A 287,285-nucleotide genomic window follows, 5' to 3' on the forward strand; every position below is an offset into this window, starting at 1 on the left:
TAGTTGTCCTAATTCATACGCAGCCAGCTAAGTGTTACAGCAGGCTTGCGCAAAATTCTTTCCTGGCTCTGTGTTGCCTGTTACATCACCGCTGTATTCCTGTCCACAGTGAAACGGTCTACAGTAATTTTCCATAGTCCAGGGCCAGTAGTGGTGAGGCAGGCACAGAAGACATATACAGTCTATATAGGCAGTGGGCTTTTCCAAAAACATTTGGGAAAAAAAATCTATTTGGGCTGCCTGTGACCGTCCTCAGTGTTCTGGGTCTCTGCTGGGAGTAGTTGTCCTAATTCATACGCAGCCAGCTAAGTGTTACAGCAGGCTTGCGCAAAATTCTTTCCTGGCTCTGTGTTGCCTGTTACATCACCGCTGCAATCCTGTCCACAGTGAAACGATCTGCAGTAATTTTACATAGTGCAGGGCCAGTAGTGGTGAGGCACGGACAGAAGACATATACAGTCTATATAGGCAGTGGGCTTTTCCAAAAACATTTGGGGAAAAAAATCTATTTGGGCTGCCTGTGACCGTCCTTAGTGTACTCGGTCTCTGCTGGGGGTAGTTGCCCTCATTCATACGCAGCCAGCTAAGTGTTACAGCAGGCTTGCGCAAAATTCTTTCCTGGCTCTGTGTTGCCTGTTACATCACCGCTGTATTCCTGTCCACAGTAAAACAGTCTGCAGTAATTTTACATAGTCCAGGGCCAGTAGTGGTGAGGCAGGGACAGAAGACATATACAGTCTATATAGGCAGTGGGCTTTTCCAAATACATTTGGGAAAAAAAATCTATTTGGGCTGCCTGTGACCGTCCTCAGTGTACTGGGTCTCTGCTGGGGGTAGTTGTCCTAATTCATACGCAGCCAGCTAAATGTTACAGCAGGCTTGCGCAAAATTCTTTCCTGGCTCTGTGTTGCCTGTTACATCACCGCTGTATTCCTGTCCACAGTGAAACAGTCTGCAGTAATTTTACATAGTCCAGGGCCAGTAGTGGTGAGGCAGGGACAGAAGACATATACAGTCTATATAGGCAGTGGGCTTTTCCAAAAACATTTGGGGAAAAAAATCTATTTGGGCTGCCTGTGACCGTCCTCAGTGTACTGGGTCTCTGCTGGGAGTAGTTGTCCTAATTCATACGCTGTCAGCTAAGTGTTACAGCAGGCTTGCGCAAAATTCTTTCCTGGCTCTGTGTTGCCTGTTACATCACCGCTGTAATCCTGTCCACAGTGAAACGGTCTGCAGTAATTTTACATAGTGCAGGGCCAGTAGTGGTGAGGCACGGACAGAAGACATATACAGTCTATATAGGCAGTGGGCTTTTCCAAAAACATTTGGGAAAAAAAATATATTTGGGCTGCCTGTGACCGTCCTTAGTGTACTGGGTCTCTGCTGGGGGTGGTTGTCCTAATTCATACGCAGCCAGCTAAGTGTTACAGCAGGCTTGCACAAAATTCTTTCCTGGCTCTGTGTTGCCTGTTACATCACCGCTGTATTGGTGTCCACAGTGAAACAGTCTGCAGTAATTTTACATAGTCCAGGGCCAGTAGTGGTGAGGCAGGGACAGAAGACATATACAGTCTATATAGGCAGTGGGCTTTTCCAAAAACATTTGGGAAAAAAAATCTATTTGGGCTGCCTGTGACCGTCCTTAGTGTACTGGGTCTCTGCTGGGAGTAGTTGTCCTAATTCATACGCTGCCAGCTAAGTGTTACAGCAGGCTTGCGCAAAATTCTTTCCTGGCTCTGTGTTGCCTGTTACATCACAGCTGTAATCCTGTCCACAGTGAAACTGTCTGCAGTAATTTTACATAGTCCAGGGCCAGTAGTGGTGAGGCAGGCACAGAAGGCATATACAGTCTATATAGGCAGTGGGCTTTTCCAAAAACATTTGGGGAAAAAAATCTATTTGGGCTGCCTGTGACCGTCCTCAGTGTACTGGGTCTCTGCTGGGAGTAGTTGTCCTAATTCATACGCTGTCAGCTAAGTGTTACAGCAGGCTTGCGCAAAATTCTTTCCTGGCTCTGTGTTGCCTGTTACATCACCGCTGTAATCCTGTCCACAGTGAAACGGTCTGCAGTAATTTTACATAGTGCAGGGCCAGTAGTGGTGAGGCACGGACAGAAGACATATACAGTCTATATAGGCAGTGGGCTTTTCCAAAAACATTTGGGAAAAAAAATATATTTGGGCTGCCTGTGACCGTCCTTAGTGTACTGGGTCTCTGCTGGGGGTGGTTGTCCTAATTCATACGCAGCCAGCTAAGTGTTACAGCAGGCTTGCACAAAATTCTTTCCTGGCTCTGTGTTGCCTGTTACATCACCGCTGTATTGGTGTCCACAGTGAAACAGTCTGCAGTAATTTTACATAGTCCAGGGCCAGTAGTGGTGAGGCAGGGACAGAAGACATATACAGTCTATATAGGCAGTGGGCTTTTCCAAAAACATTTGGGAAAAAAAATCTATTTGGGCTGCCTGTGACCGTCCTCAGTGTACTGGGTCTCTGCTGGGGGTAGTTGTCCTAATTCATACGCAGCCAGCTAAGTGTTACATCAGGCTTGCGCAAAATTCTTTCCTGGCTCTGTGTTGCCTGTTACATCACCGCTGTATTCCTGTCCACAGTGAAACTGTCTGCAGTAATTTTCCATAGTCCAGGGCCAGTAGTGGTGAGGCAGGCACAGAAGACATATACAGTCTATATAGGCAGTGGGCTTTTCCAAAAACATTTGGGAAAAAAAATCTATTTGGGCTGCCTGTGACCGTCCTCAGTGTACTGGGTCTCTGCTGGGAGTAGTTGTCCTAAGTCATACGCTGTCAGCTAAGTGTTACAGCAGGCTTGCGCAAAATTCTTTCCTGGCTCTGTGTTGCCTGTTACATCACCGCTGTAATCCTGTCCACAGTGAAACGGTCTGCAGTAATTTTACATAGTGCAGGGCCAGTAGTGGTGAGGCACGAACAGAAGACATATACAGTCTATATAGGCAGTGGGCTTTTCCAAAAACATTTGGGAAAAAAAATCTATTTGGGCTGCCTGTGACCGTCCTTAGTGTACTGGGTCTCTGCTGGGGGTGGTTGTCCTAATTCATACGCAGCCAGCTAAGTGTTACAGCAGGCTTGCACAAAATTCTTTCCTGGCTCTGTGTTGCCTGTTACATCACCGCTGTATTGGTGTCCACAGTGAAACAGTCTGCAGTAATTTTACATAGTCCAGGGCCAGTAGTGGTGAGGCAGGGACAGAAGACATATACAGTCTATATAGGCAGTGGGCTTTTCCAAAAACATTTGGGAAAAAAAATCTATTTGGGCTGCCTGTGACCGTCCTCAGTGTACTGGGTCTCTGCTGGGGGTAGTTGTCCTAATTCATACGCAGCCAGCTAAGTGTTACAGCAGGCTTGCGCAAAATTCTTTCCTGGCTCTGTGTTGCCTGTTACATCACCGCTGTATTCCTGTCCACAGTGAAACTGTCTGCAGTAATTTTCCATAGTCCAGGGCCAGTAGTGGTGAGGCAGGCACAGAAGACATATACAGTCTATATAGGCAGTGGGCTTTTCCAAAAACATTTGGGAAAAAAAATCTATTTGGGCTGCCTGTGACCGTCCTCAGTGTACTGGGTCTCTGCTGGGAGTAGTTGTCCTAATTCATACGCTGTCAGCTAAGTGTTACAGCAGGCTTGCGCAAAATTCTTTCCTGGCTCTGTGTTGCCTGTTACATCACCGCTGTAATCCTGTCCACAGTGAAACGGTCTGCAGTAATTTTACATAGTGCAGGGCCAGTAGTGGTGAGGCACGAACAGAAGACATATACAGTCTATATAGGCAGTGGGCTTTTCCAAAAACATTTGGGAAAAAAAATCTATTTGGGCTGCCTGTGACCGTCCTTAGTGTACTGGGTCTCTGCTGGGGGTGGTTGTCCTAATTCATACGCAGCCAGCTAAGTGTTACAGCAGGCTTGCACAAAATTCTTTCCTGGCTCTGTGTTGCCTGTTACATCACCGCTCTATTGGTGTCCACAGTGAAACAGTCTGCAGTAATTTTACATAGTCCAGGGCCAGTAGTGGTGAGGCAGGGACAGAAGACATATACAGTCTATATAGGCAGTGGGCTTTTCCAAAAACATTTGGGAAAAAAAATCTATTTGGGCTGCCTGTGACCGTCCTCAGTGTACTGGGTCTCTGCTGGGAGTAGTTGTCCTAATTCATACGCTGCCAGCTAAGTGTTACAGCAGGCTTGCGCAAAATTCTTTCCTGGCTCTGTGTTGCCTGTTACATCACAGCTGTAATCCTGTCCACAGTGAAACGGTCTGCAGTAATTTTACATAGTGCAGGGCCAGTAGTGGTGAGGCACGGACAGAAGACATATACAGTCTATATAGGCAGTGGGCTTTTCCAAAAACATTTGGGAAAAAAAATCTATTTGGGCTGCCTGTGACCGTCCTCAGTGTACTGGGTCTCTGCTGGGGGTGGTTGTCCTAATTCATACGCAGCCAGCTAAGTGTTACAGCAGGCTTGCACAAAATTCTTTCCTGGCTCTGTGTTGCCTGTTACATCACCGCTGTATTGGTGTCCATGGTGAAACAGTCTGCAGTAATTTTACATAGTCAAGGGCCAGTAGTGGTGAGGCAGGGACAGAAGACATATACAGTCTATATAGGCAGTGGGCTTTTCCAAATACATTTGGGAAAAAAATCTATTTGGGCTGCCTGTGACCGTCCTCAGTGTACTGCGTCTCTGCTGGGGGTAGTTGTCCTAATTCATACGCAGCCAGCTAAGTGTTACAGCAGGCTTGCGCAAAATTCTTTCCAGGCTCTGTGTTGCCTGTTACATCACCGCTGTATTCCTGTCCACAGTGAAACAGTCTGCAGTAATTTTACATAGTCCAGGGCCAGTAGTGGTGAGGCAGGGACAGAAGACATATACAGTCTATATAGGCAGTGGGCTTTTCCAAAAACATTTGGGAAAAAAAATCTATTTGGGCTGCCTCTGACCATCCTCAGTGTACTGGGTCTCTGCTGGGGGTAGTTGTCCTAATTCATACGCAGCCAGCTAAGTGTTACAGCAGGCTTGCGCAAAATTCTTTCCTGGCTCTGTGTTGCCTGTTACATCACCGCTGTATTCCTGTCCACAGTGAAACAGTCTGCAGTAATTTTACATAGTCCAGGGCCAGTAGTGGTGAGGCAGGGACAGAAGACATATACAGTCTATATAGGCAGTGGGCTTTTCCAAAAACATTTGGGGAAAAAAATCTATTTGGGCTGCCTGTGACCGTCCTCAGTGTACTGGGTCTCTGCTGGGAGTAGTTGTCCTAATTCATACGCTGTCAGCTAAGTGTTACAGCAGGCTTGCGCAAAATTCTTTCCTGGCTCTGTGTTGCCTGTTACATCACCGCTGTAATCCTGTCCACAGTGAAACGGTCTGCAGTAATTTTACATAGTGTAGGGCCAGTAGTGGTGAGGCACGGACAGAAGACATATACAGTCTATATAGGCAGTGGGCTTTTCCAAAAACATTTGGGAAAAAAAATATATTTGGGCTGCCTGTAACCGTCCTTAGTGTACTGGGTCTCTGCTGGGGGTGGTTGTCCTAATTCATACGCAGCCAGCTAAGTGTTACAGCAGGCTTGCACAAAATTCTTTCCTGGCTCTGTGTTGCCTGTTACATCACCGCTGTATTGGTGTCCACAGTGAAACAGTCTGCAGTAATTTTACATAGTCCAGGGCCAGTAGTGGTGAGGCAGGGACAGAAGACATATACAGTCTATATAGGCAGTGGGCTTTTCCAAAAACATTTGGGAAAAAAAATCTATTTGGGCTGCCTGTGACCGTCCTCAGTGTACTGGGTCTCTGCTGGGGGTAGTTGTCCTAATTCATACGCAGCCAGCTAAGTGTTACAGCAGGCTTGCGCAAAATTCTTTCCTGGCTCTGTGTTGCCTGTTACATCACCGCTGTATTCCTGTCCACAGTGAAACTGTCTGCAGTAATTTTACATAGTCCAGGGCCAGTAGTGGTGAGGCAGGCACAGAAGACATATACAGTCTATATAGGCAGTGGGCTTTTCCAAAAACATTTGGGAAAAAAAATCTATTTGGGCTGCCTGTGACCGTCCTTAGTGTACTGGGTCTCTGCTGGGAGTAGTTGTCCTAATTCATACGCTGTCAGCTAAGTGTTACAGCAGGCTTGCGCAAAATTCTTTCCTGGCTCTGTGTTGCCTGTTACATCACCGCTGTAATCCTGTCCACAGTGAAACGGTCTGCAGTAATTTTACATAGTGCAGGGCCAGTAGTGGTGAGGCACGAACAGAAGACATATACAGTCTATATAGGCAGTGGGCTTTTCCAAAAACATTTTGGGAAAAAAAATATATTTGGGCTGCCTGTGACCGTCCTTAGTGTACTGGGTCTCTGCTGGGGGTGGTTGTCCTAATTCATACGCAGCCAGCTAAGTGTTACAGCAGGCTTGCACAAAATTCTTTCCTGGCTCTGTGTTGCCTGTTACATCACCGCTGTATTCCTGTCCACAGTGAAACAGTCTGCAGTAATTTTACATAGTCCAGGGCCAGTAGTGGTGAGGCAGGGACAGAAGACATATACAGTCTATATAGGCAGTGGGCTTTTCCAAAAACATTTGGGAAAAAAATCTATTTGGGCTGCCTGTGAACGTCCTCAGTGTACTGCGTCTCTGCTGGGGGTAGTTGTCCTAATTCATACGCAGCCAGCTAAGTGTTACAGCAGGCTTGCGCAAAATTCTTTCCTGGCTCTGTGTTGCCTGTTACATCACCGCTGTATTGGTGTCCACAGTGAAACAGTCTGCAGTAATTTTACATAGTCCAGGGCCAGTAGTGGTGAGGCAGGGACAGAAGGCATATACAGTCTATATAGGCAGTGGGCTTTTCCAAAAACATTTGGGAAAAAAAATCTATTTGGGCTGCCTTTGACAGTCCTCAGTGTACTGGTTCTCTGCTGGGGGTAGTTGTCCTAATTCATACGCAGCCAGCTAAGTGTTACAGCAGGCTTGCGCAAAATTCTTTCCTGGCTCTGTGTTGTCTGTTACATCACCGCTGTATTCCTGTCCACAGTAAAACAGTCTGCAGTAATTTTACATAGTCCAGGGCCAGTAGTGGTGAGGCAGGGACAGAAGACTTATACAGTCTATATAGGCAGTGTGCTTTTCCAAAAACGTTTGGGAAAAAAAATCTATTTGGGCTGCCTGTGACCGTCCTCAGTGTACTGGGTCTCTGCTGGGGGTAGTTGTCCTAATTCATACGCAGCCAGCTAAGTGTTACAGCAGGCTTGCACAAAATTCTTTCCTGGCTCTGTGTTGCCTGTTACATCACCGCTGTATTGGTGTCCACAGTGAAACAGTCTGCAGTAATTTTACATTGTCCAGGGCCAGTAGTGGTGAGGCAGGGACAGAAGACATATACAGTCTATATAGGCAGTGGGCTTTTCCAAAACATTTGGGAAAAAAAATCTATTTGGGCTGCCTCTGACCATTCTCAGTGTACTCGGTCTCTGCTGGGGGTAGTTGCCCTAATTCATACGCAGCCAGCTAAGTGTTACAGCAGGCTTGCGCAAAATTCTTTCCTGGCTCTGTGTTGCCTGTTACATCACCGCTGTATTCCTGTCCACAGTAAAACAGTCTGCAGTAATTTTACATAGTCCAGGGCCAGTAGTGGTGAGGCAGGGACAGAAGACATATACAGTCTATATAGGCAGTGGGCTTTTCCAAAAACATTTGGGAAAAAAAATCTATTTGGGCTGCCTGTGACCGTCCTCAGTGTACTGGGTCTCTGCTGGGGGTAGTTGTCCTAATTCATACGCAGCCAGCTAAGTGTTACAGCAGGCTTGCGCAAAATTCTTTCCTGGCTCTGTGTTGCCTGTTACATCACCACTGTATTCCTGTCCACAGTAAAACAGTCTGCAGTAATTTTACATAGTCCAGGGCCAGTAGTGGTGAGGCAGGGACAGAAGACATATACAGTCTATATAGGCAGTGGGCTTTTCCAAAAACATTTGGGAAAAAAAATCTATTTGGGCTGCCTGTGACCGTCCTCAGTGTACTGGGTCTCTGCTGGGGGTAGTTGTCCTAATTCATACGCAGCCAGCTAAGTGTTACAGCAGGCTTGCGCAAAATTCTTTCCTGGCTCTGTGTTGCCTGTTACATCACCGCTGTATTCCTGTCCACAGTGAAACAGTCTGCAGTAATTTTACATAGTCCAGAGCCAGTAGTGGTGAGGCAGGGACAGAAGACATATACAGTCTATATAGGCAGTGGGCTTTTCCAAAAACATTTGGGAAAAAAAATCTATTTGGGCTGCCTGTGACCGTCCTTAGTGTACTGGGTCTCTGCTGGGGGTGGTTGTCCTAATTCATACGCAGCCAGCTAAGTTTTACAGCAGGCTTGCACAAAATTCTTTCCTGGCTCTGTGCTGCCTGTTACATCACCGCTGTATTGGTGTCCACAGTGAAACAGTCTGCAGTAATTTTACATAGTCCAGGGCCAGTAGTGGTGAGGCAGGGACAGAAGACATATACAGTCTATATAGGCAGTGGGCTTTTCCAAAAACATTTGGGAAAAAAATCTATTTGGGCTGCCTGTGACCGTCCTCAGTGTACTGCGTCTCTGCTGGGGGTAGTTGTCCTAATTCATACGCAGCCAGCTAAGTGTTACAGCAGGCTTGCACAAAATTCTTTCCTGGCTCTGTGTTGCCTGTTACATCACCGCTGTATTGGTGTCCACAGTGAAACAGTCTGCAGTAATTTTACATTGTCCAGGGCCAGTAGTGGTGAGGCAGGGACAGAAGACATATACAGTCTATATAGGCAGTGGGCTTTTCCAAAACATTTGGGAAAAAAAATCTATTTGGGCTGCCTCTGACCATTCTCAGTGTACTCGGTCTCTGCTGGGGGTAGTTGCCCTAATTCATACGCAGCCAGCTAAGTGTTACAGCAGGCTTGCGCAAAATTCTTTCCTGGCTCTGTGTTGCCTGTTACATCACCGCTGTATTCCTGTCCACAGTAAAACAGTCTGCAGTAATTTTACATAGTCCAGGGCCAGTAGTGGTGAGGCAGGGACAGAAGACATATACAGTCTATATAGGCAGTGGGCTTTTCCAAAAACATTTGGGAAAAAAAATCTATTTGGGCTGCCTGTGACCGTCCTCAGTGTACTGGGTCTCTGCTGGGGGTAGTTGTCCTAATTCATACGCAGCCAGCTAAGTGTTACAGCAGGCTTGCGCAAAATTCTTTCCTGGCTCTGTGTTGCCTGTTACATCACCACTGTATTCCTGTCCACAGTAAAACAGTCTGCAGTAATTTTACATAGTCCAGGGCCAGTAGTGGTGAGGCAGGGACAGAAGACATGTACAGTCTATATAGGCAGTGGGCTTTTCCAAAAACATTTGGGAAAAAAAATCTATTTGGGCTGCCTGTGACCGTCCTCAGTGTACTGGGTCTCTGCTGGGGGTAGTTGTCCTAATTCATACGCAGCCAGCTAAGTGTTACAGCAGGCTTGCGCAAAATTCTTTCCTGGCTCTGTGTTGCCTGTTACATCACCGCTGTATTCCTGTCCACAGTGAAACAGTCTGCAGTAATTTTACATAGTCCAGAGCCAGTAGTGGTGAGGCAGGGACAGAAGACATATACAGTCTATATAGGCAGTGGGCTTTTCCAAAAACATTTGGGAAAAAAAATCTATTTGGGCTGCCTGTGACCGTCCTTAGTGTACTGGGTCTCTGCTGGGGGTGGTTGTCCTAATTCATACGCAGCCAGCTAAGTGTTACAGCAGGCTTGCACAAAATTCTTTCCTGGCTCTGTGCTGCCTGTTACATCACCGCTGTATTGGTGTCCACAGTGAAACAGTCTGCAGTAATTTTACATAGTCCAGGGCCAGTAGTGGTGAGGCAGGGACAGAAGACATATACAGTCTATATAGGCAGTGGGCTTTTCCAAAAACATTTGGGAAAAAAATCTATTTGGGCTGCCTGTGACCGTCCTCAGTGTACTGGGTTTCTGCTGGGGGTAGTTGTCCTAATTCATACGCAGCCAGCTAAGTGTTACAGCAGGCTTGCGCAAAATTCTTTCCTGGCTCTGTGTTGCCTGTTACATCACCGCTGTATTGGTGTCCACAGTGAAACAGTCTGCAGTAATTTTACATAGTCCAGGGCCAGTAGTGGTGAGGCAGGGACAGAAGACATATACAGTCTATATAGGCAGTGGGCTTTTCCAAAAACATTTGGGAAAAAAAATCTATTTGGGCTGCCTTTGACCGTCCTCAGTGTACTGGGTCTCTGCTGGGGGTAGTTGTCCTAATTCATACGCAGCCAGCTAAGTGTTACAGCAGGCTTGCGCAAAATTCTTTCCTGGCTCTGTGTTGCCTGTTACATCACCGCTGTATTCCTGTCCACAGTAAAACAGTCTGCAGTAATTTTACATAGTCCAGGGCCAGTAGTGGTGAGGCAGGGACAGAAGACATATACAGTCTATATAGGCAGTGGGCTTTTCCAAAAACATTTGGGAAAAAAAATCTATTTGGGCTGCCTGTGACCGTCCTCAGTGTACTGGGTCTCTGCTGGGGGTAGTTGTCCTAATTCATACGCAGCCAGCTAAGTGTTACAGCAGGCTTGCGCAAAATTCTTTCCTGGCTCTGTGTTGCCTGTTACATCACCGCTGTATTCCTGTCCACAGTGAAACGGTCTGCAGTAATTTTCCATAGTCCAGGGCCAGTAGTGGTGAGGCAGGCACAGAAGACATATACAGTCTATATAGGCAGTGGGCTTTTCCAAAAACATTTGGGAAAAAAAATCTATTTGGGCTGCCTGTGACCGTCCTCAGTGTACTGGGTCTCTGCTGGGGGTAGTTGTCCTAATTCATACGCAGCCAGCTAAGTGTTACAGCAGGCTTGCGCAAAATTCTTTCCTGGCTCTGTGTTGCCTGTTACATCACCGCTGTATTCCTGTCCACAGTGAAACGGTCTGCAGTAATTTTCCATAGTCCAGGGCCAGTAGTGGTGAGGCAGGCACAGAAGACATATACAGTCTATATAGGCAGTGGGCTTTTCCAAAAACATTTGGGAAAAAAAATCTATTTGGGCTGCCTGTGACCGTCCTCAGTGTTCTGGGTCTCTGCTGGGAGTAGTTGTCCTAATTCATACGCAGCCAGCTAAGTGTTACAGCAGGCTTGTGCAAAATTCTTTCTTGGCTCTGTGTTGCCTGTTACATCACCGCTGCAATCCTGTCCACAGTGAAACGATCTGCAGTAATTTTACATAGTGCAGGGCCAGTAGTGGTGAGGCACGGACAGAAGACATATACAGTCTATATAGGCAGTGGGCTTTTCCAAAAACATTTGTGAAAAAAATCTATTTGGGCTGCCTGTGACCGTCCTCAGTGTACTGCGTCACTGCTGGGGGTAGTTGTCCTAATTCATACGCAGCCAGCTAAGTGTTACAGCAGGCTTGCGCAAAATTCTTTCCTGGCTCTGTGTTGCCTGTTACATCACCGCTGTATTCCTGTCCACAGTGAAACAGTCTGCAGTAATTTTACATAGTCCAGGGCCAGTAGTGGTGAGGCAGGGACAGAAGACATATACAGTCTATATAGGCAGTGGGCTTTTCCAAAAACATTTGGGAAAAAAAATCTATTTGGGCTGCCTCTGACCATTCTCAGTGTACTCGGTCTCTGCTGGGGGTAGTTGCCCTAATTCATACGCAGCCAGCTAAGTGTTACAGCAGGCTTGCGCAAAATTCTTTCCTGGCTCTGTGTTGCCTGTTACATCACCGCTGTATTCCTGTCCACAGTAAAACAGTCTGCAGTAATTTTACATAGTCCAGGGCCAGTAGTGGTGAGGCAGGCACAGTAGACATATACAGTCTATATAGGCAGTGGGCTTTTCCAAAAACATTTGGGAAAAAAAATCTATTTGGGCTGCCTGTGACCGTCCTCAGTGTACTGCGTCTCTGCTGGGGGTAGTTGTCCTAATTCATACGCAGCCAGCTAAGTGTTACAGCAGGCTTGCGCAAAATTCTTTCTTGGCTCTGTGTTGCCTGTTACATCACCGCTGCAATCCTGTCCACAGTGAAACGATCTGCAGTAATTTTACATAGTGCAGGGCCAGTAGTGGTGAGGCACGGACAGAAGACATATACAGTCTATATAGGCAGTGGGCTTTTCCAAAAACATTTGGGAAAAAAAATCTATTTGGGCTGCCTGTGACCATCCTTAGTGTACTCGGTCTCTGCTGGGGGTAGTTGCCCTCATTCATACGCAGCAAGCTAAGTGTTACAGCAGGCTTGCGCAAAATTCTTTCCTGGCTCTGTGTTGCCTGTTACATCACCGCTGTATTCCTGTCCACAGTAAAACAGTCTGCAGTAATTTTACATAGTCCAGGGCCAGTAGTGGTGAGGCAGGGACAGAAGACATATACAGTCTATATAGGCAGTGGGCTTTTCCAAATACATTTGGGAAAAAAAATCTATTTGGGCTGCCTGTGACCGTCCTCAGTGTACTGGGTCTCTGCTGGGGGTAGTTGTCCTAATTCATACGCAGCCAGCTAAGTGTTACAGCAGGCTTGCGCAAAATTCTTTCCTGGCTCTGTGTTGCCTGTTACATCACCGCTGTATTCCTGTCCACAGTGAAACAGTCTGCAGTAATTTTACATAGTCCAGGGCCAGTAGTGGTGAGGCAGGGACAGAAGACATATACAGTCTATATAGGCAGTGGGCTTTTCCAAAGACATTTGGGGAAAAAAATCTATTTGGGCTGCCTGTGACCGTCCTCAGTGTTCTGGGTCTCTGCTGGGAGTAGTTGTCCTAATTCATACGCAGCCAGCTAAGTGTTACAGCAGGCTTGCGCAAAATTCTTTCCTGGCTCTGTGTTGCCTGTTACATCACCGCTGTATTGGTGTCCACAGTGAAACAGTCTGCAGTAATTTTACATAGTCCAGGGCCAGTAGTGGTGAGGCAGGGACAGAAGGCATATACAGTCTATATAGGCAGTGGGCTTTTCCAAAAACATTTGGGAAAAAAAATCTATTTGGGCTGCCTTTGACAGTCCTCAGTGTACTGGTTCTCTGCTGGGGGTAGTTGTCCTAATTCATACGCAGCCAGCTAAGTGTTACAGCAGGCTTGCGCAAAATTCTTTCCTGGCTCTGTGTTGTCTGTTACATCACCGCTGTATTCCTGTCCACAGTAAAACAGTCTGCAGTAATTTTACATAGTCCAGGGCCAGTAGTGGTGAGGCAGGGACAGAAGACTTATACAGTCTATATAGGCAGTGTGCTTTTCCAAAAACGTTTGGGAAAAAAAATCTATTTGGGCTGCCTGTGACCGTCCTCAGTGTACTGGGTCTCTGCTGGGGGTAGTTGTCCTAATTCATACGCAGCCAGCTAAGTGTTACAGCAGGCTTGCACAAAATTCTTTCCTGGCTCTGTGTTGCCTGTTACATCACCGCTGTATTGGTGTCCACAGTGAAACAGTCTGCAGTAATTTTACATTGTCCAGGGCCAGTAGTGGTGAGGCAGGGACAGAAGACATATACAGTCTATATAGGCAGTGGGCTTTTCCAAAACATTTGGGAAAAAAAATCTATTTGGGCTGCCTCTGACCATTCTCAGTGTACTCGGTCTCTGCTGGGGGTAGTTGCCCTAATTCATACGCAGCCAGCTAAGTGTTACAGCAGGCTTGCGCAAAATTCTTTCCTGGCTCTGTGTTGCCTGTTACATCACCGCTGTATTCCTGTCCACAGTAAAACAGTCTGCAGTAATTTTACATAGTCCAGGGCCAGTAGTGGTGAGGCAGGGACAGAAGACATATACAGTCTATATAGGCAGTGGGCTTTTCCAAAAACATTTGGGAAAAAAAATCTATTTGGGCTGCCTGTGACCGTCCTCAGTGTACTGGGTCTCTGCTGGGGGTAGTTGTCCTAATTCATACGCAGCCAGCTAAGTGTTACAGCAGGCTTGCGCAAAATTCTTTCCTGGCTCTGTGTTGCCTGTTACATCACCACTGTATTCCTGTCCACAGTAAAACAGTCTGCAGTAATTTTACATAGTCCAGGGCCAGTAGTGGTGAGGCAGGGACAGAAGACATATACAGTCTATATAGGCAGTGGGCTTTTCCAAAAACATTTGGGAAAAAAAATCTATTTGGGCTGCCTGTGACCGTCCTCAGTGTACTGGGTCTCTGCTGGGGGTAGTTGTCCTAATTCATACGCAGCCAGCTAAGTGTTACAGCAGGCTTGCGCAAAATTCTTTCCTGGCTCTGTGTTGCCTGTTACATCACCGCTGTATTCCTGTCCACAGTGAAACAGTCTGCAGTAATTTTACATAGTCCAGAGCCAGTAGTGGTGAGGCAGGGACAGAAGACATATACAGTCTATATAGGCAGTGGGCTTTTCCAAAAACATTTGGGAAAAAAAATCTATTTGGGCTGCCTGTGACCGTCCTTAGTGTACTGGGTCTCTGCTGGGGGTGGTTGTCCTAATTCATACGCAGCCAGCTAAGTTTTACAGCAGGCTTGCACAAAATTCTTTCCTGGCTCTGTGCTGCCTGTTACATCACCGCTGTATTGGTGTCCACAGTGAAACAGTCTGCAGTAATTTTACATAGTCCAGGGCCAGTAGTGGTGAGGCAGGGACAGAAGACATATACAGTCTATATAGGCAGTGGGCTTTTCCAAAAACATTTGGGAAAAAAATCTATTTGGGCTGCCTGTGACCGTCCTCAGTGTACTGCGTCTCTGCTGGGGGTAGTTGTCCTAATTCATACGCAGCCAGCTAAGTGTTACAGCAGGCTTGCACAAAATTCTTTCCTGGCTCTGTGTTGCCTGTTACATCACCGCTGTATTGGTGTCCACAGTGAAACAGTCTGCAGTAATTTTACATTGTCCAGGGCCAGTAGTGGTGAGGCAGGGACAGAAGACATATACAGTCTATATAGGCAGTGGGCTTTTCCAAAACATTTGGGAAAAAAAATCTATTTGGGCTGCCTCTGACCATTCTCAGTGTACTCGGTCTCTGCTGGGGGTAGTTGCCCTAATTCATACGCAGCCAGCTAAGTGTTACAGCAGGCTTGCGCAAAATTCTTTCCTGGCTCTGTGTTGCCTGTTACATCACCGCTGTATTCCTGTCCACAGTAAAACAGTCTGCAGTAATTTTACATAGTCCAGGGCCAGTAGTGGTGAGGCAGGGACAGAAGACATATACAGTCTATATAGGCAGTGGGCTTTTCCAAAAACATTTGGGAAAAAAAATCTATTTGGGCTGCCTGTGACCGTCCTCAGTGTACTGGGTCTCTGCTGGGGGTAGTTGTCCTAATTCATACGCAGCCAGCTAAGTGTTACAGCAGGCTTGCGCAAAATTCTTTCCTGGCTCTGTGTTGCCTGTTACATCACCACTGTATTCCTGTCCACAGTAAAACAGTCTGCAGTAATTTTACATAGTCCAGGGCCAGTAGTGGTGAGGCAGGGACAGAAGACATGTACAGTCTATATAGGCAGTGGGCTTTTCCAAAAACATTTGGGAAAAAAAATCTATTTGGGCTGCCTGTGACCGTCCTCAGTGTACTGGGTCTCTGCTGGGGGTAGTTGTCCTAATTCATACGCAGCCAGCTAAGTGTTACAGCAGGCTTGCGCAAAATTCTTTCCTGGCTCTGTGTTGCCTGTTACATCACCGCTGTATTCCTGTCCACAGTGAAACAGTCTGCAGTAATTTTACATAGTCCAGAGCCAGTAGTGGTGAGGCAGGGACAGAAGACATATACAGTCTATATAGGCAGTGGGCTTTTCCAAAAACATTTGGGAAAAAAAATCTATTTGGGCTGCCTGTGACCGTCCTTAGTGTACTGGGTCTCTGCTGGGGGTGGTTGTCCTAATTCATACGCAGCCAGCTAAGTGTTACAGCAGGCTTGCACAAAATTCTTTCCTGGCTCTGTGCTGCCTGTTACATCACCGCTGTATTGGTGTCCACAGTGAAACAGTCTGCAGTAATTTTACATAGTCCAGGGCCAGTAGTGGTGAGGCAGGGACAGAAGACATATACAGTCTATATAGGCAGTGGGCTTTTCCAAAAACATTTGGGAAAAAAATCTATTTGGGCTGCCTGTGACCGTCCTCAGTGTACTGGGTTTCTGCTGGGGGTAGTTGTCCTAATTCATACGCAGCCAGCTAAGTGTTACAGCAGGCTTGCGCAAAATTCTTTCCTGGCTCTGTGTTGCCTGTTACATCACCGCTGTATTGGTGTCCACAGTGAAACAGTCTGCAGTAATTTTACATAGTCCAGGGCCAGTAGTGGTGAGGCAGGGACAGAAGACATATACAGTCTATATAGGCAGTGGGCTTTTCCAAAAACATTTGGGAAAAAAAATCTATTTGGGCTGCCTTTGACCGTCCTCAGTGTACTGGGTCTCTGCTGGGGGTAGTTGTCCTAATTCATACGCAGCCAGCTAAGTGTTACAGCAGGCTTGCGCAAAATTCTTTCCTGGCTCTGTGTTGCCTGTTACATCACCGCTGTATTCCTGTCCACAGTAAAACAGTCTGCAGTAATTTTACATAGTCCAGGGCCAGTAGTGGTGAGGCAGGGACAGAAGACATATACAGTCTATATAGGCAGTGGGCTTTTCCAAAAACATTTGGGAAAAAAAATCTATTTGGGCTGCCTGTGACCGTCCTCAGTGTACTGGGTCTCTGCTGGGGGTAGTTGTCCTAATTCATACGCAGCCAGCTAAGTGTTACAGCAGGCTTGCGCAAAATTCTTTCCTGGCTCTGTGTTGCCTGTTACATCACCGCTGTATTCCTGTCCACAGTGAAACGGTCTGCAGTAATTTTCCATAGTCCAGGGCCAGTAGTGGTGAGGCAGGCACAGAAGACATATACAGTCTATATAGGCAGTGGGCTTTTCCAAAAACATTTGGGAAAAAAAATCTATTTGGGCTGCCTGTGACCGTCCTCAGTGTACTGGGTCTCTGCTGGGGGTAGTTGTCCTAATTCATACGCAGCCAGCTAAGTGTTACAGCAGGCTTGCGCAAAATTCTTTCCTGGCTCTGTGTTGCCTGTTACATCACCGCTGTATTCCTGTCCACAGTGAAACGGTCTGCAGTAATTTTCCATAGTCCAGGGCCAGTAGTGGTGAGGCAGGCACAGAAGACATATACAGTCTATATAGGCAGTGGGCTTTTCCAAAAACATTTGGGAAAAAAAATCTATTTGGGCTGCCTGTGACCGTCCTCAGTGTTCTGGGTCTCTGCTGGGAGTAGTTGTCCTAATTCATACGCAGCCAGCTAAGTGTTACAGCAGGCTTGTGCAAAATTCTTTCTTGGCTCTGTGTTGCCTGTTACATCACCGCTGCAATCCTGTCCACAGTGAAACGATCTGCAGTAATTTTACATAGTGCAGGGCCAGTAGTGGTGAGGCACGGACAGAAGACATATACAGTCTATATAGGCAGTGGGCTTTTCCAAAAACATTTGTGAAAAAAATCTATTTGGGCTGCCTGTGACCGTCCTCAGTGTACTGCGTCACTGCTGGGGGTAGTTGTCCTAATTCATACGCAGCCAGCTAAGTGTTACAGCAGGCTTGCGCAAAATTCTTTCCTGGCTCTGTGTTGCCTGTTACATCACCGCTGTATTCCTGTCCACAGTGAAACAGTCTGCAGTAATTTTACATAGTCCAGGGCCAGTAGTGGTGAGGCAGGGACAGAAGACATATACAGTCTATATAGGCAGTGGGCTTTTCCAAAAACATTTGGGAAAAAAAATCTATTTGGGCTGCCTCTGACCATTCTCAGTGTACTCGGTCTCTGCTGGGGGTAGTTGCCCTAATTCATACGCAGCCAGCTAAGTGTTACAGCAGGCTTGCGCAAAATTCTTTCCTGGCTCTGTGTTGCCTGTTACATCACCGCTGTATTCCTGTCCACAGTAAAACAGTCTGCAGTAATTTTACATAGTCCAGGGCCAGTAGTGGTGAGGCAGGCACAGTAGACATATACAGTCTATATAGGCAGTGGGCTTTTCCAAAAACATTTGGGAAAAAAAATCTATTTGGGCTGCCTGTGACCGTCCTCAGTGTACTGCGTCTCTGCTGGGGGTAGTTGTCCTAATTCATACGCAGCCAGCTAAGTGTTACAGCAGGCTTGCGCAAAATTCTTTCTTGGCTCTGTGTTGCCTGTTACATCACCGCTGCAATCCTGTCCACAGTGAAACGATCTGCAGTAATTTTACATAGTGCAGGGCCAGTAGTGGTGAGGCACGGACAGAAGACATATACAGTCTATATAGGCAGTGGGCTTTTCCAAAAACATTTGGGAAAAAAAATCTATTTGGGCTGCCTGTGACCATCCTTAGTGTACTCGGTCTCTGCTGGGGGTAGTTGCCCTCATTCATACGCAGCAAGCTAAGTGTTACAGCAGGCTTGCGCAAAATTCTTTCCTGGCTCTGTGTTGCCTGTTACATCACCGCTGTATTCCTGTCCACAGTAAAACAGTCTGCAGTAATTTTACATAGTCCAGGGCCAGTAGTGGTGAGGCAGGGACAGAAGACATATACAGTCTATATAGGCAGTGGGCTTTTCCAAATACATTTGGGAAAAAAAATCTATTTGGGCTGCCTGTGACCGTCCTCAGTGTACTGGGTCTCTGCTGGGGGTAGTTGTCCTAATTCATACGCAGCCAGCTAAGTGTTACAGCAGGCTTGCGCAAAATTCTTTCCTGGCTCTGTGTTGCCTGTTACATCACCGCTGTATTCCTGTCCACAGTGAAACAGTCTGCAGTAATTTTACATAGTCCAGGGCCAGTAGTGGTGAGGCAGGGACAGAAGACATATACAGTCTATATAGGCAGTGGGCTTTTCCAAAGACATTTGGGGAAAAAAATCTATTTGGGCTGCCTGTGACCGTCCTCAGTGTTCTGGGTCTCTGCTGGGAGTAGTTGTCCTAATTCATACGCAGCCAGCTAAGTGTTACAGCAGGCTTGTGCAAAATTCTTTCTTGGCTCTGTGTTGCCTGTTACATCACCGCTGCAATCCTGTCCACAGTGAAACGATCTGCAGTAATTTTACATAGTGCAGGGCCAGTAGTGGTGAGGCAGGGACAGAAGACATATACAGTCTATATAGGCAGTGGGCTTTTCCAAAAACATTTGGGAAAAAAATCTATTTGGGCTGCCTGTGACCGTCCTCAGTGTACTGCGTCTCTGCTGGGGGTAGTTGTCCTACTTCATACGCAGCCAGCTAAGTGTTACAGCAGGCTTGCGCAAAATTCTTTCCTGGCTCTGTGTTGCCTGTTACATCACCGCTGTATTTCTTGTCCACAGTGAAACAGTCTGCAGTAATTTTACATAGTCCAGGGCCAGTAGTGGTGAGGCAGGGACAGAAGACATATACAGTCTATATAGGCAGTGGGCTTTTCCAAAAACATTTGGGAAAAAAAATCTATTTGGGCTGCCTCTGACCATTCTCAGTGTACTCGGTCTCTGCTGGGGGTAGTTGCCCTAATTCATACGCAGCCAGCTAAGTGTTACAGCAGGCTTGCGCAAAATTCTTTCCTGGCTCTGTGTTGCCTGTTACATCACCGCTGTATTCCTGTCCACAGTAAAACAGTCTGCAGTAATTTTACATAGTCCAGGGCCAGTAGTGGTGAGGCAGGCACAGAAGACATATACAGTCTATATAGGCAGTGGGCTTTTCCAAAAACATTTGGGAAAAAAAATCTATTTGGGCTGCCTGTGACCGTCCTTAGTGTACTGGGTCTCTGCTGGGGGTGGTTGTCCTAATTCATACGCAGCCAGCTAAGTGTTACAGCAGGCTTGCACAAAATTCTTTCCTGGCTCTGTGCTGCCTGTTACATCACCGCTGTATTGGTGTCCACAGTGAAACAGTCTGCAGTAATTTTACATAGTCCAGGGCCAGTAGTGGTGAGGCAGGGACAGAAGACATATACAGTCTATATAGGCAGTGGGCTTTTCCAAAAACATTTGGGAAAAAAATCTATTTGGGCTGCCTGTGACCGTCCTCAGTGTACTGGGTCTCTGCTGGGGGTAGTTGTCCTAATTCATACGCAGCCAGCTAAGTGTTACAGCAGGCTTGTGCAAAATTCTTTCTTGGCTCTGTGTTGCCTGTTACATCACCGCTGCAATCCTGTCCACAGTGAAACGATCTGCAGTAATTTTACATAGTGCAGGGCCAGTAGTGGTGAGGCACGGACAGAAGACATATACAGTCTATATAGGCAGTGGGCTTTTCCAAAAACATTTGTGAAAAAAATCTATTTGGGCTGCCTGTGACCGTCCTCAGTGTACTGCGTCACTGCTGGGGGTAGTTGTCCTAATTCATACGCAGCCAGCTAAGTGTTACAGCAGGCTTGCGCAAAATTCTTTCCTGGCTCTGTGTTGCCTGTTACATCACCGCTGTATTCCTGTCCACAGTGAAACAGTCTGCAGTAATTTTACATAGTCCAGGGCCAGTAGTGGTGAGGCAGGGACAGAAGACATATACAGTCTATATAGGCAGTGGGCTTTTCCAAAAACATTTGGGAAAAAAAATCTATTTGGGCTGCCTCTGACCATTCTCAGTGTACTCGGTCTCTGCTGGGGGTAGTTGCCCTAATTCATACGCAGCCAGCTAAGTGTTACAGCAGGCTTGCGCAAAATTCTTTCCTGGCTCTGTGTTGCCTGTTACATCACCGCTGTATTCCTGTCCACAGTAAAACAGTCTGCAGTAATTTTACATAGTCCAGGGCCAGTAGTGGTGAGGCAGGCACAGTAGACATATACAGTCTATATAGGCAGTGGGCTTTTCCAAAAACATTTGGGAAAAAAAATCTATTTGGGCTGCCTGTGACCGTCCTCAGTGTACTGCGTCTCTGCTGGGGGCAGTTGTCCTAATTCATATGCAGCCAGCTAAGTGTTACAGCAGGCTTGCGCAAAATTCTTTCTTGGCTCTGTGTTGCCTGTTACATCACCGCTGCAATCCTGTCCACAGTGAAACGATCTGCAGTAATTTTACATAGTGCAGGGCCAGTAGTGGTGAGGCACGGACAGAAGACATATACAGTCTATATAGGCAGTGGGCTTTTCCAAAAACATTTGGGAAAAAAAATCTATTTGGGCTGCCTGTGACCATCCTTAGTGTACTCGGTCTCTGCTGGGGGTAGTTGCCCTCATTCATACGCAGCAAGCTAAGTGTTACAGCAGGCTTGCGCAAAATTCTTTCCTGGCTCTGTGTTGCCTGTTACATCACCGCTGTATTCCTGTCCACAGTAAAACAGTCTGCAGTAATTTTACATAGTCCAGGGCCAGTAGTGGTGAGGCAGGGACAGAAGACATATACAGTCTATATAGGCAGTGGGCTTTTCCAAATACATTTGGGAAAAAAAATCTATTTGGGCTGCCTGTGACCGTCCTCAGTGTACTGGGTCTCTGCTGGGGGTAGTTGTCCTAATTCATACGCAGCCAGCTAAGTGTTACAGCAGGCTTGCGCAAAATTCTTTCCTGGCTCTGTGTTGCCTGTTACATCACCGCTGTATTCCTGTCCACAGTGAAACAGTCTGCAGTAATTTTACATAGTCCAGGGCCAGTAGTGGTGAGGCAGGGACAGAAGACATATACAGTCTATATAGGCAGTGGGCTTTTCCAAAGACATTTGGGGAAAAAAATCTATTTGGGCTGCCTGTGACCGTCCTCAGTGTTCTGGGTCTCTGCTGGGAGTAGTTGTCCTAATTCATACGCAGCCAGCTAAGTGTTACAGCAGGCTTGTGCAAAATTCTTTCTTGGCTCTGTGTTGCCTGTTACATCACCGCTGCAATCCTGTCCACAGTGAAACGATCTGCAGTAATTTTACATAGTGCAGGGCCAGTAGTGGTGAGGCACGGACAGAAGACATATACAGTCTATATAGGCAGTGGGCTTTTCCAAAAACATTTGGGAAAAAAATCTATTTGGGCTGCCTGTGACCGTCCTCAGTGTACTGCGTCTCTGCTGGGGGTAGTTGTCCTAATTCATACGCAGCCAGCTAAGTGTTACAGCAGGCTTGCGCAAAATTCTTTCCTGGCTCTGTGTTGCCTGTTACATCACCGCTGTATTTCTTGTCCACAGTGAAACAGTCTGCAGTAATTTTACATAGTCCAGGGCCAGTAGTGGTGAGGCAGGGACAGAAGACATATACAGTCTATATAGGCAGTGGGCTTTTCCAAAAACATTTGGGAAAAAAAATCTATTTGGGCTGCCTCTGACCATTCTCAGTGTACTCGGTCTCTGCTGGGGGTAGTTGCCCTAATTCATACGCAGCCAGCTAAGTGTTACAGCAGGCTTGCACAAAATTCTTTCCTGGCTCTGTGTTGCCTGTTACATCACCGCTGTATTCCTGTCCACAGTAAAACAGTCTGCAGTAATTTTACATAGTCCAGGGCCAGTAGTGGTGAGGCAGGCACAGAAGACATATACAGTCTATATAGGCAGTGGGCTTTTCCAAAAACATTTGGGAAAAAAAATCTATTTGGGCTGCCTGTGACCGTCCTTAGTGTACTGGGTCTCTGCTGGGGGTGGTTGTCCTAATTCATACGCAGCCAGCTAAGTGTTACAGCAGGCTTGCACAAAATTCTTTCCTGGCTCTGTGCTGCCTGTTACATCACCGCTGTATTGGTGTCCACAGTGAAACAGTCTGCAGTAATTTTACATAGTCCAGGGCCAGTAGTGGTGAGGCAGGGACAGAAGACATATACAGTCTATATAGGCAGTGGGCTTTTCCAAAAACATTTGGGAAAAAAATCTATTTGGGCTGCCTGTGACCGTCCTCAGTGTACTGGGTCTCTGCTGGGGGTAGTTGTCCTAATTCATATGCAGCCAGCTAAGTGTTACAGCAGGCTTGCGCAAAATTCTTTCCTGGCTCTGTGTTGCCTGTTACATCACCGCTGTATTGGTGTCCACAGTGAAACAGTCTGCAGTAATTTTACATAGTCCAGGGCCAGTAGTGGTGAGGCAGGGACAGAAGACATATACAGTCTATATAGGCAGTGGGCTTTTCCAAAAACATTTGGGAAAAAAAATCTATTTGGGCTGCCTCTGACCATTCTCAGTGTACTCGGTCTCTGCTGGGGGTAGTTGCCCTAATTCATACGCAGCCAGCTAAGTGTTACAGCAGGCTTGCGCAAAATTCTTTCCTGGCTCTGTGTTGCCTGTTACATCACCGCTGTATTCCTGTCCACAGTAAAACAGTCTGCAGTAATTTTACATAGTCCAAGGCCAGTAGTGGTGAGGCAGGGACAGAAGACATATGCAGTCTATATAGGCATTGGGCTTTTCCAAAAACATTTGGGAAAAAAAATCTATTTGGGCTGCCTTTGACCGTCCTCAGTGTACTGGGTCTCTGCTGGGGGTAGTTGTCCTAATTCATACGCAGCCAGCTAAGTGTTACAGCAGGCTTGCGCAAAATTCTTTCCTGGCTCTGTGTTGCCTGTTACATCACCGCTGTATTCCTGTCCACAGTAAAACAGTCTGCAGTAATTTTACATAGTCCAGGGCCAGTAGTGGTGAGGCAGGGACAGAAGACATATACAGTCTATATAGGCAGTGGGCTTTTCCAAAAACATTTGGGAAAAAAAATCTATTTGGGCTGCCTGTGACCGTCCTCAGTGTACTGGGTCTCTGCTGGGGGTAGTTGTCCTAATTCATACGCAGCCAGCTAAGTGTTACAGCAGGCTTGCGCAAAATTCTTTCCTGGCTCTGTGTTGCCTGTTACATCACCGCTGTATTCCTGTCCACAGTGAAACGGTCTGCAGTAATTTTCCATAGTCCAGGGCCAGTAGTGGTGAGGCAGGCACAGAAGACATATACAGTCTATATAGGCAGTGGGCTTTTCCAAAAACATTTGGGAAAAAAAATCTATTTGGGCTGCCTGTGACCGTCCTCAGTGTACTGGGTCTCTGCTGGGGGTAGTTGTCCTAATTCATACGCAGCCAGCTAAGTGTTACAGCAGGCTTGCGCAAAATTCTTTCCTGGCTCTGTGTTGCCTGTTACATCACCGCTGTATTCCTGTCCACAGTGAAACGGTCTGCAGTAATTTTCCATAGTCCAGGGCCAGTAGTGGTGAGGCAGGCACAGAAGACATATACAGTCTATATAGGCAGTGGGCTTTTCCAAAAACATTTGGGAAAAAAAATCTATTTGGGCTGCCTGTGACCGTCCTCAGTGTTCTGGGTCTCTGCTGGGAGTAGTTGTCCTAATTCATACGCAGCCAGCTAAGTGTTACAGCAGGCTTGTGCAAAATTCTTTCTTGGCTCTGTGTTGCCTGTTACATCACCGCTGCAATCCTGTCCACAGTGAAACGATCTGCAGTAATTTTACATAGTGCAGGGCCAGTAGTGGTGAGGCACGGACAGAAGACATATACAGTCTATATAGGCAGTGGGCTTTTCCAAAAACATTTGTGAAAAAAATCTATTTGGGCTGCCTGTGACCGTCCTCAGTGTACTGCGTCTCTGCTGGGGGTAGTTGTCCTAATTCATACGCAGCCAGCTAAGTGTTACAGCAGGCTTGCGCAAAATTCTTTCCTGGCTCTGTGTTGCCTGTTACATCACCGCTGTATTCCTGTCCACAGTGAAACAGTCTGCAGTAATTTTACATAGTCCAGGGCCAGTAGTGGTGAGGCAGGGACAGAAGACATATACAGTCTATATAGGCAGTGGGCTTTTCCAAAAACATTTGGGAAAAAAAATCTATTTGGGCTGCCTCTGACCAATCTCAGTGTACTCGGTCTCTGCTGGGGGTAGTTGCCCTAATTCATACGCAGCCAGCTAAGTGTTACAGCAGGCTTGCGCAAAATTCTTTCCTGGCTCTGTGTTGCCTGTTACATCACCGCTGTATTCCTGTCCACAGTAAAACAGTCTGCAGTAATTTTACATAGTCCAGGGCCAGTAGTGGTGAGGCAGGCACAGTAGACATATACAGTCTATATAGGCAGTGGGCTTTTCCAAAAGCATTTGGGAAAAAAAATCTATTTGGGCTGCCTGTGACCGTCCTCAGTGTACTGGGTCTCTGCTGGGGGTAGTTGTCCTAATTCATACGCAGCCAGCTAAGTGTTACAGCAGGCTTGCGCAAAATTCTTTCCTGGCTCTGTGTTGCCTGTTACATCACCGCTGTATTCCTGTCCACAGTGAAACAGTCTGCAGTAATTTTACATAGTCCAGGGCCAGTAGTGGTGAGGCAGGGACAGAAGACATATACAGTCTATATAGGCAGTGGGCTTTTCCAAAGACATTTGGGAAAAAAATCTATTTGGGCTGCCTGTGACCGTCCTCAGTGTTCTGGGTCTCTGCTGGGAGTAGTTGTCCTAATTCATACGCAGCCAGCTAAGTGTTACAGCAGGCTTGTGCAAAATTCTTTCTTGGCTCTGTGTTGCCTGTTACATCACCGCTGCAATCCTGTCCACAGTGAAACGATCTGCAGTAATTTTACATAGTGCAGGGCCAGTAGTGGTGAGGCACGGACAGAAGACATATACAGTCTATATAGGCAGTGGGCTTTTCCAAAAACATTTGGGAAAAAAATCTATTTGGGCTGCCTGTGACCGTCCTCAGTGTACTGCGTCTCTGCTGGGGGTAGTTGTCCTAATTCATACGCAGCCAGCTAAGTGTTACAGCAGGCTTGCGCAAAATTCTTTCCTGGCTCTGTGTTGCCTGTTACATCACCGCTGTATTTCTTGTCCACAGTGAAACAGTCTGCAGTAATTTTACATAGTCCAGGGCCAGTAGTGGTGAGGCAGGGACAGAAGACATATACAGTCTATATAGGCAGTGGGCTTTTCCAAAAACATTTGGGAAAAAAAATCTATTTGGGCTGCCTCTGACCATTCTCAGTGTACTCGGTCTCTGCTGGGGGTAGTTGCCCTAATTCATACGCAGCCAGCTAAGTGTTACAGCAGGCTTGCGCAAAATTCTTTCCTGGCTCTGTGTTGCCTGTTACATCACCGCTGTATTCCTGTCCACAGTAAAACAGTCTGCAGTAATTTTACATAGTCCAGGGCCAGTAGTGGTGAGGCAGGCACAGAAGACATATACAGTCTATATAGGCAGTGGGCTTTTCCAAAAACATTTGGGAAAAAAATCTATTTGGGCTGCCTGTGACCGTCCTCAGTGTACTGGGTCTCTGCTGGGGGTAGTTGTCCTAATTCATACGCAGCCAGCTAAGTGTTACAGCAGGCTTGCGCAAAATTCTTTCCTGGCTCTGTGTTGCCTGTTACATCACCGCTGTATTCCTGTCCACAGTGAAACGGTCTACAGTAATTTTCCATAGTCCAGGGCCAGTAGTGGTGAGGCAGGCACAGAAGACATATACAGTCTATATAGGCAGTGGGCTTTTCCAAAAACATTTGGGAAAAAAAATCTATTTGGGCTGCCTGTGACCGTCCTCAGTGTTCTGGGTCTCTGCTGGGAGTAGTTGTCCTAATTCATACGCAGCCAGCTAAGTGTTACAGCAGGCTTGCGCAAAATTCTTTCTTGGCTCTGTGTTGCCTGTTACATCACCGCTGCAATCCTGTCCACAGTGAAACGATCTGCAGTAATTTTACATAGTGCAGGGCCAGTAGTGGTGAGGCACGGACAGAAGACATATACAGTCTATATAGGCAGTGGGCTTTTCCAAAAACATTTGGGAAAAAAATCTATTTGGGCTGCCTGTGACCGTCCTCAGTGTACTGCGTCTCTGCTGGGGGTAGTTGTCCTAATTCATACGCAGCCAGCTAAGTGTTACAGCAGGCTTGCGCAAAATTCTTTCCTGGCTCTGTGTTGCCTGTTACATCACCGCTGTATTTCTTGTCCACAGTGAAACAGTCTGCAGTAATTTTACATAGTCCAGGGCCAGTAGTGGTGAGGCAGGGACAGAAGACATATACAGTCTATATAGGCAGTGGGCTTTTCCAAAAACATTTGGGAAAAAAAATCTATTTGGGCTGCCTCTGACCATTCTCAGTGTACTCGGTCTCTGCTGGGGGTAGTTGCCCTAATTCATACGCAGCCAGCTAAGTGTTACAGCAGGCTTGCGCAAAATTCTTTCCTGGCTCTGTGTTGCCTGTTACATCACCGCTGTATTCCTGTCCACAGTGAAACGGTCTACAGTAATTTTCCATAGTCCAGGGCCAGTAGTGGTGAGGCAGGCACAGAAGACATATACAGTCTATATAGGCAGTGGGCTTTTCCAAAAACATTTGGGAAAAAAAATCTATTTGGGCTGCCTGTGACCGTCCTCAGTGTTCTGGGTCTCTGCTGGGAGTAGTTGTCCTAATTCATACGCAGCCAGCTAAGTGTTACAGCAGGCTTGCGCAAAATTCTTTCTTGGCTCTGTGTTGCCTGTTACATCACCGCTGCAATCCTGTCCACAGTGAAACGATCTGCAGTAATTTTACATAGTGCAGGGCCAGTAGTGGTGAGGCACGGACAGAAGACATATACAGTCTATATAGGCAGTGGGCTTTTCCAAAAACATTTGGGAAAAAAATCTATTTGGGCTGCCTGTGACCGTCCTCAGTGTACTGCGTCTCTGCTGGGGGTAGTTGTCCTAATTCATACGCAGCCAGCTAAGTGTTACAGCAGGCTTGCGCAAAATTCTTTCCTGGCTCTGTGTTGCCTGTTACATCACCGCTGTATTTCTTGTCCACAGTGAAACAGTCTGCAGTAATTTTACATAGTCCAGGGCCAGTAGTGGTGAGGCAGGGACAGAAGACATATACAGTCTATATAGGCAGTGGGCTTTTCCAAAAACATTTGGGAAAAAAAATCTATTTGGGCTGCCTCTGACCATTCTCAGTGTACTCGGTCTCTGCTGGGGGTAGTTGCCCTAATTCATACGCAGCCAGCTAAGTGTTACAGCAGGCTTGCGCAAAATTCTTTCCTGGCTCTGTGTTGCCTGTTACATCACCGCTGTATTCCTGTCCACAGTAAAACAGTCTGCAGTAATTTTACATAGTCCAGGGCCAGTAGTGGTGAGGCAGGCACAGAAGACATATACAGTCTATATAGGCAGTGGGCTTTTCCAAAAACATTTGGGAAAAAAATCTATTTGGGCTGCCTGTGACCGTCCTCAGTGTACTGGGTCTCTGCTGGGGGTAGTTGTCCTAATTCATACGCAGCCAGCTAAGTGTTACAGCAGGCTTGCGCAAAATTCTTTCCTGGCTCTGTGTTGCCTGTTACATCACCGCTGTATTCCTGTCCACAGTGAAACGGTCTACAGTAATTTTCCATAGTCCAGGGCCAGTAGTGGTGAGGCAGGCACAGAAGACATATACAGTCTATATAGGCAGTGGGCTTTTCCAAAAACATTTGGGAAAAAAAATCTATTTGGGCTGCCTGTGACCGTCCTCAGTGTTCTGGGTCTCTGCTGGGAGTAGTTGTCCTAATTCATACGCAGCCAGCTAAGTGTTACAGCAGGCTTGCGCAAAATTCTTTCTTGGCTCTGTGTTGCCTGTTACATCACCGCTGCAATCCTGTCCACAGTGAAACGATCTGCAGTAATTTTACATAGTGCAGGGCCAGTAGTGGTGAGGCACGGACAGAAGACATATACAGTCTATATAGGCAGTGGGCTTTTCCAAAAACATTTGGGAAAAAAAATCTATTTGGGCTGCCTCTGACCATTCTCAGTGTACTCGGTCTCTGCTGGGGGTAGTTGCCCTAATTCATACGCAGCCAGCTAAGTGTTACAGCAGGCTTGCGCAAAATTCTTTCCTGGCTCTGTGTTGCCTGTTACATCACCGCTGTATTCCTGTCCACAGTAAAACAGTCTGCAGTAATTTTACATAGTCCAAGGCCAGTAGTGGTGAGGCAGGGACAGAAGACATATGCAGTCTATATAGGCATTGGGCTTTTCCAAAAACATTTGGGAAAAAAAATCTATTTGGGCTGCCTTTGACCGTCCTCAGTGTACTGGGTCTCTGCTGGGGGTAGTTGTCCTAATTCATACGCAGCCAGCTAAGTGTTACAGCAGGCTTGCGCAAAATTCTTTCCTGGCTCTGTGTTGCCTGTTACATCACCGCTGTATTCCTGTCCACAGTAAAACAGTCTGCAGTAATTTTACATAGTCCAGGGCCAGTAGTGGTGAGGCAGGGACAGAAGACATATACAGTCTATATAGGCAGTGGGCTTTTCCAAAAACATTTGGGAAAAAAAATCTATTTGGGCTGCCTGTGACCGTCCTCAGTGTACTGGGTCTCTGCTGGGGGTAGTTGTCCTAATTCATACGCAGCCAGCTAAGTGTTACAGCAGGCTTGCGCAAAATTCTTTCCTGGCTCTGTGTTGCCTGTTACATCACCGCTGTATTCCTGTCCACAGTGAAACGGTCTGCAGTAATTTTCCATAGTCCAGGGCCAGTAGTGGTGAGGCAGGCACAGAAGACATATACAGTCTATATAGGCAGTGGGCTTTTCCAAAAACATTTGGGAAAAAAAATCTATTTGGGCTGCCTGTGACCGTCCTCAGTGTACTGGGTCTCTGCTGGGGGTAGTTGTCCTAATTCATACGCAGCCAGCTAAGTGTTACAGCAGGCTTGCGCAAAATTCTTTCCTGGCTCTGTGTTGCCTGTTACATCACCGCTGTATTCCTGTCCACAGTGAAACGGTCTGCAGTAATTTTCCATAGTCCAGGGCCAGTAGTGGTGAGGCAGGCACAGAAGACATATACAGTCTATATAGGCAGTGGGCTTTTCCAAAAACATTTGGGAAAAAAAATCTATTTGGGCTGCCTGTGACCGTCCTCAGTGTTCTGGGTCTCTGCTGGGAGTAGTTGTCCTAATTCATACGCAGCCAGCTAAGTGTTACAGCAGGCTTGTGCAAAATTCTTTCTTGGCTCTGTGTTGCCTGTTACATCACCGCTGCAATCCTGTCCACAGTGAAACGATCTGCAGTAATTTTACATAGTGCAGGGCCAGTAGTGGTGAGGCACGGACAGAAGACATATACAGTCTATATAGGCAGTGGGCTTTTCCAAAAACATTTGTGAAAAAAATCTATTTGGGCTGCCTGTGACCGTCCTCAGTGTACTGCGTCTCTGCTGGGGGTAGTTGTCCTAATTCATACGCAGCCAGCTAAGTGTTACAGCAGGCTTGCGCAAAATTCTTTCCTGGCTCTGTGTTGCCTGTTACATCACCGCTGTATTCCTGTCCACAGTGAAACAGTCTGCAGTAATTTTACATAGTCCAGGGCCAGTAGTGGTGAGGCAGGGACAGAAGACATATACAGTCTATATAGGCAGTGGGCTTTTCCAAAAACATTTGGGAAAAAAAATCTATTTGGGCTGCCTCTGACCATTCTCAGTGTACTCGGTCTCTGCTGGGGGTAGTTGCCCTAATTCATACGCAGCCAGCTAAGTGTTACAGCAGGCTTGCGCAAAATTCTTTCCTGGCTCTGTGTTGCCTGTTACATCACCGCTGTATTCCTGTCCACAGTAAAACAGTCTGCAGTAATTTTACATAGTCCAGGGCCAGTAGTGGTGAGGCAGGCACAGTAGACATATACAGTCTATATAGGCAGTGGGCTTTTCCAAAAACATTTGGGAAAAAAAATCTATTTGGGCTGCCTGTGACCGTCCTCAGTGTACTGGGTCTCTGCTGGGGGTAGTTGTCCTAATTCATACGCAGCCAGCTAAGTGTTACAGCAGGCTTGCGCAAAATTCTTTCCTGGCTCTGTGTTGCCTGTTACATCACCGCTGTATTCCTGTCCACAGTGAAACAGTCTGCAGTAATTTTCCATAGTCCAGGGCCAGTAGTGGTGAGGCAGGGACAGAAGACATATACAGTCTATATAGGCAGTGGGCTTTTCCAAAGACATTTGGGAAAAAAATCTATTTGGGCTGCCTGTGACCGTCCTCAGTGTTCTGGGTCTCTGCTGGGAGTAGTTGTCCTAATTCATACGCAGCCAGCTAAGTGTTACAGCAGGCTTGTGCAAAATTCTTTCTTGGCTCTGTGTTGCCTGTTACATCACCGCTGCAATCCTGTCCACAGTGAAACGATCTGCAGTAATTTTACATAGTGCAGGGCCAGTAGTGGTGAGGCACGGACAGAAGACATATACAGTCTATATAGGCAGTGGGCTTTTCCAAAAACATTTGGGAAAAAAATCTATTTGGGCTGCCTGTGACCGTCCTCAGTGTACTGCGTCTCTGCTGGGGGTAGTTGTCCTAATTCATACGCAGCCAGCTAAGTGTTACAGCAGGCTTGCGCAAAATTCTTTCCTGGCTCTGTGTTGCCTGTTACATCACCGCTGTATTTCTTGTCCACAGTGAAACAGTCTGCAGTAATTTTACATAGTCCAGGGCCAGTAGTGGTGAGGCAGGCACAGAAGACATATACAGTCTATATAGGCAGTGGGCTTTTCCAAAAACATTTGGGAAAAAAATCTATTTGGGCTGCCTGTGACCGTCCTCAGTGTACTGGGTCTCTGCTGGGGGTAGTTGTCCTAATTCATACGCAGCCAGCTAAGTGTTACAGCAGGCTTGCGCAAAATTCTTTCCTGGCTCTGTGTTGCCTGTTACATCACCGCTGTATTCCTGTCCACAGTGAAACGGTCTACAGTAATTTTCCATAGTCCAGGGCCAGTAGTGGTGAGGCAGGCACAGAAGACATATACAGTCTATATAGGCAGTGGGCTTTTCCAAAAACATTTGGGAAAAAAAATCTATTTGGGCTGCCTGTGACCGTCCTCAGTGTTCTGGGTCTCTGCTGGGAGTAGTTGTCCTAATTCATACGCAGCCAGCTAAGTGTTACAGCAGGCTTGCGCAAAATTCTTTCTTGGCTCTGTGTTGCCTGTTACATCACCGCTGCAATCCTGTCCACAGTGAAACGATCTGCAGTAATTTTACATAGTGCAGGGCCAGTAGTGGTGAGGCACGGACAGAAGACATATACAGTCTATATAGGCAGTGGGCTTTTCCAAAAACATTTGGGAAAAAAATCTATTTGGGCTGCCTGTGACCGTCCTCAGTGTACTGCGTCTCTGCTGGGGGTAGTTGTCCTAATTCATACGCAGCCAGCTAAGTGTTACAGCAGGCTTGCGCAAAATTCTTTCCTGGCTCTGTGTTGCCTGTTACATCACCGCTGTATTCCTGTCCACAGTAAAACAGTCTGCAGTAATTTTACATAGTCCAGGGCCAGTAGTGGTGAGGCAGGCACAGAAGACATATACAGTCTATATAGGCAGTGGGCTTTTCCAAAAACATTTGGGAAAAAAATCTATTTGGGCTGCCTGTGACCGTCCTCAGTGTACTGGGTCTCTGCTGGGGGTAGTTGTCCTAATTCATACGCAGCCAGCTAAGTGTTACAGCAGGCTTGCGCAAAATTCTTTCCTGGCTCTGTGTTGCCTGTTACATCACCGCTGTATTCCTGTCCACAGTGAAACGGTCTACAGTAATTTTCCATAGTCCAGGGCCAGTAGTGGTGAGGCAGGCACAGAAGACATATACAGTCTATATAGGCAGTGGGCTTTTCCAAAAACATTTGGGAAAAAAAATCTATTTGGGCTGCCTGTGACCGTCCTCAGTGTTCTGGGTCTCTGCTGGGAGTAGTTGTCCTAATTCATACGCAGCCAGCTAAGTGTTACAGCAGGCTTGCGCAAAATTCTTTCTTGGCTCTGTGTTGCCTGTTACATCACCGCTGCAATCCTGTCCACAGTGAAACGATCTGCAGTAATTTTACATAGTGCAGGGCCAGTAGTGGTGAGGCACGGACAGAAGACATATACAGTCTATATAGGCAGTGGGCTTTTCCAAAAACATTTGGGAAAAAAATCTATTTGGGCTGCCTGTGACCGTCCTCAGTGTACTGGGTCTCTGCTGGGGGTAGTTGTCCTAATTCATACGCAGCCAGCTAAGTGTTACAGCAGGCTTGCGCAAAATTCTTTCCTGGCTCTGTGTTGCCTGTTACATCACCGCTGTATTCCTGTCCACAGTGAAACGGTCTACAGTAATTTTCCATAGTCCAGGGCCAGTAGTGGTGAGGCAGGCACAGAAGACATATACAGTCTATATAGGCAGTGGGCTTTTCCAAAAACATTTGGGAAAAAAAATCTATTTGGGCTGCCTGTGACCGTCCTCAGTGTTCTGGGTCTCTGCTGGGAGTAGTTGTCCTAATTCATACGCAGCCAGCTAACTGTTACAGCAGGCTTGCGCAAAATTCTTTCTTGGCTCTGTGTTGCCTGTTACATCACCGCTGCAATCCTGTCCACAGTGAAACGATCTGCAGTAATTTTACATAGTGCAGGGCCAGTAGTGGTGAGGCACGGACAGAAGACATATACAGTCTATATAGGCAGTGGGCTTTTCCAAAAACATTTGGGAAAAAAATCTATTTGGGCTGCCTGTGACCGTCCTCAGTGTACTGCGTCTCTGCTGGGGGTAGTTGTCCTAATTCATACGCAGCCAGCTAAGTGTTACAGCAGGCTTGCGCAAAATTCTTTCCTGGCTCTGTGTTGCCTGTTACATCACCGCTGTATTCCTGTCCACAGTAAAACAGTCTGCAGTAATTTTACATAGTCCAGGGCCAGTAGTGGTGAGGCAGGCACAGAAGACATATACAGTCTATATAGGCAGTGGGCTTTTCCAAAAACATTTGGGAAAAAAATCTATTTGGGCTGCCTGTGACCGTCCTCAGTGTACTGGGTCTCTGCTGGGGGTAGTTGTCCTAATTCATACGCAGCCAGCTAAGTGTTACAGCAGGCTTGCGCAAAATTCTTTCCTGGCTCTGTGTTGCCTGTTACATCACCGCTGTATTCCTGTCCACAGTGAAACGGTCTACAGTAATTTTCCATAGTCCAGGGCCAGTAGTGGTGAGGCAGGCACAGAAGACATATACAGTCTATATAGGCAGTGGGCTTTTCCAAAAACATTTGGGAAAAAAAATCTATTTGGGCTGCCTGTGACCGTCCTCAGTGTTCTGGGTCTCTGCTGGGAGTAGTTGTCCTAATTCATACGCAGCCAGCTAAGTGTTACAGCAGGCTTGCGCAAAATTCTTTCTTGGCTCTGTGTTGCCTGTTACATCACCGCTGCAATCCTGTCCACAGTGAAACGATCTGCAGTAATTTTACATAGTGCAGGGCCAGTAGTGGTGAGGCACGGACAGAAGACATATACAGTCTATATAGGCAGTGGGCTTTTCCAAAAACATTTGGGAAAAAAAATCTATTTGGGCTGCCTGTGACCATCCTTAGTGTACTCGGTCTCTGCTGGGGGTAGTTGCCCTCATTCATACGCAGCAAGCTAAGTGTTACAGCAGGCTTGCGCAAAATTCTTTCCTGGCTCTGTGTTGCCTGTTACATCACCGCTGTATTCCTGTCCACAGTAAAACAGTCTGCAGTAATTTTACATAGTCCAGGGCCAGTAGTGGTGAGGCAGGGACAGAAGACATATACAGTCTATATAGGCAGTGGGCTTTTCCAAATACATTTGGGAAAAAAAATCTATTTGGGCTGCCTGTGACCGTCCTCAGTGTACTGGGTCTCTGCTGGGGGTAGTTGTCCTAATTCATACGCAGCCAGCTAAGTGTTACAGCAGGCTTGCGCAAAATTCTTTCCTGGCTCTGTGTTGCCTGTTACATCACCGCTGTATTCCTGTCCACAGTGAAACAGTCTGCAGTAATTTTACATAGTCCAGGGCCAGTAGTGGTGAGGCAGGGACAGAAGACATATACAGTCTATATAGGCAGTGGGCTTTTCCAAAGACATTTGGGGAAAAAAATCTATTTGGGCTGCCTGTGACCGTCCTCAGTGTACTGGGTCTCTGCTGGGAGTAGTTGTCCTAATTCATACGCTGTCAGCTAAGTGTTACAGCAGGCTTGCACAAAATTCTTTCCTGGCTCTGTGTTGCCTGTTACATCACCGCTGTAATCCTGTCCACAGTGAAACGGTCTGCAGTAATTTTACATAGTGCAGGGCCAGTAGTGGTGAGGCACGGACAGAAGACATATACAGTCTATATAGGCAGTGGGCTTTTCCAAAAACATTTGGGAAAAAAAATATATTTGGGCTGCCTGTGACCGTCCTTAGTGTACTGGGTCTCTGCTGGGGGTGGTTGTCCTAATTCATACGCAGCCAGCTAAGTGTTACAGCAGGCTTGCACAAAATTCTTTCCTGGCTCTGTGTTGCCTGTTACATCACCGCTGTATTGGTGTCCACAGTGAAACAGTCTGCAGTAATTTTACATAGTCCAGGGCCAGTAGTGGTGAGGCAGGGACAGAAGACATATACAGTCTATATAGGCAGTGGGCTTTTCCAAAAACATTTGGGGAAAAAAATCTATTTGGGCTGCCTGTGACCGTCCTCAGTGTACTGGGTCTCTGCTGGGGGTAGTTGTCCTAATTCATACGCAGCCAGCTAAGTGTTACAGCAGGCTTGCACAAAATTCTTTCCTGGCTCTGTGTTGCCTGTTACATCACCGCTGTATTGGTGTCCACAGTGAAACAGTCTGCAGTAATTTTACATAGTCCAGGGCCAGTAGTGGTGAGGCAGGGACAGAAGACATATACAGTCTATATAGGCAGTGGGCTTTTCCAAAAACATTTGGGAAAAAAAAATCTATTTGGGCTGCCTGTGACCGTCCTCAGTGTACTGGGTCTCTGCTGGGAGTAGTTGTCCTAATTCATACGCTGCCAGCTAAGTGTTACAGCAGGCTTGCGCAAAATTCTTTCCTGGCTCTGTGTTGCCTGTTACATCACCGCTGTATTCCTGTCCACAGTAAAACAGTCTGCAGTAATTTTACATAGTCCAGGGCCAGTAGTGGTGAGGCAGGCACAGAAGACATATACAGTCTATATAGGCAGTGGGCTTTTCCAAAAACATTTGGGAAAAAAAATCTATTTGGGCTGCCTCTGACCGTCCTCAGTGTACTGGGTCTCTGCTGGGGGTAGTTGTCCTAATTCATACGCAGCCAGCTAAGTGTTACAGCAGGCTTGCGCAAAATTCTTTCCTGGCTCTGTGTTGCCTGTTACATCACCGCTGTATTCCTGTCCACAGTGAAACAGTCTGCAGTAATTTTACATAGTCCAGAGCCAGTAGTGGTGAGGCAGGGACAGAAGACATATACAGTCTATATAGGCAGTGGGCTTTTCCAAAAACATTTGGGAAAAAAAATCTATTTGGGCTGCCTGTGACCGTCCTTAGTGTACTGGGTCTCTGCTGGGGGTGGTTGTCCTAATTCATACGCAGCCAGCTAAGTGTTACAGCAGGCTTGCACAAAATTCTTTCCTGGCTCTGTGTTGCCTGTTACATCACCGCTGTATTGGTGTCCACAGTGAAACAGTCTGCAGTAATTTTACATAGTCCAGGGCCAGTAGTGGTGAGGCAGGGACAGAAGACATATACAGTCTATATAGGCAGTGGGCTTTTCCAAAAACATTTGGGAAAAAAATCTATTTGGGCTGCCTGTGACCGTCCTCAGTGTACTGCGTCTCTGCTGGGGGTAGTTGTCCTATTTCATACGCAGCCAGCTAAGTGTTACAGCAGGCTTGCGCAAAATTCTTTCCTGGCTCTGTGTTGCCTGTTACATCACCGCTGCAATCCTGTCCACAGTGAAACGATCTGCAGTAATTTTACATAGTCCAGGGCCAGTAGTGGTGAGGCAGGGACAGAAGACATATACAGTCTATATAGGCAGTGGGCTTTTCCAAAAACATTTGGGAAAAAAAATCTATTTGGGCTGCCTCTGACCGTCCTCAGTGTACTGGGTCTCTGCTGGGGGTGGTTGTCCTAATTCATACGCAGCCAGCTAAGTGTTACAGCAGGCTTGCACAAAATTCTTTCCTGGCTCTGTGTTGCCTGTTACATCACCGCTGTAATCCTGTCCACAGTGAAACGGTCTGCAGTAATTTTACATAGTGCAGGGCCAGTAGTGGTGAGGCACGGACAGAAGACATATACAGTCTATATAGGCAGTGGGCTTTTCCAAAAACATTTGGGAAAAAAAATCTATTTGGGCTGCCTCTGACCGTCCTCAGTGTACTGGGTCTCTGCTGGGAGTAGTTGTCCTAATTCATACGCTGTCAGCTAAGTGTTACAGCAGGCTTGCACAAAATTCTTTCCTGGCTCTGTGTTGCCTGTTACATCACCGCTGTAATCCTGTCCACAGTGAAACGGTCTGCAGTAATTTTACATAGTGCAGGGCCAGTAGTGGTGAGGCACGGACAGAAGACATATACAGTCTATATAGGCAGTGGGCTTTTCCAAAAACATTTGGGAAAAAAAATCTATTTGGGCTGCCTGTGACCGTCCTCAGTGTACTGGGTCTCTGCTGGGGGTAGTTGTCCTAATTCATACGCAGCCAGCTAAGTGTTACAGCAGGCTTGCACAAAATTCTTTCCTGGCTCTGTGTTGCCTGTTACATCACCGCTGTATTGGTGTCCACAGTGAAACAGTCTGCAGTAATTTTACATAGTCCAGGGCCAGTAGTGGTGAGGCAGGGACAGAAGACATATACAGTCTATATAGGCAGTGGGCTTTTCCAAAAACATTTGGGAAAAAAAAATCTATTTGGGCTGCCTGTGACCGTCCTCAGTGTACTGGGTCTCTGCTGGGAGTAGTTGTCCTAATTCATACGCTGCCAGCTAAGTGTTACAGCAGGCTTGCGCAAAATTCTTTCCTGGCTCTGTGTTGCCTGTTACATCACCGCTGTATTCCTGTCCACAGTAAAACAGTCTGCAGTAATTTTACATAGTCAAGGGCCAGTAGTGGTGAGGCAGGCACAGAAGACATATACAGTCTATATAGGCAGTGGGCTTTTCCAAAAACATTTGGGAAAAAAAATCTATTTGGGCTGCCTCTGACCGTCCTCAGTGTACTGGGTCTCTGCTGGGGGTAGTTGTCCTAATTCATACGCAGCCAGCTAAGTGTTACAGCAGGCTTGCGCAAAATTCTTTCCTGGCTCTGTGTTGCCTGTTACATCACCGCTGTATTCCTGTCCACAGTGAAACAGTCTGCAGTAATTTTACATAGTCCAGAGCCAGTAGTGGTGAGGCAGGGACAGAAGACATATACAGTCTATATAGGCAGTGGGCTTTTCCAAAAACATTTGGGAAAAAAAATCTATTTGGGCTGCCTGTGACCGTCCTTAGTGTACTGGGTCTCTGCTGGGGGTGGTTGTCCTAATTCATACGCAGCCAGCTAAGTGTTACAGCAGGCTTGCACAAAATTCTTTCCTGGCTCTGTGTTGCCTGTTACATCACCGCTGTATTGGTGTCCACAGTGAAACAGTCTGCAGTAATTTTACATAGTCCAGGGCCAGTAGTGGTGAGGCAGGGACAGAAGACATATACAGTCTATATAGGCAGTGGGCTTTTCCAAAAACATTTGGGAAAAAAATCTATTTGGGCTGCCTGTGACCGTCCTCAGTGTACTGCGTCTCTGCTGGGGGTAGTTGTCCTAATTCATACGCAGCCAGCTAAGTGTTACAGCAGGCTTGCGCAAAATTCTTTCCTGGCTCTGTGTTGCCTGTTACATCACCGCTGCAATCCTGTCCACAGTGAAACGATCTGCAGTAATTTTACATAGTCCAGGGCCAGTAGTGGTGAGGCAGGGACAGAAGACTTATACAGTCTATATAGGCAGTGGGCTTTTCCAAAAACATTTGGGAAAAAAAATCTATTTGGGCTGCCTCTGACCGTCCTCAGTGTACTGGGTCTCTGCTGGGGGTAGTTGTCCTAATTCATACGCAGCCAGCTAAGTGTTACAGCAGGCTTGCGCAAAATTCTTTCCTGGCTCTGTGTTGCCTGTTACATCACCGCTGTATTCCTGTCCACAGTGAAACAGTCTGCAGTAATTTTACATAGTCCAGAGCCAGTAGTGGTGAGGCAGGGACAGAAGACATATACAGTCTATATAGGTAGTGGGCTTTTCCAAAAACATTTGGGAAAAAAATCTATTTGGGCTGCCTGTGACCGTCCTTAGTGTACTGGGTCTCTGCTGGGGGTGGTTGTCCTAATTCATACGCAGCCAGCTAAGTGTTACAGCAGGCTTGCACAAAATTCTTTCCTGGCTCTGTGTTGCCTGTTACATCACCGCTGTATTGGTGTCCACAGTGAAACAGTCTGCAGTAATTTTACATAGTCCAGGGCCAGTAGTGGTGAGGCAGGGACAGAAGACATATACAGTCTATATAGGCAGTGGGCTTTTCCAAAAACATTTGGGAAAAAAATCTATTTGGGCTGCCTGTGACCGTCCTCAGTGTACTGCGTCTCTGCTGGGGGTAGTTGTCCTAATTCATACGCAGCCAGCTAAGTGTTACAGCAGGCTTGCGCAAAATTCTTTCCTGGCTCTGTGTTGCCTGTTACATCACCGCTGCAATCCTGTCCACAGTGAAACGATCTGCAGTAATTTTACATAGTGCAGGGCCAGTAGTGGTGAGGCACGGACAGAAGACATATACAGTCTATATAGGCAGTGGGCTTTTCCAAAAACATTTGGGGAAAAAAATCTATTTGGGCTGCCTGTGACCGTCCTTAGTGTACTCGGTCTCTGCTGGGGGTAGTTGCCCTCATTCATACGCAGCCAGCTAAGTGTTACAGCAGGCTTGCGCAAAATTCTTTCCTGGCTCTGTGTTGCCTGTTACATCACCGCTGTATTCCTGTCCACAGTAAAACAGTCTGCAGTAATTTTACATAGTCCAAGGTCAGTAGTGGTGAGGCAGGGACAGAAGACATATGCAGTCTATATAGGCAGTGGGCTTTTCCAAAAACATTTGGGAAAAAAAATCTATTTGGGCTGCCTGTGACCGTCCTCAGTGTACTGGGTCTCTGCTGGGGGTAGTTGTCCTAATTCATACGCAGCCAGCTAAGTGTTACAGCAGGCTTGCGCAAAATTCTTTCCTGGCTCTGTGTTGCCTGTTACATCACCGCTGTATTCCTGTCCACAGTAAAACAGTCTGCAGTAATTTTACATAGTCCAGGGCCAGTAGTGGTGAGGCAGGGACAGAAGACATATACAATCTATATAGGCAGTGGGCTTTTCCAAAAACATTTGGGAAAAAAAATCTATTTGGGCTGCCTGTGACCGTCCTCAGTGTACTGGGTCTCTGCTGGGGGTAGTTGTCCTAATTCATACGCAGCCAGCTAAGTGTTACAGCAGGCTTGCGCAAAATTCTTTCCTGGCTCTGTGTTGCCTGTTACATCACCGCTGTATTCCTGTCCACAGTGAAACGGTCTGCAGTAATTTTCCATAGTCCAGGGCCAGTAGTGGTGAGGCAGGCACAGAAGACATATACAGTCTATATAGGCAGTGGGCTTTTCCAAAAACATTTGGGAAAAAAAATCTATTTGGGCTGCCTGTGACCGTCCTCAGTGTACTGGGTCTCTGCTGGGAGTAGTTGTCCTAATTCATACGCAGCCAGCTAAGTGTTACAGCAGGCTTGCGCAAAATTCTTTCCTGGCTCTGTGTTGCCTGTTACATCACCGCTGTATTGGTGTCCACAGTGAAACAGTCTGCAGTAATTTTACATAGTCCAGGGCCAGTAGTGGTGAGGCAGGGACAGAAGACATATACAGTCTATATAGGCAGTGGGCTTTTCCAAAAACATTTGGGAAAAAAAATCTATTTGGGCTGCCTTTGACCGTCCTCAGTGTACTGGTTCTCTGCTGGGGGTAGTTGTCCTAATTCATACGCAGCCAGCTAAGTGTTACAGCAGGCTTGCGCAAAATTCTTTCCTGGCTCTGTGTTGTCTGTTACATCACCGCTGTATTCCTGTCCACAGTAAAACAGTCTGCAATAATTTTACATAGTCCAGGGCCAGTAGTGGTGAGGCAGGGACAGAAGACATATACAGTCTATATAGGCAGTGGGCTTTTCCAAAACACTTGGGAAAAAAAATCTATTTGGGCTGCCTCTGACCATTCTCAGTGTACTCGGTCTCTGCTGGGGGTAGTTGCCCTAATTCATACGCAGCCAGCTAAGTGTTACAGCAGGCTTGCGCAAAATTCTTTCCTGGCTCTGTGTTGCCTGTTACATTACCGCTGTATTCCTGTCCACAGTAAAACAGTCTGCAGTAATTTTACATAGTCCAGGGCCAGTAGTGGTGAGGCAGGGACAGAAGACATATACAGTCTATATAGGCAGTGGGCTTTTCCAAAAACATTTGGGAAAAAAAATCTATTTGGGCTGCCTGTGACCGTCCTCAGTGTACTGGGTCTCTGCTGGGGGTAGTTGTCCTAATTCATACGCAGCCAGCTAAGTGTTACAGCAGGCTTGCGCAAAATTCTTTCCTGGCTCTGTGTTGCCTGTTACATCACCGCTGTATTCCTGTCCACAGTGAAACGGTCTGCAGTAATTTTCCATAGTCCAGGGCCAGTAGTGGTGAGGCAGGCACAGAAGACATATACAGTCTATATAGGCAGTGGGCTTTTCCAAAAACATTTGGGAAAAAAAATCTATTTGGGCTGCCTGTGACCGTCCTCAGTGTACTGGGTCTCTGCTGGGAGTAGTTGTCCTAATTCATACGCAGCCAGCTAAGTGTTACAGCAGGCTTGCGCAAAATTCTTTCCTGGCTCTGTGTTGCCTGTTACATCACCGCTGTATTGGTGTCCACAGTGAAACAGTCTGCAGTAATTTTACATAGTCCAGGGCCAGTAGTGGTGAGGCAGGGACAGAAGACATATACAGTCTATATAGGCAGTGGGCTTTTCCAAAAACATTTGGGAAAAAAAATCTATTTGGGCTGCCTTTGACCGTCCTCAGTGTACTGGTTCTCTGCTGGGGGTAGTTGTCCTAATTCATACGCAGCCAGCTAAGTGTTACAGCAGGCTTGCGCAAAATTCTTTCCTGGCTCTGTGTTGTCTGTTACATCACCGCTGTATTCCTGTCCACAGTAAAACAGTCTGCAATAATTTTACATAGTCCAGGGCCAGTAGTGGTGAGGCAGGGACAGAAGACATATACAGTCTATATAGGCAGTGGGCTTTTCCAAAACACTTGGGAAAAAAAATCTATTTGGGCTGCCTCTGACCATTCTCAGTGTACTCGGTCTCTGCTGGGGTAGTTGCCCTAATTCATACGCAGCCAGCTAAGTGTTACAGCAGGCTTGCGCAAAATTCTTTCCTGGCTCTGTGTTGCCTGTTACATCACCGCTGTATTCCTGTCCACAGTAAAACAGTCTGCAGTAATTTTACATAGTCCAGGGCCAGTAGTGGTGAGGCAGGGACAGAAGACATATACAGTCTATATAGGCAGTGGGCTTTTCCAAAAACATTTGGGAAAAAAAATCTATTTGGGCTGCCTGTGACCGTCCTCAGTGTACTGGGTCTCTGCTGGGGGTAGTTGTCCTAATTCATACGCAGCCAGCTAAGTGTTACAGCAGGCTTGCGCAAAATTCTTTCCTGGCTCTGTGTTGCCTGTTACATCACCGCTGTATTCCTGTCCACAGTAAAACAGTCTGCAGTAATTTTACATAGTCCAGGGCCAGTAGTGGTGAGGCAGGGACAGAAGACATATACAGTCTATATAGGCAGTGGGCTTTTCCAAAAACATTTGGGAAAAAAAATCTATTTGGGCTGCCTGTGACCGTCCTTAGTGTACTGGGTCTCTGCTGGGGGTGGTTGTCCTAATTCATACGCAGCCAGCTAAGTGTTACAGCAGGCTTGCACAAAATTCTTTCCTGGCTCTGTGTTGCCTGTTACATCACCGCTGTATTGGTGTCCACAGTGAAACAGTCTGCAGTAATTTTACATAGTCCAGGGCCAGTAGTGGTGAGGCAGGGACAGAAGACATATACAGTCTATATAGGCAGTGGGCTTTTCCAAAAACATTTGGGAAAAAAATCTATTTGGGCTGCCTGTGACCGTCCTCAGTGTACTGCGTCTCTGCTGGGGGTAGTTGTCCTAATTCATACGCAGCCAGCTAAGTGTTACAGCAGGCTTGCGCAAAATTCTTTCCTGGCTCTGTGTTGCCTGTTACATCACCGCTGTATTGGTGTCCACAGTGAAACAGTCTGCAGTAATTTTTCATAGTCCAGGGCCAGTAGTGGTGAGGCAGGGACAGAAGACATATACAGTCTATATAGGCAGTGGGCTTTTCCAAAAACATTTGGGAAAAAAAATCTATTTGGGCTGCCTCTGACCATTCTCAGTGTACTCGGTCTCTGCTGGGGGTAGTTGCCCTAATTCATATGCAGCCAGCTAAGTGTTACAGCAGGCTTGCGCAAAATTCTTTCCTGGCTCTGTGTTGCCTGTTACATCACCGCTGTATTCCTGTCCACAGTAAAACAGTCTGCAGTAATTTTACATAGTCCAAGGCCAGCAGTGGTGAGGCAGGGACAGAAGACATATGCAGTCTATATAGGCAGTGGGCTTTTCCAAAAACATTTGGGAAAAAAAATCTATTTGGGCTGCCTGTGACCGTCCTCAGTGTACTGGGTCTCTGCTGGGGGTAGTTGTCCTAATTCATACGCAGCCAGCTAAGTGTTACAGCAGGCTTGCGCAAAATTCTTTCCTGGCTCTGTGTTGCCTGTTACATCACCGCTGTATTCCTGTCCACAGTAAAACAGTCTGCAGTAATTTTACATAGTCCAGGGCCAGTAGTGGTGAGGCAGGGACAGAAGACATATACAGTCTATATAGGCAGTGGGCTTTTCCAAAAACATTTGGGAAAAAAAATCTATTTGGGCTGCCTGTGACCGTCCTCAGTGTACTGGGTCTCTGCTGGGGGTAGTTGTCCTAATTCATACGCAGCCAGCTAAGTGTTACAGCAGGCTTGCGCAAAATTCTTTCCTGGCTCTGTGTTGCCTGTTACATCACCGCTGTATTCCTGTCCACAGTGAAACGGTCTGCAGTAATTTTCCATAGTCCAGGGCCAGTAGTGGTGAGGCAGGCACAGAAGACATATACAGTCTATATAGGCAGTGGGCTTTTCCAAAAACATTTGGGAAAAAAAATCTATTTGGGCTGCCTGCGACCGTCCTCAGTGTACTGGGTCTCTGCTCGGGGTAGTTGTCCTAATTCATACGCAGCCAGCTAAGTGTTACAGCAGGCTTGCGCAAAATTCTTTCCTGGCTCTGTGTTGCCTGTTACATCACCGCTGTATTCCTGTCCACAGTGAAACGGTCTGCAGTAATTTTCCATAGTCCAGGGCCAGTAGTGGTGAGGCAGGCACAGAAGACATATACAGTCTATATAGGCAGTGGGCTTTTCCAAAAACATTTGGGAAAAAAAATCTATTTGGGCTGCCTGTGACCGTCCTCAGTGTTCTGGGTCTCTGCTGGGAGTAGTGTCCTAATTCATACGCAGCCAGCTAAGTGTTACAGCAGGCTTGCGCAAAATTCTTTCTTGGCTCTGTGTTGCCTGTTACATCACCGCTGCAATCCTGTCCACAGTGAAACGATCTGTAGTAATTTTACATAGTGCAGGGCCAGTAGTGGTGAGGCACGGACAGAAGACATATACAGTCTATATAGGCAGTGGGCTTTTCCAAAAACATTTGGGAAAAAAAATCTATTTGGGCTGCCTGTGACCGTCCTTAGTGTACTCGGTCTCTGCTGGGGGTAGTTGCCCTCATTCATACGCAGCCAGCTAAGTGTTACAGCAAGCTTGCGCAAAATTCTTTCCTGGCTCTGTGTTGCCTGTTACATCACCGCTGTATTCCTGTCCACAGTAAAACAGTCTGCAGTAATTTTACATAGTCCAGGGCCAGTAGTGGTGAGGCAGGGACAGAAGACATATACAGTCTATATAGGCAGTGGGCTTTTCCAAATACATTTGGGAAAAAAAATCTATTTGGGCTGCCTGTGACCGTCCTCAGTGTACTGGGTCTCTGCTGGGGGTAGTTGTCCTAATTCATACGCAGCCAGCTAAGTGTTACAGCAGGCTTGCGCAAAATTCTTTCCTGGCTCTGTGTTGCCTGTTACATCACCGCTGTATTCCTGTCCACAGTGAAACAGTCTGCAGTAATTTTACATAGTCCAGGGCCAGTAGTGGTGAGGCAGGGACAGAAGACATATACAGTCTATATAGGCAGTGGGCTTTTCCAAAAACATTTGGGGAAAAAAATCTATTTGGGCTGCCTGTGACCGTCCTCAGTGTACTGGGTCTCTGCTGGGAGTAGTTGTCCTAATTCATACGCTGTCAGCTAAGTGTTACAGCAGGCTTGCGCAAAATTCTTTCCTGGCTCTGTGTTGCCTGTTACATCACCGCTGTAATACTGTCCACAGTGAAACGGTCTGCAGTAATTTTACATAGTGCAGGGCCAGTAGTGGTGAGGCACGGACAGAAGACATATACAGTCTATATAGGCAGTGGGCTTTTCCAAAAACATTTGGGAAAAAAAATATATTTGGGCTGCCTGTGACCGTAGTTAGTGTACTGGGTCTCTGCTGGGAGTAGTTGTCCTAATTCATACGCTGTCAGCTAAGTGTTACAGCAGGCTTGCGCAAAATTCTTTCCTGGCTCTGTGTTGCCTGTTACATCACCGCTGTAATCCTGTCCACAGTGAAACGGTCTGCAGTAATTTTACATAGTGCAGGGCCAGTAGTGGTGAGGCACGGACAGAAGACATATACAGTCTATATAGGCAGTGGGCTTTTCCAAAAACGTTTGGGAAAAAAAATCTATTTGGGCTGCCTGTGACCGTCCTCAGTGTACTGGGTCTCTGCTGGGGGTAGTTGTCCTAATTCATACGCAGCCAGCTAAGTGTTACATCAGGCTTGCGCAAAATTCTTTCCTGGCTCTGTGTTGCCTGTTACATCACCGCTGTATTCCTGTCCACAGTGAAACTGTCTGCAGTAATTTTACATAGTCCAGGGCCAGTAGTGGTGAGGCAGGCACAGAAGACATATACAGTCTATATAGGCAGTGGGCTTTTCCAAAAACATTTGGGAAAAAAAATCTATTTGGGCTGCCTGTGACCGTCCTCAGTGTACTGGGTCTCTGCTGGGAGTAGTTGTCCTAATTCATACGCTGTCAGCTAAGTGTTACAGCAGGCTTGCGCAAAATTCTTTCCTGGCTCTGTGTTGCCTGTTACATCACCGCTGTAATCCTGTCCACAGTGAAACGGTCTGCAGTAATTTTACATAGTGCAGGGCCAGTAGTGGTGAGGCACGAACAGAAGACATATACAGTCTATATAGGCAGTGGGCTTTTCCAAAAACATTTGGGAAAAAAAATATATTTGGGCTGCCTGTGACCGTCCTTAGTGTACTGGGTCTCTGCTGGGGGTGGTTGTCCTAATTCATACGCAGCCAGCTAAGTGTTACAGCAGGCTTGCACAAAATTCTTTCCTGGCTCTGTGTTGCCTGTTACATCACCGCTGTATTGGTGTCCACAGTGAAACAGTCTGCAGTAATTTTACATAGTCCAGGGCCAGTAGTGGTGAGGCAGGGACAGAAGACATATACAGTCTATATAGGCAGTGGGCTTTTCCAAAAACATTTGGGAAAAAAATCTATTTGGGCTGCCTGTGACCGTCCTCAGTGTACTGCGTCTCTGCTGGGGTTAGTTGTCCTAATTCATACGCAGCCAGCTAAGTGTTACAGCAGGCTTGCGCAAAATTCTTTCCTGGCTCTGTGTTGCCTGTTACATCACCGCTGTATTTCTTGTCCACAGTGAAACAGTCTGCAGTAATTTTACATAGTCCAGGGCCAGTAGTGGTGAGGCAGGGACAGAAGACATATACAGTCTATATAGGCAGTGGGCTTTTCCAAAAACATTTGGGAAAAAAAATCTATTTGGGCTGCCTCTGACCATTCTCAGTGTACTCGGTCTCTGCTGGGGGTAGTTGCCCTAATTCATACGCAGCCAGCTAAGTGTTACAGCAGGCTTGCGCAAAATTCTTTCCTGGCTCTGTGTTGCCTGTTACATCACCGCTGTATTCCTGTCCACAGTAAAACAGTCTGCAGTAATTTTACATAGTCCAGGGCCAGTAGTGGTGAGGCAGGGACAGAAGACATATACAGTCTATATAGGCAGTGGGCTTTTCCAAATACATTTGGGAAAAAAAATCTATTTGGGCTGCCTGTGACCGTCCTCAGTGTACTGGGTCTCTGCTGGGGGTAGTTGTCCTAATTCATACGCAGCCAGCTAAGTGTTACAGCAGGCTTGCGCAAAATTCTTTCCTGGCTCTGTGTTGCCTGTTACATCACCGCTGTATTCCTGTCCACAGTGAAACAGTCTGCAGTAATTTTACATAGTCCAGGGCCAGTAGTGGTGAGGCAGGGACAGAAGACATATACAGTCTATATAGGCAGTGGGCTTTTCCAAAGACATTTGGGGAAAAAAATCTATTTGTGCTGCCTGTGACCGTCCTCAGTGTACTGGGTCTCTGCTGGGAGTAGTTGTCCTAATTCATACGCTGTCAGCTAAGTGTTACAGCAGGCTTGCGCAAAATTCTTTCCTGGCTCTGTGTTGCCTGTTACATCACCGCTGTAATCCTGTCCACAGTGAAACGGTCTGCAGTAATTTTACATAGTGCAGGGCCAGTAGTGGTGAGGCACGGACAGAAGACATATACAGTCTATATAGGCAGTGGGCTTTTCCAAAAACATTTGGGAAAAAAAATATATTTGGGCTGCCTGTGACCGTCCTTAGTGTACTGGGTCTCTGCTGGGGGTGGTTGTCCTAATTCATACGCAGCCAGCTAAGTGTTACAGCAGGCTTGCACAAAATTCTTTCCTGGCTCTGTGTTGCCTGTTACATCACCGCTGTATTGGTGTCCACAGTGAAACAGTCTGCAGTAATTTTACATAGTCCAGGGCCAGTAGTGGTGAGGCAGGGACAGAAGACATACACAGTCTATATAGGCAGTGGGCTTTTCCAAAAACATTTGGGGAAAAAAATCTATTTGGGCTGCCTGTGACCGTCCTCAGTGTACTGGGTCTCTGCTGGGGGTAGTTGTCCTAATTCATACGCAGCCAGCTAAGTGTTACAGCAGGCTTGCACAAAATTCTTTCCTGGCTCTGTGTTGCCTGTTACATCACCGCTGTATTGGTGTCCACAGTGAAACAGTCTGCAGTAATTTTACATAGTCCAGGGCCAGTAGTGGTGAGGCAGGGACAGAAGACATATACAGTCTATATAGGCAGTGGGCTTTTCCAAAAACATTTGGGAAAAAAAAATCTATTTGGGCTGCCTGTGACCGTCCTCAGTGTACTGGGTCTCTGCTGGGAGTAGTTGTCCTAATTCATACGCTGCCAGCTAAGTGTTACAGCAGGCTTGCGCAAAATTCTTTCCTGGCTCTGTGTTGCCTGTTACATCACCGCTGTATTCCTGTCCACAGTAAAACAGTCTGCAGTAATTTTACATAGTCCAGGGCCAGTAGTGGTGAGGCAGGGACAGAAGACATATACAGTCTATATAGGCAGTGGGCTTTTCCAAAAACATTTGGGAAAAAAAATCTATTTGGGCTGCCTCTGACCGTCCTCAGTGTACTGGGTCTCTGCTGGGGGTAGTTGTCCTAATTCATACGCAGCCAGCTAAGTGTTACAGCAGGCTTGCGCAAAATTCTTTCCTGGCTCTGTGTTGCCTGTTACATCACCGCTGTATTCCTGTCCACAGTGAAACAGTCTGCAGTAATTTTACATAGTCCAGAGCCAGTAGTGGTGAGGCAGGGACAGAAGACATATACAGTCTATATAGGCAGTGGGCTTTTCCAAAAACATTTGGGAAAAAAAATCTATTTGGGCTGCCTGTGACCGTCCTTAGTGTACTCGGTCTCTGCTGGGGGTAGTTGCCCTCATTCATACGCAGCCAGCTAAGTGTTACAGCAGGCTTGCGCAAAATTCTTTCCTGGCTCTGTGTTGCCTGTTACATCACCGCTGTATTCCTGTCCACAGTAAAACAGTCTGCAGTAATTTTACATAGTCCAGGGCCAGTAGTGGTGAGGCAGGGACAGAAGACATATACAGTCTATATAGGCAGTGGGCTTTTCCAAATACATTTGGGAAAAAAAATCTATTTGGGCTGCCTGTGACCGTCCTCAGTGTACTGAATCTCTGCTGGGGGTAGTTGTCCTAATTCATACGCAGCCAGCTAAGTGTTACAGCAGGCTTGCGCAAAATTCTTTCCTGGCTCTGTGTTGCCTGTTACATCACCGCTGTATTCCTGTCCACAGTGAAACAGTCTGCAGTAATTTTACATAGTCCAGGGCCAGTAGTGGTGAGGCAGGGACAGAAGACATATACAGTCTATATAGGCAGTGGGCTTTTCCAAAAACATTTGGGGAAAAAAATCTATTTGGGCTGCCTGTGACCGTCCTCAGTGTACTGGGTCTCTGCTGGGAGTAGTTGTCCTAATTCATACGCTGTCAGCTAAGTGTTACAGCAGGCTTGCGCAAAATTCTTTCCTGGCTCTGTGTTGCCTGTTACATCACCGCTGTAATACTGTCCACAGTGAAACGGTCTGCAGTAATTTTACATAGTGCAGGGCCAGTAGTGGTGAGGCACGGACAGAAGACATATACAGTCTATATAGGCAGTGGGCTTTTCCAAAAACATTTGGGAAAAAATATATATTTGGGCTGCCTGTGACCGTAGTTAGTGTACTGGGTCTCTGCTGGGAGTAGTTGTCCTAATTCATACGCTGTCAGCTAAGTGTTACAGCAGGCTTGCGCAAAATTCTTTCCTGGCTCTGTGTTGCCTGTTACATCACCGCTGTAATCCTGTCCACAGTGAAACGGTCTGCAGTAATTTTACATAGTGCAGGGCCAGTAGTGGTGAGGCACGGACAGAAGACATATACAGTCTATATAGGCAGTGGGCTTTTCCAAAAACATTTGGGAAAAAAAATCTATTTGGGCTGCCTGTGACCGTCCTCAGTGTACTGGGTCTCTGCTGGGGGTAGTTGTCCTAATTCATACGCAGCCAGCTAAGTGTTACATCAGGCTTGCGCAAAATTCTTTCCTGGCTCTGTGTTGCCTGTTACATCACCGCTGTATTCCTGTCCACAGTGAAACTGTCTGCAGTAATTTTACATAGTCCAGGGCCAGTAGTGGTGAGGCAGGCACAGAAGACATATACAGTCTATATAGGCAGTGGGCTTTTCCAAAAACATTTGGGAAAAAAAATCTATTTGGGCTGCCTGTGACCGTCCTCAGTGTACTGGGTCTCTGCTGGGAGTAGTTGTCCTAATTCATACGCTGTCAGCTAAGTGTTACAGCAGGCTTGCGCAAAATTCTTTCCTGGCTCTGTGTTGCCTGTTACATCACCGCTGTAATCCTGTCCACAGTGAAACGGTCTGCAGTAATTTTACATAGTGCAGGGCCAGTAGTGGTGAGGCACGAACAGAAGACATATACAGTCTATATAGGCAGTGGGCTTTTCCAAAAACATTTGGGGAAAAAAATATATTTGGGCTGCCTGTGACCGTCCTTAGTGTACTGGGTCTCTGCTGGGGGTGGTTGTCCTAATTCATACGCAGCCAGCTAAGTGTTACAGCAGGCTTGCACAAAATTCTTTCCTGGCTCTGTGTTGCCTGTTACATCACCGCTGTATTGGTGTCCACAGTGAAACAGTCTGCAGTAATTTTACATAGTCCAGGGCCAGTAGTGGTGAGGCAGGGACAGAAGACATATACAGTCTATATAGGCAGTGGGCTTTTCCAAAAACATTTGGGAAAAAAAAATCTATTTGGGCTGCCTGTGACCGTCCTCAGTGTACTGGGTCTCTGCTGGGAGTAGTTGTCCTAATTCATACGCTGCCAGCTAAGTGTTACAGCAGGCTTGCGCAAAATTCTTTCCTGGCTCTGTGTTGCCTGTTACATCACCGCTGTATTCCTGTCCACAGTAAAACAGTCTGCAGTAATTTTACATAGTCCAGGGCCAGTAGTGGTGAGGCAGGGACAGAAGACATATACAGTCTATATAGGCAGTGGGCTTTTCCAAAAACATTTGGGAAAAAAAATCTATTTGGGCTGCCTGTGACCGTCCTTAGTGTACTCGGTCTCTGCTGGGGGTAGTTGCCCTCATTCATACGCAGCCAGCTAAGTGTTACAGCAGGCTTGCGCAAAATTCTTTCCTGGCTCTGTGTTGCCTGTTACATCACCGCTGTATTCCTGTCCACAGTAAAACAGTCTGCAGTAATTTTACATAGTCCAGGGCCAGTAGTGGTGAGGCAGGGACAGAAGACATATACAGTCTATATAGGCAGTGGGCTTTTCCAAATACATTTGGGAAAAAAAATCTATTTGGGCTGCCTGTGACCGTCCTCAGTGTACTGAGTCTCTGCTGGGGGTAGTTGTCCTAATTCATACGCAGCCAGCTAAGTGTTACAGCAGGCTTGCGCAAAATTCTTTCCTGGCTCTGTGTTGCCTGTTACATCACCGCTGTATTCCTGTCCACAGTGAAACAGTCTGCAGTAATTTTACATAGTCCAGGGCCAGTAGTGGTGAGGCAGGGACAGAAGACATATACAGTCTATATAGGCAGTGGGCTTTTCCAAAAACATTTGGGGAAAAAAATCTATTTGGGCTGCCTGTGACCGTCCTCAGTGTACTGGGTCTCTGCTGGGAGTAGTTGTCCTAATTCATACGCTGTCAGCTAAGTGTTACAGCAGGCTTGCGCAAAATTCTTTCCTGGCTCTGTGTTGCCTGTTACATCACCGCTGTAATACTGTCCACAGTGAAACGGTCTGCAGTAATTTTACATAGTGCAGGGCCAGTAGTGGTGAGGCACGGACAGAAGACATATACAGTCTATATAGGCAGTGGGCTTTTCCAAAAACATTTGGGAAAAAATATATATTTGGGCTGCCTGTGACCGTAGTTAGTGTACTGGGTCTCTGCTGGGAGTAGTTGTCCTAATTCATACGCTGTCAGCTAAGTGTTACAGCAGGCTTGTGCAAAATTCTTTCCTGGCTCTGTGTTGCCTGTTACATCACCGCTGTAATCCTGTCCACAGTGAAACGGTCTGCAGTAATTTTACATAGTGCAGGGCCAGTAGTGGTGAGGCACGGACAGAAGACATATACAGTCTATATAGGCAGTGGGCTTTTCCAAAAACATTTGGGAAAAAAAATCTATTTGGGCTGCCTGTGACCGTCCTCAGTGTACTGGGTCTCTGCTGGGGGTAGTTGTCCTAATTCATACGCAGCCAGCTAAGTGTTACATCAGGCTTGCGCAAAATTCTTTCCTGGCTCTGTGTTGCCTGTTACATCACCGCTGTATTCCTGTCCACAGTGAAACTGTCTGCAGTAATTTTACATAGTCCAGGGCCAGTAGTGGTGAGGCAGGCACAGAAGACATATACAGTCTATATAGGCAGTGGGCTTTTCCAAAAACATTTGGGAAAAAAAATCTATTTGGGCTGCCTGTGACCGTCCTCAGTGTACTGGGTCTCTGCTGGGAGTAGTTGTCCTAATTCATACGCTGTCAGCTAAGTGTTACAGCAGGCTTGCGCAAAATTCTTTCCTGGCTCTGTGTTGCCTGTTACATCACCGCTGTAATCCTGTCCACAGTGAAACGGTCTGCAGTAATTTTACATAGTGCAGGGCCAGTAGTGGTGAGGCACGAACAGAAGACATATACAGTCTATATAGGCAGTGGGCTTTTCCAAAAACATTTGGGGAAAAAAATATATTTGGGCTGCCTGTGACCACCCTTAGTGTACTGGGTCTCTGCTGGGGGTGGTTGTTCTAATTCATACGCAGCCAGCTAAGTGTTACAGCAGGCTTGCACAAAATTCTTTCCTGGCTCTGTGTTGCCTGTTACATCACCGCTGTATTGGTGTCCACAGTGAAACAGTCTGCAGTAATTTTACATAGTCCAGGGCCAGTAGTGGTGAGGCAGGGACAGAAGACATATACAGTCTATATAGGCAGTGGGCTTTTCCAAAAACATTTGGGAAAAAAATCTATTTGGGCTGCCTGTGACCGTCCTCAGTGTACTGCGTCTCTGCTGGGGGTAGTTGTCCTAATTCATACGCAGCCAGCTAAGTGTTACAGCAGGCTTGCGCAAAATTCTTTCCTGGCTCTGTGTTGCCTGTTACATCACCGCTGTATTTCTTGTCCACAGTGAAACAGTCTGCAGTAATTTTACATAGTCCAGGGCCAGTAGTGGTGAGGCAGGGACAGAAGACATATACAGTCTATATAGGCAGTGGGCTTTTCCAAAAACATTTGGGAAAAAAAATCTATTTGGGCTGCCTCTGACCATTCTCAGTGTACTCGGTCTCTGCTGGGGGTAGTTGCCCTAATTCATACGCAGCCAGCTAAGTGTTACAGCAGGCTTGCGCAAAATTCTTTCCTGGCTCTGTGTTGCCTGTTACATCACCGCTGTATTCCTGTCCACAGTAAAACAGTCTGCAGTAATTTTACATAGTCCAGGGCCAGTAGTGGTGAGGCAGGCACAGAAGACATATACAGTCTATATAGGCAGTGGGCTTTTCCAAAAACATTTGGGAAAAAAAATCTATTTGGGCTGCCTGTGACCGTCCTCAGTGTACTGGGTCTCTGCTGGGGGTAGTTGTCCTAATTCATACGCAGCCAGCTAAGTGTTACAGCAGGCTTGCGCAAAATTCTTTCCTGGCTCTGTGTTGCCTGTTACATCACCGCTGTATTCCTGTCCACAGTGAAACGGTCTGCAGTAATTTTCCATAGTCCAGGGCCAGTAGTGGTGAGGCAGGCACAGAAGACATATACAGTCTATATAGGCAGTGGGCTTTTCCAAAAACATTTGGGAAAAAAAATCTATTTGGGCTGCCTGTGACCGTCCTCAGTGTTCTGGGTCTCTGCTGGGAGTAGTTGTCCTAATTCATACGCAGCCAGCTAAGTGTTACAGCAGGCTTGCGCAAAATTCTTTCCTGGCTCTGTGTTGCCTGTTACATCACCGCTGCAATCCTGTCCACAGTGAAACGATCTGCAGTAATTTTACATAGTGCAGGGCCAGTAGTGGTGAGGCACGGACAGAAGACATATACAGTCTATATAGGCAGTGGGCTTTTCCAAAAACATTTGGGAAAAAAAATCTATTTGGGCTGCCTGTGACCATCCTTAGTGTACTCGGTCTCTGCTGGGGGTAGTTGCCCTCATTCATACGCAGCAAGCTAAGTGTTACAGCAGGCTTGCGCAAAATTCTTTCCTGGCTCTGTGTTGCCTGTTACATCACCGCTGTATTCCTGTCCACAGTAAAACAGTCTGCAGTAATTTTACATAGTCCAGGGCCAGTAGTGGTGAGGCAGGGACAGAAGACATATACAGTCTATATAGGCAGTGGGCTTTTCCAAATACATTTGGGAAAAAAAATCTATTTGGGCTGCCTGTGACCGTCCTCAGTGTACTGGGTCTCTGCTGGGGGTAGTTGTCCTAATTCATACGCAGCCAGCTAAGTGTTACAGCAGGCTTGCGCAAAATTCTTTCCTGGCTCTGTGTTGCCTGTTACATCACCGCTGTATTCCTGTCCACAGTGAAACAGTCTGCAGTAATTTTACATAGTCCAGGGCAGTAGTGGTGAGGCAGGGACAGAAGACATATACAGTCTATATAGGCAGTGGGCTTTTCCAAAGACATTTGGGGAAAAAAATCTATTTGGGCTGCCTGTGACCGTCCTCAGTGTACTGGGTCTCTGCTGGGAGTAGTTGTCCTAATTCATACGCTGTCAGCTAAGTGTTACAGCAGGCTTGCGCAAAATTCTTTCCTGGCTCTGTGTTGCCTGTTACATCACCGCTGTAATCCTGTCCACAGTGAATCGGTCTGCAGTAATTTTACATAGTGCAGGGCCAGTAGTGGTGAGGCACGGACAGAAGACATATACAGTCTATATAGGCAGTGGGCTTTTCCAAAAACATTTGGGAAAAAAAATATATTTGGGCTGCCTGTGACCGTCCTTAGTGTACTGGGTCTCTGCTGGGGGTGGTTGTCCTAATTCATACGCAGCCAGCTAAGTGTTACAGCAGGCTTGCACAAAATTCTTTCCTGGCTCTGTGTTGCCTGTTACATCACCGCTGTATTGGTGTCCACAGTGAAACAGTCTGCAGTAATTTTACATAGTCCAGGGCCAGTAGTGGTGAGGCAGGGACAGAAGACATATACAGTCTATATAGGCAGTGGGCTTTTCCAAAAACATTTGGGGAAAAAAATATATTTGGGCTGCCTGTGACCGTCCTTAGTGTACTGGGTCTCTGCTGGGGGTGGTTGTCCTAATTCATACGCAGCCAGCTAAGTGTTACAGCAGGCTTGCACAAAATTCTTTCCTGGCTCTGTGTTGCCTGTTACATCACCGCTGTATTGGTGTCCACAGTGAAACAGTCTGCAGTAATTTTACATAGTCCAAGGCCAGTAGTGGTGAGGCAGGGACAGAAGACATATACAGTCTATATAGGCAGTGGGCTTTTCCAAAAACATTTGGGGAAAAAAATCTATTTGGGCTGCCTGTGACCGTCCTCAGTGTACTGGGTCTCTGCTGGGGGTAGTTGTCCTAATTCATACGCAGCCAGCTAAGTGTTACAGCAGGCTTGCACAAAATTCTTTCCTGGCTCTGTGTTGCCTGTTACATCACCGCTGTATTGGTGTCCACAGTGAAACAGTCTGCAGTAATTTTACATAGTCCAGGGCCAGTAGTGGTGAGGCAGGGACAGAAGACATATACAGTCTATATAGGCAGTGGGCTTTTCCAAAAACATTTGGGAAAAAAAAATCTATTTGGGCTGCCTGTGACCGTCCTCAGTGTACTGGGTCTCTGCTGGGAGTAGTTGTCCTAATTCATACGCTGCCAGCTAAGTGTTACAGCAGGCTTGCGCAAAATTCTTTCCTGGCTCTGTGTTGCCTGTTACATCACCGCTGTATTCCTGTCCACAGTAAAACAGTCTGCAGTAATTTTACATAGTCCAGGGCCAGTAGTGGTGAGGCAGGGACAGAAGACATATACAGTCTATATAGGCAGTGGGCTTTTCCAAAAACATTTGGGAAAAAAAATCTATTTGGGCTGCCTCTGACCGTCCTCAGTGTACTGGGTCTCTGCTGGGGGTAGTTGTCCTAATTCATACGCAGCCAGCTAAGTGTTACAGCAGGCTTGCGCAAAATTCTTTCCTGGCTCTGTGTTGCCTGTTACATCACCGCTGTATTCCTGTCCACAGTGAAACAGTCTGCAGTAATTTTACATAGTCCAGAGCCAGTAGTGGTGAGGCAGGGACAGAAGACATATACAGTCTATATAGGCAGTGGGCTTTTCCAAAAACATTTGGGAAAAAAAATCTATTTGGGCTGCCTGTGACCGTCCTTAGTGTACTGGGTCTCTGCTGGGGGTGGTTGTCCTAATTCATACGCAGCCAGCTAAGTGTTACAGCAGGCTTGCACAAAATTCTTTCCTGGCTCTGTGTTGCCTGTTACATCACCGCTGAATTGGTGTCCACAGTGAAACAGTCTGCAGTAATTTTACATAGTCCAGGGCCAGTAGTGGTGAGGCAGGGACAGAAGACATATACAGTCTATATAGGCAGTGGGCTTTTCCAAAAACATTTGGGAAAAAAATCTATTTGGGCTGCCTGTGACCGTCCTCAGTGTACTGCGTCTCTGCTGGGGGTAGTTGTCCTAATTCATACGCAGCCAGCTAAGTGTTACAGCAGGCTTGCGCAAAATTCTTTCCTGGCTCTGTGTTGCCTGTTACATCACCGCTGCAATCCTGTCCACAGTGAAACGATCTGCAGTAATTTTACATAGTCCAGGGCCAGTAGTGGTGAGGCAGGGAAAGAAGACATATACAGTCTATATAGGCAGTGGGCTTTTCCAAAAACATTTGGGAAAAAAAATCTATTTGGGCTGCCTCTGACCGTCCTCAGTGTACTGGGTCTCTGCTGGGGGTAGTTGTCCTAATTCATACGCAGCCAGCTAAGTGTTACAGCAGGCTTGCGCAAAATTCTTTCCTGGCTCTGTGTTGCCTGTTACATCACCGCTGTATTCCTGTCCACAGTGAAACAGTCTGCAGTAATTTTACATAGTCCAGAGCCAGTAGTGGTGAGGCAGGGACAGAAGACATATAAAGTCTATATAGGTAGTGGGCTTTTCCAAAAACATTTGGGAAAAAAAATCTATTTGGGCTGCCTGTGACCGTCCTTAGTGTACTGGGTCTCTGCTGGGGGTGGTTGTCCTAATTCATACGCAGCCAGCTAAGTGTTACAGCAGGCTTGCACAAAATTCTTTCCTGGCTCTGTGTTGCCTGTTACATCACCGCTGTATTGGTGTCCACAGTGAAACAGTCTGCAGTAATTTTACATAGTCCAGGGCCAGTAGTGGTGAGGCAGGGACAGAAGACATATACAGTCTATATAGGCAGTGGGCTTTTCCAAAAACATTTGGGAAAAAAATCTATTTGGGCTGCCTGTGACCGTCCTCAGTGTACTGCGTCTCTGCTGGGGGTAGTTGTCCTAATTCATACGTAGCCAGCTAAGTGTTACAGCAGGCTTGCGCAAAATTCTTTCCTGGCTCTGTGTTGCCTGTTACATCACCGCTGCAATCCTGTCCACAGTGAAACGATCTGCAGTAATTTTACATAGTGCAGGGCCAGTAGTGGTGAGGCACGGACAGAAGACATATACAGTCTATATAGGCAGTGGGCTTTTCCAAAAACATTTGGGGAAAAAAATCTATTTGGGCTGCCTGTGACCGTCCTTAGTGTACTCGGTCTCTGCTGGAGGTAGTTGCCCTCATTCATACGCAGCCAGCTAAGTGTTACAGCAGGCTTGCGCAAAATTCTTTCCTGGCTCTGTGTTGCCTGTTACATCACCGCTGTATTCCTGTCCACAGTAAAACAGTCTGCAGTAATTTTACATAGTCCAAGGCCAGTAGTGGTGAGGCAGGGACAGAAGACATATGCAGTCTATATAGGCAGTGGGCTTTTCCAAAAACATTTGGGAAAAAAAATCTATTTGGGCTGCCTGTGACCGTCCTCAGTGTACTGGGTCTCTGCTGGGGGTAGTTGTCCTAATTCATACGCAGCCAGCTAAGTGTTACAGCAGGCTTGCGCAAAATTCTTTCCTGGCTCTGTGTTGCCTGTTACATCACCGCTGTATTCCTGTCCACAGTAAAACAGTCTGCAGTAATTTTACATAGTCCAGGGCCAGTAGTGGTGAGGCAGGGACAGAAGACATATACAGTCTATATAGGCAGTGGGCTTTTCCAAAAACATTTGGGAAAAAAAATCTATTTGGGCTGCCTGTGACCGTCCTCAGTGTACTGGGTCTCTGCTGGGGGTAGTTGTCCTAATTCATACGCAGCCAGCTAAGTGTTACAGCAGGCTTGCGCAAAATTCTTTCCTGGCTCTGTGTTGCCTGTTACATCACCGCTGTATTCCTGTCCACAGTGAAACGGTCTGCAGTAATTTTCCATAGTCCAGGGCCAGTAGTGGTGAGGCAGGGACAGAAGACATATACAGTCTATATAGGCAGTGGGCTTTTCCAAAAACATTTGGGAAAAAAAATCTATTTGGGCTGCCTGTGACCGTCCTCAGTGTACTGGGTCTCTGCTGGGAGTAGTTGTCCTAATTCATACGCAGCCAGCTAAGTGTTACAGCAGGCTTGCACAAAATTCTTTCCTGGCTCTGTGTTGCCTGTTACATCACCGCTGTATTGGTGTCCACAGTGAAACAGTCTGCAGTAATTTTACATAGTCCAGGGCCAGTAGTGGTGAGGCAGGGACAGAAGACATATACAGTCTATATAGGCAGTGGGCTTTTCCAAAAACATTTGGGAAAAAAAATCTATTTGGGCTGCCTTTGACCGTCCTCAGTGTACTGGTTCTCTGCTGGGGGTAGTTGTCCTAATTCATACGCAGCCAGCTAAGTGTTACAGCAGGCTTGCGCAAAATTCTTTCCTGGCTCTGTGTTGTCTGTTACATCACCGCTGTATTCCTGTCCACAGTAAAACAGTCTGCAATAATTTTACATAGTCCAGGGCCAGTAGTGGTGAGGCAGGGACAGAAGACATATACAGTCTATATAGGCAGTGGGCTTTTCCAAAAACATTTGGGAAAAAAAATCTATTTGGGCTGCCTGTGACCGTCCTCAGTGTACTGGGTCTCTGCTGGGGGTAGTTGTCCTAATTCATACGCAGCCATCTAAGTGTTACAGCAGGCTTGCGCAAAATTCTTTCCTGGCTCTGTGTTGCCTGTTACATCACCGCTGTATTCCTGTCCACAGTGAAACAGTCTGCAGTAATTTTACATAGTCCAGAGCCAGTAGTGGTGAGGCAGGGACAGAAGACATATACAGTCTATATAGGCAGTGGGCTTTTCCAAAAACATTTGGGAAAAAAAATCTATTTGGGCTGCCTGTGACCGTCCTTAGTGTACTGGGTCTCTGCTGGGGGTGGTTGTCCTAATTCATACGCAGCCAGCTAAGTGTTACAGCAGGCTTGCACAAAATTCTTTCCTGGCTCTGTGTTGCCTGTTACATCACCGCTGTATTGGTGTCCACAGTGAAACAGTCTGCAGTAATTTTACATAGTCCAGGGCCAGTAGTGGTGAGGCAGGGACAGAAGACATATACAGTCTATATAGGCAGTGGGCTTTTCCAAAAACATTTGGGAAAAAAATCTATTTGGGCTGCCTGTGACCGTCCTCAGTGTACTGCGTCTCTGCTGGGGGTAGTTGTCCTAATTCATACGCAGCCAGCTAAGTGTTACAGCAGGCTTGCGCAAAATTCTTTCCTGGCTCTGTGTTGCCTGTTACATCACCGCTGTATTGGTGTCCACAGTGAAACAGTCTGCAGTAATTTTACATAGTCCAGGGCCAGTAGTGGTGAGGCAGGGACAGAAGACATATACAGTCTATATAGGCAGTGGGCTTTTCCAAAAACATTTGGGAAAAAAAATCTATTTGGGCTGCCTCTGACCATTCTCAGTGTACTCGGTCTCTGCTGGGGGTAGTTGCCCTAATTCATATGCAGCCAGCTAAGTGTTACAGCAGGCTTGCGCAAAATTCTTTCCTGGCTCTGTGTTGCCTGTTACATCACCGCTGTATTCCTGTCCACAGTAAAACAGTCTGCAGTAATTTTACATAGTCCAAGGCCAGCAGTGGTGAGGCAGGGACAGAAGACATATGCAGTCTATATAGGCAGTGGGCTTTTCCAAAAACATTTGGGAAAAAAAATCTATTTGGGCTGCCTGTGACCGTCCTCAGTGTACTGGGTCTCTGCTGGGGGTAGTTGTCCTAATTCATACGCAGCCAGCTAAGTGTTACAGCAGGCTTGCGCAAAATTCTTTCCTGGCTCTGTGTTGCCTGTTACATCACCGCTGTATTCCTGTCCACAGTAAAACAGTCTGCAGTAATTTTACATAGTCCAGGGCCAGTAGTGGTGAGGCAGGGACAGAAGACATATACAGTCTATATAGGCAGTGGGCTTTTCCAAAAACATTTGGGAAAAAAAATCTATTTGGGCTGCCTGTGACCGTCCTCAGTGTACTGGGTCTCTGCTGGGGGTAGTTGTCCTAATTCATACGCAGCCAGCTAAGTGTTACAGCAGGCTTGCGCAAAATTCTTTCCTGGCTCTGTGTTGCCTGTTACATCACCGCTGTATTCCTGTCCACAGTGAAACGGTCTGCAGTAATTTTCCATAGTCCAGGGCCAGTAGTGGTGAGGCAGGCACAGAAGACATATACAGTCTATATAGGCAGTGGGCTTTTCCAAAAACATTTGGGAAAAAAAATCTATTTGGGCTGCCTGTGACCGTCCTCAGTGTACTGGGTCTCTGCTCGGGGTAGTTGTCCTAATTCATACGCAGCCAGCTAAGTGTTACAGCAGGCTTGCGCAAAATTCTTTCCTGGCTCTGTGTTGCCTGTTACATCACCGCTGTATTCCTGTCCACAGTGAAACGGTCTGCAGTAATTTTCCATAGTCCAGGGCCAGTAGTGGTGAGGCAGGCACAGAAGACATATACAGTCTATATAGGCAGTGGGCTTTTCCAAAAACATTTGGGAAAAAAAATCTATTTGGGCTGCCTGTGACCGTCCTCAGTGTTCTGGGTCTCTGCTGGGAGTAGTTGTCCTAATTCATACGCAGCCAGCTAAGTGTTACAGCAGGCTTGCGCAAAATTCTTTCTTGGCTCTGTGTTGCCTGTTACATCACCGCTGCAATCCTGTCCACAGTGAAACGATCTGTAGTAATTTTACATAGTGCAGGGCCAGTAGTGGTGAGGCACGGACAGAAGACATATACAGTCTATATAGGCAGTGGGCTTTTCCAAAAACATTTGGGAAAAAAAATCTATTTGGGCTGCCTGTGACCGTCCTTAGTGTACTGGGTCTCTGCTGGGGGTAGTTGCCCTCATTCATACGCAGCCAGCTAAGTGTTACAGCAGGCTTGCGCAAAATTCTTTCCTGGCTCTGTTTTGCCTGTTACATCACCGCTGTATTCCTGTCCACAGTAAAACAGTCTGCAGTAATTTTACATAGTCCAGGGCCAGTAGTGGTGAGGCAGGGACAGAAGACATATACAGTCTATATAGGCAGTGGGCTTTTCCAAATACATTTGGGAAAAAAAATCTATTTGGGCTGCCTGTGACCGTCCTCAGTGTACTGGGTCTCTGCTGGGGGTAGTTGTCCTAATTCATACGCAGCCAGCTAAGTGTTACAGCAGGCTTGCGCAAAATTCTTTCCTGGCTCTGTGTTGCCTGTTACATCACCGCTGTATTCCTGTCCACAGTGAAACAGTCTGCAGTAATTTTACATAGTCCAGGGCCAGTAGTGGTGAGGCAGGGACAGAAGACATATACAGTCTATATAGGCAGTGGGCTTTTCCAAAAACATTTGGGGAAAAAAATCTATTTGGGCTGCCTGTGACCGTCCTCAGTGTACTGGGTCTCTGCTGGGAGTAGTTGTCCTAATTCATACGCTGTCAGCTAAGTGTTACAGCAGGCTTGCGCAAAATTCTTTCCTGGCTCTGTGTTGCCTGTTACATCACCGCTGTAATACTGTCCACAGTGAAACGGTCTGCAGTAATTTTACATAGTGCAGGGCCAGTAGTGGTGAGGCACGGACAGAAGACATATACAGTCTATATAGGCAGTGGGCTTTTCCAAAAACATTTGGGAAAAAAAAATATATTTGGGCTGCCTGTGACCGTAGTTAGTGTACTGGGTCTCTGCTGGGAGTAGTTGTCCTAATTCATACGCTGTCAGCTAAGTGTTACAGCAGGCTTGCGCAAAATTCTTTCCTGGCTCTGTGTTGCCTGTTACATCACCGCTGTAATCCTGTCCACAGTGAAACGGTCTGCAGTAATTTTACATAGTGCAGGGCCAGTAGTGGTGAGGCACGGACAGAAGACATATACAGTCTATATAGGCAGTGGGCTTTTCCAAAAACATTTGGGAAAAAAAATCTATTTGGGCTGCCTGTGACCGTCCTCAGTGTACTGGGTCTCTGCTGGGGGTAGTTGTCCTAATTCATACGCTGTCAGCTAAGTGTTACAGCAGGCTTGCGCAAAATTCTTTCCTGGCTCTGTGTTGCCTGTTACATCACCGCTGTATTCCTGTCCACAGTAAAACAGTCTGCAGTAATTTTACATAGTCCAAGGCCAGTAGTGGTGAGGCAGGGACAGAAGACATATGCAGTCTATATAGGCAGTGGGCTTTTCCAAAAACATTTGGGAAAAAAAATCTATTTGGGCTGCCTGTGACCGTCCTCAGTGTACTGGGTCTCTGCTGGGGGTAGTTGTCCTAATTCATACGCAGCCAGCTAAGTGTTACAGCAGGCTTGCGCAAAATTCTTTCCTGGCTCTGTGTTGCCTGTTACATCACCGCTGTATTCCTGTCCACAGTAAAACAGTCTGCAGTAATTTTACATAGTCCAGGGCCAGTAGTGGTGAGGCAGGGACAGAAGACATATACAGTCTATATAGGCAGTGGGCTTTTCCAAAAACATTTGGGAAAAAAAATCTATTTGGGCTGCCTGTGACCGTCCTCAGTGTACTGGGTCTCTGCTGGGGGTAGTTGTCCTAATTCATACGCAGCCAGCTAAGTGTTACAGCAGGCTTGCGCAAAATTCTTTCCTGGCTCTGTGTTGCCTGTTACATCACCGCTGTATTCCTGTCCACAGTGAAACGGTCTGCAGTAATTTTCCATAGTCCAGGGCCAGTAGTGGTGAGGCAGGCACAGAAGACATATACAGTCTATATAGGCAGTGGGCTTTTCCAAAAACATTTGGGAAAAAAAATCTATTTGGGCTGCCTGTGACCGTCCTCAGTGTACTGGGTCTCTGCTGGGAGTAGTTGTCCTAATTCATACGCAGCCAGCTAAGTGTTACAGCAGGCTTGCACAAAATTCTTTCCTGGCTCTGTGTTGCCTGTTACATCACCGCTGTATTGGTGTCCACAGTGAAACAGTCTGCAGTAATTTTACATAGTCCAGGGCCAGTAGTGGTGAGGCAGGGACAGAAGACATATACAGTCTATATAGGCAGTGGGCTTTTCCAAAAACATTTGGGAAAAAAAATCTATTTGGGCTGCCTTTGACCGTCCTCAGTGTACTGGTTCTCTGCTGGGGGTAGTTGTCCTAATTCATACGCAGCCAGCTAAGTGTTACAGCAGGCTTGCGCAAAATTCTTTCCTGGCTCTGTGTTGTCTGTTACATCACCGCTGTATTCCTGTCCACAGTAAAACAGTCTGCAATAATTTTGCATAGTCCAGGGCCAGTAGTGGTGAGGCAGGGACAGAAGACATATACAGTCTATATAGGCAGTGGGCTTTTCCAAAACACTTGGGAAAAAAAATCTATTTGGGCTGCCTCTGACCATTCTCAGTGTACTCGGTCTCTGCTGGGGGTAGTTGCCCTAATTCATACGCAGCCAGCTAAGTGTTACAGCAGGCTTGCGCAAAATTCTTTCCTGGCTCTGTGTTGCCTGTTACATCACCGCTGTATTCCTGTCCACAGTAAAACAGTCTGCAGTAATTTTACATAGTCCAGGGCCAGTAGTGGTGAGGCAGGGACAGAAGACATATACAGTCTATATAGGCAGTGGGCTTTTCCAAAAACATTTGGGAAAAAAAATCTATTTGGGCTGCCTGTGACCGTCCTCAGTGTACTGGGTCTCTGCTGGGGGTAGTTGTCCTAATTCATACGCGCCAGCTAAGTGTTACAGCAGGCTTGCGCAAAATTCTTTCCTGGCTCTGTGTTGCCTGTTACATCACCGCTGTATTCCTGTCCACAGTAAAACAGTCTGCAGTAATTTTACATAGTCCAGGGCCAGTAGTGGTGAGGCAGGGACAGAAGACATATACAGTCTATATAGGCAGTGGGCTTTTCCAAAAACATTTGGGAAAAAAAATCTATTTGGGCTGCCTGTGACCGTCCTCAGTGTACTGGGTCTCTGCTGGGGGTAGTTGTCCTAATTCATACGCAGCCATCTAAGTGTTACAGCAGGCTTGCGCAAAATTCTTTCCTGGCTCTGTGTTGCCTGTTACATCACCGCTGTATTCCTGTCCACAGTGAAACAGTCTGCAGTAATTTTACATAGTCCAGAGCCAGTAGTGGTGAGGCAGGGACAGAAGACATATACAGTCTATATAGGCAGTGGGCTTTTCCAAAAACATTTGGGAAAAAAAATCTATTTGGGCTGCCTGTGACCGTCCTCAGTGTACTGCGTCTCTGCTGGGGGTGGTTGTCCTAATTCATACGCAGCCAGCTAAGTGTTACAGCAGGCTTGCACAAAATTCTTTCCTGGCTCTGTGTTGCCTGTTACATCACCGCTGTATTGGTGTCCACAGTGAAACAGTCTGCAGTAATTTTACATAGTCCAGGGCCAGTAGTGGTGAGGCAGGGACAGAAGACATATACAGTCTATATAGGCAGTGGGCTTTTCCAAAAACATTTGGGAAAAAAATCTATTTGGGCTGCCTGTGACCGTCCTCAGTGTACTGCGTCTCTGCTGGGGGTAGTTGTCCTAATTCATACGCAGCCAGCTAAGTGTTACAGCAGGCTTGCGCAAAATTCTTTCCTGGCTCTGTGTTGCCTGTTACATCACCGCTGTATTGGTGTCCACAGTGAAACAGTCTGCAGTAATTTTACATAGTCCAGGGCCAGTAGTGGTGAGGCAGGGACAGAAGACATATACAGTCTATATAGGCAGTGGGCTTTTCCAAAAACATTTGGGAAAAAAAATCTATTTGGGCTGCCTCTGACCATTCTCAGTGTACTCGGTCTCTGCTGGGGGTAGTTGCCCTAATTCATATGCAGCCAGCTAAGTGTTACAGCAGGCTTGCGCAAAATTCTTTCCTGGCTCTGTGTTGCCTGTTACATCACCGCTGTATTCCTGTCCACAGTAAAACAGTCTGCAGTAATTTTACATAGTCCAAGGCCAGCAGTGGTGAGGCAGGGACAGAAGACATATGCAGTCTATATAGGCAGTGGGCTTTTCCAAAAACATTTGGGAAAAAAAATCTATTTGGGCTGCCTGTGACCGTCCTCAGTGTACTGGGTCTCTGCTGGGGGTAGTTGTCCTAATTCATACGCAGCCAGCTAAGTGTTACAGCAGGCTTGCGCAAAATTCTTTCTTGGCTCTGTGTTGCCTGTTACATCACCGCTGTATTCCTGTCCACAGTAAAACAGTCTGCAGTAATTTTACATAGTCCAGGGCCAGTAGTGGTGAGGCAGGGACAGAAGACATATACAGTCTATATAGGCAGTGGGCTTTTCCAAAAACATTTGGGAAAAAAAATCTATTTGGGCTGCCTGTGACCGTCCTCAGTGTACTGGGTCTCTGCTGGGGGTAGTTGTCCTAATTCATACGCAGCCAGCTAAGTGTTACAGCAGGCTTGCGCAAAATTCTTTCCTGGCTCTGTGTTGCCTGTTACATCACCGCTGTATTCCTGTCCACAGTGAAACGGTCTGCAGTAATTTTCCATAGTCCAGGGCCAGTAGTGGTGAGGCAGGCACAGAAGACATATACAGTCTATATAGGCAGTGGGCTTTTCCAAAAACATTTGGGAAAAAAAATCTATTTGGGCTGCCTGTGACCGTCCTCAGTGTACTGGGTCTCTGCTCGGGGTAGTTGTCCTAATTCATACGCAGCCAGCTAAGTGTTACAGCAGGCTTGCGCAAAATTCTTTCCTGGCTCTGTGTTGCCTGTTACATCACCGCTGTATTCCTGTCCACAGTGAAACGGTCTGCAGTAATTTTCCATAGTCCAGGGCCAGTAGTGGTGAGGCAGGCACAGAAGACATATACAGTCTATATAGGCAGTGGGCTTTTCCAAAAACATTTGGGAAAAAAAATCTATTTGGGCTGCCTGTGACCGTCCTCAGTGTTCTGGGTCTCTGCTGGGAGTAGTTGTCCTAATTCATACGCAGCCAGCTAAGTGTTACAGCAGGCTTGCGCAAAATTCTTTCTTGGCTCTGTGTTGCCTGTTACATCACCGCTGCAATCCTGTCCACAGTGAAACGATCTGTAGTAATTTTACATAGTGCAGGGCCAGTAGTGGTGAGGCACGGACAGAAGACATATACAGTCTATATAGGCAGTGGGCTTTTCCAAAAACATTTGGGAAAAAAAATCTATTTGGGCTGCCTGTGACCGTCCTTAGTGTACTGGGTCTCTGCTGGGGGTAGTTGCCCTCATTCATACGCAGCCAGCTAAGTGTTACAGCAGGCTTGCGCAAAATTCTTTCCTGGCTCTGTTTTGCCTGTTACATCACCGCTGTATTCCTGTCCACAGTAAAACAGTCTGCAGTAATTTTACATAGTCCAGGGCCAGTAGTGGTGAGGCAGGGACAGAAGACATATACAGTCTATATAGGCAGTGGGCTTTTCCAAATACATTTGGGAAAAAAAATCTATTTGGGCTGCCTGTGACCGTCCTCAGTGTACTGGGTCTCTGCTGGGGGTAGTTGTCCTAATTCATACGCAGCCAGCTAAGTGTTACAGCAGGCTTGCGCAAAATTCTTTCCTGGCTCTGTGTTGCCTGTTACATCACCGCTGTATTCCTGTCCACAGTGAAACAGTCTGCAGTAATTTTACATAGTCCAGGGCCAGTAGTGGTGAGGCAGGGACAGAAGACATATACAGTCTATATAGGCAGTGGGCTTTTCCAAAAACATTTGGGGAAAAACATCTATTTGGGCTGCCTGTGACCGTCCTCAGTGTACTGGGTCTCTGCTGGGAGTAGTTGTCCTAATTCATACGCTGTCAGCTAAGTGTTACAGCAGGCTTGCGCAAAATTCTTTCCTGGCTCTGTGTTGCCTGTTACATCACCGCTGTAATACTGTCCACAGTGAAACGGTCTGCAGTAATTTTACATAGTGCAGGGCCAGTAGTGGTGAGGCACGGACAGAAGACATATACAGTCTATATAGGCAGTGGGCTTTTCCAAAAACATTTGGGAAAAAAAATCTATTTGGGCTGCCTGTGACCGTCCTTAGTGTACTGGGTCTCTGCTGGGGGTAGTTGCCCTCATTCATACGCAGCCAGCTAAGTGTTACAGCAGGCTTGCGCAAAATTCTTTCCTGGCTCTGTGTTGCCTGTTACATCACCGCTGTATTCCTGTCCACAGTAAAACAGTCTGCAGTAATTTTACATAGTCCAGAGCCAGTAGTGGTGAGGCAGGGACAGAAGACATATACAGTCTATATAGGCAGTGGGCTTTTCCAAAAACATTTGGGAAAAAAAATCTATTTGGGCTGCCTGTGACCGTCCTCAGTGTACTGCGTCTCTGCTGGGGGTGGTTGTCCTAATTCATACGCAGCCAGCTAAGTGTTACAGCAGGCTTGCACAAAATTCTTTCCTGGCTCTGTGTTGCCTGTTACATCACCGCTGTATTGGTGTCCACAGTGAAACAGTCTGCAGTAATTTTACATAGTCCAGGGCCAGTAGTGGTGAGGCAGGGACAGAAGACATATACAGTCTATATAGGCAGTGGGCTTTTCCAAAAACATTTGGGAAAAAAATCTATTTGGGCTGCCTGTGACCGTCCTCAGTGTACTGCGTCTCTGCTGGGGGTAGTTGTCCTAATTCATACGCAGCCAGCTAAGTGTTACAGCAGGCTTGCGCAAAATTCTTTCCTGGCTCTGTGTTGCCTGTTACATCACCGCTGTATTGGTGTCCACAGTGAAACAGTCTGCAGTAATTTTACATAGTCCAGGGCCAGTAGTGGTGAGGCAGGGACAGAAGACATATACAGTCTATATAGGCAGTGGGCTTTTCCAAAAACATTTGGGAAAAAAAATCTATTTGGGCTGCCTCTGACCATTCTCAGTGTACTCGGTCTCTGCTGGGGGTAGTTGCCCTAATTCATATGCAGCCAGCTAAGTGTTACAGCAGGCTTGCGCAAAATTCTTTCCTGGCTCTGTGTTGCCTGTTACATCACCGCTGTATTCCTGTCCACAGTAAAACAGTCTGCAGTAATTTTACATAGTCCAAGGCCAGCAGTGGTGAGGCAGGGACAGAAGACATATGCAGTCTATATAGGCAGTGGGCTTTTCCAAAAACATTTGGGAAAAAAAATCTATTTGGGCTGCCTGTGACCGTCCTCAGTGTACTGGGTCTCTGCTGGGGGTAGTTGTCCTAATTCATACGCAGCCAGCTAAGTGTTACAGCAGGCTTGCGCAAAATTCTTTCCTGGCTCTGTGTTGCCTGTTACATCACCGCTGTATTCCTGTCCACAGTAAAACAGTCTGCAGTAATTTTACATAGTCCAGGGCCAGTAGTGGTGAGGCAGGGACAGAAGACATATACAGTCTATATAGGCAGTGGGCTTTTCCAAAAACATTTGGGAAAAAAAATCTATTTGGGCTGCCTGTGACCGTCCTCAGTGTACTGGGTCTCTGCTGGGGGTAGTTGTCCTAATTCATACGCAGCCAGCTAAGTGTTACAGCAGGCTTGCGCAAAATTCTTTCCTGGCTCTGTGTTGCCTGTTACATCACCGCTGTATTCCTGTCCACAGTGAAACGGTCTGCAGTAATTTTCCATAGTCCAGGGCCAGTAGTGGTGAGGCAGGCACAGAAGACATATACAGTCTATATAGGCAGTGGGCTTTTCCAAAAACATTTGGGAAAAAAAATCTATTTGGGCTGCCTGTGACCGTCCTCAGTGTACTGGGTCTCTGCTCGGGGTAGTTGTCCTAATTCATACGCAGCCAGCTAAGTGTTACAGCAGGCTTGCGCAAAATTCTTTCCTGGCTCTGTGTTGCCTGTTACATCACCGCTGTATTCCTGTCCACAGTGAAACGGTCTGCAGTAATTTTCCATAGTCCAGGGCCAGTAGTGGTGAGGCAGGCACAGAAGACATATACAGTCTATATAGGCAGTGGGCTTTTCCAAAAACATTTGGGAAAAAAAATCTATTTGGGCTGCCTGTGACCGTCCTCAGTGTTCTGGGTCTCTGCTGGGAGTAGTTGTCCTAATTCATACGCAGCCAGCTAAGTGTTACAGCAGGCTTGCGCAAAATTCTTTCTTGGCTCTGTGTTGCCTGTTACATCACCGCTGCAATCCTGTCCACAGTGAAACGATCTGTAGTAATTTTACATAGTGCAGGGCCAGTAGTGGTGAGGCACGGACAGAAGACATATACAGTCTATATAGGCAGTGGGCTTTTCCAAAAACATTTGGGAAAAAAAATCTATTTGGGCTGCCTGTGACCGTCCTTAGTGTACTGGGTCTCTGCTGGGGGTAGTTGCCCTCATTCATACGCAGCCAGCTAAGTGTTACAGCAGGCTTGCGCAAAATTCTTTCCTGGCTCTGTTTTGCCTGTTACATCACCGCTGTATTCCTGTCCACAGTAAAACAGTCTGCAGTAATTTTACATAGTCCAGGGCCAGTAGTGGTGAGGCAGGGACAGAAGACATATACAGTCTATATAGGCAGTGGGCTTTTCCAAATACATTTGGGAAAAAAAATCTATTTGGGCTGCCTGTGACCGTCCTCAGTGTACTGGGTCTCTGCTGGGGGTAGTTGTCCTAATTCATACGCAGCCAGCTAAGTGTTACAGCAGGCTTGCGCAAAATTCTTTCCTGGCTCTGTGTTGCCTGTTACATCACCGCTGTATTCCTGTCCACAGTGAAACAGTCTGCAGTAATTTTACATAGTCCAGGGCCAGTAGTGGTGAGGCAGGGACAGAAGACATATACAGTCTATATAGGCAGTGGGCTTTTCCAAAAACATTTGGGGAAAAACATCTATTTGGGCTGCCTGTGACCGTCCTCAGTGTACTGGGTCTCTGCTGGGAGTAGTTGTCCTAATTCATACGCTGTCAGCTAAGTGTTACAGCAGGCTTGCGCAAAATTCTTTCCTGGCTCTGTGTTGCCTGTTACATCACCGCTGTAATACTGTCCACAGTGAAACGGTCTGCAGTAATTTTACATAGTGCAGGGCCAGTAGTGGTGAGGCACGGACAGAAGACATATACAGTCTATATAGGCAGTGGGCTTTTCCAAAAACATTTGGGAAAAAAAATCTATTTGGGCTGCCTGTGACCGTCCTTAGTGTACTGGGTCTCTGCTGGGGGTAGTTGCCCTCATTCATACGCAGCCAGCTAAGTGTTACAGCAGGCTTGCGCAAAATTCTTTCCTGGCTCTGTTTTGCCTGTTACATCACCGCTGTATTCCTGTCCACAGTAAAACAGTCTGCAGTAATTTTACATAGTCCAGGGCCAGTAGTGGTGAGGCAGGGACAGAAGACATATACAGTCTATATAGGCAGTGGGCTTTTCCAAATACATTTGGGAAAAAAAATCTATTTGGGCTGCCTGTGACCGTCCTCAGTGTACTGGGTCTCTGCTGGGGGTAGTTGTCCTAATTCATACGCAGCCAGCTAAGTGTTACAGCAGGCTTGCGCAAAATTCTTTCCTGGCTCTGTGTTGCCTGTTACATCACCGCTGTATTCCTGTCCACAGTGAAACAGTCTGCAGTAATTTTACATAGTCCAGGGCCAGTAGTGGTGAGGCAGGGACAGAAGACATATACAGTCTATATAGGCAGTGGGCTTTTCCAAAAACATTTGGGGAAAAACATCTATTTGGGCTGCCTGTGACCGTCCTCAGTGTACTGGGTCTCTGCTGGGAGTAGTTGTCCTAATTCATACGCTGTCAGCTAAGTGTTACAGCAGGCTTGCGCAAAATTCTTTCCTGGCTCTGTGTTGCCTGTTACATCACCGCTGTAATACTGTCCACAGTGAAACGGTCTGCAGTAATTTTACATAGTGCAGGGCCAGTAGTGGTGAGGCAGGCACAGAAGACATATACAGTCTATATAGGCAGTGGGCTTTTCCAAAAACATTTGGGAAAAAAAATCTATTTGGGCTGCCTGTGACCGTCCTCAGTGTTCTGGGTCTCTGCTGGGAGTAGTTGTCCTAATTCATACGCAGCCAGCTAAGTGTTACAGCAGGCTTGCGCAAAATTCTTTCTTGGCTCTGTGTTGCCTGTTACATCACCGCTGCAATCCTGTCCACAGTGAAACGATCTGTAGTAATTTTACATAGTGCAGGGCCAGTAGTGGTGAGGCACGGACAGAAGACATATACAGTCTATATAGGCAGTGGGCTTTTCCAAAAACATTTGGGAAAAAAAATCTATTTGGGCTGCCTGTGACCGTCCTTAGTGTACTGGGTCTCTGCTGGGGGTAGTTGCCCTCATTCATACGCAGCCAGCTAAGTGTTACAGCAGGCTTGCGCAAAATTCTTTCCTGGCTCTGTTTTGCCTGTTACATCACCGCTGTATTCCTGTCCACAGTAAAACAGTCTGCAGTAATTTTACATAGTCCAGGGCCAGTAGTGGTGAGGCAGGGACAGAAGACATATACAGTCTATATAGGCAGTGGGCTTTTCCAAATACATTTGGGAAAAAAAATCTATTTGGGCTGCCTGTGACCGTCCTCAGTGTACTGGGTCTCTGCTGGGGGTAGTTGTCCTAATTCATACGCAGCCAGCTAAGTGTTACAGCAGGCTTGCGCAAAATTCTTTCCTGGCTCTGTGTTGCCTGTTACATCACCGCTGTATTCCTGTCCACAGTGAAACAGTCTGCAGTAATTTTACATAGTCCAGGGCCAGTAGTGGTGAGGCAGGGACAGAAGACATATACAGTCTATATAGGCAGTGGGCTTTTCCAAAAACATTTGGGGAAAAACATCTATTTGGGCTGCCTGTGACCGTCCTCAGTGTACTGGGTCTCTGCTGGGAGTAGTTGTCCTAATTCATACGCTGTCAGCTAAGTGTTACAGCAGGCTTGCGCAAAATTCTTTCCTGGCTCTGTGTTGCCTGTTACATCACCGCTGTAATACTGTCCACAGTGAAACGGTCTGCAGTAATTTTACATAGTGCAGGGCCAGTAGTGGTGAGGCAGGCACAGAAGACATATACAGTCTATATAGGCAGTGGGCTTTTCCAAAAACATTTGGGAAAAAAAATCTATTTGGGCTGCCTGTGACCGTCCTCAGTGTTCTGGGTCTCTGCTGGGAGTAGTTGTCCTAATTCATACGCAGCCAGCTAAGTGTTACAGCAGGCTTGCGCAAAATTCTTTCTTGGCTCTGTGTTGCCTGTTACATCACCGCTGCAATCCTGTCCACAGTGAAACGATCTGTAGTAATTTTACATAGTGCAGGGCCAGTAGTGGTGAGGCACGGACAGAAGACATATACAGTCTATATAGGCAGTGGGCTTTTCCAAAAACATTTGGGAAAAAAAATCTATTTGGGCTGCCTGTGACCGTCCTTAGTGTACTGGGTCTCTGCTGGGGGTAGTTGCCCTCATTCATACGCAGCCAGCTAAGTGTTACAGCAGGCTTGCGCAAAATTCTTTCCTGGCTCTGTTTTGCCTGTTACATCACCGCTGTATTCCTGTCCACAGTAAAACAGTCTGCAGTAATTTTACATAGTCCAGGGCCAGTAGTGGTGAGGCAGGGACAGAAGACATATACAGTCTATATAGGCAGTGGGCTTTTCCAAATACATTTGGGAAAAAAAATCTATTTGGGCTGCCTGTGACCGTCCTCAGTGTACTGGGTCTCTGCTGGGGGTAGTTGTCCTAATTCATACGCAGCCAGCTAAGTGTTACAGCAGGCTTGCGCAAAATTCTTTCCTGGCTCTGTGTTGCCTGTTACATCACCGCTGTATTCCTGTCCACAGTGAAACAGTCTGCAGTAATTTTACATAGTCCAGGGCCAGTAGTGGTGAGGCAGGGACAGAAGACATATACAGTCTATATAGGCAGTGGGCTTTTCCAAAAACATTTGGGGAAAAACATCTATTTGGGCTGCCTGTGACCGTCCTCAGTGTACTGGGTCTCTGCTGGGAGTAGTTGTCCTAATTCATACGCTGTCAGCTAAGTGTTACAGCAGGCTTGCGCAAAATTCTTTCCTGGCTCTGTGTTGCCTGTTACATCACCGCTGTAATACTGTCCACAGTGAAACGGTCTGCAGTAATTTTACATAGTGCAGGGCCAGTAGTGGTGAGGCACGGACAGAAGACATATACAGTCTATATAGGCAGTGGGCTTTTCCAAAAACATTTGGGAAAAAAAATCTATTTGGGCTGCCTGTGACCGTCCTTAGTGTACTGGGTCTCTGCTGGGGGTAGTTGCCCTCATTCATACGCAGCCAGCTAAGTGTTACAGCAGGCTTGCGCAAAATTCTTTCCTGGCTCTGTTTTGCCTGTTACATCACCGCTGTATTCCTGTCCACAGTAAAACAGTCTGCAGTAATTTTACATAGTCCAGGGCCAGTAGTGGTGAGGCAGGGACAGAAGACATATACAGTCTATATAGGCAGTGGGCTTTTCCAAATACATTTGGGAAAAAAAATCTATTTGGGCTGCCTGTGACCGTCCTCAGTGTACTGGGTCTCTGCTGGGGGTAGTTGTCCTAATTCATACGCAGCCAGCTAAGTGTTACAGCAGGCTTGCGCAAAATTCTTTCCTGGCTCTGTGTTGCCTGTTACATCACCGCTGTATTCCTGTCCACAGTGAAACAGTCTGCAGTAATTTTACATAGTCCAGGGCCAGTAGTGGTGAGGCAGGGACAGAAGACATATACAGTCTATATAGGCAGTGGGCTTTTCCAAAAACATTTGGGGAAAAACATCTATTTGGGCTGCCTGTGACCGTCCTCAGTGTACTGGGTCTCTGCTGGGAGTAGTTGTCCTAATTCATACGCTGTCAGCTAAGTGTTACAGCAGGCTTGCGCAAAATTCTTTCCTGGCTCTGTGTTGCCTGTTACATCACCGCTGTAATACTGTCCACAGTGAAACGGTCTGCAGTAATTTTACATAGTGCAGGGCCAGTAGTGGTGAGGCACGGACAGAAGACATATACAGTCTATATAGGCAGTGGGCTTTTCCAAAAACATTTGGGAAAAAAAATATATTTGGGCTGCCTGTGACCGTAGTTAGTGTACTGGGTCTCTGCTGGGAGTAGTTGTCCTAATTCATACGCTGTCAGCTAAGTGTTACAGCAGGCTTGCGCAAAATTCTTTCCTGGCTCTGTGTTGCCTGTTACATCACCGCTGTAATCCTGTCCACAGTGAAATGGTCTGCAGTAATTTTACATAGTGCAGGGCCAGTAGTGGTGAGGCACGGACAGAAGACATATACAGTCTATATAGGCAGTGGGCTTTTCCAAAAACATTTGGGAAAAAAAATCTATTTGGGCTGCCTGTGACCGTCCTCAGTGTACTGGGTCTCTGCTGGGGGTAGTTGTCCTAATTCATACGCAGCCAGCTAAGTGTTACATCAGGCTTGCGCAAAATTCTTTTCTGGCTCTGTGTTGCCTGTTACATCACCGCTGTATTCCTGTCCACAGTGAAACTGTCTGCAGTAATTTTACATAGTCCAGGGCCAGTAGTGGTGAGGCAGGCACAGAAGACATATACAGTCTATATAGGCAGTGGGCTTTTCCAAAAACATTTGGGAAAAAAAATCTATTTGGGCTGCCTGTGACCGTCCTCAGTGTACTGGGTCTCTGCTGGGAGTAGTTGTCCTAATTCATACGCTGTCAGCTAAGTGTTACAGCAGGCTTGCGCAAAATTCTTTCCTGGCTCTGTGTTGCCTGTTACATCACCGCTGTAATCCTGTCCACAGTGAAACGGTCTGCAGTAATTTTACATAGTGCAGGGCCAGTAGTGGTGAGGCACGAACAGAAGACATATACAGTCTATATAGGCAGTGGGCTTTTCCAAAAATATTTGGGAAAAAAAATATATTTGGGCTGCCTGTGACCGTCCTCAGTGTACTGGGTCTCTGCTGGGGGTAGTTGTCCTAATTCATACGCAGCCAGCTAAGTGTTACAGCAGGCTTGCGCAAAATTCTTTCCTGGCTCTGTGTTGCCTGTTACATCACCGCTGTATTCCTGTCCACAGTAAAACAGTCTGCAGTAATTTTACATAGTCCAAGGCCAGTAGTGGTGAGGCAGGGACAGAAGACATATGCAGTCTATATAGGCAGTGGGCTTTTCCAAAAACATTTGGGAAAAAAAATCTATTTGGGCTGCCTGTGACCGTCCTCAGTGTACTGGGTCTCTGCTGGGGGTAGTTGTCCTAATTCATACGCAGCCAGCTAAGTGTTACAGCAGGCTTGCGCAAAATTCTTTCCTGGCTCTGTGTTGCCTGTTACATCACCGCTGTATTCCTGTCCACAGTGAAACTGTCTACAGTAATTTTCCATAGTCCAGGGCCAGTAGTGGTGAGGCAGGCACAGAAGACATATACAGTCTATATAGGCAGTGGGCTTTTCCAAAAACATTTGGGAAAAAAATCTATTTGGGCTGCCTGTGACCGTCCTCAGTGTACTGCGTCTCTGCTGGGGTTAGTTGTCCTAATTCATACGCAGCCAGCTAAGTGTTACAGCAGGCTTGCGCAAAATTCTTTCCTGGCTCTGTGTTGCCTGTTACATCACCGCTGTATTGGTGTCCACAGTGAAACAGTCTGCAGTAATTTTGCATAGTCCAGGGCCAGTAGTGGTGAGGCAGGGACAGAAGACATATACAGTCTATATAGGCAGTGGGCTTTTCCAAAAACATTTGGGAAAAAAAATCTATTTGGGCTGCCTCTGACCATTCTCAGTGTACTCGGTCTCTGCTGGGGGTAGTTGCCCTAATTCATACGCAGCCAGCTAAGTGTTACAGCAGGCTTGCGCAAAATTCTTTCCTGGCTCTGTGTTGCCTGTTACATCACCGCTGCAATCCTGTCCACAGTGAAACGATCTGCAGTAATTTTACATAGTGCAGGGCCAGTAGTGGTGAGGCACGGACAGAAGACATATACAGTCTATATAGGCAGTGGGCTTTTCCAAAAACATTTGGGGAAAAAAATCTATTTGGGCTGCCTGTGACCGTCCTTAGTGTACTCGGTCTCTGCTGGGGGTAGTTGCCCTCATTCATACGCAGCCAGCTAAGTGTTACAGCAGGCTTGCGCAAAATTCTTTCCTGGCTCTGTGTTGCCTGTTACATCACCGCTGTATTCCTGTCCACAGTAAAACAGTCTGCAGTAATTTTACATAGTCCAGGGCCAGTAGTGGTGAGGCAGGGACAGAAGACATATACAGTCTATATAGGCAGTGGGCTTTTCCAAATACATTTGGGAAAAAAAATCTATTTGGGCTGCCTGTGACCGTCCTCAGTGTACTGGGTCTCTGCTGGGGGTAGTTGTCCTAATTCATACGCAGCCAGCTAAGTGTTACAGCAGGCTTGCGCAAAATTCTTTCCTGGCTCTGTGTTGCCTGTTACATCACCGCTGTATTCCTGTCCACAGTGAAACTGTCTGCAGTAATTTTACATAGTCCAGGGCCAGTAGTGGTGAGGCAGGCACAGAAAACATATACAGTCTATATAGGCAGTGGGCTTTTCCAAAAACATTTGGGAAAAAAAATCTATTTGGGCTGCCTGTGACCGTCCTCAGTGTACTGGGTCTCTGCTGGGAGTAGTTGTCCTAATTCATACGCTGTCAGCTAAGTGTTACAGCAGGCTTGCGCAAAATTCTTTCCTGGCTCTGTGTTGCCTGTTACATCACCGCTGTAATCCTGTCCACAGTGAAACGGTCTGCAGTAATTTTACATAGTGCAGGGCCAGTAGTGGTGAGGCACGGACAGAAGACATATACAGTCTATATAGGCAGTGGGCTTTTCCAAAAACATTTGGGAAAAAAAATCTATTTGGGCTGCCTGTGACCGTCCTTAGTGTACTGGGTCTCTGCTGGGGGTAGTTGTCCTAATTCATACGCAGCCAGCTAAGTGTTACAGCAGGCTTGCACAAAATTCTTTCCTGGCTCTGTGTTGCCTGTTACATCACCGCTGTATTGGTGTCCACAGTGAAACAGTCTGCAGTAATTTTACATAGTCCAGGGCCAGTAGTGGTGAGGCAGGGACAGAAGACATATACAGTCTATATAGGCAGTGGGCTTTTCCAAAAACGTTTGGGAAAAAAAATCTATTTGGGCTGCCTGTGACCGTCCTCAGTGTACTGGGTCTCTGCTGGGGGTAGTTGTCCTAATTCATACGCAGCCAGCTAAGTGTTACAGCAGGCTTGCGCAAAATTCTTTCCTGGCTCTGTGTTGCCTGTTACATCACCGCTGTATTCCTGTCCACAGTGAAACTGTCTGCAGTAATTTTACATAGTCCAGGGCCAGTAGTGGTGAGGCAGGCACAGAAGACATATACAGTCTATATAGGCAGTGGGCTTTTCCAAAAACATTTGGGAAAAAAAATCTATTTGGGCTGCCTGTGACCGTCCTCAGTGTACTGGGTCTCTGCTGGGAGTAGTTGTCCTAATTCATACGCTGTCAGCTAAGTGTTACAGCAGGCTTGCGCAAAATTCTTTCCTGGCTCTGTGTTGCCTGTTACATCACCGCTGTAATCCTGTCCACAGTGAAACGGTCTGCAGTAATTTTACATAGTGCAGGGCCAGTAGTGGTGAGGCACGAACAGAAGACATATACAGTCTATATAGGCAGTGGGCTTTTCCAAAAACATTTGGGAAAAAAAATATATTTGGGCTGCCTGTGACCGTCCTTAGTGTACTGGGTCTCTGCTGGGGGTGGTTGTCCTAATTCATACGCAGCCAGCTAAGTGTTACAGCAGGCTTGCACAAAATTCTTTCCTGGCTCTGTGTTGCCTGTTACATCACCGCTGTATTCCTGTCCACAGTGAAACAGTCTGCAGTAATTTTACATAGTCCAGGGCCAGTAGTGGTGAGGCAGGGACAGAAGACATATACAGTCTATATAGGCAGTGGGCTTTTCCAAAAACATTTGGGAAAAAAATCTATTTGGGCTGCCTGTGAACGTCCTCAGTGTACTGCGTCTCTGCTGGGGGTAGTTGTCCTAATTCATACGCAGCCAGCTAAGTGTTACAGCAGGCTTGCGCAAAATTCTTTCCTGGCTCTGTGTTGCCTGTTACATCACCGCTGTATTGGTGTCCACAGTGAAACAGTCTGCAGTAATTTTACATAGTCCAGGGCCAGTAGTGGTGAGGCAGGGACAGAAGGCATATACAGTCTATATAGGCAGTGGGCTTTTCCAAAAACATTTGGGAAAAAAAATCTATTTGGGCTGCCTTTGACAGTCCTCAGTGTACTGGTTCTCTGCTGGGGGTAGTTGTCCTAATTCATACGCAGCCAGCTAAGTGTTACAGCAGGCTTGCACAAAATTCTTTCCTGGCTCTGTGTTGTCTGTTACATCACCGCTGTATTCCTGTCCACAGTAAAACAGTCTGCAGTAATTTTACATAGTCCAGGGCCAGTAGTGGTGAGGCAGGGACAGAAGACTTATACAGTCTATATAGGCAGTGTGCTTTTCCAAAAACGTTTGGGAAAAAAAATCTATTTGGGCTGCCTGTGACCGTCCTCAGTGTACTGGGTCTCTGCTGGGGGTAGTTGTCCTAATTCTTACGCAGCCAGCTAAGTGTTACAGCAGGCTTGCACAAAATTCTTTCCTGGCTCTGTGTTGCCTGTTACATCACTGCTGTATTGGTGTCCACAGTGAAACAGTCTGCAGTAATTTTACATTGTCCAGGGCCAGTAGTGGTGAGGCAGGGACAGAAGACATATACAGTCTATATAGGCAGTGGGCTTTTCCAAAACATTTGGGAAAAAAAATCTATTTGGGCTGCCTCTGACCATTCTCAGTGTACTCGGTCTCTGCTGGGGGTAGTTGCCCTAATTCATACGCAGCCAGCTAAGTGTTACAGCAGGCTTGCGCAAAATTCTTTCCTGGCTCTGTGTTGCCTGTTACATCACCGCTGTATTCCTGTCCACAGTAAAACAGTCTGCAGTAATTTTACATAGTCCAGGGCCAGTAGTGGTGAGGCAGGGACAGAAGACATATACAGTCTATATAGGCAGTGGGCTTTTCCAAAAACATTTGGGAAAAAAAATCTATTTGGGCTGCCTGTGACCGTCCTCAGTGTACTGGGTCTCTGCTGGGGGTAGTTGTCCTAATTCATACGCAGCCAGCTAAGTGTTACAGCAGGCTTGCGCAAAATTCTTTCCTGGCTCTGTGTTGCCTGTTACATCACCACTGTATTCCTGTCCACAGTAAAACAGTCTGCAGTAATTTTACATAGTCCAGGGCCAGTAGTGGTGAGGCAGGGACAGAAGACATATACAGTCTATATAGGCAGTGGGCTTTTCCAAAAACATTTGGGAAAAAAAATCTATTTGGGCTGCCTGTGACCGTCCTCAGTGTACTGGGTCTCTGCTGGGGGTAGTTGTCCTAATTCATACGCAGCCAGCTAAGTGTTACAGCAGGCTTGCGCAAAATTCTTTCCTGGCTCTGTGTTGCCTGTTACATCACCGCTGTATTCCTGTCCACAGTGAAACAGTCTGCAGTAATTTTACATAGTCCAGAGCCAGTAGTGGTGAGGCAGGGACAGAAGACATATACAGTCTATATAGGCAGTGGGCTTTTCCAAAAACATTTGGGAAAAAAAATCTATTTGGGCTGCCTGTGACCGTCCTTAGTGTACTGGGTCTCTGCTGGGGGTGGTTGTCCTAATTCATACGCAGCCAGCTAAGTGTTACAGCAGGCTTGCACAAAATTCTTTCCTGGCTCTGTGCTGACTGTTACATCACCGCTGTATTGGTGTCCACAGTGAAACAGTCTGCAGTAATTTTACATAGTCCAGGGCCAGTAGTGGTGAGGCAGGGACAGAAGACATATAGAGTCTATATAGGCAGTGGGCTTTTCCAAAAACATTTGGGAAAAAAATCTATTTGGGCTGCCTGTGACCGTCCTCAGTGTACTGCGTCTCTGCTGGGGGTAGTTGTCCTAATTCATACGCAGCCAGCTAAGTGTTACAGCAGGCTTGCGCAAAATTCTTTCCTGGCTCTGTGTTGCCTGTTACATCACCGCTGTATTCCTGTCCACAGTGAAACTGTCTGCAGTAATTTTACATAGTCCAGGGCCAGTAGTGGTGAGGCAGGCACAGAAGACATATACAGTCTATATAGGCAGTGGGCTTTTCCAAAAACATTTGGGGAAAAAAATCTATTTGGGCTGCCTGTGACCGTCCTCAGTGTACTGGGTCTCTGCTGGGAGTAGTTGTCCTAATTCATACGCTGTCAGCTAAGTGTTACAGCAGGCTTGCGCAAAATTCTTTCCTGGCTCTGTGTTGCCTGTTACATCACCGCTGTAATCCTGTCCACAGTGAAACGGTCTGCAGTAATTTTACATAGTGCAGGGCCAGTAGTGGTGAGGCACGGACAGAAGACATATACAGTCTATATAGGCAGTGGGCTTTTCCAAAAACATTTGGGAAAAAAAATATATTTGGGCTGCCTGTGACCGTCCTTAGTGTACTGGGTCTCTGCTGGGGGTGGTTGTCCTAATTCATACGCAGCCAGCTAAGTGTTACAGCAGGCTTGCACAAAATTCTTTCCTGGCTCTGTGTTGCCTGTTACATCACCGCTGTATTGGTGTCCACAGTGAAACAGTCTGCAGTAATTTTACATAGTGCAGGGCCAGTAGTGGTGAGGCACGGACAGAAGACATATGCAGTCTATATAGGCAGTGGGCTTTTCCAAAAACATTTGGGAAAAAAAATATATTTGGGCTGCCTGTGACCGTCCTTAGTGTACTGGGTCTCTGCTGGGAGTAGTTGTCCTAATTCATACGCAGCCAGCTAAGTGTTACAGCAGGCTTGCGCAAAATTCTTTCCTGGCTCTGTGTTGCCTGTTACATCACCGCTGTATTCCTGTCCACAGTGAAACTGTCTGCAGTAATTTTACATAGTCCAGGGCCAGTAGTGGTGAGGCAGGCACAGAAGACATATACAGTCTATATAGGCAGTGGGCTTTTCCAAAAACATTTGGGAAAAAAATCTATTTGGGCTGCCTGTGACCGTCCTCAGTGTACTGGGTCTCTGCTGGGAGTAGTTGTCCTAATTCATACGCTGTCAGCTAAGTGTTACTGCAGGCTTGCGCAAAATTCTTTCCTGGCTCTGTGTTGCCTGTTACATCACCGCTGTAATCCTGTCCACAGTGAAACGGTCTGCAGTAATTTTACATAGTGCAGGGCCAGTAGTGGTGAGGCACGAACAGAAGACATATACAGTCTATATAGGCAGTGGGCTTTTCCAAAAACATTTGGGAAAAAAAATATATTTGGGCTGCCTGTGACCGTCCTTAGTGTACTGGGTCTCTGCTGGGGGTGGTTGTCCTAATTCATACGCAGCCAGCTAAGTGTTACAGCAGGCTTGCACAAAATTCTTTCCTGGCTCTGTGTTGCCTGTTACATCACCGCTGTATTCCTGTCCACAGTGAAACAGTCTGCAGTAATTTTACATAGTCCAGGGCCAGTAGTGCTGAGGCAGGGACAGAAGACATATACAGTCTATATAGGCAGTGGGCTTTTCCAAAAACATTTGGGAAAAAAATCTATTTGGGCTGCCTGTGAACGTCCTCAGTGTACTGCGTCTCTGCTGGGGGTAGTTGTCCTAATTCATACGCAGCCAGCTAAGTGTTACAGCAGGCTTGCGCAAAATTCTTTCCTGGCTCTGTGTTGCCTGTTACATCACCGCTGTATTGGTGTCCACAGTGAAACAGTCTGCAGTAATTTTACATAGTCCAGGGCCAGTAGTGGTGAGGCAGGGACAGAAGGCATATACAGTCTATATAGGCAGTGGGCTTTTCCAAAAACATTTGGGAAAAAAAATCTATTTGGGCTGCCTTTGACAGTCCTCAGTGTACTGGTTCTCTGCTGGGGGTAGTTGTCCTAATTCATACGCAGCCAGCTAAGTGTTACAGCAGGCTTGCGCAAAATTCTTTCCTGGCTCTGTGTTGTCTGTTACATCACCGCTGTATTGGTGTCCACAGTGAAACAGTCTGCAGTAATTTTACATAGTCCAGGGCCAGTAGTGGTGAGGCAGGGACAGAAGACTTATACAGTCTATATAGGCAGTGGGCTTTTCCAAAAACATTTGGGAAAAAAAATCTATTTGGGCTGCCTGTGACCGTCCTCAGTGTACTGGGTCTCTGCTGGGGGTAGTTGTCCTAATTCATACGCTGTCAGCTAAGTGTTACAGCAGGCTTGCGCAAAATTCTTTCCTGGCTCTGTGTTGCCTGTTACATCACCGCTGTATTCCTGTCCACAGTAAAACAGTCTGCAGTAATTTTACATAGTCCAAGGCCAGTAGTGGTGAGGCAGGGACAGAAGACATATGCAGTCTATATAGGCAGTGGGCTTTTCCAAAAACATTTGGGAAAAAAAATCTATTTGGGCTGCCTGTGACCGTCCTCAGTGTACTGGGTCTCTGCTGGGGGTAGTTGTCCTAATTCATACGCAGCCAGCTAAGTGTTACAGCAGGCTTGCGCAAAATTCTTTCCTGGCTCTGTGTTGCCTGTTACATCACCGCTGTATTCCTGTCCACAGTAAAACAGTCTGCAGTAATTTTACATAGTCCAGGGCCAGTAGTGGTGAGGCAGGGACAGAAGACATATACAGTCTATATAGGCAGTGGGCTTTTCCAAAACATTTGGGAAAAAAAATCTATTTGGGCTGCCTCTGACCATTCTAAGTGTACTCGGTCTCTGCTGGGGGTAGTTGCCCTAATTCATACGCAGCCAGCTAAGTGTTACAGCAGGCTTGCGCAAAATTCTTTCCTGGCTCTGTGTTGCCTGTTACATCACTGCTGTATTGGTGTCCACAGTGAAACAGTCTGCAGTAATTTTACATTGTCCAGGGCCAGTAGTGGTGAGGCAGGGACAGAAGACATATACAGTCTATATAGGCAGTGGGCTTTTCCAAAAACATTTGGGAAAAAAAATCTATTTGGGCTGCCTGTGACCGTCCTCAGTGTACTGGGTCTCTGCTGGGGGTAGTTGTCCTAATTCATACGCAGCCAGCTAAGTGTTACAGCAGGCTTGCGCAAAATTCTTTCCTGGCTCTGTGTTGCCTGTTACATCACCACTGTATTCCTGTCCACAGTAAAACAGTCTGCAGTAATTTTACATAGTCCAGGGCCAGTAGTGGTGAGGCAGGGACAGAAGACATATACAGTCTATATAGGCAGTGGGCTTTTCCAAAAACATTTGGGAAAAAAAATCTATTTGGGCTGCCTGTGACCGTCCTCAGTGTACTGGGTCTCTGCTGGGGGTAGTTGTCCTAATTCATACGCAGCCAGCTAAGTGTTACAGCAGGCTTGCGCAAAATTCTTTCCTGGCTCTGTGTTGCCTGTTACATCACCGCTGTATTCCTGTCCACAGTGAAACAGTCTGCAGTAATTTTACATAGTCCAGAGCCAGTAGTGGTGAGGCAGGGACAGAAGACATATACAGTCTATATAGGCAGTGGGCTTTTCCAAAAACATTTGGGAAAAAAAATCTATTTGGGCTGCCTGTGACCGTCCTTAGTGTACTGGGTCTCTGCTGGGGGTGGTTGTCCTAATTCATACGCAGCCAGCTAAGTGTTACAGCAGGCTTGCACAAAATTCTTTCCTGGCTCTGTGCTGCCTGTTACATCACCGCTGTATTGGTGTCCACAGTGAAACAGTCTGCAGTAATTTTACATAGTCCAGGGCCAGTAGTGGTGAGGCAGGGACAGAAGACATATACAGTCTATATAGGCAGTGGGCTTTTCCAAAAACATTTGGGAAAAAAATCTATTTGGGCTGCCTGTGACCGTCCTCAGTGTACTGCGTCTCTGCTGGGGGTAGTTGTCCTAATTCATACGCAGCCAGCTAAGTGTTACAGCAGGCTTGCGCAAAATTCTTTCCTGGCTCTGTGTTGCCTGTTACATCACCGCTGTATTGGTGTCCACAGTGAAACAGTCTGCAGTAATTTTACATAGTCCAGGGCCAGTAGTGGTGAGGCAGGGACAGAAGACATATACAGTCTATATAGGCAGTGGGCTTTTCCAAAAACATTTGGGAAAAAAAATCTATTTGGGCTGCCTCTGACCATTCTCAGTGTACTCGGTCTCTGCTGGGGGTAGTTGCCCTAATTCATACGCAGCCAGCTAAGTGTTACAGCAGGCTTGCGCAAAATTCTTTCCTGGCTCTGTGTTGCCTGTTACATCACCGCTGTATTCCTGTCCACAGTAAAACAGTCTGCAGTAATTTTACATAGTCCAGGGCCAGTAGTGGTGAGGCAGGGACAGAAGACATATACAGTCTATATAGGCAGTGGGCTTTTCCAAAAAACATTTGGGAAAAAAAATCTATTTGGGCTGCCTGTGACCGTCCTCAGTGTACTGGGTCTCTGCTGGGGGTAGTTGTCCTAATTCATACGCAGCCAGCTAAGTGTTACAGCAGGCTTGCGCAAAATTCTTTCCTGGCTCTGTGTTGCCTGTTACATCACCGCTGTATTCCTGTCCACAGTGAAACGGTCTGCAGTAATTTTCCATAGTCCAGGGCCAGTAGTGGTGAGGCAGGCACAGAAGACATATACAGTCTATATAGGCAGTCGGCTTTTCCAAAAACATTTGGGAAAAAAAATCTATTTGGGCTGCCTGTGACCGTCCTCAGTGTTCTGGGTCTCTGCTGGGAGTAGTTGTCCTAATTCATACGCAGCCAGCTAAGTGTTACAGCAGGCTTGTGCAAAATTCTTTCTTGGCTCTGTGTTGCCTGTTACATCACCGCTGCAATCCTGTCCACAGTGAAACGATCTGCAGTAATTTTACATAGTGCAGGGCCAGTAGTGGTGAGGCACGGACAGAAGACATATACAGTCTATATAGGCAGTGGGCTTTTCCAAAAACATTTGGGAAAAAAATCTATTTGGGCTGCCTGTGACCGTCCTCAGTGTACTGCGTCTCTGCTGGGGGTAGTTGTCCTAATTCATACGCAGCCAGCTAAGTGTTACAGCAGGCTTGCGCAAAATTCTTTCCTGGCTCTGTGTTCCCTGTTACATCACCGCTGTATTGGTGTCCACAGTGAAACAGTCTGCAGTAATTTTACATAGTCCAGGGCCAGTAGTGGTGAGGCAGGGACAGAAGACATATACAGTCTATATAGGCAGTGGGCTTTTCCAAAAACATTTGGGAAAAAAATCTATTTGGGCTGCCTGTGAACGTCCTCAGTGTACTGCGTCTCTGCTGGGGGTAGTTGTCCTAATTCATACGCAGCCAGCTAAGTGTTACAGCAGGCTTGCGCAAAATTCTTTCCTGGCTCTGTGTTGCCTGTTACATCACCGCTGTATTGGTGTCCACAGTGAAACAGTCTGCAGTAATTTTACATAGTCCAGGGCCAGTAGTGGTGAGGCAGGGACAGAAGGCATATACAGTCTATATAGGCAGTGGGCTTTTCCAAAAACATTTGGGAAAAAAAATCTATTTGGGCTGCCTTTGACAGTCCTCAGTGTACTGGTTCTCTGCTGGGGGTAGTTGTCCTAATTCATACGCAGCCAGCTAAGTGTTACAGCAGGCTTGCGCAAAATTCTTTCCTGGCTCTGTGTTGTCTGTTACATCACCGCTGTATTGGTGTCCACAGTGAAACAGTCTGCAGTAATTTTACATAGTCCAGGGCCAGTAGTGGTGAGGCAGGGACAGAAGACTTATACAGTCTATATAGGCAGTGGGCTTTTCCAAAAACATTTGGGAAAAAAAATCTATTTGGGCTGCCTGTGACCGTCCTCAGTGTACTGGGTCTCTGCTGGGGGTAGTTGTCCTAATTCATACGCTGTCAGCTAAGTGTTACAGCAGGCTTGCGCAAAATTCTTTCCTGGCTCTGTGTTGCCTGTTACATCACCGCTGTATTCCTGTCCACAGTAAAACAGTCTGCAGTAATTTTACATAGTCCAAGGCCAGTAGTGGTGAGGCAGGGACAGAAGACATATGCAGTCTATATAGGCAGTGGGCTTTTCCAAAAACATTTGGGAAAAAAAATCTATTTGGGCTGCCTGTGACCGTCCTCAGTGTACTGGGTCTCTGCTGGGGGTAGTTGTCCTAATTCATACGCAGCCAGCTAAGTGTTACAGCAGGCTTGCGCAAAATTCTTTCCTGGCTCTGTGTTGCCTGTTACATCACCGCTGTATTCCTGTCCACAGTAAAACAGTCTGCAGTAATTTTACATAGTCCAGGGCCAGTAGTGGTGAGGCAGGGACAGAAGACATATACAGTCTATATAGGCAGTGGGCTTTTCCAAAACATTTGGGAAAAAAAATCTATTTGGGCTGCCTCTGACCATTCTAAGTGTACTCGGTCTCTGCTGGGGGTAGTTGCCCTAATTCATACGCAGCCAGCTAAGTGTTACAGCAGGCTTGCGCAAAATTCTTTCCTGGCTCTGTGTTGCCTGTTACATCACTGCTGTATTGGTGTCCACAGTGAAACAGTCTGCAGTAATTTTACATTGTCCAGGGCCAGTAGTGGTGAGGCAGGGACAGAAGACATATACAGTCTATATAGGCAGTGGGCTTTTCCAAAAACATTTGGGAAAAAAAATCTATTTGGGCTGCCTGTGACCGTCCTCAGTGTACTGGGTCTCTGCTGGGGGTAGTTGTCCTAATTCATACGCAGCCAGCTAAGTGTTACAGCAGGCTTGCGCAAAATTCTTTCCTGGCTCTGTGTTGCCTGTTACATCACCACTGTATTCCTGTCCACAGTAAAACAGTCTGCAGTAATTTTACATAGTCCAGGGCCAGTAGTGGTGAGGCAGGGACAGAAGACATATACAGTCTATATAGGCAGTGGGCTTTTCCAAAAACATTTGGGAAAAAAAATCTATTTGGGCTGCCTGTGACCGTCCTCAGTGTACTGGGTCTCTGCTGGGGGTAGTTGTCCTAATTCATACGCAGCCAGCTAAGTGTTACAGCAGGCTTGCGCAAAATTCTTTCCTGGCTCTGTGTTGCCTGTTACATCACCGCTGTATTCCTGTCCACAGTGAAACAGTCTGCAGTAATTTTACATAGTCCAGAGCCAGTAGTGGTGAGGCAGGGACAGAAGACATATACAGTCTATATAGGCAGTGGGCTTTTCCAAAAACATTTGGGAAAAAAAATCTATTTGGGCTGCCTGTGACCGTCCTTAGTGTACTGGGTCTCTGCTGGGGGTGGTTGTCCTAATTCATACGCAGCCAGCTAAGTGTTACAGCAGGCTTGCACAAAATTCTTTCCTGGCTCTGTGCTGCCTGTTACATCACCGCTGTATTGGTGTCCACAGTGAAACAGTCTGCAGTAATTTTACATAGTCCAGGGCCAGTAGTGGTGAGGCAGGGACAGAAGACATATACAGTCTATATAGGCAGTGGGCTTTTCCAAAAACATTTGGGAAAAAAATCTATTTGGGCTGCCTGTGACCGTCCTCAGTGTACTGCGTCTCTGCTGGGGGTAGTTGTCCTAATTCATACGCAGCCAGCTAAGTGTTACAGCAGGCTTGCGCAAAATTCTTTCCTGGCTCTGTGTTGCCTGTTACATCACCGCTGTATTGGTGTCCACAGTGAAACAGTCTGCAGTAATTTTACATAGTCCAGGGCCAGTAGTGGTGAGGCAGGGACAGAAGACATATACAGTCTATATAGGCAGTGGGCTTTTCCAAAAACATTTGGGAAAAAAAATCTATTTGGGCTGCCTCTGACCATTCTCAGTGTACTCGGTCTCTGCTGGGGGTAGTTGCCCTAATTCATACGCAGCCAGCTAAGTGTTACAGCAGGCTTGCGCAAAATTCTTTCCTGGCTCTGTGTTGCCTGTTACATCACCGCTGTATTCCTGTCCACAGTAAAACAGTCTGCAGTAATTTTACATAGTCCAGGGCCAGTAGTGGTGAGGCAGGGACAGAAGACATATACAGTCTATATAGGCAGTGGGCTTTTCCAAAAAACATTTGGGAAAAAAAATCTATTTGGGCTGCCTGTGACCGTCCTCAGTGTACTGGGTCTCTGCTGGGGGTAGTTGTCCTAATTCATACGCAGCCAGCTAAGTGTTACAGCAGGCTTGCGCAAAATTCTTTCCTGGCTCTGTGTTGCCTGTTACATCACCGCTGTATTCCTGTCCACAGTGAAACGGTCTGCAGTAATTTTCCATAGTCCAGGGCCAGTAGTGGTGAGGCAGGCACAGAAGACATATACAGTCTATATAGGCAGTCGGCTTTTCCAAAAACATTTGGGAAAAAAAATCTATTTGGGCTGCCTGTGACCGTCCTCAGTGTTCTGGGTCTCTGCTGGGAGTAGTTGTCCTAATTCATACGCAGCCAGCTAAGTGTTACAGCAGGCTTGTGCAAAATTCTTTCTTGGCTCTGTGTTGCCTGTTACATCACCGCTGCAATCCTGTCCACAGTGAAACGATCTGCAGTAATTTTACATAGTGCAGGGCCAGTAGTGGTGAGGCACGGACAGAAGACATATACAGTCTATATAGGCAGTGGGCTTTTCCAAAAACATTTGGGAAAAAAATCTATTTGGGCTGCCTGTGACCGTCCTCAGTGTACTGCGTCTCTGCTGGGGGTAGTTGTCCTAATTCATACGCAGCCAGCTAAGTGTTACAGCAGGCTTGCGCAAAATTCTTTCCTGGCTCTGTGTTCCCTGTTACATCACCGCTGTATTGGTGTCCACAGTGAAACAGTCTGCAGTAATTTTACATAGTCCAGGGCCAGTAGTGGTGAGGCAGGGACAGAAGACATATACAGTCTATATAGGCAGTGGGCTTTTCCAAAAACATTTGGGAAAAAAATCTATTTGGGCTGCCTGTGAACGTCCTCAGTGTACTGCGTCTCTGCTGGGGGTAGTTGTCCTAATTCATACGCAGCCAGCTAAGTGTTACAGCAGGCTTGCGCAAAATTCTTTCCTGGCTCTGTGTTGCCTGTTACATCACCGCTGTATTGGTGTCCACAGTGAAACAGTCTGCAGTAATTTTACATAGTCCAGGGCCAGTAGTGGTGAGGCAGGCACAGAAGACATATACAGTCTATATAGGCAGTGGGCTTTTCCAAAAACATTTGGGAAAAAAAATCTATTTGGGCTGCCTGTGACCGTCCTCAGTGTACTGGGTCTCTGCTGGGAGTAGTTGTCCTAATTCATACGCTGTCAGCTAAGTGTTACTGCAGGCTTGCGCAAAATTCTTTCCTGGCTCTGTGTTGCCTGTTACATCACCGCTGTAATCCTGTCCACAGTGAAACGGTCTGCAGTAATTTTACATAGTGCAGGGCCAGTAGTGGTGAGGCACGAACAGAAGACATATACAGTCTATATAGGCAGTGGGCTTTTCCAAAAACATTTGGGAAAAAAAATATATTTGGGCTGCCTGTGACCGTCCTTAGTGTACTGGGTCTCTGCTGGGGGTGGTTGTCCTAATTCATACGCAGCCAGCTAAGTGTTACAGCAGGCTTGCACAAAATTCTTTCCTGGCTCTGTGTTGCCTGTTACATCACCGCTGTATTCCTGTCCACAGTGAAACAGTCTGCAGTAATTTTACATAGTCCAGGGCCAGTAGTGGTGAGGCAGGGACAGAAGACATATACAGTCTATATAGGCAGTGGGCTTTTCCAAAAACATTTGGGAAAAAAATCTATTTGGGCTGCCTGTGAACGTCCTCAGTGTACTGCGTCTCTGCTGGGGGTAGTTGTCCTAATTCATACGCAGCCAGCTAAGTGTTACAGCAGGCTTGCGCAAAATTCTTTCCTGGCTCTGTGTTGCCTGTTACATCACCGCTGTATTGGTGTCCACAGTGAAACAGTCTGCAGTAATTTTACATAGTCCAGGGCCAGTAGTGGTGAGGCAGGGACAGAAGGCATATACAGTCTATATAGGCAGTGGGCTTTTCCAAAAACATTTGGGAAAAAAAATCTATTTGGGCTGCCTTTGACAGTCCTCAGTGTACTGGTTCTCTGCTGGGGGTAGTTGTCCTAATTCATACGCAGCCAGCTAAGTGTTACAGCAGGCTTGCGCAAAATTCTTTCCTGGCTCTGTGTTGTCTGTTACATCACCGCTGTATTGGTGTCCACAGTGAAACAGTCTGCAGTAATTTTACATAGTCCAGGGCCAGTAGTGGTGAGGCAGGGACAGAAGACTTATACAGTCTATATAGGCAGTGTGCTTTTCCAAAAACGTTTGGGAAAAAAAATCTATTTGGGCTGCCTGTGACCGTCCTCAGTGTACTGGGTCTCTGCTGGGGGTAGTTGTCCTAATTCTTACGCAGCCAGCTAAGTGTTACAGCAGGCTTGCACAAAATTCTTTCCTGGCTCTGTGTTGCCTGTTACATCACTGCTGTATTGGTGTCCACAGTGAAACAGTCTGCAGTAATTTTACATAGTCCAGGGCCAGTAGTGGTGAGGCAGGGACAGAAGACATATACAGTCTATATAGGCAGTGGGCTTTTCCAAAACATTTGGGAAAAAAAATCTATTTGGGCTGCCTCTGACCATTCTAAGTGTACTCGGTCTCTGCTGGGGGTAGTTGCCCTAATTCATACGCAGCCAGCTAAGTGTTACAGCAGGCTTGCGCAAAATTCTTTCCTGGCTCTGTGTTGCCTGTTACATCACTGCTGTATTGGTGTCCACAGTGAAACAGTCTGCAGTAATTTTACATTGTCCAGGGCCAGTAGTGGTGAGGCAGGGACAGAAGACATATACAGTCTATATAGGCAGTGGGCTTTTCCAAAAACATTTGGGAAAAAAAATCTATTTGGGCTGCCTGTGACCGTCCTCAGTGTACTGGGTCTCTGCTGGGGGTAGTTGTCCTAATTCATACGCAGCCAGCTAAGTGTTACAGCAGGCTTGCGCAAAATTCTTTCCTGGCTCTGTGTTGCCTGTTACATCACCACTGTATTCCTGTCCACAGTAAAACAGTCTGCAGTAATTTTACATAGTCCAGGGCCAGTAGTGGTGAGGCAGGGACAGAAGACATATACAGTCTATATAGGCAGTGGGCTTTTCCAAAAACATTTGGGAAAAAAAATCTATTTGGGCTGCCTGTGACCGTCCTCAGTGTACTGGGTCTCTGCTGGGGGTAGTTGTCCTAATTCATACGCAGCCAGCTAAGTGTTACAGCAGGCTTGCGCAAAATTCTTTCCTGGCTCTGTGTTGCCTGTTACATCACCGCTGTATTCCTGTCCACAGTGAAACAGTCTGCAGTAATTTTACATAGTCCAGAGCCAGTAGTGGTGAGGCAGGGACAGAAGACATATACAGTCTATATAGGCAGTGGGCTTTTCCAAAAACATTTGGGAAAAAAAATCTATTTGGGCTGCCTGTGACCGTCCTTAGTGTACTGGGTCTCTGCTGGGGGTGGTTGTCCTAATTCATACGCAGCCAGCTAAGTGTTACAGCAGGCTTGCACAAAATTCTTTCCTGGCTCTGTGCTGCCTGTTACATCACCGCTGTATTGGTGTCCACAGTGAAACAGTCTGCAGTAATTTTACATAGTCCAGGGCCAGTAGTGGTGAGGCAGGGACAGAAGACATATACAGTCTATATAGGCAGTGGGCTTTTCCAAAAACATTTGGGAAAAAAATCTATTTGGGCTGCCTGTGACCGTCCTCAGTGTACTGCGTCTCTGCTGGGGGTAGTTGTCCTAATTCATACGCAGCCAGCTAAGTGTTACAGCAGGCTTGCGCAAAATTCTTTCCTGGCTCTGTGTTGCCTGTTACATCACCGCTGTATTGGTGTCCACAGTGAAACAGTCTGCAGTAATTTTACATAGTCCAGGGCCAGTAGTGGTGAGGCAGGGACAGAAGACATATACAGTCTATATAGGCAGTGGGCTTTTCCAAAAACATTTGGGAAAAAAAATCTATTTGGGCTGCCTCTGACCATTCTCAGTGTACTCGGTCTCTGCTGGGGGTAGTTGCCCTAATTCATACGCAGCCAGCTAAGTGTTACAGCAGGCTTGCGCAAAATTCTTTCCTGGCTCTGTGTTGCCTGTTACATCACCGCTGTATTCCTGTCCACAGTAAAACAGTCTGCAGTAATTTTACATAGTCCAGGGCCAGTAGTGGTGAGGCAGGGACAGAAGACATATACAGTCTATATAGGCAGTGGGCTTTTCCAAAAAACATTTGGGAAAAAAAATCTATTTGGGCTGCCTGTGACCGTCCTCAGTGTACTGGGTCTCTGCTGGGGGTAGTTGTCCTAATTCATACGCAGCCAGCTAAGTGTTACAGCAGGCTTGCGCAAAATTCTTTCCTGGCTCTGTGTTGCCTGTTACATCACCGCTGTATTCCTGTCCACAGTGAAACGGTCTGCAGTAATTTTCCATAGTCCAGGGCCAGTAGTGGTGAGGCAGGCACAGAAGACATATACAGTCTATATAGGCAGTCGGCTTTTCCAAAAACATTTGGGAAAAAAAATCTATTTGGGCTGCCTGTGACCGTCCTCAGTGTTCTGGGTCTCTGCTGGGAGTAGTTGTCCTAATTCATACGCAGCCAGCTAAGTGTTACAGCAGGCTTGTGCAAAATTCTTTCTTGGCTCTGTGTTGCCTGTTACATCACCGCTGCAATCCTGTCCACAGTGAAACGATCTGCAGTAATTTTACATAGTGCAGGGCCAGTAGTGGTGAGGCACGGACAGAAGACATATACAGTCTATATAGGCAGTGGGCTTTTCCAAAAACATTTGGGAAAAAAATCTATTTGGGCTGCCTGTGACCGTCCTCAGTGTACTGCGTCTCTGCTGGGGGTAGTTGTCCTAATTCATACGCAGCCAGCTAAGTGTTACAGCAGGCTTGCGCAAAATTCTTTCCTGGCTCTGTGTTCCCTGTTACATCACCGCTGTATTGGTGTCCACAGTGAAACAGTCTGCAGTAATTTTACATAGTCCAGGGCCAGTAGTGGTGAGGCAGGGACAGAAGACATATACAGTCTATATAGGCAGTGGGCTTTTCCAAAAACATTTGGGAAAAAAAATCTATTTGGGCTGCCTCTGACCATTCTCAGTGTACTCGGTCTCTGCTGGGGGTAGTTGCCCTAATTCATACGCAGCCAGCTAAGTGTTACAGCAGGCTTGCGCAAAATTCTTTCCTGGCTCTGTGTTGCCTGTTACATCACCGCTGTATTCCTGTCCACAGTAAAACAGTCTGCAGTAATTTTACATAGTCCAGGGCCAGTAGTGGTGAGGCAGGGACAGAAGACATATACAGTCTATATAGGCAGTGGGCTTTTCCAAATACATTTGGGAAAAAAAATCTATTTGGGCTGCCTGTGACCGTCCTCAGTGTACTGGGTCTCTGCTGGGGGTAGTTGTCCTAATTCATACGCAGCCAGCTAAGTGTTACAGCAGGCTTGCGCAAAATTCTTTCCTGGCTCTGTGTTGCCTGTTACATCACCGCTGTATTCCTGTCCACAGTAAAACAGTCTGCAGTAATTTTACATAGTCCAGGGCCAGTAGTGGTGAGGCAGGGACAGAAGACATATACAGTCTATATAGGCAGTGGGCTTTTCCAAATACATTTGGGAAAAAAAATCTATTTGGGCTGCCTGTGACCGTCCTCAGTGTACTGGGTCTCTGCTGGGGGTAGTTGTCCTAATTCATACGCAGCCAGCTAAGTGTTACAGCAGGCTTGCACAAAATTCTTTCCTGGCTCTGTGTTGCCTGTTACATCACCGCTGTATTGGTGTCCACAGTGAAACAGTCTGCAGTAATTTTACATAGTCCAGGGCCAGTAGTGGTGAGGCAGGGACAGAAGACATATACAGTCTATATAGGCATTGGGCTTTTCCAAAAACATTTGGGGAAAAAAATCTATTTGGGCTGCCTGTGACCGTCCTCAGTGTACTGGGTCTCTGCTGGGGGTAGTTGTCCTAATTCATACGCAGCCAGCTAAGTGTTACAGCAGGCTTGCACAAAATTCTTTCCTGGCTCTGTGTTGCCTGTTACATCACCGCTGTATTGGTGTCCACAGTGAAACAGTCTGCAGTAATTTTACATAGTCCAGGGCCAGTAGTGGTGAGGCAGGGACAGAAGACATATACAGTCTATATAGGCAGTGGGCTTTTCCAAAAACATTTGGGAAAAAAAATCTATTTGGGCTGCCTCTGACCATTCTCAGTGTACTCGGTCTCTGCTGGGGGTAGTTGCCCTAATTCATACGCAGCCAGCTAAGTGTTACAGCAGGCTTGCGCAAAATTCTTTCCTGGCTCTGTGTTGCCTGTTACATCACCGCTGTATTCCTGTCCACAGTAAAACAGTCTGCAGTAATTTTACATAGTCCAGGGCCAGTAGTGGTGAGGCAGGCACAGAAGACATATACAGTCTATATAGGCAGTGGGCTTTTCCAAAAACATTTGGGAAAAAAAATCTATTTGGGCTGCCTGTGACCGTCCTCAGTGTACTGGGTCTCTGCTGGGGGTAGTTGTCCTAATTCATACGCAGCCAGCTAAGTGTTACAGCAGGCTTGCGCAAAATTGTTTCCTGGCTCTGTGTTGCCTGTTACATCACCGCTGTATTCCTGTCCACAGTGAAACGGTCTGCAGTAATTTTCCATAGTCCAGGGCCAGTAGTGGTGAGGCAGGCACAGAAGACATATACAGTCTATATAGGCAGTGGGCTTTTCCAAAAACATTTGGGAAAAAAAATCTATTTGGGCTGCCTGTGACCGTCCTCAGTGTTCTGGGTCTCTGCTGGGAGTAGTTGTCCTAATTCATACGCAGCCAGCTAAGTGTTACAGCAGGCTTGCGCAAAATTCTTTCTTGGCTCTGTGTTGCCTGTTACATCACCGCTGCAATCCTGTCCACAGTGAAACGATCTGCAGTAATTTTACATAGTGCAGGGCCAGTAGTGGTGAGGCACGGACAGAAGACATATACAGTCTATATAGGCAGTGGGCTTTTCCAAATACATTTGGGAAAAAAAATCTATTTGGGCTGCCTGTGACCGTCCTCAGTGTACTGGGTCTCTGCTGGGGGTAGTTGTCCTAATTCATACGCAGCCAGCTAAGTGTTACAGCAGGCTTGCGCAAAATTCTTTCCTGGCTCTGTGTTGCCTGTTACATCACCGCTGTATTCCTGTCCACAGTAAAACAGTCTGCAGTAATTTTACATAGTCCAGGGCCAGTAGTGGTGAGGCAGGGACAGAAGACATATACAGTCTATATAGGCAGTGGGCTTTTCCAAATACATTTGGGAAAAAAAATCTATTTGGGCTGCCTGTGACCGTCCTCAGTGTACTGGGTCTCTGCTGGGGGTAGTTGTCCTAATTCATACGCAGCCAGCTAAGTGTTACAGCAGGCTTGTGCAAAATTCTTTCTTGGCTCTGTGTTGCCTGTTACATCACCGCTGCAATCCTGTCCACAGTGAAACGATCTGCAGTAATTTTACATAGTGCAGGGCCAGTAGTGGTGAGGCACGGACAGAAGACATATACAGTCTATATAGGCAGTGGGCTTTTCCAAAAACATTTGGGAAAAAAATCTATTTGGGCTGCCTGTGACCGTCCTCAGTGTACTGGGTCTCTGCTGGGGGTAGTTGTCCTAATTCATACGCAGCCAGCTAAGTGTTACAGCAGGCTTGCACAAAATTCTTTCCTGGCTCTGTGTTGCCTGTTACATCACCGCTGTATTGGTGTCCACAGTGAAACAGTCTGCAGTAATTTTACATAGTCCAGGGCCAGTAGTGGTGAGGCAGGGACAGAAGACATATACAGTCTATATAGGCAGTGGGCTTTTCCAAAAACATTTGGGAAAAAAAAATCTATTTGGGCTGCCTGTGACCGTCCTCAGTGTACTGGGTCTCTGCTGGGAGTAGTTGTCCTAATTCATACGCAGCCAGCTAAGTGTTACAGCAGGCTTGCGCAAAATTCTTTCCTGGCTCTGTGTTGCCTGTTACATCACCGCTGTATTCCTGTCCACAGTAAAACAGTCTGCAGTAATTTTACATAGTCCAGGGCCAGTAGTGGTGAGGCAGGGACAGAAGACATATACAGTCTATATAGGCAGTGGGCTTTTCCAAAAACATTTGGGAAAAAAAATCTATTTGGGCTGCCTGTGACCGTCCTCAGTGTACTGGGTCTCTGCTGGGGGTAGTTGTCCTAATTCATACGCAGCCAGCTAAGTGTTACAGCAGGCTTGCGCAAAATTCTTTCCTGGCTCTGTGTTGCCTGTTACATCACCGCTGTATTCCTGTCCACAGTGAAACAGTCTGCAGTAATTTTACATAGTCCAGAGCCAGTAGTGGTGAGGCAGGGACAGAAGACATATAGAGTCTATATAGGCAGTGGGCTTTTCCAAAAACATTTGGGGAAAAAAATCTATTTGGGCTGCCTGTGACCGTCCTTAGTGTACTGGGTCTCTGCTGGGGGTGGTTGTCCTAATTCATACGCAGCCAGCTAAGTGTTACAGCAGGCTTGCACAAAATTCTTTCCTGGCTCTGTGTTGCCTGTTACATCACCGCTGTATTGGTGTCCACAGTGAAACAGTCTGCAGTAATTTTACATAGTCCAGGGCCAGTAGTGGTGAGGCAGGGACAGAAGACATATACAGTCTATATAGGCAGTGGGCTTTTCCAAAAACATTTGGGAAAAAAATCTATTTGGGCTGCCTGTGACCGTCCTCAGTGTACTGCGTCTCTGCTGGGGGTAGTTGTCCTAATTCATACGCAGCCAGCTAAGTGTTACAGCAGGCTTGCGCAAAATTCTTTCCTGGCTCTGTGTTGCCTGTTACATCACCGCTGTATTGGTGTCCACAGTGAAACAGTCTGCAGTAATTTTACATAGTCCAGGGCCAGTAGTGGTGAGGCAGGGACAGAAGACATATACAGTCTATATAGGCAGTGGGCTTTTCCAAAAACATTTGGGAAAAAAAATCTATTTGGGCTGCCTCTGACCATTCTCAGTGTACTGCGTCTCTGCTGGGGGTAGTTGTCCTAATTCATACGCAGCCAGCTAAGTGTTACAGCAGGCTTGCACAAAATTCTTTCCTGGCTCTGTGTTGCCTGTTACATCACCGCTGTATTCCTGTCCACAGTGAAACAGTCTGCAGTAATTTTACATAGTCCAGAGCCAGTAGTGGTGAGGCAGGGACAGAAGACATATACAGTCTATATAGGCAGTGGGCTTTTCCAAAAACATTTGGGAAAAAAATCTATTTGGGCTGCCTGTGACCGTCCTCAGTGTACTGCGTCTCTGCTGGGGGTAGTTGTCCTAATTCATACGCAGCCAGCTAAGTGTTACAGCAGGCTTGCGCAAAATTCTTTCCTGGCTCTGTGTTGCCTGTTACATCACCGCTGTATTGGTGTCCACAGTGAAACAGTCTGCAGTAATTTTACATAGTCCAGGGCCAGTAGTGGTGAGGCAGGGACAGAAGACATATACAGTCTATATAGGCAGTGGGCTTTTCCAAAAACATTTGGGAAAAAAATCTATTTGGGCTGCCTGTGACCGTCCTCAGTGTACTGCGTCTCTGCTGGGGGTAGTTGTCCTAATTCATACGCAGCCAGCTAAGTGTTACAGCAGGCTTGCGCAAAATTCTTTCCTGGCTCTGTGTTGCCTGTTACATCACCGCTGCAATCCTGTCCACAGTGAAACGATCTGCAGTAATTTTACATAGTGCAGGGCCAGTAGTGGTGAGGCACGGACAGAAGACATATACAGTCTATATAGGCAGTGGGCTTTTCCAAAAACATTTGGGAAAAAAATCTATTTGGGCTGCCTGTGACCGTCCTCAGTGTACTGCGTCTCTGCTGGGGGTAGTTGTCCTAATTCATACGCAGCCAGCTAAGTGTTACAGCAGGCTTGCGCAAAATTCTTTCCTGGCTCTGTGTTCCCTGTTACATCACCGCTGTATTGGTGTCCACAGTGAAACAGTCTGCAGTAATTTTACATAGTCCAGGGCCAGTAGTGGTGAGGCAGGGACAGAAGACATATACAGTCTATATAGGCAGTGGGCTTTTCCAAAAACATTTGGGAAAAAAAATCTATTTGGGCTGCCTCTGACCATTCTCAGTGTACTCGGTCTCTGCTGGGGGTAGTTGCCCTAATTCATACGCAGCCAGCTAAGTGTTACAGCAGGCTTGCGCAAAATTCTTTCCTGGCTCTGTGTTGCCTGTTACATCACCGCTGTATTCCTGTCCACAGTAAAACAGTCTGCAGTAATTTTACATAGTCCAGGGCCAGTAGTGGTGAGGCAGGGACAGAAGACATATACAGTCTATATAGGCAGTGGGCTTTTCCAAATACATTTGGGAAAAAAAATGTATTTGGGCTGCCTGTGACCGTCCTCAGTGTACTGGGTCTCTGCTGGGGGTAGTTGTCCTAATTCATACGCAGCCAGCTAAGTGTTACAGCAGGCTTGCGCAAAATTCTTTCCTGGCTCTGTGTTGCCTGTTACATCACCGCTGTATTCCTGTCCACAGTAAAACAGTCTGCAGTAATTTTACATAGTCCAGGGCCAGTAGTGGTGAGGCAGGGACAGAAGACATATACAGTCTATATAGGCAGTGGGCTTTTCCAAATACATTTGGGAAAAAAAATCTATTTGGGCTGCCTGTGACCGTCCTCAGTGTACTGGGTCTCTGCTGGGGGTAGTTGTCCTAATTCATACGCAGCCAGCTAAGTGTTACAGCAGGCTTGCACAAAATTCTTTCCTGGCTCTGTGTTGCCTGTTACATCACCGCTGTATTGGTGTCCACAGTGAAACAGTCTGCAGTAATTTTACATAGTCCAGGGCCAGTAGTGGTGAGGCAGGGACAGAAGACATATACAGTCTATATAGGCATTGGGCTTTTCCAAAAACATTTGGGGAAAAAAATCTATTTGGGCTGCCTGTGACCGTCCTCAGTGTACTGGGTCTCTGCTGGGGGTAGTTGTCCTAATTCATACGCAGCCAGCTAAGTGTTACAGCAGGCTTGCACAAAATTCTTTCCTGGCTCTGTGTTGCCTGTTACATCACCGCTGTATTGGTGTCCACAGTGAAACAGTCTGCAGTAATTTTACATAGTCCAGGGCCAGTAGTGGTGAGGCAGGGACAGAAGACATATACAGTCTATATAGGCAGTGGGCTTTTCCAAAAACATTTGGGAAAAAAAATCTATTTGGGCTGCCTCTGACCATTCTCAGTGTACTCGGTCTCTGCTGGGGGTAGTTGCCCTAATTCATACGCAGCCAGCTAAGTGTTACAGCAGGCTTGCGCAAAATTCTTTCCTGGCTCTGTGTTGCCTGTTACATCACCGCTGTATTCCTGTCCACAGTAAAACAGTCTGCAGTAATTTTACATAGTCCAGGGCCAGTAGTGGTGAGGCAGGCACAGAAGACATATACAGTCTATATAGGCAGTGGGCTTTTCCAAAAACATTTGGGAAAAAAAATATATTTGGGCTGCCTGTGACCGTCCTCAGTGTACTGGGTCTCTGCTGGGGGTAGTTGTCCTAATTCATACGCAGCCAGCTAAGTGTTACAGCAGGCTTGCGCAAAATTGTTTCCTGGCTCTGTGTTGCCTGTTACATCACCGCTGTATTCCTGTCCACAGTGAAACGGTCTGCAGTAATTTTCCATAGTCCAGGGCCAGTAGTGGTGAGGCAGGCACAGAAGACATATACAGTCTATATAGGCAGTGGGCTTTTCCAAAAACATTTGGGAAAAAAAATCTATTTGGGCTGCCTGTGACCGTCCTCAGTGTTCTGGGTCTCTGCTGGGAGTAGTTGTCCTAATTCATACGCAGCCAGCTAAGTGTTACAGCAGGCTTGCGCAAAATTCTTTCTTGGCTCTGTGTTGCCTGTTACATCACCGCTGCAATCCTGTCCACAGTGAAACGATCTGCAGTAATTTTACATAGTGCAGGGCCAGTAGTGGTGAGGCACGGACAGAAGACATATACAGTCTATATAGGCAGTGGGCTTTTCCAAATACATTTGGGAAAAAAAATCTATTTGGGCTGCCTGTGACCGTCCTCAGTGTACTGGGTCTCTGCTGGGGGTAGTTGTCCTAATTCATACGCAGCCAGCTAAGTGTTACAGCAGGCTTGCGCAAAATTCTTTCCTGGCTCTGTGTTGCCTGTTACATCACCGCTGTATTCCTGTCCACAGTAAAACAGTCTGCAGTAATTTTACATAGTCCAGGGCCAGTAGTGGTGAGGCAGGGACAGAAGACATATACAGTCTATATAGGCAGTGGGCTTTTCCAAATACATTTGGGAAAAAAAATCTATTTGGGCTGCCTGTGACCGTCCTCAGTGTACTGGGTCTCTGCTGGGGGTAGTTGTCCTAATTCATACGCAGCCAGCTAAGTGTTACAGCAGGCTTGTGCAAAATTCTTTCTTGGCTCTGTGTTGCCTGTTACATCACCGCTGCAATCCTGTCCACAGTGAAACGATCTGCAGTAATTTTACATAGTGCAGGGCCAGTAGTGGTGAGGCACGGACAGAAGACATATACAGTCTATATAGGCAGTGGGCTTTTCCAAAAACATTTGGGAAAAAAATCTATTTGGGCTGCCTGTGACCGTCCTCAGTGTACTGGGTCTCTGCTGGGGGTAGTTGTCCTAATTCATACGCAGCCAGCTAAGTGTTACAGCAGGCTTGCACAAAATTCTTTCCTGGCTCTGTGTTGCCTGTTACATCACCGCTGTATTGGTGTCCACAGTGAAACAGTCTGCAGTAATTTTACATAGTCCAGGGCCAGTAGTGGTGAGGCAGGGACAGAAGACATATACAGTCTATATAGGCAGTGGGCTTTTCCAAAAACATTTGGGAAAAAAAAATCTATTTGGGCTGCCTGTGACCGTCCTCAGTGTACTGGGTCTCTGCTGGGAGTAGTTGTCCTAATTCATACGCAGCCAGCTAAGTGTTACAGCAGGCTTGCGCAAAATTCTTTCCTGGCTCTGTGTTGCCTGTTACATCACCGCTGTATTCCTGTCCACAGTAAAACAGTCTGCAGTAATTTTACATAGTCCAGGGCCAGTAGTGGTGAGGCAGGGACAGAAGACATATACAGTCTATATAGGCAGTGGGCTTTTCCAAAAACATTTGGGAAAAAAAATCTATTTGGGCTGCCTGTGACCGTCCTCAGTGTACTGGGTCTCTGCTGGGGGTAGTTGTCCTAATTCATACGCAGCCAGCTAAGTGTTACAGCAGGCTTGCGCAAAATTCTTTCCTGGCTCTGTGTTGCCTGTTACATCACCGCTGTATTCCTGTCCACAGTGAAACAGTCTGCAGTAATTTTACATAGTCCAGAGCCAGTAGTGGTGAGGCAGGGACAGAAGACATATAGAGTCTATATAGGCAGTGGGCTTTTCCAAAAACATTTGGGGAAAAAAATCTATTTGGGCTGCCTGTGACCGTCCTTAGTGTACTGGGTCTCTGCTGGGGGTGGTTGTCCTAATTCATACGCAGCCAGCTAAGTGTTACAGCAGGCTTGCACAAAATTCTTTCCTGGCTCTGTGTTGCCTGTTACATCACCGCTGTATTGGTGTCCACAGTGAAACAGTCTGCAGTAATTTTACATAGTCCAGGGCCAGTAGTGGTGAGGCAGGGACAGAAGACATATACAGTCTATATAGGCAGTGGGCTTTTCCAAAAACATTTGGGAAAAAAATCTATTTGGGCTGCCTGTGACCGTCCTCAGTGTACTGCGTCTCTGCTGGGGGTAGTTGTCCTAATTCATACGCAGCCAGCTAAGTGTTACAGCAGGCTTGCGCAAAATTCTTTCCTGGCTCTGTGTTGCCTGTTACATCACCGCTGTATTGGTGTCCACAGTGAAACAGTCTGCAGTAATTTTACATAGTCCAGGGCCAGTAGTGGTGAGGCAGGGACAGAAGACATATACAGTCTATATAGGCAGTGGGCTTTTCCAAAAACATTTGGGAAAAAAAATCTATTTGGGCTGCCTCTGACCATTCTCAGTGTACTCGGTCTCTGCTGGGGGTAGTTGTCCTAATTCATACGCAGCCAGCTAAGTGTTACAGCAGGCTTGCACAAAATTCTTTCCTGGCTCTGTGTTGCCTGTTACATCACCGCTGTATTCCTGTCCACAGTGAAACAGTCTGCAGTAATTTTACATAGTCCAGAGCCAGTAGTGGTGAGGCAGGGACAGAAGACATATACAGTCTATATAGGCAGTGGGCTTTTCCAAAAACATTTGGGAAAAAAATCTATTTGGGCTGCCTGTGACCGTCCTCAGTGTACTGCGTCTCTGCTGGGGGTAGTTGTCCTAATTCATACGCAGCCAGCTAAGTGTTACAGCAGGCTTGCGCAAAATTCTTTCCTGGCTCTGTGTTGCCTGTTACATCACCGCTGTATTGGTGTCCACAGTGAAACAGTCTGCAGTAATTTTACATAGTCCAGGGCCAGTAGTGGTGAGGCAGGGACAGAAGACATATACAGTCTATATAGGCAGTGGGCTTTTCCAAAAACATTTGGGAAAAAAATCTATTTGGGCTGCCTGTGACCGTCCTCAGTGTACTGCGTCTCTGCTGGGGGTAGTTGTCCTAATTCATACGCAGCCAGCTAAGTGTTACAGCAGGCTTGCGCAAAATTCTTTCCTGGCTCTGTGTTGCCTGTTACATCACCGCTGCAATCCTGTCCACAGTGAAACGATCTGCAGTAATTTTACATAGTGCAGGGCCAGTAGTGGTGAGGCACGGACAGAAGACATATACAGTCTATATAGGCAGTGGGCTTTTCCAAATACATTTGGGAAAAAAAATCTATTTGGGCTGCCTGTGACCATTCTCAGTGTACTCGGTCTCTGCTGGGGGTAGTTGTCCTAATTCATACGCAGCCAGCTAAGTGTTACAGCAGGCTTGCACAAAATTCTTTCCTGGCTCTGTGTTGCCTGTTACATCACCGCTGTATTGGTGTCCACAGTGAAACAGTCTGCAGTAATTTTACATAGTCCAGGGCCAGTAGTGGTGAGGCACGGACAGAAGACATATACAGTCTATATAGGCAGTGGGCTTTTCCAAAAACATTTGGGAAAAAAAAATCTATTTGGGCTGCCTGTGACCGTCCTCAGTGTACTGGGTCTCTGCTGGGAGTAGTTGTCCTAATTCATACGCTGCCAGCTAAGTGTTACAGCAGGCTTGCGCAAAATTCTTTCCTGGCTCTGTGTTGCCTGTTACATCACCGCTGTATTCCTGTCCACAGTAAAACAGTCTGCAGTAATTTTACATAGTCCAGGGCCAGTAGTGGTGAGGCAGGGACAGAAGACATATACAGTCTATATAGGCAGTGGGCTTTTCCAAAAACATTTGGGAAAAAAAATCTATTTGGGCTGCCTGTGACCGTCCTCAGTGTACTGGGTCTCTGCTGGGGGTAGTTGTCCTAATTCATACGCAGCCAGCTAAGTGTTACAGCAGGCTTGCACAAAATTCTTTCCTGGCTCTGTGTTGCCTGTTACATCACCGCTGTATTGGTGTCCACAGTGAAACAGTCTGCAGTAATTTTACATAGTCCAGGGCCAGTAGTGGTGAGGCAGGGACAGAAGACATATACAGTCTATATAGGCAGTGGGCTTTTCCAAAAACATTTGGGAAAAAAAAATCTATTTGGGCTGCCTGTGACCGTCCTCAGTGTACTGGGTCTCTGCTGGGAGTAGTTGTCCTAATTCATACGCAGCCAGCTAAGTGTTACAGCAGGCTTGCGCAAAATTCTTTCCTGGCTCTGTGTTGCCTGTTACATCACCGCTGTATTCCTGTCCACAGTAAAACAGTCTGCAGTAATTTTACATAGTCCAGGGCCAGTAGTGGTGAGGCAGGGACAGAAGACATATACAGTCTATATAGGCAGTGGGCTTTTCCAAAAACATTTGGGAAAAAAAATCTATTTGGGCTGCCTGTGACCGTCCTCAGTGTACTGGGTCTCTGCTGGGGGTAGTTGTCCTAATTCATACGCAGCCAGCTAAGTGTTACAGCAGGCTTGCGCAAAATTCTTTCCTGGCTCTGTGTTGCCTGTTACATCACCGCTGTATTCCTGTCCACAGTGAAACAGTCTGCAGTAATTTTACATAGTCCAGAGCCAGTAGTGGTGAGGCAGGGACAGAAGACATATACAGTCTATATAGGCAGTGGGCTTTTCCAAAAACATTTGGGAAAAAAAATCTATTTGGGCTGCCTGTGACCGTCCTTAGTGTACTGGGTCTCTGCTGGGGGTGGTTGTCCTAATTCATACGCAGCCAGCTAAGTGTTACAGCAGGCTTGCACAAAATTCTTTCCTGGCTCTGTGTTGCCTGTTACATCACCGCTGTATTGGTGTCCACAGTGAAACAGTCTGCAGTAATTTTACATAGTCCAGGGCCAGTAGTGGTGAGGCAGGGACAGAAGACATAGACAGTCTATATAGGCAGTGGGCTTTTCCAAAAACATTTGGGAAAAAAATCTATTTGGGCTGCCTGTGACCGTCCTCAGTGTACTGCGTCTCTGCTGGGGGTAGTTGTCCTAATTCATACGCAGCCAGCTAAGTGTTACAGCAGGCTTGCGCAAAATTCTTTCCTGGCTCTGTGTTGCCTGTTACATCACCGCTGTATTGGTGTCCACAGTGAAACAGTCTGCAGTAATTTTACATAGTCCAGGGCCAGTAGTGGTGAGGCAGGGGCAGAAGACATATACAGTCTATATAGGCAGTGGGCTTTTCCAAAAACATTTGGGAAAAAAAATCTATTTGGGCTGCCTCTGACCATTCTCAGTGTACTCGGTCTCTGCTGGGGGTAGTTGCCCTAATTCATACGCAGCCAGCTAAGTGTTACAGCAGGCTTGCGCAAAATTCTTTCCTGGCTCTGTGTTGCCTGTTACATCACCGCTGTATTCCTGTCCACAGTAAAACAGTCTGCAGTAATTTTACAAAGTCCAAGGCCAGTAGTGGTGAGGCAGGGACAGAAGACATATGCAGTCTATATAGGCAGTGGGCTTTTCCAAAAACATTTGGGAAAAAAAATCTATTTGGGCTGCCTGTGACCGTCCTCAGTGTACTGGGTCTCTGCTGGGGGTAGTTGTCCTAATTCATACGCAGCCAGCTAAGTGTTACAGCAGGCTTGCGCAAAATTCTTTCCTGGCTCTGTGTTGCCTGTTACATCACCGCTGTATTCCTGTCCACAGTGAAACTGTCTGCAGTAATTTTACATAGTCCAGGGCCAGTAGTGGTGAGGCAGGCACAGAAGACATATACAGTCTATATAGGCAGTGGGCTTTTCCAAAAACATTTGGGAAAAAAAATCTATTTGGGCTGCCTGTGACCGTCCTCAGTGTACTGGGTCTCTGCTGGGAGTAGTTGTCCTAATTCATACGCTGTCAGCTAAGTGTTACAGCAGGCTTGCGCAAAATTCTTTCCTGGCTCTGTGTTGCCTGTTACATCACCGCTGTAATCCTGTCCACAGTGAAACGGTCTGCAGTAATTTTACATAGTGCAGGGCCAGTAGTGGTGAGGCACGAACAGAAGACATATACAGTCTATATAGGCAGTGGGCTTTTCCAAAAACATTTGGGAAAAAAAATATATTTGGGCTGCCTGTGACCGTCCTTAGTGTACTGGGTCTCTGCTGGGGGTGGTTGTCCTAATTCATACGCAGCCAGCTAAGTGTTACAGCAGGCTTGCACAAAATTCTTTCCTGGCTCTGTGTTGCCTGTTACATCACCGCTGTATTGGTGTCCACAGTGAAACAGTCTGCAGTAAATTTACATAGTCCAGGGCCAGTAGTGGTGAGGCACGGACAGAAGACATATACAGTCTATATAGGCAGTGGGCTTTTCCAAAAACATTTGGGAAAAAAAATCTATTTGGGCTGCCTGTGACCGTCCTCAGTGTACTGGGTCTCTGCTGGGAGTAGTTGTCCTAATTCATACGCTGCCAGCTAAGTGTTACAGCAGGCTTGCGCAAAATTCTTTCCTGGCTCTGTGTTGCCTGTTACATCACAGCTGTAATCCTGTCCACAGTGAAACGGTCTGCAGTAATTTTACATAGTGCAGGGCCAGTAGTGGTGAGGCACGGACAGAAGACATATACAGTCTATATAGGCAGTGGGCTTTTCCAAAAACATTTGGGAAAAAAAATCTATTTGGGCTGCCTGTGACCGTCCTTAGTGTACTGGGTCTCTGCTGGGGGTGGTTGTCCTAATTCGTACGCAGCCAGCTAAGTGTTACAGCAGGCTTGCACAAAATTCTTTCCTGGCTCTGTGTTGCCTGTTACATCACTGCTGTATTGGTGTCCACAGTGAAACAGTCTGCAGTAATTTTACATAGTCCAGGGCCAGTAGTGGTGAGGCAGGGACAGAAGACATATACAGTCTATATAGGCAGTGGGCTTTTCCAAATACATTTGGGAAAAAAATCTATTTGGGCTGCCTGTGACCGTCCTCAGTGTACTGCGTCTCTGCTGGGGGTAGTTGTCCTAATTCATACGCAGCCAGCTAAGTGTTACAGCAGGCTTGCGCAAAATTCTTTCCAGGCTCTGTGTTGCCTGTTACATCACCGCTGTATTCCTGTCCACAGTGAAATAGTCTGCAGTAATTTTACATAGTCCAGGGCCAGTAGTGGTGAGGCACGGACAGAAGACATATACAGTCTATATAGGCAGTGGGCTTTTCCAAAAACATTTGGGAAAAAATATATATTTGGGCTGCCTGTGACCGTCCTTAGTGTACTGGGTCTCTGCTGGGGGTGGTTGTCCTAATTCATACGCAGCCAGCTAAGTGTTACAGCAGGCTTGCACAAAATTCTTTCCTGGCAATGTGTTGCCTGTTACATCACCGCTGTATTGGTGTCCACAGTGAAACAGTCTGCAGTAATTTTACATAGTCCAGGGCCAGTAGTGGTGAGGCAGGGACAGAAGACATATACAGTCTATATAGGCAGTGGGCTTTTCCAAAAACATTTGGGAAAAAAAATCTATTTGGGCTGCCTGTGACCGTCCTCAGTGTACTGGGTCTCTGCTGGGGGTAGTTGTCCTAATTCATACGCAGCCAGCTAAGTGTTACAGCAGGCTTGCGCAAAATTCTTTCCTGGCTCTGTGTTGCCTGTTACATCACCGCTGTATTCCTGTCCACAGTGAAACTGTCTGCAGTAATTTTACATAGTCCAGGGCCAGTAGTGGTGAGGCAGGCACAGAAGACATATACAGTCTATATAGGCAGTGGGCTTTTCCAAAAACATTTGGGAAAAAAAATCTATTTGGGCTGCCTGTGACCGTCCTCAGTGTACTGGGTCTCTGCTGGGAGTAGTTGTCCTAATTCATACGCTGTCAGCTAAGTGTTACAGCAGGCTTGCGCAAAATTCTTTCCTGGCTCTGTGTTGCCTGTTACATCACCGCTGTAATCCTGTCCACAGTGAAACGGTCTGCAGTAATTTTACATAGTGCAGGGCCAGTAGTGGTGAGGCACGAACAGAAGACATATACAGTCTATATAGGCAGTGGGCTTTTCCAAAAACATTTGGGAAAAAAAATATATTTGGGCTGACTGTGACCGTCCTTAGTGTACTGGGTCTCTGCTGGGGGTGGTTGTCCTAATTCATACGCAGCCAGCTAAGTGTTACAGCAGGCTTGCACAAAATTCTTTCCTGGCTCTGTGTTGCCTGTTACATCACCGCTGTATTGGTGTCCACAGTGAAACAGTCTGCAGTAATTTTACATAGTCCAGGGCCAGTAGTGGTGAGGCAGGGACAGAAGACATATACAGTCTATATAGGCAGTGGGCTTTTCCAAAAACATTTTTGGGAAAAAAATCTATTTGGGCTGCCTGTGACCGTCCTCAGTGTACTGCGTCTCTGCTGGGGGTAGTTGTCCTAATTCATACGCTGCCAGCTAAGTGTTACAGCAGGCTTGCGCAAAATTATTTCCTGGCTCTGTGTTGCCTGTTACATCACTGCTGTATTCCTGTCCACAGTGAAACAGTCTGCAGTAATTTTACATAGTCCAGGGCCAGTAGTGGTGTGGCAGGGACAGAAGACATATACAGTCTATATAGGCAGTGGGCTTTTCCAAAAACATTTGGGGAAAAAAATCTATTTGGGCTGCCTGTGACCGTCCTCAGTGTACTGGGTCTCTGCTGGGAGTAGTTGTCCTAATTCATACGCTGTCAGCTAAGTGTTACAGCAGGCTTGCGCAAAATTCTTTCCTGGCTCTGTGTTGCCTGTTACATCACCGCTGTAATCCTGTCCACAGTGAAACGGTCTGCAGTAATTTTACATAGTGCAGGGCCAGTAGTGGTGAGGCACGGACAGAAGACATATACAGTCTATATAGGCAGTGGGCTTTTCCAAAAACATTTGGGAAAAAAAATATATTTGGGCTGCCTGTGACCGTCCTTAGTGTACTGGGTCTCTGCTGGGGGTGGTTGTCCTAATTCATACGCAGCCAGCTAAGTGTTACAGCAGGCTTGCACAAAATTCTTTCCTGGCTCTGTGTTGCCTGTTACATCACCGCTGTATTGGTGTCCACAGTGAAACAGTCTGCAGTAATTTTACATAGTCCAGGGCCAGTAGTGGTGAGGCAGGGACAGAAGACATATACAGTCTATATAGGCAGTGGGCTTTTCCAAAAACATTTGGGAAAAAAAATCTATTTGGGCTGCCTGTGACCGTCCTCAGTGTACTGGGTCTCTGCTGGGGGTAGTTGTCCTAATTCATACGCAGCCAGCTAAGTGTTACAGCAGGCTTGCGCAAAATTCTTTCCTGGCTCTGTGTTGCCTGTTACATCACCGCTGTATTCCTGTCCACAGTGAAACAGTCTGCAGTAATTTTACACAGTCCAGGGCCAGTAGTGGTGAGGCAGGGACAGAAGACATATACAGTCTATATAGGCAGTGGGCTTTTCCAAAAACATTTGGGAAAAAAAATCTATTTGGGCTGCCTGTGACCGTCCTCAGTGTACTGGGTCTCTGCTGGGAGTAGTTGTCCTAATTCATACGCAGCCAGCTAAGTGTTACAGCAGGCTTGCGCAAAATTCATTCCTGGCTCTGTGTTGCCTGTTACATAACCGCTGTAATCCTGTCCACAGTGAAACGGTCTGCAGTAATTTTACATAGTGCAGGGCCAGTAGTGGTGAGGCACGGACAGAAGACATATACAGTCTATATAGGCAGTGGGCTTTTCCAAAAACATTTGGGAAAAAAAATCTATTTGGGCAGCCTGTGACCGTCCTTAGTGTACTGGGTCTCTGCTGGGGGTGGTTGTCCTAATTCATACGCAGCCAGCTAAGTGTTACAGCAGGCTTGCACAAAATTCTTTCCTGGCTCTGTGTTGCCTGTTACATCACCGCTGTATTCCTGTCCACAGTGAAACAGTCTGCAGTAATTTTACATAGTCCAGGGCCAGTAGTGGTGAGGCAGGGACAGAAGACATATACAGTCTATATAGGCAGTGGGCTTTTCCAAAAACATTTGGGAAAAAAATCTGTCTGGGCTGCCTGTGACCGTCCTCAGTGTACTGCATCTCTGCTGGGGGTAGTTGTCCTAATTCATATGCAGCCAGCTAAGTGTTACAGCAGGCTTGCGCAAAATTCTTTCCTGGCTCTGTGTTGCCTGTTACATCACCGCTGTATTCCTGTCCATAGTAAAACAGTCTGCAGTAATTTTACATAGTCCAGGGCCAGTAGTGGTAAGGCAGGGACAGAAGACATATAGAGTCTATATAGGCAGTGGGCTTTTCCAAAAACATTTGGGAAAAAAAATCTATTTGGGCTGCCTGTGACCGTCCTCAGTGTACTGGGTCTCTGCTGGGGGTAGTTGTCCTAATTCATACGCAGCCAGCTAAGTGTTACAGCAGGCTTGCGCAAAATTCTTTCCTGGCTCTGTGTTGCCTGTTACATTACCGCTGTAATCCTGTCCACAGTGAAACGGTCTGCAGTAATTTTACATAGTGCAGGGCAAGTAGTGGTGAGGCACGGACAGAAGACATATACAGTCTATATAGGCAGTGGGCTTTTCCAAAAACATTTGGGAAACAAAATCTATTTGGGCTGCCTCTGACCGTCCTTAGTGTACTGGGTCTCTGCTGGGGGTAGTTGTCCTAATTCATACTCAGCCAGCTAAGTGTTACAGTAGGCTTGCACAAAATTCTTTCCTGGCTCTGTGTTGCCTGTTACATCACCGCTGTATTGGTGTCCACAGTGAAACAGTCTGCAGTAATTTTACATAGTCCAGGGCCAGTAGTGGTGAGGCAGGGACAGAAGACATATACAGTCTATATAGGCAGTGGGCTTTTCCAAAAACATTTGGGAAAAAAAATCTATTTGGGCTGCCTGTGACCGTCCTCAGTGTACTGGGTCTCTGCTGGGGGTAGTTGTCCTAATTCATACGCAGCCAGCTAAGTGTTACAGCAGGCTTGCGCAAAATTCTTTCCTGGCTCTGTGTTGCCTGTTACATTACCGCTGTAATCCTGTCCACAGTGAAACGGTCTGCAGTAATTTTACATAGTGCAGGGCAAGTAGTGGTGAGGCACGGACAGAAGACATATACAGTCTATATAGGCAGTGGGCTTTTCCAAAAACATTTGGGAAACAAAATCTATTTGGGCTGCCTCTGACCGTCCTTAGTGTACTGGGTCTCTGCTGGGGGTAGTTGTCCTAATTCATACTCAGCCAGCTAAGTGTTACAGTAGGCTTGCACAAAATTCTTTCCTGGCTCTGTGTTGCCTGTTACATCACCGCTGTATTGGTGTCCACAGTGAAACAGTCTGCAGTAATTTTACATAGTCCAGGGCCAGTAGTGGTGAGGCAGGGACAGAAGACATATACAGTCTATATAGGCAGTGGGCTTTTCCAAAAACATTTGGGAAAAAAAATCTATTTGGGCTGCCTGTGACCGTCCTCAGTGTACTGGGTCTCTGCTGGGGGTAGTTGTCCTAATTCATACGCAGCCAGCTAAGTGTTACAGCAGGCTTGAGCAAAATTCTTTCCTGGCTCTGTGTTGCCTGTTACATCACCGCTGTATTGGTGTCCACAGTGAAACAGTCTGCAGTAATTTTACATAGTCCAGGGCCAGTAGTGGTGAGGCAGGGACAGAAGACATATACAGTCTATATAGGCAGTGGGCTTTTCCAAAAACATTTTTGGGAAAAAAATCTATTTGGGCTGCCTGTGACCGTCCTCAGTGTACTGCGTCTCTGCTGGGGGTAGTTGTCCTAATTCATACGCTGCCAGCTAAGTGTTACAGCAGGCTTGCGCAAAATTATTTCCTGGCTCTGTGTTGCCTGTTACATCACTGCTGTATTCCTGTCCACAGTGAAACAGTCTGCAGTAATTTTACATAGTCCAGGGCCAGTAGTGGTGTGGCAGGGACAGAAGACATATACAGTCTATATAGGCAGTGGGCTTTTCCAAAAACATTTGGGGAAAAAAATCTATTTGGGCTGCCTGTGACCGTCCTCAGTGTACTGGGTCTCTGCTGGGAGTAGTTGTCCTAATTCATACGCTGTCAGCTAAGTGTTACAGCAGGCTTGCGCAAAATTCTTTCCTGGCTCTGTGTTGCCTGTTACATCACCGCTGTAATCCTGTCCACAGTGAAACGGTCTGCAGTAATTTTACATAGTGCAGGGCCAGTAGTGGTGAGGCACGGACAGAAGACATATACAGTCTATATAGGCAGTGGGCTTTTCCAAAAACATTTGGGAAAAAAAATATATTTGGGCTGCCTGTGACCGTCCTTAGTGTACTGGGTCTCTGCTGGGGGTGGTTGTCCTAATTCATACGCAGCCAGCTAAGTGTTACAGCAGGCTTGCACAAAATTCTTTCCTGGCTCTGTGTTGCCTGTTACATCACCGCTGTATTGGTGTCCACAGTGAAACAGTCTGCAGTAATTTTACATAGTCCAGGGCCAGTAGTGGTGAGGCAGGGACAGAAGACATATACAGTCTATATAGGCAGTGGGCTTTTCCAAAAACATTTGGGAAAAAAAATCTATTTGGGCTGCCTGTGACCGTCCTCAGTGTACTGGGTCTCTGCTGGGGGTAGTTGTCCTAATTCATACGCAGCCAGCTAAGTGTTACAGCAGGCTTGCGCAAAATTCTTTCCTGGCTCTGTGTTGCCTGTTACATCACCGCTGTATTCCTGTCCACAGTGAAACAGTCTGCAGTAATTTTACACAGTCCAGGGCCAGTAGTGGTGAGGCAGGGACAGAAGACATATACAGTCTATATAGGCAGTGGGCTTTTCCAAAAACATTTGGGAAAAAAAATCTATTTGGGCTGCCTGTGACCGTCCTCAGTGTACTGGGTCTCTGCTGGGAGTAGTTGTCCTAATTCATACGCAGCCAGCTAAGTGTTACAGCAGGCTTGCGCAAAATTCATTCCTGGCTCTGTGTTGCCTGTTACATAACCGCTGTAATCCTGTCCACAGTGAAACGGTCTGCAGTAATTTTACATAGTGCAGGGCCAGTAGTGGTGAGGCACGGACAGAAGACATATACAGTCTATATAGGCAGTGGGCTTTTCCAAAAACATTTGGGAAAAAAAATCTATTTGGGCAGCCTGTGACCGTCCTTAGTGTACTGGGTCTCTGCTGGGGGTGGTTGTCCTAATTCATACGCAGCCAGCTAAGTGTTACAGCAGGCTTGCACAAAATTCTTTCCTGGCTCTGTGTTGCCTGTTACATCACCGCTGTATTCCTGTCCACAGTGAAACAGTCTGCAGTAATTTTACATAGTCCAGGGCCAGTAGTGGTGAGGCAGGGACAGAAGACATATACAGTCTATATAGGCAGTGGGCTTTTCCAAAAACATTTGGGAAAAAAATCTGTCTGGGCTGCCTGTGACCGTCCTCAGTGTACTGCATCTCTGCTGGGGGTAGTTGTCCTAATTCATATGCAGCCAGCTAAGTGTTACAGCAGGCTTGCGCAAAATTCTTTCCTGGCTCTGTGTTGCCTGTTACATCACCGCTGTATTCCTGTCCATAGTAAAACAGTCTGCAGTAATTTTACATAGTCCAGGGCCAGTAGTGGTAAGGCAGGGACAGAAGACATATAGAGTCTATATAGGCAGTGGGCTTTTCCAAAAACATTTGGGAAAAAAAATCTATTTGGGCTGCCTGTGACCGTCCTCAGTGTACTGGGTCTCTGCTGGGGGTAGTTGTCCTAATTCATACGCAGCCAGCTAAGTGTTACAGCAGGCTTGCGCAAAATTCTTTCCTGGCTCTGTGTTGCCTGTTACATTACCGCTGTAATCCTGTCCACAGTGAAACGGTCTGCAGTAATTTTACATAGTGCAGGGCAAGTAGTGGTGAGGCACGGACAGAAGACATATACAGTCTATATAGGCAGTGGGCTTTTCCAAAAACATTTGGGAAACAAAATCTATTTGGGCTGCCTCTGACCGTCCTTAGTGTACTGGGTCTCTGCTGGGGGTAGTTGTCCTAATTCATACTCAGCCAGCTAAGTGTTACAGTAGGCTTGCACAAAATTCTTTCCTGGCTCTGTGTTGCCTGTTACATCACCGCTGTATTGGTGTCCACAGTGAAACAGTCTGCAGTAATTTTACATAGTCCAGGGCCAGTAGTGGTGAGGCAGGGACAGAAGACATATACAGTCTATATAGGCAGTGGGCTTTTCCAAAAACATTTGGGAAAAAAAATCTATTTGGGCTGCCTGTGACCGTCCTCAGTGTACTGGGTCTCTGCTGGGGGTAGTTGTCCTAATTCATACGCAGCCAGCTAAGTGTTACAGCAGGCTTGCGCAAAATTCTTTCCTGGCTCTGTGTTGCCTGTTACATTACCGCTGTAATCCTGTCCACAGTGAAACGGTCTGCAGTAATTTTACATAGTGCAGGGCAAGTAGTGGTGAGGCACGGACAGAAGACATATACAGTCTATATAGGCAGTGGGCTTTTCCAAAAACATTTGGGAAACAAAATCTATTTGGGCTGCCTCTGACCGTCCTTAGTGTACTGGGTCTCTGCTGGGGGTAGTTGTCCTAATTCATACTCAGCCAGCTAAGTGTTACAGTAGGCTTGCACAAAATTCTTTCCTGGCTCTGTGTTGCCTGTTACATCACCGCTGTATTGGTGTCCACAGTGAAACAGTCTGCAGTAATTTTACATAGTCCAGGGCCAGTAGTGGTGAGGCAGGGACAGAAGACATATACAGTCTATATAGGCAGTGGGCTTTTCCAAAAACATTTGGGAAAAAAAATCTATTTGGGCTGCCTGTGACCGTCCTCAGTGTACTGGGTCTCTGCTGGGGGTAGTTGTCCTAATTCATACGCAGCCAGCTAAGTGTTACAGCAGGCTTGCGCAAAATTCTTTCCTGGCTCTGTGTTGCCTGTTACATCACCGCTGTATTCCTGTCCACAGTGAAACAGTCTGCAGTAATTTTACACAGTCCAGGGCCAGTAGTGGTGAGGCAGGGACAGAAGACATATACAGTCTATATAGGCAGTGGGCTTTTCCAAAAACATTTGGGAAAAAAAATCTATTTGGGCTGCCTGTGACCGTCCTCAGTGTACTGGGTCTCTGCTGGGAGTAGTTGTCCTAATTCATACGCAGCCAGCTAAGTGTTACAGCAGGCTTGCGCAAAATTCATTCCTGGCTCTGTGTTGCCTGTTACATAACCGCTGTAATCCTGTCCACAGTGAAACGGTCTGCAGTAATTTTACATAGTGCAGGGCCAGTAGTGGTGAGGCACGGACAGAAGACATATACAGTCTATATAGGCAGTGGGCTTTTCCAAAAACATTTGGGAAAAAAAATCTATTTGGGCAGCCTGTGACCGTCCTTAGTGTACTGGGTCTCTGCTGGGGGTGGTTGTCCTAATTCATACGCAGCCAGCTAAGTGTTACAGCAGGCTTGCACAAAATTCTTTCCTGGCTCTGTGTTGCCTGTTACATCACCGCTGTATTCCTGTCCACAGTGAAACAGTCTGCAGTAATTTTACATAGTCCAGGGCCAGTAGTGGTGAGGCAGGGACAGAAGACATATACAGTCTATATAGGCAGTGGGCTTTTCCAAAAACATTTGGGAAAAAAATCTGTCTGGGCTGCCTGTGACCGTCCTCAGTGTACTGCATCTCTGCTGGGGGTAGTTGTCCTAATTCATATGCAGCCAGCTAAGTGTTACAGCAGGCTTGCGCAAAATTCTTTCCTGGCTCTGTGTTGCCTGTTACATCACCGCTGTATTCCTGTCCATAGTAAAACAGTCTGCAGTAATTTTACATAGTCCAGGGCCAGTAGTGGTAAGGCAGGGACAGAAGACATATAGAGTCTATATAGGCAGTGGGCTTTTCCAAAAACATTTGGGAAAAAAAATCTATTTGGGCTGCCTGTGACCGTCCTCAGTGTACTGGGTCTCTGCTGGGGGTAGTTGTCCTAATTCATACGCAGCCAGCTAAGTGTTACAGCAGGCTTGCGCAAAATTCTTTCCTGGCTCTGTGTTGCCTGTTACATTACCGCTGTAATCCTGTCCACAGTGAAACGGTCTGCAGTAATTTTACATAGTGCAGGGCAAGTAGTGGTGAGGCACGGACAGAAGACATATACAGTCTATATAGGCAGTGGGCTTTTCCAAAAACATTTGGGAAACAAAATCTATTTGGGCTGCCTCTGACCGTCCTTAGTGTACTGGGTCTCTGCTGGGGGTAGTTGTCCTAATTCATACTCAGCCAGCTAAGTGTTACAGTAGGCTTGCACAAAATTCTTTCCTGGCTCTGTGTTGCCTGTTACATCACCGCTGTATTGGTGTCCACAGTGAAACAGTCTGCAGTAATTTTACATAGTCCAGGGCCAGTAGTGGTGAGGCAGGGACAGAAGACATATACAGTCTATATAGGCAGTGGGCTTTTCCAAAAACATTTGGGAAAAAAAATCTATTTGGGCTGCCTGTGACCGTCCTCAGTGTACTGGGTCTCTGCTGGGGGTAGTTGTCCTAATTCATACGCAGCCAGCTAAGTGTTACAGCAGGCTTGCGCAAAATTCTTTCCTGGCTCTGTGTTGCCTGTTACATTACCGCTGTAATCCTGTCCACAGTGAAACGGTCTGCAGTAATTTTACATAGTGCAGGGCAAGTAGTGGTGAGGCACGGACAGAAGACATATACAGTCTATATAGGCAGTGGGCTTTTCCAAAAACATTTGGGAAAAAAAATCTATTTGGGCTGCCTGTGACCGTCCTCAGTGTACTGGGTCTCTGCTGGGGGTAGTTGTCCTAATTCATACGCAGCCAGCTAAGTGTTACAGCAGGCTTGAGCAAAATTCTTTCCTGGCTCTGTGTTGCCTGTTACATCACCGCTGTATTCCTGTCCACAGTGAAACTGTCTGCAGTAATTTTACATAGTCCAGGGCCAGTAGTGGTGAGGCAGGCACAGAAGACATATACAGTCTATATAGGCAGTGGGCTTTTCCAAAAACATTTGGGAAAAAAAATCTATTTGGGCTGCCTGTGACCGTCCTCAGTGTACTGGGTCTCTGCTGGGAGTAGTTGTCCTAATTCATACGCTGTCAGCTAAGTGTTACAGCAGGCTTGCGCAAAATTCTTTCCTGGCTCTGTGTTGCCTGTTACATCACCGCTGTAATCCTGTCCACAGTGAAACGGTCTGCAGTAATTTTACATAGTGCAGGGCCAGTAGTGGTGAGGCACGAACAGAAGACATATACAGTCTATATAGGCAGTGGGCTTTTCCAAAAACATTTGGGAAAAAAAATATATTTGGGCTGACTGTGACCGTCCTTAGTGTACTGGGTCTCTGCTGGGGGTGGTTGTCCTAATTCATACGCAGCCAGCTAAGTGTTACAGCAGGCTTGCACAAAATTCTTTCCTGGCTCTGTGTTGCCTGTTACATCACCGCTGTATTGGTGTCCACAGTGAAACAGTCTGCAGTAATTTTACATAGTCCAGGGCCAGTAGTGGTGAGGCAGGGACAGAAGACATATACAGTCTATATAGGCAGTGGGCTTTTCCAAAAACATTTTTGGGAAAAAAATCTATTTGGGCTGCCTGTGACCGTCCTCAGTGTACTGCGTCTCTGCTGGGGGTAGTTGTCCTAATTCATACGCTGCCAGCTAAGTGTTACAGCAGGCTTGCGCAAAATTATTTCCTGGCTCTGTGTTGCCTGTTACATCACTGCTGTATTCCTGTCCACAGTGAAACAGTCTGCAGTAATTTTACATAGTCCAGGGCCAGTAGTGGTGTGGCAGGGACAGAAGACATATACAGTCTATATAGGCAGTGGGCTTTTCCAAAAACATTTGGGGAAAAAAATCTATTTGGGCTGCCTGTGACCGTCCTCAGTGTACTGGGTCTCTGCTGGGAGTAGTTGTCCTAATTCATACGCTGTCAGCTAAGTGTTACAGCAGGCTTGCGCAAAATTCTTTCCTGGCTCTGTGTTGCCTGTTACATCACCGCTGTAATCCTGTCCACAGTGAAACGGTCTGCAGTAATTTTACATAGTGCAGGGCCAGTAGTGGTGAGGCACGGACAGAAGACATATACAGTCTATATAGGCAGTGGGCTTTTCCAAAAACATTTGGGAAAAAAAATATATTTGGGCTGCCTGTGACCGTCCTTAGTGTACTGGGTCTCTGCTGGGGGTGGTTGTCCTAATTCATACGCAGCCAGCTAAGTGTTACAGCAGGCTTGCACAAAATTCTTTCCTGGCTCTGTGTTGCCTGTTACATCACCGCTGTATTGGTGTCCACAGTGAAACAGTCTGCAGTAATTTTACATAGTCCAGGGCCAGTAGTGGTGAGGCAGGGACAGAAGACATATACAGTCTATATAGGCAGTGGGCTTTTCCAAAAACATTTGGGAAAAAAAATCTATTTGGGCTGCCTGTGACCGTCCTCAGTGTACTGGGTCTCTGCTGGGGGTAGTTGTCCTAATTCATACGCAGCCAGCTAAGTGTTACAGCAGGCTTGCGCAAAATTCTTTCCTGGCTCTGTGTTGCCTGTTACATCACCGCTGTATTCCTGTCCACAGTGAAACAGTCTGCAGTAATTTTACACAGTCCAGGGCCAGTAGTGGTGAGGCAGGGACAGAAGACATATACAGTCTATATAGGCAGTGGGCTTTTCCAAAAACATTTGGGAAAAAAAATCTATTTGGGCTGCCTGTGACCGTCCTCAGTGTACTGGGTCTCTGCTGGGAGTAGTTGTCCTAATTCATACGCAGCCAGCTAAGTGTTACAGCAGGCTTGCGCAAAATTCATTCCTGGCTCTGTGTTGCCTGTTACATAACCGCTGTAATCCTGTCCACAGTGAAACGGTCTGCAGTAATTTTACATAGTGCAGGGCCAGTAGTGGTGAGGCACGGACAGAAGACATATACAGTCTATATAGGCAGTGGGCTTTTCCAAAAACATTTGGGAAAAAAAATCTATTTGGGCAGCCTGTGACCGTCCTTAGTGTACTGGGTCTCTGCTGGGGGTGGTTGTCCTAATTCATACGCAGCCAGCTAAGTGTTACAGCAGGCTTGCACAAAATTCTTTCCTGGCTCTGTGTTGCCTGTTACATCACCGCTGTATTCCTGTCCACAGTGAAACAGTCTGCAGTAATTTTACATAGTCCAGGGCCAGTAGTGGTGAGGCAGGGACAGAAGACATATACAGTCTATATAGGCAGTGGGCTTTTCCAAAAACATTTGGGAAAAAAATCTGTCTGGGCTGCCTGTGACCGTCCTCAGTGTACTGCATCTCTGCTGGGGGTAGTTGTCCTAATTCATATGCAGCCAGCTAAGTGTTACAGCAGGCTTGCGCAAAATTCTTTCCTGGCTCTGTGTTGCCTGTTACATCACCGCTGTATTCCTGTCCACAGTGAAACAGTCTGCAGTAATTTTACACAGTCCAGGGCCAGTAGTGGTGAGGCAGGGACAGAAGACATATACAGTCTATATAGGCAGTGGGCTTTTCCAAAAACATTTGGGAAAAAAAATCTATTTGGGCTGCCTGTGACCGTCCTCAGTGTACTGGGTCTCTGCTGGGGGTAGTTGTCCTAATTCATACGCAGCCAGCTAAGTGTTACAGCAGGCTTGCGCAAAATTCTTTCCTGGCTCTGTGTTGCCTGTTACATCACCGCTGTATTCCTGTCCACAGTGAAACTGTCTGCAGTAATTTTACATAGTCCAGGGCCAGTAGTGGTGAGGCAGGCACAGAAGACATATACAGTCTATATAGGCAGTGGGCTTTTCCAAAAACATTTGGGAAAAAAAATCTATTTGGGCTGCCTGTGACCGTCCTCAGTGTACTGGGTCTCTGCTGGGAGTAGTTGTCCTAATTCATACGCTGTCAGCTAAGTGTTACAGCAGGCTTGCGCAAAATTCTTTCCTGGCTCTGTGTTGCCTGTTACATCACCGCTGTAATCCTGTCCACAGTGAAACAGTCTGCAGTAATTTTACATAGTGCAGGGCCAGTAGTGGTGAGGCACGAACAGAAGACATATACAGTCTATATAGGCAGTGGGCTTTTCCAAAAACATTTGGGAAAAAAAATATATTTGGGCTGCCTGTGACCGTCCTTAGTGTACTGGGTCTCTACTGGGGGTGGTTGTCCTAATTCATACGCAGCCAGCTAAGTGTTACAGCAGGCTTGCACAAAATTCTTTCCTGGCTCTGTGTTGCCTGTTACATCACCGCTGTATTGGTGTCCACAGTGAAACAGTCTGCAGTAATTTTACATAGTCCAGGGCCAGTAGTGGTGAGGCAGGGACAGAAGACATATACAGTCTATATAGGCAGTGGGCTTTTCCAAATACATTTGGGAAAAAAATCTATTTGGGCTGCCTGTGACCGTCCTCAGTGTACTGCGTCTCTGCTGGGGGTAGTTGTCCTAATTCATACGCAGCCAGCTAAGTGTTACAGCAGGCTTGCGCAAAATTCTTTCCAGGCTCTGTGTTGCCTGTTACATCACCGCTGTATTCCTGTCCACAGTGAAATAGTCTGCAGTAATTTTACATAGTCCAGGGCCAGTAGTGGTGAGGCAGGGACAGAAGACATATACAGTCTATATAGGCAGTGGGCTTTTCCAAAAACATTTGGGAAAAAAAATCTATTTGGGCTGCCTGTGACCGTCCTCAGTGTACTGGGTCTCTGCTGGGGGTAGTTGTCCTAATTCATACGCTGTCAGCTAAGTGTTACAGCAGGCTTGCGCAAAATTCTTTCCTGGCTCTGTGTTGCCTGTTACATCATCGCTGTATTCCTGTCCACAGTGAAACTGTCTGCAGTAATTTTACATAGTCCAGGGCCAGTAGTGGTGAGGCAGGCACAGAAGACATATACAGTCTATATAGGCAGTGGGCTTTTCCAAAAACATTTGGGAAAAAAAATCTATTTGGGCTGCCTGTGACCGTCCTCAGTGTACTGGGTCTCTGCTGGGAGTAGTTGTCCTAATTCATACGCTGTCAGCTAAGTGTTACAGCAGGCTTGCGCAAAATTATTTCCTGGCTCTGTGTTGCCTGTTACATCACCGCTGTAATCCTGTCCACAGTGAAACGGTCTGCAGTAATTTTACATAGTGCAGGGCCAGTAGTGGTGAGGCACGAACAGAAGACATATACAGTCTATATAGGCAGTGGGCTTTTCCAAAAACATTTGGGAAAAAAAATATATTTGGGCTGCCTGTGACCGTCCTTAGTGTACTGGGTCTCTGCTGGGGGTGGTTGTCCTAATTCATACGCAGCCAGCTAAGTGTTACAGCAGGCTTGCACAAAATTCTTTCCTGGCTCTGTGTTGCCTGTTACATCACCGCTGTATTGGTGTCCACAGTGAAACAGTCTGCAGTAATTTTACATAGTCCAGGGCCAGTAGTGGTGAGGCAGGGACAGAAGACATATACAGTCTATATAGGCAGTGGGCTTTTCCAAATACATTTGGGAAAAAAATCTATTTGGGCTGCCTGTGACCGTCCTCAGTGTACTGCGTCTCTGCTGGGGGTAGTTGTCCTAATTCATACGCAGCCAGCTAAGTGTTACAGCAGGCTTGCGCAAAATTCTTTCCAGGCTCTGTGTTGCCTGTTACATCACCGCTGTATTCCTGTCCACAGTGAAATAGTCTGCAGTAATTTTACATAGTCCAGGGCCAGTAGTGGTGAGGCAGGGACAGAAGACATATACAGTCTATATAGGCAGTGGGCTTTTCCAAAAACATTTTTGGGAAAAAAATCTATTTGGGCTGCCTGTGACCGTCCTCAGTGTACTGCGTCTCTGCTGGGGGTAGTTGTCCTAATTCATACGCTGCCAGCTAAGTGTTACAGCAGGCTTGCGCAAAATTCTTTCCTGGCTCTGTGTTGCCTGTTACATCACCGCTGTAATCCTGTCCACAGTGAAACGGTCTGCAGTAATTTTACATAGTGCAGGGCCAGTAGTGGTGAGGCACGGACAGAAGACATATACAGTCTATATAGGCAGTGGGCTTTTCCAAAAACATTTGGGAAAAAAAATATATTTGGGCTGCCTGTGACCGTCCTCAGTGTACTGGGTCTCTGCTGGGGGTAGTTGTCCTAATTCATACGCAGCCAGCTAAGTGTTACAGCAGGCTTGCGCAAAATTCTTTCCTGGCTCTGTGTTGCCTGTTACATCACCGCTGTATTCCTGTCCACAGTGAAACTGTCTGCAGTAATTTTACATAGTCCAGGGCCAGTAGTGGTGAGGCAGGCACAGAAGACATATACAGTCTATATAGGCAGTGGGCTTTTCCAAAAACATTTGGGAAAAAAAATCTATTTGGGCTGCCTGTGACCGTCCTCAGTGTACTGGGTCTCTGCTGGGAGTAGTTGTCCTAATTCATACGCTGTCAGCTAAGTGTTACAGCAGGCTTGCGCAAAATTCTTTCCTGGCTCTGTGTTGCCTGTTACATCACCGCTGTAATCATGTCCACAGTGAAACGGTCTGCAGTAATTTTACATAGTGCAGGGCCAGTAGTGGTGAGGCACGAACAGAAGACATATACAGTCTATATAGGCAGTGGGCTTTTCCAAAAACATTTGGGAAAAAAAATCTATTTGGGCTGCCTGTGACCGTCCTTAGTGTACTGGGTCTCTGCTGGGGGTGGTTGTCCTAATTCATACGCAGCCAGCTAAGTGTTACAGCAGGCTTGCACAAAATTCTTTCCTGGCTCTGTGTTGCCTGTTACATCACCGCTGTATTGGTGTCCACAGTGAAACAGTCTGCAGTAAATTTACATAGTCCAGGGCCAGTAGTGGTGAGGCAGGGACAGAAGACATATACAGTCTATATAGGCAGTGGGCTTTTCCAAAAACATTTGGGAAAAAAAATCTATTTGGGCTGCCTGTGACCGTCCTCAGTGTACTGGGTCTCTGCTGGGAGTAGTTGTCCTAATTCATACGCTGCCAGCTAAGTGTTACAGCAGGCTTGCGCAAAATTCTTTCCTGGCTCTGTGTTGCCTGTTACATCACAGCTGTAATCCTGTCCACAGTGAAACGGTCTGCAGTAATTTTACATAGTGCAGGGCCAGTAGTGGTGAGGCACGGACAGAAGACATATACAGTCTATATAGGCAGTGGGCTTTTCCAAAAACATTTGGGAAAAAAAATCTATTTGGGCTGCCTGTGACCGTCCTTAGTGTACTGGGTCTCTGCTGGGGGTGGTTGTCCTAATTCGTACGCAGCCAGCTAAGTGTTACAGCAGGCTTGCACAAAATTCTTTCCTGGCTCTGTGTTGCCTGTTACATCACCGCTGTATTGGTGTCCACAGTGAAACAGTCTGCAGTAATTTTACATAGTCCAGGGCCAGTAGTGGTGAGGCAGGGACAGAAGACATATACAGTCTATATAGGCAGTGGGCTTTTCCAAAAACATTTGGGAAAAAAAATATATTTGGGCTGCCTGTGACCGTCCTTAGTGTACTGGGTCTCTGCTGGGGGTGGTTGTCCTAATTCATACGCAGCCAGCTAAGTGTTACAGCAGGCTTGCACAAAATTCTTTCCTGGCTCTGTGTTGCCTGTTACATCACCGCTGTATTGGTGTCCACAGTGAAACAGTCTGCAGTAATTTTACATAGTCCAGGGCCAGTAGTGGTGAGGCAGGGACAGAAGACATATACAGTCTATATAGGCAGTGGGCTTTTCCAAATACATTTGGGAAAAAAATCTATTTGGGCTGCCTGTGACCGTCCTCAGTGTACTGCGTCTCTGCTGGGGGTAGTTGTCCTAATTCATACGCAGCCAGCTAAGTGTTACAGCAGGCTTGCGCAAAATTCTTTCCAGGCTCTGTGTTGCCTGTTACATCACCGCTGTATTCCTGTCCACAGTGAAATAGTCTGCAGTAATTTTACATAGTCCAGGGCCAGTAGTGGTGAGGCAGGGACAGAAGACATATACAGTCTATATAGGCAGTGGGCTTTTCCAAAAACATTTGGGAAAAAAAATATATTTGGGCTGCCTGTGACCGTCCTCAGTGTACTGGGTCTCTGCTGGGGGTAGTTGTCCTAATTCATACGCAGCCAGCTAAGTGTTACAGCAGGCTTGCGCAAAATTCTTTCCTGGCTCTGTGTTGCCTGTTACATCACCGCTGTATTCCTGTCCACAGTGAAACTGTCTGCAGTAATTTTACATAGTCCAGGGCCAGTAGTGGTGAGGCAGGCACAGAAGACATATACAGTCTATATAGGCAGTGGGCTTTTCCAAAAACATTTGGGAAAAAAAATCTATTTGGGCTGCCTGTGACCGTCCTCAGTGTACTGGGTCTCTGCTGGGAGTAGTTGTCCTAATTCATACGCTGTCAGCTAAGTGTTACAGCAGGCTTGCGCAAAATTCTTTCCTGGCTCTGTGTTGCCTGTTACATCACCGCTGTAATCCTGTCCACAGTGAAACGGTCTGCAGTAATTTTACATAGTGCAGGGCCAGTAGTGGTGAGGCACGAACAGAAGACATATACAGTCTATATAGGCAGTGGGCTTTTCCAAAAACATTTGGGAAAAAAAATATATTTGGGCTGCCTGTGACCGTCCTTAGTGTACTGGGTCTCTGCTGGGGGTGGTTGTCCTAATTCATACGCAGCCAGCTAAGTGTTACAGCAGGCTTGCACAAAATTCTTTCCTGGCTCTGTGTTGCCTGTTACATCACCGCTGTATTGGTGTCCACAGTGAAACAGTCTGCAGTAAATTTACATAGTCCAGGGCCAGTAGTGGTGAGGCAGGGACAGAAGACATATACAGTCTATATAGGCAGTGGGCTTTTCCAAAAACATTTGGGAAAAAAAATCTATTTGGGCTGCCTGTGACCGTCCTCAGTGTACTGGGTCTCTGCTGGGAGTAGTTGTCCTAATTCATACGCTGCCAGCTAAGTGTTACAGCAGGCTTGCGCAAAATTCTTTCCTGGCTCTGTGTTGCCTGTTACATCACAGCTGTAATCCTGTCCACAGTGAAACGGTCTGCAGTAATTTTACATAGTGCAGGGCCAGTAGTGGTGAGGCACGGACAGAAGACATATACAGTCTATATAGGCAGTGGGCTTTTCCAAAAACATTTGGGAAAAAAAATCTATTTGGGCTGCCTGTGACCGTCCTTAGTGTACTGGGTCTCTGCTGGGGGTGGTTGTCCTAATTCGTACGCAGCCAGCTAAGTGTTACAGCAGGCTTGCACAAAATTCTTTCCTGGCTCTGTGTTGCCTGTTACATCACCGCTGTATTGGTGTCCACAGTGAAACAGTCTGCAGTAATTTTACATAGTCCAGGGCCAGTAGTGGTGAGGCAGGGACAGAAGACATATACAGTCTATATAGGCAGTGGGCTTTTCCAAATACATTTGGGAAAAAAATCTATTTGGGCTGCCTGTGACCGTCCTCAGTGTACTGCGTCTCTGCTGGGGGTAGTTGTCCTAATTCATACGCAGCCAGCTAAGTGTTACAGCAGGCTTGCGCAAAATTCTTTCCAGGCTCTGTGTTGCCTGTTACATCACCGCTGTATTCCTGTCCACAGTGAAATAGTCTGCAGTAATTTTACATAGTCCAGGGCCAGTAGTGGTGAGGCAGGGACAGAAGACATATACAGTCTATATAGGCAGTGGGCTTTTCCAAAAACATTTGGGGAAAAAAATCTATTTGGGCTGCCTGTGACCGTCCTCAGTGTACTGCGTCTCTGCTGGGGGTAGTTGTCCTAATTCATACGCTGCCAGCTAAGTGTTACAGCAGGCTTGCGCAAAATTCTTTCCTGGCTCTGTGTTGCCTGTTACATCACTGCTGTATTCCTGTCCACAGTGAAACAGTCTGCAGTAATTTTACATAGTCCAGGGCCAGTAGTGGTGTGGCAGGGACAGAAGACATATACAGTCTATATAGGCAGTGGGCTTTTCCAAAAACATTTGGGGAAAAAAATCTATTTGGGCTGCCTGTGACCGTCCTCAGTGTACTGGGTCTCTGCTGGGAGTAGTTGTCCTAATTCATACGCTGTCAGCTAAGTGTTACAGCAGGCTTGCGCAAAATTCTTTCCTGGCTCTTTGTTGCCTGTTACATCACCGCTGTAATCCTGTCCACAGTGAAACGGTCTGCAGTAATTTTACATAGTGCAGGGCCAGTAGTGGTGAGGCACGGACAGAAGACATATACAGTCTATATAGGCAGTGGGCTTTTCCAAAAACATTTGGGAAAAAAAATATATTTGGGCTGCCTGTGACCGTCCTTAGTGTACTGGGTCTCTGCTGGGGGTGGTTGTCCTAATTCATACGCAGCCAGCTAAGTGTTACAGCAGGCTTGCACAAAATTCTTTCCTGGCTCTGTGTTGCCTGTTACATCACCGCTGTATTGGTGTCCACAGTGAAACAGTCTGCAGTAATTTTACATAGTCCAGGGCCAGTAGTGGTGAGGCAGGGACAGAAGACATATACAGTCTATATAGGCAGTGGGCTTTTCCAAAAACATTTGGGAAAAAAAATCTATTTGGGCTGCCTGTGACCGTCCTCAGTGTACTGGGTCTCTGCTGGGGGTAGTTGTCCTAATTCATACGCAGCCAGCTAAGTGTTACAGCAGGCTTGCGCAAAATTCTTTCCTGGCTCTGTGTTGCCTGTTACATCACCGCTGTATTCCTGTCCACAGTGAAACTGTCTGCAGTAATTTTACATAGTCCAGGGCCAGTAGTGGTGAGGCAGGCACAGAAGACATATACAGTCTATATAGGCAGTGGGCTTTTCCAAAAACATTTGGGAAAAAAAATCTATTTGGGCTGCCTGTGACCGTCCTCAGTGTACTGGGTCTCTGCTGGGAGTAGTTGTCCTAATTCATACGCTGTCAGCTAAGTGTTACAGCAGGCTTGCGCAAAATTCTTTCCTGGCTCTGTGTTGCCTGTTACATCACCGCTGTAATCCTGTCCACAGTGAAACGGTCTGCAGTAATTTTACATAGTGCAGGGCCAGTAGTGGTGAGGCACGAACAGAAGACATATACAGTCTATATAGGCAGTGGGCTTTTCCAAAAACATTTGGGAAAAAAAATATATTTGGGCTGCCTGTGACCGTCCTTAGTGTACTGGGTCTCTGCTGGGGGTGGTTGTCCTAATTCATACGCAGCCAGCTAAGTGTTACAGCAGGCTTGCACAAAATTCTTTCCTGGCTCTGTGTTGCCTGTTACATCACCGCTGTATTGGTGTCCACAGTGAAACAGTCTGCAGTAATTTTACATAGTCCAGGGCCAGTAGTGGTGAGGCAGGGACAGAAGACATATACAGTCTATATAGGCAGTGGGCTTTTCCAAAAACATTTTTGGGAAAAAAATCTATTTGGGCTGCCTGTGACCGTCCTCAGTGTACTGCGTCTCTGCTGGGGGTAGTTGTCCTAATTCATACGCTGCCAGCTAAGTGTTACAGCAGGCTTGCGCAAAATTCTTTCCTGGCTCTGTGTTGCCTGTTAGATCACTGCTGTATTCCTGTCCACAGTGAAACAGTCTGCAGTAATTTTACATAGTCCAGGGCCAGTAGTGGTGTGGCAGGGACAGAAGACATATACAGTCTATATAGGCAGTGGGCTTTTCCAAAAACATTTGGGGAAAAAAATCTATTTGGGCTGCCTGTGACCGTCCTCAGTGTACTGGGTCTCTGCTGGGAGTAGTTGTCCTAATTCATACGCTGTCAGCTAAGTGTTACAGCAGGCTTGCGCAAAATTCTTTCCTGGCTCTGTGTTGCCTGTTACATCACCGCTGTAATCCTGTCCACAGTGAAACGGTCTGCAGTAATTTTACATAGTGCAGGGCCAGTAGTGGTGAGGCACGGACAGAAGACATATACAGTCTATATAGGCAGTGGGCTTTTCCAAAAACATTTGGGAAAAAAAATATATTTGGGCTGCCTGTGACCGTCCTTAGTGTACTGGGTCTCTGCTGGGGGTGGTTGTCCTAATTCATACGCAGCCAGCTAAGTGTTACAGCAGGCTTGCACAAAATTCTTTCCTGGCTCTGTGTTGCCTGTTACATCACCGCTGTATTGGTGTCCACAGTGAAACAGTCTGCAGTAATTTTTTATAGTCCAGGGCCAGTAGTGGTGAGGCAGGGACAGAAGACATATACAGTCTATATAGGCAGTGGGCTTTTCCAAAAACATTTGGGAAAAAAAATCTATTTGGGCTGCCTGTGACCGTCCTCAGTGTACTGGGTCTCTGCTGGGGGTAGTTGTCCTAATTCATACGCAGCCAGCTAAGTGTTACAGCAGGCTTGCGCAAAATTCTTTCCTGGCTCTGTGTTGCCTGTTACATCACCGCTGTATTCCTGTCCACAGTGAAACAGTCTGCAGTAATTTTACATAGTCCAGGGCCAGTAGTGGTGAGGCAGGGACAGAAGACATATAGAGTCTATATAGGCAGTGGGCTTTTCCAAAAACATTTGGGAAAAAAAATCTATTTGGGCTGCCTGTGACCGTCCTCAGTGTACTGGGTCTCTGCTGGGAGTAGTTGTCCTAATTCATACGCAGCCAGCTAAGTGTTACAGCAGGCTTGCGCAAAATTCATTCCTGGCTCTGTGTTGCCTGTTACATAACCGCTGTAATCCTGTCCACAGTGAAACGGTCTGCAGTAATTTTACATAGTGCAGGGCCAGTAGTGGTGAGGCACGGACAGAAGACATATACAGTCTATATAGGCAGTGGGCTTTTCCAAAAACATTTGGGAAAAAAAATCTATTTGGGCAGCCTGTGACCGTCCTTAGTGTACTGGGTCTCTGCTGGGGGTGGTTGTCCTAATTCATACGCAGCCAGCTAAGTGTTACAGCAGGCTTGCACAAAATTCTTTCCTGGCTCTGTGTTGCCTGTTACATCACCGCTGTATTCCTGTCCACAGTGAAACAGTCTGCAGTAATTTTACATAGTCCAGGGCCAGTAGTGGTGAGGCAGGGACAGAAGACATATACAGTCTATATAGGCAGTGGGCTTTTCCAAAAACATTTGGGAAAAAAATCTGTCTGGGCTGCCTGTGACCGTCCTCAGTGTACTGCATCTCTGCTGGGGGTAGTTGTCCTAATTCATATGCAGCCAGCTAAGTGTTACAGCAGGCTTGCGCAAAATTCTTTCCTGGCTCTGTGTTGCCTGTTACATCACCGCTGTATTCCTGTCCATAGTAAAACAGTCTGCAGTAATTTTACATAGTCCAGGGCCAGTAGTGGTAAGGCAGGGACAGAAGACATATAGAGTCTATATAGGCAGTGGGCTTTTCCAAAAACATTTGGGAAAAAAAATCTATTTGGGCTGCCTGTGACCGTCCTCAGTGTACTGGGTCTCTGCTGGGGGTAGTTGTCCTAATTCATACGCAGCCAGCTAAGTGTTACAGCAGGCTTGCGCAAAATTCTTTCCTGGCTCTGTGTTGCCTGTTACATTACCGCTGTAATCCTGTCCACAGTGAAACGGTCTGCAGTAATTTTACATAGTGCAGGGCAAGTAGTGGTGAGGCACGGACAGAAGACATATACAGTCTATATAGGCAGTGGGCTTTTCCAAAAACATTTGGGAAACAAAATCTATTTGGGCTGCCTCTGACCGTCCTTAGTGTACTGGGTCTCTGCTGGGGGTAGTTGTCCTAATTCATACTCAGCCAGCTAAGTGTTACAGTAGGCTTGCACAAAATTCTTTCCTGGCTCTGTGTTGCCTGTTACATCACCGCTGTATTGGTGTCCACAGTGAAACAGTCTGCAGTAATTTTACATAGTCCAGGGCCAGTAGTGGTGAGGCAGGGACAGAAGACATATACAGTCTATATAGGCAGTGGGCTTTTCCAAAAACATTTGGGAAAAAAAATCTATTTGGGCTGCCTGTGACCGTCCTCAGTGTACTGGGTCTCTGCTGGGGGTAGTTGTCCTAATTCATACGCAGCCAGCTAAGTGTTACAGCAGGCTTGAGCAAAATTCTTTCCTGGCTATGTGTTGCCTGTTACATCACCGCTGTATTCCTGTCCACAGTAAAACAGTCTGCAGTAATTTTACATAGTCCAGGGCCAGTAGTGGTGAGGCAGGGACAGAAGACATATACAGTCTATATAGGCAGTGGGCTTTTCCAAAAACATTTGGGAAAAAAAATCTATTTGGGCTGCCTGTGACCGTCCTCAGTGTACTGGGTCTCTGCTGGGGGTAGTTGTCCTAATTCATACGCAGCCAGCTAAGTGTTACAGCAGGCTTGCGCAAAATTCTTTCCTGGCTCTGTGTTGCCTGTTACATCACCGCTGTATTCCTGTCCACAGTGAAACTGTCTGCAGTAATTTTACATAGTCCAGGGCCAGTAGTGGTGAGGCAGGCACAGAAGACATATACAGTCTATATAGGCAGTGGGCTTTTCCAAAAACATTTGGGAAAAAAAATCTATTTGGGCTGCCTGTGACCGTCCTCAGTGTACTGGGTCTCTGCTGGGAGTAGTTGTCCTAATTCATACGCTGTCAGCTAAGTGTTACAGCAGGCTTGCGCAAAATTCTTTCCTGGCTCTGTGTTGCCTGTTACATCACCGCTGTATTGGTGTCCACAGTGAAACAGTCTGCAGTAATTTTACATAGTCCAGGGCCAGTAGTGGTGAGGCAGGGACAGAAGACATATACAGTCTATATGTGGGCTTTTCCAAAAACATTTGGGAAAAAAATCTATTTGGGCTGCCTCTGACCGTTCTTAGTGTACTCGGTCTCTGCTGGGGGTAGTTGTCCTAATTCATACGCAGCCAGCTAAGTGTTACAGCAGGCTTGCGCAAAATTCTTTCCTGGCTCTGTGTTGCCTGTTACATCACCGCTGTATTGGTGTCCACAGTGAAACAGTCTGCAGTAATTTTACATAGTCCAGGGCCAGTAGTGGTGAGGCAGGGACAGAAGACATATACAGTCTATATGTGGGCTTTTCCAAAAACATTTGGGAAAAAAATCTATTTGGGCTGCCTCTGACCGTTCTTAGTGTACTCGGTCTCTGCTGGGGGTAGTTGTCCTAATTCATACGCAGCCAGCTAAGTGTTACAGCAGGCTTGCGCAAAATTCTTTCCTGGCTCTGTGTTGCCTGTTAAATCACCGCTGTATTCCTGTCCACAGTAAAACAGTCTGCAGTAATTTTACATAGTCCAGGGCCAGTAGTGGTGAGGCAGGGACAGAAGACATATACAGTCTATATAGGCAGTGGGCTTTTCGAAAAACATTTGGGAAAAAAATCTATTTGGGCTGCCTCTGACCGTTCTTAGTGTACTCGGTCTCTGCTGGGGGTAGTTGCCCTAATTCATACGCAGCCAGCTAAGTGTTACAGCAGGCTTGCGCAAAATTCTTTCCTGGCTCTGTGTTGCCTGTTAAATCACCGCTGTATTCCTGTCCACAGTAAAACAGTCTGCAGTAATTTTACTTAGTCCAGGGCCAGTAGTGGTGAGGCAGGGACAGAAGACATATACAGTCTATATAGGCAGTGGGCTTTTCCAAAAACATTTGGGAAAAAAATCTATTTGGGCTGCCTGTGACCGTCCTCAGTGTACTGCGTCTCTGCTGGGGGTAGTTGTCCTAATTCATACGCAGCCAGCTAAGTGTTACAGCAGGCTTGCACAAAATTCTTTCCTGGCTCTGTGTTGCCTGTTACATCACCGCTGTATTGGTGTCCACAGTGAAACAGTCTGCAGTAATTTTACATAGTCCAGGGCCAGTAGTGGTGAGGCAGGGACAGAAGACATATACAGTCTATATAGGCAGTGGGCTTTTCCAAATACATTTGGGAAAAAAATCTATTTGGGCTGCCTGTGACCGTCCTCAGTGTACTGCGTCTCTGCTGGGGGTAGTTGTCCTAATTCATACGCAGCCAGCTAAGTGTTACAGCAGGCTTGCGCAAAATTCTTTCCAGGCTCTGTGTTGCCTGTTACATCACCGCTGTATTCCTGTCCACAGTGAAACTGTCTGCAGTAATTTTACATAGTCCAGGGCCAGTAGTGGTGAGGCAGGCACAGAAGACATATACAGTCTATATAGGCAGTGGGCTTTTCCAAAAACATTTGGGAAAAAAAATCTATTTGGGCTGCCTGTGACCGTCCTCAGTGTACTGGGTCTCTGCTGGGAGTAGTTGTCCTAATTCATACGCAGCCAGCTAAGTGTTACAGCAGGCTTGCGCAAAATTCATTCCTGGCTCTGTGTTGCCTGTTACATAACCGCTGTAATCCTGTCCACAGTGAAACGGTCTGCAGTAATTTTACATAGTGCAGGGCCAGTAGTGGTGAGGCACGGACAGAAGACATATACAGTCTATATAGGCAGTGGGCTTTTCCAAAAACATTTGGGAAAAAAAATCTATTTGGGCAGCCTGTGACCGTCCTTAGTGTACTGGGTCTCTGCAGGGGGTGGTTGTCCTAATTCATACGCAGCCAGCTAAGTGTTACAGCAGGCTTGCACAAAATTCTTTCCTGGCTCTGTGTTGCCTGTTACATCACCGCTGTATTCCTGTCCACAGTGAAACAGTCTGCAGTAATTTTACATAGTCCAGGGCCAGTAGTGGTGAGGCAGGGACAGAAGACATATACAGTCTATATAGGCAGTGGGCTTTTCCAAAAACATTTGGGAAAAAAAATCTATTTGGGCTGCCTGTGACCGTCCTCAGTGTACTGGGTCTCTGCTGGGGGTAGTTGTCCTAATTCATACGCAGCCAGCTAAGTGTTACAGCAGGCTTGCGCAAAATTCTTTCCTGGCTCTGTGTTGCCTGTTACATCACCGCTGTATTCCTGTCCACAGTGAAACAGTCTGCAGTAATTTTACATAGTCCAGGGCCAGTAGTGGTGAGGCAGGGACAGAAGACATATAGAGTCTATATAGGCAGTGGGCTTTTCCAAAAACATTTGGGAAAAAAAATCTATTTGGGCTGCCTGTGACCGTCCTCAGTGTACTGGGTCTCTGCTGGGAGTAGTTGTCCTAAGTCATACGCAGCCAGCTAAGTGTTACAGCAGGCTTGCGCAAAATTCATTCCTGGCTCTGTGTTGCCTGTTACATAACCGCTGTAATCCTGTCCACAGTGAAACGGTCTGCAGTAATTTTACATAGTGCAGGGCCAGTAGTGGTGAGGCACGGACAGAAGACATATACAGTCTATATAGGCAGTGGGCTTTTCCAAAAACATTTGGGAAAAAAAATCTATTTGGGCAGCCTGTGACCGTCCTTAGTGTACTGGGTCTCTGCTGGGGGTGGTTGTCCTAATTCATACGCAGCCAGCTAAGTGTTACAGCAGGCTTGCACAAAATTCTTTCCTGGCTCTGTGTTGCCTGTTACATCACCGCTGTATTCCTGTCCACAGTGAAACAGTCTGCAGTAATTTTACATAGTCCAGGGCCAGTAGTGGTGAGGCAGGGACAGAAGACATATACAGTCTATATAGGCAGTGGGCTTTTCCAAAAACATTTGGGAAAAAAATCTGTCTGGGCTGCCTGTGACCGTCCTCAGTGTACTGCATCTCTGCTGGGGGTAGTTGTCCTAATTCATATGCAGCCAGCTAAGTGTTACAGCAGGCTTGCGCAAAATTCTTTCCTGGCTCTGTGTTGCCTGTTACATCACCGCTGTATTCCTGTCCATAGTAAAACAGTCTGCAGTAATTTTACATAGTCCAGGGCCAGTAGTGGTAAGGCAGGGACAGAAGACATATAGAGTCTATATAGGCAGTGGGCTTTTCCAAAAACATTTGGGAAAAAAAATCTATTTGGGCTGCCTGTGACCGTCCTCAGTGTACTGGGTCTCTGCTGGGGGTAGTTGTCCTAATTCATACGCAGCCAGCTAAGTGTTACAGCAGGCTTGCGCAAAATTCTTTCCTGGCTCTGTGTTGCCTGTTACATTACCGCTGTAATCCTGTCCACAGTGAAACGGTCTGCAGTAATTTTACATAGTGCAGGGCAAGTAGTGGTGAGGCACGGACAGAAGACATATACAGTCTATATAGGCAGTGGGCTTTTCCAAAAACATTTGGGAAACAAAATCTATTTGGGCTGCCTCTGACCGTCCTTAGTGTACTGGGTCTCTGCTGGGGGTAGTTGTCCTAATTCATACTCAGCCAGCTAAGTGTTACAGTAGGCTTGCACAAAATTCTTTCCTGGCTCTGTGTTGCCTGTTACATCACCGCTGTATTGGTGTCCACAGTGAAACAGTCTGCAGTAATTTTACATAGTCCAGGGCCAGTAGTGGTGAGGCAGGGACAGAAGACATATACAGTCTATATAGGCAGTGGGCTTTTCCAAAAACATTTGGGAAAAAAAATCTATTTGGGCTGCCTGTGACCGTCCTCAGTGTACTGGGTCTCTGCTGGGGGTAGTTGTCCTAATTCATACGCAGCCAGCTAAGTGTTACAGCAGGCTTGAGCAAAATTCTTTCCTGGCTATGTGTTGCCTGTTACATCACCGCTGTATTCCTGTCCACAGTAAAACAGTCTGCAGTAATTTTACATAGTCCAGGGCCAGTAGTGGTGAGGCAGGGACAGAAGACATATACAGTCTATATAGGCAGTGGGCTTTTCCAAAAACATTTGGGAAAAAAAATCTATTTGGGCTGCCTGTGACCGTCCTCAGTGTACTGGGTCTCTGCTGGGGGTAGTTGTCCTAATTCATACGCAGCCAGCTAAGTGTTACAGCAGGCTTGCGCAAAATTCTTTCCTGGCTCTGTGTTGCCTGTTACATCACCGCTGTATTCCTGTCCACAGTGAAACTGTCTGCAGTAATTTTACATAGTCCAGGGCCAGTAGTGGTGAGGCAGGCACAGAAGACATATACAGTCTATATAGGCAGTGGGCTTTTCCAAAAACATTTGGGAAAAAAAATCTATTTGGGCTGCCTGTGACCGTCCTCAGTGTACTGGGTCTCTGCTGGGAGTAGTTGTCCTAATTCATACGCTGTCAGCTAAGTGTTACAGCAGGCTTGCGCAAAATTCTTTCCTGGCTCTGTGTTGCCTGTTACATCACCGCTGTATTGGTGTCCACAGTGAAACAGTCTGCAGTAATTTTACATAGTCCAGGGCCAGTAGTGGTGAGGCAGGGACAGAAGACATATACAGTCTATATGTGGGCTTTTCCAAAAACATTTGGGAAAAAAATCTATTTGGGCTGCCTCTGACCGTTCTTAGTGTACTCGGTCTCTGCTGGGGGTAGTTGTCCTAATTCATACGCAGCCAGCTAAGTGTTACAGCAGGCTTGCGCAAAATTCTTTCCTGGCTCTGTGTTGCCTGTTACATCACCGCTGTATTGGTGTCCACAGTGAAACAGTCTGCAGTAATTTTACATAGTCCAGGGCCAGTAGTGGTGAGGCAGGGACAGAAGACATATACAGTCTATATGTGGGCTTTTCCAAAAACATTTGGGAAAAAAATCTATTTGGGCTGCCTCTGACCGTTCTTAGTGTACTCGGTCTCTGCTGGGGGTAGTTGTCCTAATTCATACGCAGCCAGCTAAGTGTTACAGCAGGCTTGCGCAAAATTCTTTCCTGGCTCTGTGTTGCCTGTTAAATCACCGCTGTATTCCTGTCCACAGTAAAACAGTCTGCAGTAATTTTACATAGTCCAGGGCCAGTAGTGGTGAGGCAGGGACAGAAGACATATACAGTCTATATAGGCAGTGGGCTTTTCGAAAAACATTTGGGAAAAAAATCTATTTGGGCTGCCTCTGACCGTTCTTAGTGTACTCGGTCTCTGCTGGGGGTAGTTGCCCTAATTCATACGCAGCCAGCTAAGTGTTACAGCAGGCTTGCGCAAAATTCTTTCCTGGCTCTGTGTTGCCTGTTAAATCACCGCTGTATTCCTGTCCACAGTAAAACAGTCTGCAGTAATTTTACTTAGTCCAGGGCCAGTAGTGGTGAGGCAGGGACAGAAGACATATACAGTCTATATAGGCAGTGGGCTTTTCCAAAAACATTTGGGAAAAAAATCTATTTGGGCTGCCTGTGACCGTCCTCAGTGTACTGCGTCTCTGCTGGGGGTAGTTGTCCTAATTCATACGCAGCCAGCTAAGTGTTACAGCAGGCTTGCACAAAATTCTTTCCTGGCTCTGTGTTGCCTGTTACATCACCGCTGTATTGGTGTCCACAGTGAAACAGTCTGCAGTAATTTTACATAGTCCAGGGCCAGTAGTGGTGAGGCAGGGACAGAAGACATATACAGTCTATATAGGCAGTGGGCTTTTCCAAATACATTTGGGAAAAAAATCTATTTGGGCTGCCTGTGACCGTCCTCAGTGTACTGCGTCTCTGCTGGGGGTAGTTGTCCTAATTCATACGCAGCCAGCTAAGTGTTACAGCAGGCTTGCGCAAAATTCTTTCCAGGCTCTGTGTTGCCTGTTACATCACCGCTGTATTCCTGTCCACAGTGAAACTGTCTGCAGTAATTTTACATAGTCCAGGGCCAGTAGTGGTGAGGCAGGCACAGAAGACATATACAGTCTATATAGGCAGTGGGCTTTTCCAAAAACATTTGGGAAAAAAAATCTATTTGGGCTGCCTGTGACCGTCCTCAGTGTACTGGGTCTCTGCTGGGAGTAGTTGTCCTAATTCATACGCAGCCAGCTAAGTGTTACAGCAGGCTTGCGCAAAATTCATTCCTGGCTCTGTGTTGCCTGTTACATAACCGCTGTAATCCTGTCCACAGTGAAACGGTCTGCAGTAATTTTACATAGTGCAGGGCCAGTAGTGGTGAGGCACGGACAGAAGACATATACAGTCTATATAGGCAGTGGGCTTTTCCAAAAACATTTGGGAAAAAAAATCTATTTGGGCAGCCTGTGACCGTCCTTAGTGTACTGGGTCTCTGCAGGGGGTGGTTGTCCTAATTCATACGCAGCCAGCTAAGTGTTACAGCAGGCTTGCACAAAATTCTTTCCTGGCTCTGTGTTGCCTGTTACATCACCGCTGTATTCCTGTCCACAGTGAAACAGTCTGCAGTAATTTTACATAGTCCAGGGCCAGTAGTGGTGAGGCAGGGACAGAAGACATATACAGTCTATATAGGCAGTGGGCTTTTCCAAAAACATTTGGGAAAAAAATCTGTCTGGGCTGCCTGTGACCGTCCTCAGTGTACTGCATCTCTGCTGGGGGTAGTTGTCCTAATTCATATGCAGCCAGCTAAGTGTTACAGCAGGCTTGCGCAAAATTCTTTCCTGGCTCTGTGTTGCCTGTTACATCACCGCTGTATTCCTGTCCATAGTAAAACAGTCTGCAGTAATTTTACATAGTCCAGGGCCAGTAGTGGTGAGGCAGGGACAGAAGACATATAGAGTCTATATAGGCAGTGGGCTTTTCCAAAAACATTTGGGAAAAAAAATCTATTTGGGCTGCCTGTGACCGTCCTCAGTGTACTGGGTCTCTGCTGGGGGTAGTTGTCCTAATTCATACGCAGCCAGCTAAGTGTTACAGCAGGCTTGCGCAAAATTCTTTCCTGGCTCTGTGTTGCCTGTTACATTACCGCTGTAATCCTGTCCACAGTGAAACGGTCTGCAGTAATTTTACATAGTGCAGGGCAAGTAGTGGTGAGGCACGGACAGAAGACATATACAGTCTATATAGGCAGTGGGCTTTTCCAAAAACATTTGGGAAACAAAATCTATTTGGGCTGCCTCTGACCGTCCTTAGTGTACTGGGTCTCTGCTGGGGGTAGTTGTCCTAATTCATACTCAGCCAGCTAAGTGTTACAGTAGGCTTGCACAAAATTCTTTCCTGGCTCTGTGTTGCCTGTTACATCACCGCTGTATTGGTGTCCACAGTGAAACAGTCTGCAGTAATTTTACATAGTCCAGGGCCAGTAGTGGTGAGGCAGGGACAGAAGACATATACAGTCTATATAGGCAGTGGGCTTTTCCAAAAACATTTGGGAAAAAAAATCTATTTGGGCTGCCTGTGACCGTCCTCAGTGTACTGGGTCTCTGCTGGGGGTAGTTGTCCTAATTCATACGCAGCCAGCTAAGTGTTACAGCAGGCTTGAGCAAAATTCTTTCCTGGCTATGTGTTGCCTGTTACATCACCGCTGTATTCCTGTCCACAGTAAAACAGTCTGCAGTAATTTTACATAGTCCAGGGCCAGTAGTGGTGAGGCAGGGACAGAAGACATATACAGTCTATATAGGCAGTGGGCTTTTCCAAAAACATTTGGGAAAAAAAATCTATTTGGGCTGCCTGTGACCGTCCTCAGTGTACTGGGTCTCTGCTGGGGGTAGTTGTCCTAATTCATACGCAGCCAGCTAAGTGTTACAGCAGGCTTGCGCAAAATTCTTTCCTGGCTCTGTGTTGCCTGTTACATCACCGCTGTATTCCTGTCCACAGTGAAACTGTCTGCAGTAATTTTACATAGTCCAGGGCCAGTAGTGGTGAGGCAGGCACAGAAGACATATACAGTCTATATAGGCAGTGGGCTTTTCCAAAAACATTTGGGAAAAAAAATCTATTTGGGCTGCCTGTGACCGTCCTCAGTGTACTGGGTCTCTGCTGGGAGTAGTTGTCCTAATTCATACGCTGTCAGCTAAGTGTTACAGCAGGCTTGCGCAAAATTCTTTCCTGGCTCTGTGTTGCCTGTTACATCACCGCTGTAATCCTGTCCACAGTGAAACGGTCTGCAGTAATTTTACATAGTGCAGGGCCAGTAGTGGTGAGGCACGAACAGAAGACATATACAGTCTATATAGGCAGTGGGCTTTTCCAAAAACATTTGGGAAAAAAAATATATTTGGGCTGCCTGTGACCGTCCTTAGTGTACTGGGTCTCTGCTGGGGGTGGTTGTCCTAATTCATACGCAGCCAGCTAAGTGTTACAGCAGGCTTGCACAAAATTCTTTCCTGGCTCTGTGTTGCCTGTTACATCACCGCTGTATTGGTGTCCACAGTGAAACAGTCTGCAGTAATTTTACATAGTCCAGGGCCAGTAGTGGTGAGGCAGGGACAGAAGACATATACAGTCTATATAGGCAGTGGGCTTTTCCAAATACATTTGGGAAAAAAATCTATTTGGGCTGCCTGTGACCGTCCTCAGTGTACTGCGTCTCTGCTGGGGGTAGTTGTCCTAATTCATACGCAGCCAGCTAAGTGTTACAGCAGGCTTGCGCAAAATTCTTTCCAGGCTCTGTGTTGCCTGTTACATCACCGCTGTATTCCTGTCCACAGTGAAATAGTCTGCAGTAATTTTACATAGTCCAGGGCCAGTAGTGGTGAGGCAGGGACAGAAGACATATACAGTCTATATAGGCAGTGGGCTTTTCCAAAAACATTTTTGGGAAAAAAATCTATTTGGGCTGCCTGTGACCGTCCTCAGTGTACTGCGTCTCTGCTGGGGGTAGTTGTCCTAATTCATACGCTGCCAGCTAAGTGTTACAGCAGGCTTGCGCAAAATTCTTTCCTGGCTCTGTGTTGCCTGTTAGATCACTGCTGTATTCCTGTCCACAGTGAAACAGTCTGCAGTAATTTTACATAGTCCAGGGCCAGTAGTGGTGTGGCAGGGACAGAAGACATATACAGTCTATATAGGCAGTGGGCTTTTCCAAAAACATTTGGGGAAAAAAATCTATTTGGGCTGCCTGTGACCGTCCTCAGTGTACTGGGTCTCTGCTGGGAGTAGTTGTCCTAATTCATACGCTGTCAGCTAAGTGTTACAGCAGGCTTGCGCAAAATTCTTTCCTGGCTCTGTGTTGCCTGTTACATCACCGCTGTAATCCTGTCCACAGTGAAACGGTCTGCAGTAATTTTACATAGTGCAGGGCCAGTAGTGGTGAGGCACGGACAGAAGACATATACAGTCTATATAGGCAGTGGGCTTTTCCAAAAACATTTGGGAAAAAAAATATATTTGGGCTGCCTGTGACCGTCCTTAGTGTACTGGGTCTCTGCTGGGGGTGGTTGTCCTAATTCATACGCAGCCAGCTAAGTGTTACAGCAGGCTTGCACAAAATTCTTTCCTGGCTCTGTGTTGCCTGTTACATCACCGCTGTATTGGTGTCCACAGTGAAACAGTCTGCAGTAATTTTTTATAGTCCAGGGCCAGTAGTGGTGAGGCAGGGACAGAAGACATATACAGTCTATATAGGCAGTGGGCTTTTCCAAAAACATTTGGGAAAAAAAATCTATTTGGGCTGCCTGTGACCGTCCTCAGTGTACTGGGTCTCTGCTGGGGGTAGTTGTCCTAATTCATACGCAGCCAGCTAAGTGTTACAGCAGGCTTGCGCAAAATTCTTTCCTGGCTCTGTGTTGCCTGTTACATCACCGCTGTATTGGTGTCCACAGTGAAACAGTCTGCAGTAATTTTACATAGTCCAGGGCCAGTAGTGGTGAGGCAGGGACAGAAGACATATACAGTCTATATAGGCAGTGGGCTTTTCCAAATACATTTGGGAAAAAAATCTATTTGGGCTGCCTGTGACCGTCCTCAGTGTACTGCGTCTCTGCTGGGGGTAGTTGTCCTAATTCATACGCAGCCAGCTAAGTGTTACAGCAGGCTTGCGCAAAATTCTTTCCAGGCTCTGTGTTGCCTGTTACATCACCGCTGTATTCCTGTCCACAGTGAAATAGTCTGCAGTAATTTTACATAGTCCAGGGCCAGTAGTGGTGAGGCAGGGACAGAAGACATATACAGTCTATATAGGCAGTGGGCTTTTCCAAAAACATTTTTGGGAAAAAAATCTATTTGGGCTGCCTGTGACCGTCCTCAGTGTACTGCGTCTCTGCTGGGGGTAGTTGTCCTAATTCATACGCTGCCAGCTAAGTGTTACAGCAGGCTTGCGCAAAATTCTTTCCTGGCTCTGTGTTGCCTGTTAGATCACTGCTGTATTCCTGTCCACAGTGAAACAGTCTGCAGTAATTTTACATAGTCCAGGGCCAGTAGTGGTGTGGCAGGGACAGAAGACATATACAGTCTATATAGGCAGTGGGCTTTTCCAAAAACATTTGGGGAAAAAAATCTATTTGGGCTGCCTGTGACCGTCCTCAGTGTACTGGGTCTCTGCTGGGAGTAGTTGTCCTAATTCATACGCTGTCAGCTAAGTGTTACAGCAGGCTTGCGCAAAATTCTTTCCTGGCTCTGTGTTGCCTGTTACATCACCGCTGTAATCCTGTCCACAGTGAAACGGTCTGCAGTAATTTTACATAGTGCAGGGCCAGTAGTGGTGAGGCACGGACAGAAGACATATACAGTCTATATAGGCAGTGGGCTTTTCCAAAAACATTTGGGAAAAAAAATATATTTGGGCTGCCTGTGACCGTCCTTAGTGTACTGGGTCTCTGCTGGGGGTGGTTGTCCTAATTCATACGCAGCCAGCTAAGTGTTACAGCAGGCTTGCACAAAATTCTTTCCTGGCTCTGTGTTGCCTGTTACATCACCGCTGTATTGGTGTCCACAGTGAAACAGTCTGCAGTAATTTTTTATAGTCCAGGGCCAGTAGTGGTGAGGCAGGGACAGAAGACATATACAGTCTATATAGGCAGTGGGCTTTTCCAAAAACATTTGGGAAAAAAAATCTATTTGGGCTGCCTGTGACCGTCCTCAGTGTACTGGGTCTCTGCTGGGGGTAGTTGTCCTAATTCATACGCAGCCAGCTAAGTGTTACAGCAGGCTTGCGCAAAATTCTTTCCTGGCTCTGTGTTGCCTGTTACATCACCGCTGTATTCCTGTCCACAGTGAAACTGTCTGCAGTAATTTTACATAGTCCAGGGCCAGTAGTGGTGAGGCAGGGACAGAAGACATATAGAGTCTATATAGGCAGTGGGCTTTTCCAAAAACATTTGGGAAAAAAAATCTATTTGGGCTGCCTGTGACCGTCCTCAGTGTACTGGGTCTCTGCTGGGAGTAGTTGTCCTAATTCATACGCAGCCAGCTAAGTGTTACAGCAGGCTTGCGCAAAATTCATTCCTGGCTCTGTGTTGCCTGTTACATAACCGCTGTAATCCTGTCCACAGTGAAACGGTCTGCAGTAATTTTACATAGTGCAGGGCCAGTAGTGGTGAGGCACGGACAGAAGACATATACAGTCTATATAGGCAGTGGGCTTTTCCAAAAACATTTGGGAAAAAAAATCTATTTGGGCAGCCTGTGACCGTCCTTAGTGTACTGGGTCTCTGCTGGGGGTGGTTGTCCTAATTCATACGCAGCCAGCTAAGTGTTACAGCAGGCTTGCACAAAATTCTTTCCTGGCTCTGTGTTGCCTGTTACATCACCGCTGTATTCCTGTCCACAGTGAAACAGTCTGCAGTAATTTTACATAGTCCAGGGCCAGTAGTGGTAAGGCAGGGACAGAAGACATATAGAGTCTATATAGGCAGTGGGCTTTTCCAAAAACATTTGGGAAAAAAAATCTATTTGGGCTGCCTGTGACCGTCCTCAGTGTACTGGGTCTCTGCTGGGGGTAGTTGTCCTAATTCATACGCAGCCAGCTAAGTGTTACAGCAGGCTTGCGCAAAATTCTTTCCTGGCTCTGTGTTGCCTGTTACATTACCGCTGTAATCCTGTCCACAGTGAAACGGTCTGCAGTAATTTTACATAGTGCAGGGCAAGTAGTGGTGAGGCACGGACAGAAGACATATACAGTCTATATAGGCAGTGGGCTTTTCCAAAAACATTTGGGAAACAAAATCTATTTGGGCTGCCTCTGACCGTCCTTAGTGTACTGGGTCTCTGCTGGGGGTAGTTGTCCTAATTCATACTCAGCCAGCTAAGTGTTACAGTAGGCTTGCACAAAATTCTTTCCTGGCTCTGTGTTGCCTGTTACATCACCGCTGTATTGGTGTCCACAGTGAAACAGTCTGCAGTAATTTTACATAGTCCAGGGCCAGTAGTGGTGAGGCAGGGACAGAAGACATATACAGTCTATATAGGCAGTGGGCTTTTCCAAAAACATTTGGGAAAAAAAATCTATTTGGGCTGCCTGTGACCGTCCTCAGTGTACTGGGTCTCTGCTGGGGGTAGTTGTCCTAATTCATACGCAGCCAGCTAAGTGTTACAGCAGGCTTGAGCAAAATTCTTTCCTGGCTATGTGTTGCCTGTTACATCACCGCTGTATTCCTGTCCACAGTAAAACAGTCTGCAGTAATTTTACATAGTCCAGGGCCAGTAGTGGTGAGGCAGGGACAGAAGACATATACAGTCTATATAGGCAGTGGGCTTTTCCAAAAACATTTGGGAAAAAAAATCTATTTGGGCTGCCTGTGACCGTCCTCAGTGTACTGGGTCTCTGCTGGGGGTAGTTGTCCTAATTCATACGCAGCCAGCTAAGTGTTACAGCAGGCTTGCGCAAAATTCTTTCCTGGCTCTGTGTTGCCTGTTACATCATCGCTGTATTCCTGTCCACAGTGAAACTGTCTGCAGTAATTTTACATAGTCCAGGGCCAGTAGTGGTGAGGCAGGCACAGAAGACATATACAGTCTATATAGGCAGTGGGCTTTTCCAAAAACATTTGGGAAAAAAAATCTATTTGGGCTGCCTGTGACCGTCCTCAGTGTACTGGGTCTCTGCTGGGAGTAGTTGTCCTAATTCATACGCTGTCAGCTAAGTGTTACAGCAGGCTTGCGCAAAATTCTTTCCTGGCTCTGTGTTGCCTGTTACATCACCGCTGTATTGGTGTCCACAGTGAAACAGTCTGCAGTAATTTTACATAGTCCAGGGCCAGTAGTGGTGAGGCAGGGACAGAAGACATATACAGTCTATATGTGGGCTTTTCCAAAAACATTTGGGAAAAAAATCTATTTGGGCTGCCTCTGACCGTTCTTAGTGTACTCGGTCTCTGCTGGGGGTAGTTGTCCTAATTCATACGCAGCCAGCTAAGTGTTACAGCAGGCTTGCGCAAAATTCTTTCCTGGCTCTGTGTTGCCTGTTACATCACCGCTGTATTGGTGTCCACAGTGAAACAGTCTGCAGTAATTTTACATAGTCCAGGGCCAGTAGTGGTGAGGCAGGGACAGAAGACATATACAGTCTATATGTGGGCTTTTCCAAAAACATTTGGGAAAAAAATCTATTTGGGCTGCCTCTGACCGTTCTTAGTGTACTCGGTCTCTGCTGGGGGTAGTTGTCCTAATTCATACGCAGCCAGCTAAGTGTTACAGCAGGCTTGCGCAAAATTCTTTCCTGGCTCTGTGTTGCCTGTTACATCACCGCTGTATTGGTGTCCACAGTGAAACAGTCTGCAGTAATTTTACATAGTCCAGGGCCAGTAGTGGTGAGGCAGGGACAGAAGACATATACAGTCTATATGTGGGCTTTTCCAAAAACATTTGGGAAAAAAATCTATTTGGGCTGCCTCTGACCGTTCTTAGTGTACTCGGTCTCTGCTGGGGGTAGTTGTCCTAATTCATACGCAGCCAGCTAAGTGTTACAGCAGGCTTGCGCAAAATTCTTTCCTGGCTCTGTGTTGCCTGTTACATCACCGCTGTATTGGTGTCCACAGTGAAACAGTCTGCAGTAATTTTACATAGTCCAGGGCCAGTAGTGGTGAGGCAGGGACAGAAGACATATACAGTCTATATGTGGGCTTTTCGAAAAACATTTGGGAAAAAAATCTATTTGGGCTGCCTCTGACCGTTCTTAGTGTACTCGGTCTCTGCTGGGGGTAGTTGCCCTAATTCATACGCAGCCAGCTAAGTGTTACAGCAGGCTTGCGCAAAATTCTTTCCTGGCTCTGTGTTGCCTGTTACATCACCGCTGTATTCCTGTCCACAGTAAAACAGTCTGCAGTAATTTTACTTAGTCCAGGGCCAGTAGTGGTGAGGCAGGGACAGAAGACATATACAGTCTATATAGGCAGTGGGCTTTTCCAAAAACATTTGGGAAAAAAATCTATTTGGGCTGCCTGTGACCGTCCTCAGTGTACTGCGTCTCTGCTGGGGGTAGTTGTCCTAATTCATACGCAGCCAGCTAAGTGTTACAGCAGGCTTGCACAAAATTCTTTCCTGGCTCTGTGTTGCCTGTTACATCACCGCTGTATTGGTGTCCACAGTGAAACAGTCTGCAGTAATTTTACATAGTCCAGGGCCAGTAGTGGTGAGGCAGGGACAGAAGACATATACAGTCTATATAGGCAGTGGGCTTTTCCAAATACATTTGGGAAAAAAATCTATTTGGGCTGCCTGTGACCGTCCTCAGTGTACTGCGTCTCTGCTGGGGGTAGTTGTCCTAATTCATACGCAGCCAGCTAAGTGTTACAGCAGGCTTGCGCAAAATTCTTTCCAGGCTCTGTGTTGCCTGTTACATCACCGCTGTATTCCTGTCCACAGTGAAACTGTCTGCAGTAATTTTACATAGTCCAGGGCCAGTAGTGGTGAGGCAGGCACAGAAGACATATACAGTCTATATAGGCAGTGGGCTTTTCCAAAAACATTTGGGAAAAAAAATCTATTTGGGCTGCCTGTGACCGTCCTCAGTGTACTGGGTCTCTGCTGGGAGTAGTTGTCCTAATTCATACGCAGCCAGCTAAGTGTTACAGCAGGCTTGCGCAAAATTCATTCCTGGCTCTGTGTTGCCTGTTACATAACCGCTGTAATCCTGTCCACAGTGAAACGGTCTGCAGTAATTTTACATAGTGCAGGGCCAGTAGTGGTGAGGCACGGACAGAAGACATATACAGTCTATATAGGCAGTGGGCTTTTCCAAAAACATTTGGGAAAAAAAATCTATTTGGGCAGCCTGTGACCGTCCTTAGTGTACTGGGTCTCTGCTGGGGGTGGTTGTCCTAATTCATACGCAGCCAGCTAAGTGTTACAGCAGGCTTGCACAAAATTCTTTCCTGGCTCTGTGTTGCCTGTTACATCACCGCTGTATTCCTGTCCACAGTGAAACAGTCTGCAGTAATTTTACATAGTCCAGGGCCAGTAGTGGTGAGGCAGGGACAGAAGACATATACAGTCTATATAGGCAGTGGGCTTTTCCAAAAACATTTGGGAAAAAAATCTGTCTGGGCTGCCTGTGACCGTCCTCAGTGTACTGCATCTCTGCTGGGGGTAGTTGTCCTAATTCATATGCAGCCAGCTAAGTGTTACAGCAGGCTTGCGCAAAATTCTTTCCTGGCTCTGTGTTGCCTGTTACATCACCGCTGTATTCCTGTCCATAGTAAAACAGTCTGCAGTAATTTTACATAGTCCAGGGCCAGTAGTGGTAAGGCAGGGACAGAAGACATATAGAGTCTATATAGGCAGTGGGCTTTTCCAAAAACATTTGGGAAAAAAAATCTATTTGGGCTGCCTGTGACCGTCCTCAGTGTACTGGGTCTCTGCTGGGGGTAGTTGTCCTAATTCATACGCAGCCAGCTAAGTGTTACAGCAGGCTTGCGCAAAATTCTTTCCTGGCTCTGTGTTGCCTGTTACATTACCGCTGTAATCCTGTCCACAGTGAAACGGTCTGCAGTAATTTTACATAGTGCAGGGCAAGTAGTGGTGAGGCACGGACAGAAGACATATACTGTCTATATAGGCAGTGGGCTTTTCCAAAAACATTTGGGAAACAAAATCTATTTGGGCTGCCTCTGACCGTCCTTAGTGTACTGGGTCTCTGCTGGGGGTAGTTGTCCTAATTCATACTCAGCCAGCTAAGTGTTACAGTAGGCTTGCACAAAATTCTTTCCTGGCTCTGTGTTGCCTGTTACATCACCGCTGTATTCCTGTCCACAGTGAAATAGTCTGCAGTAATTTTACATAGTCCAGGGCCAGTAGTGGTGAGGCAGGGACAGAAGACATATACAGTCTATATAGGCAGTGGGCTTTTCCAAAAACATTTGGGAAAAAAAATCTATTTGGGCTGCCTGTGACCGTCCTCAGTGTACTGGGTCTCTGCTGGGGGTAGTTGTCCTAATTCATACGCAGCCAGCTAAGTGTTACAGCAGGCTTGAGCAAAATTCTTTCCTGGCTATGTGTTGCCTGTTACATCACCGCTGTATTCCTGTCCACAGTAAAACAGTCTGCAGTAATTTTACATAGTCCAGGGCCAGTAGTGGTGAGGCAGGGACAGAAGACATATACAGTCTATATAGGCAGTGGGCTTTTCCAAAAACATTTGGGAAAAAAAATCTATTTGGGCTGCCTGTGACCGTCCTCAGTGTACTGGGTCTCTGCTGGGGGTAGTTGTCCTAATTCATACGCAGCCAGCTAAGTGTTACAGCAGGCTTGCGCAAAATTCTTTCCTGGCTCTGTGTTGCCTGTTACATCACCACTGTATTCCTGTCCACAGTGAAACTGTCTGCAGTAATTTTACATAGTCCAGGGCCAGTAGTGGTGAGGCAGGCACAGAAGACATATACAGTCTATATAGGCAGTGGGCTTTTCCAAAAACATTTGGGAAAAAAAATCTATTTGGGCTGCCTGTGACCGTCCTCAGTGTACTGGGTCTCTGCTGGGAGTAGTTGTCCTAATTCATACGCTGTCAGCTAAGTGTTACAGCAGGCTTGCGCAAAATTCTTTCCTGGCTCTGTGTTGCCTGTTACATCACCGCTGTAATCCTGTCCACAGTGAAACGGTCTGCAGTAATTTTACATAGTGCAGGGCCAGTAGTGGTGAGGCACGAACAGAAGACATATACAGTCTATATAGGCAGTGGGCTTTTCCAAAAACATTTGGGAAAAAAAATATATTTGGGCTGCCTGTGACCGTCCTTAGTGTACTGGGTCTCTGCTGGGGGTGGTTGTCCTAATTCATACGCAGCCAGCTAAGTGTTACAGCAGGCTTGCACAAAATTCTTTCCTGGCTCTGTGTTGCCTGTTACATCACCGCTGTATTGGTGTCCACAGTGAAACAGTCTGCAGTAATTTTACATAGTCCAGGGCCAGTAGTGGTGAGGCAGGGACAGAAGACATATACAGTCTATATAGGCAGTGGGCTTTTCCAAATACATTTGGGAAAAAAATCTATTTGGGCTGCCTGTGACCGTCCTCAGTGTACTGCGTCTCTGCTGGGGGTAGTTGTCCTAATTCATACGCAGCCAGCTAAGTGTTACAGCAGGCTTGCGCAAAATTCTTTCCAGGCTCTGTGTTGCCTGTTACATCACCGCTGTATTCCTGTCCACAGTGAAACTGTCTGCAGTAATTTTACATAGTCCAGGGCCAGTAGTGGTGAGGCAGGCACAGAAGACATATACAGTCTATATAGGCAGTGGGCTTTTCCAAAAACATTTGGGAAAAAAAATCTATTTGGGCTGCCTGTGACCGTCCTCAGTGTACTGGGTCTCTGCTGGGAGTAGTTGTCCTAATTCATACGCAGCCAGCTAAGTGTTACAGCAGGCTTGCGCAAAATTCATTCCTGGCTCTGTGTTGCCTGTTACATAACCGCTGTAATCCTGTCCACAGTGAAACGGTCTGCAGTAATTTTACATAGTGCAGGGCCAGTAGTGGTGAGGCACGGACAGAAGACATATACAGTCTATATAGGCAGTGGGCTTTTCCAAAAACATTTGGGAAAAAAAATCTATTTGGGCAGCCTGTGACCGTCCTTAGTGTACTGGGTCTCTGCTGGGGGTGGTTGTCCTAATTCATACGCAGCCAGCTAAGTGTTACAGCAGGCTTGCACAAAATTCTTTCCTGGCTCTGTGTTGCCTGTTACATCACCGCTGTATTCCTGTCCACAGTGAAACAGTCTGCAGTAATTTTACATAGTCCAGGGCCAGTAGTGGTGAGGCAGGGACAGAAGACATATACAGTCTATATAGGCAGTGGGCTTTTCCAAAAACATTTGGGAAAAAAATCTGTCTGGGCTGCCTGTGACCGTCCTCAGTGTACTGCATCTCTGCTGGGGGTAGTTGTCCTAATTCATATGCAGCCAGCTAAGTGTTACAGCAGGCTTGCGCAAAATTCTTTCCTGGCTCTGTGTTGCCTGTTACATCACCGCTGTATTCCTGTCCATAGTAAAACAGTCTTCAGTAATTTTACATAGTCCAGGGCCAGTAGTGGTAAGGCAGGGACAGAAGACATATAGAGTCTATATAGGCAGTGGGCTTTTCCAAAAACATTTGGGAAAAAAAATCTATTTGGGCTGCCTGTGACCGTCCTCAGTGTACTGGGTCTCTGCTGGGGGTAGTTGTCCTAATTCATACGCAGCCAGCTAAGTGTTACAGCAGGCTTGCGCAAAATTCTTTCCTGGCTCTGTGTTGCCTGTTACATTACCGCTGTAATCCTGTCCACAGTGAAACGGTCTGCAGTAATTTTACATAGTGCAGGGCAAGTAGTGGTGAGGCACGGACAGAAGACATATACAGTCTATATAGGCAGTGGGCTTTTCCAAAAACATTTGGGAAACAAAATCTATTTGGGCTGCCTCTGACCGTCCTTAGTGTACTGGGTCTCTGCTGGGGGTAGTTGTCCTAATTCATACTCAGCCAGCTAAGTGTTACAGTAGGCTTGCACAAAATTCTTTCCTGGCTCTGTGTTGCCTGTTACATCACCGCTGTATTGGTGTCCACAGTGAAACAGTCTGCAGTAATTTTACATAGTCCAGGGCCAGTAGTGGTGAGGCACGGACAAAAGACATATACAGTCTATATAGGCAGTGGGCTTTTCCAAAAACATTTGGGAAAAAAAATCTATTTGGGCTGCCTCTGACCGTTCTCAGTGTACTCGGTCTCTGCTGGGGGTAGTTGCCCTAATTCATACGCAGCCAGCTAAGTGTTACAGCAGGCTTGCGCAAAATTCTTTCCTGGCTCTGTGTTGCCTGTTACATCACCGCTGTATTCCTGTCCACAGTAAAACAGTCTGCAGTAATTTTACATAGTCCAGGGCCAGTAGTGGCGAGGCAGGGACAGAAGACATATACAGTCTATATGTGGGCTTTTCCAAAAACATTTGGGAAAAAAAATCTATTTGGGCTGCCTCTGACCGTTCTCAGTGTACTCGGTCTCTGCTGGGGGTAGTTGCCCTAATTCATACGCAGCCAGCTAAGTGTTACAGCAGGCTTACACAAAATTCTTTCCTGGCTCTGTGTTGCCTGTTACATCACCGCTGTATTCCTGTCCACAGTAAAACAGTCTGCAGTAATTTTACATAGTCCAGGGCCAGTAGTGGTGAGGCAGGGACAGAAGACATATACAGTCTATATAGGCATTGGGCTTTTCCAAAAACATTTGGGAAAAAAATCTATTTGGGCTGCCTGTGACCGTCCTCAGTGTACTGGGTCTCTGCTGGGGGTAGTTGTCCTAATTCATACGCAGCCAGCTAAGTGTTACAGCAGGCTTGCGCAAAATTCTTTCCTGGCTCTGTGTTGCCTGTTACATCACTGCTGTATTCCTATCCACAGTAAAACAGTCTGCAGTAATTTTACATAGTCCAGGGCCAGTAGTGCTAAGGCAGGGACAGAAGACATATAGAGTCTATATAGGCAGTGGGCTTTTCCAAAAACATTTGGGAAAAAAAATCTATTTGGGCTGCCTGTGACCGTCCTCAGTGTACTGGGTCTCTGCTGGGGGTAGTTGTCCTAATTCATACGCAGCCAGCTAAGTGTTACAGCAGGCTTGCGCAAAATTCTTTCCTGTCTCTGTGTTGCCTGTTACATCACCGCTGTATTCCTGTCCACAGTGAAACAGTCTGCAGTAATTTTACATAGTCCAGGGCCAGTAGTGGTGAGGCAGGGACAGAAGACATATACAGTCTATATAGGCAGTGGGCTTTTCCAAAAACATTTGTGAAAAAAAATCTATTTGGGCAGCCTGTGACCTTCCTTAGTGTACTGGGTCTCTGCAGGGGGTGGTTGTCCTAATTCATACGCAGCCAGCTAAGTGTTACAGCAGGCTTGCACAAAATTCTTTCCTGGCTCTGTGTTGCCTGTTACATCACCGCTGTATTGGTGTCCACAGTGAAACAGTCTGCAGTAATTTTACATAGTCCAGGGCCAGTAGTGGTGAGGCAGGGAAAGAAGACATATACAGTCTATATAGGCAGTGGGCTTTTCCAAAAACATTTGTGAAAAAAAATCTATTTGGGCTGCCTGTGACCGTCCTTAGTGTACTGGGTCTCTGCTGGGGGTGGTTGTCCTAATTCATACGCAGCCAGCTAAGTGTTACAGCAGGCTTGCACAAAATTCTTTCCTGGCTCTGTGTTGCCTGTTACATCACCGCTGTATTGGTGTCCACAGTGAAACAGTCTGCAGTAATTTTACATAGTCCAGGGCCAGTAGTGGTGAGGCAGGGACAGAAGACATATACAGTCTATATAGGCAGTGGGCTTTTCCAAAAACATTTGGGAAAAAAAATCTATTTGGGCTGCCTCTGACCTTTCTCAGTGTACTCGGTCTCTGCTGGGGGTAGTTGCCCTAATTCATACGCAGCCAGCTAAGTGTTACAGCAGGCTTACACAAAATTCTTTCCTGGCTCTGTGTTGCCTGTTACATCACCGCTGTATTCCTGTCCACAGTAAAACAGTCTGCAGTAATTTTACATAGTCCAGGGCCAGTAGTGGTGAGGCAGGGACAGAAGACATATACAGTCTATATAGGCATTGGGCTTTTCCAAATACATTTGGGAAAAAAATCTATTTGGGCTGCCTGTGACCGTCCTCAGTGTACTGGGTCTCTGCTGGGGGTAGTTGTCCTAATTCATACGCAGCCAGCTAAGTGTTACAGCAGGCTTGCGCAAAATTCTTTCCTGGCTCTGTGTTGCCTGTTACATCACTGCTGTATTCCTGTCCACAGTAAAACAGTCTGCAGTAATTTTACATAGTCCAGGGCCAGTAGTGCTAAGGCAGGGACAGAAGACATATAGAGTCTATATAGGCAGTGGGCTTTTCCAAAAACATTTGGGAAAAAAAATCTATTTGGGCTGCCTGTGACCGTCCTCAGTGTACTGGGTCTCTGCTGGGGGTAGTTGTCCTAATTCATACGCAGCCAGCTAAGTGTTACAGCAGGCTTGCGCAAAATTCTTTCCTGTCTCTGTGTTGCCTGTTACATCACCGCTGTATTCCTGTCCACAGTGAAACAGTCTGCAGTAATTTTACATAGTCCAGGGCCAGTAGTGGTGAGGCAGGGACAGAAGACATATACAGTCTATATAGGCAGTGGGCTTTTCCAAAAACATTTGTGAAAAAAAATCTATTTGGGCAGCCTGTGACCTTCCTTAGTGTACTGGGTCTCTGCTGGGGGTGGTTGTCCTAATTCATACGCAGCCAGCTAAGTGTTACAGCAGGCTTGCACAAAATTCTTTCCTGGCTCTGTGTTGCCTGTTACATCACCGCTGTATTGGTGTCCACAGTGAAACAGTCTGCAGTAATTTTACATAGTCCAGGGCCAGTAGTGGTGAGGCAGGGACAGAAGACATATACAGTCTATATGTGGGCTTTTCCAAAAACATTTGGGAAAAAAAATCTATTTGGGCTGCCTCTGACCGTTCTCAGTGTACTCGGTCTCTGCTGGGGGTAGTTGCCCTAATTCATACGCAGCCAGCTAAGTGTTACAGCAGGCTTACACAAAATTCTTTCCTGGCTCTGTGTTGCCTGTTACATCACTGCTGTATTCCTGTCCACAGTAAAACAGTCTGCAGTAATTTTACATAGTCCAGGGCCAGTAGTGGTGAGGCAGGGACAGAAGACATATACAGTCTATATAGGCATTGGGCTTTTCCAAAAACATTTGGGAAAAAAATCTATTTGGGCTGCCTGTGACCGTCCTCAGTGTACTGGGTCTCTGCTGGGAGTAGTTGTCCTAATTCATACGCAGCCAGCTAAGTGTTACAGCAGGCTTGCGCAAAATTCATTCCTGGCTCTGTGTTGCCTGTTACATAACCGCTGTAATCCTGTCCACAGTGAAACGGTCTGCAGTAATTTTACATAGTGCAGGGGCAGTAGTGGTGAGGCACGGACAGAAGACATATACAGTCTATATAGGCAGTGGGCTTTTCCAAAAACATTTGGGAAAAAAAATCTATTTGGGCAGCCTGTGACCGTCCTTAGTGTACTGGGTCTCTGCTGGGGGTGGTTGTCCTAATTCATACGCAGCCAGCTAAGTGTTACAGCAGGCTTGCACAAAATTCTTTCCTGGCTCTGTGTTGCCTGTTACATCACCGCTGTATTCCTGTCCACAGTGAAACAGTCTGCAGTAATTTTACATAGTCCAGGGCCAGTAGTGGTGAGGCAGGGACAGAAGACATATACAGTCTATATAGGCAGTGGGCTTTTCCAAAAACATTTGGGAAAAAAATCTGTCTGGGCTGCCTGTGACCGTCCTCAGTGTACTGCATCTCTGCTGGGGGTAGTTGTCCTAATTCATATGCAGCCAGCTAAGTGTTACAGCAGGCTTGCGCAAAATTCTTTCCTGGCTCTGTGTTGCCTGTTACATCACCGCTGTATTCCTGTCCATAGTAAAACAGTCTGCAGTAATTTTACATAGTCCAGGGCCAGTAGTGGTAAGGCAGGGACAGAAGACATATAGAGTCTATATAGGCAGTGGGCTTTTCCAAAAACATTTGGGAAAAAAAATCTATTTGGGCTGCCTGTGACCGTCCTCAGTGTACTGGGTCTCTGCTGGGGGTAGTTGTCCTAATTCATACGCAGCCAGCTAAGTGTTACAGCAGGCTTGCGCAAAATTCTTTCCTGGCTCTGTGTTGCCTGTTACATTACCGCTGTAATCCTGTCCACAGTGAAACGGTCTGCAGTAATTTTACATAGTGCAGGGCAAGTAGTGGTGAGGCACGGACAGAAGACATATACAGTCTATATAGGCAGTGGGCTTTTCCAAAAACATTTGGGAAACAAAATCTATTTGGGCTGCCTCTGACCGTCCTTAGTGTACTGGGTCTCTGCTGGGGGTAGTTGTCCTAATTCATACTCAGCCAGCTAAGTGTTACAGTAGGCTTGCACAAAATTCTTTCCTGGCTCTGTGTTGCCTGTTACATCACCGCTGTATTGGTGTCCACAGTGAAACAGTCTGCAGTAATTTTACATAGTCCAGGGCCAGTAGTGGTGAGGCACGGACAAAAGACATATACAGTCTATATAGGCAGTGGGCTTTTCCAAAAACATTTGGGAAAAAAAATCTATTTGGGCTGCCTCTGACCGTTCTCAGTGTACTCGGTCTCTGCTGGGGGTAGTTGCCCTAATTCATACGCAGCCAGCTTAGTGTTACAGCAGGCTTGCGCAAAATTCTTTCCTGGCTCTGTGTTGCCTGTTACATCACCGCTGTATTCCTGTCCACAGTAAAACAGTCTGCAGTAATTTTACATAGTCCAGGGCCAGTAGTGGCGAGGCAGGGACAGAAGACATATACAGTCTATATGTGGGCTTTTCCAAAAACATTTGGGAAAAAAAATCTATTTGGGCTGCCTCTGACCGTTCTCAGTGTACTCGGTCTCTGCTGGGGGTAGTTGCCCTAATTCATACGCAGCCAGCTAAGTGTTACAGCAGGCTTACACAAAATTCTTTCCTGGCTCTGTGTTGCCTGTTACATCACCGCTGTATTCCTGTCCACAGTAAAACAGTCTGCAGTAATTTTACATAGTCCAGGGCCAGTAGTGGTGAGGCAGGGACAGAAGACATATACAGTCTATATAGGCATTGGGCTTTTCCAAAAACATTTGGGAAAAAAATCTATTTGGGCTGCCTGTGACCGTCCTCAGTGTACTGGGTCTCTGCTGGGGGTAGTTGTCCTAATTCATACGCAGCCAGCTAAGTGTTACAGCAGGCTTGCGCAAAATTCTTTCCTGGCTCTGTGTTGCCTGTTACATCACTGCTGTATTCCTATCCACAGTAAAACAGTCTGCAGTAATTTTACATAGTCCAGGGCCAGTAGTGCTAAGGCAGGGACAGAAGACATATAGAGTCTATATAGGCAGTGGGCTTTTCCAAAAACATTTGGGAAAAAAAATCTATTTGGGCTGCCTGTGACCGTCCTCAGTGTACTGGGTCTCTGCTGGGGGTAGTTGTCCTAATTCATACGCAGCCAGCTAAGTGTTACAGCAGGCTTGCGCAAAATTCTTTCCTGTCTCTGTGTTGCCTGTTACATCACCGCTGTATTCCTGTCCACAGTGAAACAGTCTGCAGTAATTTTACATAGTCCAGGGCCAGTAGTGGTGAGGCAGGGACAGAAGACATATACAGTCTATATAGGCAGTGGGCTTTTCCAAAAACATTTGTGAAAAAAAATCTATTTGGGCAGCCTGTGACCTTCCTTAGTGTACTGGGTCTCTGCTGGGGGTGGTTGTCCTAATTCATACGCAGCCAGCTAAGTGTTACAGCAGGCTTGCACAAAATTCTTTCCTGGCTCTGTGTTGCCTGTTACATCACCGCTGTATTGGTGTCCACAGTGAAACAGTCTGCAGTAATTTTACATAGTCCAGGGCCAGTAGTGGTGAGGCAGGGAAAGAAGACATATACAGTCTATATAGGCAGTGGGCTTTTCCAAAAACATTTGTGAAAAAAAATCTATTTGGGCTGCCTGTGACCGTCCTTAGTGTACTGGGTCTCTGCTGGGGGTGGTTGTCCTAATTCATACGCAGCCAGCTAAGTGTTACAGCAGGCTTGCACAAAATTCTTTTCTGGCTCTGTGTTGCCTGTTACATCACCGCTGTATTGGTGTCCACAGTGAAACAGTCTGCAGTAATTTTACATAGTCCAGGGCCAGTAGTGGTGAGGCAGGGACAGAAGACATATACAGTCTATATGTGGGCTTTTCCAAAAACATTTGGGAAAAAAAATCTATTTGGGCTGCCTCTGACCGTTCTCAGTGTACTCGGTCTCTGCTGGGGGTAGTTGCCCTAATTCATACGCAGCCAGCTAAGTGTTACAGCAGGCTTACACAAAATTCTTTCCTGGCTCTGTGTTGCCTGTTACATCACCGCTGTATTCCTGTCCACAGTAAAACAGTCTGCAGTAATTTTACATAGTCCAGGGCCAGTAGTGCTAAGGCAGGGACATAAGACATATAGAGTCTATATAGGCAGTGGGCTTTTCCAAAAACATTTGGGAAAAAAAATCTATTTGGGCTGCCTGTGACCGTCCTCAGTGTACTGGGTCTCTGCTGGGGGTAGTTGTCCTAATTCATACGCAGCCAGCTAAGTGTTACAGCAGGCTTGCGCAAAATTCTTTCCTGTCTCTGTGTTGCCTGTTACATCACCGCTGTATTCCTGTCCACAGTGAAACAGTCTGCAGTAATTTTACATAGTCCAGGGCCAGTAGTGGTGAGGCAGGGACAGAAGACATATACAGTCTATATAGGCAGTGGGCTTTTCCAAAAACATTTGTGAAAAAAAAATCTATTTGGGCAGCCTGTGACCTTCCTTAGTGTACTGGGTCTCTGCTGGGGGTGGTTGTCCTAATTCATACGCAGCCAGCTAAGCGTTACAGCAGGCTTGCACAAAATTCTTTCCTGGCTCTGTGTTGCCTGTTACATCACCGCTGTATTGGTGTCCACAGTGAAACAGTCTGCAGTAATTTTACATAGTCCAGGGCCAGTAGTGGTGAGGCAGGGAAAGAAGACATATACAGTCTATATAGGCAGTGGGCTTTTCCAAAAACATTTGGGGAAAAAAATCTATTTGGGCTGCCTGTGACCGTCCTTAGTGTACTGGGTCTCTGCTGGGGGTGGTTGTCCTAATTCATACGCAGCCAGCTAAGTGTTACAGCAGGCTTGCACAAAATTCTTTCCTGGCTCTGTGTTGCCTGTTACATCACCGCTGTATTGGTGTCCACAGTGAAACAGTCTGCAGTAATTTTACATAGTCCAGGGCCAGTAGTGGTGAGGCAGGGACAGAAGACATATACAGTCTATATGTGGGCTTTTCCAAAAACATTTGGGAAAAAAAATCTATTTGGGCTGCCTCTGACCGTTCTCAGTGTACTCGGTCTCTGCTGGGGGTAGTTGCCCTAATTCATACGCAGCCAGCTAAGTGTTACAGCAGGCTTACACAAAATTCTTTCCTGGCTCTGTGTTGCCTGTTACATCACCGCTGTATTCCTGTCCACAGTAAAACAGTCTGCAGTAATTTTACATAGTCCAGGGCCAGTAGTGGTGAGGCAGGGACAGAAGACATATACAGTCTATATAGGCATTGGGCTTTTCCAAAAACATTTGGGAAAAAAATCTATTTGGGCTGCCTGTGACCGTCCTCAGTGTACTGGGTCTCTGCTGGGGGTAGTTGTCCTAATTCATACGCAGCCAGCTAAGTGTTACAGCAGGCTTGCGCAAAATTCTTTCCTGGCTCTGTGTTGCCTGTTACATCACTGCTGTATTCCTGTCCACAGTAAAACAGTCTGCAGTAATTTTACATAGTCCAGGGCCAGTAGTGCTAAGGCAGGGACAGAAGACATATAGAGTCTATATAGGCAGTGGGCTTTTCCAAAAACATTTGGGAAAAAAAATCTATTTGGGCTGCCTGTGACCGTCCTCAGTGTACTGGGTCTCTGCTGGGGGTAGTTGTCCTAATTCATACGCAGCCAGCTAAGTGTTACAGCAGGCTTGCGCAACATTCTTTCCTGTCTCTGTGTTGCCTGTTACATCACCGCTGTATTCCTGTACACAGTGAAACAGTCTGCAGTAATTTTACATAGTCCAGGGCCAGTAGTGGTGAGGCAGGGACAGAAGACATATACAGTCTATATAGGCAGTGGGCTTTTCCAAAAACATTTGTGAAAAAAAATCTATTTGGGCAGCCTGTGACCTTCCTTAGTGTACTGGGTCTCTGCTGGGGTGGTTGTCCTAATTCATACGCAGCCAGCTAAGTGTTACAGCAGGCTTGCACAAAATTCTTTCCTGGCTCTGTGTTGCCTGTTACATCACCGCTGTATTGGTGTCCACAGTGAAACAGTCTGCAGTAATTTTACATAGTCCAGGGCCAGTAGTGGTGAGGCAGGGAAAGAAGACATATACAGTCTATATAGGCAGTGGGCTTTTCCAAAAACATTTGGGAAAAAAAATCTATTTGGGCTGCCTGTGACCGTCCTTAGTGTACTGGGTCTCTGCTGGGGGTGGTTGTCCTAATTCATACGCAGCCAGCTAAGTGTTACAGCAGGCTTGCACAAAATTCTTTCCTGGCTCTGTGTTGCCTGTTACATCACCGCTGTATTGGTGTCCACAGTGAAACAGTCTGCAGTAATTTTACATAGTCCAGGGCCAGTAGTGGTGAGGCAGGGACAGAAGACATATACAGTCTATATGTGGGCTTTTCCAAAAACATTTGGGAAAAAAAATCTATTTGGGCTGCCTCTGACCGTTCTCAGTGTACTCGGTCTCTGCTGGGGGTAGTTGCCCTAATTCATACGCAGCCAGCTAAGTGTTACAGCAGGCTTACACAAAATTCTTTCCTGGCTCTGTGTTGCCTGTTACATCACCGCTGTATTCCTGTCCACAGTAAAACAGTCTGCAGTAATTTTACATAGTCCAGGGCCAGTAGTGGTGAGGCAGGGACAGAAGACATATACAGTCTATATAGGCATTGGGCTTTTCCAAATACATTTGGGAAAAAAATCTATTTGGGCTGCCTGTGACCGTCCTCAGTGTACTGGGTCTCTGCTGGGGGTAGTTGTCCTAATTCATACGCAGCCAGCTAAGTGTTACAGCAGGCTTGCGCAAAATTCTTTCCTGGCTCTGTGTTGCCTGTTACATCACTGCTGTATTCCTGTCCACAGTAAAACAGTCTGCAGTAATTTTACATAGTCCAGGGCCAGTAGTGCTAAGGCAGGGACAGAAGACATATAGAGTCTATATAGGCAGTGGGCTTTTCCAAAAACATTTGGGAAAAAAAATCTATTTGGGCTGCCTGTGACCGTCCTCAGTGTACTGGGTCTCTGCTGGGGGTAGTTGTCCTAATTCATACGCAGCCAGCTAAGTGTTACAGCAGGCTTGCGCAAAATTCTTTCCTGTCTCTGTGTTGCCTGTTACATCACCGCTGTATTCCTGTCCACAGTGAAACAGTCTGCAGTAATTTTACATAGTCCAGGGCCAGTAGTGGTGAGGCAGGGACAGAAGACATATACAGTCTATATAGGCATTGGGCTTTTCCAAAAACATTTGTGAAAAAAAATCTATTTGGGCAGCCTGTGACCTTCCTTAGTGTACTGGGTCTCTGCTGGGGGTGGTTGTCCTAATTCATACGCAGCCAGCTAAGTGTTACAGCAGGCTTGCACAAAATTCTTTCCTGGCTCTGTGTTGCCTGTTACATCACCGCTGTATTGGTGTCCACAGTGAAACAGTCTGCAGTAATTTTACATAGTCCAGGGCCAGTAGTGGTGAGGCAGGGAAAGAAGACATATACAGTCTGTATAGGCAGTGGGCTTTTCCAAAAACATTTGGGAAAAAAAATCTATTTGGGCTGCCTGTGACCGTCCTTAGTGTACTGGGTCTCTGCTGGGGGTGGTTGTCCTAATTCATACGCAGCCAGCTAAGTGTTACAGCAGGCTTGCACAAAATTCTTTCCTGGCTCTGTGTTGCCTGTTACATCACCGCTGTATTGGTGTCCACAGTGAAACAGTCTGCAGTAATTTTACATAGTCCAGGGCCAGTAGTGGTGAGGCAGGGACAGAAGACATATACAGTCTATATGTGGGCTTTTCCAAAAACATTTGGGAAAAAAAATCTATTTGGGCTGCCTCTGACCGTTCTCAGTGTACTCGGTCTCTGCTGGGGGTAGTTGCCCTAATTCATACGCAGCCAGCTAAGTGTTACAGCAGGCTTACACAAAATTCTTTCCTGGCTCTGTGTTGCCTGTTACATCACCGCTGTATTCCTGTCCACAGTAAAACAGTCTGCAGTAATTTTACATAGTCCAGGGCCAGTAGTGGTGAGGCAGGGACAGAAGACATATACAGTCTATATAGGCATTGGGCTTTTCCAAAAACATTTGGGAAAAAAATCTATTTGGGCTGCCTGTGACCGTCCTCAGTGTACTGGGTCTCTGCTGGGGGTAGTTGTCCTAATTCATACGCAGCCAGCTAAGTGTTACAGCAGGCTTGCGCAAAATTCTTTCCTGGCTCTGTGTTGCCTGTTACATCACTGCTGTATTCCTGTCCACAGTAAAACAGTCTGCAGTAATTTTACATAGTCCAGGGCCAGTAGTGCTAAGGCAGGGACAGAAGACATATAGAGTCTATATAGGCAGTGGGCTTTTCCAAAAACATTTGGGAAAAAAAATCTATTTGGGCTGCCTGTGACCGTCCTCAGTGTACTGGGTCTCTGCTGGGGGTAGTTGTCCTAATTCATACGCAGCCAGCTAAGTGTTACAGCAGGCTTGCGCAAAATTCTTTCCTGTCTCTGTGTTGCCTGTTACATCACCGCTGTATTCCTGTCCACAGTGAAACAGTCTGCAGTAATTTTACATAGTCCAGGGCCAGTAGTGGTGAGGCAGGGACAGAAGACATATACAGTCTATATAGGCAGTGTGCTTTTCCAAAAACATTTGGGAAAAAAAATCTATTTGGGCAGCCTGTGACCTTCCTTAGTGTACTGGGTCTCTGCAGGGGGTGGTTGTCCTAATTCATACGCAGCCAGCTAAGTGTTACAGCAGGCTTGCACAAAATTCTTTCCTGGCTCTGTGTTGCCTGTTACATCACCGCTGTATTGGTGTCCACAGTGAAACAGTCTGCAGTAATTTTACATAGTCCAGGGCCAGTAGTGGTGAGGCAGGGAAAGAAGACATATACAGTCTATATAGGCAGTGGGCTTTTCCAAAAACATTTGGGAAAAAAAATCTATTTGGGCTGCCTGTGACCGTCCTTAGTGTACTGGGTCTCTGCTGGGGGTGGTTGTCCTAATTCATACGCAGCCAGCTAAGTGTTACAGCAGGCTTGCACAAAATTCTTTCCTGGCTCTGTGTTGCCTGTTACATCACCGCTGTATTGGTGTCCACAGTGAAACAGTCTGCAGTAATTTTACATAGTCCAGGGCCAGTAGTGGTGAGGCAGGGACAGAAGACATATACAGTCTATATGTGGGCTTTTCCAAAAACATTTGGGAAAAAAAATCTATTTGGGCTGCCTGTGACCGTCCTCAGTGTACTGGGTCTCTGCTGGGGGTAGTTGTCCTAATTCATACGCAGCCAGCTAAGTGTTACAGGAGGCTTGCGCAAAATTCTTTCCTGTCTCTGTGTTGCCTGTTACATCACCGCTGTATTCCTGTCCACAGTGAAACAGTCTGCAGTAATTTTACATAGTCCAGGGCCAGTAGTGGTGAGGCAGGGACAGAAGACATATACAGTCTATATAGGCAGTGGGCTTTTCCAAAAACATTTGGGAAAAAAAATCTATTTGGGCTGCCTCTGACCGTCCTCAGTGTACTGGGTCTCTGCTGGGGGTAGTTGTCCTAATTCATACGCAGCCAGCTAAGTGTTACAGCAGGCTTGCGCAAAATTCTTTCCTGGCTCTGTGTTGCCTGTTACATCACCGCTGTATTCCTGTCCACAGTGAAACAGTCTGCAGTAATTTTACATAGTCCAGGGCCAGTAGTGGTGAGGCAGGGACAGAAGACATATACAGTCTATATAGGCAGTGGGCTTTTCCAAAAACATTTGGGGAAAAAAATCTATTTGGGCTGCCTGTGACAGTCCTCAGTGTACTGGGTCTCTGCTGGGAGTAGTTGTCCTAATTCATACGCTGTCAGCTAAGTGTTACAGCAGGCTTGCGCAAAATTCTTTCCTGGCTCTGTGTTGCCTGTTACATCACCGCTGTAATCCTGTCCACAGTGAAACGGTCTGCAGTAATTTTACATAGTGCAGGGCCAGTAGTGGTGAGGCACGGACAGAAGACATATACAGTCTATATAGGCAGTGGGCTTTTCCAAAAACATTTGGGAAAAAAAATATATTTGGGCTGCCTGTGACCGTCCTTAGTGTACTGGGTCTCTGCTGGGGGTGGTTGTCCTAATTCATACGCAGCCAGCTAAGTGTTACAGCAGGCTTGCACAAAATTCTTTCCTGGCTCTGTGTTGCCTGTTACATCACCGCTGTATTGGTGTCCACAGTGAAACAGTCTGCAGTAATTTTACATAGTCCCGGGCCAGTAGTGGTGAGGCAGGGACAGAAGACATATACAGTCTATATAGGCAGTGGGCTTTTCCAAAAACATTTGGGAAAAAAAATCTATTTGGGCTGCCTGTGACCGTCCTCAGTGTACTGGGTCTCTGCTGGGAGTAGTTTTCCTAATTCATACGCTGCCAGCTAAGTGTTACAGCAGGCTTGCGCAAAATTCTTTCCTGGCTCTGTGTTGCCTGTTACATCACAGCTGTAATCCTGTCCACAGTGAAACGGTCTGCAGTAATTTTACATAGTGCAGGGCCAGTAGTGGTGAGGCACGGACAGAAGACATATACAGTCTATATAGGCAGTGGGCTTTTCCAAAAACATTTGGGAAAAAAAATCTATTTGGGCTGCCTGTGACCGTCCTTAGTGTACTGGGTCTCTGCTGGGGGTGGTTGTCCTAATTCATACGCAGCCAGCTAAGTGTTACAGCAGGCTTGCACAAAATTCTTTCCTGGCTCTGTGTTGCCTGTTACATCACCGCTGTATTGGTGTCCACAGTGAAACAGTCTGCAGTAATTTTACATAGTCCCGGGCCAGTAGTGGTGAGGCAGGGACAGAAGACATATACAGTCTATATAGGCAGTGGGCTTTTCCAAAAACATTTGGGAAAAAAAATCTATTTGGGCTGCCTGTGACCGTCCTCAGTGTACTGGGTCTCTGCTGGGAGTAGTTGTCCTAATTCATACGCTGCCAGCTAAGTGTTACAGCAGGCTTGCGCAAAATTCTTTCCTGGCTCTGTGTTGCCTGTTACATCACCGCTGTATTGGTGTCCACAGTGAAACAGTCTGCAGTAATTTTACATAGTCCAGGGCCAGTAGTGGTGAGGCAGGGACAGAAGACATATACAGTCTATATAGGCAGTGGGCTTTTCCAAATACATTTGGGAAAAAAATCTATTTGGGCTGCCTGTGACCGTCCTCAGTGTACTGCGTCTCTGCTGGGGGTAGTTGTCCTAATTCATACGCAGCCAGCTAAGTGTTACAGCAGGCTTGCGCAAAATTCTTTCCAGCCTCTGTGTTGCCTGTTACATCACCGCTGTATTCCAGTCCACAGTGAAATAGTCTGCAGTAATTTTACATAGTCCAGGGCCAGTAGTGGTGAGGCAGGGACAGAAGACATTTACAGTCTATATAGGCAGTGGGCTTTTCCAAAACCATTTGGGGAAAAAAATCTATTTGGGCTGCCTGTGACCGTCCTCAGTGTACTGCGTGTCTGCTGGGGGTAGTTGTCCTAATTCATACGCTGCCAGCTAAGTGTTACAGCAGGCTTGCGCAAAATTCTTTCCTGGCTCTGTGTTGCCTGTTACATCACTGCTGTATTCCTGTCCACAGTGAAACAGTCTGCAGTAATTTTACATAGTCCAGGGCCAGTAGTGGTGAGGCAGGGACAGAAGACATATACAGTCTATATAGGCAGTGGGCTTTTCCAAAAACATTTGGGAAAAAAAATCTATTTGGGCTGCCTCTGACCGTCCTCAGTGTACTGGGTCTCTGCTGGGGGTAGTTGTCCTAATTCATACGCAGCCAGCTAAGTGTTACAGCAGGCTTGCGCAAAATTCTTTCCTGGCTCTGTGTTGCCTGTTACATCACCGCTGTAATCCTGTCCACAGGGAAACAGTCTGCAGTAATTTTACATAGTCCAGGGCCAGTAGTGGTGAGGCAGGGACAGAAGACATATACAGTCTATATAGGCAGTGGGCTTTTCCAAAAACATTTGGGGAAAAAAATCTATTTGGGCTGCCTGTGACCGTCCTCAGTGTACTGGGTCTCTGCTGGGAGTAGTTGTCCTAATTCATACGCTGTCAGCTAAGTGTTACAGCAGGCTTGCGCAAAATTCTTTCCTGGCTCTGTGTTGCCTGTTACATCACCGCTGTATTGGTGTCCACAGTGAAACAGTCTGCAGTAATTTTACATAGTCCAGGGCCAGTAGTTTTGAGGCAGGGACAGAAGACATATACAGTCTATATAGGCAGTGGGCTTTTCCAAAAACATTTGGGAAAAAAAATCTATTTGGGCTGCCTGTGACCGTCCTCAGTGTACTGGGTCTCTGCTGGGGGTAGTTGTCCTAATTCATACGCAGCCAGCTAAGTGTTACAACAGGCTTGCGCAAAATTCTTTCCTGGCTCTGTGTTGCCTGTTACATCACCGCTGTAATCCTGTCCACAGTGAAACAGTCTGCAGTAATTTTACATAGTCCAGGGCCAGTAGTGGTGAGGCAGGGACAGAAGACATATACAGTCTATATAGGCAGTGGGCTTTTCCAAAAACATTTGGGGAAAAAAATCTATTTGGGCTGCCTGTGACCGTCCTCAGTGTACTGGGTCTCTGCTGGGAGTAGTTGTCCTAATTCATACGCTGTCAGCTAAGTGTTACAGCAGGCTTGCGCAAAATTCTTTCCTGGCTCTGTGTTGCCTGTTACATCACCGCTGTAATCCTGTCCACAGTGAAACAGTCTGCAGTAATTTTACATAGTCCAGGGCCAGTAGTGGTGAGGCAGGGACAGAAGACATATACAGTCTATATAGGCAGTGGGCTTTTCCAAAAACATTTGGGGAAAAAAATCTATTTGGGCTGCCTGTGACCGTCCTCAGTGTACTGGGTCTCTGCTGGGAGTAGTTGTCCTAATTCATACGCTGTCAGCTAAGTGTTACAGCAGGCTTGCGCAAAATTCTTTCCTGGCTCTGTGTTGCCTGTTACATCACCGCTGTAATCCTGTCCACAGTGAAACGGTCTGCAGTAATTTTACATAGTGCAGGGCCAGTAGTGGTGAGGCACGGACAGAAGACATATACAGTCTATATAGGCAGTGGGCTTTTCCAAAAACATTTGGGGAAAAAAATCTATTTGGGCTGCCTGTGACCGTCCTTAGTGTACTGGGTCTCTGCTGGGGGTGGTTGTCCTAATTCATACGCAGCCAGCTAAGTGTTACAGCAGGCTTGCACAAAATTCTTTCCTGGCTCTGTGTTGCCTGTTACATCACCGCTGTATTGGTGTCCACAGTGAAACAGTCTGCAGTAATTTTACATAGTCCAGGGCCAGTAGTGGTGAGGCAGGGACAGAAGACATATACAGTCTATATAGGCAGTGGGCTTTTCCAAAAACATTTGGGAAAAAAAATCTATTTGGGCTGCCTCTGACCGTCCTCAGTGTACTGGGTCTCTGCTGGGAGTAGTTGTCCTAATTCATACGCTGTCAGCTAAGTGTTACAGCAGGCTTGCGCAAAATTCTTTCCTGGCTCTGTGTTGCCTGTTACATCACCGCTGTAATCCTGTCCACAGTGAAACAGTCTGCAGTAATTTTACATAGTCCAGGGCCAGTAGTGGTGAGGCAGGGACAGAAGACATATACAGTCTATATAGGCAGTGGGCTTTTCCAAAAACATTTGGGGAAAAAAATCTATTTGGGCTGCCTGTGACCGTCCTCAGTGTACTGGGTCTCTGCTGGGAGTAGTTGTCCTAATTCATACGCTGTCAGCTAAGTGTTACAGCAGGCTTGCGCAAAATTCTTTCCTGGCTCTGTGTTGCCTGTTACATCACCGCTGTAATCCTGTCCACAGTGAAACGGTCTGCAGTAATTTTACATAGTGCAGGGCCAGTAGTGGTGAGGCACGGACAGAAGACATATACAGTCTATATAGGCAGTGGGCTTTTCCAAAAACATTTGGGGAAAAAAATCTATTTGGGCTGCCTGTGACCGTCCTTAGTGTACTGGGTCTCTGCTGGGGGTGGTTGTCCTAATTCATACGCAGCCAGCTAAGTGTTACAGCAGGCTTGCACAAAATTCTTTCCTGGCTCTGTGTTGCCTGTTACATCACCGCTGTATTGGTGTCCACAGTGAAACAGTCTGCAGTAATTTTACATAGTCCAGGGCCAGTAGTGGTGAGGCAGGGACAGAAGACATATACAGTCTATATAGGCAGTGGGCTTTTCCAAAAACATTTGGGGAAAAAAATCTATTTGGGCTGCCTGTGACCGTCCTCAGTGTACTGGGTCTCTGCTGGGAGTAGTTGTCCTAATTCATACGCTGTCAGCTAAGTGTTACAGCAGGCTTGCGCAAAATTCTTTCCTGGCTCTGTGTTGCCTGTTACATCACCGCTGTAATCCTGTCCACAGTGAAACAGTCTGCAGTAATTTTACATAGTCCAGGGCCAGTAGTGGTGAGGCAGGGACAGAAGACATATACAGTCTATATAGGCAGTGGGCTTTTCCAAAAACATTTGGGGAAAAAAATCTATTTGGGCTGCCTGTGACCGTCCTCAGTGTACTGGGTCTCTGCTGGGAGTAGTTGTCCTAATTCATACGCTGTCAGCTAAGTGTTACAGCAGGCTTGCGCAAAATTCTTTCCTGGCTCTGTGTTGCCTGTTACATCACCGCTGTAATCCTGTCCACAGTGAAACGGTCTGCAGTAATTTTACATAGTGCAGGGCCAGTAGTGGTGAGGCAGGGACAGAAGACATATACAGTCTATATAGGCAGTGGGCTTTTCCAAAAACATTTGGGAAAAAAAAATCTATTTGGGCTGCCTGTGACCGTCCTTAGTGTACTGGGTCTCTGCTGGGCGTGGTTGTCCTAATTTATACGCAGCCAGCTAAGTGTTACAGCAGGCTTGCACAAAATTCTTTCCTGGCTCTGTGTTGCCTGTTACATCACCGCTGTATTGGTGTCCACAGTGAAACAGTCTGCAGTAATTTTACATAGTCCAGGGCCAGTAGTGGTGAGGCAGGGACAGAAGACATATACAGTCTATATAGGCAGTGGGCTTTTCCAAAAACATTTGGGAAAAAAAATCTATTTGGGCTGCCTCTGACCGTCCTCAGTGTACTGGGTCTCTGCTGGGAGTAGTTGTCCTAATTCATACGCTGTCAGCTAAGTGTTACAGCAGGCTTGCGCAAAATTCTTTCCTGGCTCTGTGTTGCCTGTTACATCACCGCTGTAATCCTGTCCACAGTGAAACAGTCTGCAGTAATTTTACATAGTCCAGGGCCAGTAGTGGTGAGGCAGGGACAGAAGACATATACAGTCTATATAGGCAGTGGGCTTTTCCAAAAACATTTGGGGAAAAAAATCTATTTGGGCTGCCTGTGACCGTCCTCAGTGTACTGGGTCTCTGCTGGGAGTAGTTGTCCTAATTCATACGCTGTCAGCTAAGTGTTACAGCAGGCTTGCGCAAAATTCTTTCCTGGCTCTGTGTTGCCTGTTACATCACCGCTGTAATCCTGTCCACAGTGAAACGGTCTGCAGTAATTTTACATAGTGCAGGGCCAGTAGTGGTGAGGCACGGACAGAAGACATATACAGTCTATATAGGCAGTGGGCTTTTCCAAAAACATTTGGGGAAAAAAATCTATTTGGGCTGCCTGTGACCGTCCTTAGTGTACTGGGTCTCTGCTGGGGGTGGTTGTCCTAATTCATACGCAGCCAGCTAAGTGTTACAGCAGGCTTGCACAAAATTCTTTCCTGGCTCTGTGTTGCCTGTTACATCACCGCTGTATTGGTGTCCACAGTGAAACAGTCTGCAGTAATTTTACATAGTCCAGGGCCAGTAGTGGTGAGGCAGGGACAGAAGACATATACAGTCTATATAGGCAGTGGGCTTTTCCAAAAACATTTGGGGAAAAAAATCTATTTGGGCTGCCTGTGACCGTCCTCAGTGTACTGGGTCTCTGCTGGGAGTAGTTGTCCTAATTCATACGCTGTCAGCTAAGTGTTACAGCAGGCTTGCGCAAAATTCTTTCCTGGCTCTGTGTTGCCTGTTACATCACCGCTGTAATCCTGTCCACAGTGAAACAGTCTGCAGTAATTTTACATAGTCCAGGGCCAGTAGTGGTGAGGCAGGGACAGAAGACATATACAGTCTATATAGGCAGTGGGCTTTTCCAAAAACATTTGGGGAAAAAAATCTATTTGGGCTGCCTGTGACCGTCCTCAGTGTACTGGGTCTCTGCTGGGAGTAGTTGTCCTAATTCATACGCTGTCAGCTAAGTGTTACAGCAGGCTTGCGCAAAATTCTTTCCTGGCTCTGTGTTGCCTGTTACATCACCGCTGTAATCCTGTCCACAGTGAAACGGTCTGCAGTAATTTTACATAGTGCAGGGCCAGTAGTGGTGAGGCAGGGACAGAAGACATATACAGTCTATATAGGCAGTGGGCTTTTCCAAAAACATTTGGGAAAAAAAAATCTATTTGGGCTGCCTGTGACCGTCCTTAGTGTACTGGGTCTCTGCTGGGCGTGGTTGTCCTAATTTATACGCAGCCAGCTAAGTGTTACAGCAGGCTTGCACAAAATTCTTTCCTGGCTCTGTGTTGCCTGTTACATCACCGCTGTATTGGTGTCCACAGTGAAACAGTCTGCAGTAATTTTACATAGTCCAGGGCCAGTAGTGGTGAGGCACGGACAGAAGACATATACAGTCTATATAGGCAGTGGGCTTTTCCAAAAACATTTGGGGAAAAAAATCTATTTGGGCTGCCTGTGACCGTCCTCAGTGTACTGGGTCTCTGCTGGGAGTAGTTGTCCTAATTCATACGCTGTCAGCTAAGTGTTACAGCAGGCTTGCGCAAAATTCTTTCCTGGCTCTGTGTTGCCTGTTACATCACCGCTGTAATCCTGTCCACAGTGAAACAGTCTGCAGTAATTTTACATAGTCCAGGGCCAGTAGTGGTGAGGCAGGGACAGAAGACATATACAGTCTATATAGGCAGTGGGCTTTTCCAAAAACATTTGGGAAAAAAAATCTATTTGGGCTGCCTGTGACCGTCCTCAGTGTACTGGGTCTCTGCTGGGAGTAGTTGTCCTAATTCATACGCTGTCAGCTAAGTGTTACAGCAGGCTTGCGCAAAATTCTTTCCTGGCTCTGTGTTGCCTGTTACATCACCGCTGTAATCCTGTCCACAGTGAAACGGTCTGCAGTAATTTTACATAGTGCAGGGCCAGTAGTGGTGAGGCAGGGACAGAAGACATATACAGTCTATATAGGCAGTGGGCTTTTCCAAAAACATTTGGGAAAAAAAAATCTATTTGGGCTGCCTGTGACCGTCCTTATTGTACTGGGTCTCTGCTGGGCGTGGTTGTCCTAATTTATACGCAGCCAGCTAAGTGTTACAGCAGGCTTGCACAAAATTCTTTCCTGGCTCTGTGTTGCCTGTTACATCACCGCTGTATTGGTGTCCACAGTGAAACAGTCTGCAGTAATTTTACATAGTCCAGGGCCAGTAGTGGTGAGGCACGGACAGAAGACATATACAGTCTATATAGGCAGTGGGCTTTTCCAAAAACATTTGGGAAAAAAAATCTATTTGGGCTGCCTGTGACCGTCCTTAGTGTACTGGGTCTCTGCTGGGGGTGGTTGTCCTAATTCATACGCAGCCAGCTAAGTGTTACAGCAGGCTTGCACAAAATTCTTTCCTGGCTCTGTGTTGCCTGTTACATCACCGCTGTATTGGTGTCCACAGTGAAACAGTCTGCAGTAATTTTACATAGTCCAGGGCCAGTAGTGGTGAGGCAGGGACAGAAGACATATACAGTCTATATAGGCAGTGGGCTTTTCCAAATACATTTGGGGAAAAAATCTATTTGGGCTGCCTGTGACCGTCCTCAGTGTACTGCGTCTCTGCTGGGGGTAGTTGTCCTAATTCATACGCAGCCAGCTAAGTGTTACAGCAGGCTTGCGCAAAATTCTTTCTAGGCTCTGTGTTGCCTGTTACATCACCGCTGTATTCCTGTCCACAGTGAAATAGTCGGCAGTAATTTTACATAGTCCAGGGCCAGTAGTGGTGAGGCAGGGACAGAAGACATATACAGTCTATATAGGCAGTGGGCTTTTCCAAAAACATTTGGGGAAAAAAATCTATTTGGGCTGCCTGTGACCGTCCTCAGTGTACTGCGTCTCTGCTGGGGGTAGTTGTCCTAATTCATACGCTGCCAGCTAAGTGTTACAGCAGGCTTGCGCAAAATTCTTTCCTGGCTCTGTGTTGCCTGTTACATCACTGCTGTATTCCTCTCCACAGTGAAACAGTCTGCAGTAATTTTACATAGTCCAGGGCCAGTAGTGGTGAGGCAGGGACAGAAGACATATACAGTCTATATAGGCAGTGGGCTTTTCCAAAAACATTTGGGAAAAAAAATCTATTTGGGCTGCCTGTGACCTTCCTTAGTGTACTGGGTTTCTGCTGGGGGTGGTTGTCCTAATTCATACGCAGCCAGCTAAGTGTTACAGCAGGCTTGCACAAAATTCTTTCCTGGCTCTGTGTTGCCTGTTACATCACCGCTGTATTGGTGTCCACAGTGAAACAGTCTGCTGTAATTTTACATAGTCCAGGGCCAGTAGTGGTGAGGCACGGACAGAAGACATATACAGTCTATATAGGCAGTGGGCTTTTCCAAAAACATTTGGGAAAAAAAATCTATTTGGGCAGCCTGTGACCGTCCTTAGTGTACTGGGTCTCTGCTGGGGGTGGTTGTCCTAATTCATACGCAGCCAGCTAAGTGTTACAGCAGGCTTGCGCAAAATTCATTCCTGGCTCTGTGTTGCCTGTTACATCACCGCTGTAATCCTGTCCACAGTGAAACGGTCTGCAGTAATTTTACATAGTGCAGGGCCAGTAGTGGTGAGGCACGGACAGAAGACATATACAGTCTATATAGGCAGTGGGCTTTTCCAAAAATATTTGGGAAAAAAAATCTATTTGGGCAGCCTGTGACCGTCCTTAGTGTACTGGGCCTCTGCTGGGGGTGGTTGTCCTAATTCATACGCAGCCAGCTAAGTGTTACAGCAGGCTTGCACAAAATTCTTTCCTGGCTCTGTGTTGCCTGTTACATCACCGCTGTATTCCTGTCCACAGTGAAACAGTCTGCAGTAATTTTACATAGTCCAGGGCCAGTAGTGGTGAGGCAGGGACAGAAGACATATACAGTCTATATAGGCAGTGGGCTTTTCCAAAAACATTTGGGGAAAAAAATCTATTTGGGCTGCCTGTGACCGTCCTCAGTGTACTGGGTCTCTGCTGGGAGTAGTTGTCCTAATTCATACGCTGTCAGCTAAGTGTTACAGCAGGCTTGCGCAAAATTCTTTCCTGGCTCTGTGTTGCCTGTTACATCACCGCTGTATTGGTGTCCACAGTGAAACAGTCTGCAGTAATTTTACATAGTCCAGGGCCAGTAGTGGTGAGGCAGGGACAGAAGACATATACAGTCTATATAGGCAGTGGGCTTTTCCAAAAACATTTGGGAAAAAAAATCTATTTGGGCTGCCTGTGACCGTCCTCAGTGTACTGGGTCTCTGCTGGGGGTAGTTGTCCTAATTCATACGCAGCCAGCTAAGTGTTACAACAGGCTTGCGCAAAATTCTTTCCTGGCTCTGTGTTGCCTGTTACATCACCGCTGTAATCCTGTCCACAGTGAAACAGTCTGCAGTAATTTTACATAGTCCAGGGCCAGTAGTGGTGAGGCAGGGACAGAAGACATATACAGTCTATATAGGCAGTGGGCTTTTCCAAAAACATTTGGGGAAAAAAATCTATTTGGGCTGCCTGTGACCGTCCTCAGTGTACTGGGTCTCTGCTGGGAGTAGTTGTCCTAATTCATACGCTGTCAGCTAAGTGTTACAGCAGGCTTGCGCAAAATTCTTTCCTGGCTCTGTGTTGCCTGTTACATCACCGCTGTAATCCTGTCCACAGTGAAACGGTCTGCAGTAATTTTACATAGTGCAGGGCCAGTAGTGGTGAGGCACGGACAGAAGACATATACAGTCTATATAGGCAGTGGGCTTTTCCAAAAACATTTGGGGAAAAAAATCTATTTGGGCTGCCTGTGACCGTCCTTAGTGTACTGGGTCTCTGCTGGGGGTGGTTGTCCTAATTCATACGCAGCCAGCTAAGTGTTACAGCAGGCTTGCACAAAATTCTTTCCTGGCTCTGTGTTGCCTGTTACATCACCGCTGTATTGGTGTCCACAGTGAAACAGTCTGCAGTAATTTTACATAGTCCAGGGCCAGTAGTGGTGAGGCAGGGACAGAAGACATATACAGTCTATATAGGCAGTGGGCTTTTCCAAAAACATTTGGGAAAAAAAATCTATTTGGGCTGCCTCTGACCGTCCTCAGTGTACTGGGTCTCTGCTGGGAGTAGTTGTCCTAATTCATACGCTGTCAGCTAAGTGTTACAGCAGGCTTGCGCAAAATTCTTTCCTGGCTCTGTGTTGCCTGTTACATCACCGCTGTAATCCTGTCCACAGTGAAACAGTCTGCAGTAATTTTACATAGTCCAGGGCCAGTAGTGGTGAGGCAGGGACAGAAGACATATACAGTCTATATAGGCAGTGGGCTTTTCCAAAAACATTTGGGGAAAAAAATCTATTTGGGCTGCCTGTGACCGTCCTCAGTGTACTGGGTCTCTGCTGGGAGTAGTTGTCCTAATTCATACGCTGTCAGCTAAGTGTTACAGCAGGCTTGCGCAAAATTCTTTCCTGGCTCTGTGTTGCCTGTTACATCACCGCTGTAATCCTGTCCACAGTGAAACGGTCTGCAGTAATTTAACATAGTGCAGGGCCAGTAGTGGTGAGGCACGGACAGAAGACATATACAGTCTATATAGGCAGTGGGCTTTTCCAAAAACATTTGGGGAAAAAAATCTATTTGGGCTGCCTGTGACCGTCCTTAGTGTACTGGGTCTCTGCTGGGGGTGGTTGTCCTAATTCATACGCAGCCAGCTAAGTGTTACAGCAGGCTTGCACAAAATTCTTTCCTGGCTCTGTGTTGCCTGTTACATCACCGCTGTATTGGTGTCCACAGTGAAACAGTCTGCAGTAATTTTACATAGTCCAGGGCCAGTAGTGGTGAGGCAGGGACAGAAGACATATACAGTCTATATAGGCAGTGGGCTTTTCCAAAAACATTTGGGAAAAAAAATCTATTTGGGCTGCCTCTGACCGTCCTCAGTGTACTGGGTCTCTGCTGGGAGTAGTTGTCCTAATTCATACGCTGTCAGCTAAGTGTTACAGCAGGCTTGCGCAAAATTCTTTCCTGGCTCTGTGTTGCCTGTTACATCACCGCTGTAATCCTGTCCACAGTGAAACAGTCTGCAGTAATTTTACATAGTCCAGGGCCAGTAGTGGTGAGGCAGGGACAGAAGACATATACAGTCTATATAGGCAGTGGGCTTTTCCAAAAACATTTGGGGAAAAAAATCTATTTGGGCTGCCTGTGACCGTCCTCAGTGTACTGGGTCTCTGCTGGGAGTAGTTGTCCTAATTCATACGCTGTCAGCTAAGTGTTACAGCAGGCTTGCGCAAAATTCTTTCCTGGCTCTGTGTTGCCTGTTACATCACCGCTGTAATCCTGTCCACAGTGAAACGGTCTGCAGTAATTTTACATAGTGCAGGGCCAGTAGTGGTGAGGCACGGACAGAAGACATATACAGTCTATATAGGCAGTGGGCTTTTCCAAAAACATTTGGGGAAAAAAATCTATTTGGGCTGCCTGTGACCGTCCTTAGTGTACTGGGTCTCTGCTGGGGGTGGTTGTCCTAATTCATACGCAGCCAGCTAAGTGTTACAGCAGGCTTGCACAAAATTCTTTCCTGGCTCTGTGTTGCCTGTTACATCACCGCTGTATTGGTGTCCACAGTGAAACAGTCTGCAGTAATTTTACATAGTCCAGGGCCAGTAGTGGTGAGGCAGGGACAGAAGACATATACAGTCTATATAGGCAGTGGGCTTTTCCAAAAACATTTGGGGAAAAAAATCTATTTGGGCTGCCTGTGACCGTCCTCAGTGTACTGGGTCTCTGCTGGGAGTAGTTGTCCTAATTCATACGCTGTCAGCTAAGTGTTACAGCAGGCTTGCGCAAAATTCTTTCCTGGCTCTGTGTTGCCTGTTACATCACCGCTGTAATCCTGTCCACAGTGAAACAGTCTGCAGTAATTTTACATAGTCCAGGGCCAGTAGTGGTGAGGCAGGGACAGAAGACATATACAGTCTATATAGGCAGTGGGCTTTTCCAAAAACATTTGGGGAAAAAAATCTATTTGGGCTGCCTGTGACCGTCCTCAGTGTACTGGGTCTCTGCTGGGAGTAGTTGTCCTAATTCATACGCTGTCAGCTAAGTGTTACAGCAGGCTTGCGCAAAATTCTTTCCTGGCTCTGTGTTGCCTGTTACATCACCGCTGTAATCCTGTCCACAGTGAAACGGTCTGCAGTAATTTTACATAGTGCAGGGCCAGTAGTGGTGAGGCAGGGACAGAAGACATATACAGTCTATATAGGCAGTGGGCTTTTCCAAAAACATTTGGGAAAAAAAAATCTATTTGGGCTGCCTGTGACCGTCCTTAGTGTACTGGGTCTCTGCTGGGCGTGGTTGTCCTAATTTATACGCAGCCAGCTAAGTGTTACAGCAGGCTTGCACAAAATTCTTTCCTGGCTCTGTGTTGCCTGTTACATCACCGCTGTATTGGTGTCCACAGTGAAACAGTCTGCAGTAATTTTACATAGTCCAGGGCCAGTAGTGGTGAGGCACGGACAGAAGACATATACAGTCTATATAGGCAGTGGGCTTTTCCAAAAACATTTGGGGAAAAAAATCTATTTGGGCTGCCTGTGACCGTCCTCAGTGTACTGGGTCTCTGCTGGGAGTAGTTGTCCTAATTCATACGCTGTCAGCTAAGTGTTACAGCAGGCTTGCGCAAAATTCTTTCCTGGCTCTGTGTTGCCTGTTACATCACCGCTGTAATCCTGTCCACAGTGAAACAGTCTGCAGTAATTTTACATAGTCCAGGGCCAGTAGTGGTGAGGCAGGGACAGAAGACATATACAGTCTATATAGGCAGTGGGCTTTTCCAAAAACATTTGGGAAAAAAAATCTATTTGGGCTGCCTGTGACCGTCCTCAGTGTACTGGGTCTCTGCTGGGAGTAGTTGTCCTAATTCATACGCTGTCAGCTAAGTGTTACAGCAGGCTTGCGCAAAATTCTTTCCTGGCTCTGTGTTGCCTGTTACATCACCGCTGTAATCCTGTCCACAGTGAAACGGTCTGCAGTAATTTTACATAGTGCAGGGCCAGTAGTGGTGAGGCAGGGACAGAAGACATATACAGTCTATATAGGCAGTGGGCTTTTCCAAAAACATTTGGGAAAAAAAAATCTATTTGGGCTGCCTGTGACCGTCCTTATTGTACTGGGTCTCTGCTGGGCGTGGTTGTCCTAATTTATACGCAGCCAGCTAAGTGTTACAGCAGGCTTGCACAAAATTCTTTCCTGGCTCTGTGTTGCCTGTTACATCACCGCTGTATTGGTGTCCACAGTGAAACAGTCTGCAGTAATTTTACATAGTCCAGGGCCAGTAGTGGTGAGGCACGGACAGAAGACATATACAGTCTATATAGGCAGTGGGCTTTTCCAAAAACATTTGGGAAAAAAAATCTATTTGGGCTGCCTGTGACCGTCCTTAGTGTACTGGGTCTCTGCTGGGGGTGGTTGTCCTAATTCATACGCAGCCAGCTAAGTGTTACAGCAGGCTTGCACAAAATTCTTTCCTGGCTCTGTGTTGCCTGTTACATCACCGCTGTATTGGTGTCCACAGTGAAACAGTCTGCAGTAATTTTACATAGTCCAGGGCCAGTAGTGGTGAGGCAGGGACAGAAGACATATACAGTCTATATAGGCAGTGGGCTTTTCCAAATACATTTGGGGAAAAAATCTATTTGGGCTGCCTGTGACCGTCCTCAGTGTACTGCGTCTCTGCTGGGGGTAGTTGTCCTAATTCATACGCAGCCAGCTAAGTGTTACAGCAGGCTTGCGCAAAATTCTTTCTAGGCTCTGTGTTGCCTGTTACATCACCGCTGTATTCCTGTCCACAGTGAAATAGTCGGCAGTAATTTTACATAGTCCAGGGCCAGTAGTGGTGAGGCAGGGACAGAAGACATATACAGTCTATATAGGCAGTGGGCTTTTCCAAAAACATTTGGGGAAAAAAATCTATTTGGGCTGCCTGTGACCGTCCTCAGTGTACTGCGTCTCTGCTGGGGGTAGTTGTCCTAATTCATACGCTGCCAGCTAAGTGTTACAGCAGGCTTGCGCAAAATTCTTTCCTGGCTCTGTGTTGCCTGTTACATCACTGCTGTATTCCTCTCCACAGTGAAACAGTCTGCAGTAATTTTACATAGTCCAGGGCCAGTAGTGGTGAGGCAGGGACAGAAGACATATACAGTCTATATAGGCAGTGGGCTTTTCCAAAAACATTTGGGAAAAAAAATCTATTTGGGCTGCCTGTGACCTTCCTTAGTGTACTGGGTTTCTGCTGGGGGTGGTTGTCCTAATTCATACGCAGCCAGCTAAGTGTTACAGCAGGCTTGCACAAAATTCTTTCCTGGCTCTGTGTTGCCTGTTACATCACCGCTGTATTGGTGTCCACAGTGAAACAGTCTGCTGTAATTTTACATAGTCCAGGGCCAGTAGTGGTGAGGCACGGACAGAAGACATATACAGTCTATATAGGCAGTGGGCTTTTCCAAAAACATTTGGGAAAAAAAATCTATTTGGGCAGCCTGTGACCGTCCTTAGTGTACTGGGTCTCTGCTGGGGGTGGTTGTCCTAATTCATACGCAGCCAGCTAAGTGTTACAGCAGGCTTGCGCAAAATTCATTCCTGGCTCTGTGTTGCCTGTTACATCACCGCTGTAATCCTGTCCACAGTGAAACGGTCTGCAGTAATTTTACATAGTGCAGGGCCAGTAGTGGTGAGGCACGGACAGAAGACATATACAGTCTATATAGGCAGTGGGCTTTTCCAAAAATATTTGGGAAAAAAAATCTATTTGGGCAGCCTGTGACCGTCCTTAGTGTACTGGGCCTCTGCTGGGGGTGGTTGTCCTAATTCATACGCAGCCAGCTAAGTGTTACAGCAGGCTTGCACAAAATTCTTTCCTGGCTCTGTGTTGCCTGTTACATCACCGCTGTATTCCTGTCCACAGTGAAACAGTCTGCAGTAATTTTACATAGTCCAGGGCCAGTAGTGGTGAGGCAGGGACAGAAGACATATACAGTCTATATAGGCAGTGGGCTTTTCCAAAAACATTTGGGGAAAAAAATCTATTTGGGCTGCCTGTGACCGTCCTCAGTGTACTGGGTCTCTGCTGGGAGTAGTTGTCCTAATTCATACGCTGTCAGCTAAGTGTTACAGCAGGCTTGCGCAAAATTCTTTCCTGGCTCTGTGTTGCCTGTTACATCACCGCTGTATTGGTGTCCACAGTGAAACAGTCTGCAGTAATTTTACATAGTCCAGGGCCAGTAGTGGTGAGGCAGGGACAGAAGACATATACAGTCTATATAGGCAGTGGGCTTTTCCAAAAACATTTGGGAAAAAAAATCTATTTGGGCTGCCTGTGACCGTCCTCAGTGTACTGGGTCTCTGCTGGGGGTAGTTGTCCTAATTCATACGCAGCCAGCTAAGTGTTACAACAGGCTTGCGCAAAATTCTTTCCTGGCTCTGTGTTGCCTGTTACATCACCGCTGTAATCCTGTCCACAGTGAAACAGTCTGCAGTAATTTTACATAGTCCAGGGCCAGTAGTGGTGAGGCAGGGACAGAAGACATATACAGTCTATATAGGCAGTGGGCTTTTCCAAAAACATTTGGGGAAAAAAATCTATTTGGGCTGCCTGTGACCGTCCTCCGTGTACTGGGTCTCTGCTGGGAGTAGTTGTCCTAATTCATACGCTGTCAGCTAAGTGTTACAGCAGGCTTGCGCAAAATTCTTTCCTGGCTCTGTGTTGCCTGTTACATCACCGCTGTAATCCTGTCCACAGTGAAACAGTCTGCAGTAATTTTACATAGTCCAGGGCCAGTAGTGGTGAGGCAGGGACAGAAGACATATACAGTCTATATAGGCAGTGGGCTTTTCCAAAAACATTTGGGGAAAAAAATCTATTTGGGCTGCCTGTGACCGTCCTCAGTGTACTGGGTCTCTGCTGGGAGTAGTTGTCCTAATTCATACGCAGCCAGCTAAGTGTTACAGCAGGCTTGCACAAAATTCTTTCCTGGCTCTGTGTTGCCTGTTACATCACCGCTGTATTGGTGTCCACAGTGAAACAGTCTGCAGTAATTTTACATAGTCCAGGGCCAGTAGTGGTGAGGCAGGGACAGAAGACATATACAGTCTATATAGGCAGTGGGCTTTTCCAAAAACATTTGGGAAAAAAAATCTATTTGGGCTGCCTCTGACCGTCCTCAGTGTACTGGGTCTCTGCTGGGAGTAGTTGTCCTAATTCATACGCTGTCAGCTAAGTGTTACAGCAGGCTTGCGCAAAATTCTTTCCTGGCTCTGTGTTGCCTGTTACATCACCGCTGTAATCCTGTCCACAGTGAAACAGTCTGCAGTAATTTTACATAGTCCAGGGCCAGTAGTGGTGAGGCAGGGACAGAAGACATATACAGTCTATATAGGCAGTGGGCTTTTCCAAAAACATTTGGGGAAAAAAATCTATTTGGGCTGCCTGTGACCGTCCTCAGTGTACTGGGTCTCTGCTGGGAGTAGTTGTCCTAATTCATACGCTGTCAGCTAAGTGTTACAGCAGGCTTGCGCAAAATTCTTTCCTGGCTCTGTGTTGCCTGTTCCATCACCGCTGTAATCCTGTCCACAGTGAAACGGTCTGCAGTAATTTTACATAGTGCAGGGCCAGTAGTGGTGAGGCACGGACAGAAGACATATACAGTCTATATAGGCAGTGGGCTTTTCCAAAAACATTTGGGGAAAAAAATCTATTTGGGCTGCCTGTGACCGTCCTTAGTGTACTGGGTCTCTGCTGGGGGTGGTTGTCCTAATTCATACGCAGCCAGCTAAGTGTTACAGCAGGCTTGCACAAAATTCTTTCCTGGCTCTGTGTTGCCTGTTACATCACCGCTGTATTGGTGTCCACAGTGAAACAGTCTGCAGTAATTTTACATAGTCCAGGGCCAGTAGTGGTGAGGCAGGGACAGAAGACATATACAGTCTATATAGGCAGTGGGCTTTTCCAAAAACATTTGGGGAAAAAAATCTATTTGGGCTGCCTGTGACCGTCCTCAGTGTACTGGGTCTCTGCTGGGAGTAGTTGTCCTAATTCATACGCTGTCAGCTAAGTGTTACAGCAGGCTTGCGCAAAATTCTTTCCTGGCTCTGTGTTGCCTGTTACATCACCGCTGTAATCCTGTCCACAGTGAAACAGTCTGCAGTAATTTTACATAGTCCAGGGCCAGTAGTGGTGAGGCAGGGACAGAAGACATATACAGTCTATATAGGCAGTGGGCTTTTCCAAAAACATTTGGGGAAAAAAATCTATTTGGGCTGCCTGTGACCGTCCTCAGTGTACTGGGTCTCTGCTGGGAGTAGTTGTCCTAATTCATACGCTGTCAGCTAAGTGTTACAGCAGGCTTGCGCAAAATTCTTTCCTGGCTCTGTGTTGCCTGTTACATCACCGCTGTAATCCTGTCCACAGTGAAACGGTCTGCAGTAATTTTACATAGTGCAGGGCCAGTAGTGGTGAGGCAGGGACAGAAGACATATACAGTCTATATAGGCAGTGGGCTTTTCCAAAAACATTTGGGAAAAAAAAATCTATTTGGGCTGCCTGTGACCGTCCTTAGTGTACTGGGTCTCTGCTGGGCGTGGTTGTCCTAATTTATACGCAGCCAGCTAAGTGTTACAGCAGGCTTGCACAAAATTCTTTCCTGGCTCTGTGTTGCCTGTTACATCACCGCTGTATTGGTGTCCACAGTGAAACAGTCTGCAGTAATTTTACATAGTCCAGGGCCAGTAGTGGTGAGGCACGGACAGAAGACATATACAGTCTATATAGGCAGTGGGCTTTTCCAAAAACATTTGGGGAAAAAAATCTATTTGGGCTGCCTGTGACCGTCCTCAGTGTACTGGGTCTCTGCTGGGAGTAGTTGTCCTAATTCATACGCTGTCAGCTAAGTGTTACAGCAGGCTTGCGCAAAATTCTTTCCTGGCTCTGTGTTGCCTGTTACATCACCGCTGTAATCCTGTCCACAGTGAAACAGTCTGCAGTAATTTTACATAGTCCAGGGCCAGTAGTGGTGAGGCAGGGACAGAAGACATATACAGTCTATATAGGCAGTGGGCTTTTCCAAAAACATTTGGGAAAAAAAATCTATTTGGGCTGCCTGTGACCGTCCTCAGTGTACTGGGTCTCTGCTGGGAGTAGTTGTCCTAATTCATACGCTGTCAGCTAAGTGTTACAGCAGGCTTGCGCAAAATTCTTTCCTGGCTCTGTGTTGCCTGTTACATCACCGCTGTAATCCTGTCCACAGTGAAACGGTCTGCAGTAATTTTACATAGTGCAGGGCCAGTAGTGGTGAGGCAGGGACAGAAGACATATACAGTCTATATAGGCAGTGGGCTTTTCCAAAAACATTTGGGAAAAAAAAATCTATTTGGGCTGCCTGTGACCGTCCTTATTGTACTGGGTCTCTGCTGGGCGTGGTTGTCCTAATTTATACGCAGCCAGCTAAGTGTTACAGCAGGCTTGCACAAAATTCTTTCCTGGCTCTGTGTTGCCTGTTACATCACCGCTGTATTGGTGTCCACAGTGAAACAGTCTGCAGTAATTTTACATAGTCCAGGGCCAGTAGTGGTGAGGCACGGACAGAAGACATATACAGTCTATATAGGCAGTGGGCTTTTCCAAAAACATTTGGGAAAAAAAATCTATTTGGGCTGCCTGTGACCGTCCTTAGTGTACTGGGTCTCTGCTGGGGGTGGTTGTCCTAATTCATACGCAGCCAGCTAAGTGTTACAGCAGGCTTGCACAAAATTCTTTCCTGGCTCTGTGTTGCCTGTTACATCACCGCTGTATTGGTGTCCACAGTGAAACAGTCTGCAGTAATTTTACATAGTCCAGGGCCAGTAGTGGTGAGGCAGGGACAGAAGACATATACAGTCTATATAGGCAGTGGGCTTTTCCAAATACATTTGGGGAAAAAATCTATTTGGGCTGCCTGTGACCGTCCTCAGTGTACTGCGTCTCTGCTGGGGGTAGTTGTCCTAATTCATACGCAGCCAGCTAAGTGTTACAGCAGGCTTGCGCAAAATTCTTTCTAGGCTCTGTGTTGCCTGTTACATCACCGCTGTATTCCTGTCCACAGTGAAATAGTCGGCAGTAATTTTACATAGTCCAGGGCCAGTAGTGGTGAGGCAGGGACAGAAGACATATACAGTCTATATAGGCAGTGGGCTTTTCCAAAAACATTTGGGGAAAAAAATCTATTTGGGCTGCCTGTGACCGTCCTCAGTGTACTGCGTCTCTGCTGGGGGTAGTTGTCCTAATTCATACGCTGCCAGCTAAGTGTTACAGCAGGCTTGCGCAAAATTCTTTCCTGGCTCTGTGTTGCCTGTTACATCACTGCTGTATTCCTCTCCACAGTGAAACAGTCTGCAGTAATTTTACATAGTCCAGGGCCAGTAGTGGTGAGGCAGGGACAGAAGACATATACAGTCTATATAGGCAGTGGGCTTTTCCAAAAACATTTGGGAAAAAAAATCTATTTGGGCTGCCTGTGACCTTCCTTAGTGTACTGGGTTTCTGCTGGGGGTGGTTGTCCTAATTCATACGCAGCCAGCTAAGTGTTACAGCAGGCTTGCACAAAATTCTTTCCTGGCTCTGTGTTGCCTGTTACATCACCGCTGTATTGGTGTCCACAGTGAAACAGTCTGCTGTAATTTTACATAGTCCAGGGCCAGTAGTGGTGAGGCACGGACAGAAGACATATACAGTCTATATAGGCAGTGGGCTTTTCCAAAAACATTTGGGAAAAAAAATCTATTTGGGCAGCCTGTGACCGTCCTTAGTGTACTGGGTCTCTGCTGGGGGTGGTTGTCCTAATTCATACGCAGCCAGCTAAGTGTTACAGCAGGCTTGCGCAAAATTCATTCCTGGCTCTGTGTTGCCTGTTACATCACCGCTGTAATCCTGTCCACAGTGAAACGGTCTGCAGTAATTTTACATAGTGCAGGGCCAGTAGTGGTGAGGCACGGACAGAAGACATATACAGTCTATATAGGCAGTGGGCTTTTCCAAAAATATTTGGGAAAAAAAATCTATTTGGGCAGCCTGTGACTGTCCTTAGTGTACTGGGCCTCTGCTGGGGGTGGTTGTCCTAATTCATACGCAGCCAGCTAAGTGTTACAGCAGGCTTGCACAAAATTCTTTCCTGGCTCTGTGTTGCCTGTTACATCACCGCTGTATTCCTGTCCACAGTGAAACAGTCTGCAGTAATTTTACATAGTCCAGGGCCAGTAGTGGTGAGGCAGGGACAGAAGACATATACAGTCTATATAGGCAGTGGGCTTTTCCAAAAACATTTGGGGAAAAAAATCTATTTGGGCTGCCTGTGACCGTCCTCAGTGTACTGGGTCTCTGCTGGGAGTAGTTGTCCTAATTCATACGCTGTCAGCTAAGTGTTACAGCAGGCTTGCGCAAAATTCTTTCCTGGCTCTGTGTTGCCTGTTACATCACCGCTGTATTGGTGTCCACAGTGAAACAGTCTGCAGTAATTTTACATAGTCCAGGGCCAGTAGTGGTGAGGCAGGGACAGAAGACATATACAGTCTATATAGGCAGTGGGCTTTTCCAAAAACATTTGGGAAAAAAAATCTATTTGGGCTGCCTGTGACCGTCCTCAGTGTACTGGGTCTCTGCTGGGGGTAGTTGTCCTAATTCATACGCAGCCAGCTAAGTGTTACAACAGGCTTGCGCAAAATTCTTTCCTGGCTCTGTGTTGCCTGTTACATCACCGCTGTAATCCTGTCCACAGTGAAACAGTCTGCAGTAATTTTACATAGTCCAGGGCCAGTAGTGGTGAGGCAGGGACAGAAGACATATACAGTCTATATAGGCAGTGGGCTTTTCCAAAAACATTTGGGGAAAAAAATCTATTTGGGCTGCCTGTGACCGTCCTCAGTGTACTGGGTCTCTGCTGGGAGTAGTTGTCCTAATTCATACGCTGTCAGCTAAGTGTTACAGCAGGCTTGCGCAAAATTCTTTCCTGGCTCTGTGTTGCCTGTTACATCACCGCTGTAATCCTGTCCACAGTGAAACAGTCTGCAGTAATTTTACATAGTCCAGGGCCAGTAGTGGTGAGGCAGGGACAGAAGACATATACAGTCTATATAGGCAGTGGGCTTTTCCAAAAACATTTGGGGAAAAAAATCTATTTGGGCTGCCTGTGACCGTCCTCAGTGTACTGGGTCTCTGCTGGGAGTAGTTGTCCTAATTCATACGCTGTCAGCTAAGTGTTACAGCAGGCTTGCGCAAAATTCTTTCCTGGCTCTGTGTTGCCTGTTACATCACCGCTGTAATCCTGTCCACAGTGAAACGGTCTGCAGTAATTTTACATAGTGCAGGGCCAGTAGTGGTGAGGCACGGACAGAAGACATATACAGTCTATATAGGCAGTGGGCTTTTCCAAAAACATTTGGGGAAAAAAATCTATTTGGGCTGCCTGTGACCGTCCTTAGTGTACTGGGTCTCTGCTGGGGGTGGTTGTCCTAATTCATACGCAGCCAGCTAAGTGTTACAGCAGGCTTGCACAAAATTCTTTCCTGGCTCTGTGTTGCCTGTTACATCACCGCTGTATTGGTGTCCACAGTGAAACAGTCTGCAGTAATTTTACATAGTCCAGGGCCAGTAGTGGTGAGGCAGGGACAGAAGACATATACAGTCTATATAGGCAGTGGGCTTTTCCAAAAACATTTGGGAAAAAAAATCTATTTGGGCTGCCTCTGACCGTCCTCAGTGTACTGGGTCTCTGCTGGGAGTAGTTGTCCTAATTCATACGCTGTCAGCTAAGTGTTACAGCAGGCTTGCGCAAAATTCTTTCCTGGCTCTGTGTTGCCTGTTACATCACCGCTGTAATCCTGTCCACAGTGAAACAGTCTGCAGTAATTTTACATAGTCCAGGGCCAGTAGTGGTGAGGCAGGGACAGAAGACATATACAGTCTATATAGGCAGTGGGCTTTTCCAAAAACATTTGGGGAAAAAAATCTATTTGGGCTGCCTGTGACCGTCCTCAGTGTACTGGGTCTCTGCTGGGAGTAGTTGTCCTAATTCATACGCTGTCAGCTAAGTGTTACAGCAGGCTTGCGCAAAATTCTTTCCTGGCTCTGTGTTGCCTGTTCCATCACCGCTGTAATCCTGTCCACAGTGAAACGGTCTGCAGTAATTTTACATAGTGCAGGGCCAGTAGTGGTGAGGCACGGACAGAAGACATATACAGTCTATATAGGCAGTGGGCTTTTCCAAAAACATTTGGGGAAAAAAATCTATTTGGGCTGCCTGTGACCGTCCTTAGTGTACTGGGTCTCTGCTGGGGGTGGTTGTCCTAATTCATACGCAGCCAGCTAAGTGTTACAGCAGGCTTGCACAAAATTCTTTCCTGGCTCTGTGTTGCCTGTTACATCACCGCTGTATTGGTGTCCACAGTGAAACAGTCTGCAGTAATTTTACATAGTCCAGGGCCAGTAGTGGTGAGGCAGGGACAGAAGACATATACAGTCTATATAGGCAGTGGGCTTTTCCAAAAACATTTGGGGAAAAAAATCTATTTGGGCTGCCTGTGACCGTCCTCAGTGTACTGGGTCTCTGCTGGGAGTAGTTGTCCTAATTCATACGCTGTCAGCTAAGTGTTACAGCAGGCTTGCGCAAAATTCTTTCCTGGCTCTGTGTTGCCTGTTACATCACCGCTGTAATCCTGTCCACAGTGAAACAGTCTGCAGTAATTTTACATAGTCCAGGGCCAGTAGTGGTGAGGCAGGGACAGAAGACATATACAGTCTATATAGGCAGTGGGCTTTTCCAAAAACATTTGGGGAAAAAAATCTATTTGGGCTGCCTGTGACCGTCCTCAGTGTACTGGGTCTCTGCTGGGAGTAGTTGTCCTAATTCATACGCTGTCAGCTAAGTGTTACAGCAGGCTTGCGCAAAATTCTTTCCTGGCTCTGTGTTGCCTGTTACATCACCGCTGTAATCCTGTCCACAGTGAAACGGTCTGCAGTAATTTTACATAGTGCAGGGCCAGTAGTGGTGAGGCAGGGACAGAAGACATATACAGTCTATATAGGCAGTGGGCTTTTCCAAAAACATTTGGGAAAAAAAAATCTATTTGGGCTGCCTGTGACCGTCCTTAGTGTACTGGGTCTCTGCTGGGCGTGGTTGTCCTAATTTATACGCAGCCAGCTAAGTGTTACAGCAGGCTTGCACAAAATTCTTTCCTGGCTCTGTGTTGCCTGTTACATCACCGCTGTATTGGTGTCCACAGTGAAACAGTCTGCAGTAATTTTACATAGTCCAGGGCCAGTAGTGGTGAGGCACGGACAGAAGACATATACAGTCTATATAGGCAGTGGGCTTTTCCAAAAACATTTGGGAAAAAAAATCTATTTGGGCTGCCTGTGACCGTCCTCAGTGTACTGGGTCTCTGCTGGGAGTAGTTGTCCTAATTCATACGCTGTCAGCTAAGTGTTACAGCAGGCTTGCGCAAAATTCTTTCCTGGCTCTGTGTTGCCTGTTACATCACCGCTGTAATCCTGTCCACAGTGAAACAGTCTGCAGTAATTTTACATAGTCCAGGGCCAGTAGTGGTGAGGCAGGGACAGAAGACATATACAGTCTATATAGGCAGTGGGCTTTTCCAAAAACATTTGGGAAAAAAAATCTATTTGGGCTGCCTGTGACCGTCCTCAGTGTACTGGGTCTCTGCTGGGAGTAGTTGTCCTAATTCATACGCTGTCAGCTAAGTGTTACAGCAGGCTTGCGCAAAATTCTTTCCTGGCTCTGTGTTGCCTGTTACATCACCGCTGTAATCCTGTCCACAGTGAAACGGTCTGCAGTAATTTTACATAGTGCAGGGCCAGTAGTGGTGAGGCAGGGACAGAAGACATATACAGTCTATATAGGCAGTGGGCTTTTCCAAAAACATTTGGGAAAAAAAAATCTATTTGGGCTGCCTGTGACCGTCCTTATTGTACTGGGTCTCTGCTGGGCGTGGTTGTCCTAATTTATACGCAGCCAGCTAAGTGTTACAGCAGGCTTGCACAAAATTCTTTCCTGGCTCTGTGTTGCCTGTTACATCACCGCTGTATTGGTGTCCACAGTGAAACAGTCTGCAGTAATTTTACATAGTCCAGGGCCAGTAGTGGTGAGGCACGGACAGAAGACATATACAGTCTATATAGGCAGTGGGCTTTTCCAAAAACATTTGGGAAAAAAAATCTATTTGGGCTGCCTGTGACCGTCCTTAGTGTACTGGGTCTCTGCTGGGGGTGGTTGTCCTAATTCATACGCAGCCAGCTAAGTGTTACAGCAGGCTTGCACAAAATTCTTTCCTGGCTCTGTGTTGCCTGTTACATCACCGCTGTATTGGTGTCCACAGTGAAACAGTCTGCAGTAATTTTACATAGTCCAGGGCCAGTAGTGGTGAGGCAGGGACAGAAGACATATACAGTCTATATAGGCAGTGGGCTTTTCCAAATACATTTGGGGAAAAAATCTATTTGGGCTGCCTGTGACCGTCCTCAGTGTACTGCGTCTCTGCTGGGGGTAGTTGTCCTAATTCATACGCAGCCAGCTAAGTGTTACAGCAGGCTTGCGCAAAATTCTTTCTAGGCTCTGTGTTGCCTGTTACATCACCGCTGTATTCCTGTCCACAGTGAAATAGTCGGCAGTAATTTTACATAGTCCAGGGCCAGTAGTGGTGAGGCAGGGACAGAAGACATATACAGTCTATATAGGCAGTGGGCTTTTCCAAAAACATTTGGGGAAAAAAATCTATTTGGGCTGCCTGTGACCGTCCTCAGTGTACTGCGTCTCTGCTGGGGGTAGTTGTCCTAATTCATACGCTGCCAGCTAAGTGTTACAGCAGGCTTGCGCAAAATTCTTTCCTGGCTCTGTGTTGCCTGTTACATCACTGCTGTATTCCTCTCCACAGTGAAACAGTCTGCAGTAATTTTACATAGTCCAGGGCCAGTAGTGGTGAGGCAGGGACAGAAGACATATACAGTCTATATAGGCAGTGGGCTTTTCCAAAAACATTTGGGAAAAAAAATCTATTTGGGCTGCCTGTGACCTTCCTTAGTGTACTGGGTTTCTGCTGGGGGTGGTTGTCCTAATTCATACGCAGCCAGCTAAGTGTTACAGCAGGCTTGCACAAAATTCTTTCCTGGCTCTGTGTTGCCTGTTACATCACCGCTGTATTGGTGTCCACAGTGAAACAGTCTGCTGTAATTTTACATAGTCCAGGGCCAGTAGTGGTGAGGCACGGACAGAAGACATATACAGTCTATATAGGCAGTGGGCTTTTCCAAAAACATTTGGGAAAAAAAATCTATTTGGGCAGCCTGTGACCGTCCTTAGTGTACTGGGTCTCTGCTGGGGGTGGTTGTCCTAATTCATACGCAGCCAGCTAAGTGTTACAGCAGGCTTGCGCAAAATTCATTCCTGGCTCTGTGTTGCCTGTTACATCACCGCTGTAATCCTGTCCACAGTGAAACGGTCTGCAGTAATTTTACATAGTGCAGGGCCAGTAGTGGTGAGGCACGGACAGAAGACATATACAGTCTATATAGGCAGTGGGCTTTTCCAAAAATATTTGGGAAAAAAAATCTATTTGGGCAGCCTGTGACCGTCCTTAGTGTACTGGGCCTCTGCTGGGGGTGGTTGTCCTAATTCATACGCAGCCAGCTAAGTGTTACAGCAGGCTTGCACAAAATTCTTTCCTGGCTCTGTGTTGCCTGTTACATCACCGCTGTATTCCTGTCCACAGTGAAACAGTCTGCAGTAATTTTACATAGTCCAGGGCCAGTAGTGGTGAGGCAGGGACAGAAGACATATACAGTCTATATAGGCAGTGGGCTTTTCCAAAAACATTTGGGAAAAAAATCTGTCTGGGCTGCCTGTGACCGTCCTCAGTGTACTGCATCTCTGCTGGGGGTAGTTGTCCTAATTCATACGCAGCCAGCTAAGTGTTACAGCAGGCTTGCGCAAAATTCTTCCCTGGCTCTGTGTTGCCTGTTACATCACCGCTGTATTCCTGTCCATAGTAAAACAGTCTGCAGTAATTTTACATAGTCCAGGGCCAGTAGTGGTAAGGCAGGGACAGAAGACATATAGAGTCTATATAGGCAGTGGGCTTTTCCAAAAACATTTGGGAAAAAAAATCTATTTGGGCTGCCTGTGACCGTCCTCAGTGTACTGGGTCTCTGCTGGGGGTAGTTGTCCTAATTCATACGCAGCCAGCTAAGTGTTACAGCAGGCTTGCGCAAAATTCTTTCCTGGCTCTGTGTTGCCTGTTACATTACCGCTGTAATCCTGTCCACAGTGAAACGGTCTGCAGTAATTTTACATAGTGCAGGGCCAGTAGTGGTGAGGCAGGGACAGAAGACATATACAGTCTATATAGGCAGTGGGCTTTTCCAAAAACATTTGGGAAAAAAAAATCTATTTGGGCTGCCTGTGACCGTCCTTAGTGTACTGGGTCTCTGCTGGGCGTGGTTGTCCTAATTTATACGCAGCCAGCTAAGTGTTACAGCAGGCTTGCACAAAATTCTTTCCTGGCTCTGTGTTGCCTGTTACATCACCGCTGTATTGGTGTCCACAGTGAAACAGTCTGCAGTAATTTTACATAGTCCAGGGCCAGTAGTGGTGAGGCACGGACAGAAGACATATACAGTCTATATAGGCAGTGGGCTTTTCCAAAAACATTTGGGGAAAAAAATCTATTTGGGCTGCCTGTGACCGTCCTCAGTGTACTGGGTCTCTGCTGGGAGTAGTTGTCCTAATTCATACGCTGTCAGCTAAGTGTTACAGCAGGCTTGCGCAAAATTCTTTCCTGGCTCTGTGTTGCCTGTTACATCACCGCTGTAATCCTGTCCACAGTGAAACAGTCTGCAGTAATTTTACATAGTCCAGGGCCAGTAGTGGTGAGGCAGGGACAGAAGACATATACAGTCTATATAGGCAGTGGGCTTTTCCAAAAACATTTGGGAAAAAAAATCTATTTGGGCTGCCTGTGACCGTCCTCAGTGTACTGCGTCTCTGCTGGGGGTAGTTGTCCTAATTCATACGCTGCCAGCTAAGTGTTACAGCAGGCTTGCGCAAAATTCTTTCCTGGCTCTGTGTTGCCTGTTACATCACTGCTGTATTCCTCTCCACAGTGAAACAGTCTGCAGTAATTTTACATAGTCCAGGGCCAGTAGTGGTGAGGCAGGGACAGAAGACATATACAGTCTATATAGGCAGTGGGCTTTTCCAAAAACATTTGGGAAAAAAAATCTATTTGGGCTGCCTGTGACCTTCCTTAGTGTACTGGGTTTCTGCTGGGGGTGGTTGTCCTAATTCATACGCAGCCAGCTAAGTGTTACAGCAGGCTTGCACAAAATTCTTTCCTGGCTCTGTGTTGCCTGTTACATCACCGCTGTATTGGTGTCCACAGTGAAACAGTCTGCTGTAATTTTACATAGTCCAGGGCCAGTAGTGGTGAGGCACGGACAGAAGACATATACAGTCTATATAGGCAGTGGGCTTTTCCAAAAACATTTGGGAAAAAAAATCTATTTGGGCAGCCTGTGACCGTCCTTAGTGTACTGGGTCTCTGCTGGGGGTGGTTGTCCTAATTCATACGCAGCCAGCTAAGTGTTACAGCAGGCTTGCGCAAAATTCTTTCCTGGCTCTGTGTTGCCTGTTACATCACCGCTGTATTGGTGTCCACAGTGAAACAGTCTGCTGTAATTTTACATAGTCCAGGGCCAGTAGTGGTGAGGCACGGACAGAAGACATATACAGTCTATATAGGCAGTGGGCTTTTCCAAAAACATTTGGGAAAAAAAATCTATTTGGGCAGCCTGTGACCGTCCTTAGTGTACTGGGTCTCTGCTGGGGGTGGTTGTCCTAATTCATACGCAGCCAGCTAAGTGTTACAGCAGGCTTGCGCAAAATTCATTCCTGGCTCTGTGTTGCCTGTTACATCACCGCTGTAATCCTGTCCACAGTGAAACGGTCTGCAGTAATTTTACATAGTGCAGGGCCAGTAGTGGTGAGGCACGGACAGAAGACATATACAGTCTATATAGGCAGTGGGCTTTTCCAAAAACATTTGGGAAAAAAAATCTATTTGGGCTGCCTCTGACCGTCCTTAGTGTACTGGGTCTCTGCTGGGGGTAGTTGTCCTAATTCATACGCAGCCAGCTAAGTGTTACAGTAGGCTTGCACAAAATTCTTTCCTGGCTCTGTGTTGCCTGTTACATCACCGCTGTAATCCTGTCCACAGTAAAACAGTCTGCAGTAATTTTACATAGTCCAGGGCCAGTAGTGGTGAGGCAGGAACAGAAGACATATACAGTCTATATAGGCAGTGGGCTTTTCCAAAAACATTTGGGGAAAAAAATCTATTTGGGCTGCCTGTGACCGTCCTCAGTGTACTGGGTCTCTGCTGGGAGTAGTTGTCCTAATTCATACGCTGCCAGCTAAGTGTTACAGCAGGCTTGCGCAAAATTCTTTCCTGGCTCTGTGTTGCCTGTTACATCACAGCTGTAATCCTGTCCACAGTGAAACGGTCTGCAGTAATTTTACATAGTGCAGGGCCAGTAGTGGTGAGGCACGGACAGAAGACATATACAGTCTATATAGGCAGTGGGCTTTTCCAAAAACATTTGTGAAAAAAAATCTATTTGGGCTGCCTGTGACCGTCCTTAGTGTACTGGGTCTCTGCTGGGGGTGGTTGTCCTAATTCATACGCAGCCAGCTAAGTGTTACAGCAGGCTTGCACAAAATTCTTTCCTGGCTCTGTGTTGCCTGTTACATCACCGCTGTATTGGTGTCCACAGTGAAACAGTCTGCAGTAATTTTACATAGTCCAGGGCCAGTAGTGGTGAGGCAGGGACAGAAGACATATACAGTCTATATAGGCAGTGGGCTTTTCCAAATACATTTGGGAAAAAAATCTATTTGGGCTGCCTGTGACCGTCCTCAGTGTACTGCGTCTCTGCTGGGGGTAGTTGTCCTAATTCATACGCAGCCAGCTAAGTGTTACAGCAGGCTTGCGCAAAATTCTTTCTAGGCTCTGTGTTGCCTGTTACATCACCGCTGTATTCCTGTCCACAGTGAAATAGTCTGCAGTAATTTTACATAGTCCAGGGCCAGTAGTGGTGAGGCAGGGACAGAAGACATATACAGTCTATATAGGCAGTGGGCTTTTCCAAAAACATTTGGGGAAAAAAATCTATTTGGGCTGCCTGTGACCGTCCTCAGTGTACTGCGTCTCTGCTGGGGGTAGTTGTCCTAATTCATACGCTGCCAGCTAAGTGTTACAGCAGGCTTGCGCAAAATTCTTTCCTGGCTCTGTGTTGCCTGTTACATCACTGCTGTATTCCTCTCCACAGTGAAACAGTCTGCAGTAATTTTACATAGTCCAGGGCCAGTAGTGGTGAGGCAGGGACAGAAGACATATACAGTCTATATAGGCAGTGGGCTTTTCCAAAAACATTTGGGAAAAAAAATCTATTTGGGCTGCCTGTGACCTTCCGTAGTGTACTGGGTCTCTGCTGGGGGTGGTTGTCCTAATTCATACGCAGCCAGCTAAGTGTTACAGCAGGCTTGCACAAAATTCTTTCCTGGCTCTGTGTTGCCTGTTACATCACCGCTGTATTGGTGTCCACAGTGAAACAGTCTGCTGTAATTTTACATAGTCCAGGGCCAGTAGTGGTGAGGCACGGACAGAAGACATATACAGTCTATATAGGCAGTGGGCTTTTCCAAAAACATTTGGGAAAAAAAATCTATTTGGGCAGCCTGTGACCGTCCTTAGTGTACTGGGTCTCTGCTGGGGGTGGTTGTCCTAATTCATACGCAGCCAGCTAAGTGTTACAGCAGGCTTGCGCAAAATTCATTCCTGGCTCTGTGTTGCCTGTTACATCACCGCTGTAATCCTGTCCACAGTGAAACGGTCTGCAGTAATTTTACATAGTGCAGGGCCAGTAGTGGTGAGGCACGGACAGAAGACATATACAGTCTATATAGGCAGTGGGCTTTTCCAAAAATATTTGGGAAAAAAAATCTATTTGGGCAGCCTGTGACCGTCCTTAGTGTACTGGGTCTCTGCTGGGGGTGGTTGTCCTAATTCATACGCAGCCAGCTAAGTGTTACAGCAGGCTTGCACAAAATTCTTTCCTGGCTCTGTGTTGCCTGTTACATCACCGCTGTATTCCTGTCCACAGTGAAACAGTCTGCAGTAATTTTACATAGTCCAGGGCCAGTAGCGGTGAGGCAGGGACAGAAGACATATACAGTCTATATAGGCAGTGGGCTTTTCCAAAAACATTTGGGAAAAAAATCTGTCTGGGCTGCCTGTGACCGTCCTCAGTGTACTGCATCTCTGCTGGGGGTAGTTGTCCTAATTCATACGCAGCCAGCTAAGTGTTACAGCAGGCTTGCGCAAAATTCTTTCCTGGCTCTGTGTTGCCTGTTACATCACCGCTGTAATCCTGTCCACAGTGAAACGGTCTGCAGTAATTTTACATAGTGCAGGGCCAGTAGTGGTGAGGCACGGACAGAAGACATATACAGTCTATATAGGCAGTGGGCTTTTCCAAAAATATTTGGGAAAAAAAATCTATTTGGGCAGCCTGTGACCGTCCTTAGTGTACTGGGTCTCTGCTGGGGGTGGTTGTCCTAATTCATACGCAGCCAGCTAAGTGTTACAGCAGGCTTGCACAAAATTCTTTCCTGGCTCTGTGTTGCCTGTTACATCACCGCTGTATTCCTGTCCACAGTGAAACAGTCTGCAGTAATTTTACATAGTCCAGGGCCAGTAGTGGTGAGGCAGGGACAGAAGACATATACAGTCTATATAGGCAGTGGGCTTTTCCAAAAACATTTGGGAAAAAAATCTGTCTGGGCTGCCTGTGACCGTCCTCAGTGTACTGCATCTCTGCTGGGGGTAGTTGTCCTAATTCATACGCAGCCAGCTAAGTGTTACAGCAGGCTTGCGCAAAATTCTTTCCTGGCTCTGTGTTGCCTGTTACATCACCGCTGTATTCCTGTCCATAGTAAAGCAGTCTGCAGTAATTTTACATAGTCCAGGGCCAGTAGTGGTAAGGCAGGGACAGAAGACATATAGAGTCTATATAGGCAGTGGGCTTTTCCAAAAACATTTGGGAAAAAAAATCTATTTGGGCTGCCTGTGACCGTCCTCAGTGTACTGGGTCTCTGCTGGGGGTAGTTGTCCTAATTCATACGCAGCCAGCTAAGTGTTACAGCAAGCTTGCGCAAAATTCTTTCCTGGCTCTGTGTTGCCTGTTACATTACCGCTGTAATCCTGTCCACAGTGAAACGGTCTGCAGTAATTTTACATAGTGCAGGGCAAGTAGTGGTGAGGCACGGACAGAAGACATATACAGTCTATATAGGCAGAGGGCTTTTCCAAAAACATTTGGGAAAAAAAATCTATTTGGGCTGCCTCTGACCGTCCTTAGTGTACTGGGTCTCTGCTGGGGGTAGTTGTCCTAATTCATACGCAGCCAGCTAAGTGTTACAGTAGGCTTGCACAAAATTCTTTCCTGGCTCTGTGTTGCCTGTTACATCACCGCTGTATTGGTGTCCACAGTGAAACAGTCTGCAGTAATTTTACATAGTCCAGGGCCAGTAGTGGTGAGGCACGGACAAAAGACATATACAGTCTATATAGGCAGTGGGCTTTTCCAAAAACATTTGGGAAAAAAAATCTATTTGGGCTGCCTCTGACCGTTCTCAGTGTACTCGGTCTCTGCTGGGGGTAGTTGCCCTAATTCATACGCAGCCAGCTAAGTGTTACAGCAGGCTTGCGCAAAATTCTTTCCTGGCTCTGTGTTGCCTGTTACATCACCGCTGTATTCCTGTCCACAGTAAAACAGTCTGCAGTAATTTTACATAGTCCAGGGCCAGTAGTGGTGAGGCAGGGACAGAAGACATATACAGTCTATATAGGCAGTGGGCTTTTCCAAAAACATTTGGGAAAAAAAATCTATTTGGGCTGCCTGTGACCGTCCTCAGTGTACTGGGTCTCTGCTGGGGGTAGTTGTCCTAATTCATACGCAGCCAGCTAAGTGTTACAGCAGGCTTGCGCAAAATTCTTTCCTGGCTCTGTGTTGCCTGTTACATCACTGCTGTATTCCTGTCCACAGTAAAACAGTCTGCAGTAATTTTACATAGTCCAGGGCCAGTAGTGCTAAGGCAGGGACAGAAGACATATAGAGTCTATATAGGCAGTGGGCTTTTCCAAAAACATTTGGGAAAAAAAATCTATTTGGGCTGCCTGTGACCGTCCTCAGTGTACTGGGTCTCTGCTGGGGGTGGTTGTCCTAATTCATACGCAGCCAGCTAAGTGTTACAGCAGGCTTGCACAAAATTCTTTCCGGGCTCTGTGTTGCCTGTTACATCACCGCTGTATTGGTGTCCACAGTGAAACAGTCTGCAGTAATTTTACATAGTCCAGGGCCAGTAGTGGTGAGGCAGGGACAGAAGACATATACAGTCTATATAGGCACTGGGCTCGTCCAAAAACATTTGTGAAAAAAAATCTATTTGGGCAGCCTGTGACCGTCCTCAGTGTACTGGGTCTCTGCTGGGGGTGGTTGTCCTAATTCATACGCAGCCAGCTAAGTGTTACAGCAGGCTTGCGCAAAATTCTTTCCTGGCTCTGTGTTGCCTGTTACATCACCGCTGTATTCCTGTCCATAGTAAAACAGTCTGCAGTAATTTTACATAGTCCAGGGCCAGTAGTGGTAAGGCAGGGACAGAAGACATATAGAGTCTATATAGGCAGTGGGCTTTTCCAAAAACATTTGGGAAAAAAAATCTATTTGGGGTGCATGTGACCGTCCTCAGTGTACTGGGTCTCTGCTGGGGGTAGTTGTCCTAATTCATACGCAGCCAGCTAAGTGTTACAGCAGGCTTGCGCAAAATTCTTTCCTGGTTCTGTGTTGCCTGTTACATCACCGCTGTATTGGTGTCCACAGTGAAACAGTCTGCAGTAATTTTACATAGTCCAGGGCCAGTAGTGGTGAGGCAGGGACAGAAGACATATACAGTCTATATGTGGGCTTTTCCAAAAACATTTGGGAAAAAAATCTATTTGGGCTGCCTCTGACCGTTCTTAGTGTTCTCGGTCTCTGCTGGGGGTAGTTGTCCTAATTCATACGCAGCCAGCTAAGTGTTACAGCAGGCTTGCGCAAAATTCTTTCCTGGCTCTGTGTTGCCTGTTACATCACCGCTGTATTCCTGTCCACAGTAAAACAGTCTGCAGTAATTTTACATAGTCCAGGGCCAGTAGTGGTGAGGCAGGGACAGAAGACATATACAGTCTATATAGGCAGTGGGCTTTTCCAAAAACATTTGGGAAAAAAAATCTATTTGGGCTGCCTGTGACCGTCCTCAGTGTACTGGGTCTCTGCTGGGGGTAGTTGTCCTAATTCATACGCAGCCAGCTAAGTGTTACAGCAGGCTTGCGCAAAATTCTTTCCTGGCTCTGTGTTGCCTGTTACATCACCGCTGTATTGGTGTCCACAGTAAAACAGTCTGCAGTAATTTTACATAGTCCAGGGCCAGTAGTGCTAAGGCAGGGACAGAAGACATATAGAGTCTATATAGGCAGTGGGCTTTTCCAAAAACATTTGGGAAAAAAAAATCTATTTGGGCTGCCTCTGACCGTCCTCAGTGTACTGGGTCTCTGCTGGAGGTAGTTGTCCTAATTCATACGCAGCCAGCTAAGTGTTACAGCAGGCTTGCGCAAAATTCTTTCCTGGCTCTGTGTTGCCTGTTACATCACCGCTGTATTCCTGTCCACAGTGAAACAGTCTGCAGTAATTTTACATAGTCCAGGGCCAGTAGTGGTGAGGCAGGGACAGAAGACATATACAGTATATATAGGCAGTGGGCTTTTCCAAAAACATTTGTGAAAAAAAATCTATTTGGGCAGTCTGTGACCGTCCTTAGTGTACTGGGTCTCTGCTGGGGGTGGTTGTCCTAATTCATACGCAGCCAGCTAAGTGTTACAGCAGGCTTGCACAAAATTCTTTCCTGGCTCTGTGTTGCCTGTTACATCACCGCTGTATTGGTGTCCACAGTGAAACAGTCTGCAGTAATTTTACATAGTCCAGGGCCAGTAGTGGTGAGGCAGGGACAGAAGACATATACAGTCTATATAGGCACTGGGCTCGTCCAAAAACATTTGTGAAAAAAAATCTATTTGGGCAGCCTGTGACCGTCCTCAGTGTACTGGGTCTCTGCTGGGGGTGGTTGTCCTAATTCATACGCAGCCAGCTAAGTGTTACAGCAGGCTTGCGCAAAATTCTTTCCTGGCTCTGTGTTGCCTGTTACATCACCGCTGTATTCCTGTCCATAGTAAAACAGTCTGCAGTAATTTTACATAGTCCAGGGCCAGTAGTGGTAAGGCAGGGACAGAAGACATATAGAGTCTATATAGGCAGTGGGCTTTTCCAAAAACATTTGGGAAAAAAAATCTATTTGGGGTGCATGTGACCGTCCTCAGTGTACTGGGTCTCTGCTGGGGGTAGTTGTCCTAATTCATACGCAGCCAGCTAAGTGTTACAGCAGGCTTGCGCAAAATTCTTTCCTGGTTCTGTGTTGCCTGTTACATCACCGCTGTATTGGTGTCCACAGTGAAACAGTCTGCAGTAATTTTACATAGTCCAGGGCCAGTAGTGGTGAGGCAGGGACAGAAGACATATACAGTCTATATGTGGGCTTTTCCAAAAACATTTGGGAAAAAAATCTATTTGGGCTGCCTCTGACCGTTCTTAGTGTTCTCGGTCTCTGCTGGGGGTAGTTGTCCTAATTCATACGCAGCCAGCTAAGTGTTACAGCAGGCTTGCGCAAAATTCTTTCCTGGCTCTGTGTTGCCTGTTACATCACCGCTGTATTCCTGTCCACAGTAAAACAGTCTGCAGTAATTTTACATAGTCCAGGGCCAGTAGTGGTGAGGCAGGGACAGAAGACATATACAGTCTATATAGGCAGTGGGCTTTTCCAAAAACATTTGGGAAAAAAAATCTATTTGGGCTGCCTGTGACCGTCCTCAGTGTACTGGGTCTCTGCTGGGGGTAGTTGTCCTAATTCATACGCAGCCAGCTAAGTGTTACAGCAGGCTTGCGCAAAATTCTTTCCTGGCTCTGTGTTGCCTGTTACATCACCGCTGTATTCCTGTCCATAGTAAAACAGTCTGCAGTAATTTTACATAGTTCAGGGCCAGTAGTGGTAAGGCAGGGACAGAAGACATATAGAGTCTATATAGGCAGTGGGCTTTTCCAAAAACATTTGGGAAAAAAAATCTATTTGGGCTGCCTGTGACCGTCTTCAGTGTACTGGGTCTCTGCTGGGGGTAGTTGTCCTAATTCATACGCAGCCAGCTAAGTGTTACAGCAGGCTTGCGCAAAATTCTTTCCTGGCTCTGTGTTGCCTGTTACATTACCGCTGTAATCCTGTCCACAGTGAAACGGTCTGCAGTAATTTTACATAGTGCAGGGCAAGTAGTGGTGAGGCACGGACAGAAGACATATACAGTCTATATAGGCAGTGGGCTTTTCCAAAAACATTTGGGAAAAAAAATCTATTTGGGCTGCCTCTGACCGTCCTTAGTGTACTGGGTCTCTGCTGGGGGTAGTTGTCCTAATTCATACGCAGCCAGCTAAGTGTTACAGTAGGCTTGCACAAAATTCTTTCCTGGCTCTGTGTTGCCTGTTACATCACCGCTGTATTGGTGTCCACAGTGAAACAGTCTGCAGTAATTTTACATAGTCCAGGGCCAGTAGTGGTGAGGCACGGACAAAAGACATATACAGTCTATATAGGCAGTGGGCTTTTCCAAAAACATTTGGGAAAAAAATCTATTTGGGCTGCCTCTGACCGTTCTCAGTGTACTCGGTCTCTGCTGGGGGTAGTTGCCCTAATTCATACGCAGCCAGCTAAGTGTTACAGCAGGCTTGCGCAAAATTCTTTCCTGGCTCTGTGTTGCCTGTTACATCACCGCTGTATTCCTGTCCACAGTAAAACAGTCTGCAGTAATTTTACATAGTCCAGGGCCAGTAGTGGTGAGGCAGGGACAGAAGACATATACAGTCTATATAGGCAGTGGGCTTTTCCAAAAACATTTGGGAAAAAAAATCTATTTGGGCTGCCTGTGACCGTCCTTAGTGTACTGGGTCTCTGCTGGGGGTGGTTGTCCTAATTCATACGCAGACAGCTAAGTGTTACAGCAGGCTTGCACAAAATTCTTTCCTGGCTCTGTGTTGCCTGTTACATCACCGCTGTATTGGTGTCCACAGTGAAACAGTCTGCAGTAATTTTACATAGTCCAGGGCCAGTAGTGGTGAGGCAGGGACAGAAGACATATACAGTCTATATAGGCACTGGTCTTGTCCAAAAACATTTGTGAAAAAAAATCTATTTGGGCAGCCTGTGACCGTCCTCAGTGTACTGGGTCTCTGCTGGGGGTGGTTGTCCTAATTCATACGCAGCCAGCTAAGTGTTACAGCAGGCTTGCGCAAAATTCTTTCCTGGCTCTGTGTTGCCTGTTACATCACCGCTGTATTCCTGTCCACAGTAAAACAGTCTGCAGTAATTTTACATAGTCCAGGGCCAGTAGTGGTGAGGCAGGGACAGAAGACATATACAGTCTATATAGGCAGTGGGCTTTTCCAAAAACATTTGGGAAAAAAAATCTATTTGGGCTGCCTGTGACCGTCCTCAGTGTACTGGGTCTCTGCTGGGGGTAGTTGTCCTAATTCATACGCAGCCAGCTAAGTGTTACAGCAGGCTTGCGCAAAATTCTTTCCTGGCTCTGTGTTGCCTGTTACATCACTGCTGTATTCCTGTCCACAGTAAAACAGTCTGCAGTAATTTTATATAGTCCAGGGCCAGTAGTGCTAAGGCAGGGACAGAAGACATATAGAGTCTATATAGGCAGTGGGCTTTTCCAAAAACATTTGGGAAAAAAAATCTATTTGGGCTGCCTGTGACCGTCCTTAGTGTACTGGGTCTCTGCTGGGGGTGGATGTCCTAATTCATACGCAGACAGCTAAGTGTTACAGCAGGCTTGCACAAAATTCTTTCCTGGCTCTGTGTTGCCTGTTACATCACCGCTGTATTGGTGTCCACAGTGAAACAGTCTGCAGTAATTTTACATAGTCCAGGGCCAGTAGTGGTGAGGCAGGGACAGAAGACATATACAGTCTATATAGGCACTGGTCTTGTCCAAAAACATTTGTGAAAAAAAATCTATTTGGGCAGCCTGTGACCGTCCTCAGTGTACTGGGTCTCTGCTGGGGGTGGTTGTCCTAATTCATACGCAGCCAGCTAAGTGTTACAGCAGGCTTGCACAAAATTCTTTCCTGGCTCTGTGTTGCCTGTTACATCACCGCTGTATTGGTGTCCACAGTGAAACAGTCTGCAGTAATTTTACATAGTCCAGGGCCAGTAGTGGTGAGGCAGGGACAGAAGACATATACAGTCTATATGTGGGCTTTTCCAAAAACATTTGGGAAAAAAATCTATTTGGGCTGCCTCTGACCGTCCTTAGTGTACTCGGTCTCTGCTGGGGGTAGTTGTCCTAATTCATACGCAGCCAGCTAAGTGTTACAGCAGGCTTGCGCAAAATTCTTTCCTGGCTCTGTGTTGCCTGTTACATCACCGCTGTATTCCTGTCCACAGTAAAACAGTCTGCAGTAATTTTACATAGCCCAGGGCCAGTAGTGGTGAGGCAGGGACAGAAGACATATACAGTCTATATAGGCAGTGGGCTTTTCCAAAAACATTTGGGAAAAAAAATCTATTTGGGCTGCCTGTGACCGTCCTCAGTGTACTGGGTCTCTGCTGGGGGTAGTTGTCCTAATTCATACGCAGCCAGCTAAGTGTTACAGCAGGCTTGCGCAAAATTCTTTCCTGGCTCTGTGTTGCCTGTTACATCACCGCTGTATTCCTGTCCACAGTAAAACAGTCTGCAGTAATTTTACATAGTCCAGGGCCAGTAGTGGTGAGGCAGGGACAGAAGACATATAGAGTCTATATAGGCAGTGGGCTTTTCCAAAAACATTTGGGAAAAAAAATCTATTTGGGCTGCCTGTGACCGTCCTCAGTGTACTGGGTCTCTGCTGGGGGTAGTTGTCCTAATTCATACGCAGCCAGCTAAGTGTTACAGCAGGCTTGCGCAAAATTCTTTCCTGGCTCTGTGTTGCCTGTTACATCACCGCTGTATTCCTGTCCACAGTGAAACAGTCTGCAGTAATTTTACATAGTCCAGGGCCAGTAGTGGTGAGGCAGGGACAGAAGACATATAGAGTCTATATAGGCAGTGGGCTTTTCCAAAAACATTTGGGAAAAAAATCTATTTGGGCTGCCTCTGACCGTTCTTAGTGTACTCGGTCTCTGCTGGGGGTAGTTGCCCTAATTCATACGCAGCCAGCTAAGTGTTACAGCAGGCTTGCGCAAAATTCTTTCCTGGCTCTGTGTTGCCTGTTACATCACCGCTGTATTCCTGTCCACAGTAAAACAGTCTGCAGTAATTTTACATAGTCCAGGGCCAGTAGTGGTGAGGCAGGGACAGAAGACATATACAGTCTATATAGGCAGTGGGCTTTTCCAAAAACATTTGGGAAAAAAAATCTATTTGGGCTGCCTGTGACCGTCCTCAGAGTACTGGGTCTCTGCTGGGGGTAGTTGTCCTAATTCATACGCAGCCAGCTAAGTGTTACAGCAGGCTTGCGCAAAATTCTTTCCTGGCTCTGTGTTGCCTGTTACATCACTGCTGTATTCCTGTCCACAGTAAAACAGTCTGCAGTAATTTTACATAGTCCAGGGCCAGTAGTGCTAAGGCAGGGACAGAAGACATATAGAGTCTATATAGGCAGTGGGCTTTTCCAAAAACATTTGGGAAAAAAAATCTATTTGGGCTGCCTGTGACCGTCCTCAGTGTACTGGGTCTCTGCTGGGGGTAGTTGTCCTAATTCATACGCAGCCAGCTAAGTGTTACAGCAGGCTTGCGCAAAATTCTTTCCTGGCTCTGTGTTGCCTGTTACATCACCGCTGTATTCCTGTCCACAGTGAAACGGTCTGCAGTAATTTTACATAGTCCAGGGCCAGTAGTGGTGAGGCAGGGACAGAAGACATATACAGTCTATATAGGCAGTGGGCTTTTCCAAATACATTTGGGGAAAAAATCTATTTGGGCTGCCTGTGACCGTCCTCAGTGTACTGCGTCTCTGCTGGGGGTAGTTGTCCTAATTCATACGCAGCCAGCTAAGTGTTACAGCAGGCTTGCGCAAAATTCTTTCTAGGCTCTGTGTTGCCTGTTACATCACCGCTGTATTCCTGTCCACAGTGAAATAGTCGGCAGTAATTTTACATAGTCCAGGGCCAGTAGTGGTGAGGCAGGGACAGAAGACATATACAGTCTATATAGGCAGTGGGCTTTTCCAAAAACATTTGGGGAAAAAAATCTATTTGGGCTGCCTGTGACCGTCCTCAGTGTACTGCGTCTCTGCTGGGGGTAGTTGTCCTAATTCATACGCTGCCAGCTAAGTGTTACAGCAGGCTTGCGCAAAATTCTTTCCTGGTTCTGTGTTGCCTGTTACATCACCGCTGTATTGGTGTCCACAGTGAAACAGTCTGCAGTAATTTTACATAGTCCAGGGCCAGTAGTGGTGAGGCAGGGACAGAAGACATATACAGTCTATATGTGGGCTTTTCCAAAAACATTTGGGAAAAAAATCTATTTGGGCTGCCTCTGACCGTTCTTAGTGTTCTCGGTCTCTGCTGGGGGTAGTTGTCCTAATTCATACGCAGCCAGCTAAGTGTTACAGCAGGCTTGCGCAAAATTCTTTCCTGGCTCTGTGTTGCCTGTTACATCACCGCTGTATTCCTGTCCACAGTAAAACAGTCTGCAGTAATTTTACATAGTCCAGGGCCAGTAGTGGTGAGGCAGGGACAGAAGACATATACAGTCTATATAGGCAGTGGGCTTTTCCAAAAACATTTGGGAAAAAAAATCTATTTGGGCTGCCTGTGACCGTCCTCAGTGTACTGGGTCTCTGCTGGGGGTAGTTGTCCTAATTCATACGCAGCCAGCTAAGTGTTACAGCAGGCTTGCGCAAAATTCTTTCCTGGCTCTGTGTTGCCTGTTACATCACCGCTGTATTGGTGTCCACAGTAAAACAGTCTGCAGTAATTTTACATAGTCCAGGGCCAGTAGTGCTAAGGCAGGGACAGAAGACATATAGAGTCTATATAGGCAGTGGGCTTTTCCAAAAACATTTGGGAAAAAAAAATCTATTTGGGCTGCCTCTGACCGTCCTCAGTGTACTGGGTCTCTGCTGGAGGTAGTTGTCCTAATTCATACGCAGCCAGCTAAGTGTTACAGCAGGCTTGCGCAAAATTCTTTCCTGGCTCTGTGTTGCCTGTTACATCACCGCTGTATTCCTGTCCACAGTGAAACAGTCTGCAGTAATTTTACATAGTCCAGGGCCAGTAGTGGTGAGGCAGGGACAGAAGACATATACAGTATATATAGGCAGTGGGCTTTTCCAAAAACATTTGTGAAAAAAAATCTATTTGGGCAGTCTGTGACCGTCCTTAGTGTACTGGGTCTCTGCTGGGGGTGGTTGTCCTAATTCATACGCAGCCAGCTAAGTGTTACAGCAGGCTTGCACAAAATTCTTTCCTGGCTCTGTGTTGCCTGTTACATCACCGCTGTATTCCTGTCCACAGTGAAACAGTCTGCAGTAATTTTACATAGTCCAGGGCCAGTAGTGGTGAGGCAGGGACAGAAGACATATACAGTATATATAGGCAGTGGGCTTTTCCAAAAACATTTGGGAAAAAAATCTGTCTGGGCTGCCTGTGACCGTCCTCAGTGTACTGCATCTCTGCTGGGGGTAGTTGTCCTAATTCATACGCAGCCAGCTAAGTGTTACAGCAGGCTTGCGCAAAATTCTTTCCTGGCTCTGTGTTGCCTGTTACATCACCGCTGTATTCCTGTCCATAGTAAAACAGTCTGCAGTAATTTTACATAGTTCAGGGCCAGTAGTGGTAAGGCAGGGACAGAAGACATATAGAGTCTATATAGGCAGTGGGCTTTTCCAAAAACATTTGGGAAAAAAAATCTATTTGGGCTGCCTGTGACCGTCTTCAGTGTACTGGGTCTCTGCTGGGGGTAGTTGTCCTAATTCATACGCAGCCAGCTAAGTGTTACAGCAGGCTTGCGCAAAATTCTTTCCTGGCTCTGTGTTGCCTGTTACATTACCGCTGTAATCCTGTCCACAGTGAAACGGTCTGCAGTAATTTTACATAGTGCAGGGCAAGTAGTGGTGAGGCACGGACAGAAGACATATACAGTCTATATAGGCAGTGGGCTTTTCCAAAAACATTTGGGAAAAAAAATCTATTTGGGCTGCCTCTGACCGTCCTTAGTGTACTGGGTCTCTGCTGGGGGTAGTTGTCCTAATTCATACGCAGCCAGCTAAGTGTTACAGTAGGCTTGCACAAAATTCTTTCCTGGCTCTGTGTTGCCTGTTACATCACCGCTGTATTGGTGTCCACAGTGAAACAGTCTGCAGTAATTTTACATAGTCCAGGGCCAGTAGTGGTGAGGCACGGACAAAAGACATATACAGTCTATATAGGCAGTGGGCTTTTCCAAAAACATTTGGGAAAAAAATCTATTTGGGCTGCCTCTGACCGTTCTCAGTGTACTCGGTCTCTGCTGGGGGTAGTTGCCCTAATTCATACGCAGCCAGCTAAGTGTTACAGCAGGCTTGCGCAAAATTCTTTCCTGGCTCTGTGTTGCCTGTTACATCACCGCTGTATTCCTGTCCACAGTAAAACAGTCTGCAGTAATTTTACATAGTCCAGGGCCAGTAGTGGTGAGGCAGGGACAGAAGACATATACAGTCTATATAGGCAGTGGGCTTTTCCAAAAACATTTGGGAAAAAAAATCTATTTGGGCTGCCTGTGACCGTCCTTAGTGTACTGGGTCTCTGCTGGGGGTGGTTGTCCTAATTCATACGCAGACAGCTAAGTGTTACAGCAGGCTTGCACAAAATTCTTTCCTGGCTCTGTGTTGCCTGTTACATCACCGCTGTATTGGTGTCCACAGTGAAACAGTCTGCAGTAATTTTACATAGTCCAGGGCCAGTAGTGGTGAGGCAGGGACAGAAGACATATACAGTCTATATAGGCACTGGTCTTGTCCAAAAACATTTGTGAAAAAAAATCTATTTGGGCAGCCTGTGACCGTCCTCAGTGTACTGGGTCTCTGCTGGGGGTGGTTGTCCTAATTCATACGCAGCCAGCTAAGTGTTACAGCAGGCTTGCGCAAAATTCTTTCCTGGCTCTGTGTTGCCTGTTACATCACCGCTGTATTCCTGTCCACAGTAAAACAGTCTGCAGTAATTTTACATAGTCCAGGGCCAGTAGTGGTGAGGCAGGGACAGAAGACATATACAGTCTATATAGGCAGTGGGCTTTTCCAAAAACATTTGGGAAAAAAAATCTATTTGGGCTGCCTGTGACCGTCCTCAGTGTACTGGGTCTCTGCTGGGGGTAGTTGTCCTAATTCCTACGCAGCCAGCTAAGTGTTACAGCAGGCTTGCGCAAAATTCTTTCCTGGCTCTGTGTTGCCTGTTACATCACTGCTGTATTCCTGTCCACAGTAAAACAGTCTGCAGTAATTTTACATAGTCCAGGGCCAGTAGTGCTAAGGCAGGGACAGAAGACATATAGAGTCTATATAGGCAGTGGGCTTTTCCAAAAACATTTGGGAAAAAAAATCTATTTGGGCTGCCTGTGACCGTCCTTAGTGTACTGGGTCTCTGCTGGGGGTGGATGTCCTAATTCATACGCAGACAGCTAAGTGTTACAGCAGGCTTGCACAAAATTCTTTCCTGGCTCTGTGTTGCCTGTTACATCACCGCTGTATTGGTGTCCACAGTGAAACAGTCTGCAGTAATTTTACATAGTCCAGGGCCAGTAGTGGTGAGGCAGGGACAGAAGACATATACAGTCTATATAGGCACTGGTCTTGTCCAAAAACATTTGTGAAAAAAAATCTATTTGGGCAGCCTGTGACCGTCCTCAGTGTACTGGGTCTCTGCTGGGGGTGGTTGTCCTAATTCATACGCAGCCAGCTAAGTGTTACAGCAGGCTTGCACAAAATTCTTTCCTGGCTCTGTGTTGCCTGTTACATCACCGCTGTATTGGTGTCCACAGTGAAACAGTCTGCAGTAATTTTACATAGTCCAGGGCCAGTAGTGGTGAGGCAGGGACAGAAGACATATACAGTCTATATGTGGGCTTTTCCAAAAACATTTGGGAAAAAAATCTATTTGGGCTGCCTCTGACCGTCCTTAGTGTACTCGGTCTCTGCTGGGGGTAGTTGTCCTAATTCATACGCAGCCAGCTAAGTGTTACAGCAGGCTTGCGCAAAATTCTTTCCTGGCTCTGTGTTGCCTGTTACATCACCGCTGTATTCCTGTCCACAGTAAAACAGTCTGCAGTAATTTTACATAGCCCAGGGCCAGTAGTGGTGAGGCAGGGACAGAAGACATATACAGTCTATATAGGCAGTGGGCTTTTCCAAAAACATTTGGGAAAAAAAATCTATTTGGGCTGCCTGTGACCGTCCTCAGTGTACTGGGTCTCTGCTGGGGGTAGTTGTCCTAATTCATACGCAGCCAGCTAAGTGTTACAGCAGGCTTGCGCAAAATTCTTTCCTGGCTCTGTGTTGCCTGTTACATCACCGCTGTATTCCTGTCCACAGTAAAACAGTCTGCAGTAATTTTACATAGTCCAGGGCCAGTAGTGGTGAGGCAGGGACAGAAGACATATAGAGTCTATATAGGCAGTGGGCTTTTCCAAAAACATTTGGGAAAAAAAATCTATTTGGGCTGCCTGTGACCGTCCTCAGTGTACTGGGTCTCTGCTGGGGGTAGTTGTCCTAATTCATACGCAGCCAGCTAAGTGTTACAGCAGGCTTGCGCAAAATTCCTTCCTGGCTCTGTGTTGCCTGTTACATCACCGCTGTATTCCTGTCCACAGTGAAACAGTCTGCAGTAATTTTACATAGTCCAGGGCCAGTAGTGGTGAGGCAGGGACAGAAGACATATACAGTCTATATAGGCAGTGGGCTTTTCCAAAAACATTTGGGAAAAAAATCTATTTGGGCTGCCTCTGACCGTTCTTAGTGTACTCGGTCTCTGCTGGGGGTAGTTGCCCTAATTCATACGCAGCCAGCTAAGTGTTACAGCAGGCTTGCGCAAAATTCTTTCCTGGCTCTGTGTTGCCTGTTACATCACCGCTGTATTCCTGTCCACAGTAAAACAGTCTGCAGTAATTTTACATAGTCCAGGGCCAGTAGTGGTGAGGCAGGGACAGAAGACATATACAGTCTATATAGGCAGTGGGCTTTTCCAAAAACATTTGGGAAAAAAAATCTATTTGGGCTGCCTGTGACCGTCCTCAGAGTACTGGGTCTCTGCTGGGGGTAGTTGTCCTAATTCATACGCAGCCAGCTAAGTGTTACAGCAGGCTTGCGCAAAATTCTTTCCTGGCTCTGTGTTGCCTGTTACATCACTGCTGTATTCCTGTCCACAGTAAAACAGTCTGCAGTAATTTTACATAGTCCAGGGCCAGTAGTGCTAAGGCAGGGACAGAAGACATATAGAGTCTATATAGGCAGTGGGCTTTTCCAAAAACATTTGGGAAAAAAAATCTATTTGGGCTGCCTGTGACCGTCCTCAGTGTACTGGGTCTCTGCTGGGGGTAGTTGTCCTAATTCATACGCAGCCAGCTAAGTGTTACAGCAGGCTTGCGCAAAATTCTTTCCTGGCTCTGTGTTGTCTGTTACATCACCGCTGTATTCCTGTCCACAGTGAAACGGTCTGCAGTAATTTTACATAGTCCAGGGCCAGTAGTGGTGAGGCAGGGACAGAAGACATATACAGTCTATATAGGCAGTGGGCTTTTCCAAATACATTTGGGGAAAAAATCTATTTGGGCTGCCTGTGACCGTCCTCAGTGTACTGCGTCTCTGCTGGGGGTAGTTGTCCTAATTCATACGCAGCCAGCTAAGTGTTACAGCAGGCTTGCGCAAAATTCTTTCTAGGCTCTGTGTTGCCTGTTACATCACCGCTGTATTCCTGTCCACAGTGAAATAGTCGGCAGTAATTTTACATAGTCCAGGGCCAGTAGTGGTGAGGCAGGGACAGAAGACATATACAGTCTATATAGGCAGTGGGCTTTTCCAAAAACATTTGGGGAAAAAAATCTATTTGGGCTGCCTGTGACCGTCCTCAGTGTACTGCGTCTCTGCTGGGGGTAGTTGTCCTAATTCATACGCTGCCAGCTAAGTGTTACAGCAGGCTTGCGCAAAATTCTTTCCTGGCTCTGTGTTGCCTGTTACATCACTGCTGTATTCCTCTCCACAGTGAAACAGTCTGCAGTAATTTTACATAGTCCAGGGCCAGTAGTGGTGAGGCAGGGACAGAAGACATATACAGTCTATATAGGCAGTGGGCTTTTCCAAAAACATTTGGGAAAAAAAATCTATTTGGGCTGCCTGTGACCTTCCGTAGTGTACTGGGTCTCTGCTGGGGGTGGTTGTCCTAATTCATACGCAGCCAGCTAAGTGTTACAGCAGGCTTGCACAAAATTCTTTCCTGGCTCTGTGTTGCCTGTTACATCACCGCTGTATTGGTGTCCACAGTGAAACAGTCTGCTGTAATTTTACATAGTCCAGGGCCAGTAGTGGTGAGGCACGGACAGAAGACATATACAGTCTATATAGGCAGTGGGCTTTTCCAAAAACATTTGGGAAAAAAAATCTATTTGGGCAGCCTGTGACCGTCCTTAGTGTACTGGGTCTCTGCTGGGGGTGGTTGTCCTAATTCATACGCAGCCAGCTAAGTGTTACAGCAGGCTTGCGCAAAATTCATTCCTGGCTCTGTGTTGCCTGTTACATCACCGCTGTAATCCTGTCCACAGTGAAACGGTCTGCAGTAATTTTACATAGTGCAGGGCCAGTAGTGGTGAGGCACGGACAGAAGACATATACAGTCTATATAGGCAGTGGGCTTTTCCAAAAATATTTGGGAAAAAAAATCTATTTGGGCAGCCTGTGACCGTCCTTAGTGTACTGGGTCTCTGCTGGGGGTGGTTGTCCTAATTCATACGCAGCCAGCTAAGTGTTACAGCAGGCTTGCACAAAATTCTTTCCTGGCTCTGTGTTGCCTGTTACATCACCGCTGTATTCCTGTCCACAGTGAAACAGTCTGCAGTAATTTTACATAGTCCAGGGCCAGTAGTGGTGAGGCAGGGACAGAAGACATATACAGTCTATATAGGCAGTGGGCTTTTCCAAAAACATTTGGGAAAAAAAAATCTATTTGGGCTGCCTGTGACCGTCCTCAGTGTACTGCATCTCTGCTGGGGGTAGTTGTCCTAATTCATACGCAGCCAGCTAAGTGTTACAGCAGGCTTGCGCAAAATTCTTTCCTGGCTCTGTGTTGCCTGTTACATCACCGCTGTATTCCTGTCCATAGTAAAGCAGTCTGCAGTAATTTTACATAGTCCAGGGCCAGTAGTGGTAAGGCAGGGACAGAAGACATATAGAGTCTATATAGGCAGTGGGCTTTTCCAAAAACATTTGGGAAAAAAAATCTATTTGGGCTGCCTGTGACCGTCCTCAGTGTACTGGGTCTCTGCTGGGGGTAGTTGTCCTAATTCATACGCAGCCAGCTAAGTGTTACAGCAGGCTTGCGCAAAATTCTTTCCTGGCTCTGTGTTGCCTGTTACATTACCGCTGTAATCCTGTCCACAGTGAAACGGTCTGCAGTAATTTTACATAGTGCAGGGCAAGTAGTGGTGAGGCACGGACAGAAGACATATACAGTCTATATAGGCAGAGGGCTTTTCCAAAAACATTTGGGAAAAAAAATCTATTTGGGCTGCCTCTGACCGTCCTTAGTGTACTGGGTCTCTGCTGGGGGTAGTTGTCCTAATTCATATGCAGCCAGCTAAGTGTTACAGTAGGCTTGCACAAAATTCTTTCCTGGCTCTGTGTTGCCTGTTACATCACCGCTGTATTGGTGTCCACAGTGAAACAGTCTGCAGTAATTTTACATAGTCCAGGGCCAGTAGTGGTGAGGCACGGACAAAAGACATATACAGTCTATATAGGCAGTGGGCTTTTCCAAAAACATTTGGGAAAAAAAATCTATTTGGGCTGCCTCTGACCGTTCTCAGTGTACTCGGTCTCTGCTGGGGGTAGTTGCCCTAATTCATACGCAGCCAGCTAAGTGTTACAGCAGGCTTGCGCAAAATTCTTTCCTGGCTCTGTGTTGCCTGTTACATCACCGCTGTATTCCTGTCCACAGTAAAACAGTCTGCAGTAATTTTACATAGTCCAGGGCCAGTAGTGGTGAGGCAGGGACAGAAGACATATACAGTCTATATAGGCAGTGGGCTTTTCCAAAAACATTTGGGAAAAAAAATCTATTTGGGCTGCCTGTGACCGTCCTCAGTGTACTGGGTCTCTGCTGGGGGTAGTTGTCCTAATTCATACGCAGCCAGCTAAGTGTTACAGCAGGCTTGCGCAAAATTCTTTCCTGGCTCTGTGTTGCCTGTTACATCACTGCTGTATTCCTGTCCACAGTAAAACAGTCTGCAGTAATTTTACATAGTCCAGGGCCAGTAGTGCTAAGGCAGGGACAGAAGACATATAGAGTCTATATAGGCAGTGGGCTTTTCCAAAAACATTTGGGAAAAAAAATCTATTTGGGCTGCCTGTGACCGTCCTCAGTGTACTGGGTCTCTGCTGGGGGTGGTTGTCCTAATTCATACGCAGCCAGCTAAGTGTTACAGCAGGCTTGCACAAAATTCTTTCCGGGCTCTGTGTTGCCTGTTACATCACCGCTGTATTGGTGTCCACAGTGAAACAGTCTGCAGTAATTTTACATAGTCCAGGGCCAGTAGTGGTGAGGCAGGGACAGAAGACATATACAGTCTATATAGGCACTGGGCTCGTCCAAAAACATTTGTGAAAAAAAATCTATTTGGGCAGCCTGTGACCGTCCTCAGTGTACTGGGTCTCTGCTGGGGGTGGTTGTCCTAATTCATACGCAGCCAGCTAAGTGTTACAGCAGGCTTGCGCAAAATTCTTTCCTGGCTCTGTGTTGCCTGTTACATCACCGCTGTATTCCTGTCCATAGTAAAACAGTCTGCAGTAATTTTACATAGTCCAGGGCCAGTAGTGGTAAGGCAGGGACAGAAGACATATAGAGTCTATATAGGCAGTGGGCTTTTCCAAAAACATTTGGGAAAAAAAATCTATTTGGGGTGCATGTGACCGTCCTCAGTGTACTGGGTCTCTGCTGGGGGTAGTTGTCCTAATTCATACGCAGCCAGCTAAGTGTTACAGCAGGCTTGCGCAAAATTCTTTCCTGGTTCTGTGTTGCCTGTTACATCACCGCTGTATTGGTGTCCACAGTGAAACAGTCTGCAGTAATTTTACATAGTCCAGGGCCAGTAGTGGTGAGGCAGGGACAGAAGACATATACAGTCTATATGTGGGCTTTTCCAAAAACATTTGGGAAAAAAATCTATTTGGGCTGCCTCTGACCGTTCTTAGTGTTCTCGGTCTCTGCTGGGGGTAGTTGTCCTAATTCATACGCAGCCAGCTAAGTGTTACAGCAGGCTTGCGCAAAATTCTTTCCTGGCTCTGTGTTGCCTGTTACATCACCGCTGTATTCCTGTCCACAGTAAAACAGTCTGCAGTAATTTTACATAGTCCAGGGCCAGTAGTGGTGAGGCAGGGACAGAAGACATATACAGTCTATATAGGCAGTGGGCTTTTCCAAAAACATTTGGGAAAAAAAATCTATTTGGGCTGCCTGTGACCGTCCTCAGTGTACTGGGTCTCTGCTGGGGGTAGTTGTCCTAATTCATACGCAGCCAGCTAAGTGTTACAGCAGGCTTGCGCAAAATTCTTTCCTGGCTCTGTGTTGCCTGTTACATCACCGCTGTATTGGTGTCCACAGTAAAACAGTCTGCAGTAATTTTACATAGTCCAGGGCCAGTAGTGCTAAGGCAGGGACAGAAGACATATAGAGTCTATATAGGCAGTGGGCTTTTCCAAAAACATTTGGGAAAAAAAAATCTATTTGGGCTGCCTCTGACCGTCCTCAGTGTACTGGGTCTCTGCTGGAGGTAGTTGTCCTAATTCATACGCAGCCAGCTAAGTGTTACAGCAGGCTTGCGCAAAATTCTTTCCTGGCTCTGTGTTGCCTGTTACATCACCGCTGTATTCCTGTCCACAGTGAAACAGTCTGCAGTAATTTTACATAGTCCAGGGCCAGTAGTGGTGAGGCAGGGACAGAAGACATATACAGTATATATAGGCAGTGGGCTTTTCCAAAAACATTTGTGAAAAAAAATCTATTTGGGCAGTCTGTGACCGTCCTTAGTGTACTGGGTCTCTGCTGGGGGTGGTTGTCCTAATTCATACGCAGCCAGCTAAGTGTTACAGCAGGCTTGCACAAAATTCTTTCCTGGCTCTGTGTTGCCTGTTACATCACTGCTGTATTGGTGTCCACAGTGAAACAGTCTGCAGTAATTTTACATAGTCCAGGGCCAGTAGTGGTGAGGCAGGGACAGAAGACATATACAGTCTATATAGGCACTGGGCTCGTCCAAAAACATTTGTGAAAAAAAATCTATTTGGGCAGCCTGTGACCGTCCTCAGTGTACTGGGTCTCTGCTGGGGGTGGTTGTCCTAATTCATACGCAGCCAGCTAAGTGTTACAGCAGGCTTGCGCAAAATTCTTTCCTGGCTCTGTGTTGCCTGTTACATCACCGCTGTATTCCTGTCCATAGTAAAACAGTCTGCAGTAATTTTACATAGTCCAGGGCCAGTAGTGGTAAGGCAGGGACAGAAGACATATAGAGTCTATATAGGCAGTGGGCTTTTCCAAAAACATTTGGGAAAAAAAATCTATTTGGGGTGCATGTGACCGTCCTCAGTGTACTGGGTCTCTGCTGGGGGTAGTTGTCCTAATTCATACGCAGCCAGCTAAGTGTTACAGCAGGCTTGCGCAAAATTCTTTCCTGGTTCTGTGTTGCCTGTTACATCACCGCTGTATTGGTGTCCACAGTGAAACAGTCTGCAGTAATTTTACATAGTCCAGGGCCAGTAGTGGTGAGGCAGGGACAGAAGACATATACAGTCTATATGTGGGCTTTTCCAAAAACATTTGGGAAAAAAATCTATTTGGGCTGCCTCTGACCGTTCTTAGTGTTCTCGGTCTCTGCTGGGGGTAGTTGTCCTAATTCATACGCAGCCAGCTAAGTGTTACAGCAGGCTTGCGCAAAATTCTTTCCTGGCTCTGTGTTGCCTGTTACATCACCGCTGTATTCCTGTCCACAGTAAAACAGTCTGCAGTAATTTTACATAGTCCAGGGCCAGTAGTGGTGAGGCAGGGACAGAAGACATATACAGTCTATATAGGCAGTGGGCTTTTCCAAAAACATTTGGGAAAAAAAATCTATTTGGGCTGCCTGTGACCGTCCTCAGTGTACTGGGTCTCTGCTGGGGGTAGTTGTCCTAATTCATACGCAGCCAGCTAAGTGTTACAGCAGGCTTGCGCAAAATTCTTTCCTGGCTCTGTGTTGCCTGTTACATCACCGCTGTATTGGTGTCCACAGTAAAACAGTCTGCAGTAATTTTACATAGTCCAGGGCCAGTAGTGCTAAGGCAGGGACAGAAGACATATAGAGTCTATATAGGCAGTGGGCTTTTCCAAAAACATTTGGGAAAAAAAAATCTATTTGGGCTGCCTCTGACCGTCCTCAGTGTACTGGGTCTCTGCTGGAGGTAGTTGTCCTAATTCATACGCAGCCAGCTAAGTGTTACAGCAGGCTTGCGCAAAATTCTTTCCTGGCTCTGTGTTGCCTGTTACATCACCGCTGTATTCCTGTCCACAGTGAAACAGTCTGCAGTAATTTTACATAGTCCAGGGCCAGTAGTGGTGAGGCAGGGACAGAAGACATATACAGTATATATAGGCAGTGGGCTTTTCCAAAAACATTTGTGAAAAAAAATCTATTTGGGCAGTCTGTGACCGTCCTTAGTGTACTGGGTCTCTGCTGGGGGTGGTTGTCCTAATTCATACGCAGCCAGCTAAGTGTTACAGCAGGCTTGCACAAAATTCTTTCCTGGCTCTGTGTTGCCTGTTACATCACCGCTGTATTCCTGTCCACAGTGAAACAGTCTGCAGTAATTTTACATAGTCCAGGGCCAGTAGTGGTGAGGCAGGGACAGAAGACATATACAGTATATATAGGCAGTGGGCTTTTCCAAAAACATTTGGGAAAAAAATCTGTCTGGGCTGCCTGTGACCGTCCTCAGTGTACTGCATCTCTGCTGGGGGTAGTTGTCCTAATTCATACGCAGCCAGCTAAGTGTTACAGCAGGCTTGCGCAAAATTCTTTCCTGGCTCTGTGTTGCCTGTTACATCACCGCTGTATTCCTGTCCATAGTAAAACAGTCTGCAGTAATTTTACATAGTTCAGGGCCAGTAGTGGTAAGGCAGGGACAGAAGACATATAGAGTCTATATAGGCAGTGGGCTTTTCCAAAAACATTTGGGAAAAAAAATCTATTTGGGCTGCCTGTGACCGTCTTCAGTGTACTGGGTCTCTGCTGGGGGTAGTTGTCCTAATTCATACGCAGCCAGCTAAGTGTTACAGCAGGCTTGCGCAAAATTCTTTCCTGGCTCTGTGTTGCCTGTTACATTACCGCTGTAATCCTGTCCACAGTGAAACGGTCCGCAGTAATTTTACATAGTGCAGGGCAAGTAGTGGTGAGGCACGGACAGAAGACATATACAGTCTATATAGGCAGTGGGCTTTTCCAAAAACATTTGGGAAAAAAAATCTATTTGGGCTGCCTCTGACCGTCCTTAGTGTACTGGGTCTCTGCTGGGGGTAGTTGTCCTAATTCATACGCAGCCAGCTAAGTGTTACAGTAGGCTTGCACAAAATTCTTTCCTGGCTCTGTGTTGCCTGTTACATCACCGCTGTATTGGTGTCCACAGTGAAACAGTCTGCAGTAATTTTACATAGTCCAGGGCCAGTAGTGGTGAGGCACGGACAAAAGACATATACAGTCTATATAGGCAGTGGGCTTTTCCAAAAACATTTGGGAAAAAAATCTATTTGGGCTGCCTCTGACCGTTCTCAGTGTACTCGGTCTCTGCTGGGGGTAGTTGCCCTAATTCATACGCAGCCAGCTAAGTGTTACAGCAGGCTTGCGCAAAATTCTTTCCTGGCTCTGTGTTGCCTGTTACATCACCGCTGTATTCCTGTCCACAGTAAAACAGTCTGCAGTAATTTTACATAGTCCAGGGCCAGTAGTGGTGAGGCAGGGACAGAAGACATATACAGTCTATATAGGCAGTGGGCTTTTCCAAAAACATTTGGGAAAAAAAATCTATTTGGGCTGCCTGTGACCGTCCTTAGTGTACTGGGTCTCTGCTGGGGGTGGTTGTCCTAATTCATACGCAGACAGCTAAGTGTTACAGCAGGCTTGCACAAAATTCTTTCCTGGCTCTGTGTTGCCTGTTACATCACCGCTGTATTGGTGTCCACAGTGAAACAGTCTGCAGTAATTTTACATAGTCCAGGGCCAGTAGTGGTGAGGCAGGGACAGAAGACATATACAGTCTATATAGGCACTGGTCTTGTCCAAAAACATTTGTGAAAAAAAATCTATTTGGGCAGCCTGTGACCGTCCTCAGTGTACTGGGTCTCTGCTGGGGGTGGTTGTCCTAATTCATACGCAGCCAGCTAAGTGTTACAGCAGGCTTGCGCAAAATTCTTTCCTGGCTCTGTGTTGCCTGTTACATCACCGCTGTATTCCTGTCCACAGTAAAACAGTCTGCAGTAATTTTACATAGTCCAGGGCCAGTAGTGGTGAGGCAGGGACAGAAGACATATACAGTCTATATAGGCAGTGGGCTTTTCCAAAAACATTTGGGAAAAAAAATCTATTTGGGCTGCCTGTGACCGTCCTCAGTGTACTGGGTCTCTGCTGGGGGTAGTTGTCCTAATTCATACGCAGCCAGCTAAGTGTTACAGCAGGCTTGCGCAAAATTCTTTCCTGGCTCTGTGTTGCCTGTTACATCACTGCTGTATTCCTGTCCACAGTAAAACAGTCTGCAGTAATTTTACATAGTCCAGGGCCAGTAGTGCTAAGGCAGGGACAGAAGACATATAGAGTCTATATAGGCAGTGGGCTTTTCCAAAAACATTTGGGAAAAAAAATCTATTTGGGCTGCCTGTGACCGTCCTTAGTGTACTGGGTCTCTGCTGGGGGTGGATGTCCTAATTCATACGCAGACAGCTAAGTGTTACAGCAGGCTTGCACAAAATTCTTTCCTGGCTCTGTGTTGCCTGTTACATCACCGCTGTATTGGTGTCCACAGTGAAACAGTCTGCAGTAATTTTACATAGTCCAGGGCCAGTAGTGGTGAGGCAGGGACAGAAGACATATACAGTCTATATAGGCACTGGTCTTGTCCAAAAACATTTGTGAAAAAAAATCTATTTGGGCAGCCTGTGACCGTCCTCAGTGTACTGGGTCTCTGCTGGGGGTGGTTGTCCTAATTCATACGCAGCCAGCTAAGTGTTACAGCAGGCTTGCACAAAATTCTTTCCTGGCTCTGTGTTGCCTGTTACATCACCGCTGTATTGGTGTCCACAGTGAAACAGTCTGCAGTAATTTTACATAGTCCAGGGCCAGTAGTGGTGAGGCAGGGACAGAAGACATATACAGTCTATATGTGGGCTTTTCCAAAAACATTTGGGAAAAAAATCTATTTGGGCTGCCTCTGACCGTCCTTAGTGTACTCGGTCTCTGCTGGGGGTAGTTGTCCTAATTCATACGCAGCCAGCTAAGTGTTACAGCAGGCTTGCGCAAAATTCTTTCCTGGCTCTGTGTTGCCTGTTACATCACCGCTGTATTCCTGTCCACAGTAAAACAGTCTGCAGTAATTTTACATAGCCCAGGGCCAGTAGTGGTGAGGCAGGGACAGAAGACATATACAGTCTATATAGGCAGTGGGCTTTTCCAAAAACATTTGGGAAAAAAAATCTATTTGGGCTGCCTGTGACCGTCCTCAGTGTACTGGGTCTCTGCTGGGGGTAGTTGTCCTAATTCATACGCAGCCAGCTAAGTGTTACAGCAGGCTTGCGCAAAATTCTTTCCTGGCTCTGTGTTGCCTGTTACATCACCGCTGTATTCCTGTCCACAGTAAAACAGTCTGCAGTAATTTTACATAGTCCAGGGCCAGTAGTGGTGAGGCAGGGACAGAAGACATATACAGTCTATATAGGCAGTGGGCTTTTCCAAAAACATTTGGGAAAAAAAATCTATTTGGGCTGCCTGTGACCGTCCTCAGTGTACTGGGTCTCTGCTGGGGGTAGTTGTCCTAATTCATACGCAGCCAGCTAAGTGTTACAGCAGGCTTGCGCAAAATTCTTTCCTGGCTCTGTGTTGCCTGTTACATCACCGCTGTATTCCTGTCCACAGTGAAACAGTCTGCAGTAATTTTACATAGTCCAGGGCCAGTAGTGGTGAGGCAGGGACAGAAGACATATACAGTCTATATAGGCAGTGGGCTTTTCCAAAAACATTTGGGAAAAAAATCTATTTGGGCTGCCTCTGACCGTTCTTAGTGTACTCGGTCTCTGCTGGGGGTAGTTGCCCTAATTCATACGCAGCCAGCTAAGTGTTACAGCAGGCTTGCGCAAAATTCTTTCCTGGCTCTGTGTTGCCTGTTACATCACCGCTGTATTCCTGTCCACAGTAAAACAGTCTGCAGTAATTTTACATAGTCCAGGGCCAGTAGTGGTGAGGCAGGGACAGAAGACATATACAGTCTATATAGGCAGTGGGCTTTTCCAAAAACATTTGGGAAAAAAAATCTATTTGGGCTGCCTGTGACCGTCCTCAGAGTACTGGGTCTCTGCTGGGGGTAGTTGTCCTAATTCATACGCAGCCAGCTAAGTGTTACAGCAGGCTTGCGCAAAATTCTTTCCTGGCTCTGTGTTGCCTGTTACATCACTGCTGTATTCCTGTCCACAGTAAAACAGTCTGCAGTAATTTTACATAGTCCAGGGCCAGTAGTGCTAAGGCAGGGACAGAAGACATATAGAGTCTATATAGGCAGTGGGCTTTTCCAAAAACATTTGGGAAAAAAAATCTATTTGGGCTGCCTGTGACCGTCCTCAGTGTACTGGGTCTCTGCTGGGGGTAGTTGTCCTAATTCATACGCAGCCAGCTAAGTGTTACAGCAGGCTTGCGCAAAATTCTTTCCTGGCTCTGTGTTGCCTGTTATATCACCGCTGTATTCCTGTCCACAGTGAAACGGTCTGCAGTAATTTTACATAGTCCAGGGCCAGTAGTGGTGAGGCAGGGACAGAAGACATATACAGTCTATATAGGCAGTGGGCTTTTCCAAAAACATTTGTGAAAAAAAATCTATTTGGGCAGTCTGTGACCGTCCTTAGTGTACTGGGTCTCTGCTGGGGGTGGTTGTCCTAATTCATACGCAGCCAGCTAAGTGTTACAGCAGGCTTGCACAAAATTCTTTCCTGGCTCTGTGTTGCCTGTTACATCACCGCTGTATTGGTGTCCACAGTGAAACAGTCTGCAGTAATTTTACATAGTCCAGGGCCAGTAGTGGTGAGGCAGGGACAGAAGACATATACAGTCTATATAGGCACTGGGCTTGTCCAAAAACATTTGTGAAAAAAAATCTATTTGGGCAGCCTGTGACCGTCCTCAGTGTACTGGGTCTCTGCTGGGGGTGGTTGTCCTAATTCATACGCAGCCAGCTAAGTGTTACAGCAGGCTTGCGCAAAATTCTTTCCTGGCTCTGTGTTGCCTGTTACATCACCGCTGTATTCCTGTCCATAGTAAAACAGTCTGCAGTAATTTTACATAGCCCAGGGCCAGTAGTGGTAAGGCAGGGACAGAAGACATATAGAGTCTATATAGGCAGTGGGCTTTTCCAAAAACATTTGGGAAAAAAAATCTATTTGGGGTGCATGTGACCGTCCTCAGTGTACTGGGTCTCTGCTGGGGGTAGTTGTCCTAATTCATACGCAGCCAGCTAAGTGTTACAGCAGGCTTGCGCAAAATTCTTTCCTGGTTCTTTGTTGCCTGTTACATTACCGCTGTAATCCTGTCCACAGTGAAACGGTCTGCAGTAATTTTACATAGTGCAGGGCCAGTAGTGGTGAGGCACGGACAGAAGACATATACAGTCTATATAGGCAGTGGGCTTTTCCAAAAACATTTGGGGAAAAAAATCTATTTGGGCTGCCTGTGACCTTCCTTAGTGTACTGGGTCTCTGCTGGGGGTGGTTGTCCTAATTCATACGCAGCCAGCTAAGTGTTACAGCAGGCTTGCACAAAATTCTTTCCTGGCTCTGTGTTGCCTGTTACATCACCGCTGTATTGGTGTCCACAGTGAAACAGTCTGCAGTAATTTTACATAGTCCAGGGCCAGTAGTGGTGAGGCAGGGACAGAAGACATATACAGTCTATATGTGGGCTTTTCCAAAAACATTTGGGAAAAAAAATCTATTTGGGCTGCCTCTGACCGTTCTCAGTGTACTCGGTCTCTGCTGGGGGTAGTTGCCCTAATTCATACGCAGCCAGCTAAGTGTTACAGCAGGCTTACACAAAATTCTTTCCTGGCTCTGTGTTGCCTGTTACATCACCGCTGTATTCCTGTCCACAGTAAAACAGTCTGCAGTAATTTTACATAGTCCAGGGCCAGTAGTGGTGAGGCAGGGACAGAAGACATATAGAGTCTATATAGGCAGTGGGCTTTTCCAAAAACATTTGGGAAAAAAAATCTATTTGGGCTGCCTGTGACCGTCCTCAGTGTACTGGGTCTCTGCTGGGGGTAGTTGTCCTAATTCATACGCAGCCAGCTAAGTGTTACAGCAGGCTTGCGCAAAATTCTTTCCTGTCTCTGTGTTGCCTGTTACATCACCGCTGTATTCCTGTCCACAGTGAAACAGTCTGCAGTAATTTTACATAGTCCAGGGCCAGTAGTGGTGAGGCAGGGACAGAAGACATATACAGTCTATATAGGCAATGGGCTTTTCCAAAAACATTTGTGAAAAAAAATCTATTTGGGCAGCCTGTGACCTTCCTTAGTGTACTGGGTCTCTGCTGGGGGTGGTTGTCCTAATTCATACGCAGCCAGCTAAGTGTTACAGCAGGCTTGCACAACATTCTTTCCTGGCTCTGTGTTTCCTGTTACATCACCGCTGTATTGGTGTCCACAGTGAAACAGTCTGCAGTAATTTTACATAGTCCAGGGCCAGTAGTGGTGAGGCAGGGAAAGAAGACATATACAGTCTATATAGGCAGTGGGCTTTTCCAAAAACATTTGGGAAAAAAAATCTATTTGGGCTGCCTGTGACCGTCCTTAGTGTACTGGGTCTCTGCTGGGGGTGGTTGTCCTAATTCATACGCAGCCAGCTAAGTGTTACAGTAGGCTTGCACAAAATTCTTTCCTGGCTCTGTGTTGCCTGTTGTATCACCGCTGTATTGGTGTCCACAGTGAAACAGTCTGCAGTAATTTTACATAGTCCAGGGCCAGTAGTGGTGAGGCAGGGACAGAAGACATATACAGTCTATATGTGGGCTTTTCCAAAAACATTTGGGAAAAAAAATCTATTTGGGCTGCCTGTGACCGTCCTCAGTGTACTGGGTCTCTGCTGGGGGTAGTTGTCCTAATTCATACGCAGCCAGCTAAGTGTTACAGCAGGCTTGCGCAAAATTCTTTCCTGTCTCTGTGTTGCCTGTTACATCACCGCTGTATTCCTGTCCACAGTGAAACAGTCTGCAGTAATTTTACATAGTCCAGGGCCAGTAGTGGTGAGGCAGGGACAGACGACATATACAGTCTATATAGGCAGTGGGCTTTTCCAAAAACATTTGTGAAAAAAAATCTATTTGGGCAGCCTGTGACCTTCCTTAGTGTACTGGGTCTCTGCTGGGGGTGGTTGTCCTAATTCATACGCAGCCAGCTAAGTGTTACAGCAGGCTTGCACAAAATTCTTTCCTGGCTCTGTGTTGCCTGTTACATCACCGCTGTATTGGTGTCCACAGTGAAACAGTCTGCAGTAATTTTACATAGTCCAGGGCCAGTAGTGGTGAGGCAGGGAAAGAAGACATATACAGTCTATATAGGCAGTGGGCTTTTCCAAAAACATTTGGGAAAAAAATCTGTTTGGGCTGCCTGTGACCGTCCTTAGTGTACTGCGTCTCTGCTGGGGGTAGTTGTCCTAGTGCATACGCAGCCAGCTAAGTGTTACAGCAGGCTTGCGCAAAATTCTTTCCTGGCTCTGTGTTGCCTGTTACATCACCGCTGTATTCCTGTCCACAGTGAAACAGTCTGCAGTAATTTTACATAGTCCAGGGCCAGTAGTGGTGAGGCAGGGACAGAAGACATATACAGTCTATATAGGCAGTGGGCTTTTCCAAAAACATTTGGGAAAAAAAATCTATTTGGGCTGCCTGTGACCTTCCTTAGTGTACTGGGTCTCTGCTGGGGGTGGTTGTCCTAATTCATACGCAGCCAGCTAAGTGTTACAGCAGGCTTGCACAAAATTCTTTCCTGGCTCTGTGTTGCCTGTTACATCACCGCTGTATTCCTGTCCACAGTGAAACAGTCTGCAGTAATTTTACATAGTCCAGGGCCAGTAGTGGTGAGGCAGGGACAGAAGACATATACAGTCTATATAGGCAGTGGGCTTTTCCAAAAACATTTGTGAAAAAAAATCTATTTGGGCAGTCTGTGACCGTCCTTAGTGTACTGGGTCTCTGCTGGGGGTGGTTGTCCTAATTCATACGCAGCCAGCTAAGTGTTACAGCAGGCTTGCACAAAATTCTTTCCTGGCTCTGTGTTGCCTGTTACATCACCGCTGTATTGGTGTCCACAGTGAAACAGTCTGCAGTAATTTTACATAGTCCAGGGCCAGTAGTGGTGAGGCAGGGACAGAAGACATATACAGTCTATATAGGCACTGGGCTTGTCCAAAAACATTTGTGAAAAAAAATCTATTTGGGCAGCCTGTGACCGTCCTCAGTGTACTGGGTCTCTGCTGGGGGTGGTTGTCCTAATTCATACGCAGCCAGCTAAGTGTTACAGCAGGCTTGCGCAAAATTCTTTCCTGGCTCTGTGTTGCCTGTTACATCACCGCTGTATTCCTGTCCACAGTAAAACAGTCTGCAGTAATTTTACATAGTCCAGGGCCAGTAGTGGTGAGGCAGGGACAGAAGACATATACAGTCTATATAGGCAGTGGGCTTTTCCAAAAACATTTGGGAAAAAAAATCTATTTGGGCTGCCTGTGACCGTCCTCAGTGTACTGGGTCTCTGCTGGGGGTAGTTGTCCTAATTCATACGCAGCCAGCTAAGTGTTACAGCAGGCTTGCGCAAAATTCTTTCCTGGCTCTGTGTTGCCTGTTACATCACCGCTGTATTCCTGTCCACAGTAAAACAGTCTGCAGTAATTTTACATAGTCCAGGGCCAGTAGTGGTGAGGCAGGGACAGAAGACATATAGAGTCTATATAGGCAGTGGGCTTTTCCAAAAACATTTGGGAAAAAAATCTGTCTGGGCTGCCTGTGACCGTCCTCAGTGTACTGCATCTCTGCTGGGGGTAGTTGTCCTAATTCATACGCAGCCAGCTAAGTGTTACAGCAGGCTTGCGCAAAATTCTTTCCTGGCTCTGTGTTGCCTGTTACATCACCGCTGTATTCCTGTCCATAGTAAAGCAGTCTGCAGTAATTTTACATAGTCCAGGGCCAGTAGTGGTAAGGCAGGGACAGAAGACATATAGAGTCTATATAGGCAGTGGGCTTTTCCAAAAACATTTGGGAAAAAAAATCTATTTGGGCTGCCTGTGACCGTCCTCAGTGTACTGGGTCTCTGCTGGGGGTAGTTGTCCTAATTCATACGCAGCCAGCTAAGTGTTACAGCAGGCTTGCGCAAAATTCTTTCCTGGCTCTGTGTTGCCTGTTACATTACCGCTGTAATCCTGTCCACAGTGAAACGGTCTGCAGTAATTTTACATAGTGCAGGGCAAGTAGTGGTGAGGCACGGACAGAAGACATATACAGTCTATATAGGCAGAGGGCTTTTCCAAAAACATTTGGGAAAAAAAATCTATTTGGGCTGCCTCTGACCGTCCTTAGTGTACTGGGTCTCTGCTGGGGGTAGTTGTCCTAATTCATACGCAGCCAGCTAAGTGTTACAGTAGGCTTGCACAAAATTCTTTCCTGGCTCTGTGTTGCCTGTTACATCACCGCTGTATTGGTGTCCACAGTGAAACAGTCTGCAGTAATTTTACATAGTCCAGGGCCAGTAGTGGTGAGGCACGGACAAAAGACATATACAGTCTATATAGGCAGTGGGCTTTTCCAAAAACATTTGGGAAAAAAAATCTATTTGGGCTGCCTCTGACCGTTCTCAGTGTACTCGGTCTCTGCTGGGGGTAGTTGCCCTAATTCATACGCAGCCAGCTAAGTGTTACAGCAGGCTTGCGCAAAATTCTTTCCTGGCTCTGTGTTGCCTGTTACATCACCGCTGTATTCCTGTCCACAGTAAAACAGTCTGCAGTAATTTTACATAGTCCAGGGCCAGTAGTGGTGAGGCAGGGACAGAAGACATATACAGTCTATATAGGCAGTGGGCTTTTCCAAAAACATTTGGGAAAAAAAATCTATTTGGGCTGCCTGTGACCGTCCTCAGTGTACTGGGTCTCTGCTGGGGGTAGTTGTCCTAATTCATACGCAGCCAGCTAAGTGTTACAGCAGGCTTGCGCAAAATTCTTTCCTGGCTCTGTGTTGCCTGTTACATCACTGCTGTATTCCTGTCCACAGTAAAACAGTCTGCAGTAATTTTACATAGTCCAGGGCCAGTAGTGCTAAGGCAGGGACAGAAGACATATAGAGTCTATATAGGCAGTGGGCTTTTCCAAAAACATTTGGGAAAAAAATCTATTTGGGCTGCCTGTGACCGTCCTCAGTGTACTGGGTCTCTGCTGGGGGTGGTTGTCCTAATTCATACGCAGCCAGCTAAGTGTTACAGCAGGCTTGCACAAAATTCTTTCCGGGCTCTGTGTTGCCTGTTACATCACCGCTGTATTGGTGTCCACAGTGAAACAGTCTGCAGTAATTTTACATAGTCCAGGGCCAGTAGTGGTGAGGCAGGGACAGAAGACATATACAGTCTATATAGGCACTGGGCTCGTCCAAAAACATTTGTGAAAAAAAATCTATTTGGGCAGCCTGTGACCGTCCTCAGTGTACTGGGTCTCTGCTGGGGGTGGTTGTCCTAATTCATACGCAGCCAGCTAAGTGTTACAGCAGGCTTGCGCAAAATTCTTTCCTGGCTCTGTGTTGCCTGTTACATCACCGCTGTATTCCTGTCCATAGTAAAACAGTCTGCAGTAATTTTACATAGTCCAGGGCCAGTAGTGGTAAGGCAGGGACAGAAGACATATAGAGTCTATATAGGCAGTGGGCTTTTCCAAAAACATTTGGGAAAAAAAATCTATTTGGGGTGCATGTGACCGTCCTCAGTGTACTGGGTCTCTGCTGGGGGTAGTTGTCCTAATTCATACGCAGCCAGCTAAGTGTTACAGCAGGCTTGCGCAAAATTCTTTCCTGGTTCTGTGTTGCCTGTTACATCACCGCTGTATTGGTGTCCACAGTGAAACAGTCTGCAGTAATTTTACATAGTCCAGGGCCAGTAGTGGTGAGGCAGGGACAGAAGACATATACAGTCTATATGTGGGCTTTTCCAAAAACATTTGGGAAAAAAATCTATTTGGGCTGCCTCTGACCGTTCTTAGTGTTCTCGGTCTCTGCTGGGGGTAGTTGTCCTAATTCATACGCAGCCAGCTAAGTGTTACAGCAGGCTTGCGCAAAATTCTTTCCTGGCTCTGTGTTGCCTGTTACATCACCGCTGTATTCCTGTCCACAGTAAAACAGTCTGCAGTAATTTTACATAGTCCAGGGCCAGTAGTGGTGAGGCAGGGACAGAAGACATATACAGTCTATATAGGCAGTGGGCTTTTCCAAAAACATTTGGGAAAAAAAATCTATTTGGGCTGCCTGTGACCGTCCTCAGTGTACTGGGTCTCTGCTGGGGGTAGTTGTCCTAATTCATACGCAGCCAGCTAAGTGTTACAGCAGGCTTGCGCAAAATTCTTTCCTGGCTCTGTGTTGCCTGTTACATCACCGCTGTATTGGTGTCCACAGTAAAACAGTCTGCAGTAATTTTACATAGTCCAGGGCCAGTAGTGCTAAGGCAGGGACAGAAGACATATAGAGTCTATATAGGCAGTGGGCTTTTCCAAAAACATTTGGGAAAAAAAATCTATTTGGGCTGCCTCTGACCGTCCTCAGTGTACTGGGTCTCTGCTGGAGGTAGTTGTCCTAATTCATACGCAGCCAGCTAAGTGTTACAGCAGGCTTGCGCAAAATTCTTTCCTGGCTCTGTGTTGCCTGTTACATCACCGCTGTATTCCTGTCCACAGTGAAACAGTCTGCAGTAATTTTACATAGTCCAGGGCCAGTAGTGGTGAGGCAGGGACAGAAGACATATACAGTATATATAGGCAGTGGGCTTTTCCAAAAACATTTGTGAAAAAAAATCTATTTGGGCAGTCTGTGACCGTCCTTAGTGTACTGGGTCTCTGCTGGGGGTGGTTGTCCTAATTCATACGCAGCCAGCTAAGTGTTACAGCAGGCTTGCACAAAATTCTTTCCTGGCTCTGTGTTGCCTGTTACATCACCGCTGTATTCCTGTCCACAGTGAAACAGTCTGCAGTAATTTTACATAGTCCAGGGCCAGTAGTGGTGAGGCAGGGACAGAAGACATATACAGTATATATAGGCAGTGGGCTTTTCCAAAAACATTTGGGAAAAAAATCTGTCTGGGCTGCCTGTGACCGTCCTCAGTGTACTGCATCTCTGCTGGGGGTAGTTGTCCTAATTCATACGCAGCCAGCTAAGTGTTACAGCAGGCTTGCGCAAAATTCTTTCCTGGCTCTGTGTTGCCTGTTACATCACCGCTGTATTCCTGTCCATAGTAAAACAGTCTGCAGTAATTTTACATAGTTCAGGGCCAGTAGTGGTAAGGCAGGGACAGAAGACATATAGAGTCTATATAGGCAGTGGGCTTTTCCAAAAACATTTGGGAAAAAAAATCTATTTGGGCTGCCTGTGACCGTCTTCAGTGTACTGGGTCTCTGCTGGGGGTAGTTGTCCTAATTCATACGCAGCCAGCTAAGTGTTACAGCAGGCTTGCGCAAAATTCTTTCCTGGCTCTGTGTTGCCTGTTACATTACCGCTGTAATCCTGTCCACAGTGAAACGGTCTGCAGTAATTTTACATAGTGCAGGGCAAGTAGTGGTGAGGCACGGACAGAAGACATATACAGTCTATATAGGCAGTGGGCTTTTCCAAAAACATTTGGGAAAAAAAATCTATTTGGGCTGCCTCTGACCGTCCTTAGTGTACTGGGTCTCTGCTGGGGGTAGTTGTCCTAATTCATACGCAGCCAGCTAAGTGTTACAGCAGGCTTGCGCAAAATTCTTTCCTGGCTCTGTGTTGCCTGTTACATCACCGCTGTATTCCTGTCCACAGTGAAACAGTCTGCAGTAATTTTACATAGTCCAGGGCCAGTAGTGGTGAGGCAGGGACAGAAGACATATACAGTCTATATAGGCAGTGGGCTTTTCCAAAAACATTTGGGAAAAAAATCTATTTGGGCTGCCTCTGACCGTTCTTAGTGTACTCGGTCTCTGCTGGGGGTAGTTGCCCTAATTCATACGCAGCCAGCTAAGTGTTACAGCAGGCTTGCGCAAAATTCTTTCCTGGCTCTGTGTTGCCTGTTACATCACCGCTGTATTCCTGTCCACAGTAAAACAGTCTGCAGTAATTTTACATAGTCCAGGGCCAGTAGTGGTGAGGCAGGGACAGAAGACATATACAGTCTATATAGGCAGTGGGCTTTTCCAAAAACATTTGGGAAAAAAAATCTATTTGGGCTGCCTGTGACCGTCCTCAGAGTACTGGGTCTCTGCTGGGGGTAGTTGTCCTAATTCATACGCAGCCAGCTAAGTGTTACAGCAGGCTTGCGCAAAATTCTTTCCTGGCTCTGTGTTGCCTGTTACATCACTGCTGTATTCCTGTCCACAGTAAAACAGTCTGCAGTAATTTTACATAGTCCAGGGCCAGTAGTGCTAAGGCAGGGACAGAAGACATATAGAGTCTATATAGGCAGTGGGCTTTTCCAAAAACATTTGGGAAAAAAAATCTATTTGGGCTGCCTGTGACCGTCCTCAGTGTACTGGGTCTCTGCTGGGGGTAGTTGTCCTAATTCATACGCAGCCAGCTAAGTGTTACAGCAGGCTTGCGCAAAATTCTTTCCTGGCTCTGTGTTGCCTGTTACATCACCGCTGTATTCCTGTCCACAGTGAAACGGTCTGCAGTAATTTTACATAGTCCAGGGCCAGTAGTGGTGAGGCAGGGACAGAAGACATATACAGTCTATATAGGCAGTGGGCTTTTCCAAAAACATTTGTGAAAAAAAATCTATTTGGGCAGTCTGTGACCGTCCTTAGTGTACTGGGTCTCTGCTGGGGGTGGTTGTCCTAATTCATACGCAGCCAGCTAAGTGTTACAGCAGGCTTGCACAAAATTCTTTCCTGGCTCTGTGTTGCCTGTTACATCACCGCTGTATTGGTGTCCACAGTGAAACAGTCTGCAGTAATTTTACATAGTCCAGGGCCAGTAGTGGTGAGGCAGGGACAGAAGACATATACAGTCTATATAGGCACTGGGCTTGTCCAAAAACATTTGTGAAAAAAAATCTATTTGGGCAGCCTGTGACCGTCCTCAGTGTACTGGGTCTCTGCTGGGGGTGGTTGTCCTAATTCATACGCAGCCAGCTAAGTGTTACAGCAGGCTTGCGCAAAATTCTTTCCTGGCTCTGTGTTGCCTGTTACATCACCGCTGTATTCCTGTCCATAGTAAAACAGTCTGCAGTAATTTTACATAGCCCAGGGCCAGTAGTGGTAAGGCAGGGACAGAAGACATATAGAGTCTATATAGGCAGTGGGCTTTTCCAAAAACATTTGGGAAAAAAAATCTATTTGGGGTGCATGTGACCGTCCTCAGTGTACTGGGTCTCTGCTGGGGGTAGTTGTCCTAATTCATACGCAGCCAGCTAAGTGTTACAGCAGGCTTGCGCAAAATTCTTTCCTGGTTCTTTGTTGCCTGTTACATTACCGCTGTAATCCTGTCCACAGTGAAACGGTCTGCAGTAATTTTACATAGTGCAGGGCCAGTAGTGGTGAGGCACGGACAGAAGACATATACAGTCTATATAGGCAGTGGGCTTTTCCAAAAACATTTGGGGAAAAAAATCTATTTGGGCTGCCTGTGACCTTCCTTAGTGTACTGGGTCTCTGCTGGGGGTGGTTGTCCTAATTCATACGCAGCCAGCTAAGTGTTACAGCAGGCTTGCACAAAATTCTTTCCTGGCTCTGTGTTGCCTGTTACATCACCGCTGTATTGGTGTCCACAGTGAAACAGTCTGCAGTAATTTTACATAGTCCAGGGCCAGTAGTGGTGAGGCAGGGACAGAAGACATATACAGTCTATATGTGGGCTTTTCCAAAAACATTTGGGAAAAAAAATCTATTTGGGCTGCCTCTGACCGTTCTCAGTGTACTCGGTCTCTGCTGGGGGTAGTTGCCCTAATTCATACGCAGCCAGCTAAGTGTTACAGCAGGCTTACACAAAATTCTTTCCTGGCTCTGTGTTGCCTGTTACATCACCGCTGTATTCCTGTCCACAGTAAAACAGTCTGCAGTAATTTTACATAGTCCAGGGCCAGTAGTGGTGAGGCAGGGACAGAAGACATATAGAGTCTATATAGGCAGTGGGCTTTTCCAAAAACATTTGGGAAAAAAAATCTATTTGGGCTGCCTGTGACCGTCCTCAGTGTACTGGGTCTCTGCTGGGGGTAGTTGTCCTAATTCATACGCAGCCAGCTAAGTGTTACAGCAGGCTTGCGCAAAATTCTTTCCTGTCTCTGTGTTGCCTGTTACATCACCGCTGTATTCCTGTCCACAGTGAAACAGTCTGCAGTAATTTTACATAGTCCAGGGCCAGTAGTGGTGAGGCAGGGACAGAAGACATATACAGTCTATATAGGCAATGGGCTTTTCCAAAAACATTTGTGAAAAAAAATCTATTTGGGCAGCCTGTGACCTTCCTTAGTGTACTGGGTCTCTGCTGGGGGTGGTTGTCCTAATTCATACGCAGCCAGCTAAGTGTTACAGCAGGCTTGCACAACATTCTTTCCTGGCTCTGTGTTTCCTGTTACATCACCGCTGTATTGGTGTCCACAGTGAAACAGTCTGCAGTAATTTTACATAGTCCAGGGCCAGTAGTGGTGAGGCAGGGAAAGAAGACATATACAGTCTATATAGGCAGTGGGCTTTTCCAAAAACATTTGGGAAAAAAAATCTATTTGGGCTGCCTGTGACCGTCCTTAGTGTACTGGGTCTCTGCTGGGGGTGGTTGTCCTAATTCATACGCAGCCAGCTAAGTGTTACAGTAGGCTTGCACAAAATTCTTTCCTGGCTCTGTGTTGCCTGTTGTATCACCGCTGTATTGGTGTCCACAGTGAAACAGTCTGCAGTAATTTTACATAGTCCAGGGCCAGTAGTGGTGAGGCAGGGACAGAAGACATATACAGTCTATATGTGGGCTTTTCCAAAAACATTTGGGAAAAAAAATCTATTTGGGCTGCCTGTGACCGTCCTCAGTGTACTGGGTCTCTGCTGGGGGTAGTTGTCCTAATTCATACGCAGCCAGCTAAGTGTTACAGCAGGCTTGCGCAAAATTCTTTCCTGTCTCTGTGTTGCCTGTTACATCACCGCTGTATTCCTGTCCACAGTGAAACAGTCTGCAGTAATTTTACATAGTCCAGGGCCAGTAGTGGTGAGGCAGGGACAGACGACATATACAGTCTATATAGGCAGTGGGCTTTTCCAAAAACATTTGTGAAAAAAAATCTATTTGGGCAGCCTGTGACCTTCCTTAGTGTACTGGGTCTCTGCTGGGGGTGGTTGTCCTAATTCATACGCAGCCAGCTAAGTGTTACAGCAGGCTTGCACAAAATTCTTTCCTGGCTCTGTGTTGCCTGTTACATCACCGCTGTATTGGTGTCCACAGTGAAACAGTCTGCAGTAATTTTACATAGTCCAGGGCCAGTAGTGGTGAGGCAGGGAAAGAAGACATATACAGTCTATATAGGCAGTGGGCTTTTCCAAAAACATTTGGGAAAAAAATCTGTTTGGGCTGCCTGTGACCGTCCTTAGTGTACTGCGTCTCTGCTGGGGGTAGTTGTCCTAGTGCATACGCAGCCAGCTAAGTGTTACAGCAGGCTTGCGCAAAATTCTTTCCTGGCTCTGTGTTGCCTGTTACATCACCGCTGTATTCCTGTCCACAGTGAAACAGTCTGCAGTAATTTTACATAGTCCAGGGCCAGTAGTGGTGAGGCAGGGACAGAAGACATATACAGTCTATATAGGCAGTGGGCTTTTCCAAAAACATTTGGGAAAAAAAATCTATTTGGGCTGCCTGTGACCTTCCTTAGTGTACTGGGTCTCTGCTGGGGGTGGTTGTCCTAATTCATACGCAGCCAGCTAAGTGTTACAGCAGGCTTGCACAAAATTCTTTCCTGGCTCTGTGTTGCCTGTTACATCACGGCTGTATTCCTGTCCACAGTGAAACAGTCTGCAGTAATTTTACATAGTCCAGGGCCAGTAGTGGTGAGGCAGGGACAGAAGACATATACAGTCTATATAGGCAGTGGGCTTTTCCAAAAACATTTGTGAAAAAAAATCTATTTGGGCAGTCTGTGACCGTCCTTAGTGTACTGGGTCTCTGCTGGGGGTGGTTGTCCTAATTCATACGCAGCCAGCTAAGTGTTACAGCAGGCTTGCACAAAATTCTTTCCTGGCTCTGTGTTGCCTGTTACATCACCGCTGTATTGGTGTCCACAGTGAAACAGTCTGCAGTAATTTTACATAGTCCAGGGCCAGTAGTGGTGAGGCAGGGACAGAAGACATATACAGTCTATATAGGCACTGGGCTTGTCCAAAAACATTTGTGAAAAAAAATCTATTTGGGCAGCCTGTGACCGTCCTCAGTGTACTGGGTCTCTGCTGGGGGTGGTTGTCCTAATTCATACGCAGCCAGCTAAGTGTTACAGCAGGCTTGCGCAAAATTCTTTCCTGGCTCTGTGTTGCCTGTTACATCACCGCTGTATTCCTGTCCACAGTAAAACAGTCTGCAGTAATTTTACATAGTCCAGGGCCAGTAGTGGTGAGGCAGGGACAGAAGACATATACAGTCTATATAGGCAGTGGGCTTTTCCAAAAACATTTGGGAAAAAAAATCTATTTGGGCTGCCTGTGACCGTCCTCAGTGTACTGGGTCTCTGCTGGGGGTAGTTGTCCTAATTCATACGCAGCCAGCTAAGTGTTACAGCAGGCTTGCGCAAAATTCTTTCCTGGCTCTGTGTTGCCTGTTACATCACCGCTGTATTCCTGTCCACAGTAAAACAGTCTGCAGTAATTTTACATAGTCCAGGGCCAGTAGTGGTGAGGCAGGGACAGAAGACATATAGAGTCTATATAGGCAGTGGGCTTTTCCAAAAACATTTGGGAAAAAAATCTGTCTGGGCTGCCTGTGACCGTCCTCAGTGTACTGCATCTCTGCTGGGGGTAGTTGTCCTAATTCATACGCAGCCAGCTAAGTGTTACAGCAGGCTTGCGCAAAATTCTTTCCTGGCTCTGTGTTGCCTGTTACATCACCGCTGTATTCCTGTCCATAGTAAAGCAGTCTGCAGTAATTTTACATAGTCCAGGGCCAGTAGTGGTAAGGCAGGGACAGAAGACATATAGAGTCTATATAGGCAGTGGGCTTTTCCAAAAACATTTGGGAAAAAAAATCTATTTGGGCTGCCTGTGACCGTCCTCAGTGTACTGGGTCTCTGCTGGGGGTAGTTGTCCTAATTCATACGCAGCCAGCTAAGTGTTACAGCAGGCTTGCGCAAAATTCTTTCCTGGCTCTGTGTTGCCTGTTACATTACCGCTGTAATCCTGTCCACAGTGAAACGGTCTGCAGTAATTTTACATAGTGCAGGGCAAGTAGTGGTGAGGCACGGACAGAAGACATATACAGTCTATATAGGCAGAGGGCTTTTCTAAAAACATTTGGGAAAAAAAATCTATTTGGGCTGCCTCTGACCGTCCTTAGTGTACTGGGTCTCTGCTGGGGGTAGTTGTCCTAATTCATACGCAGCCAGCTAAGTGTTACAGTAGGCTTGCACAAAATTCTTTCCTGGCTCTGTGTTGCCTGTTACATCACCGCTGTATTGGTGTCCACAGTGAAACAGTCTGCAGTAATTTTACATAGTCCAGGGCCAGTAGTGGTGAGGCACGGACAAAAGACATATACAGTCTATATAGGCAGTGGGCTTTTCCAAAAACATTTGGGAAAAAAAATCTATTTGGGCTGCCTCTGACCGTTCTCAGTGTACTCGGTCTCTGCTGGGGGTAGTTGCCCTAATTCATACGCAGCCAGCTAAGTGTTACAGCAGGCTTGCGCAAAATTCTTTCCTGGCTCTGTGTTGCCTGTTACATCACCGCTGTATTCCTGTCCACAGTAAAACAGTCTGCAGTAATTTTACATAGTCCAGGGCCAGTAGTGGTGAGGCAGGGACAGAAGACATATACAGTCTATATAGGCAGTGGGCTTTTCCAAAAACATTTGGGAAAAAAAATCTATTTGGGCTGCCTGTGACCGTCCTCAGTGTACTGGGTCTCTGCTGGGGGTAGTTGTCCTAATTCATACGCAGCCAGCTAAGTGTTACAGCAGGCTTGCGCAAAATTCTTTCCTGGCTCTGTGTTGCCTGTTACATCACTGCTGTATTCCTGTCCACAGTAAAACAGTCTGCAGTAATTTTACATAGTCCAGGGCCAGTAGTGCTAAGGCAGGGACAGAAGACATATAGAGTCTATATAGGCAGTGGGCTTTTCCAAAAACATTTGGGAAAAAAAATCTATTTGGGCTGCCTGTGACCGTCCTCAGTGTACTGGGTCTCTGCTGGGGGTGGTTGTCCTAATTCATACGCAGCCAGCTAAGTGTTACAGCAGGCTTGCACAAAATTCTTTCCGGGCTCTGTGTTGCCTGTTACATCACCGCTGTATTGGTGTCCACAGTGAAACAGTCTGCAGTAATTTTACATAGTCCAGGGCCAGTAGTGGTGAGGCAGGGACAGAAGACATATACAGTCTATATAGGCACTGGGCTCGTCCAAAAACATTTGTGAAAAAAAATCTATTTGGGCAGCCTGTGACCGTCCTCAGTGTACTGGGTCTCTGCTGGGGGTGGTTGTCCTAATTCATACGCAGCCAGCTAAGTGTTACAGCAGGCTTGCGCAAAATTCTTTCCTGGCTCTGTGTTGCCTGTTACATCACCGCTGTATTCCTGTCCATAGTAAAACAGTCTGCAGTAATTTTACATAGTCCAGGGCCAGTAGTGGTAAGGCAGGGACAGAAGACATATAGAGTCTATATAGGCAGTGGGCTTTTCCAAAAACATTTGGGAAAAAAAATCTATTTGGGGTGCATGTGACCGTCCTCAGTGTACTGGGTCTCTGCTGGGGGTAGTTGTCCTAATTCATACGCAGCCAGCTAAGTGTTACAGCAGGCTTGCGCAAAATTCTTTCCTGGTTCTGTGTTGCCTGTTACATCACCGCTGTATTGGTGTCCACAGTGAAACAGTCTGCAGTAATTTTACATAGTCCAGGGCCAGTAGTGGTGAGGCAGGGACAGAAGACATATACAGTCTATATGTGGGCTTTTCCAAAAACATTTGGGAAAAAAATCTATTTGGGCTGCCTCTGACCGTTCTTAGTGTTCTCGGTCTCTGCTGGGGGTAGTTGTCCTAATTCATACGCAGCCAGCTAAGTGTTACAGCAGGCTTGCGCAAAATTCTTTCCTGGCTCTGTGTTGCCTGTTACATCACCGCTGTATTCCTGTCCACAGTAAAACAGTCTGCAGTAATTTTACATAGTCCAGGGCCAGTAGTGGTGAGGCAGGGACAGAAGACATATACAGTCTATATAGGCAGTGGGCTTTTCCAAAAACATTTGGGAAAAAAAATCTATTTGGGCTGCCTGTGACCGTCCTCAGTGTACTGGGTCTCTGCTGGGGGTAGTTGTCCTAATTCATACGCAGCCAGCTAAGTGTTACAGCAGGCTTGCGCAAAATTCTTTCCTGGCTCTGTGTTGCCTGTTACATCACCGCTGTATTGGTGTCCACAGTAAAACAGTCTGCAGTAATTTTACATAGTCCAGGGCCAGTAGTGCTAAGGCAGGGACAGAAGACATATAGAGTCTATATAGGCAGTGGGCTTTTCCAAAAACATTTGGGAAAAAAAATCTATTTGGGCTGCCTCTGACCGTCCTCAGTGTACTGGGTCTCTGCTGGAGGTAGTTGTCCTAATTCATACGCAGCCAGCTAAGTGTTACAGCAGGCTTGCGCAAAATTCTTTCCTGGCTCTGTGTTGCCTGTTACATCACCGCTGTATTCCTGTCCACAGTGAAACAGTCTGCAGTAATTTTACATAGTCCAGGGCCAGTAGTGGTGAGGCAGGGACAGAAGACATATACAGTCTATATAGGCACTGGGCTCGTCCAAAAACATTTGTGAAAAAAAATCTATTTGGGCAGCCTGTGACCGTCCTCAGTGTACTGGGTCTCTGCTGGGGGTGGTTGTCCTAATTCATACGCAGCCAGCTAAGTGTTACAGCAGGCTTGCGCAAAATTCTTTCCTGGCTCTGTGTTGCCTGTTACATCACCGCTGTATTCCTGTCCATAGTAAAACAGTCTGCAGTAATTTTACATAGTCCAGGGCCAGTAGTGGTAAGGCAGGGACAGAAGACATATAGAGTCTATATAGGCAGTGGGCTTTTCCAAAAACATTTGGGAAAAAAAATCTATTTGGGGTGCATGTGACCGTCCTCAGTGTACTGGGTCTCTGCTGGGGGTAGTTGTCCTAATTCATACGCAGCCAGCTAAGTGTTACAGCAGGCTTGCGCAAAATTCTTTCCTGGTTCTGTGTTGCCTGTTACATCACCGCTGTATTGGTGTCCACAGTGAAACAGTCTGCAGTAATTTTACATAGTCCAGGGCCAGTAGTGGTGAGGCAGGGACAGAAGACATATACAGTCTATATGTGGGCTTTTCCAAAAACATTTGGGAAAAAAATCTATTTGGGCTGCCTCTGACCGTTCTTAGTGTTCTCGGTCTCTGCTGGGGGTAGTTGTCCTAATTCATACGCAGCCAGCTAAGTGTTACAGCAGGCTTGCGCAAAATTCTTTCCTGGCTCTGTGTTGCCTGTTACATCACCGCTGTATTCCTGTCCACAGTAAAACAGTCTGCAGTAATTTTACATAGTCCAGGGCCAGTAGTGGTGAGGCAGGGACAGAAGACATATACAGTCTATATAGGCAGTGGGCTTTTCCAAAAACATTTGGGAAAAAAAATCTATTTGGGCTGCCTGTGACCGTCCTCAGTGTACTGGGTCTCTGCTGGGGGTAGTTGTCCTAATTCATACGCAGCCAGCTAAGTGTTACAGCAGGCTTGCGCAAAATTCTTTCCTGGCTCTGTGTTGCCTGTTACATCACCGCTGTATTGGTGTCCACAGTAAAACAGTCTGCAGTAATTTTACATAGTCCAGGGCCAGTAGTGCTAAGGCAGGGACAGAAGACATATAGAGTCTATATAGGCAGTGGGCTTTTCCAAAAACATTTGGGAAAAAAAATCTATTTGGGCTGCCTCTGACCGTCCTCAGTGTACTGGGTCTCTGCTGGAGGTAGTTGTCCTAATTCATACGCAGCCAGCTAAGTGTTACAGCAGGCTTGCGCAAAATTCTTTCCTGGCTCTGTGTTGCCTGTTACATCACCGCTGTATTCCTGTCCACAGTGAAACAGTCTGCAGTAATTTTACATAGTCCAGGGCCAGTAGTGGTGAGGCAGGGACAGAAGACATATACAGTATATATAGGCAGTGGGCTTTTCCAAAAACATTTGTGAAAAAAAATCTATTTGGGCAGTCTGTGACCGTCCTTAGTGTACTGGGTCTCTGCTGGGGGTGGTTGTCCTAATTCATACGCAGCCAGCTAAGTGTTACAGCAGGCTTGCACAAAATTCTTTCCTGGCTCTGTGTTGCCTGTTACATCACCGCTGTATTCCTGTCCACAGTGAAACAGTCTGCAGTAATTTTACATAGTCCAGGGCCAGTAGTGGTGAGGCAGGGACAGAAGACATATACAGTATATATAGGCAGTGGGCTTTTCCAAAAACATTTGGGAAAAAAATCTGTCTGGGCTGCCTGTGACCGTCCTCAGTGTACTGCATCTCTGCTGGGGGTAGTTGTCCTAATTCATACGCAGCCAGCTAAGTGTTACAGCAGGCTTGCGCAAAATTCTTTCCTGGCTCTGTGTTGCCTGTTACATCACCGCTGTATTCCTGTCCATAGTAAAACAGTCTGCAGTAATTTTACATAGTTCAGGGCCAGTAGTGGTAAGGCAGGGACAGAAGACATATAGAGTCTATATAGGCAGTGGGCTTTTCCAAAAACATTTGGGAAAAAAAATCTATTTGGGCTGCCTGTGACCGTCTTCAGTGTACTGGGTCTCTGCTGGGGGTAGTTGTCCTAATTCATACGCAGCCAGCTAAGTGTTACAGCAGGCTTGCGCAAAATTCTTTCCTGGCTCTGTGTTGCCTGTTACATTACCGCTGTAATCCTGTCCACAGTGAAACGGTCTGCAGTAATTTTACATAGTGCAGGGCAAGTAGTGGTGAGGCACGGACAGAAGACATATACAGTCTATATAGGCAGTGGGCTTTTCCAAAAACATTTGGGAAAAAAAATCTATTTGGGCTGCCTCTGACCGTCCTTAGTGTACTGGGTCTCTGCTGGGGGTAGTTGTCCTAATTCATACGCAGCCAGCTAAGTGTTACAGTAGGCTTGCACAAAATTCTTTCCTGGCTCTGTGTTGCCTGTTACATCACCGCTGTATTGGTGTCCACAGTGAAACAGTCTGCAGTAATTTTACATAGTCCAGGGCCAGTAGTGGTGAGGCACGGACAAAAGACATATACAGTCTATATAGGCAGTGGGCTTTTCCAAAAACATTTGGGAAAAAAAATCTATTTGGGCTGCCTGTGACCGTCCTCAGTGTACTGGGTCTCTGCTGGGGGTAGTTGTCCTAATTCATACGCAGCCAGCTAAGTGTTACAGCAGGCTTGCGCAAAATTCTTTCCTGGCTCTGTGTTGCCTGTTACATCACTGCTGTATTCCTGTCCACAGTAAAACAGTCTGCAGTAATTTTACATAGTCCAGGGCCAGTAGTGCTAAGGCAGGGACAGAAGACATATAGAGTCTATATAGGCAGTGGGCTTTTCCAAAAACATTTGGGAAAAAAAATCTATTTGGGCTGCCTGTGACCGTCCTTAGTGTACTGGGTCTCTGCTGGGGGTGGTTGTCCTAATTCATACGCAGACAGCTAAGTGTTACAGCAGGCTTGCACAAAATTCTTTCCTGGCTCTGTGTTGCCTGTTACATCACCGCTGTATTGGTGTCCACAGTGAAACAGTCTGCAGTAATTTTACATAGTCCAGGGCCAGTAGTGGTGAGGCAGGGACAGAAGACATATACAGTCTATATAGGCACTGGTCTTGTCCAAAAACATTTGTGAAAAAAAATCTATTTGGGCAGCCTGTGACCGTCCTCAGTGTACTGGGTCTCTGCTGGGGGTGGTTGTCCTAATTCATACGCAGCCAGCTAAGTGTTACAGCAGGCTTGCGCAAAATTCTTTCCTGGCTCTGTGTTGCCTGTTACATCACCGCTGTATTCCTGTCCACAGTAAAACAGTCTGCAGTAATTTTACATAGTCCAGGGCCAGTAGTGGTGAGGCAGGGACAGAAGACATATACAGTCTATATAGGCAGTGGGCTTTTCCAAAAACATTTGGGAAAAAAAATCTATTTGGGCTGCCTGTGACCGTCCTCAGTGTACTGGGTCTCTGCTGGGGGTAGTTGTCCTAATTCATACGCAGCCAGCTAAGTGTTACAGCAGGCTTGCGCAAAATTCTTTCCTGGCTCTGTGTTGCCTGTTACATCACTGCTGTATTCCTGTCCACAGTAAAACAGTCTGCAGTAATTTTACATAGTCCAGGGCCAGTAGTGCTAAGGCAGGGACAGAAGACATATAGAGTCTATATAGGCAGTGGGCTTTTCCAAAAACATTTGGGAAAAAAAATCTATTTGGGCTGCCTGTGACCGTCCTTAGTGTACTGGGTCTCTGCTGGGGGTGGATGTCCTAATTCATACGCAGACAGCTAAGTGTTACAGCAGGCTTGCACAAAATTCTTTCCTGGCTCTGTGTTGCCTGTTACATCACCGCTGTATTGGTGTCCACAGTGAAACAGTCTGCAGTAATTTTACATAGTCCAGGGCCAGTAGTGGTGAGGCAGGGACAGAAGACATATACAGTCTATATAGGCACTGGTCTTGTCCAAAAACATTTGTGAAAAAAAATCTATTTGGGCAGCCTGTGACCGTCCTCAGTGTACTGGGTCTCTGCTGGGGGTGGTTGTCCTAATTCATACGCAGCCAGCTAAGTGTTACAGCAGGCTTGCACAAAATTCTTTCCTGGCTCTGTGTTGCCTGTTACATCACCGCTGTATTGGTGTCCACAGTGAAACAGTCTGCAGTAATTTTACATAGTCCAGGGCCAGTAGTGGTGAGGCAGGGACAGAAGACATATACAGTCTATATGTGGGCTTTTCCAAAAACATTTGGGAAAAAAATCTATTTGGGCTGCCTCTGACCGTCCTTAGTGTACTCGGTCTCTGCTGGGGGTAGTTGTCCTAATTCATACGCAGCCAGCTAAGTGTTACAGCAGGCTTGCGCAAAATTCTTTCCTGGCTCTGTGTTGCCTGTTACATCACCGCTGTATTCCTGTCCACAGTAAAACAGTCTGCAGTAATTTTACATAGCCCAGGGCCAGTAGTGGTGAGGCAGGGACAGAAGACATATACAGTCTATATAGGCAGTGGGCTTTTCCAAAAACATTTGGGAAAAAAAATCTATTTGGGCTGCCTGTGACCGTCCTCAGTGTACTGGGTCTCTGCTGGGGGTAGTTGTCCTAATTCATACGCAGCCAGCTAAGTGTTACAGCAGGCTTGCGCAAAATTCTTTCCTGGCTCTGTGTTGCCTGTTACATCACCGCTGTATTCCTGTCCACAGTAAAACAGTCTGCAGTAATTTTACATAGTCCAGGGCCAGTAGTGGTGAGGCAGGGACAGAAGACATATAGAGTCTATATAGGCAGTGGGCTTTTCCAAAAACATTTGGGAAAAAAAATCTATTTGGGCTGCCTGTGACCGTCCTCAGTGTACTGGGTCTCTGCTGGGGGTAGTTGTCCTAATTCATACGCAGCCAGCTAAGTGTTACAGCAGGCTTGCGCAAAATTCTTTCCTGGCTCTGTGTTGCCTGTTACATCACCGCTGTATTCCTGTCCACAGTGAAACAGTCTGCAGTAATTTTACATAGTCCAGGGCCAGTAGTGGTGAGGCAGGGACAGAAGACATATACAGTCTATATAGGCAGTGGGCTTTTCCAAAAACATTTGGGAAAAAAATCTATTTGGGCTGCCTCTGACCGTTCTTAGTGTACTCGGTCTCTGCTGGGGGTAGTTGCCCTAATTCATACGCAGCCAGCTAAGTGTTACAGCAGGCTTGCGCAAAATTCTTTCCTGGCTCTGTGTTGCCTGTTACATCACCGCTGTATTCCTGTCCACAGTAAAACAGTCTGCAGTAATTTTACATAGTCCAGGGCCAGTAGTGGTGAGGCAGGGACAGAAGACATATACAGTCTATATAGGCAGTGGGCTTTTCCAAAAACATTTGGGAAAAAAAATCTATTTGGGCTGCCTGTGACCGTCCTCAGAGTACTGGGTCTCTGCTGGGGGTAGTTGTCCTAATTCATACGCAGCCAGCTAAGTGTTACAGCAGGCTTGCGCAAAATTCTTTCCTGGCTCTGTGTTGCCTGTTACATCACTGCTGTATTCCTGTCCACAGTAAAACAGTCTGCAGTAATTTTACATAGTCCAGGGCCAGTAGTGCTAAGGCAGGGACAGAAGACATATAGAGTCTATATAGGCAGTGGGCTTTTCCAAAAACATTTGGGAAAAAAAATCTATTTGGGCTGCCTGTGACCGTCCTCAGTGTACTGGGTCTCTGCTGGGGGTAGTTGTCCTAATTCATACGCAGCCAGCTAAGTGTTACAGCAGGCTTGCGCAAAATTCTTTCCTGGCTCTGTGTTGCCTGTTACATCACCGCTGTATTCCTGTCCACAGTGAAACGGTCTGCAGTAATTTTACATAGTCCAGGGCCAGTAGTGGTGAGGCAGGGACAGAAGACATATACAGTCTATATAGGCAGTGGGCTTTTCCAAAAACATTTGTGAAAAAAAATCTATTTGGGCAGTCTGTGACCGTCCTTAGTGTACTGGGTCTCTGCTGGGGGTGGTTGTCCTAATTCATACGCAGCCAGCTAAGTGTTACAGCAGGCTTGCACAAAATTCTTTCCTGGCTCTGTGTTGCCTGTTACATCACCGCTGTATTGGTGTCCACAGTGAAACAGTCTGCAGTAATTTTACATAGTCCAGGGCCAGTAGTGGTGAGGCAGGGACAGAAGACATATACAGTCTATATAGGCACTGGGCTTGTCCAAAAACATTTGTGAAAAAAAATCTATTTGGGCAGCCTGTGACCGTCCTCAGTGTACTGGGTCTCTGCTGGGGGTGGTTGTCCTAATTCATACGCAGCCAGCTAAGTGTTACAGCAGGCTTGCGCAAAATTCTTTCCTGGCTCTGTGTTGCCTGTTACATCACCGCTGTATTCCTGTCCATAGTAAAACAGTCTGCAGTAATTTTACATAGCCCAGGGCCAGTAGTGGTAAGGCAGGGACAGAAGACATATAGAGTCTATATAGGCAGTGGGCTTTTCCAAAAACATTTGGGAAAAAAAATCTATTTGGGGTGCATGTGACCGTCCTCAGTGTACTGGGTCTCTGCTGGGGGTAGTTGTCCTAATTCATACGCAGCCAGCTAAGTGTTACAGCAGGCTTGCGCAAAATTCTTTCCTGGTTCTTTGTTGCCTGTTACATTACCGCTGTAATCCTGTCCACAGTGAAACGGTCTGCAGTAATTTTACATAGTGCAGGGCCAGTAGTGGTGAGGCACGGACAGAAGACATATACAGTCTATATAGGCAGTGGGCTTTTCCAAAAACATTTGGGGAAAAAAATCTATTTGGGCTGCCTGTGACCTTCCTTAGTGTACTGGGACTCTGCTGGGGGTGGTTGTCCTAATTCATACGCAGCCAGCTAAGTGTTACAGCAGGCTTGCACAAAATTCTTTCCTGGCTCTGTGTTGCCTGTTACATCACCGCTGTATTGGTGTCCACAGTGAAACAGTCTGCAGTAATTTTACATAGTCCAGGGCCAGTAGTGGTGAGGCAGGGACAGAAGACATATACAGTCTATATGTGGGCTTTTCCAAAAACATTTGGGAAAAAAAATCTATTTGGGCTGCCTCTGACCGTTCTCAGTGTACTCGGTCTCTGCTGGGGGTAGTTGCCCTAATTCATACGCAGCCAGCTAAGTGTTACAGCAGGCTTACACAAAATTCTTTCCTGGCTCTGTGTTGCCTGTTACATCACCGCTGTATTCCTGTCCACAGTAAAACAGTCTGCAGTAATTTTACATAGTCCAGGGCCAGTAGTGGTGAGGCAGGGACAGAAGACATATAGAGTCTATATAGGCAGTGGGCTTTTCCAAAAACATTTGGGAAAAAAAATCTATTTGGGCTGCCTGTGACCGTCCTCAGTGTACTGGGTCTCTGCTGGGGGTAGTTGTCCTAATTCATACGCAGCCAGCTAAGTGTTACAGCAGGCTTGCGCAAAATTCTTTCCTGTCTCTGTGTTGCCTGTTACATCACCGCTGTATTCCTGTCCACAGTGAAACAGTCTGCAGTAATTTTACATAGTCCAGGGCCAGTAGTGGTGAGGCAGGGACAGAAGACATATACAGTCTATATAGGCAATGGGCTTTTCCAAAAACATTTGTGAAAAAAAATCTATTTGGGCAGCCTGTGACCTTCCTTAGTGTACTGGGTCTCTGCTGGGGGTGGTTGTCCTAATTCATACGCAGCCAGCTAAGTGTTACAGCAGGCTTGCACAAAATTCTTTCCTGGCTCTGTGTTTCCTGTTACATCACCGCTGTATTGGTGTCCACAGTGAAACAGTCTGCAGTAATTTTACATAGTCCAGGGCCAGTAGTGGTGAGGCAGGGAAAGAAGACATATACAGTCTATATAGGCAGTGGGCTTTTCCAAAAACATTTGGGAAAAAAAATCTATTTGGGCTGCCTGTGACCGTCCTTAGTGTACTGGGTCTCTGCTGGGGGTGGTTGTCCTAATTCATACGCAGCCAGCTAAGTGTTACAGCAGGCTTGCACAAAATTCTTTCCTGGCTCTGTGTTGCCTGTTACATCACCGCTGTATTGGTGTCCACAGTGAAACAGTCTGCAGTAATTTTACATAGTCCAGGGCCAGTAGTGGTGAGGCAGGGACAGAAGACATATACAGTCTATATGTGGGCTTTTCCAAAAACATTTGGGAAAAAAATCTATTTGGGCTGCCTCTGACCGTCCTTAGTGTACTCGGTCTCTGCTGGGGGTAGTTGTCCTAATTCATACGCAGCCAGCTAAGTGTTACAGCAGGCTTGCGCAAAATTCTTTCCTGGCTCTGTGTTGCCTGTTACATCACCGCTGTATTCCTGTCCACAGTAAAACAGTCTGCAGTAATTTTACATAGCCCAGGGCCAGTAGTGGTGAGGCAGGGACAGAAGACATATACAGTCTATATAGGCAGTGGGCTTTTCCAAAAACATTTGGGAAAAAAAATCTATTTGGGCTGCCTGTGACCGTCCTCAGTGTACTGGGTCTCTGCTGGGGGTAGTTGTCCTAATTCATACGCAGCCAGCTAAGTGTTACAGCAGGCTTGCGCAAAATTCTTTCCTGGCTCTGTGTTGCCTGTTACATCACCGCTGTATTCCTGTCCACAGTAAAACAGTCTGCAGTAATTTTACATAGTCCAGGGCCAGTAGTGGTGAGGCAGGGACAGAAGACATATAGAGTCTATATAGGCAGTGGGCTTTTCCAAAAACATTTGGGAAAAAAAATCTATTTGGGCTGCCTGTGACCGTCCTCAGTGTACTGGGTCTCTGCTGGGGGTAGTTGTCCTAATTCATACGCAGCCAGCTAAGTGTTACAGCAGGCTTGCGCAAAATTCTTTCCTGGCTCTGTGTTGCCTGTTACATCACCGCTGTATTCCTGTCCACAGTGAAACAGTCTGCAGTAATTTTACATAGTCCAGGGCCAGTAGTGGTGAGGCAGGGACAGAAGACATATACAGTCTATATAGGCAGTGGGCTTTTCCAAAAACATTTGGGAAAAAAATCTATTTGGGCTGCCTCTGACCGTTCTTAGTGTACTCGGTCTCTGCTGGGGGTAGTTGCCCTAATTCATACGCAGCCAGCTAAGTGTTACAGCAGGCTTGCGCAAAATTCTTTCCTGGCTCTGTGTTGCCTGTTACATCACCGCTGTATTCCTGTCCACAGTAAAACAGTCTGCAGTAATTTTACATAGTCCAGGGCCAGTAGTGGTGAGGCAGGGACAGAAGACATATACAGTCTATATAGGCAGTGGGCTTTTCCAAAAACATTTGGGAAAAAAAATCTATTTGGGCTGCCTGTGACCGTCCTCAGAGTACTGGGTCTCTGCTGGGGGTAGTTGTCCTAATTCATACGCAGCCAGCTAAGTGTTACAGCAGGCTTGCGCAAAATTCTTTCCTGGCTCTGTGTTGCCTGTTACATCACTGCTGTATTCCTGTCCACAGTAAAACAGTCTGCAGTAATTTTACATAGTCCAGGGCCAGTAGTGCTAAGGCAGGGACAGAAGACATATAGAGTCTATATAGGCAGTGGGCTTTTCCAAAAACATTTGGGAAAAAAAATCTATTTGGGCTGCCTGTGACCGTCCTCAGTGTACTGGGTCTCTGCTGGGGGTAGTTGTCCTAATTCATACGCAGCCAGCTAAGTGTTACAGCAGGCTTGCGCAAAATTCTTTCCTGGCTCTGTGTTGCCTGTTACATCACCGCTGTATTCCTGTCCACAGTGAAACGGTCTGCAGTAATTTTACATAGTCCAGGGCCAGTAGTGGTGAGGCAGGGACAGAAGACATATACAGTCTATATAGGCAGTGGGCTTTTCCAAAAACATTTGTGAAAAAAAATCTATTTGGGCAGTCTGTGACCGTCCTTAGTGTACTGGGTCTCTGCTGGGGGTGGTTGTCCTAATTCATACGCAGCCAGCTAAGTGTTACAGCAGGCTTGCACAAAATTCTTTCCTGGCTCTGTGTTGCCTGTTACATCACCGCTGTATTGGTGTCCACAGTGAAACAGTCTGCAGTAATTTTACATAGTCCAGGGCCAGTAGTGGTGAGGCAGGGACAGAAGACATATACAGTCTATATAGGCACTGGGCTTGTCCAAAAACATTTGTGAAAAAAAATCTATTTGGGCAGCCTGTGACCGTCCTCAGTGTACTGGGTCTCTGCTGGGGGTGGTTGTCCTAATTCATACGCAGCCAGCTAAGTGTTACAGCAGGCTTGCGCAAAATTCTTTCCTGGCTCTGTGTTGCCTGTTACATCACCGCTGTATTCCTGTCCATAGTAAAACAGTCTGCAGTAATTTTACATAGCCCAGGGCCAGTAGTGGTAAGGCAGGGACAGAAGACATATAGAGTCTATATAGGCAGTGGGCTTTTCCAAAAACATTTGGGAAAAAAAATCTATTTGGGGTGCATGTGACCGTCCTCAGTGTACTGGGTCTCTGCTGGGGGTAGTTGTCCTAATTCATACGCAGCCAGCTAAGTGTTACAGCAGGCTTGCGCAAAATTCTTTCCTGGTTCTTTGTTGCCTGTTACATTACCGCTGTAATCCTGTCCACAGTGAAACGGTCTGCAGTAATTTTACATAGTGCAGGGCCAGTAGTGGTGAGGCACGGACAGAAGACATATACAGTCTATATAGGCAGTGGGCTTTTCCAAAAACATTTGGGGAAAAAAATCTATTTGGGCTGCCTGTGACCTTCCTTAGTGTACTGGGACTCTGCTGGGGGTGGTTGTCCTAATTCATACGCAGCCAGCTAAGTGTTACAGCAGGCTTGCACAAAATTCTTTCCTGGCTCTGTGTTGCCTGTTACATCACCGCTGTATTGGTGTCCACAGTGAAACAGTCTGCAGTAATTTTACATAGTCCAGGGCCAGTAGTGGTGAGGCAGGGACAGAAGACATATACAGTCTATATGTGGGCTTTTCCAAAAACATTTGGGAAAAAAAATCTATTTGGGCTGCCTCTGACCGTTCTCAGTGTACTCGGTCTCTGCTGGGGGTAGTTGCCCTAATTCATACGCAGCCAGCTAAGTGTTACAGCAGGCTTACACAAAATTCTTTCCTGGCTCTGTGTTGCCTGTTACATCACCGCTGTATTCCTGTCCACAGTAAAACAGTCTGCAGTAATTTTACATAGTCCAGGGCCAGTAGTGGTGAGGCAGGGACAGAAGACATATAGAGTCTATATAGGCAGTGGGCTTTTCCAAAAACATTTGGGAAAAAAAATCTATTTGGGCTGCCTGTGACCGTCCTCAGTGTACTGGGTCTCTGCTGGGGGTAGTTGTCCTAATTCATACGCAGCCAGCTAAGTGTTACAGCAGGCTTGCGCAAAATTCTTTCCTGTCTCTGTGTTGCCTGTTACATCACCGCTGTATTCCTGTCCACAGTGAAACAGTCTGCAGTAATTTTACATAGTCCAGGGCCAGTAGTGGTGAGGCAGGGACAGAAGACATATACAGTCTATATAGGCAATGGGCTTTTCCAAAAACATTTGTGAAAAAAAATCTATTTGGGCAGCCTGTGACCTTCCTTAGTGTACTGGGTCTCTGCTGGGGGTGGTTGTCCTAATTCATACGCAGCCAGCTAAGTGTTACAGCAGGCTTGCACAAAATTCTTTCCTGGCTCTGTGTTTCCTGTTACATCACCGCTGTATTGGTGTCCACAGTGAAACAGTCTGCAGTAATTTTACATAGTCCAGGGCCAGTAGTGGTGAGGCAGGGAAAGAAGACATATACAGTCTATATAGGCAGTGGGCTTTTCCAAAAACATTTGGGAAAAAAAATCTATTTGGGCTGCCTGTGACCGTCCTTAGTGTACTGGGTCTCTGCTGGGGGTGGTTGTCCTAATTCATACGCAGCCAGCTAAGTGTTACAGTAGGCTTGCACAAAATTCTTTCCTGGCTCTGTGTTGCCTGTTGTATCACCGCTGTATTGGTGTCCACAGTGAAACAGTCTGCAGTAATTTTACATAGTCCAGGGCCAGTAGTGGTGAGGCAGGGACAGAAGACATATACAGTCTATATGTGGGCTTTTCCAAAAACATTTGGGAAAAAAAATCTATTTGGGCTGCCTGTGACCGTCCTCAGTGTACTGGGTCTCTGCTGGGGGTAGTTGTCCTAATTCATACGCAGCCAGCTAAGTGTTACAGCAGGCTTGCGCAAAATTCTTTCCTGTCTCTGTGTTGCCTGTTACATCACCGCTGTATTCCTGTCCACAGTGAAACAGTCTGCAGTAATTTTACATAGTCCAGGGCCAGTAGTGGTGAGGCAGGGACAGACGACATATACAGTCTATATAGGCAGTGGGCTTTTCCAAAAACATTTGTGAAAAAAAATCTATTTGGGCAGCCTGTGACCTTCCTTAGTGTACTGGGTCTCTGCTGGGGGTGGTTGTCCTAATTCATACGCAGCCAGCTAAGTGTTACAGCAGGCTTGCACAAAATTCTTTCCTGGCTCTGTGTTGCCTGTTACATCACCGCTGTATTGGTGTCCACAGTGAAACAGTCTGCAGTAATTTTACATAGTCCAGGGCCAGTAGTGGTGAGGCAGGGAAAGAAGACATATACAGTCTATATAGGCAGTGGGCTTTTCCAAAAACATTTGGGAAAAAAATCTGTTTGGGCTGCCTGTGACCGTCCTTAGTGTACTGCGTCTCTGCTGGGGGTAGTTGTCCTAGTGCATACGCAGCCAGCTAAGTGTTACAGCAGGCTTGCGCAAAATTCTTTCCTGGCTCTGTGTTGCCTGTTACATCACCGCTGTATTCCTGTCCACAGTGAAACAGTCTGCAGTAATTTTACATAGTCCAGGGCCAGTAGTGGTGAGGCAGGGACAGAAGACATATACAGTCTATATAGGCAGTGGGCTTTTCCAAAAACATTTGGGAAAAAAAATCTATTTGGGCTGCCTGTGACCTTCCTTAGTGTACTGGGTCTCTGCTGGGGGTGGTTGTCCTAATTCATACGCAGCCAGCTAAGTGTTACAGCAGGCTTGCACAAAATTCTTTCCTGGCTCTGTGTTGCCTGTTACATCACCGCTGTATTCCTGTCCACAGTGAAACAGTCTGCAGTAATTTTACATAGTCCAGGGCCAGTAGTGGTGAGGCAGGGACAGAAGACATATACAGTCTATATAGGCAGTGGGCTTTTCCAAAAACATTTGTGAAAAAAAATCTATTTGGGCAGTCTGTGACCGTCCTTAGTGTACTGGGTCTCTGCTGGGGGTGGTTGTCCTAATTCATACGCAGCCAGCTAAGTGTTACAGCAGGCTTGCACAAAATTCTTTCCTGGCTCTGTGTTGCCTGTTACATCACCGCTGTATTGGTGTCCACAGTGAAACAGTCTGCAGTAATTTTACATAGTCCAGGGCCAGTAGTGGTGAGGCAGGGACAGAAGACATATACAGTCTATATAGGCACTGGGCTTGTCCAAAAACATTTGTGAAAAAAAATCTATTTGGGCAGCCTGTGACCGTCCTCAGTGTACTGGGTCTCTGCTGGGGGTGGTTGTCCTAATTCATACGCAGCCAGCTAAGTGTTACAGCAGGCTTGCGCAAAATTCTTTCCTGGCTCTGTGTTGCCTGTTACATCACCGCTGTATTCCTGTCCACAGTAAAACAGTCTGCAGTAATTTTACATAGTCCAGGGCCAGTAGTGGTGAGGCAGGGACAGAAGACATATACAGTCTATATAGGCAGTGGGCTTTTCCAAAAACATTTGGGAAAAAAAATCTATTTGGGCTGCCTGTGACCGTCCTCAGTGTACTGGGTCTCTGCTGGGGGTAGTTGTCCTAATTCATACGCAGCCAGCTAAGTGTTACAGCAGGCTTGCGCAAAATTCTTTCCTGGCTCTGTGTTGCCTGTTACATCACCGCTGTATTCCTGTCCACAGTAAAACAGTCTGCAGTAATTTTACATAGTCCAGGGCCAGTAGTGGTGAGGCAGGGACAGAAGACATATAGAGTCTATATAGGCAGTGGGCTTTTCCAAAAACATTTGGGAAAAAAAATCTATTTGGGCTGCCTGTGACCGTCCTCAGTGTACTGGGTCTCTGCTGGGGGTAGTTCTCCTAATTCATACGCAGCCAGCTAAGTGTTACAGCAGGCTTGCGCAAAATTCTTTCCTGGCTCTGTGTTGCCTGTTACATCACCGCTGTATTCCTGTCCACAGTGAAACAGTCTGCAGTAATTTTACATAGTCCAGGGCCAGTAGTGGTGAGGCAGGGACAGAAGACATATACAGTCTATATAGGCAGTGGGCTTTTCCAAAAACATTTGGGGAAAAAAATCTATTTGGGCTGCCTGTGACCTTCCTTAGTGTACTGGGTCTCTGCTGGGGGTGGTTGTCCTAATTCATACGCAGCCAGCTAAGTGTTACAGCAGGCTTGCACAAAATTCTTTCCTGGCTCTGTGTTGCCTGTTACATCACCGCTGTATTGGTGTCCACAGTGAAACAGTCTGCAGTAATTTTACATAGTCCAGGGCCAGTAGTGGTGAGGCAGGGACAGAAGACATATACAGTCTATATGTGGGCTTTTCCAAAAACATTTGGGAAAAAAAATCTTTTTGGGCTGCCTCTGACCGTTCTCAGTGTACTCGGTCTCTGCTGGGGGTAGTTGCCCTAATTCATACGCAGCCAGCTAAGTGTTACAGCAGGCTTACACAAAATTCTTTCCTGGCTCTGTGTTGCCTGTTACATCACCGCTGTATTGGTGTCCACAGTGAAACAGTCTGCAGTAATTTTACATAGTCCAGGGCCAGTAGTGGTGAGGCAGGGACAGAAGACATATACAGTCTATATGTGGGCTTTTCCAAAAACATTTGGGAAAAAAATCTATTTGGGCTGCCTCTGACCGTCCTTAGTGTACTCGGTCTCTGCTGGGGGTAGTTGTCCTAATTCATACGCAGCCAGCTAAGTGTTACAGCAGGCTTGCGCAAAATTCTTTCCTGGCTCTGTGTTGCCTGTTACATCACCGCTGTATTCCTGTCCACAGTAAAACAGTCTGCAGTAATTTTACATAGCCCAGGGCCAGTAGTGGTGAGGCAGGGACAGAAGACATATACAGTCTATATAGGCAGTGGGCTTTTCCAAAAACATTTGGGAAAAAAAATCTATTTGGGCTGCCTGTGACCGTCCTCAGTGTACTGGGTCTCTGCTGGGGGTAGTTGTCCTAATTCATACGCAGCCAGCTAAGTGTTACAGCAGGCTTGCGCAAAATTCTTTCCTGGCTCTGTGTTGCCTGTTACATCACCGCTGTATTCCTGTCCACAGTAAAACAGTCTGCAGTAATTTTACATAGTCCAGGGCCAGTAGTGGTGAGGCAGGGACAGAAGACATATAGAGTCTATATAGGCAGTGGGCTTTTCCAAAAACATTTGGGAAAAAAAATCTATTTGGGCTGCCTGTGACCGTCCTCAGTGTACTGGGTCTCTGCTGGGGGTAGTTGTCCTAATTCATACGCAGCCAGCTAAGTGTTACAGCAGGCTTGCGCAAAATTCTTTCCTGGCTCTGTGTTGCCTGTTACATCACCGCTGTATTCCTGTCCACAGTGAAACAGTCTGCAGTAATTTTACATAGTCCAGGGCCAGTAGTGGTGAGGCAGGGACAGAAGACATATACAGTCTATATAGGCAGTGGGCTTTTCCAAAAACATTTGGGAAAAAAATCTATTTGGGCTGCCTCTGACCGTTCTTAGTGTACTCGGTCTCTGCTGGGGGTAGTTGCCCTAATTCATACGCAGCCAGCTAAGTGTTACAGCAGGCTTGCGCAAAATTCTTTCCTGGCTCTGTGTTGCCTGTTACATCACCGCTGTATTCCTGTCCACAGTAAAACAGTCTGCAGTAATTTTACATAGTCCAGGGCCAGTAGTGGTGAGGCAGGGACAGAAGACATATACAGTCTATATAGGCAGTGGGCTTTTCCAAAAACATTTGGGAAAAAAAATCTATTTGGGCTGCCTGTGACCGTCCTCAGAGTACTGGGTCTCTGCTGGGGGTAGTTGTCCTAATTCATACGCAGCCAGCTAAGTGTTACAGCAGGCTTGCGCAAAATTCTTTCCTGGCTCTGTGTTGCCTGTTACATCACTGCTGTATTCCTGTCCACAGTAAAACAGTCTGCAGTAATTTTACATAGTCCAGGGCCAGTAGTGCTAAGGCAGGGACAGAAGACATATAGAGTCTATATAGGCAGTGGGCTTTTCCAAAAACATTTGGGAAAAAAAATCTATTTGGGCTGCCTGTGACCGTCCTCAGTGTACTGGGTCTCTGCTGGGGGTAGTTGTCCTAATTCATACGCAGCCAGCTAAGTGTTACAGCAGGCTTGCGCAAAATTCTTTCCTGGCTCTGTGTTGCCTGTTACATCACCGCTGTATTCCTGTCCACAGTGAAACGGTCTGCAGTAATTTTACATAGTCCAGGGCCAGTAGTGGTGAGGCAGGGACAGAAGACATATACAGTCTATATAGGCAGTGGGCTTTTCCAAAAACATTTGTGAAAAAAAATCTATTTGGGCAGTCTGTGACCGTCCTTAGTGTACTGGGTCTCTGCTGGGGGTGGTTGTCCTAATTCATACGCAGCCAGCTAAGTGTTACAGCAGGCTTGCACAAAATTCTTTCCTGGCTCTGTGTTGCCTGTTACATCACCGCTGTATTGGTGTCCACAGTGAAACAGTCTGCAGTAATTTTACATAGTCCAGGGCCAGTAGTGGTGAGGCAGGGACAGAAGACATATACAGTCTATATAGGCACTGGGCTTGTCCAAAAACATTTGTGAAATAAAATCTATTTGGGCAGCCTGTGACCGTCCTCAGTGTACTGGGTCTCTGCTGGGGGTGGTTGTCCTAATTCATACGCAGCCAGCTAAGTGTTACAGCAGGCTTGCGCAAAATTCTTTCCTGGCTCTGTGTTGCCTGTTACATCACCGCTGTATTCCTGTCCATAGTAAAACAGTCTGCAGTAATTTTACATAGCCCAGGGCCAGTAGTGGTAAGGCAGGGACAGAAGACATATAGAGTCTATATAGGCAGTGGGCTTTTCCAAAAACATTTGGGAAAAAAAATCTATTTGGGGTGCATGTGACCGTCCTCAGTGTACTGGGTCTCTGCTGGGGGTAGTTGTCCTAATTCATACGCAGCCAGCTAAGTGTTACAGCAGGCTTGCGCAAAATTCTTTCCTGGTTCTTTGTTGCCTGTTACATTACCGCTGTAATCCTGTCCACAGTGAAACGGTCTGCAGTAATTTTACATAGTGCAGGGCCAGTAGTGGTGAGGCACGGACAGAAGACATATACAGTCTATATAGGCAGTGGGCTTTTCCAAAAACATTTGGGGAAAAAAATCTATTTGGGCTGCCTGTGACCTTCCTTAGTGTACTGGGTCTCTGCTGGGGGTGGTTGTCCTAATTCATACGCAGCCAGCTAAGTGTTACAGCAGGCTTGCACAAAATTCTTTCCTGGCTCTGTGTTGCCTGTTACATCACCGCTGTATTGGTGTCCACAGTGAAACAGTCTGCAGTAATTTTACATAGTCCAGGGCCAGTAGTGGTGAGGCAGGGACAGAAGACATATACAGTCTATATGTGGGCTTTTCCAAAAACATTTGGGAAAAAAAATCTATTTGGGCTGCCTCTGACCGTTCTCAGTGTACTCGGTCTCTGCTGGGGGTAGTTGCCCTAATTCATACGCAGCCAGCTAAGTGTTACAGCAGGCTTACACAAAATTCTTTCCTGGCTCTGTGTTGCCTGTTACATCACCGCTGTATTCCTGTCCACAGTAAAACAGTCTGCAGTAATTTTACATAGTCCAGGGCCAGTAGTGGTGAGGCAGGGACAGAAGACATATAGAGTCTATATAGGCAGTGGGCTTTTCCAAAAACATTTGGGAAAAAAAATCTATTTGGGCTGCCTGTGACCGTCCTCAGTGTACTGGGTCTCTGCTGGGGGTAGTTGTCCTAATTCATACGCAGCCAGCTAAGTGTTACAGCAGGCTTGCGCAAAATTCTTTCCTGTCTCTGTGTTGCCTGTTACATCACCGCTGTATTCCTGTCCACAGTGAAACAGTCTGCAGTAATTTTACATAGTCCAGGGCCAGTAGTGGTGAGGCAGGGACAGAAGACATATACAGTCTATATAGGCAATGGGCTTTTCCAAAAACATTTGTGAAAAAAAATCTATTTGGGCAGCCTGTGACCTTCCTTAGTGTACTGGGTCTCTGCTGGGGGTGGTTGTCCTAATTCATACGCAGCCAGCTAAGTGTTACAGCAGGCTTGCACAAAATTCTTTCCTGGCTCTGTGTTTCCTGTTACATCACCGCTGTATTGGTGTCCACAGTGAAACAGTCTGCAGTAATTTTACATAGTCCAGGGCCAGTAGTGGTGAGGCAGGGAAAGAAGACATATACAGTCTATATAGGCAGTGGGCTTTTCCAAAAACATTTGGGAAAAAAAATCTATTTGGGCTGCCTGTGACCGTCCTTAGTGTACTGGGTCTCTGCTGGGGGTGGTTGTCCTAATTCATACGCAGCCAGCTAAGTGTTACAGTAGGCTTGCACAAAATTCTTTCCTGGCTCTGTGTTGCCTGTTACATCACCGCTGTATTGGTGTCCACAGTGAAACAGTCTGCAGTAATTTTACATAGTCCAGGGCCAGTAGTGGTGAGGCAGGGACAGAAGACATATACAGTCTATATGTGGGCTTTTCCAAAAACATTTGGGAAAAAAAATCTATTTGGGCTGCCTGTGACCGTCCTCAGTGTACTGGGTCTCTGCTGGGGGTAGTTGTCCTAATTCATACGCAGCCAGCTAAGTGTTACAGCAGGCTTGCGCAAAATTCTTTCCTGTCTCTGTGTTGCCTGTTACATCACCGCTGTATTCCTGTCCACAGTGAAACAGTCTGCAGTAATTTTACATAGTCCAGGGCCAGTAGTGGTGAGGCAGGGACAGACGACATATACAGTCTATATAGGCAGTGGGCTTTTCCAAAAACATTTGTGAAAAAAAATCTATTTGGGCAGCCTGTGACCTTCCTTAGTGTACTGGGTCTCTGCTGGGGGTGGTTGTCCTAATTCATACGCAGCCAGCTAAGTGTTACAGCAGGCTTGCACAAAATTCTTTCCTGGCTCTGTGTTGCCTGTTACATCACCGCTGTATTGGTGTCCACAGTGAAACAGTCTGCAGTAATTTTACATAGTCCAGGGCCAGTAGTGGTGAGGCAGGGAAAGAAGACATATACAGTCTATATAGGCAGTGGGCTTTTCCAAAAACATTTGGGAAAAAAATCTGTTTGGGCTGCCTGTGACCGTCCTTAGTGTACTGCGTCTCTGCTGGGGGTAGTTGTCCTAGTGCATACGCAGCCAGCTAAGTGTTACAGCAGGCTTGCGCAAAATTCTTTCCTGGCTCTGTGTTGCCTGTTACATCACCGCTGTATTCCTGTCCACAGTGAAACAGTCTGCAGTAATTTTACATAGTCCAGGGCCAGTAGTGGTGAGGCAGGGACAGAAGACATATACAGTCTATATAGGCAGTGGGCTTTTCCAAAAACATTTGGGAAAAAAAATCTATTTGGGCTGCCTGTGACCTTCCTTAGTGTACTGGGTCTCTGCTGGGGGTGGTTGTCCTAATTCATACGCAGCCAGCTAAGTGTTACAGCAGGCTTGCACAAAATTCTTTCCTGGCTCTGTGTTGCCTGTTACATCACCGCTGTATTCCTGTCCACAGTGAAACAGTCTGCAGTAATTTTACATAGTCCAGGGCCAGTAGTGGTGAGGCAGGGACAGAAGACATATACAGTCTATATAGGCAGTGGGCTTTTCCAAAAACATTTGTGAAAAAAAATCTATTTGGGCAGTCTGTGACCGTCCTTAGTGTACTGGGTCTCTGCTGGGGGTGGTTGTCCTAATTCATACGCAGCCAGCTAAGTGTTACAGCAGGCTTGCACAAAATTCTTTCCTGGCTCTGTGTTGCCTGTTACATCACCGCTGTATTGGTGTCCACAGTGAAACAGTCTGCAGTAATTTTACATAGTCCAGGGCCAGTAGTGGTGAGGCAGGGACAGAAGACATATACAGTCTATATAGGCACTGGGCTTGTCCAAAAACATTTGTGAAAAAAAATCTATTTGGGCAGCCTGTGACCGTCCTCAGTGTACTGGGTCTCTGCTGGGGGTGGTTGTCCTAATTCATACGCAGCCAGCTAAGTGTTACAGCAGGCTTGCGCAAAATTCTTTCCTGGCTCTGTGTTGCCTGTTACATCACCGCTGTATTCCTGTCCACAGTAAAACAGTCTGCAGTAATTTTACATAGTCCAGGGCCAGTAGTGGTGAGGCAGGGACAGAAGACATATAGAGTCTATATAGGCAGTGGGCTTTTCCAAAAACATTTGGGAAAAAAAATCTATTTGGGCTGCCTGTGACCGTCCTCAGTGTACTGGGTCTCTGCTGGGGGTAGTTGTCCTAATTCATACGCAGCCAGCTAAGTGTTACAGCAGGCTTGCGCAAAATTCTTTCCTGGCTCTGTGTTGCCTGTTACATCACCGCTGTATTCCTGTCCACAGTGAAACAGTCTGCAGTAATTTTACATAGTCCAGGGCCAGTAGTGGTGAGGCAGGGACAGAAGACATATACAGTCTATATAGGCAGTGGGCTTTTCCAAAAACATTTGGGAAAAAAAATCTATTTGGGCTGCCTGTGACCTTCCTTAGTGTACTGGGTCTCTGCTGGGGGTGGTTGTCCTAATTCATACGCAGCCAGCTAAGTGTTACAGCAGGCTTGCACAAAATTCTTTCCTGGCTCTGTGTTGCCTGTTACATCACCGCTGTATTGGTGTCCACAGTGAAACAGTCTGCAGTAATTTTACATAGTCCAGGGCCAGTAGTGGTGAGGCAGGGACAGAAGACATATACAGTCTATATGTGGGCTTTTCCAAAAACATTTGGGAAAAAAAATCTTTTTGGGCTGCCTCTGACCGTTCTCAGTGTACTCGGTCTCTGCTGGGGGTAGTTGCCCTAATTCATACGCAGCCAGCTAAGTGTTACAGCAGGCTTACACAAAATTCTTTCCTGGCTCTGTGTTGCCTGTTACATCACCGCTGTATTGGTGTCCACAGTGAAACAGTCTGCAGTAATTTTACATAGTCCAGGGCCAGTAGTGGTGAGGCAGGGACAGAAGACATATACAGTCTATATGTGGGCTTTTCCAAAAACATTTGGGAAAAAAATCTATTTGGGCTGCCTCTGACCGTCCTTAGTGTACTCGGTCTCTGCTGGGGGTAGTTGTCCTAATTCATACGCAGCCAGCTAAGTGTTACAGCAGGCTTGCGCAAAATTCTTTCCTGGCTCTGTGTTGCCTGTTACATCACCGCTGTATTCCTGTCCACAGTAAAACAGTCTGCAGTAATTTTACATAGCCCAGGGCCAGTAGTGGTGAGGCAGGGACAGAAGACATATACAGTCTATATAGGCAGTGGGCTTTTCCAAAAACATTTGGGAAAAAAAATCTATTTGGGCTGCCTGTGACCGTCCTCAGTGTACTGGGTCTCTGCTGGGGGTAGTTGTCCTAATTCATACGCAGCCAGCTAAGTGTTACAGCAGGCTTGCGCAAAATTCTTTCCTGGCTCTGTGTTGCCTGTTACATCACCGCTGTATTCCTGTCCACAGTAAAACAGTCTGCAGTAATTTTACATAGTCCAGGGCCAGTAGTGGTGAGGCAGGGACAGAAGACATATAGAGTCTATATAGGCAGTGGGCTTTTCCAAAAACATTTGGGAAAAAAAATCTATTTGGGCTGCCTGTGACCGTCCTCAGTGTACTGGGTCTCTGCTGGGGGTAGTTGTCCTAATTCATACGCAGCCAGCTAAGTGTTACAGCAGGCTTGCGCAAAATTCTTTCCTGGCTCTGTGTTGCCTGTTACATCACCGCTGTATTCCTGTCCACAGTGAAACAGTCTGCAGTAATTTTACATAGTCCAGGGCCAGTAGTGGTGAGGCAGGGACAGAAGACATATACAGTCTATATAGGCAGTGGGCTTTTCCAAAAACATTTGGGAAAAAAATCTATTTGGGCTGCCTCTGACCGTTCTTAGTGTACTCGGTCTCTGCTGGGGGTAGTTGCCCTAATTCATACGCAGCCAGCTAAGTGTTACAGCAGGCTTGCGCAAAATTCTTTCCTGGCTCTGTGTTGCCTGTTACATCACCGCTGTATTCCTGTCCACAGTAAAACAGTCTGCAGTAATTTTACATAGTCCAGGGCCAGTAGTGGTGAGGCAGGGACAGAAGACATATACAGTCTATATAGGCAGTGGGCTTTTCCAAAAACATTTGGGAAAAAAAATCTATTTGGGCTGCCTGTGACCGTCCTCAGAGTACTGGGTCTCTGCTGGGGGTAGTTGTCCTAATTCATACGCAGCCAGCTAAGTGTTACAGCAGGCTTGCGCAAAATTCTTTCCTGGCTCTGTGTTGCCTGTTACATCACCGCTGTATTCCTGTCCACAGTGAAACGGTCTGCAGTAATTTTACATAGTCCAGGGCCAGTAGTGGTGAGGCAGGGACAGAAGACATATACAGTCTATATAGGCAGTGGGCTTTTCCAAAAACATTTGTGAAAAAAAATCTATTTGGGCAGTCTGTGACCGTCCTTAGTGTACTGGGTCTCTGCTGGGGGTGGTTGTCCTAATTCATACGCAGCCAGCTAAGTGTTACAGCAGGCTTGCACAAAATTCTTTCCTGGCTCTGTGTTGCCTGTTACATCACCGCTGTATTGGTGTCCACAGTGAAACAGTCTGCAGTAATTTTACATAGTCCAGGGCCAGTAGTGGTGAGGCAGGGACAGAAGACATATACAGTCTATATAGGCACTGGGCTTGTCCAAAAACATTTGTGAAAAAAAATCTATTTGGGCAGCCTGTGACCGTCCTCAGTGTACTGGGTCTCTGCTGGGGGTGGTTGTCCTAATTCATACGCAGCCAGCTAAGTGTTACAGCAGGCTTGCGCAAAATTCTTTCCTGGCTCTGTGTTGCCTGTTACATCACCGCTGTATTCCTGTCCATAGTAAAACAGTCTGCAGTAATTTTACATAGCCCAGGGCCAGTAGTGGTAAGGCAGGGACAGAAGACATATAGAGTCTATATAGGCAGTGGGCTTTTCCAAAAACATTTGGGAAAAAAAATCTATTTGGGGTGCATGTGACCGTCCTCAGTGTACTGGGTCTCTGCTGGGGGTAGTTGTCCTAATTCATACGCAGCCAGCTAAGTGTTACAGCAGGCTTGCGCAAAATTCTTTCCTGGTTCTTTGTTGCCTGTTACATTACCGCTGTAATCCTGTCCACAGTGAAACGGTCTGCAGTAATTTTACATAGTGCAGGGCCAGTAGTGGTGAGGCACGGACAGAAGACATATACAGTCTATATAGGCAGTGGGCTTTTCCAAAAACATTTGGGGAAAAAAATCTATTTGGGCTGCCTGTGACCTTCCTTAGTGTACTGGGTCTCTGCTGGGGGTGGTTGTCCTAATTCATACGCAGCCAGCTAAGTGTTACAGCAGGCTTGCACAAAATTCTTTCCTGGCTCTGTGTTGCCTGTTACATCACCGCTGTATTGGTGTCCACAGTGAAACAGTCTGCAGTAATTTTACATAGTCCAGGGCCAGTAGTGGTGAGGCAGGGACAGAAGACATATACAGTCTATATGTGGGCTTTTCCAAAAACATTTGGGAAAAAAAATCTATTTGGGCTGCCTCTGACCGTTCTCAGTGTACTCGGTCTCTGCTGGGGGTAGTTGCCCTAATTCATACGCAGCCAGCTAAGTGTTACAGCAGGCTTACACAAAATTCTTTCCTGGCTCTGTGTTGCCTGTTACATCACCGCTGTATTCCTGTCCACAGTAAAACAGTCTGCAGTAATTTTACATAGTCCAGGGCCAGTAGTGGTGAGGCAGGGACAGAAGACATATAGAGTCTATATAGGCAGTGGGCTTTTCCAAAAACATTTGGGAAAAAAAATCTATTTGGGCTGCCTGTGACCGTCCTCAGTGTACTGGGTCTCTGCTGGGGGTAGTTGTCCTAATTCATACGCAGCCAGCTAAGTGTTACAGCAGGCTTGCGCAAAATTCTTTCCTGTCTCTGTGTTGCCTGTTACATCACCGCTGTATTCCTGTCCACAGTGAAACAGTCTGCAGTAATTTTACATAGTCCAGGGCCAGTAGTGGTGAGGCAGGGACAGAAGACATATACAGTCTATATAGGCAATGGGCTTTTCCAAAAACATTTGTGAAAAAAAATCTATTTGGGCAGCCTGTGACCTTCCTTAGTGTACTGGGTCTCTGCTGGGGGTGGTTGTCCTAATTCATACGCAGCCAGCTAAGTGTTACAGCAGGCTTGCACAAAATTCTTTCCTGGCTCTGTGTTTCCTGTTACATCACCGCTGTATTGGTGTCCACAGTGAAACAGTCTGCAGTAATTTTACATAGTCCAGGGCCAGTAGTGGTGAGGCAGGGAAAGAAGACATATACAGTCTATATAGGCAGTGGGCTTTTCCAAAAACATTTGGGAAAAAAAATCTATTTGGGCTGCCTGTGACCGTCCTTAGTGTACTGGGTCTCTGCTGGGGGTGGTTGTCCTAATTCATACGCAGCCAGCTAAGTGTTACAGTAGGCTTGCACAAAATTCTTTCCTGGCTCTGTGTTGCCTGTTACATCACCGCTGTATTGGTGTCCACAGTGAAACAGTCTGCAGTAATTTTACATAGTCCAGGGCCAGTAGTGGTGAGGCAGGGACAGAAGACATATACAGTCTATATGTGGGCTTTTCCAAAAACATTTGGGAAAAAAAATCTATTTGGGCTGCCTGTGACCGTCCTCAGTGTACTGGGTCTCTGCTGGGGGTAGTTGTCCTAATTCATACGCAGCCAGCTAAGTGTTACAGCAGGCTTGCGCAAAATTCTTTCCTGTCTCTGTGTTGCCTGTTACATCACCGCTGTATTCCTGTCCACAGTGAAACAGTCTGCAGTAATTTTACATAGTCCAGGGCCAGTAGTGGTGAGGCAGGGACAGACGACATATACAGTCTATATAGGCAGTGGGCTTTTCCAAAAACATTTGTGAAAAAAAATCTATTTGGGCAGCCTGTGACCTTCCTTAGTGTACTGGGTCTCTGCTGGGGGTGGTTGTCCTAATTCATACGCAGCCAGCTAAGTGTTACAGCAGGCTTGCACAAAATTCTTTCCTGGCTCTGTGTTGCCTGTTACATCACCGCTGTATTGGTGTCCACAGTGAAACAGTCTGCAGTAATTTTACATAGTCCAGGGCCAGTAGTGGTGAGGCAGGGAAAGAAGACATATACAGTCTATATAGGCAGTGGGCTTTTCCAAAAACATTTGGGAAAAAAATCTGTTTGGGCTGCCTGTGACCGTCCTTAGTGTACTGCGTCTCTGCTGGGGGTAGTTGTCCTAGTGCATACGCAGCCAGCTAAGTGTTACAGCAGGCTTGCGCAAAATTCTTTCCTGGCTCTGTGTTGCCTGTTACATCACCGCTGTATTCCTGTCCACAGTGAAACAGTCTGCAGTAATTTTACATAGTCCAGGGCCAGTAGTGGTGAGGCAGGGACAGAAGACATATACAGTCTATATAGGCAGTGGGCTTTTCCAAAAACATTTGGGAAAAAAAATCTATTTGGGCTGCCTGTGACCTTCCTTAGTGTACTGGGTCTCTGCTGGGGGTGGTTGTCCTAATTCATACGCAGCCAGCTAAGTGTTACAGCAGGCTTGCACAAAATTCTTTCCTGGCTCTGTGTTGCCTGTTACATCACCGCTGTATTCCTGTCCACAGTGAAACAGTCTGCAGTAATTTTACATAGTCCAGGGCCAGTAGTGGTGAGGCAGGGACAGAAGACATATACAGTCTATATAGGCAGTGGGCTTTTCCAAAAACATTTGTGAAAAAAAATCTATTTGGGCAGTCTGTGACCGTCCTTAGTGTACTGGGTCTCTGCTGGGGGTGGTTGTCCTAATTCATACGCAGCCAGCTAAGTGTTACAGCAGGCTTGCACAAAATTCTTTCCTGGCTCTGTGTTGCCTGTTACATCACCGCTGTATTGGTGTCCACAGTGAAACAGTCTGCAGTAATTTTACATAGTCCAGGGCCAGTAGTGGTGAGGCAGGGACAGAAGACATATACAGTCTATATAGGCACTGGGCTTGTCCAAAAACATTTGTGAAAAAAAATCTATTTGGGCAGCCTGTGACCGTCCTCAGTGTACTGGGTCTCTGCTGGGGGTGGTTGTCCTAATTCATACGCAGCCAGCTAAGTGTTACAGCAGGCTTGCGCAAAATTCTTTCCTGGCTCTGTGTTGCCTGTTACATCACCGCTGTATTCCTGTCCACAGTAAAACAGTCTGCAGTAATTTTACATAGTCCAGGGCCAGTAGTGGTGAGGCAGGGACAGAAGACATATAGAGTCTATATAGGCAGTAGGCTTTTCCAAAAACATTTGGGAAAAAAAATCTATTTGGGCTGCCTGTGACCGTCCTCAGTGTACTGGGTCTCTGCTGGGGGTAGTTGTCCTAATTCATACGCAGCCAGCTAAGTGTTACAGCAGGCTTGCGCAAAATTCTTTCCTGGCTCTGTGTTGCCTGTTACATCACCGCTGTATTCCTGTCCACAGTGAAACAGTCTGCAGTAATTTTACATAGTCCAGGGCCAGTAGTGGTGAGGCAGGGACAGAAGACATATACAGTCTATATAGGCAGTGGGCTTTTCCAAAAACATTTGGGGAAAAAAATCTATTTGGGCTGCCTGTGACCTTCCTTAGTGTACTGGGTCTCTGCTGGGGGTGGTTGTCCTAATTCATACGCAGCCAGCTAAGTGTTACAGCAGGCTTGCACAAAATTCTTTCCTGGCTCTGTGTTGCCTGTTACATCACCGCTGTATTGGTGTCCACAGTGAAACAGTCTGCAGTAATTTTACATAGTCCAGGGCCAGTAGTGGTGAGGCAGGGACAGAAGACATATACAGTCTATATGTGGGCTTTTCCAAAAACATTTGGGAAAAAAAATCTTTTTGGGCTGCCTCTGACCGTTCTCAGTGTACTCGGTCTCTGCTGGGGGTAGTTGCCCTAATTCATACGCAGCCAGCTAAGTGTTACAGCAGGCTTACACAAAATTCTTTCCTGGCTCTGTGTTGCCTGTTACATCACCGCTGTATTGGTGTCCACAGTGAAACAGTCTGCAGTAATTTTACATAGTCCAGGGCCAGTAGTGGTGAGGCAGGGACAGAAGACATATACAGTCTATATGTGGGCTTTTCCAAAAACATTTGGGAAAAAAATCTATTTGGGCTGCCTCTGACCGTCCTTAGTGTACTCGGTCTCTGCTGGGGGTAGTTGTCCTAATTCATACGCAGCCAGCTAAGTGTTACAGCAGGCTTGCGCAAAATTCTTTCCTGGCTCTGTGTTGCCTGTTACATCACCGCTGTATTCCTGTCCACAGTAAAACAGTCTGCAGTAATTTTACATAGCCCAGGGCCAGTAGTGGTGAGGCAGGGACAGAAGACATATACAGTCTATATAGGCAGTGGGCTTTTCCAAAAACATTTGGGAAAAAAAATCTATTTGGGCTGCCTGTGACCGTCCTCAGTGTACTGGGTCTCTGCTGGGGGTAGTTGTCCTAATTCATACGCAGCCAGCTAAGTGTTACAGCAGGCTTGCGCAAAATTCTTTCCTGGCTCTGTGTTGCCTGTTACATCACCGCTGTATTCCTGTCCACAGTAAAACAGTCTGCAGTAATTTTACATAGTCCAGGGCCAGTAGTGGTGAGGCAGGGACAGAAGACATATAGAGTCTATATAGGCAGTGGGCTTTTCCAAAAACATTTGGGAAAAAAAATCTATTTGGGCTGCCTGTGACCGTCCTCAGTGTACTGGGTCTCTGCTGGGGGTAGTTGTCCTAATTCATACGCAGCCAGCTAAGTGTTACAGCAGGCTTGCGCAAAATTCTTTCCTGGCTCTGTGTTGCCTGTTACATCACCGCTGTATTCCTGTCCACAGTGAAACAGTCTGCAGTAATTTTACATAGTCCAGGGCCAGTAGTGGTGAGGCAGGGACAGAAGACATATACAGTCTATATAGGCAGTGGGCTTTTCCAAAAACATTTGGGAAAAAAATCTATTTGGGCTGCCTCTGACCGTTCTTAGTGTACTCGGTCTCTGCTGGGGGTAGTTGCCCTAATTCATACGCAGCCAGCTAAGTGTTACAGCAGGCTTGCGCAAAATTCTTTCCTGGCTCTGTGTTGCCTGTTACATCACCGCTGTATTCCTGTCCACAGTAAAACAGTCTGCAGTAATTTTACATAGTCCAGGGCCAGTAGTGGTGAGGCAGGGACAGAAGACATATACAGTCTATATAGGCAGTGGGCTTTTCCAAAAACATTTGGGAAAAAAAATCTATTTGGGCTGCCTGTGACCGTCCTCAGAGTACTGGGTCTCTGCTGGGGGTAGTTGTCCTAATTCATACGCAGCCAGCTAAGTGTTACAGCAGGCTTGCGCAAAATTCTTTCCTGGCTCTGTGTTGCCTGTTACATCACCGCTGTATTCCTGTCCACAGTGAAACGGTCTGCAGTAATTTTACATAGTCCAGGGCCAGTAGTGGTGAGGCAGGGACAGAAGACATATACAGTCTATATAGGCAGTGGGCTTTTCCAAAAACATTTGTGAAAAAAAATCTATTTGGGCAGTCTGTGACCGTCCTTAGTGTACTGGGTCTCTGCTGGGGGTGGTTGTCCTAATTCATACGCAGCCAGCTAAGTGTTACAGCAGGCTTGCACAAAATTCTTTCCTGGCTCTGTGTTGCCTGTTACATCACCGCTGTATTGGTGTCCACAGTGAAACAGTCTGCAGTAATTTTACATAGTCCAGGGCCAGTAGTGGTGAGGCAGGGACAGAAGACATATACAGTCTATATAGGCACTGGGCTTGTCCAAAAACATTTGTGAAAAAAAATCTATTTGGGCAGCCTGTGACCGTCCTCAGTGTACTGGGTCTCTGCTGGGGGTGGTTGTCCTAATTCATACGCAGCCAGCTAAGTGTTACAGCAGGCTTGCGCAAAATTCTTTCCTGGCTCTGTGTTGCCTGTTACATCACCGCTGTATTCCTGTCCATAGTAAAACAGTCTGCAGTAATTTTACATAGCCCAGGGCCAGTAGTGGTAAGGCAGGGACAGAAGACATATAGAGTCTATATAGGCAGTGGGCTTTTCCAAAAACATTTGGGAAAAAAAATCTATTTGGGGTGCATGTGACCGTCCTCAGTGTACTGGGTCTCTGCTGGGGGTAGTTGTCCTAATTCATACGCAGCCAGCTAAGTGTTACAGCAGGCTTGCGCAAAATTCTTTCCTGGTTCTTTGTTGCCTGTTACATTACCGCTGTAATCCTGTCCACAGTGAAACGGTCTGCAGTAATTTTACATAGTGCAGGGCCAGTAGTGGTGAGGCACGGACAGAAGACATATACAGTCTATATAGGCAGTGGGCTTTTCCAAAAACATTTGGGGAAAAAAATCTATTTGGGCTGCCTGTGACCTTCCTTAGTGTACTGGGTCTCTGCTGGGGGTGGTTGTCCTAATTCATACGCAGCCAGCTAAGTGTTACAGCAGGCTTGCACAAAATTCTTTCCTGGCTCTGTGTTGCCTGTTACATCACCGCTGTATTGGTGTCCACAGTGAAACAGTCTGCAGTAATTTTACATAGTCCAGGGCCAGTAGTGGTGAGGCAGGGACAGAAGACATATACAGTCTATATGTGGGCTTTTCCAAAAACATTTGGGAAAAAAAATCTATTTGGGCTGCCTCTGACCGTTCTCAGTGTACTCGGTCTCTGCTGGGGGTAGTTGCCCTAATTCATACGCAGCCAGCTAAGTGTTACAGCAGGCTTACACAAAATTCTTTCCTGGCTCTGTGTTGCCTGTTACATCACCGCTGTATTCCTGTCCACAGTAAAACAGTCTGCAGTAATTTTACATAGTCCAGGGCCAGTAGTGGTGAGGCAGGGACAGAAGACATATAGAGTCTATATAGGCAGTGGGCTTTTCCAAAAACATTTGGGAAAAAAAATCTATTTGGGCTGCCTGTGACCGTCCTCAGTGTACTGGGTCTCTGCTGGGGGTAGTTGTCCTAATTCATACGCAGCCAGCTAAGTGTTACAGCAGGCTTGCGCAAAATTCTTTCCTGTCTCTGTGTTGCCTGTTACATCACCGCTGTATTCCTGTCCACAGTGAAACAGTCTGCAGTAATTTTACATAGTCCAGGGCCAGTAGTGGTGAGGCAGGGACAGAAGACATATACAGTCTATATAGGCAATGGGCTTTTCCAAAAACATTTGTGAAAAAAAATCTATTTGGGCAGCCTGTGACCTTCCTTAGTGTACTGGGTCTCTGCTGGGGGTGGTTGTCCTAATTCATACGCAGCCAGCTAAGTGTTACAGCAGGCTTGCACAAAATTCTTTCCTGGCTCTGTGTTTCCTGTTACATCACCGCTGTATTGGTGTCCACAGTGAAACAGTCTGCAGTAATTTTACATAGTCCAGGGCCAGTAGTGGTGAGGCAGGGAAAGAAGACATATACAGTCTATATAGGCAGTGGGCTTTTCCAAAAACATTTGGGAAAAAAAATCTATTTGGGCTGCCTGTGACCGTCCTTAGTGTACTGGGTCTCTGCTGGGGGTGGTTGTCCTAATTCATACGCAGCCAGCTAAGTGTTACAGTAGGCTTGCACAAAATTCTTTCCTGGCTCTGTGTTGCCTGTTACATCACCGCTGTATTCCTGTCCACAGTAAAACAGTCTGCAGTAATTTTACATAGTCCAGGGCCAGTAGTGGTGAGGCAGGGACAGAAGACATATACAGTCTATATGTGGGCTTTTCCAAAAACATTTGGGAAAAAAAATCTATTTGGGCTGCCTGTGACCGTCCTCAGTGTACTGGGTCTCTGCTGGGGGTAGTTGTCCTAATTCATACGCAGCCAGCTAAGTGTTACAGCAGGCTTGCGCAAAATTCTTTCCTGTCTCTGTGTTGCCTGTTACATCACCGCTGTATTCCTGTCCACAGTGAAACAGTCTGCAGTAATTTTACATAGTCCAGGGCCAGTAGTGGTGAGGCAGGGACAGACGACATATACAGTCTATATAGGCAGTGGGCTTTTCCAAAAACATTTGTGAAAAAAAATCTATTTGGGCAGCCTGTGACCTTCCTTAGTGTACTGGGTCTCTGCTGGGGGTGGTTGTCCTAATTCATACGCAGCCAGCTAAGTGTTACAGCAGGCTTGCACAAAATTCTTTCCTGGCTCTGTGTTGCCTGTTACATCACCGCTGTATTGGTGTCCACAGTGAAACAGTCTGCAGTAATTTTACATAGTCCAGGGCCAGTAGTGGTGAGGCAGGGAAAGAAGACATATACAGTCTATATAGGCAGTGGGCTTTTCCAAAAACATTTGGGAAAAAAATCTGTTTGGGCTGCCTGTGACCGTCCTTAGTGTACTGCGTCTCTGCTGGGGGTAGTTGTCCTAGTGCATACGCAGCCAGCTAAGTGTTACAGCAGGCTTGCGCAAAATTCTTTCCTGGCTCTGTGTTGCCTGTTACATCACCGCTGTATTCCTGTCCACAGTGAAACAGTCTGCAGTAATTTTACATAGTCCAGGGCCAGTAGTGGTGAGGCAGGGACAGAAGACATATACAGTCTATATAGGCAGTGGGCTTTTCCAAAAACATTTGGGAAAAAAAATCTATTTGGGCTGCCTGTGACCTTCCTTAGTGTACTGGGTCTCTGCTGGGGGTGGTTGTCCTAATTCATACGCAGCCAGCTAAGTGTTACAGCAGGCTTGCACAAAATTCTTTCCTGGCTCTGTGTTGCCTGTTACATCACCGCTGTATTCCTGTCCACAGTGAAACAGTCTGCAGTAATTTTACATAGTCCAGGGCCAGTAGTGGTGAGGCAGGGACAGAAGACATATACAGTCTATATAGGCAGTGGGCTTTTCCAAAAACATTTGTGAAAAAAAATCTATTTGGGCAGTCTGTGACCGTCCTTAGTGTACTGGGTCTCTGCTGGGGGTGGTTGTCCTAATTCATACGCAGCCAGCTAAGTGTTACAGCAGGCTTGCACAAAATTCTTTCCTGGCTCTGTGTTGCCTGTTACATCACCGCTGTATTGGTGTCCACAGTGAAACAGTCTGCAGTAATTTTACATAGTCCAGGGCCAGTAGTGGTGAGGCAGGGACAGAAGACATATACAGTCTATATAGGCACTGGGCTTGTCCAAAAACATTTGTGAAAAAAAATCTATTTGGGCAGCCTGTGACCGTCCTCAGTGTACTGGGTCTCTGCTGGGGGTGGTTGTCCTAATTCATACGCAGCCAGCTAAGTGTTACAGCAGGCTTGCGCAAAATTCTTTCCTGGCTCTGTGTTGCCTGTTACATCACCGCTGTATTCCTGTCCACAGTAAAACAGTCTGCAGTAATTTTACATAGTCCAGGGCCAGTAGTGGTGAGGCAGGGACAGAAGACATATACAGTCTATATAGGCAGTGGGCTTTTCCAAAAACATTTGGGAAAAAAAATCTATTTGGGCTGCCTGTGACCGTCCTCAGTGTACTGGGTCTCTGCTGGGGGTAGTTGTCCTAATTCATACGCAGCCAGCTAAGTGTTACAGCAGGCTTGCGCAAAATTCTTTCCTGGCTCTGTGTTGCCTGTTACATCACCGCTGTATTCCTGTCCACAGTAAAACAGTCTGCAGTAATTTTACATAGTCCAGGGCCAGTAGTGGTGAGGCAGGGACAGAAGACATATAGAGTCTATATAGGCAGTGGGCTTTTCCAAAAACATTTGGGAAAAAAAATCTATTTGGGCTGCCTGTGACCGTCCTCAGTGTACTGGGTCTCTGCTGGGGGTAGTTGTCCTAATTCATACGCAGCCAGCTAAGTGTTACAGCAGGCTTGCACAAAATTCTTTCCTGGCTCTGTGTTGCCTGTTACATCACCGCTGTATTCCTGTCCACAGTGAAACAGTCTGCAGTAATTTTACATAGTCCAGGGCCAGTAGTGGTGAGGCAGGGACAGAAGACATATACAGTCTATATAGGCAGTGGGCTTTTCCAAAAACATTTGGGGAAAAAAATCTATTTGGGCTGCCTGTGACCTTCCTTAGTGTACTGGGTCTCTGCTGGGGGTGGTTGTCCTAATTCATACGCAGCCAGCTAAGTGTTACAGCAGGCTTGCACAAAATTCTTTCCTGGCTCTGTGTTGCCTGTTACATCACCGCTGTATTGGTGTCCACAGTGAAACAGTCTGCAGTAATTTTACATAGTCCAGGGCCAGTAGTGGTGAGGCAGGGACAGAAGACATATACAGTCTATATGTGGGCTTTTCCAAAAACATTTGGGAAAAAAAATCTTTTTGGGCTGCCTCTGACCGTTCTCAGTGTACTCGGTCTCTGCTGGGGGTAGTTGCCCTAATTCATACGCAGCCAGCTAAGTGTTACAGCAGGCTTACACAAAATTCTTTCCTGGTTCTGTGTTGCCTGTTACATCACCGCTGTATTCCTGTCCACAGTAAAACAGTCTGCAGTAATTTTACATAGTCCAGGGCCAGTAGTGGTGAGGCAGGGACAGAAGACATATAGAGTCTATATAGGCAGTGGGCTTTTCCAAAAACATTTGGGAAAAAAAATCTATTTGGGCTGCCTGTGACCGTCCTCAGTGTACTGGGTCTCTGCTGGGGGTAGTTGTCCTAATTCATACGCAGCCAGCTAAGTGTTACAGCAGGCTTGCGCAAAATTCTTTCCTGTCTCTGTGTTGCCTGTTACATCACCGCTGTATTCCTGTCCACAGTGAAACAGTCTGCAGTAATTTTACATAGTCCAGGGCCAGTAGTGGTGAGGCAGGGACAGAAGACATATACAGTCTATATAGGCAGTGGGCTTTTCCAAAAACATTTGTGAAAAAAAATCTATTTGGGCAGCCTGTGACCTTCCTTAGTGTACTGGGTCTCTGCTGGGGGTGGTTGTCCTAATTCATACGCAGCCAGCTAAGTGTTACAGCAGGCTTGCACAAAATTCTTTCCTGGCTCTGTGTTTCCTGTTACATCACCGCTGTATTGGTGTCCACAGTGAAACAGTCTGCAGTAATTTTACATAGTCCAGGGCCAGTAGTGGTGAGGCAGGGAAAGAAGACATATACAGTCTATATAGGCAGTGGGCTTTTCCAAAAACATTTGGGAAAAAAAATCTATTTGGGCTGCCTGTGACCGTCCTTAGCGTACTGGGTCTCTGCTGGGGGTTGTTGTCCTAATTCATACGCAGCCAGCTAAGTGTTACAGCAGGCTTGCACAAAATTCTTTCCTGGCTCTGTGTTGCCTGTTACATCACCGCTGTATTGGTGTCCACAGTGAAACAGTCTGCAGTAATTTTACATAGTCCAGGGCCAGTAGTGGTGAGGCAGGGACAGAAGACATATACAGTCTATATGTGGGCTTTTCCAAAAACATTTGGGAAAAAAAATCTATTTGGGCTGCCTGTGACCGTCCTCAGTGTACTGGGTCTCTGCTGGGGGTAGTTGTCCTAATTCATACGCAGCCAGCTAAGTGTTACAGCAGGCTTGCGCAAAATTCTTTCCTGTCTCTGTGTTGCCTGTTACATCACCGCTGTATTCCTGTCCACAGTGAAACAGTCTGCAGTAATTTTACATAGTCCAGGGCCAGTAGTGGTGAGGCAGGGAAAGAAGACATATACAGTCTATATAGGCAGTGGGCTTTTCCAAAAACATTTGGGAAAAAAATCTGTTTGGGCTGCCTGTGACCGTCCTTAGTGTACTGCGTCTCTGCTGGGGGTAGTTGTCCTAGTGCATACGCAGCCAGCTAAGTGTTACAGCAGGCTTGCGCAAAATTCTTTCCTGGCTCTGTGTTGCCTGTTACATCACCGCTGTATTCCTGTCCACAGTGAAACAGTCTGCAGTAATTTTACATAGTCCAGGGCCAGTAGTGGTGAGGCAGGGACAGAAGACATATACAGTCTATATAGGCAGTGGGCTTTTCCAAAAACATTTGGGAAAAAAAATCTATTTGGGCTGCCTGTGACCTTCCTTAGTGTACTGGGTCTCTGCTGGGGGTGGTTGTCCTAATTCATACGCAGCCAGCTAAGTGTTACAGCAGGCTTGCACAAAATTCTTTCCTGGCTCTGTGTTGCCTGTTACATCACCGCTGTATTCCTGTCCACAGTGAAACAGTCTGCAGTAATTTTACATAGTCCAGGGCCAGTAGTGGTGAGGCAGGGACAGAAGACATATACAGTCTATATAGGCAGTGGGCTTTTCCAAAAACATTTGTGAAAAAAAATCTATTTGGGCAGTCTGTGACCGTCCTTAGTGTACTGGGTCTCTGCTGGGGGTGGTTGTCCTAATTCATACGCAGCCAGCTAAGTGTTACAGCAGGCTTGCACAAAATTCTTTCCTGGCTCTGTGTTGCCTGTTACATCACCGCTGTATTGGTGTCCACAGTGAAACAGTCTGCAGTAATTTTACATAGTCCAGGGCCAGTAGTGGTGAGGCAGGGACAGAAGACATATACAGTCTATATAGGCACTGGGCTTGTCCAAAAACATTTGTGAAAAAAAATCTATTTGGGCAGCCTGTGACCGTCCTCAGTGTACTGGGTCTCTGCTGGGGGTGGTTGTCCTAATTCATACGCAGCCAGCTAAGTGTTACAGCAGGCTTGCGCAAAATTCTTTCCTGGCTCTGTGTTGCCTGTTACATCACCGCTGTATTCCTGTCCACAGTAAAACAGTCTGCAGTAATTTTACATAGTCCAGGGCCAGTAGTGGTGAGGCAGGGACAGAAGACATATACAGTCTATATAGGCAGTGGGCTTTTCCAAAAACATTTGGGAAAAAAAATCTATTTGGGCTGCCTGTGACCGTCCTCAGTGTACTGGGCCTCTGCTGGGGGTAGTTGTCCTAATTCATACGCAGCCAGCTAAGTGTTACAGCAGGCTTGCGCAAAATTCTTTCCTGGCTCTGTGTTGCCTGTTACATCACCGCTGTATTCCTGTCCACAGTAAAACAGTCTGCAGTAATTTTACATAGTCCAGGGCCAGTAGTGGTGAGGCAGGGACAGAAGACATATAGAGTCTATATAGGCAGTGGGCTTTTCCAAAAACATTTGGGAAAAAAAATCTATTTGGGCTGCCTGTGACCGTCCTCAGTGTACTGGGTCTCTGCTGGGGGTAGTTGTCCTAATTCATACGCAGCCAGCTAAGTGTTACAGCAGGCTTGCGCAAAATTCTTTCCTGGCTCTGTGTTGCCTGTTACATCACCGCTGTATTCCTGTCCACAGTGAAACAGTCTGCAGTAATTTTACATAGTCCAGGGCCAGTAGTGGTGAGGCAGGGACAGAAGACATATACAGTCTATATAGGCAGTGGGCTTTTCCAAAAACATTTGGGAAAAAAATCTATTTGGGCTGCCTCTGACCGTTCTTAGTGTACTCGGTCTCTGCTGGGGGTAGTTGCCCTAATTCATACGCAGCCAGCTAAGTGTTACAGCAGGCTTGCGCAAAATTCTTTCCTGGCTCTGTGTTGCCTGTTACATCACCGCTGTATTCCTGTCCACAGTAAAACAGTCTGCAGTAATTTTACATAGTCCAGGGCCAGTAGTGGTGAGGCAGGGACAGAAGACATATACAGTCTATATAGGCAGTGGGCTTTTCCAAAAACATTTGGGGAAAAAAATCTATTTGGGCTGCCTGTGACCTTCCTTAGTGTACTGGGTCTCTGCTGGGGGTGGTTGTCCTAATTCATACGCAGCCAGCTAAGTGTTACAGCAGGCTTGCACAAAATTCTTTCCTGGCTCTGTGTTGCCTGTTACATCACCGCTGTATTGGTGTCCACAGTGAAACAGTCTGCAGTAATTTTACATAGTCCAGGGCCAGTAGTGGTGAGGCAGGGACAGAAGACATATACAGTCTATATGTGGGCTTTTCCAAAAACATTTGGGAAAAAAAATCTTTTTGGGCTGCCTCTGACCGTTCTCAGTGTACTCGGTCTCTGCTGGGGGTAGTTGCCCTAATTCATACGCAGCCAGCTAAGTGTTACAGCAGGCTTACACAAAATTCTTTCCTGGCTCTGTGTTGCCTGTTACATCACCGCTGTATTCCTGTCCACAGTAAAACAGTCTGCAGTAATTTTACATAGTCCAGGGCCAGTAGTGGTGAGGCAGGGACAGAAGACATATAGAGTCTATATAGGCAGTGGGCTTTTCCAAAAACATTTGGGAAAAAAAATCTATTTGGGCTGCCTGTGACCGTCCTCAGTGTACTGGGTCTCTGCTGGGGGTAGTTGTCCTAATTCATACGCAGCCAGCTAAGTGTTACAGCAGGCTTGCGCAAAATTCTTTCCTGTCTCTGTGTTGCCTGTTACATCACCGCTGTATTCCTGTCCACAGTGAAACAGTCTGCAGTAATTTTACATAGTCCAGGGCCAGTAGTGGTGAGGCAGGGACAGAAGACATATACAGTCTATATAGGCAGTGGGCTTTTCCAAAAACATTTGGGAAAAAAAATCTATTTGGGCAGCCTGTGACCTTCCTTAGTGTACTGGGTCTCTGCTGGGGGTGGTTGTCCTAATTCATACGCAGCCAGCTAAGTGTTACAGCAGGCTTGCACAAAATTCTTTCCTGGCTCTGTGTTGCCTGTTACATCACCGCTGTATTGGTGTCCACAGTGAAACAGTCTGCAGTAATTTTACATAGTCCAGGGCCAGTAGTGGTGAGGCAGGGACAGAAGACATATACAGTCTATATGTGGGCTTTTCCAAAAACATTTGGGAAAAAAAATCTATTTGGGCTGCCTGTGACCGTCCTCAGTGTACTGGGTCTCTGCTGGGGGTAGTTGTCCTAATTCATACGCAGCCAGCTAAGTGTTACAGCAGGCTTGCGCAAAATTCTTTCCTGTCTCTGTGTTGCCTGTTACATCACCGCTGTATTCCTGTCCACAGTGAAACAGTCTGCAGTAATTTTACATAGTCCAGGGCCAGTAGTGGTGAGGCAGGGAAAGAAGACATATACAGTCTATATAGGCAGTGGGCTTTTCCAAAAACATTTGGGAAAAAAAATCTATTTGGGCTGCCTGTGACCGTCCTTAGCGTACTGGGTCTCTGCTGGGGGTTGTTGTCCTAATTCATACGCAGCCAGCTAAGTGTTACAGCAGGCTTGCACAAAATTCTTTCCTGGCTCTGTGTTGCCTGTTACATCACCGCTGTATTGGTGTCCACAGTGAAACAGTCTGCAGTAATTTTACATAGTCCAGGGCCAGTAGTGGTGAGGCAGGGACAGAAGACATATACAGTCTATATGTGGGCTTTTCCAAAAACATTTGGGAAAAAAAATCTATTTGGGCTGCCTGTGACCGTCCTCAGTGTACTGGGTCTCTGCTGGGGGTAGTTGTCCTAATTCATACGCAGCCAGCTAAGTGTTACAGCAGGCTTGCGCAAAATTCTTTCCTGTCTCTGTGTTGCCTGTTACATCACCGCTGTATTCCTGTCCACAGTGAAACAGTCTGCAGTAATTTTACATAGTCCAGGGCCAGTAGTGGTGAGGCAGGGAAAGAAGACATATACAGTCTATATAGGCAGTGGGCTTTTCCAAAAACATTTGGGAAAAAAATCTGTTTGGGCTGCCTGTGACCGTCCTTAGTGTACTGCGTCTCTGCTGGGGGTAGTTGTCCTAGTGCATACGCAGCCAGCTAAGTGTTACAGCAGGCTTGCGCAAAATTCTTTCCTGGCTCTGTGTTGCCTGTTACATCACCGCTGTATTCCTGTCCACAGTGAAACAGTCTGCAGTAATTTTACATAGTCCAGGGCCAGTAGTGGTGAGGCAGGGACAGAAGACATATACAGTCTATATAGGCAGTGGGCTTTTCCAAAAACATTTGGGAAAAAAAATCTATTTGGGCTGCCTGTGACCTTCCTTAGTGTACTGGGTCTCTGCTGGGGGTGGTTGTCCTAATTCATACGCAGCCAGCTAAGTGTTACAGCAGGCTTGCACAAAATTCTTTCCTGGCTCTGTGTTGCCTGTTACATCACCGCTGTATTCCTGTCCACAGTGAAACAGTCTGCAGTAATTTTACATAGTCCAGGGCCAGTAGTGGTGAGGCAGGGACAGAAGACATATACAGTCTATATAGGCAGTGGGCTTTTCCAAAAACATTTGGGAAAAAAAATCTATTTGGGCTGCCTGTGACCGTCCTCAGTGTACTGGGCCTCTGCTGGGGGTAGTTGTCCTAATTCATACGCAGCCAGCTAAGTGTTACAGCAGGCTTGCGCAAAATTCTTTCCTGGCTCTGTGTTGCCTGTTACATCACCGCTGTATTCCTGTCCACAGTAAAACAGTCTGCAGTAATTTTACATAGTCCAGGGCCAGTAGTGGTGAGGCAGGGACAGAAGACATATAGAGTCTATATAGGCAGTGGGCTTTTCCAAAAACATTTGGGAAAAAAAATCTATTTGGGCTGCCTGTGACCGTCCTCAGTGTACTGGGTCTCTGCTGGGGGTAGTTGTCCTAATTCATACGCAGCCAGCTAAGTGTTACAGCAGGCTTGCGCAAAATTCTTTCCTGGCTCTGTGTTGCCTGTTACATCACCGCTGTATTCCTGTCCACAGTGAAACAGTCTGCAGTAATTTTACATAGTCCAGGGCCAGTAGTGGTGAGGCAGGGACAGAAGACATATACAGTCTATATAGGCAGTGGGCTTTTCCAAAAACATTTGGGAAAAAAATCTATTTGGGCTGCCTCTGACCGTTCTTAGTGTACTCGGTCTCTGCTGGGGGTAGTTGCCCTAATTCATACGCAGCCAGCTAAGTGTTACAGCAGGCTTGCGCAAAATTCTTTCCTGGCTCTGTGTTGCCTGTTACATCACCGCTGTATTCCTGTCCACAGTAAAACAGTCTGCAGTAATTTTACATAGTCCAGGGCCAGTAGTGGTGAGGCAGGGACAGAAGACATATACAGTCTATATAGGCAGTGGGCTTTTCCAAAAACATTTGGGGAAAAAAATCTATTTGGGCTGCCTGTGACCGTCCTCAGTGTACTGGGTCTCTGCTGGGGGTAGTTGTCCTAATTCATACGCAGCCAGCTAAGTGTTACAGCAGGCTTGCGCAAAATTCTTTCCTGGCTCTGTGTTGCCTGTTACATCACCGCTGTATTCCTGTCCACAGTGAAACAGTCTGCAGTAATTTTACATAGTCCAGGGCCAGTAGTGGTGAGGCAGGGACAGAAGACATATACAGTCTATATAGGCAGTGGGCTTTTCCAAAAACATTTGGGAAAAAAATCTATTTGGGCTGCCTCTGACCGTTCTTAGTGTACTCGGTCTCTGCTGGGGGTAGTTGCCCTAATTCATACGCAGCCAGCTAAGTGTTACAGCAGGCTTGCGCAAAATTCTTTCCTGGCTCTGTGTTGCCTGTTACATCACCGCTGTATTCCTGTCCACAGTAAAACAGTCTGCAGTAATTTTACATAGTCCAGGGCCAGTAGTGGTGAGGCAGGGACAGAAGACATATAGAGTCTATATAGGCAGTGGGCTTTTCCAAAAACATTTGTGAAAAAAAATCTATTTGGGCTGCCTGTGACCGTCCTCAGTGTACTGGGTCTCTGCTGGGGGTAGTTGTCCTAATTCATACGCAGCCAGCTAAGTGTTACAGCAGGCTTGCGCAAAATTCTTTCCTGGCTCTGTGTTGCCTGTTACATCACTGCTGTATTCCTGTCCACAGTAAAACAGTCTGCAGTAATTTTACATAGTCCAGGGCCAGTAGTGGTGAGGCAGGGACAGAAGACATATACAGTCTATATAGGCAGTGGGCTTTTCCAAAAACATTTGTGAAAAAAAATCTATTTGGGCAGTCTGTGACCGTCCTTAGTGTACTGGGTCTCTGCTGGGGGTGGTTGTCCTAATTCATACGCAGCCAGCTAAGTGTTACAGCAGGCTTGCACAAAATTCTTTCCTGGCTCTGTGTTGCCTGTTACATCACCGCTGTATTGGTGTCCACAGTGAAACAGTCTGCAGTAATTTTACATAGTCCAGGGCCAGTAGTGGTGAGGCAGGGACAGAAGACATATACAGTCTATATAGGCACTGGGCTTGTCCAAAAACATTTGTGAAAAAAAATCTATTTGGGCAGCCTGTGACCGTCCTCAGTGTACTGGGTCTCTGCTGGGGGTGGTTGTCCTAATTCATACGCAGCCAGCTAAGTGTTACAGCAGGCTTGCGCAAAATTCTTTCCTGGCTCTGTGTTGCCTGTTACATCACCGCTGTATTCCTGTCCACAGTAAAACAGTCTGCAGTAATTTTACATAGTCCAGGGCCAGTAGTGGTGAGGCAGGGACAGAAGACATATACAGTCTATATAGGCAGTGGGCTTTTCCAAAAACATTTGGGAAAAAAAATCTATTTGGGCTGCCTGTGACCGTCCTCAGTGTACTGGGCCTCTGCTGGGGGTAGTTGTCCTAATTCATACGCAGCCAGCTAAGTGTTACAGCAGGCTTGCGCAAAATTCTTTCCTGGCTCTGTGTTGCCTGTTACATCACCGCTGTATTCCTGTCCACAGTAAAACAGTCTGCAGTAATTTTACATAGTCCAGGGCCAGTAGTGGTGAGGCAGGGACAGAAGACATATAGAGTCTATATAGGCAGTGGGCTTTTCCAAAAACATTTGGGAAAAAAAATCTATTTGGGCTGCCTGTGACCGTCCTCAGTGTACTGGGTCTCTGCTGGGGGTAGTTGTCCTAATTCATACGCAGCCAGCTAAGTGTTACAGCAGGCTTGCGCAAAATTCTTTCCTGGCTCTGTGTTGCCTGTTACATCACCGCTGTATTCCTGTCCACAGTGAAACAGTCTGCAGTAATTTTACATAGTCCAGGGCCAGTAGTGGTGAGGCAGGGACAGAAGACATATACAGTCTATATAGGCAGTGGGCTTTTCCAAAAACATTTGGGAAAAAAATCTATTTGGGCTGCCTCTGACCGTTCTTAGTGTACTCGGTCTCTGCTGGGGGTAGTTGCCCTAATTCATACGCAGCCAGCTAAGTGTTACAGCAGGCTTGCGCAAAATTCTTTCCTGGCTCTGTGTTGCCTGTTACATCACTGCTGTATTCCTGTCCACAGTAAAACAGTCTGCAGTAATTTTACATAGTCCAGGGCCAGTAGTGGTGAGGCAGGGACAGAAGACATATACAGTCTATATAGGCAGTGGGCTTTTCCAAAAACATTTGGGGAAAAAAATCTATTTGGGCTGCCTGTGACCGTCCTCAGTGTACTGGGTCTCTGCTGGGGGTAGTTGTCCTAATTCATACGCAGCCAGCTAAGTGTTACAGCAGGCTTGCGCAAAATTCTTTCCTGGCTCTGTGTTGCCTGTTACATCACCGCTGTATTCCTGTCCACAGTGAAACAGTCTGCAGTAATTTTACATAGTCCAGGGCCAGTAGTGGTGAGGCAGGGACAGAAGACATATACAGTCTATATAGGCAGTGGGCTTTTCCAAAAACATTTGTGAAAAAAAATCTATTTGGGCTGCCTGTGACCGTCCTCAGTGTACTGGGTCTCTGCTGGGGGTAGTTGTCCTAATTCATACGCAGCCAGCTAAGTGTTACAGCAGGCTTGCGCAAAATTCTTTCCTGGCTCTGTGTTGCCTGTTACATCACTGCTGTATTCCTGTCCACAGTAAAACAGTCTGCAGTAATTTTACATAGTCCAGGGCCAGTAGTGCTAAGGCAGGGACAGAAGACATATAGAGTCTATATAGGCAGTGGGCTTTTCCAAAAACATTTGGGAAAAAAAATCTATTTGGGCTGCCTGTGACCGTCCTCAGTGTACTGGGTCTCTGCTGGGGGTAGTTGTCCTAATTCATACGCAGCCAGCTAAGTGTTACAGCAGGCTTGCGCAAAATTCTTTCCTGGCTCTGTGTTGCCTGTTACATCACCGCTGTATTCCTGTCCACAGTGAAACGGTCTGCAGTAATTTTACATAGTCCAGGGCCAGTAGTGGTGAGGCAGGGACAGAAGACATATACAGTCTATATAGGCAGTGGGCTTTTCCAAAAACATTTGTGAAAAAAAATCTATTTGGGCAGTCTGTGACCGTCCTTAGTGTACTGGGTCTCTGCTGGGGGTGGTTGTCCTAATTCATACGCAGCCAGCTAAGTGTTACAGCAGGCTTGCACAAAATTCTTTCCTGGCTCTGTGTTGCCTGTTACATCACCGCTGTATTGGTGTCCACAGTGAAACAGTCTGCAGTAATTTTACATAGTCCAGGGCCAGTAGTGGTGAGGCAGGGACAGAAGACATATACAGTCTATATAGGCACTGGGCTTGTCCAAAAACATTTGTGAAAAAAAATCTATTTGGGCAGCCTGTGACCGTCCTCAGTGTACTGGGTCTCTGCTGGGGGTGGTTGTCCTAATTCATACGCAGCCAGCTAAGTGTTACAGCAGGCTTGCGCAAAATTCTTTCCTGGCTCTGTGTTGCCTGTTACATCACCGCTGTATTCCTGTCCATAGTAAAACAGTCTGCAGTAATTTTACATAGTCCAGGGCCAGTAGTGGTAAGGCAGGGACAGAAGACATATAGAGTCTATATAGGCAGTGGGCTTTTCCAAAAACATTTGGGAAAAAAAATCTATTTGGGGTGCATGTGACCGTCCTCAGTGTACTGGGTCTCTGCTGGGGGTAGTTGTCCTAATTCATACGCAGCCAGCTAAGTGTTACAGCAGGCTTGCGCAAAATTCTTTCCTGGTTCTTTGTTGCCTGTTACATTACCGCTGTAATCCTGTCCACAGTGAAACGATCTGCAGTAATTTTACATAGTGCAGGGCCAGTAGTGGTGAGGCACGGACAGAAGACATATACAGTCTATATAGGCAGTGGGCTTTTCCAAAAACATTTGGGGAAAAAAATCTATTTGGGCTGCCTGTGACCTTCCTTAGTGTACTGGGTCTCTGCTGGGGGTGGTTGTCCTAATTCATACGCAGCCAGCTAAGTGTTACAGCAGGCTTGCACAAAATTCTTTCCTGGCTCTGTGTTGCCTGTTACATCACCGCTGTATTGGTGTCCACAGTGAAACAGTCTGCAGTAATTTTACATAGTCCAGGGCCAGTAGTGGTGAGGCAGGGACAGAAGACATATACAGTCTATATGTGGGCTTTTCCAAAAACATTTGGGAAAAAAAATCTATTTGGGCTGCCTCTGACCGTTCTCAGTGTACTCGGTCTCTGCTGGGGGTAGTTGCCCTAATTCATACGCAGCCAGCTAAGTGTTACAGCAGGCTTACACAAAATTCTTTCCTGGCTCTGTGTTGCCTGTTACATCACCGCTGTATTCCTGTCCACAGTAAAACAGTCTGCAGTAATTTTACATAGTCCAGGGCCAGTAGTGGTGAGGCAGGGACAGAAGACATATAGAGTCTATATAGGCAGTGGGCTTTTCCAAAAACATTTGGGAAAAAAAATCTATTTGGGCTGCCTGTGACCGTCCTCAGTGTACTGGGTCTCTGCTGGGGGTAGTTGTCCTAATTCATACGCAGCCAGCTAAGTGTTACAGCAGGCTTGCGCAAAATTCTTTCCTGTCTCTGTGTTGCCTGTTACATCACCGCTGTATTCCTGTCCACAGTGAAACAGTCTGCAGTAATTTTACATAGTCCAGGGCCAGTAGTGGTGAGGCAGGGACAGAAGACATATACAGTCTATATAGGCAGTGGGCTTTTCCAAAAACATTTGTGAAAAAAAATCTATTTGGGCAGCCTGTGACCTTCCTTAGTGTACTGGGTCTCTGCTGGGGGTGGTTGTCCTAATTCATACGCAGCCAGCTAAGTGTTACAGCAGGCTTGCACAAAATTCTTTCCTGGCTCTGTGTTGCCTGTTACATCACCGCTGTATTGGTGTCCACAGTGAAACAGTCTGCAGTAATTTTACATAGTCCAGGGCCAGTAGTGGTGAGGCAGGGAAAGAAGACATATACAGTCTATATAGGCAGTGGGCTTTTCCAAAAACATTTGGGAAAAAAAATCTATTTGGGCTGGCTGTGACCGTCCTTAGTGTACTGGGTCTCTGCTGGGGGTGGTTGTCCTAATTCATACGCAGCCAGCTAAGTGTTACAGCAGGCTTGCACAAAATTCTTTCCTGGCTCTGTGTTGCCTGTTACATCACCGCTGTATTGGTGTCCACAGTGAAACAGTCTGCAGTAATTTTACATAGTCCAGGGCCAGTAGTGGTGAGGCAGGGACAGAAGACATATACAGTCTATATGTGGGCTTTTCCAAAAACATTTGGGAAAAAAAATCTATTTGGGCTGCCTGTGACCGTCCTCAGTGTACTGGGTCTCTGCTGGGGGTGGTTGTCCTAATTCATACGCAGCCAGCTAAGTGTTACAGCAGGCTTGCACAAAATTCTTTCCTGGCTCTGTGTTGCCTGTTACATCACCACTGTATTCCTGTCCACAGTGAAACAGTCTGCAGTAATTTTACATAGTCCAGGGCCAGTAGTGGTGAGGCAGGGACAGAAGACATATACAGTCTATATGTGGGCTTTTCCAAAAACATTTGGGAAAAAAAATCTATTTGGGCTGCCTCTGACCGTTCTCAGTGTACTCGGTCTCTGCTGGGGGTAGTTGCCCTAATTCATACGCAGCCAGCTAAGTGTTACAGCAGGCTTACACAAAATTCTTTCCTGGCTCTGTGTTGCCTGTTACATCACCGCTGTATTCCTGTCCACAGTAAAACAGTCTGCAGTAATTTTACATAGTCCAGGGCCAGTAGTGGTGAGGCAGGGACAGAAGACATATACAGTCTATATAGGCAGTGGGCTTTTCCAAAAACATTTGGGAAAAAAATCTATTTGGGCTGCCTGTGACCGTCCTCAGTGTACTGGGTCTCTGCTGGGGGTAGTTGTCCTAATTCATACGCAGCCAGCTAAGTGTTACAGCAGGCTTGCGCAAAATTCTTTCCTGGCTCTGTGTTGCCTGTTACATCACTGCTGTATTCCTGTCCACAGTAAAACAGTCTGCAGTAATTTTACATAGTCCAGGGCCAGTAGTGTTAAGGCAGGGACAGAAGACATATAGAGTCTATATAGGCAGTGGGCTTTTCCAAAAACATTTGGGAAAAAAAATCTATTTGGGCTGCCTGTGACCGTCCTTAGTGTACTGGGTCTCTGCTGGGGGTGGTTGTCCTAATTCATACGCAGCCAGCTAAGTGTTACAGCAGGCTTGCACAAAATTCTTTCCTGGCTCTGTGTTGCCTGTTACATCACCGCTGTATTCCTGTCCACAGTGAAACAGTCTGCAGTAATTTTACATAGTCCAGGGCCAGTAGTGGTGAGGCAGGGACAGAAGACATATACAGTCTATATGTGGGCTTTTCCAAAAACATTTGGGAAAAAAAATCTATTTGGGCTGCCTCTGACCGTTCTCAGTGTACTCGGTCTCTGCTGGGGGTAGTTGCCCTAATTCATACGCAGCCAGCTAAGTGTTACAGCAGGCTTACACAAAATTCTTTCCTGGCTCTGTGTTGCCTGTTACATCACCGCTGTATTCCTGTCCACAGTAAAACAGTCTGCAGTAATTTTACATAGTCCAGGGCCAGTAGTGGTGAGGCAGGGATAGAAGACATATACAGTCTATATAGGCAGTGGGCTTTTCCAAAAACATTTGGGAAAAAAATCTATTTGGGCTGCCTGTGACCGTCCTCAGTGTACTGGGTCTCTGCTGGGGGTAGTTGTCCTAATTCATACGCAGCCAGCTAAGTGTTACAGCAGGCTTGCGCAAAATTCTTTCCTGGCTCTGTGTTGCCTGTTACATCACTGCTGTATTCCTGTCCACAGTAAAACAGTCTGCAGTAATTTTACATAGTCCAGGGCCAGTAGTGTTAAGGCAGGGACAGAAGACATATAGAGTCTATATAGGCAGTGGGCTTTTCCAAAAACATTTGGGAAAAAAAATCTATTTGGGCTGCCTGTGACCGTCCTCAGTGTACTGGGTCTCTGCTGGGGGTAGTTGTCCTAATTCATACGCAGCCAGCTAAGTGTTACAGCAGGCTTGCACAAAATTCTTTCCTGGCTCTGTGTTGCCTGTTACATCACCGCTGTATTGGTGTCCACAGTGAAACAGTCTGCAGTAATTTTACATAGTCCAGGGCCAGTAGTGGTGAGGCAGGGACAGAAGACATATACAGTCTATATGTGGGCTTTTCCAAAAACATTTGGGAAAAAAAATCTATTTGGGCTGCCTGTGACCGTCCTCAGTGTACTGGGTCTCTGCTGGGGGTAGTTGTCCTAATTCATACGCAGCCAGATTAGTGTTACAGCAGGCTTGCGCAAAATTCTTTCCTGTCTCTGTGTTGCCTGTTACATCACCGCTGTATTCCTGTCCACAGTGAAACAGTCTGCAGTAATTTTACATAGTCCAGGGCCAGTAGTGGTGAGGCAGGGACAGACGACATATACAGTCTATATAGGCAGTGGGCTTTTCCAAAAACATTTGTGAAAAAAAATCTATTTGGGCAGCCTGTGACCTTCCTTAGTGTACTGGGTCTCTGCTGGGGGTGGTTGTCCTAATTCATACGCAGCCAGCTAAGTGTTACAGCAGGCTTGCACAAAATTCTTTCCTGGCTCTGTGTTGCCTGTTACATCACCGCTGTATTGGTGTCCACAGTGAAACAGTCTGCAGTAATTTTACATAGTCCAGGGCCAGTAGTGGTGAGGCAGGGAAAGAAGACATATACAGTCTATATAGGCAGTGGGCTTTTCCAAAAACATTTGGGAAAAAAATCTGTTTGGGCTGCCTGTGACCGTCCTTAGTGTACTGCGTCTCTGCTGGGGGTAGTTGTCCTAGTGCATACGCAGCCAGCTAAGTGTTACAGCAGGCTTGCGCAAAATTCTTTCCTGGCTCTGTGTTGCCTGTTACATCACCGCTGTATTCCTGTCCACAGTGAAACAGTCTGCAGTAATTTTACATAGTCCAGGGCCAGTAGTGGTGAGGCAGGGACAGAAGACATATACAGTCTATATAAGCAGTGGGCTTTTCCAAAAACATTTGGGAAAAAAAATCTATTTGGGCTGCCTGTGACCTTCCTTAGTGTACTGGGTCTCTGCTGGGGGTGGTTGTCCTAATTCATACGCAGCCAGCTAAGTGTTACAGCAGGCTTGCACAAAATTCTTTCCTGGCTCTGTGTTGCCTGTTACATCACCGCTGTATTCCTGTCCACAGTGAAACAGTCTGCAGTAATTTTACATAGTCCAGGGCCAGTAGTGGTGAGGCAGGGACAGAAGACATATACAGTCTATATAGGCAGTGGGCTTTTCCAAAAACATTTGGGAAAAAAAATCTATTTGGGCTGCCTGTGACCGTCCTCAGTGTACTGGGTCTCTGCTGGGGGTAGTTGTCCTAATTCATACGCAGCCAGCTAAGTGTTACAGCAGGCTTGCGCAAAATTCTTTCCTGGCTCTGTGTTGCCTGTTACATCACCGCTGTATTCCTGTCCACAGTGAAACAGTCTGCAGTAATTTTACATAGTCCAGGGCCAGTAGTGGTGAGGCAGGGACAGAAGACATATACAGTCTATATAGGCAGTGGGCTTTTCCAAAAACATTTGGGAAAAAAAATCTATTTGGGCTGCCTGTGACCGTCCTCAGTGTACTGGGTCTCAGCTGGGGGTAGTTGTCCTAATTCATACGCAGCCAGCTAAGTGTTACAGCAGGCTTGCGCAAAATTCTTTCCTGGCTCTGTGTTGCCTGTTACATCACCGCTGTATTCCTGTCCACAGTGAAACAGTCTGCAGTAATTTTACATAGTCCAGGGCCAGTAGTGGTGAGGCAGGGACAGAAGACATATACAGTCTATATAGGCAGTGGGCTTTTCCAAAAACATTTGGGAAAAAAAATCTATTTGGGCTGCCTGTGACCGTCCTCAGTGTACTGGGTCTCTGCTGGGGGTAGTTGTCCTAATTCATACGCAGCCAGCTAAGTGTTACAGCAGGCTTGCACAAAATTCTTTCCTGGCTCTGTGTTGCCTGTTACATCACCGCTGTATTGGTGTCCGCAGTGAAACAGTCTGCAGTAATTTTACATAGTCCAGGGCCAGTAGTGGTGAGGCAGGGACAGAAGACATATACAGTCTATATAGGCACTGGGCTTGTCCAAAAACATTTGTGAAAAAAAATCTATTTGGGCTGCCTGTGACCGTCCTCAGTGTACTGGGTCTCTGCTGGGGGTGGTTGTCCTAATTCATACGCAGCCAGCTAAGTGTTACAGCAGGCTTGCGCAAAATTCTTTCCTGGCTCTGTGTTGCCTGTTACATCACCGCTGTATTCCTGTCCATAGTAAAACAGTCTGCAGTAATTTTACATAGTCCAGGGCCAGTAGTGGTAAGGCAGGGACAGAAGACATATAGAGTCTATATAGGCAGTGGGCTTTTCCAAAAACATTTGGGAAAAAAAATCTATTTGGGGTGCATGTGACCGTCCTCAGTGTACTGGGTCTCTGCTGGGGGTAGTTGTCCTAATTCATACGCAGCCAGCTAAGTGTTACAGCAGGCTTGCACAAAATTCTTTCCTGGCTCTGTGTTGCCTGTTACATCACCGCTGTATTGGTGTCCACAGTGAAACAGTCTGCAGTAATTTTACATAGTCCAGGGCCAGTAGTGGTGAGGCAGGGACAGAAGACATATACAGTCTATATGTGGGCTTTTCCAAAAACATTTGGGAAAAAAATCTATTTGGGCTGCCTCTGACCGTTCTTAGTGTACTCGGTCTCTGCTGGGGGTAGTTGTCCTAATTCATACGCAGCCAGCTAAGTGTTACAGCAGGCTTGCGCAAAATTCTTTCCTGGCTCTGTGTTGCCTGTTACATCACCGCTGTATTGGTGTCCACAGTGAAACAGTCTGCAGTAATTTTACATAGTCCAGGGCCAGTAGTGGTGAGGCAGGGACAGAAGACATATACAGTCTATATGTGGGCTTTTCCAAAAACATTTGGGAAAAAAATCTATTTGGGCTGCCTCTGACCGTTCTTAGTGTACTCGGTCTCTGCTGGGGGTAGTTGTCCTAATTCATACGCAGCCAGCTAAGTGTTACAGCAGGCTTGCGCAAAATTCTTTCCTGGCTCTGTGTTGCCTGTTAAATCACCGCTGTATTCCTGTCCACAGTAAAACAGTCTGCAGTAATTTTACATAGTCCAGGGCCAGTAGTGGTGAGGCAGGGACAGAAGACATATACAGTCTATATAGGCAGTGGGCTTTTCGAAAAACATTTGGGAAAAAAATCTATTTGGGCTGCCTCTGACCGTTCTTAGTGTACTCGGTCTCTGCTGGGGGTAGTTGCCCTAATTCATACGCAGCCAGCTAAGTGTTACAGCAGGCTTGCGCAAAATTCTTTCCTGGCTCTGTGTTGCCTGTTACATCACCGCTGTATTCCTGTCCACAGTAAAACAGTCTGCAGTAATTTTACTTAGTCCAGGGCCAGTAGTGGTGAGGCAGGGACAGAAGACATATACAGTCTATATAGGCAGTGGGCTTTTCCAAAAACATTTGGGAAAAAAAATCTATTTGGGCTGCCTGTGACCGTCCTCAGTGTACTGGGTCTCTGCTGGGGGTAGTTGTCCTAATTCATACGCAGCCAGCTAAGTGTTACAGCAGGCTTGCGCAAAATTCTTTCCTGGCTCTGTGTTGCCTGTTACATCACTGCTGTATTCCTGTCCACAGTAAAACAGTCTGCAGTAATTTTACATAGTCCAGGGCCAGTAGTGCTAAGGCAGGGACAGAAGACATATAGAGTCTATATAGGCAGTGGGCTTTTCCAAAAACATTTGGGAAAAAAAATCTATTTGGGCTGCCTGTGACCGTCCTCAGTGTACTGGGTCTCTGCTGGGGGTAGTTGTCCTAATTCATACGCAGCCAGCTAAGTGTTACAGCAGGCTTGCACAAAATTCTTTCCTGGCTCTGTGTTGCCTGTTACATCACTGCTGTATTCCTGTCCACAGTAAAACAGTCTGCAGTAATTTTACATAGTCCAGGGCCAGTAGTGGTGAGGCAGGGACAGAAGACATATACAGTCTATATAGGCAGTGGGCTTTTCCAAAAACATTTGTGAAAAAAAATCTATTTGGGCAGTCTGTGACCGTCCTTAGTGTACTGGGTCTCTGCTGGGGGTGGTTGTCCTAATTCATACGCAGCCAGCTAAGTGTTACAGCAGGCTTGCACAAAATTCTTTCCTGGCTCTGTGTTGCCTGTTACATCACCGCTGTATTCCTGTCCATAGTAAAACAGTCTGCAGTAATTTTACATAGTCCAGGGCCAGTAGTGGTAAGGCAGGGACAGAAGACATATAGAGTCTATATAGGCAGTGGGCTTTTCCAAAAACATTTGTGAAAAAAAATCTATTTGGGCTGCCTGTGACCGTCCTCAGTGTACTGGGTCTCTGCTGGGGGTAGTTGTCCTAATTCATACGCAGCCAGCTAAGTGTTACAGCAGGCTTGCGCAAAATTCTTTCCTGGCTCTGTGTTGCCTGTTACATTACCGCTGTAATCCTGTCCACAGTGAAACGGTCTGCAGTAATTTTACATAGTGCAGGGCAAGTAGTGGTGAGGCACGGACAGAAGACATATACAGTCTATATAGGCAGTGGGCTTTTCCAAAAACATTTGGGAAAAAAAATCTATTTGGGCTGCCTCTGACCGTTCTCAGTGTACTCGGTCTCTGCTGGGGGTAGTTGCCCTAATTCATACGCAGCCAGCTAAGTGTTACAGCAGGCTTGCGCAAAATTCTTTCCTGGCTCTGTGTTGCCTGTTACATCACCACTGTATTCCTGTCCACAGTAAAACAGTCTGCAGTAATTTTACATAGTCCAGGGCCAGTAGTGGTGAGGCAGGGACAGAAGACATATACAGTCTATATAGGCAGTGGGCTTTTCCAAAAACATTTGGGAAAAAAAATCTATTTGGGCTGCCTGTGACCGTCCTCAGTGTACTGGGTCTCTGCTGGGGGTAGTTGTCCTAATTCATACGCAGCCAGCTAAGTGTTACAGCAGGCTTGCGCAAAATTCTTTCCTGGCTCTGTGTTGCCTGTTACATCACTGCTGTATTCCTGTCCACAGTAAAACAGTCTGCAGTAATTTTACATAGTCCAGGGCCAGTAGTGCTAAGGCAGGGACAGAAGACATATAGAGTCTATATAGGCAGTGGGCTTTTCCAAAAACATTTGGGAAAAAAAATCTATTTGGGCTGCCTGTGACCGTCCTCAGTGTACTGGGTCTCTGCTGGGGGTAGTTGTCCTAATTCATACGCAGCCAGCTAAGTGTTACAGCAGGCTTGCGCAAAATTCTTTCCTGGCTCTGTGTTGCCTGTTACATCACCGCTGTATTCCTGTCCACAGTGAAACAGTCTGCAGTAATTTTACATAGTCCAGGGCCAGTAGTGGTGAGGCAGGGACAGAAGACATATACAGTCTATATAGGCAGTGGGCTTTTCCAAAAACATTTGTGAAAAAAAATCTATTTGGGCAGTCTGTGACCGTCCTTAGTGTACTGGGTCTCTGCTGGGGGTGGTTGTCCTAATTCATACGCAGCCAGCTAAGTGTTACAGCAGGCTTGCGTAATATTCTTTCCTGGCTCTGTGTTGCCTGTTACATCACCGCTGTATTCCTGTCCACAGTAAAACAGTCTGCAGTAATTTTACATAGTCCAGGGCCAGTAGTGGTGAGGCAGGGACAGAAGACATATACAGTCTATATAGGCACTGGGCTTGTCCAAAAACATTTGTGAAAAAAAATCTATTTGGGCTGCCTGTGACCGTCCTCAGTGTACTGGGTCTCTGCTGGGGGTGGTTGTCCTAATTCATACGCAGCCAGCTAAGTGTTACAGCAGGCTTGCACAAAATTCTTTCCTGGCTCTGTGTTGCCTGTTACATCACCGCTGTATTCCTGTCCACAGTGAAACAGTCTGCAGTAATTTTACATAGTCCAGGGCCAGTAGTGGTGAGGCAGGGACAGAAGACATATACAGTCTATATAGGCAGTGGGCTTTTCGAAAAACATTTGGGAAAAAAATCTATTTGGGCTGCCTCTGACCGTTCTTAGTGTACTCGGTCTCTGCTGGGGGTAGTTGCCCTAATTCATACGCAGCCAGCTAAGTGTTACAGCAGGCTTGCGCAAAATTCTTTCCTGGCTCTGTGTTGCCTGTTACATCACCGCTGTATTCCTGTCCACAGTAAAACAGTCTGCAGTAATTTTACTTAGTCCAGGGCCAGTAGTGGTGAGGCAGGGACAGAAGACATATACAGTCTATATAGGCAGTGGGCTTTTCCAAAAACATTTGGGAAAAAAAATCTATTTGGGCTGCCTGTGACCGTCCTCAGTGTACTGGGTCTCTGCTGGGGGTAGTTGTCCTAATTCATACGCAGCCAGCTAAGTGTTACAGCAGGCTTGCGCAAAATTCTTTCCTGGCTCTGTGTTGCCTGTTACATCACCGCTGTATTCCTGTCCACAGTGAAACAGTCTGCAGTAATTTTACATAGTCCAGGGCCAGTAGTGGTGAGGCAGGGACAGAAGACATATACAGTCTATATAGGCAGTGGGCTTTTCCAAAAACATTTGGGAAAAAAAATCTATTTGGGCTGCCTGTGACCGTCCTCAGTGTACTGGGTCTCTGCTGGGGGTAGTTGTCCTAATTCATACGCAGCCAGCTAAGTGTTACAGCAGGCTTGCGCAAAATTCTTTCCTGGCTCTGTGTTGCCTGTTACATCACCGCTGTATTCCTGTCCACAGTGAAACAGTCTGCAGTAATTTTACATAGTCCAGGGCCAGTAGTGGTGAGGCAGGGACAGAAGACATATACAGTCTATATAGGCAGTGGGCTTTTCCAAAAACATTTGTGAAAAAAAATCTATTTGGGCAGTCTGTGACCGTCCTTAGTGTACTGGGTCTCTGCTGGGGGTGGTTGTCCTAATTCATACGCAGCCAGCTAAGTGTTACAGCAGGCTTGCACAAAATTCTTTCCTGGCTCTGTGTTGCCTGTTACATCACCGCTGTATTGGTGTCCACAGTGAAACAGTCTGCAGTAATTTTACATAGTCCAGGGCCAGTAGTGGTGAGGCAGGGACAGAAGACATATAGAGTCTATATAGGCAGTGGGCTTTTCCAAAAACATTTGGGAAAAAAAATCTATTTGGGGTGCATGTGACCGTCCTCAGTGTACTGGGTCTCTGCTGG

This window comes from Eleutherodactylus coqui, chromosome 4 (assembly GCF_035609145.1).
Source record: "Eleutherodactylus coqui strain aEleCoq1 chromosome 4, aEleCoq1.hap1, whole genome shotgun sequence".
Lineage (NCBI taxonomy): Eukaryota > Metazoa > Chordata > Amphibia > Anura > Eleutherodactylidae > Eleutherodactylus > Eleutherodactylus coqui.